The sequence below is a fragment of the Lithobates pipiens genome, unplaced genomic scaffold, assembly GCF_037356315.1.
Source record: "Lithobates pipiens isolate NorthernLeopardFrog02 unplaced genomic scaffold, aLitPip1_a1.2 Scaffold_10, whole genome shotgun sequence".
Taxonomy (NCBI): Eukaryota; Metazoa; Chordata; class Amphibia; order Anura; family Ranidae; genus Lithobates; species Lithobates pipiens.
This window is the reverse complement of record NW_027507686.1, coordinates 222,280,478-222,547,977: the sequence shown is the minus strand read 5'-3', so window position 1 is coordinate 222,547,977 and position 267,500 is coordinate 222,280,478. Positions and strand designations below refer to the sequence as shown.

General features: G+C 44.4%; 3 protein-coding genes across 7 annotated transcripts in view; 2 read left to right on the top strand and 1 right to left on the bottom strand.

Moving 5' to 3' along the window:
* CRY2 (cryptochrome circadian regulator 2) overlaps positions 1-29,413 on the top strand; it is a 113,296-nt gene extending 83,883 nt beyond the window's left edge. For 2 of the 3 annotated variants that reach the window (XM_077461950.1, XM_077461966.1), the window contains 3 exons: positions 411-500; positions 20,063-20,211; positions 27,366-29,413. In XM_077461950.1, coding sequence (XP_077318076.1) covers positions 411-500; positions 20,063-20,187 — 215 coding nt within the window. In that variant the 3' untranslated portion in view covers positions 20,188-20,211; positions 27,366-29,413. The remainder of the gene's footprint in view (positions 1-410; positions 501-20,062; positions 20,212-27,365) is intronic. The other variant, XM_077461957.1, reaches the window with a different exon arrangement.
* A 13,606-nt stretch (positions 29,414-43,019) lies between these two features.
* On the top strand, positions 43,020-215,133 carry MAPK8IP1 (mitogen-activated protein kinase 8 interacting protein 1). 3 transcript variants are annotated; one of them, XM_077461915.1, is made up of 12 exons: positions 43,020-43,165; positions 137,033-137,147; positions 152,467-152,691; positions 169,376-169,457; positions 174,485-175,294; positions 181,689-181,758; positions 195,435-195,607; positions 196,532-196,638; positions 196,759-196,878; positions 202,077-202,147; positions 202,235-202,333; positions 209,841-215,133. In XM_077461915.1, exons 1-12 carry the CDS (start codon positions 43,080-43,082, stop codon positions 209,911-209,913), a joined length of 2,031 nt encoding a protein of 676 aa, XP_077318041.1. In that variant the 5' UTR covers positions 43,020-43,079; the 3' UTR covers positions 209,914-215,133. The 3 variants fall into 3 exon arrangements, with proteins under 3 accessions (XP_077318041.1, XP_077318032.1, XP_077318049.1); XM_077461906.1 differs by having other exon boundaries at positions 181,683-181,758; XM_077461923.1 differs by lacking the exon at positions 43,020-43,165 and adding an exon at positions 99,429-99,545 and having other exon boundaries at positions 181,683-181,758.
* Positions 215,134-224,003: 8,870 nt separating this feature from the next.
* On the bottom strand, positions 224,004-264,475 carry PEX16 (peroxisomal biogenesis factor 16; the record flags this gene model as incomplete). The annotated part of the gene is given in 10 exon segments (XM_077461935.1): positions 224,004-226,106; positions 226,186-226,250; positions 229,139-229,258; positions 234,880-234,952; positions 237,714-237,866; positions 248,510-248,587; positions 250,342-250,442; positions 253,271-253,404; positions 259,952-260,028; positions 264,440-264,475. Coding segments are annotated over 10 exon segments (896 nt in total), but the record flags the coding sequence as incomplete, so codon positions are not given.
* Positions 264,476-267,500: the final 3,025 nt, after the last annotated feature.

The window sequence follows — 267,500 nt, the reverse complement described above, 5'->3', positions numbered from 1 at the left end:
ATGGTTTTGCACAGAGCAGCCCTGATTCTTCTCTTTTGGGGTCCCACACTGACGCTTCTGGCTCCTCCTGCGTTCAGGGTGCCTCCTATAGCAAGCTGCAAAGTGTAATATAGAGTGCCCGGGACTACATGTCCCATGAGGCATTGCTCCTCACACATTCACAAGTTCTCAGGCACTTACTGACATGTATGGACGGTGTAATGAGCTGTATGTGTGCTGCACTGTATTTCCTGATATGTAAACACATAATGCATTCTTTATGCAGACAAACTAATTGGCTAGCCGATTAATCGATTAAGAAAATAGTTGTCAACTATTTTCATAATAGATTAGTTGCCGATTAATCGATTAGTTGTTTCGGCCCTAGTATGCATTATCAATTTATAAGAGAAATTGTTTTGCTTATTTAGGTATTTTGGCCTCTGTGCCATCCTCTGTGGAAGATCTCAGTGGTCCTATGGCAGATCCAGCTTCCTTTCAACAGGGATCCTCTGATCCAGGTGAGACATCCCAAAACTTTTAGCACCCCAGTGAGATTATCAACATGGCTCAGAAACTGAAAGCACTTTCACAGTCTCACAATTTAAGGGAGGATCAAAATGTAAAGCGCTTATCAAACAGATATAACAAAACCAATTCAGTGGTATACTGAACAGGCCAAAAGAGAGCAAATAAGAGATGTTCATTGTTAATGTTTTTATATACTTTTAATGAGAGGTTTCTTTTTAAAGCTGAAATCCTGGGGAAAACAATGTTTTGGTATAGGCATGCTCTGCGTTTATCCCCATTCCTACAACCCACCTTCAATTCTGGTAATGGTACTCGCCCATCTGATGGGTGACCTGCAGAAAAAAATGGATGATGACGTTCTACCCTTCTTCGGCAGCCGATTAATGCACAGAAAAAGAACAGCACAATAAAAAGTCATCTTTGTGCTCACAAGCGTTAAAGTAATATTAAAGGCACGTTTTTGCAGCCCTGATTCTCCTCTTCTAGGTTCCCCCACCGGCGCGCCTTGCTGGAGGAAGATCTATCTCGGGCTGCAGACAGAAGGCTTTTTACCTTCATGCATAGAACGCATGAAGGTAAAAAAAAAAAAAACCTTGAGCCTTTAGAACCACTTTAATGCTTTGATTGGCTTAGAGCAGAGGTCTCCAAACTTTCTAAACAAAGGGCCAGTTTAATATCCTCCAGACTTTAGGAGGGCTGAATTGTGGTCATCAGGATAAAAAAAAACTATCCTGGCATCAGTGGGACTAAACAATGCCTCTTTGGTATTAGGGGGTGAAATAGCATCCTATTGCTGCTGTCAGTGGGCTGAATAGTGCTCCATCATTGGTGTCAGTGGGATTAAAGGTGCCCCATTGTTGGTGTCAGTTTGAGGAATAGAGCAATATCATTGGTGTCAATGGGAGGACTAGCGCCCCATTATTGGTATCAGAGGGAGGAATAGTGTCATGTATCAGTGGAAGGAAAAGTTCCCCAAGGGCCGGTGTCCTATCAGATAGTGTCCCCCATCAGATAGTGTCCGCCCAGAAGCCGAACATCTCCGAAGAAGGTCGCCTGCTCACTGTGTCCAGATTCAAGCCCCACCATCCAAGTGGACATAGAGTTAGAATATAAAAGAGCGGAGCGAAGCGAGGCCGTGCCCGAAGCATGGCGAGCGTCCCTGTTACTATGACTAACCCTATATCCACTTGGATGGTGGGGCTTCAACCTGGACTCGGTGTGCAGGCGCCGTTCTTTCATTCTGAGATGTTCGGCTTCTCCTTTTCCCCTGTACTGCGCAAGCGCTGCGCCTGCGCAGTACGGCCCGGACACTATCCGATAGGCGGACACTTTGTGTCAGAACATCGGATAAAGGCAAGCAAAGGGCCACAGTTTGGAGACCCCTGGCTTAGAGTCCTGCCCCCCCCCCCCCCCTTCCCTCTGCCTGTCTGAGCACTGCTGTGCAGGACAGGTTCAGATACATGCACTGATCAGCCACCAAAATTCGTTGAGGCATATACACAATTACACATAGCAAACTACTATTTCTTTTAGATCATTTATAGCCAATTGTTTCTACATTTTAAATACAATAGGGAATGGTTAAGACTCATTTTGTTTCTTTTTGTGCCCATTGGTAGTACACAACAGTGAGTTGACTCCACACCAGTTGTCTTTTCAGGGCTTTTTCTGCCCACTTTTATTTAAAACGGCAAAGAAAAATTCCACAAACAGAATATCTGCCCAAGCAGGGGTTTGCACAAACAAACGAATGAAAAGTATTCAGCCTCCTGGCTCTGTTTGCAGCTTTACTTTTTCCCACTTGGTACCCTTTGGTCCCCCCGACCATCAAACACATTCCAATACTTGTGCACCAGCCGCTGTAACTGTCAGCTTGACTTCCTATCCTGCAGCTCCAAGCTGCTACATCCTTCACAGGCTTGGGCCTTTGTCCTGACCTGTGCAGTACGGTGCAGACGTGCACCTCTCACTGCTCCCTTCGCACACTGACCCCCTCGGGAGAACTTACTGTATGTCCCCATTGGAAGATTTTACTTCACCTCCTGATTCTGTGATAACTCTTGGACCCCTTTCACACAGGGACGCCCGGCCATTAGTGCTAAAGCGACGCTTTTTTTAACAGTGATTTAGCGATGCTTTTGTGGTGCTTTTCAGCCGCTAGAAGGACAGCTTTTTATAAAAAAAATAAAAAAATGGTTAAAAGTACAGTTTTTTGCAGCGCTTTCAAAGTGCTTTTAAAGTTCTTTTGAATCGCTGCCCGTTCTTTGCAAGGGGCAGGGTGTTTTGGGAGCGCTAAATACATCCCATAACCAGCACAGTGGTGTACTGGGTAGCACTTTCGCCTAGCAGTAAAAAGGGTCGCTGGTTCGAATCCCAACCACAGCGCTACCTGCCTGGAGTTTCCATGTTTTCCCTGTGTCTGCGTGGGTTTCCTCCGGGTACTCCAGTTTCCTTCCACTCTCCAAAGACATGCTGGCAAGTTAATTGGCTTCTGTCTAAATTAGCCCTAGTATATGAATGTGAGTTGGGGACCTTTGATTGTAAGCTCCATGAGGGCAGAAACTGATGTAAATGTACAATGTATATGTAAAGCTCTGCGTAAGTTGACGGCACTGTATAAGTACCTTTAAATAATAATTATAACCATTTTTTACCATGTTGGCTTTCTGATATTCTGCGCATCACAGGTTTCCCTTTTTTTAAATTTTTTTTTTATAAAGACCATTGAATAGAATTGTGCTGTTTATTCTATCTGTTTTCAAGAGCGGCAGCAATATAATTAGGATGTGTGTTTCTTGTTGGGTCATGAAGGTCTCTGTACACAACACTGACATTTCTCTAATAGTTAGACTTTTGTACTGATCCTAACAAATAAATTGGATATAGAGAACAGAAGGCTGTACAGCTCACTGCATATTCAAGACACAGAATACAAACACATACTATCATTAGAGCAGGTCTGTTCCTGCACGTCATTGATCAATCACAGGTCACTGGAGAGATTAGAAAAGAAATGTCATCGGAAAGACTTGGGTTATATCAACTTTTCTGATTATTTCTTTCTCATCCATCGAGGGACAGAGGAATTCAGATACAGTTGGGTTGTACTGATGCCTGCAGGAAACATGCCATAGACTTGGAGCTTTGTCTTGTCTCTGACTCACTCTGTGAATAAGGCCATCTAACACACCGGGAGCTACCTCGCTGTTGGACTGCAGGGTGGCTCTCAAATTTCCTGCCACCACTGGTTCTACCATTATAACGGTTAATGCTAAGGGACCAAGTGTTCACATCATCCACTGGGCAGAATGCTGCACATCTTCTGTGCTTCTTTTTCATCATTCACAGTAGAATCACTAACCTCCTACTCCTGCTTGCAGCACATGGAACTCCTGTCCGTTCCTACTACCTGCATACGGTAACAGGGTTAGCTCCAGCCACCCAACCTTCAGCACCAGCTACCTGGGTCTGTGAGTACCTTAGGCCTTGTCTCGCACTTTAAGCCTTGAATTACCACTATGTGGATGCAGTATGTCTGCACAGAGGGGACAGTCCTCCTTCTACTATGGGTAACCCTAACCTATACTCTCCTGGGGGCATCTACATGTTATTCTTTAAGGGAAGTGCCACTTGCAATCTAGAATTTCTTGCCCCTTTAGATATAAGGGTCTACATCAGGGATATGCAATTGGCGGACATCCAGCTGTTACAGAACTACAAGTCCCATGAGGCATAGCAAGACTCTGACAGCCACAAGCATGACACCCAGAGCCAGAGGCATGGAGGTCTACTAATTGTATATCCCTGGTCTACATCATTGGAGTCTCCCTTAGATTTGTTGGGTGAGGCAGCATTCCCTCCCCTGTCAAATGGACGTTCTCATCCCATTCTTGTGGGTAGTGACCCTAAAGGCTCTTGGTGCACTTCAGCTTCTTCCTCCTGCAAAGTCGGTCTCTGGCATTTCCAAGCTCTTAGAACAGACTAATCCTTGTGACCATCTCCCAACAGTCGATATCTGAAAGGGACTGTTTGACACACCACAGTTCTCCTGCCATCACCCCAGGTTTGCAAGAGGTAATTTTAAACATTATTGATGCAGGCTGGATTAGTCTGTTGTCTCCAGCCTTGGGTCTTTTAGAGCAATTGCAATGACCTTTCTATTACACCTGCTATTCAAGGTATTTTTATTCAGACTGGAAGCAGCCTGATGGAATATGAGCCCCATCTTAAGCCTTGTACACATGATCAGATTGTTGGCCACCCGAGCTTCTGATTTTTGTCCAAAGGGCGTGTGCCAGGAACTTGTCTTGCATACTAACGGTACACAATTGCCGGCCAACAAACACAAATGCAGTAATGTACTACAAGGAATTTCAGCTCTTGAGCGCCACCATTTTGGCACCTTTTGACGTACTTGTGTATTGACAATACGAAAATCTGACAACAGACCGTTGTCCGCCGAAAATTTACTAGCCTGCCACCCAACATTTGTTGGCCGAAAGTTGGACAGCAATTGTCAGAAGGAGTGTACTAACGGTTAGATTTTAGGCCAACAGTCTGTCAACAGACAATCCCCTGCCAACAATCTGATCATGTGTATGAGGCTTTAGATGCTGGCACTGTTCCCATTTGAGAGGGTAGTTGTTAAACAGTGGTGTATTTCCCACACACTCTAACAGGAAAACCACTAGAGAGGTAGGCAGCTCTTTTGGCCATTCTTCTCCTGTGGGTCACAAGAGGGCACTTAGCTCTGTACTAATGTAACCAGATTCAGCCAACAGCGGGTAAAGTCCACTGCTGACTTGCGTCCAGGCTCTACAGCAGCGTTTCTCGATTCCAGTCCTCAAGGCGCACCAAGGGGTCGTGTTTTCAGGCTTTCCATTATTTTGCAGGTTGATTTGATCAGTTTCTCATTCCTTAGTAATTACCACAGCAGTTTCATCTGAGAGAAATTCTGAAAACATGACCTGTTGGTGCGCCTTGAGGACTGGAATTGAGAAACCCTGCTCTACAGGGATCCTGACAATTAATGTTGGGATCTGCCCAGAGGTTAGCACAGAGTTAGACTGATGAAGGGGATGTGATGGTATCCTGAAATGCGTATCTCATAATCTTTTTCTTCAGTACACGAGGAGAATCAGTGATTAGGTGACGGGCTCTGATGTGCTGTATGGTCTCCACTGTGAGTGCATTTGATTACCTTGTTTATTTGATAGCTACACTACGATCTTGTAAAGCCTCTCTTCCTCCCCTTTTGTTCTCTCCAGAGCCTGCTTCCCCAAGCTTACAATAGGAGGCTGCCTAAGCCCCGGTTCACACTATATAACCAGCATATGAATCGCACAGAAACCGCACTGCATTTTTGTGCAAATCCTGTGCAATTTAAAGCGGTGTGAATTGAGCCCGCTCACCTTTTTTGGAGCCGCACCACAACCGGATCCGGTGCAGGCAAACTACACTGCTTTTTCAATGCGTTTGTAACGCATTTCAGCATGTCGTTAACTTTGTATTGACACCCATGATGGATGGCAAATTAAATACAATGCGGTGCAGGAAATGCACAGGGATCCCTCACCACATATGTGTGAACCTAGGCTAAGGAGCTGTCCATTTTGGTTGCCTGTTTTGAATCTACTATACTTCCTGGAGTTAGAGCCGGTTCACACAGGGGCGACTTGTCGGGCAACTTAGCCACCTGACAAGTCGCATCCAGTTCTGTACAATGGAACCGTTCTAATAGGAGCGACTCAAGACGCTCTGACTTAGAAAAAGGTTCCTGTACTACTTTGGGGGTGACTTGAGGCGAATTGCATTGACTTCTATACAGAAGTAATTTTGCAAGCCGCCGCTGAAGTCGGATGCAGGTCGCCTTAGGCAGTCGCGCTGCAAGTCGTGCAGGCACACATGCCTCAGTGTGAACCGACCCTTTGTGTTTTATTTTTATTTTGTGTCTGCACAGTTACATTGTATCCCTTAATTCTTTTGCCACGGTTGTGTTTGCCCTGTGAATTGTAACATTTGTTACTTTCCAGTATCTTCTCACTGTCAGCTGTTATAGCAGTGTTTCTCAAACTTTATCTTGCGATGCACCAAAAAGATCTAAACAAAATTCATGGCACGTCTGAAAAAATTTAACAATTTTTGTGGTGAAGAACATATTTATTTTTTCAGATATATTTCATGTTAAATTTAATGTGAAGGATGTGCCTGCTTTCAAGAGCAAATCAGATTGAAGCGAGGCTCCAAAGTCGACAAACAAACGGAAATTTCATCGTCCATTTTAAGAAGTCGCTCTCTTCTTTTTTTTTTGATCAGTCAACCCTGAATGTTGGAATGGAATGATCTCCATTGTATTATAATTAGAGTGATCGAGTTCTCCCGAGATCTCACGCAAGTCTCACCTTACAAAAGGAAGCAATGAATGATCGACTGAAAGAGATTGGGTTTTTATATATATATATGTTCCTTTTTTAACTTTTGCGACATTGATTTACCATTTCATTTTTCAATATGTTCAAGGTTTCAAAGCGGCAGCAATTCTAAATATTTTTCAAAACTCCCATGACAAATGCAAATCTCACGTGGCGAACTAGGTTGCCATAGCAAGCACACAGATTGAGAATCACTGTGTTATAGTGATCTAAATAGTGCCCAGGAGATTATAAAGCATGCCAAGGACTATTCCTTTTTGTGTTTTATCGTCATTGCCAGAGTAGTCCATTGTATAGTAGAGCCTGTGGAACAAATGTCTGGAAGCTTTCACTTCAGTTGTGATGGCTTTTTACAAGCATCTAAGCTTTTGTCCTGCATAGGACTGATGGCCATACAGAGGCACAGAGAACTCTGGTTATGCTGCTGGGACACTAATGCCATCTCCAAGGACCGTCTGACTCGGCTTCTGAGGGTTGTTGTCTCTTTCACTTGACACTGTGTTCAACAATGGAAGGGGAGGCCAGATCGTACCCCTGTTCAGGAGCTTCTTAGCCCTATGGCTGTGCTCAGGGTTAGAAAGGCTCCGCAAAAATTTTCTGCAAGCTCCCAGCCACCGCAGAGTGTTAGAGAGGATGGTTTAGTTGCACCTTCTGTTCCTTCTGGCACTTCCTGTGTCACCAGTCCTGGGAATAAGGAATAAGGTCCAACGTCCATTATAGCCTAACCCTGTGGGCGTGCACCCTACCCCTTCAGTCAAATTGACTTTGTGAGATCTAATCCTTGAGTTCAATAAAAGTCTCAGGAGTCACTTGGCACCCTTTGTGGGCTATTGTGTTGTGCCATACATTTTCTGTTATGCCTGGTTTAGCTCCATTGGTTGTCTATCTGGGCAATACTTTTTAGTCAGTTTCCATCCTCTTAAACCTTAGGGTTAGAGATGTAAGGTCTGGGCCCTCCAGTGTAGACCAGGTGTTTTTGCTCACCTGCCCCTGGGTTCTCTCTTGGGGAATTGTTCCAGCTAAGGGTTGTCCCCCAGTGTTTTCTGTTGGCTACATCAGGTTGTGGGTCTTTTCCTCCCTATTTGGGAATTTGTTTTTGTTACGCCTGTTTTGTTGGGTTCTGGTTGACCAGCTTGTCACTCGTTCCAGTATGGTGTCCCCTTCTGTGTGGAGTCATTGCACTCTTGTGACGACCTTCAGCATCCTGGTCCTGGAGCATCAGGTCCATTCTCCATGCTTTCTTTTCAGTCATGTTGGCAGGTTCCAGTATCTCTTCAATTTTGGATTATAGGCCAAAAAATTTTAGGCCAATTTTCAACTTTATGCGCTCTCACACTTTGAATGACAATTCCACGGTCATGCAACACTGTACACTGTGTGTTTTTTCACACAAATAGAGCTTTCTTTTGGTTGTATTTAATCCCTGCTGGGTTTTTTATTTTTTGCTAAAAAAAACTGAGAAAAACCCAACAATTTAACTTATTTTTTTGTTCTAAAATTAATCTTCATAAATGTAGGCCATACTAAATTCTTAATTTCTTTGGTGAAAAACCCAAATCTGTATTATTTAGTCTGCAGAAAAGTCAGTCCACAAACTATGGTGTATACATATCTGAAATGTTATCAATCCAGAAGTATTGACGACCCATCTCATTTCTTGAGGCATAAAAAACGCCAGGGCAGTACAAATACACCCACCCCCATGACCCGTTTTTGGGAAGTAGATACCCCAAGGTATTTTTTACATTTTTTTTTATTATTGCATTTTTTTTCTTCATATTATTATAATTAATTTTTTTTAATCACACTGTGACCAGAGCAGTACAATGTTACCATAGTAACACTGTACTACTCTGGGGAAGTGATCAGGATTTCTTTTTTTACACATTGAATGCTTATACCAGTGGTCTCCAAACTGCGGCCCGGGGACCAGATCTGACCCTTTGCTCGCTTTTATCTGGCCCTTGGTGCATTATTCCACCAATTGTCAGCCACCGTGTGTTATGGTTCCTGCCACTCTATTCCTCCCACTGACATCAATGATAGGACACTATTGCTCCCACTGACACCAGTGATGGGCTGCTATTCCTCCCACTGACACCGGTGATGGGCCGCTATTCCTCCCACTGACACCAGTGATGGGCCGCTATTCCTCCCACTGACACCAGTGATGGGCCGCTATTCCTCCCACTGACACCAGTGATGGGCCGCTATTCCTCCCACTGACACCAGTGATGGGCCGCTGATCCTCCCACTGACACCAGTGATGGGCCGCTATTCCTCCCACTGACACCAGTGATGGGCCGCTATTCCTCCCACTGACCCCAGTGATGGGCCGCTATTCCTCCCACTGACACCAGTGATGGGCCGCTATTCCTCCCACTGACACCAGTGATGGGCCGCTATTCCTCCCACTGACACCAGTGATGGGCCACTATTCCTCCAATGACATGATCCGGCCCCCCTAAAGTTTGAAGGACAGTAAACTGCCTTTTTTTTTTTTTTTTTTTTTTTTTTTTTTTTTTAGAAAGTTTGGAGACCCCTGGCTTTTACCATTTGAGTTTCATTGGCATAATCAACCGTTTTTAATGAATAAATGAAAATGATTCATTCAGTGCTGCTATTGTAGTTAGCTGTGATTGTCCACAGAATCACATGGCACAGATGGGCTGTGATTGGCCATGTATGTACCATGTGATCACTATGGCCAATTACAGCTAGCAACACAATATAATACAATGAATGGCATGAAAGGGAACCATGCATTGTTTACAACTGTCACGTAATCGGCTGTGATTGGTCACAGCGATCACATGGTACCGAGTGCGGGATGGTACAGTGATCTGTCATCGGCTGTGTCCAGTGATAGGTCGTGCCCGCAGCATGGCTGTGTTCCAGAAGGTCATCCTATGATGTCCACCTAAAACACGTAGCCTACCCATTCTGTGACATTGCTCTGCCTCCTGTCTGTGTGCTGCACTAGTTGTGGCCATAGACACCGCCAGTGATTTCCTCCATCCGGCGGCTCTGGCGCCACACTGCTGCTGGTTTACTGGCTCCTCATCTTGGCATGGCCCTTTTCTTCTGTTGCCACTCTAGCTGGAATACAGCATCTTGCAAATGTGCTATTTTTAATAAAATGATGCCTTATTGATTTTACCAACTCCTGTGCCCTACTGCTGTGTTCTATTGCCACGAACTAAAGCCTGGCTACAGCTGTATCCTATAGCAACCAGATTTCAACTTTCAACATGCTGTAGGAATGTTGGTGTTCGATTAACTGCAAATCAAGCATTTTGCTCTTTGCTCCTTATAAAGACCATTGAATAGAATTGTGCTGTTCATTCTGTCCATTCCCAAACGTGGGCATGACATAATTACTATGTGTGTATCTTGGTAGGTCTCGGTACACAAAACACATTTTTCTCCCTGATAGACTTTTGTACCGATCCTAAAAATAGAATGAATACTGAGAACAGAGGTAGTCCGGCTCACTGCGTATTCAAGACACAGAATACAAACACATAATATCATTAGAGCAGGTCTGTTCCTGCACATCATCGATCGATCACCGGCCACTGGGGAGATTAGAAAAGAAATGTCATCTGAAAGGCTTGGGTTACATCAAATGCTTGAAATATAATATTTTAACCTTCAGTGAGTCATTTTTGCAAGTTTAAAAAAAAAAAAAATTACTAACCATTCTTGTTCATTGTACAACCCCAATTCCAAAAAAGTTGGGGCGCTGTGTAAAGTTTACATAAAAACAGAATGTAATGATTTACACATCTCATGAACCCATATTTTATTCACAATAGAAAACTTATGAAATGTTTAAAACTGAGAAAATGGGCCCTGTTAAGAAATAAAATAAGATCATTTTAAAATTGATGGCAGCCACACGTCTCAAAAAAATTGGGACAGGGCAACAAAAAGTGGTACTAACAAGGAAGCAGGAAAAACATTTTGTGACTAATTAGAAATGACTGAGTATAAAAAGAGCATCTTGGAGAGTCAGAAGTAAATATTTGCATAGGTTCACCAATCTGTGAAAAGCTGCTTCAAAAAATTGTCAAACAATTTCATAATAATGTTCCTCATGGTTACATAGAAGGTGAGGTTGAAAAAAGACACCAACCTATGTGTGTGATTATATGTCAGTATTACATTGTATATCCCTGTATGTTGAGGTCGTTCAGGTGCTTAACTAATAGTTTTTGAAATTATCGATTGCCTGCCCCCCACTGAAAGTATCGCCTGTGGAATGGAATTCCACATCTTTGTCGCTCTTACAATAAAGAACCCTCCACGCAGTTTAACCACCTCAATACAGGGCACTTACACCCCCTTCCTGCCCAGGCCATTTTTCAGTTTTCAGCGCTGTCACACTTTGAATGACAATTGCGCGGTCGTGCTACACTGTAACCATTTGAAATTGTTATTTTCTTCACACAAATATAGCTTTCTTTTGGTGGCATTTAATCACTGCAGTTTGTTTTTCTTTGTTTTTTTGTTTTGTTTTGTTTTTTGGGAACAAAAAAGCCCCAAAATTTTGGAAAAAAAAACAAGTTTTTCTTAGTTTCCGACTGTAAATTTTAGTAAATAAGTAAATTTTCTCCTTCACTGATGGGCGCTAATGAGGCAGCACTGATGGGCGCTGATGAGGCGGCACTGATTAGGGAGCACTGATTAGGGAGCACTGATTAAGTGGCACTGATGAGTAGGCACCAATATGCCAAACTTATGGGCACTGATAGGGGGCACAGATGGGCGGCACTGGTGGGCACAGATGGGCAGCAGTGATCACCAGCACTGACTAATGGCCACTGTCACCTAATGGCCACTGATTGCTGGCAACTGTGGGCACTGGTTGGCTCTGATTGCTGGCAGTGGTGGGCACTTAATTGTAATCAGGGCACTGATGGTCAGTGCCCTGATTACATACTTAGCTGTCCCCTGTGAGGAGATGCCGCTGATCAGCTCTCCTTTCCTCACACTGTCAGTGTGAGGCGAGGGGCGCCGATTACTGGCATCTCCGTGTTTACATGTGACCGGCTGTGATTGGACAAAGCCAATCACATGGTTAAAGAGGCGCGGTCGTCCTGGAAAACCGCCATATGACGTCCACCCAGAACAAGAGCCGCACCGCCCAGCCGTCAAGTGGTTAAGGTTAAACCTCTGTTCTTGTTTTTTTGAGTGGCCACGTGTCTTATTAAACTACCTTCCAGGAAAAAGTTTTATCCCTATTGTGGGGTCACCAGTACGGTATTTGTAAATTGAAATCTTATCCCCTCTCAAGTGTATCTTCTCCAGAGAGAATAAGTTCAATGCTCACAACCTTTCCTCTTAACTAATGGAAAATAAGAGACTTTAAATATATCTGTAGCGCCGGCTCCTGAAGAGCACACACTATGTGTTTTTGAAATTTAACGTTACACCTGAACTGCAGTTTGGTTTGGGTATAATTATTCTAAATTTTGACCTCAGCATCAGTCTGACTGGACTATAGGGTGTTCGGCCTGGTCATAGGGGGCGCTGTCTCTTCTGGCAGGCATGGAAACACAGTCTGGTTGGGTGCTCTAAGGTTACTTTCTCTTGGAGCCAGCCCAGTCGGAGTGTCACTCTTGCTGTGCTTTCTGGGAGAGGGAACTTAAGATGCGGATGTCACGTGGTTCGGAGTTCCGGTCCAGAAGTATGTTCTAACTCCATGGTCCTAGTCCTCCTGATCAGCCCCCAGGCGGCCTTTACGTCTCGGGGCTGGCTAGCCCGAGGCGAGGAAACTAAGGAAGGGATTCGGAAGTGGTCCGGTGCCATCTCAAGTTGTGGAGAGGCCCAGCAACTTCGTAGTTATCCAGGGGAGGACTCTTCAGAAGAAGGCCACGCAAGGGTTGGCTTCTTAGCAAGAGCCTGGTAAAGCTGAAGGGCCTAAGTGAATCCAATCTCACGTGGTATCGCCGGACCGGCTGCAAGATACTGGCACCACATGAGTGTTCTACAAGTTTCTAGTTTCCTTGTTCATGTTATACAACAAAGTCTGTGGCAGAGACTTGGTCTTGACTCAAACACCCTGTTGGCTGCTAAGCCTTGTGAGAGAGGGACTATCCAACTAGCGTGAACATCCAGCTGTGAATGGCTATTCTCTGGATTTATTCAAAGTAAGAAAGTTCTTTATTACTGACTTTGACACTAATGTCACGTACACACGATCAAATTGTCGACCGCAGTATGCCGGACAATTTGATCGTGTGTGGACTCCAGCGGACTTTTTCATCGTAGAGTCCGGCGGACTTAGAAAGTAGTTTTGACTCAAAATTTGTCCGCCGGACTTGGCTTTCAGTGGACAATCCGTTCGTCAGTATGCTAGTCCGGCGAACTAAGAATGACGCATGCTCTGAAGCAAGTACGAGAAGGAAGCTATTGGCTACTGGCTATTGGACTTCCCTTTTCTAGTCCCGTTGTACGTGCTGTACGTCATTGCGTTAGAAATCGCCAGACTTTTGGAGCGTCCGTGTGTGACCAAGTCCGTTCGTTATAAAGTACGGCGGATTGTTTGCCGGACCAATTCCGCCGGACAATTCGATCGTGTGTACGCGGCATAAGAGTACCTGGACTTTTCACCTAACCCTCTGATCCTATACTGAGAGACTGTTGTTAAGTACGTTTTAGCAAATAAAAATCCCTTTAAGCAGATCTGTCGTCAGTATCTAAAATTTCTGGGCCATCTACCACGGGAAACCCCTAGACATGAGGAACGAGCGAAAGAAGGTAACGGTAAGCCCATTAAAACCAGCCGCTCCTTCGGGAGTCAGTGCTACATATCATTATCTACAGTACATAATATCAAAAGATTCTGAGAATCTGGAGAAATCTCTGTGTGGCAAGGGACAAGGATGAAACGCAATATTGGATGCCCCGTGATCTATGGGCCCTCTGACAGCACTGCATTAAAAACGGACATGATTCTATGATGGACATCATTACATGGGCTCAGGAATACTTCCAAAAATCACCATCTGTAAATAGTTGTGCCATCCATAAATGAAAGGTAAAGCTCTATTATGCAAAGAAGCAGCCATATCTGAACATGATCCAGAAACACTGCCGTCTTCTCTGAGCCAAAGCTCATTTAAAATGGTCTGTTGCAAGCTGTGGTCAGACGAATCGGAATTTGAAATTCTTTTTGGCAACAATGAATACTGCATTCTCCAAGCTAAAGAGAAGAGGGAGCTTCAGGCTTTTAATCACTGCACCTCTGATGGTATGGGGGTGTATTGGTGTGTATGGAATGAAGAAGCTTCCACATTTGTAAATGCACCATTGTCGCTGAAAGATATATCCAGGTTTTAGAGCAGCATGTGCTCAGGCAAGAATGAGGTAATGTTCCTCTCCCAAAACTCCAGCGATTGCTCCCCTCAGTTCCCAGACATTTTACAAGGAAGGAGATTTCCTAAAACTGGAGCACACAGAATCTTGTACTGCTGTGATTAATAACCAATCAGCTTTTGACTTCACCTTGTTCAATTAAGTTCTGCTGTCTGTGTTTTATTAAAAAATAATGCCTCCTTCACCGTATTTCAGAGGTTCCTTGTAATCACATCACCAGCCGCCTCTCTCTTCTACCCGGCTGACAGATGCAGTGGGTGGGGCCAAGATTCCCCTGCTGACGTCAGCCAGGACGAGAGGAGAGAGAAAACCGGCCGGTCACATGGGGAACTGCTGTGAAATCCGGTAAGTTTTTTTTATAAAGAGCACAGAGGGGCTTACAGTATATAAAGTTTGTCACTGTTCTGAGAGCAGCAGGAGGGGAGGGGGCAGGCACTGACACTGGCAGACAGGTGGGGGGGGAGGAGGCCAGAGCAGGCTGCTGATGACGGAAGCATATAAACTGACCACGGTGTCAGCACTTAGCAGCCATGATGCACCGTAGTCCATTTACATAGGGGAGGGTAGATGCTGGCAGGATCAACCAGGTATTACAGGTGTTACAAGGGGCCAAATAAAACAGCACAAGCACTGCTCTGTATAACATGCTTTAAGGGACAGGGTCCTTTTGTTAACCGAAAAAAAGATTTAAACTTTGACAATAAAACGTAGGAGCTGGTTACTATGCATAGCTGAACCAGATTCTATGTTCACCAGTTTTAGTAAATCTCCACCAGAGTGGTAAACCTGGCCCTCTGCCAACTTTTTTGGCATGTGTTCCTACCTCACGCATTTGCGCTAACCTATTATCCCAGGCCTCTATCTCATCTATGAACTCGCCTTTAGCCCCTGATTTTGGGCAACCCACCATTCAACGTGATTTTTCAGACTCTTATCAGATCAGGTCATTATCAAGCCTCACACTTACGGCCCATGGGTAGGTGGGTGTCCATAATGGATCTCATAGACCCTGCAGGCCCTATCCGCTTAGATTTTCTGAGAGCGCTCCAGCTAGGCCATTTCTTAAAATCCTTACCACACCCTAGAGACCCTAGCCAACCACTCACAGCCTTTGAGGACTGCTGCTCAGAGACTGGACCTCTACCACATACACTCTCACTCGCATACAAGCTGTTGATCACACCCCAAGATGATTTCCAACCCCAGGCTTGATCAGGTGGGAACGGGAGTTAGATCGCCACTTTAACCCAAACTAGCGCCTCCACATCCTTTGCTTCATACACAAATCTTCCATCTGCACAAAAGCACAGGAGACTAACTTTAAAATCTTGTCGCGATGGTATAGAAATCCGGCACAGCTACATAAATACTTCCCCTTGACTTCCAACCTCTGCTGGTGGTGCCAGAATGAGCGAGAAACTCTTCTACACATTTTCTGGTCATGCCCTAAACTGGCACGCTTCTGGAGGAAAATACGTCAAATTACGCAAACGTTTATGGAACGCCCTATTCCAGACGACCCAGCTTTCTTCCTCTTACATGCTTCAGAGACCCCAGCAAAAGTGTATAAAAAATCATAATATATATCCCCCGGTAGTACTCTCAAATTAGTAGGACAAGTGAACTTTGCTGATTGCAGAGCTAAATCTGACTCAGCAGGGGTGGCATGGCAGAGCTCTGCAGACAGAGCACTTCTACGCATGGAGCAAGCATCCTTTTCTACTTGGGCTGCTTTCTAAAGAGATACAAAGCCTTTGAACACCTTTTTGTTATGATGAACCTGGGATCTATGTAGCTGATTTAAACTGAAGGCTCAGTTACTCAGTGCTCAGAATTTTTGGGAGAGCGCAGACAAACTGAAAAATACTGAAGCACCCCCCCCCCCATCTATTGCAGCCTCGCTGCGCCCATCAATTGCAGCCACTGCGCCCATCAATTGCAGCCACTGCGCCCATCAATTGCAGCCACTGCGCCCATCAAATGCAGCCACTGCGCCCATCAAATGCAGCCACTGCGCCCATCAAACGCAGCCACTGTGCCATATAAAATTCTGCCAGTGTGCCCCCTGCTGGTCTGCTGTCTGCACTTGCCTGTCTTGGCAGGACAGCTCCTCAATGTCTTCTCCCATCCCCTTCACGTCCTCTGCTATGATTGGACGCCTAACATCCAATCGGAGCACCTGTTGTTTCAGCCAATCAGGTGACTGGTAACAGATCTGAGCACCTGATTGACGGAGAGGCGGTTTAGTGTTAGAAAAGCGAATGAATATTCACTTTCCTAACACAGCTGGGAAGCCATGCTGGGTGCTCGCATGCCACGTTTTTTGAAGCCTATTAGAGCCATAGGCTCTAATCAGGTGCTTCAAAACCACACCCCCGCCACTGTGATTCAGGCGCCCTGCAGCCGAAAAGGAGTGGGTGGCAGCGGCGGCCATGGATAGATTCATGCATCTATCTGTTGGTGCTAGAGCAGGCATCGCCCATGCACCCTTATGGACGCACCGCCGCTGCTCAGTTGTCAGACTTGAATGCTGGCCCTACACTAGGAAAAATCGGCCAAACCCATTTTTGAAAAACGAACATTCGGCCGTGAGAGCAATTGATCGTGCCATTGTGTAATGACCGATAAATCATTCAGTGGACATAAATGAATCAATTTTTTTACATATACCTAGTGCAAACATTTCGGGTGGGAAACACATTAACCTTTCAATATATCTTTCAGGAGAAAATTTCCAAACATGTGCTTCGTTTTTTCGGCTCAAAAACATCCCAACGATTATCGATTTTGTGCCTATTAACTGGCCGAATAACGAACAAACTGACCAAATGACCACATTTTGGCCAATTTTTCTTGTAGTGTATGGTCAGTATAAGGCATACTTTTCTGGTGTGAGCCCAGACAGGGTTTTTTTCTACACACCACCTATATGCAGTCTGTCCATTATCCACTAGATGGCAGTACATCACCGGATAGTTTATAACATTTAAAAGCTCCTTTTGTAAAGTGTGTTTTATTTATCTTTTGCATATGAAGCCCCTTTCTCACGGGTGGACCGTCAATCCGTTTTTTGCCCCGATCAAATATGGGTTGCAGTGTATACCTATGGGTGGCTGCATGTAATCGGATGTGTGTCGCCCTATTTCAACCCACGTCCGGCTATGTTCAGGTTTGCTGCACCAAACCGAAAAGGTTTCTGTTCCATGTTCCACATTTACTGTCCTGACCAGATGGAAGCGAATATCGGTGGATGCACATCTACTCACATCTGGCCACCCATAGGGATTACATGAGTCCATTTTTTCCTCCAGCACAAGAATAATTTAAACGGACCCCCGTATGTGACGTCCCTTTTAGTTTTCATCAGTCTAGAATCCGAGATGGAAAGGCGGCACCTGTGCCAAAGGGGCCTGAACGCTTTTTTTATTTTTTAGGAAAGCTTTTGGCAGTTTTGCTCCTTTTGACATATAAATATTAAAGTTTGCAGTGTTATTTAATGGCACAAGATTATATTTTATCTTTTTGTTTTATTTTCCTTTAATATTTTAACAGTGGGCTACTGTTTTGTCTTGTTTCTCTGTTGTATAACTAAAAGAATTTTCAATAAAAAATACCTAGACCAAAAAAAAAAGTAGAATGAAGGGAAAACATTTTTGTTTACATTTTGGATAGAGTATGGGAGGGTTATAACCCCTGTCAGTTTTTTATTTTTGCCATCTGTGCCCCATTGGGGAAAATTTCCCTTTCACTTCTGGTCCCATAACCAAAACAGGAAGTGAGAGGAAATCTGATTCAGAATACTTTACTAATCCCAAAGGGAAATTGCTCAGATGCTGTTACATTCAACAAGTCAACACACAATCACAATAGCAAACTTACCAATAACCGCAAGTTAATACATGCAATAACCATGAATTAAAAGAAACAAATTAAAACGCTCACCGGCCACTTTATTAGTTGCATCTTGCTAGTACCGGGTTGGACCCCCTTTTGCCTTCAGAGCTGCCTTTCTGGTATAGATTCAACTGGATTGAAATCTGGTGAGTGTGTTGGCCATTGGAGTACAGTGACCTCATTGTCCAGTGGTGAGATGATTGGAGCTTTGTGACGTGGTGCATTATCCTGCTGGGAGGAGCCATCAGAAGATGGGGACACTGTAGTCATAAAGGGATGGACATGGTCAGCAACAATACTCAGGTAGGCCTTGGCATTTAAACAATGCTCAGTTGGTACTAAGGGGCCCAACGTGTGCCAAGAAAATATCCCCCCCCCACCATTACACCACCATCACCAGCCTGAACTGTTGATACAAGGCGGGATGGAGCCATGCTTTTATGTTGTTTAAACCAAATTCTGACCCTTCCATATGAATGTCACAGCTGAAACCGAGACTCCTTAGACCAGGCAATGTTTTCCCAATCTTCTATTGTCCAATTTTGGTGAGCCTGTGCGAATTGTAGACTCAGCTTCCTGTTCTTAGCTGACAGGATTCACACCCAGTGTGGTCTTCTGCTGCTGTAGCCTATCTGCTTCAAGGTTTGATTTGTTGTACGTTTACAGATAGGTATTTTGCATACCTTGGATGTAATGAGTGGTTAATTGAGTTACTGTTGCCTTTCTATCATTTCAAACCAGTCTGCCTATTCTCCTCGGATATCAACTGGATATTTTTTCTCTTTTTCGGACCATTCTCCTGTAAACCCGAGAGATGGTTGTGCGTAAAAAAACAAACAAAAAAAAAAAAATCCCAATAGATCAGCAATTTTTTAAATGCTCCGACCAGCCCATTTGGCACCAACAACCCTGCCACGTTCAAAGTCACTTAATTCCCCTTTCTTCCCCCCATTCTGATGCTCAGATTGAACTTCAGCAAGTCGTCTTCTCTGTGTCTAGATGCCTAAATGCATTGAGTTGCTGCCATGTGATTGGCTGATTTAGCAATTTGTTACCAAGCAGTTGAACAGGTGTACCTAATAAAGTGGTCGGTGAGTGTAATTTAATACTGTAATAAACCATACCATTCTATTAAAATACTACATAGAATAATAACACCAATTGAAAAATAGCATCTTTCCTGATCTGGTGACAACCCAAAATATCAGATTTACTTTCAGTGATTACCAGGACAAATACAGAGGGTGAATCTCCCTAATAGGATCACAGATGGCAATAAAAACCTGACAGGGGTTCTAGTCTTGCTCCACTTTATCCAAATGTTTGGAAAAAAAAGTTTTGCCTTTTGGTTATATGCCATTGAAAGTGTTTTGTTTTTAGTGGTTTGAGAAATGGGGGGATACCTGTTGATCATGTCAGAAATGACTGCAAGGGTGAATTTTTCAGAGCTTTAATATTTAATACCAGCTCAGTTTTTAAAGAGAACCAATCAGGTTTTTTTTCCCGTTTATTACATGCTAGAAAATAGTGAATCCTCAGTGCTGTGGCTCTTTTTTTCCCATCCTCGCTGTGCCCTCGCTGGATGCTTGGCACTATAGTGACCCATCCTTCATCAGCCGGAGATCGTGCGCATGCCCAGAGCTTGTGATCAACTAACGCTTACCATACTTCAGTGCTGAGCTGGAAATCGCACATTTTTTTAATTTCATTTATTTGAAATCTCAGTAAGAAGGAAGAGAAGACCGCCATCTGAGTGCTCTGTTATGATAGTGCACAGTAGGTTTTATTTTGGATCTGTGCCCTCTAAACCTATTTTCCTTCTTTTATACATATTCTCTCGGCAGCTCCCAGATTGTGTGCTGTTGACTCTCCCAAACGCAAGCATGAAGACCAGGATGGGGAGCTGTGCAAGAAGGCCAGGCTGCAGTGTGCTCAGGAGATGGAGCGAGCCGCTAAAGACTTCTTATAGTCGGAATCTCGTATCGTCACACAGGTGAGAAGCAAAGATAAATATTGTAGGCATATACTAGAGCCACTGGCACACACAGGGCATTGGCATATTGAAGGGGGATGTACTTGCTGTTAGATTTCAGTGTAGGTTGGATTTGATCGATTAAAGGAAAAGTATGGGACTAGTGAGAAAACAAACCTCCATACTCCCTCCCTGCTGCAGCATCAGTCAAGAGAACTGAGTGATCACATGACCATTGATCACTCAGTTCTCGGTCTTCCCAGAGCAGAGAGCAGTGACTCTGTTACCGCTCACTCTCCACTCTACCCCTCCAGGCGCACAGGAGCACCAGGCTATGGGGGGGCTCTCAGTGGCATGCTGAGGAGAGCTGATGGTCTGGCACCCAGGTGAATCCCGACATTGTCGGGATCCTTCTAGAGTCTGAAGCAATTCTGTGATGTCAGCAGACAGCGGGCTTTAGCCCATTGTCAGCTGATTCTGGGTCGCAGGAGGGCACAAGTAAGTTTGCTCCTGTGATCCAGGATAAAAGTATGACCAAAAAGCTGTTTGCATTAACAGTATTATCTGCGTTCTGTGCAATAAGAAAATCACGGATGGAATTATCACTTCCTGTCCCAAGAACATTGTCTCCAGAACAGGAAGTGAAAAGAACTTTCCAAGTGTAGCACAGATCGCTGTACAGGCAGTCCCCAAACAAGGTTCTGTAGGTTTGTTCTGAAGTTGTGTTTAAGTTGGAACAGGTACATTTTTTTTATTTATTTTTTTTATTTTTTTTTAGCTTTTTTTTTTTGTAGCTCCAACAAAAAAAAAATTATATTTGTATATTTTACCTCACTTCCTGTCCCTGTGACAATTGAATTTTGAAATTCTTGGGTTGTTGTTCCTTTCTAGGGGTAGATTTCCTCTCGCTTCCTGTTGCCTCCCTCCGTTTGTAAGTAGGAGTCGTATGTACAGTGGGGAAAATAATTATTTGATCCCCTGCAGATTTTGTAAATTTGCCTACTTGCAAAGAAATGAAGGGACTATAATTGTTATCATTGGTGTATTTTAAATGATAGACACAGATTATCAACCAAAATTCTGGAAAAAAAACACTAGATACAAATGTTAGAAGTTAAGTTTCAGACAGGGTTATCCCACTACGTAGCTTAACTATAGGGAGGGTGGGGGTGGCAATCCCTAGGTGTCCTGTACTCTACCTACCTCACTCTACCTACCTCTTCCCACCTACCTCTTCCCACGAGTGTCCTTCCAGCCAGTGTTATTTTTGGCAGCAAATTTCAATTTAGTTTTAGTCTTAGGACTAAAATGGCATTTTAATTTTAGTCCCATTTCAGTCTTTTGCAATTGTTTTAGTTGTATTTAGTCGACTAAATCTCCAATACATTTTAGTCGACTAAAACTCATTTTAGTTGTCTAAAATCTAATGGGTGTAATTAAATTGTAATGCATTAGTTAAACATTTCTCTACAATTTCCAAATTCATTATATACTGCTGAAGTGAAAAATCTAATGTTATTATTTATGGTATTGAGGAATGAACATGCACTACAGACCAGTGTTAATTTTGAAGTCCAATTTCAATTTAGTTTTAGTCTTTTGACTAAAATGCCATTTTAGTTTGTCATCTCAGTTGTTTTAGTCGACTAAAATGTTTTGGTCGACAAAATGAACACTGCTTCCAGCAGTTCTTTTTCTTTCCTATGACCCCTCTTTCTATCTTTCTGTTCCCCCTACACTGTCTGTGCTCTTACTTAGGTTTCTTTTATTCTCCCCCTCTCTTTTGCTATTTCATTTGGTCTCCTTTTTCCTTCTTTATTCTCTTATATAGTTTTACCATGAACAGCAATCACCTTTTTGGTTTTGATGGTACCTCACAGCAGATGAGTTGACATCCTTTGCAATACGTTTTTGTTCATAGGAGTTAAGCTATGGGCAATGGCCATCGAGCTGACTCATTATCCTTGTCTATTATTGGTTGTCACTCAGATATAATTTTAATGTTGTTTTATGTGAAATTGACAAAAAACACACTCTCAAGCCTAAATTAAGTTGCAGTTCAGTGGAGTAAAATAAGTATTTGATTCTCCACCAACCAACAATAATTCTGGCTCCCACAGACTGGCTACAGTATGTGCTTATGTGGTACACAGATTAGTCCCGTCACTTTAAAGTGGTTGTAAATCCTTACAGACCACTTTGACCTACAGGTAAACCTACATTAAGGCTTACCTGTAGGTCCAAGAAATATCTCCTAAACCTACACAGTTTGGGAGATTTTTGCAAAAAGACAGGCACCGCTGTCTATGGCGCATGCGCCGTAGACAGCAGCGCGCAGGCGCACTGAGCATGCCACTGCTAACGGAGATATGCCGTTAGTGGCGGCTCCTGTGCGCATGCGCAGGAGTGATGTCAATCGCTGCTCCGGCGTTGCGAGTGTCAGGTAAGTGACACATAATGGGCTACTATGCGATGCATAGTAGCCCATTATGCTTTACCTTTGCAGGGAGACAAAGAGGAAGTAAACCCATCAAGGTTTACTTCCTCTTTAAGAAGGTTGCTCCTAACGACAACTTGTTATGTGTATAAAAGACACCTATCCACAGAATTTCTCTCTTCCATTCAAACCTCACCATCAAGGGCAAGACCAAAGAGCTGTCAGAGGACGTCAGGAACAAGATTGTAGACCTGCATAAGACCTGGAATATGCTACAAGATCATCAGCAAGAAGCTTGGTGAGAAGGAGACAACTGTTGGAGCAATTATTCGCAAATGGAAGAAATACAAAATAACCATCAATCACCCTCGGTCTGGAGCTCCAAGCAAGATTTCCCCTCATGGGGTGAGGATGATCATGAGAAAAGTGAGGGATCAGCCAAGAACTACACAGGGAGAGCTTGTCAATGATCTCAATGCAGTTGGGACCACAGTCACCAAACAAACCATTGGTAACACAATATGCCGCCATGGACTGAAATCCTGCAGTGCCCGCAAGGTCCCCATCTTCAAGAAGGCACATGTACAGGCCCGTCTGAAGTTTTCCAATGAACATCTAAATGATTCAGGGAAGGATTGGGAGAAAGTGTTGTAGTCAGATGAGACCAAAACCGACTTTGATCCTAAGAGCACCAACCCTACAGTCCAGCACGGAGGTGGAAACATTATGCATTGGGGCTGTTCCTCTGCTGAAGGTACAGGCCGACTTTGCCACATTGAGGGACCAATAAACTGGAACCATGTATTGTAAAATCTTGGATGAGAACCTTCTTCCCTCAGCCAGAACACTGAAGATGGGTTGTGGATGGGTCTTCCAGCATGACAATGACCCAAAACATACCACCAAGGCAATAAAGGAGTGGCTCAAGAAGAAGCACATTAAGGTAATGGAGTAGCCCCGTCAGTCTTCAGACCTTAATCTTATAGAAAATTTATAGAGGGAGCTGAAACTTCGAGTTGCCAAGAGACAGCCAAGAAACCTTATGGATTTAGAAAAGATCTGCAAAGAAGAGTGGACCAAAATACCTCCTGAGATGTGTGCAAACCTGGTAACCAACTACAAGAAACGTCTTACCTCTGTGCTTGCCAACAAGGGTTTCTCCACCAAGTACCAAGTCATGTTTTGCTTGGGGATCAAATAATTATTTTACTCACTGAACAGCAACTCAATGTATAGCATTTGTATCATGTGTTCTTTTCTGGATTTTTGGTTGACATTCCGTCTCTGTCATTTAAAATATGCCTATGATAAAAATTATAGACCCTTCATTTCTTTGTAAGTGGGCAAACTTACAAAATCTGCAGGGGATCAAAATAATAATTTTCCACATTGTAAGTCGGATGTTTGTAACTTTGGGACTGCCTGTACAGAACCTCTGTTTTAAATAGAGTAGGGGATGGCTGGAAACCCATGAACATTTTTATTGCAGTCTCTGTCCCCGCTTCAGATTTTGACTTTGTCTGGATGACAATGGTGTGCTGAGCGGCCGACCTCCTGTGTTCACAGTGCATCAGGGCAGCCACTGCACAGGACCCAGAAGCAAGTAGTGATCATTGGAGTAGCGGTGTCTACAACAGTGATTTACAACTTTCAGGGGGATCCCACAGGTATGATATATAATACATAGGTACCAAGGTAACTATGTATAAAAAAACATCTGTACCTGGAATTCATCTTTAAGAGACCAATCAGTAACCTCACGGACAGTACCAGTTACAAAGAATGCACTTTTTTTTGGCCAAGCATGTATACTGTAAGGGTCAACTATCCTTTTGATGATCTCAGACTGATGTCAAAACTATTGCCATTGACACAAGTCCAAAGCCCTATTACACAGATCCTTAAAGGGACACTAAAGGTTCAGATTTTTTTTTCTTAAATAACAAACATGTTATACTTCTCTCCACTGTGCAGCTCTTTTTGCAGAGAGTGGCCCCGAACCTGCTCTTCTGGGGTCCCTCAGCGGCTTTCTCGGCTCCTCCTCGCATCAGATAACCCCTCAGAGAAGCGCTCTCCCGGGGGGTTACATTGCGGGTGCGCTCCCAAGTTCAGCATTCTGCACCCACAGACAGCGAAATGCAAGACTCGGCCCTGCCCCCCCGCATCATTTTATTTGACAGCAGCGGGAGCCAATGACTGCGTTGCTATCAATTTATCCAATCAAGAGCCGAGAACCCCCTGCAGAGAGAGAGCGCATAGAATGCATTAAGTTGAAAAAACACAAACCTTTAGTGTCCCTTTAACATGATGTAAGAGGTTGGGCACATCAGAGCATTCCCTTGTGGACTTTTTTTTTGGGGGGGGTGGTCTGGTCTGCTATGGCATCGCTATGCGGGGCTTGTATTTACTAATCTTGGCTGCCAGCAGATACTGCAGTATTATAATACAGTGGTGTGAAAAAGTGTTTGCCCCCTTCCTCATTTCCTGTTCCTTTGCATGTTTGTCACACTTAAGTGTTTCGGAACATCAAACCAATTTAAACAATAGTCAAGGACAACACAAGTAAACACAAAATGCAATTTGTAAATGAAGGTGTTTATTATTAAAGGTGAAAAAAAATCCAAACCATCATGGCCCTGTGTGAAAAAGTGATTGCCCCCTAAACCTAATAACTGGTTGGGCCACCCTTAGCAGCAACAACTGCAACCAAGCGTTTGCGATAACGTGCAATGAGGCTTTTATAGCATCCTGGAGGAATTTTGGCCCACTCATCTTTGCAGAATTGTCCTAATTCAGTTACATTAGAGGGTTTTCGAGCATGAACGGCCTTTTTAAAGTCATACCACAACATCTCAATAGGATTCAGGTCAGGACTTTGGCTAGGCCACTCCAAAGTCTTCATTTTGTTTTTCTTCAGCCATTCGGTGGTGGACTTGCTGGTGTGTTTAGGATCATTGTCCTGCTGCAGAACCCAAGTTGGTTTCAGCTTGAGTACACGAACAGATGGTCGGACATTCTCCTTCAGGATCTCTTGGTAGACAGCAGAATTCATAGTTCCTTTTATCACGGCAAGTCTTCCAGGTCCTGAAGCAGCAAAACAGCCCCAGACCATCACACTACCACCACCATAGTTTACTGTTGGTATAATGTTCTTTTTATGAAATGCAGTGTTCCTTCTACGCCAGATATACTTGGACACACACCTTCCAAAGAGTTCCACTTTTGTCTCATCGGTCCACAGAATGTTGTCCCAAAAGTCTTGGGGATCATCAAGATGTGTTGTGGAGAAATTGAGACGAGCTTTGATGTTCTTTTTGCTCAGCAGTGGTTTTCTCCTTGGAACTCTGCCATGCAGGCCATTTTTGCCCAGTCTTTTCCTGATGGTGGAGGCATGAACGCTGACCTTAACTGAGGCAAGTGAGGCCTGCAGTTCCTTGGACGTTGTTGTGGGGTCTTTTGTGACCTCTTGGATGAGTCGTCGCTGCGCTCTTGGGGTAATTTTGGGTGGCCGGCCACTCCTGGGAAGGGTCACCACTGTTCCATGTCTTCGCCATTTGTGGATAATGGCTCTCACTGTAGTTCGCTGGATTCCCAAAGCTTTGGAAATGGCTTTATAACCCTTTCCAGACTGATAGATCTCAATTACTTTCTTTCTCAATTGTTCCTGAATTTCTTTGGGTCTCGGCATGATGTGTAGCTTTTAAGGATCTTCTGGTGGACCTTACTGTGTCAAGCAGCTCCTATTTAAGTGATGCCTTGATTGTGAACAGGTGTGGCAATAATCAGGCCTGGGTGTGGCTAGAGAAATTGAACTCAGGTGTGGACAACCACAGTTATAGTATGTTTTAACAAGGGGGGCAATCACTTTTTCACACAGGGCCATGATGGTTTGGATTTTTTTTCACCTTTAATAATAAACACCTTCATTTACAAATTGCATTTTATGTTTACTTGTGTTGTCCTTGACTATTGTTTAAATTGGTTTGATGTTCCGAAACACTTAAGTGTGACAAACATGCAAAGGAACAGGAAATGAGGAAGGGGGCAAACACTTTTTCACACCACTGTAACTCTTGGTGCTGACACTGGATTTGTGCTGTGCAGCAGATATGATGCTAGGCAAGAGATGATATTGTGGGTGATTTGTACCATAACAGCTCAGCAGAAGTACTATTCGCCAAGAAACGGGAAAAAAAAAATGTCTGCAGAATAAATCTTGTTTGTAATGTCGGTGATAAAGAGCTGTCAACCACTGATCAGATTATTGGGAAATACAGTTGAAGACATGACATGTAGTGGCCAGCAGGTGGCAGCTTTATGCTGGTTAAACTTTGGTCAAACCGTAAAAAAAAAAAAAATATTCATGTTGCCCATTGCAACCGGGACAAATCATTTTATTTATTTTTTAAAGCTGGACTACACAAATGGCAGAAGCATATATATATATATATATATATATACACATACACATATATATATATAAAAATTTATATAAGGTACTTTCCAGATATCCGCCACAAAGGCAGCACAAGATGCAGACACACAGTTGTTAACTTTTGAAATCAGCGTGGCTGTGCGGGGGGAGCATGAGGATAACATTAACCTTAAGATTTTAACACGGAAAGATTTGCTGTTTTTTGACATTACATTAGGTGATCATTTTAGCTGAAAATAGCACTTGGCATAGTTCTATTGTAAACATACCTTGATTTATATTTTTCTGCTTCTTTCCTGACAGGCGATGCATGCAAATTACTGAAGATCTGATTATAATGTTCTCTGCCCTGGCCCTGAGTGACACTACTGCCTGACTGGGACCGCACTAATACCCGCTACATGATGGGACCCTCGTATACGCAAAGGGAACTGCTATGGACTTTGTCGATGATCTGTGTATATGCTGTTTTGATACACAATAAATTTATGAAAAAAAAAGAATATTTTAGCAATGTTCCACCTCTCACCCAACACGATCGAGGAAACGTCTCTGTAGAGTTGCTGAAAGCCTAAAGCATTCGTTTGAATGCCTTGCTCTTTAAAGAGAACCAGTCAGGTCCTAACAGACCTAGGTGCGTGGTACTTGGGTATAGCTCATTGTGTCTTCCTGCCCACCTTCTGCTCAGTGAAGGGGGCTATATAGCATCTCAAATAGAGAATCTCCCATAAGCATATGTGTGGGAGAATTGGTCTCATCCAGCTGCCAGGTCTTGCTGGGGATATCGCCATCCCAAAATCAGCCCGGGTTGTATACATGCAACCAGGACTAGACAGGACTCGAGGGTTTGTGTACGTGAGCATCCTTTTCCTGCCCTTGATGTTTCTTTTGAAGTGCACATCAAAGATTCCAGGTTATGTCATTGGTACAGTTCATGCTAAGATTTGAATTGTGTTTGGGTACAGCGGGTCCTATTATGTTTCTTTTGCATTGCAAGTTGAATGCAGCTTTTTGCTGCTGTTTGCACTTGAACACATCTATTTGAGCAGTACTGACAGCAAGCCCTTGTACACAAGACCTAAAGATGGACCAGAGTTCAGCAGAGTACATAATACAATATGCACTGCGTCCTCTTAGGGCTCGTGCACAGGAGTGTAGAAATTGACGCAGGACCTTGCCGGCACAAAGATTCTGCACAAAAAGTGGTCCGTAATGCACCTCAACTTATTTGGACATGCACATATGTGTATAAAGTTGACATGCATACGATGTACAAAATCATTTATTCTGAAGGCCGAGTTCATTCTGCACCACCATTCCTGCCTAATACCTTCTTTAGGGCTGGGGTAGGTGTAAACATCAACAATCTGTGGGCAGCGGCAAAAACGCCAATTGAGTTTGGCATTTAGTCCTTCGCCACCGCTTTGTACATATTGCTTATATTTACATCATCTCCCTGGATGACTAGGGAGGGGCTCATATTATCATGTCTACTTACTATTTACGCATATGAACATTCAGATCCATATAAAACTGTACAGATCTGGATGTAGCGTATTATACGGCTGTGTCAATGAGCCCTTAAAACCCGACTGAAGTCTCAGCCCAAATGATGAAAAAAAGAGTGCAGCAAAATAATAATGTGCTCTATGTCTCGCCTCATTTTGGTTAATTACGCTCCAATCCAAAAAACTCCCTTGTTTTGCATTTATTCTGCAGAGCAAGACTGCTGCACTTTGTGTGAAATCAGCAGTCTGTCTGCATCAATCTACGAGGAAAGGGCCTTTTTTCCTTAGGCTGCTGGATATTTAACCAAAAAAGAAAACAGTGAACATACAGTATATGGGGTTGATTTACTAAAAACTGGAGTGCAAAGTCTGGTTCAGATCTGCATGGTAGCCAATCAGCTTCCAACGTTGGCTTGTTCAATATTCTACACTCCCCGTTTTTAGTCGATCAATCCCATTTTGTTGTGCTGCACACTGATTTAATTGTTAGCAATTGGGCCCAGATTTCAATTGGCCTTTATGGTTGGGAAGAACCTTACGGTTTTTCTTTCATTTACACAGATATCCAAATTTTATTGGATAGCCTAAACCTTTTATAAGCTTTTTCCGAAAGGGCAAGGTGCAAAGTACGCTAATATACCGTATTTATCACCTTTTCCCCCTTAAAATAGGGGGCAAATCACAGGTACCTGTTATACAGCGCTACTGTACCTCGGAGGGGAACGATCGCTATGACTAAGCACTGTTAAGTGTGAAACGCATAAGTTCGTTTTGTCACTTTTTTTTTTTTTTGCTGTGGCTTGTATCTGTTGGACTTTTTACAAATAAAGACTATATTCCGGAGTGCAGCTGTCCAGAACTTCCTTTTTGCCTCGGGGACGAGCGCCGCCGGAATTTACAGAGCCGCCATCTCCTGTTTACTCGGCTCTCGCGTCATACACACAGTCCCGCCACCGCCATTGGTCCAGTGTTATGTCTATCACAGGAGCTGGTCCAATGCAGATGGTGGAGACGGGACTGTGTATGTGTGACTGCTGACTGAGAGCCGAGTAAACAAGAGATGACGGCTCTGTGATTTCCTGCACTGTTGAGGCTGCATTGATGAAAGATGGTGAGGCTGCAGATGAGCATTATTTCAGTTACTTATATAGCGCCATCAATTTACGCAGCGCTTTTACATATACATTGTACATTCACATCATTCACTACCCTCAAGGAGCTTACAATCTAAGGTCCCTAACTCACATTCATACATACTAGGGACAATTTTTTTTTAGACTGAAAAGGGGCATTAATCAGGCCACATCGATGAGATGGGCTGCAGATGGGCATTGATCAGGCTGCATTGAGGCTGCAGATTGGAAATACTCTGGATGCATTGATGGGCACTTAGATCGTACAGCCTCCCCCCCAGATCTGCATATTTCTATGGCGGATACGCCCCAGTGTTTCCAATCTACTGCAGACAGGCTGTGCGAATCAATGACAGGCTGACACTCTACAGGGCTGTCTATACGTAAACCACATTACCTGATTGGGACAGGTGGCCGTCCCTGGACACCGTCTGCACTCATTTGTCCCTATCCATAAGTAATCACTGCAAGTGTGATTATATGCACATGGACCATTTCAGCCTGTCATTGATCTATACAGGATTCCTGTTCATAACAGCTAAAGAAATACACTGCTCTGGGGGATTTATGGCCCTAATCGGCTGTGTGCATGAGCATTAAAATATGCTTTGCTGTAAATCCGTTTTATAGTGTTGGGATTAAAGGAAAACTCCAATATACAAATGTAGCGTTGGGTACAATAATAGGCCTAGCGGTTTCTGCATGGTTTCTTGTCTGCAGTTTTTGACCCATGCCCATCTGTGGGTGGGGGATTTCTGTGTAACACATGGGGTGCTACTTTGTAAAAAGTGAAGGAGTAGACTGTCTTAACATGGCAACCAACAACATTCCTCCAACTATATGCCTAGGGATGGTTGGGGAACAAAGTTTTAATTGGCAGGGAGCCTTCCCCTCTGGCGGTGTACAATGATCAGTATTGCCAGTGGCACTGATCATTTTGGGAAAAAGCCTGACAGGCTTGTTGTACACAAGTCGATCAATAGATCAACTTATGTACGACATTAATAGATCGACTTGTGTACGACAAGCTAGCCCCCTGGTGTCCAACCTGTGGGCTGAGGGCCACGTGCAGCCCTTTGGTATATGATGTTTTGCCCTGGGACCCCAGCAGCCTGTAGAGCAGGGGTCTCAAACTGGTGGCCCTCCAGCTGTTACAAAACTTCAAGTTCCATGATGCATTGCAAGGCTGACAGTTACAAGCATGGCTCCCACAGGCAGAGGCATGATGGGCCGCCAGTTTGAGACCCCTGCTGTAGAGGGAACATTGATTAGGGTAATGGCATTGATCTCTACTAACCTCATGTAACATGTTCCCAGTTTTGCATTGTCTTCTGCAGCATATCCCCAGCCAACAATGTATCCTGTCCTCACTCTCTGACCCTCATTTCCTCTATTAGGTTGGCAGATTCTTACTCTCAAGCATTACATATATTGAATTTTATGCCCTTTGGTGATGTCAGGAGCCGCATTTAAGGCCCACTTTATCTTATAAGTTGACAATCACTGGGCTAGCCCATAAATGGATGAAAATGCAACTAGTTCCTTTGGAACAGGCTGAATTTCGATCCATGTATGCAGGGCCGGACTTACTATTGGGCTTGACTGGGCTCAAGCCCATGGGCCCCGCTGAGATACATAGCCGAGAGTACTCTGCTCAGCTCCGCTCGGTCATGCCCAGTCCCGCCCTATTATGGACATAACACAGGGACTGGGCGTGACTGTGAGCCGAGCCGAGTACACTCGGCTACTCTTGGCTCCACTTGGGACTGCGAGATGACCAGAGAGCCGCTGAGATACACAGGACTCTGTATCTCAGAGGCACCAAATAACAAGGCTACACTGACAAGGCTGCAACTGATACTAACAAGGCTGCAGATGGACACTGATAAGGCTGCATTGATGGGCATTTAAATGTACTTTTTTTTTCCTTTAAAATTACATCCTAAACTTGGGGCACGTGTTATACACCGGCGCATGTTATACACCGATAAATACAGTAATGGGCATATTTCCACGCCCAGAAAACACTGCTGCGGTGTACAGCTGTCCATGATCATGAATAGCTTGTACATGGGTATACGCCGTACTTGTGTAATCTCCGATACTGAATCTGTGGTTGTAGTTTGTGTGTGTCATGGATTCTTAGCACATGTGCGAGTTTTATGCAACTACAGTGTATACCTGCGTACAGCCATTTATTTATATAGACAGCTGTATGCGGGTATAGGCTGTAGTTGCGTAAACTTACACGCACGCTAAAATCCCTGGACACACGCAAGCTGTCATCACAGATTCATGCCCATAAGCGAGTTGCACAAGTATGGTGTTGAGTAACCCCGCACTTTACGCTGTATGTTCCCACGCGTTCCTGTACATGAGGCCTTATACTTGGCACACCATGATGGATGGCTCTAAACTGACCATAGAAGCAGTTATATACAAACAGAACGCAGTTGGTAATACTTGTTGCCCATAGCAACTGAATGGCCCTGTTGCAGCCTGTTCTTAAAAATATAAACAAAGTTAGTTGCTTCTTGGTTGCTATGGCCGTTGCTGTGTTCTTACATCAGCGGGGGTGTCTCCTCCTGGTGGCCGTGGCGGGATTCCTATCTTAGAATGGTGCAGCAGAGCGTGGCTGGACTGAGGTCAGTCATTTTACATATGTGTAAATTCTACGCAAGCTGTATGTAAATATAATGCTGTACTATCAATGTATTTTCAGCCTCTCGTGTTTCTTTTGTCCTTCATGATAAACAGGAAGTCAGCAGGGAATTGAGAGAATGATGAGAAAATTGAGCTAATGGACTGAGAGGTAATTTGGTCTTTGCTATGCAAGAGTGTTGCTTCCCCATTCTCCAGCAGCCAATCAGAATTGGTCTTTCATTGACAGAAAATGTAATTCAAGTTGCCAGGGGCTACTGGATTTTGCAATTTTTGTTTTCTCAAATTTTCTTGTGCTAGGTGAGTAATGTAGTGTAGGAACACCGGAAGTATTATCTAAACGCGTCTGGGGACATACTGTAGACCAGCGGTCGCCAACCAGTAGTCTGGTGGTCCCCAGGGGTTCTGGTGCAAATCAACATTGTGGCGGATGTATACTGCCAAATGTTTTCCGGTGTTGTTCTTAACCATTTCAGCTCCTTAAGGTCTACCACCCCCTTCATGACCAGGCCATTGTTTGCTATACGGCATTGCGTTAATTTAACCGACAATTGCGCGGTCGTGCAATGATGTGGTATTTGATCACACCTGTGTTTTTTTTTTTTTAAATTTTTGGCGCTATAAACAAAAAAAGGCCGACAATTGCGAAAATAAAATCAATATTTCTTACTTTCTGCTATAAAACATCTTTTTTGAATCAGATCATTCTTTATTATTACTTTTTCATACAAAAATACAAAAGCATCACAAATAACAAACAACATGCACCCAACTAAGATGGGGTGAAGGAAAAAAGAGCCCCCTCATAAAAGCGCTTTTATATAAAACATATCTAATTTTAAAAAAATCAAATTTCTTCATCAATTTATTCCAATATTTATTCTACATGTTTTTGGTAAAAAAAATAAATAAATTCCCACCAATATTGATTGGTTTGCACAAAAGTTATAGTGCTTGCAAACTATGGTATATATAATGTATTATTTTTATTATTTATTTTATTCTTATGCTGGTAATCAGCGACTTATAGGAGGACTACAATAGTGTGGCAGACAATCGAAAACTGACACTTTTGCTACTTTTTGGGAACCAGTAATACGAATACAGTGATCAGTGCTAAAAATATGCACTGTCACTGGACTAAAGACACTGGCTGGGAAGGGGTTAAACATCAGGGGCGATCAAAGTTTTAAATGTGTGCCCAACCAGTGTTTTTGTGTACACCGTGTGGTGATTTTAACTAAGGAATGTGCTGTGCAGGGAAACAAAATCCACCACATCCCTGCTGGCAGGATGGAGCTCTGCTTTGTTTACATAGGCAGAGTTCCGTCCTGTGTCACTCCTCGACATTCAGCAGGTGCCGGCTGTCATCCATTGGCTGATACCCAAAGATCGACTTCTGCTATGACTAATCACAGCAGAAGCGGTACACTCCTGTCCCCTATGCAGAAGTGCAGAATCACGTGTATATTCTATGGGGAAAATAATTATTTGATCCCCTGCAGATTTTGTATGTTTGCCCACTTACAAAGAAATGAAGGGTCTATCATTTTTATCATAGGTTTATTTTAAATGAGACAGACTATCAACCAAAAATCCCCAAAAAACACATGATGCAAATGTTATAAATTGAGCTGCAGTTCAGTGAGTAAAATAAGTATTTGATCCCCTACCAACCAACAATAATTCTGGCTCCCACAGACTGGCTACAGTATGTGGTACACAGATTAGTCCTGTTAATTTAGGAAAGGTGCTCCTAACGACAATCCGTTATGTGTATAAAAGACACCTGTCCACAGAATCTTTTTCTTCAGTTCAAACCTCACCATCATGGGCAAGACCAAAGAGGAGTCAAATGATGTCATGGACAGGATTGTAGACCTGCACAAGGCTGGAATGGGCTGCAAGACCATCAGCAAGAAGCTTGGTGAGAAGGAGACAACTGTTGGAGCAATTATTCGGCCGAGATTGCGGAGCGCTCCGTGGATTGCGGCGTGTGCCGATCCATTGCACTCCTACCGCCAAGGCAACAAAAGAGTGGCTCAAGAAGAACCACCTTAAGGTCATGGAGTGGCCTAGCCAGTCTCCAGACCTTAATCCTATAGAAAATTTATGAAGAAAGTTGAAACTTCGAGTTGCCAAGCGACATCCAAGAAACTTTAAGGATTTAGAGAAGATCTGTAAAGAAGAATGGACCAAACTCCCTCCTGAGATCTGTTCAAATCTGGTAACCAACTACAAGAAATGTCTTACCTCTGTGCTTACCAGCAAAGGTTTCTCCACCAAGTACTAAGTCATGTTCAGCTTACTTTACTCACGAATTACAACTCAATTTGGAACATTTGTATCATGTGTTTTTTCTGTGTTGACGTACGTAACGTAAAGGTCATGTTGTGCACCACATTGCAAAGGTGTTTTTCAGCCTGTGATCTCCTCTACCCCGGGGATTAAACTCTAATGCCCCGTACACACGAGCGGACTTTTCAACATCCAAAGTCCGAAGGACCGAGTCCGTCAGACTATCCGATCGTGTGTGGGCTGCAACGGACTTTTGATTCGCCAAAGTCTGACGGACTTTAGAAATGAAGCATGCTTCAAATTTTCCCGACGGAACTCCGCCGGACCCGGTCCCCTTCGAAAACTCCGCTCGTGTGTATGCTACTCCGACGGACTAAAACCGACACTAGGGCAGCTATTGGCTACTGGCTATGAACTTCCTTATTCGAGTCCAGTCGTACGTCATCACGTTCGAATCCGTCGGAGTTTAGTGTGATTGTGTGTGGCCAAGTCCGTTCGGCCGAAAAGTCTGTCAGAACTCCGTCGGAATTCCAGCAGAACTCCGACGGAACTCCTTTGGAAGTCTGTCGGACTTAAGTCCGCTCGTGTGTACGGGGCATTATAAAGTCATAATGTGAGAGGCTGCAGAGCGGACTGATGTCTGACATTAGAAAACGAGGCCAGGAACTGCACAGGCACCAGGATTTTCATGACTGTTTCACCTCTAAACTATTATCTCTGTTCAAGAAGTGGACGACCCTGCATGATGCCCAAACAAAGATGGTGCTGTCCTCTGGGAGAGAAGCAGATGAAGGCATTGTTAGGGGGAGTACTGTGGTCGCTGTTACAGGTAATAAATACCTTACTACACGCAACAAAAAGAGTAGAAAACTGGAAAGAAACAAGACAGGAAACATGGTGGATGAAAATAAGATGGAAACGGAAAAAAAAGAGAATGAAGGGAGGGGCTGACACCAAGCTACAGGCAAGTTTATTTTCTTTTTATATTTTATGACCGTGGTGGTTTATAATTCAGTTTGGGGGGTCATTATACCCTGATGGCGCTCTAGGATGCCAGTGCAGCCAACCACTGCCTTCTAATGACCTAGGACACCTATGATAATAAAATTGCTAAATTAAAATTGTTTGGGGAGCCATATGCTGTACAATTAAAGAATTCAATTATAATTGTGGTAATTATTATTATTACAGTGATAGTATATAATTCAGTTTGGGAAGTCATTGTACCCTAATGGGCTCTCTATGGTGCCACTGCAGCCAATCACTCCAATCTGGTGGCCCTGTATATTAAGCCTTAGGATACCTATGATAACAAAATCTATAAATTAATATTGTATTATATTATTAATAAATTGTAATTATTTACAGTTGTGATTTACAGTGAGGGAAAAAGTATTTGACCCCCTGCTGATTTTGTACATTTGCCCACTGACAAAGAAATGATCAGTCTATAATTTTAATGGTAGATTTATTTTAACAGTGAGAGACATATTAACAACAAAAAAAAATCCAGAAAAACACATTTAAAAAAATGATAAACTGATTTGCATTTTAATTAGTGAAATAAATATTTGATCCCTTATCAATCAGTAAGACTTCTGGCTCCCAGGTGTCTTCTATAGAGGTAATGAGCTAAGATTAGGAGCACTCTCTAAGACCCCTTTCACACTGCCGTGCCTATAGCGTCGGCGGTAAAACGCCACTATTTTTAGCTGTGTTTTACCATCGGATTTGCAGCGCATTTCAGCCGCTAGCGGGGCGCTTTTACCCCCCGCTAGCGGCCGAGAAAGGGTTAAAACCGCCCGCAATATGCCACAATAGCCCTCAGACTTTCACACTGGAATGAATGGATCAGCAGTTTGAGGGTGGATTGCAGGTGCTATTTCTAACGCTATAGCGCCTGCAAAACGCCCTCGATGTGAAAGGGGTCTTAAAGGAAGTGCTCCTAAACGTAGCTTGTTACCTGGATAAAAGACACCTGTCCACAGAAGCAACCAATCAATTTCCAATCTCTCCACCATGGCCAAGACCAAAGAGCTGTCCACGGATGTCAGGGACAAGATGGTAGACCTACACAAGGCTGGAATGGGCTACAAGACCATCGCCAAGCAGCTTGGTGAGAGGGTGACAATCGTTGAAGCAATTATTCATAAATGAAAGAAACACAAAATAACTGTAAATCTCCCTCGGTCTGGGGCTCCATGCAGGATCTCACTTCATGGAGTTTCAATGATCATGAGAACGGTGAGGAATCAGCCCAGAACTACACGGGAGAATCTTGTCAATGATTTCAAGGCAGCTGGGACCATAGTCACCAAGAAAACAATTGGTAACACACTACACTGGGAAGGACTGAAATCCTGCAGTGCCTGCAAGGTCCCCCTGCTCAAGAAAGCACATGTACAGGCCCGTCTGAAGTTTTCTAATGAACATCTGAATAATTCAGAGGAGAACTGGGTGAAAGTGTTGTGGTCAGATGAGACCAAAATCAAGTTCTTTGGCATCAACTCAACTCGCCGTGTTTGGAGGAGTAGGAGGACTGCTGCCTATGACCCCAAGAACACCATCCCCACCGTCAAACATGGAGGTGGAAACATTATGCATTGGGGGCGTTTTTCTGCTAAGGGGACAAGACAACTTCACCGCATCAAAGGGACAATGGACAGGGCCCTGTACCGTCAAATATTGGGTGAGAACCTCCTTCCCACAGCCAGGACATTGAAAATGGGTCGTGGATGGGTCTTCCAGCACGGCAATGACCCAAAACACACGGCCAAAGCAACAAAGGAGTGGCTCAAGGAGAAGCACATTAAGGTCCTGCAGTGGCCTACCCAGTCTCCATGCATTAATCCCATAGAAAATATGTGGAGGGAGCTGAAGGTTTGAGTTCGCTATGATAATAAAATTGCTAAATGAAAATTGTATTATATTATCAATCAAATATAATTATTCAAAGTATCAGAGTGCGATATATAAATTCAGTTTGGGGAGCCATATGCTGTACAATTAAAGCAATAATAATAATTTAACACAATTATAATTGAATATTACAGTAATAGTATATAATTCCGTTTGGGAAGTCATTGTACCCTAATGGGTTCTCTATTATGCCAGTGCAGCCAATCACTCCCTTCTGATGGCCCTGTATATAAAGCCTTAGGACACCTATGATAATAAAATGAATAAATTAAAAGTGTGTTAAATTATTATTATCATTATTGATATAAAAATTATTACAGCAGTGGGCTATAATTCATTTTGGGGAGTCATCATACCCAGATAACTTTCTAGAATGCCAGCTCTTCTCCTGGGGCACTTCTCCTGATCGCTACTTACTGATGACTGTATATAAACGCCTTAGGACACATCTAATAATAAAATATCAGCAGCTATGCTGTAGGTTGGAATAACTAATAATATGGACACACCGTTCTTTCATCCACCTGTCAAAGCGTGGGAAGCTCTTCTGTGTGACACACGGCTGTCATTACATTCTGAGTGAATTGTGTGGCTGCATCCTCTTAAAGTGTTTGTAAACCCACTTAAAAAAAAACAAAAAAAATGAACCTGCAAGACAAAGGCATAATGAGCTAGTATGTAGTAGCATACTAGCTCATTATGTAATACTCACCTGAGATCAAAGCCCCCACTGCGGTGCCCGTACACAGCTCCGGCGGCTGACATCACTCCCGGGGGTTACTTCCGGGTATCGTGGCTCTGGAGCTGTGACTGGTCAGAGCCGCGATGATGTCACTCCCACGCATGGGCACGGTAACGGCACACTCACTGAAGCAACGGCACATGTGTGCCGTTGCTTCAGTTTGTGTCAGTGCTCATGTGCCGATGACGTCGGCACATGCAAATACAGGGGATATCCTGGGTAGCTACAGGTAAGCCTTATTATAAGCTTACCTGTAGCACAAAGTGGTCTGTAGTGCCTCGTACACACGATTGGAATTTTGGTCGGAAAAAGCTCTGATGGTTTTTCCCACGGAATTCCAACGGGATTCCGCTCAAGCTGTCTTGCATACAAAAGTTCTCTGAACTTTCGACCGTCGAGAACGCAGTGACATACAACACTATGACGAGCCGAGAAAAAGAAGTTCAATGCTTCCAAGCATGCGTTGAATTGTTTCCTGAGCATGCGTTGGAATTTGCGAACGTCGGAATTTCTACAGACGATCCAAATTTCCGATCTGAACTTTATCCGACCGAAAAATAGAAAACCTGCTCTCAATCTTTTGCTGGCCAAAATTCCGCCAGAAAAAGTCAGATGGAGCATACACACGATCGGATTTTCCGACCAAAAGCTCACATCGGACTTTTGCTGGCAGAATTTCCGATCGTGTGTACGGGGCATAAAGGTTTACAACCAGTTTAACCACTTCAGGACCGCCGTATTGCCAATGTACGTCAGCACAATGGCACAGGCAGGCATAATCACGTACATCTACGTGATTGCCTTCCAGCGGGTGGGGGGTCCGATCGGACCCCCTCCCGCTGGTTACGGCGGTCCGATTCGGTCCAGGAGCGCTCCGTGATGAGGGGATGGCCGTTGGTTTTCGGCCACCCCCTCTGGATCGCTCCTGGCCAATGAGAAGCTTCCTCCCCTGTGTATTGTTTACACAGGAAGGAGGAAGTGATGTCATTCTCCTCGGGGCGGTCTTTTTGACCGGACTACGAGGAGAAGAGTAAAAGTAAGTGTGCACCAACACTACACTGACATGTAGGTACACACAGGCACACAAACCCCCCCCCGATCGCCCCCCGATCCCCCCCCGCCCCCCTCCCCCCCCAGTCACAGTGTCACTGATTGCATTGATCATTTCTTTACTGATCAATGCATTCAGTGTCAGTTGTGACAGTAAAAACTGTCAGGACAGTTAGTGTTAGGTCCAGGGTAGCCCCCTATCACCCCCCAATAAAGATTTAACCCCCTGATTGCCCCTAGAGTTAACCCTTTCACCCCCTTTTGCCAGTGTCACTAAGCGATCATTTTTCTGATCGCTGCATGTGTCGCTAGGTAGCTAGTTATTTTTTTAGGTTCACCGCCAGGTTTTTATATCGCTAGGTACCCCGATATACTACCCAATAATGGGTTTAACCCCCTGATTGCCGCTAGTTAACCCTTTCACCCCCTTTTGCCAGTGTCACTAAGCGATCGTTTTTCTGATCGCTGCATTAGTGTCGCTACAGTCGCTAGGTAGCTAGTTATTTTTTTAGGTTCACCGCCAGGTTTTTATATCGCTAGGTACCCCGATATACTACCCAATAATGGTTTTAACCCCCTGATTTCCGCTAGTTAACCCTTTCACCCCCTTTTGCCAGTGTCACTAAGCGATAATTTTTCTGAACGCTGCATCAGTGTCGCTAGTGTCGCTAGGTAGCTAGTTATTTTTTTAGGTTCACCGCCAGGTTTTTATAGCGCTAGGTACCCCGATATACTACCCAATAATGGTTTTAACCCCCTGATTGCTGCTAGTTAACCCTTTCACCCCCTTTCACCAGCGATCACAGTATAAGTGTCACTGGTGACGCTGGTTAGCCAGTTAGTTATTTAGGTTCCCCGTCAGGTTTTTATATAGCGCCAGGGACCCCCATATACTACCTAATAAAAATTTGAACCCCCTGATTGCTCCTAGTTAACCCTTTCACCACTGATCACCGTATAAGTGTTAAAGGTTTAACCCCCTGATCACCCGGCGGGTGATATCAATTAGGTTTTAGGGTCAGGGTCTGCGTCGCCCCAGGCAGCGCTAGGTTAGTGCCAGTACCGCTAACACCCACACGCAAAGCATACACCTCCCGTAGTGGTATAGAATCTGAACAGATCAATATCTGATCTGATCAGATCTATACTAGCGTCCCCAGCAGTTTAGGGTTCCAAAAAAACGCATTGTTAGCGGGATCAGCCCAAATACCTGCTGGCACCTGCGTTTTGCCCCTCTGCCCAGCCCACCCAAGTGCAGTATCGATCGATCACTGTCACTTACAAAACACTAAACACATAACTGCAGCGATCGCAGAGTCAGGCCTGATCCCTGCCATCGCTAACAGGTTTTTTGGTAGCATTTTATATTCAAATCCGGAAGGCAGTGCTTGGTTTTCGGGGTCCCGTACGTGGCTAGGCTCCCAAAAAGTCCCCCACATGTGGTATCCCCGTACTCGGGAGAAGCAGCAGAATTTATTTTGGGGTGTAATTTGACTTCTGCCCATAGCATGTGTGAGCAATATATCATTTAGTGACAACTTTGTGCAAAAAAAAAAAAAGTTTGTAATATTCCCGCAACTTTTGGCAAAATATAAAATATTCCATGGACTCAACATGCCTCTCAGTAAATAGCTTGGGGTGTCTACTTTCCAAAATGGGGTCATTTGGGGGGGTTTTGTGCTATTTTGGCATTTTATGGACTTCGAAACTGTGATAGGTAGTGAGGAGTTAAATCAAAAATTTGCACCCTTAGAAATCCTGAAGGTGGTGATTGGTTTTCGGGGTGCCGTGCGCGACTAGACTCCCAAAAAGTCCCACACATGTGGTATCCCCGTACTCAGGAGAAGCAGCAGAATGTATTTTGGGGTGTCATTTCACATATGCCCATAGCATGTGTGAGCAATATATCATTTAGTGACAACTTGGTGCAAAAAAAAAAAAGTTTGTAATATTCCCGCAACTTGTGGCAAAATATAAAATATTCCATGGACTCAACATGCCTCTCAGTAAATAGCTTGGGGTGTCTACTTTCCAAAATGGGGTCATTTTGGGGGGTTTTGTGCTATTTTGGCATTTTATGGCCTTCGAAACTGTGATAGGTAGTGAGGAGTTAAATCAAAAATTTGCACCCTTAGAAATCTTGAAGGTGGTGATTGGTTTTCGGGGTGCCGTGCGCGACTAGACTCCCAAAAAGTCCCACACATGTGGTATCCCCATACTCGGGAGAAGTAGCGGAATATATTTTGGGGTGCAATTCCACATATAACCATGGCATGTGTGAGCAATATATCATTTAGTGACAACTTTTTGTAAAAAAAATTTTTTTTTTTGTCATTATTCAATCCCTTAGGACAAAAAAAATAAATATTCAATGGGCTCAACATACCCATCAGCAATTTCCTTGGGGTGTCTACTTTCCAAAATGGGGTCATTTGGGGGGGATTTGTACTGCCCTGCCATTTTAGCACCTCAAGAAATGAGATCGGCAGTCATAAATTAAAAGCTGTGTAAATTCCAGAAAATGTACTCTAGTTTGTAGACGCTATAACTTTTGCGCAAACCAAAAAATATACGCTTATTGACATTTTTTTTACTAAAGACATGTGGCTGAATAAATTTTGCCCTCAATGTATGACTAAAATTTAGTTTATTCGATTTTTCTTATAACAAAAAGAAGAAAATATCTTTTTTTTTCAAAATTTTCGCTCTTTTTCCATTTATATCGCAAAAAAAAAAAATCGCAGAGGCAATCAAATACCATCAAAAGAAAGCTCTATTTGTGGGAAGAAAAGGACGCAAATTTCGTTTGGGTGCAATATTGCATGACCGCGCAATTACCAGTTAAAGCAGCGCAGTGCGAAATTGCAAAAAGACCTCTGGTCCTTAAGGTATTTATTGGTCCGGAGCTGAAGTGGTTAAGGGCCTGTACACACGCTTTGATTTTCGGACGTCAATTGTGTTACGATGACCAATCGTCTGCAAATCTTACCGTTAGTACGGTGCTTTCAACAGCCGATTTAACTTTTTCATCAGACAAAAGCTGGATGCGCAGACTAGAAATTTTTTGTCGGTTGTGAACTCAACGTCTGGTTTTCATTTCATTAGTATGGTTTTCGTACGAAATAATTCGTAAGAGCAAGACTACGCATGCTCAGAAACGAAAGAATACATACAAAATTATTCACGTTACATCACTTTTGACGTTGTATTCTGTCAAACGAAAATTCTCGTATTGTTGGTAACCTCTTCACTTTCGACATGAGACTAGCATGCCACAAAAATCAGACGTTCTGACGTCCGAAAATCAAAGCGTGTGCACGAGGCTTAAAACATTGGTGAAGTCTATAAAATGTGATCCCCATTCAATCCGTAGAAATAACACCTAGAAGATCCTGTACTGCCCCCACTACTCAATGAAGCAGAAAAAAAAAAAAAAAAAATATATATATATATATATACACATACAGCATATATATTTGTGTATATATACACACACATGCAGTATGTGTGTGTGTGTGTGTGTATATATATATATATATATATATATATATTTATATAATGTAATATTATTTTTATCACTTCCACCCACCTGTCATCCTCTTCCTCTTTGCTGAACTTGGTCCTCCTCCTCTCCTACCTGTCAGCATCCCCATCCTCCTCCTCCTCCTTCTCCTCCCTCTGCCTGGCAGAGCATCTCATAGACAGAATGGCGGAGAGAGAAAAGGCAAGCACAACCCCAGCTAGCTCCTCTCCTTTCCTGGGGCTCCACCTGGCTTCACCCCCACATTTCAGGTAAGCCCTTTATCTGCTATGACCCAGATGCCCCCCCCCCCCTTGCCTTCTTTTCCCCGGGGGGAGGGAGGATGCCTATTCCCCGAGCCCCGCTCCTGCCTCCGTCTACGCTGACTGCTTTCACCGATGCTGTGCCTGGAATACGTGTCCATCCCTGCAATACACAAACTGCATTTATTGCAATCAGATATTAGGATTCTATCTGTCTATTTTCTCTGTTTAATTTTCACAACCCTGTATTATAATGATTGTGTATTGCCAAAGCAATCCCCCAAAAATGTAGCTATAGCATCTCTCTATAGAACCCATGTATATTTCTTGCAGTATGGCAACCATTTAGTATGTGGCTTGTTGTATTATTGGATGTTATGTTTGTCTGTTTATTCTACCAACGACATCTCTATTTATTGCAGCTTATCTGCTGTATAATATATTTGTGTGTAGACGTATGTATTTTTTATTTATTGTAGTCTATTATAGCAATTTATATTATCTATCTTCATAAGTACCTATCTCTATCTATCCATTTATTTATCATATTTACCTATCTCTATGTATCAATCGATCACACCTCTTGACCTACCTCTATCTAACGATCTATTTATCATTGTTTGTACCTATCCCTATCTATTGGATGTAGCTATCTCCATCTATCTATCAATTGATCATGCCTCTCTTGACCTACATCTATCTATCTATCTATCTATCTATCTATCTATCTATCTAATATCTCTGGGTGTGGTGTTGGTATTTCTCGATATGATGACGATGATGTGTTCTGATTTATGTGATTTGTAGCAGCGGCACGGCATGCAATGGGTTACGGCATATTCCTCATCCCTCCCGCTTCTATACGCCTGGAGTAGATAAACAGGTGTGGGAGGGGGTAGCCCGGAGGTACCAGAACACAGGGAGGCCTAGCTGGTGGAGGAGATTGGATCTGTAATAATAGAAGGTGATGGGGTGGCTCAGTAGTCAGTAACTTGATGGAGGAGGGGAGGTTAGCACAGTGAGGCTGGCAGTGGGTAGTAAATGAGGCGGTTTGTGTTGTGCGGAGAGCCCACCGTCTCCTTCCTGTAACCTCCAGACCCCCATAATCAGCATGATTATTATTATTATTGCCTCTGGGTTTGTTAATTAGTTGACGCTTGCTGTGCATCCATCGGGGGTTTCTAGAGGTGGCAGTGCCAGGAATCGGCGCCTGCTCATTGTAATTCTTAACACCCAGCTGTGGTATCGCTGCCATGCCAAAGTCGGCATGCTGGGTGCTGTGTTCCCCTTCTATGTCACATTTGTGGCCTGTTGACACGGAGCCTTGAAATGTCTGAGGGTCCATTTACATGTGTGAGGTAATGCATGTAATATCGGGCATTAAAGGGCCTTGCATTAGGGCAGCCTATTGAAATCAAATTTGTGAGGCACCAAAACGTCCCAAAAAATTTGGATTCTGTCACAAAAGATTTTTGCCGCAACGCATAGATGTAAATCGGCCTCTGAATGAGAACTATGGATATCATACCACCAGAACAAATCAAAAATAAAGGTTAAAAAAAAGGGTTTGAATCTGATTTATTGCCAGGAGGCAAAACAGGCAGTTGTAATTTCAGATGCCCATGGATGGCATCTAGCTGTGTATAGTAATCATGTGTATTGAAGGAAACCTGGACTGAGAATTGTATGTAGAAGGTTATCAGGAATGTAGATAAGGAGGGAGATATGGGGGTCCGACCCCCCTTTTCTCCACAGAGCGTCCATCCATGGCGCAAGCTGGCAAACACTTAAAGGGATAGGAGCCACACACCCTGGCATCCTTTCAACAGCTAACATCCGCCATGAATGGATAGCTCAGTATGAAGAGAGGGGAGGAAGAACCTGATTGGCTGCAAGGACTGCCAAACTTTTATCTCTGACCACTGGACACACAGCACAGGCTGCATGGTGCAGGGAGCTGGAGAAAGGAGATAAAGCTGCCGAGGGACTCAGGAGAATGTACTGTACAGCAAGAAAAGCAAAGAACGCAGGGTGAGCTGTGCCCTGCCAGGAAGACAGAATCCCAGGGGCCATGAAGGGTGGACAGCACAGCAGGGTGATGGCACGGTGTACGGTATATGATATGCCCCTGACCACTGCACGCTGGGCTGTGTATGACATACTCATGACCACTGCATTCCGAATACTGGGCTGTATATGACATACTCCTGACCACTTCTTTACACTGGGCTGTATATGACATACTCTTGACCGCTGCATTCTGGGCAGTATCTGGCATTATCCTGACTACTGAACTCTGTGCCCTGGGCTATATATGACAAACTCCTTGCAATGAATTCTATAACTTGGATTGTGAAAGACATACTTCTGACAACTGCACTCTGTACCCTGACCTGTATATAACATACTCCGGACCACTGCATTCTGTACACTGGGTTGTATATAACATACTCCTGACCACTGCACTCTCTACACTGTGCTGTATATGACATGTTCCAGACCACCGCACTCTCTACACTGGGCTGTATATGACATGTTCCAGATCACTGCACCCTGTATGCTTGTATGCTGGACAGTATAAGACATACTTCTAACCATTGTACACTAGGGTATATATGACATACCTCTGACCACTGCACTTTGTACGCAGGGCTGTATATAAAATACTCCTGACCACTGCACTCTGTATGCTGGACAGTATAAGATGTACTCCTGACCACTGCACTCTATACATAGAACCGGATATGAAGTACTCCTGGCCACTGCACTCTATACACAGGGCTGTATATGACATACGCTTGACCCCTCTACTCTTTATGTTATATTATACAACAGTTGCTGGTTGCTCAGTAGTCAATGTGTTAATGAACATCTTCTACAAGGAATGCTGTGTGCAGAAAAGCAAAAAGTGTCAATATTTTGTGTGGCCACCATTATTTTCCAGCACTGTCTTAACCCTCTTGGACATGGAGTTCACCAGACCTTCACCGGTCACCACTGGAGTCTCTTCCACTCCTCCATCACACACACACACTGCCTTATTAGTATACTTGCTTCTTACAAACTCTGGTGTAAACCCTCATATTAAACAGTTTTTACAGTATGTATACATACATATTAAACAGTGGCATGGGCTTGTTCTGCCACATTATATATATATATATATATATATATATATATATATATATATATATATATATATATATATATATATATATATATATATATATATATATATACACACACACAGTATCTCACAAAAGTGAGTACACCCCTCACATTTTTCTAAATATTTTATTTATATCTTTTCATGTGACAACACTGAAGAAATGACCCTTGTCTACAATGTAAATTAGTGAGTGTACAGCTTGTATAACAGTGTAAATTTGCCGTCCCCTCAAAATAACTCAACACACAGCCATTAATGTCTAAACCGCTGGCAACAAAAGAGAGTACACCCCTACAAAAAGGTGCCCAGTTAGCCATTTTCCCTCTCCGATGTCATGCGACTTGTTAGTGTTACAATGTCTCAGGTGTGAATGGGGAGCAGGTGTGGTAAATTTGGTGTTATCGCTCTCTCTCTCTCTTACTGGTCACTGGAAGCTCAACATGGCACCTCATGGCAAAGGACTCTATGAGGATCTGAAAAAAAGAATTGTTGCTCTACATAAAGATGGCCTAGGCTATAAGAAGATTGCCCTGAGCTGCAGCACGGTGGCCAAGACCATACAGCGGTTTAAAAGGACAGGTTCCACTCAGAACAGGCCTGAGCTGAGGGTAAAGGTGATGGACTGGCCAAGCATGTCTCCAGACCTAAACCCTATTGAGCATCTGTGAGGCATCCTCAAATGGGAGGTGGAGGAGCACAAGGTCTCTAACATCCACCAGCTCTGTGATGTCATCATGGAGGAGTGGAAGAGGACTTCAGTGGTAACCTGTGGAGCTCTGGTGACCTCCATGCCCAAGAGGGTTAAGACAGTGCTGGAAAATAATGGTGGCCACACAAAATATTGACACTTTGAGCCCAATTTGGACATTTTCACTTAGGGGTGTACTCAGTTTTGTTGCCAGCGGTTTAGACATTAATGGCTGTGTGTTGAGTTATTTTGAGGGGACAGCAAATTTACAGTTATACAAGCTGTACACCCACTACTTTACATTGTAGCAAAGTGTCATTTCTTCAATGTTGTCACGTGAAAAGATAGAATAAAATATTTAGAAAAATGTGAGGGGTGTACTTACTATTGTGAGATACTGTATATTAATGTAAATCTGGAGTGATGACTTCTCCACTGTCCTCATCACCTGTACATTGTCGGTGACTTAGAAGGCAATAAAGCCAGACATAGCTAGTATGTTTCACAATGAAGTCAGCGAGGTGTCCCCTTCATTAGTTCAGTATATTGTAGGTGTGCTTTCTTTCCTTTTCATCCTTTGCCCCGTGCATCAGCAGGCAGGACAGGGGTGGGCAGGAGAGGGGCAACTGCCCTGGGTGCAAAAGTTAATTGCAGGGATGGGGGTGCCCTGACCCTAACCCTAAGTGGGGGGGTGTAGTTTGGTATCTTTGCCCTGGGCGCTGGATGACCTTGTTCGGACACTATCAGCAGGTACAAGTCCTGTGGCATTCCTAAAGAGGCTTTTTACTACACCCAGTGATATGTACCCAATATGTGCACCCCCTTACACCACTACAGCCTCTTGTCTCATATAGCAGCCCAGTATGGCATTTTCATTGCGGTGGACCTGGTGTACCAGCACGTGGTAATTACCGTGGTTTCTATTACAATGGCAATCGTAGATGAGTTTCTTTTCCAATTCGTGACTCTTGGAAGACCATTGACCGTCTATACAGCTGCGCGTCTTCCAACCATATGCTGGAGCTGCAGTCCTGCATGGCCAACCGTTTCTTACAGTTCTCCTCATATACCATTCTTATGCTTTAATGCTACGTCTTTCACTTGCTGCAGACCGGTGTGATCGGGGCCAGATCTCAGCATCGCCAACATAGGTTATGGCCTAGGAGAGCAGGGGTGCCACGTCTGGCACACATTAATGCTTTCCAGAAATACACTTCCTATATAATGGGTCCTCCTTGTTGCTGTCTCTGAACAGTTGGCACATTTTTCTTGGCAGTGTACCACGTGCCGACAGATCACCCGCTCAGGGTTCAAACTGGTAACAGAATTGGGCCACCATTTTCCAGCTGTTATAGTAGCTGGTTCTGGGTGCCAATGTAGAGAAACCAAACCATCTCTTATGCCCCTTACATATGAGAGGAATTTCCGACGGAAAAATCTTGGATGGTTTTTCCAACGGAATTCCGCTCAAGCTTGGCTTGCATTCACACAGTCACACAAAAGTTCTCTGAACTTTTGACCGCCAAGAACGCGGTGACGTACAACACTACAACAAGCTGAGAAAATGAAGTTCAATGCTTCAGAGCGTGCCTCTAATTGTTTCCAAGCATGCTTTGGAATTTTGGGTGTCGAAATTGGTACAGACGATCAGAATTTCCGATCGGAACTTTTTTCCGACCGAAAAATTGAGAACCTGCTCTCAATCTTTTGCTGGCGGGAATTCCGCCAGCAAAAGTCAGATGGAGCATACACACGGTCGCAATTTCCAACCAAATGCTCACATCCGACTTTTTCTGGCGGAATTTCTGATCGCGTTTACGGGGCATAAGTTTGCAGCCTTAACCACTTTCTGCCCACCCACAGTACATTTACTGCGGGCGAGTGGTAGCTGCAGGGTAGGCAACGTACCTGTACCTCACTACTTGGTTCAGGGGTTTCAGGCCCGCAAGCCCCTTGCTGACCTGTGCTGTGATTGGACATAGCACGAGATAGTCAGCAGGTTACAGCCAATGATTATGGTTGTATACCTGCTGATCAGCTGTGGCAAATCACAGCACAGACCTGTGTGTATTTAAACAGAATGCACAGGATCTTTTCTCTCAGGGAGAGAACCCAGCCAGATTCAGTGTCAGTACAAGTAGCTCATATACACTTGTTAGGCACGTTTAACCCCTTGATTTCCCTCCATAGTTAACCGTTTGATTGCCTTGCTACCCAGTCAGTGTCATTAGTACAGTATTAACGCTGATCACTGTATTATGCCCCATACACACTATCAGATTTTCTGCTGATTTTTTTCCTTCAGATTTACCAAAACCATGTAGTGCAAGGGCCTGCCTGATTGCATACACATTGAAACTCCTAAGGTCTGACCTCATATTATATGGTTTTGGTAAATCTGAAGGAAAAACTCAGCAGAAAAACTGATAGTGTGTATGGGGCTTTAGTGTCACTAGTGATGATAGTGTCAGTTAGTGTCTCTCCAGCCAAGGGGCAGTTAGTGCCAGATTGACCGCCACACTATCACAGTCACACTATAAGTCACTGTTCGCTTTAGTGTGAATGGGCCCTAAAAACAAGAAGGCCGACTGGAGGAACCATTTGGTTTTATACAGATTGCATTGTTCGGTGTGTGGGAAACAGTCCTGATTCTGTAGGGATCTCAGCTATCGGGGACTTGGTTATCACAGCTTCCTGGTGTTGCTATTGGCCCCTTTCCTTAGAGCAGGTTTTCTAGTATTTTTAGTAGCCTCGCCATGGTGTGGTGGGTGCCCCCTTGTCACAGAAGGGTGTCCATGGCTGGACGCTGCAGGGGGTGGAAGGAAGACGCGTACCAGCTCAAGCTACGCACCAAGCCCGAGGCGGGCGAGCCATCAGAGCGGCTAGCGCTGATCGCTCCCTTCCCGGATGAATGCTCTTCACTGGGAGTTACTGCAGCCTGACTGGGCTCAGCAAATAGAGCAATTAAAAGAGTCTGTGATAATGACCAGCAGCCCCATCATGAGCAAACGATCCAGGCAGAGGCCTCCTCCTGGGGGGGTCATTAGATGATCGGTGCTTAGGAGCTGGGCGACATGAATGGAGGCGATTGGACAGTGCGATCGTAAAGCACCTGAGCAAGGCTCTGTGTCTGTATCCACTATAAACCTGTACAGAGAGAAGTCGGCCGAATAGTGGTGGTCACCGACAAGAATGTCACATCTGTCCTCTGTATAAATCAATAGCTGGAACGCCATCTAAGCCTTACATGTGTTTAGAGCCTCCGATCGACCCTGAGCCTAGATCGTGTGCAGCCAAGGTCGCCATTTTTGTGGAGTAACTATAGCACAGAGTGTTGCTGCGTCTAGAGGCTCCGTTATGAAAACCATCCACAGATACTGTATGTGCCTGTGTGAATGTGGCCTTTGAAGGCTGCTATAGCATTCTTCCTCCAGAAAATGCAAGTTTTCTGGCTGCCTCTGCCTTTAGTACTTTCAGAGTCACTCACTGAGAATAAGGATGCTGATCATGAGGAGTGCCGACTGATTTCACTTCTTCCAGATTAGTGACTCAACATAGAGCAGCAAGCCAAAGCCATATCTCTCTCTCTGGTTCACACTTCTGCGTTTTTCAGGACACTTTTAGTTTTGCAGAAACGCACTACATGGTTCCCTGAGGGTCGCATTCTCATCTGTGCGTTTTCCTCTGGTGCGTTTTTTTTGGAAAGGTTCAGATATTTTTTTTTTTTCTGCAGCAGGTTGCATTTTTTGTTTCATAGACTTCAATGAAAAAGCATCGAAAATGCATCAACAACGCAGTGCTTATGTTTCCGATGCATTCCTGCTGCGTTTTTGCTGTTTTCTACTCCAAGACAACAGACCCCTCCCAAAAATGCATCAAAAAAACAATATGGGAAGACTCCCCCAATGGGGGTTTGAAGGTAGCAAGGCAAGTAATTCAAGTAGGTAATGTATGTAGGAAAATATTTTTAATAACACAATTAAAAATATTTTTCTATATATATTACCTACTTGAATTACTTGCCTTGCTACCTTCAAACCCCCATTGGGGGAGTCTTCCCCTATTGTACTATTCGGGGGGTGCAGCACTATTACCTCTCTTTATATGTGTCTTTCCCATGCTATGCATCCAAAACACATGTGAAGAAAGCACAAAACGCACCCAGAAAACTCATCAACCGCAACCTGCATAGGTGTAAATAGGTGCGGATTTAATGTTAGTTGAAATTCTTGAGGGCCCATTCACAAAGCAAAGTCCATAAAGACCTGGATGAGCGAGTTTGGGGTGGGGGAACTTGACTGGCCTGCACAGAGTCCTGATCTCAACCCAAATAGAACACCTTTGGGATAAATGAAAGCAGAAACAGAGCTCTAATGATGAAAGTGGTAGTGTCTGCATCCTCCTCATAGGTGTGAACGCAGCCTAAAGGATCGTTTTTTGTTTTCTTTAAATAACAATGTCATTCTTACCTCCACTATGCAGCTCGTTTTGCACAGAGTGGCCCGGAACCTCCTCTTCTGGCTCCTCCCCATATCAGATAACCCCCTAGGAGAAGCGCTCTCCTAGGGGGTTACCTTGTGGGTGCTCTCCCGAGTCCAACATTTGCATCCACAGACACGAATGCTGGACTCGCCCCCCCCCCCCCCGGCTCCCACGTGATTGGATTTGATTGACAGCAGTGCGCTGCTATAAATCTATCCAATCAAGAGCCGGGACCCTGTTGAGAGAGGGACAGCGCTTCCCCACCGAACAGATGAAGGGGCTCAGGTAAGTAAAATGGGGGGGGGGGGGGGCGGTGACTGCCAGGTGTTTTTCACCTTAATGCATAGGATGTATTAAGGTGAATATACACGAGGGTTTACAGCCCCTTTAAGCTAATATGTTTAACTGGTTCCCGACCGGCGCGCGCCGATGTACGTCGGCAGAATGGCACGGGCAGGCATATTGGCGTACAGGTATGTCCAATCTTTGATGCCGCCCTGCCATCGCGAGCGCGCCGGCGGCAGCACACTCGCGTGCCGGTCGGGACCCCCGTGAGTCTGGTTGCAGGTCCTGCGGACTCGATCGCCGCGGGCATACCCGCGATCGTCTCACAGGGGGCGGCTGAACGGAGAAATTCCGTTGTAAACAGCATTTTCCTGTTCTGCCTAGCAACTAGTGATGCTGATCTCTGCTCCATGTGATTGGAGCAGAGATCAGTGTTCACTAAATGAAAGCGCAGTCCCCCACAGTTAGTAACACACCCCTAGGAACACTTAACCCCTACACTGCCACCCACTGGTTAACCCCTTCACTGCCAGTGTCATTTACACAGGAATCACTGCATTTATATAGCAGTGATTGCTGTATAAATGACAATGGTCCCAAAAATGTCCGATGTGTCCCCCATAATGTCGCAGTCACAATAAAAATCGCTGATCGCCGCCATAACTAGTAAAAAAAAAATGTATTAATAAAAATGCCATAAAACTATCCCCTATTTTGTAAACGCTATAACTTTTGTGCAAACAAATCAATAATCGCTTATTGCGATTTTTTTTTTTACCAAAAATATGTAGAAGAATACGTATCGGCCTAAACTGAGGGAAAACTTTTTTTATATATATTTTTGGGGGATATTTATTATAACAAAAAGTAAAAAATAATGTGTTTTTTTTCAAAATTGGCGCTCTATTTTTGTTTATAGCGCAAAAAATAAAAACCGCAGGGGTGATCAAATACCACCAAAAGAAAGCTCTATTTGTGGGAAAAAAAAGACGCCAATTTTGTTTGGGAGCCACGTCGCACGACCGCGCAATTGTAAGTTAAAGCGACGCAGTGCTGAATCGCAAAAAGTGGTCTGGTCTTTGACCAGCAAAATGGTCCGGGGCTGAAGTGGTTAAAGGATCTGCATGACAGCCAGGCAACTTGCATTTTCAGATGGAAACATTGGCAATGGCAGCTTTAGTATATTTGTGATGAAAGGTTTCCTTTGAATAGATTCCACAGGAACGGTGAATCATCTTTCACAGGACGTGTATTTCCTGATATCCCCAAAGTGTCATCCATTTCCAGAAGATAAAAGGATAAACATCGTAATACATTCCACACAGGCTTTTATTTACAGCAAATGTACATTTCTTGTCAATGACTTAGAATATTGCAGGTTAAAGCAAAGAAAGATCAAGTATTTTAAAACTTGGAACTTGGTAAAAATTAAATAGTGTCAGCTCCCTTACACAGCCCTCCTTCCTTGCATGTCATGGCCCTCTCCTCTTCTGGTCATTACTGTCTGTGCTGGCCCAGCTCCTCTGCCCCTCCCCTCACCTCCCTACAGAAACCTTTATATAGCTGCTGCTTGTGCCAGCCCTCGGACCCATTGCTGGCACAAGGATTTTTGACACCTTTGGTTAAACCTAATTTTGGCTCCACCCCTGACTCAACCCCCTTTGCTATGCCCATGTATACCCCTCCTTTTTAATGAAGCTCCCATCAAATGCAGCCTACCAGCGCCCATCAATGCAGCCTACCAGCGCCCATCAATGCAGCCTACCAGGGCCCATCAATTCAGCCTCACCAGCACCCATCAATGCAGCCCAACCAATGCAGCCTCACACAGCGCCCATCAATGCAGCCTCACCAGCGCCCATCAATGCAGCCTCACCAGCGCCCATCAATGTAGCCTCACCAGCGCCTGTGAAATGCAGCCTCACCAGCGCCAGTCAATGCAGCCTACCAGCACCCATCAATGCAGCCTCACCAGTGCCCAACCAATGCAGCCTCACACAGCGCCCATCAATGCAGCCTCACACAGCGCCCATCAATGCAGCCTCACCAGCGCCTGTGAAATGCAGCTTCACCAGCGCCCGTGAAATGCAGCCTCATCAGTGCCCATCAAATGCAGCCTACCAGTGCCCATCAAATGCAGCCTACCAGTGCCCATCAATGCAGCCTACCAGGGCCCATCAATGCAGCCTCACCAGCGCCCATCAATGCAGCCTCACCAGCGCCCATCAATGCAGCCTCACCAGCGCCTGTGAAATGCAGCCTCACTAGCGCCCATCAATGCAGCCTTACCAGCCCCCATCAATGCAGCCCATCAATGCAGCCTCACCAGCACCCGTGAAATGCAGCCTCACCAGCACCCGTGAAATGCAGCCTCACCAGTGCCCATCAAATGCAGCCTACCAGTGCCCATCAATGCAGCCTACCAGGGCCCATCAATGCAGCCTCACCAGCGCCCATCAATGCAGCCTCACCAGCGCCCATCAATGCAGCCTCACCAGCGCCTGTGAAATGCAGCCTCACTAGCGCCCATCAATGCAGCCTTACCAGCCCCCACCAATGCAGCCCATCAATGCAGCCTCACCAGTGCCCGTAAAATGGAGCCTCACCAGCGCCCATCAAATGCAGCCTACCAGTGTCCATCAATGAATGTTTGCTTGCTTCCATTCATTCAGGAGTCGGGACACAGACACAGTCCCCCACCGCTACTGTGCCTCTGACACTATGTGCGAATGGAGCGGAGGCTGCCTGCTGCTGCTGAGACTTAATTGCTTGCTGCAGAGAGAAGAGAGTAAGAACACCTGTGGCCGGGCACCCTAGGCAGCAGTGCGCCCTAGGCGGCTGCCTAGTTTGCCTAGTCATAGCACCGGTCCTGCTCGGAACTCAGCAGTCTGCAGTGGAAACATTAAAGGAGAAGTACAGCCAAAACTTGTTTGGCTATACTTCACCAACTCTCTGCTCAAGGAGCACTGAGAACTGAGTGATTGGCAGTGTTTGATCGCTCGGGTCTCAATGTTAGGGCCGGCGGGGGATTCCTGCAGCATCCACCTGGGTAAGTATGTTTCTGAAAAACAAAAAACTTCTCTTTTAAATAGGATAATAACTTTAATCTCTATTAGCCCCATGTAACATGTTCCTGGCTTCATATTGTCTTCTGCAGCATGTCTACAGAAACAAATGTAGCAAATCCACACTCCCGGCTCTCATTTCCTCACACAGTCTTCACAAGCATGACATATATTGAACATTATGTGCGGCTCTTTGGTGGCCACATTTGAGGCCCCCTTTAGCTCATAAATTGACAACCACTGTTATAGAGTATCACTCGAATGACAGCTCTGAGTCAACTGGGGCTACTACTGGCTGGGGGAGGGGAGACTGAGGAAATGCTTCCTCTTATCTGCAGCAAACCGGTGACATCGTCACAACCTTGGCAAAACCACCTTGTTGGAGCTCCATGATAACAACAAACGTTTTTGAATACGGATACTGCTTCTCCACATTGGGTCATGCAGACATGTACAGGTCCACTTTAAGCTATGTGTTTCGTCTTTTAACAGACTGACCTTCACTGCTAATTCTTCGGATCTTCTGGCAGCAAATTTGCCTTATGATACTTGCCTAGCACTTGGTTGATTTGGGATTAGATAGAGATGTCTGCCTAATCCCGCGATTAGCCCAATTAAGCGGGGATTATCCATTTCATATTGAGGGGTGTACCAAATAAGGCAGCATTCATTTTTTTTCAGCTAAGCATAAGGAATAAAAAAAATGGGCCGCTAATTGTTACTGCGGCCATTCTGCACCATTGCTCTGATGTGTCTTATCCACCCTACGAATCTAGCACAGAGAAATCTCATTATCAACCAAATAATGTCCTCTTTATACCTAGGTCCCGACAAATAGGACGTGCAAAAATAAACTGGATAAATTAACTCGTTTTTATTGAGAAGTGTGTATTACTTTTTTGTAAGGCGGCTAAGACAGGACTGGCCATACTGTCTGTGCATGGGCCCCAGAAGACAAGACAGTCCCTACTAGGAAGAGAGGCAATTGGACCAAGCATGGAAGAACACTTGGAGGACATGTGATCCGCCAAGGACATCTACATTATACACACAGTATATCACAAAAGTGAGTACACCCCTCACATTTTTGTAAATATTTTATTATATCTTTTCATGTGACAACACTGAAGAAATGACACTTGTCTACAATGTAAAGTAGTGAGTGTACAGCTTGTATAACAGTGTAAATTTGCTGTCCCCTCAAAATAACTCAACACACAGCCATCAATGACTAAAAAGTAAAAATGTCCAAATTGGATCCGAAGTGTCAATATTTTGTGTGGCCACCATTATTTTCCAGCACTTTCTCTGGCATGGAGTTCACCAGAGCTTCACAGGTTGCCACTGGAGTCCTCTTCCACTCCTCCATGATGACATCACGGAGCTGGTGGATGTTGGAGACCTTGTGCTCTTCCATCTTCCATTTGAGGACACCCCACAGATGCTCAATAAGGTTTAGGTCTGGAGACATGCATGGCCGGTCCATCACCTTTTCCCCTTAGCTTCTTTAGCAAGGCAGTGGTCGTCTTGGAGGCTATGTTGGAATACTGCCCTGTGGCCCAGTCTCCGAAGGGAGGGGATGATGCTCCGCTTCAGTATGTCACAGTACATGTTGGCATTCATGGTTCCCTCGGTTCACACTTGTGTGATGCCAGACATTGCATGTAATTCGCAGCGCACTGCTGTTCACATTACATGTGATGTCTGTGCGGGTGCGGTGTCAGCCATACAGATAGTATGGCTGATATCGCACCGCATTCAGTCCAAACACGCACAGGACCCTTTTTTCTGTTTAGACCAGAATCGGATCGCATGTGTGTTCACACATATGCGATCCGATTCATGTCTGAAATGTCAGTTCGCAGTGCGATATGCGAGCTGAAATGGGGGTGTCGTTAACATATAATGACACTCCCCTGCAGTTTGCATATGGCAGTATGAACTGCCGTGCATGTCGAGTGCGATGCGGGAACCCGCAGTTGATTCGCAGGGTTCTCGCATCGCACTAGTGTGAACCGGCACTCAATGCACTGTAGCTCCTCAGTGCCGGTGTTCTGCCATATAGTGTCCGGCCATCATATAGTGTCTGCCCCGTACTGCACATGCGCAATATGGAGCAGACGAAGCTTCGGAAAAGCTGAACGGCGCCTGCGCCGTGAGTGGAGGTGGTAGCCTTACCATCCAAGCGGACATAGGGTTGTGAATATTAGAGGGCCCCTCGCGGGCGAGCTTCGCTCGCCACGCTTCGGGCTCGGCCTCTCTGCGCTCGGCTCTTCTATATTCCTACTCTATGTCCACTTGGATAGTGGGGATAGAACCTGGACTCACGGCGCAGGCGCCGTTCATTCTCGGCAATTTTCGGAATCTGTGTTGCTGTGTACTGCGCATGCGCAGTACACAGCAGACACTATCGGATGGAGGACCTTATATGATAGGACACTGGCAGCACTCCTGCAGTCCCAGACCATGACACTCCCACCACCATGCTTGACTGTAGGCAAGACACACTTGTCTTTGTACTCCTCACCACACACATTTCTTCAGTATTGTTATATAAAAAGATACAATAAAATATTTACAAAATGTGAGGGGTGTGTGTGTGTGTGTGTGTGTGTGTGTGTGTGTGTGTGTGTGTGTGTGTGTATATAAATAAAATGTAGCTGAACAAGCCCATGCAACTGTTTAATATGAGGATTTAGACCAGAGCTTGTAAGAAAAAGGATACTATGAGTATCCACTGACTATGATGAGGCAGGTGTGTGTGCTGGCTTCATCCCACCCACCCGAAGGGGTCAGTGTGTGAGAGGTGCTGGTGTGCTCCCTGGTGTCCAGGTTGGGACTGAACAAGGCCTCAGCCTGAGAGAGAGTTCAACTAGGAAGCTGTAAGGAAAATGCAGAGCTGAAGTGCAGTGTCTGTGCATAAACACTGGGATGTGTTTCATGGTCAGGTCGACCTAAAGGCTTCATACACACCTGAGCGTATTGTTTCAGGCAGAAAGTCACACGATTTTACTGTGATTTTGTACTGGTCAAAAGGTCACCTATGTAAAACGCCTGTAATCTGCCTAAAAAGAAGCTCATGTACTTCTTTGAGCTTGAGGCGACAGAACGCTCATATGTGAACAGGGGCCAATTAAATTAATGAGATTTTCCTTGTTGGGCGTTTTGAAATCTTTGAGATGAGCTTTTTCCAGTCTGAACACACATGCGATCCGATTCTGGTCCAAACAGAAAAAAGGGTCCTGTGCATGTTTGGACCGAATGCGGTGCGATATCAGCCATACTATCTGTATGGCTGACATCGCACCGCACAGACATCGCATGTAATGTGAACAGCAGTGCGCTGCAAATTACATGCGATGTCTGACATCGCACAAGTGTGAACCGGCCCTTAATCCATAAGGTTCAATATAGAGTTGGCCCACCCTTTGCACCTACAACAGCTTCAACTCTTCTGGGAAGGTTGCCCACAAGATTTAGGAGTGTGTCTATGGGAATGTTTGACCATTCTTCCAGAAGCGCTATTGTGAGGTCAGGCACTGATGTTGGACGAGAAGGCCTGGATCGCAATTTCCACTCTAATTCATCCCAAAGATGTTCTATTGGGTTGAGGCCAGTCAACTTCCTCCACCCCAAACTCACTCATCCATGTCTTTATGGACCTTGCTTTGTGCACTGGTCCAAATCATTTAGCGGAAGGGGGATTATGGTGTGGGTTTTTTTTTCAGGGGTTGAGCTTGGCCCCTTAGTTCAGTGAAGGGAACTCTTAAGGCGTCAGCATACCAAGACGTTTTAGACAATTTCATGCTCCCAACTTTGTGGGAACAGTTTGGGGATGGCCCCTTCCTGGTCCAACATGACTGCGCACCAGTGCACAAACAAGGTCCATAGACATGGATGAGCGAGTTAAGGGTGGAGGAACTTGACTGGCCTGCACAGAGTCCTGACCTCAACCCCATAGAACACCTTTGGGAGTAATTAATGAGTGGAGATTACGATCCAAGCCTTCTGGTCCAACATCAGTGCCTGACATCACAAATGTGTTTCTGGAAGAATGCTCAAACATTCCCATAGACACACTCCTAAACCTTGTGGACAACCTTCCCAGAAGAGTTGAAGCTGTTATAGCTGCAAAGGGTGGGCCAACTCAATATTGAACCCTACAGACTAAGACTGGGATGAAATGACAGTTCATGTGCATGTAAAGGTAGGGTCCCAATACTTTTGGTAATATAGTGTATATTTAGATCCATAGACCTCTGCTGGAGCTGTAAAGTGCAATCACTGTATCATACTACTAAACAGGAAGCCAAACCTGCCTATGTACTGACTGAATATTATTGCAAATCTTAATAAGTCTTCATAAGTCTCTCTGCTTTGTCTTGTTTTTCTGTCTCCAGCCTGGTTTTCTTGCTCTGAATAGTATGCACAGAGAGCCAAAATACAAAAATAGCAGTTGCAGCCTCCAGACTGTAAAGCTGGCCATAAACGTGGCAATTTAGCAAAATTACAAAGCAATCAATGAGGTTAAATGGTGGTTTCAATTGACCGCAAGGAGATGGAATTAAAAAAATTACTCTAATCTAATGTGGCAGAAAATCCAACCAATTTTAAAAAGACCGCCAGAGTTTTTTTTCTCATTTCAATTTGAGTTTGATACAAAAATGTTTTTTTGTAAAAATACGTCAGAAAATACGACGGAAAAAGTCCAATGGAGCCCACACATGGTCGGATTTTCCAACAACATGATCCCATCGCACATTTTCCGTCGGAAAATCCGACCGTGTGTATGGGGCATGACTGCTGTTCCTGCAGTGTGCTGCTCACAGCAACCCCAGAAGGGAAGTATTGCAAGCAGGGAAGCAAAAAGATTGCATTTTGTTGTTGGAAAATGTAAGATCTTGCTCTGAAACTTTGTGCGTTGGAAAATACGGTGGAAAAAGTTCGATGGAGCCCACACACGATTGGATTTTCTGACAACATGATCCGATCGCACATTTTCCGTCAGAAAATCCGACCATGTGTATGGGGCATGACTGCTGTTCCTGCAGTGTGCTGCTCATAGCAACCCCAGCAGGGAAGTATTGCAAGCAGGGAAGCAAAAAAAATAACTGCAATTCTGTATGCATTCAGGAATAAAAGGCCGGAGTGCAGAATAATCGTGTTCCAGGCATATATCCCTGAACGTATACGGCGCTAAACACGAATACCACTTGGAACAGCATTCAGCCCTGTCCAGCTGCAGCACATTTCAGCCTGCCATAGACTTTGACATGCTGCAAGCAGAAAGGCCTCCTGGGTGCACTAGAACCCAAGGATTTCACGCACAGGAGCTCGTCGCCCCATGTGTAAGGGGCCTTCAAATTTAGTTTGTTCTCCTTCAATTTATCTTGTCGCTGCAGTCCAAAAAAAACGATCATTGGTTTGACCCCATTACCTATTCCAAAATTCAACAAATGGTCCAAAAAATTATTTTTTTCTAACAAAATTCTCCTGGTGCGTGACTAGCTTTAGAAGTAGACACCTGAAAGTGGAATCCTAATTACATCCACCCCGTCCCCTGATAAGATTCATTGCTTTCTTATATCTTGGCTGCCATTTATCGGATTTTTCTCCGGTTATCTTGCGCTTGCACTGCACTCCAGGGATTGCTATAATGGATGTGATCTGCTTCCAGCTGCTTGAACAGAATCTGAAACACTGACAGTGTCCCCGGTGTATAGTGTATCTGCTGTCCTTTTCTGAACCATCTCGCCCCCTTCCCAGCATGCATCCCGTCTTGTCGACGTCTGCTGGTTCTTATTTTGCTGGTTGTTCATAGTTCACCAGTATGACCATGGCTCTGATTCATCCAGCTGCAGTGACACTTAAAGGCAGTGGTGGCTGGTGCTCTAAATTTTTGTGGGGCGCAAAAAAATAATGAAAAAAAAAAAATTAATTGCAGCCACTGCGCCCATCAAACACTGCCACTGTGCCCTCAAACGCTGCCACTGTGCAATTGATGGCACAGTGGCTGCAATTGATGGGCACAGTGGCAGAATTTGATGGGCACAGTGTTAGCATTTGATGGCACAGTGGCTGCAATTAATGGCAGCCACTGTGCCATCAAATGCTGCCACTGTGCCCATCAAATTCTGCCACTGTGCCCATCAATTGCAGCCACTGTGCCCAAACGTTGCCACTGTGCAATCAAATGCTGCCACTGTGCCCTCAAATGCTGCCACTGTGTCATCAATTGCACCCACTGTGCCAAATGCTGCCACTGTGCCCATTAAACGCTGCCACTGTGCCCATTAAATGCTGCCACTATACCATCAAATGCTGCCAGTGTGCCCATCAAACGCTGTCAGTGTGCCCATCAAATACTGCGGTTGGTTGGATAGATTGATAGCAGCGCAGCCATTGGCTCCCTCTGCTGTCAATCAAATCCAATGACGCGGCCTCCAGGGGGTGGGGCCGAGTCCTGCATTCGGCATCTATGGACGCCAAATGCTGGACTCGGGAGCACGCCCGCAAGGTAACCCCCTGGGAGATCGCTTCTCCCAGGAAGTTATCGAGGGACCTCAGAAAACCAGGTTCGGGGCCACTCTGTGCAAAACGATCTGCACAGTGGAAGTATAATATGTTTGTTATTTTTTTTATAAAAATAATGAACCTTTAGTGTCACTTTAATCCTATAGAGGTTTATGGAAGGAGCTGAAACTTACCTCCACTGTACATCTCATTTTGCACAGAGTGGCTTCAAACCTGCTCTTCTGGGCGCGCTCCCGAGTTCAGCATTTGCGTCTATAGACACAGAATGCCAGATTCGGCCCCGGCGCCACATCATTGGATTTGATTGACAGCAGTGGTAGCCAATGGCTGCGCTGCTCTCAATCTATCCAATCAAGAGCAGGGAACCCATGGAGAGAGAGACAGTGCGCCCCCGCTGACTGAATGAAGGGGTTCAGGTAGGTAAAATGGGGGGCTAGGGGGCCGGTGACTGCCAGGTGTTTTTTCACCGTAATGCATCCTAAAAACACGAACCTTTAAGGATTTAGAGATCTGTGAAAAAGAGTGGACCAAAATCCCTCCTGAGATGTGTGCAAACCTGGTCACCAACTACAAGAAACGTCTTACCTCTGTGATCGCCAACAAGGGTTTCTCCACCAACTACTAAGTCATGTTTTGCTTGGGGATTAAATACTTATTTTTCTCACTGAACTGCAACTCAATTTATAACATGTGTATCAAGTGTTATTTTCTGGATTTTTGGTTGATATTCTGTCTCCATCATTTAAAATACACCTATGGTAAAAATTATAGACCCTTCATTTCTTTGTAAGTGGACAAAATCTGCAGGGGATCAAATTATTTCCCCACTGTATGTCTGTAAGCACATATGAAAGATACTTTCAGTCAGGGACATACACCTTGAATTTTTACCTTCCGCGATCAGGACATACACCACTGTACATGTATGGTCCTGACTGCGAGTAACACTGCGCCTGATTTTTTTATGCTTTGTACCCAAATGCACCTGAATGCACGTGGCCTAAATGTTTCCTCCACCCCCCCATGAGATGCAGCCACCAACCTTAATACTTATCTTCAGCCCTCCTCCTAAGTTCTTTACTGTCCCAGCAGCATCCAGAGTCTACTGCACCTGCCCCCCACTTGGCCCATCCTATGGCTTATCCATAATTATGCCAACTACAAGAATATGGCTCCAGCCATAGGAATTAATTGGCCAAAAGTTATGCATGTACAGGATAGATAGACCAAGCAGGGACTCTTTTCTGCAAAGGTTGTGCAATGTCAGGCAGTGAGGCACAGTTAACTAAGGAGCAGGGGCAAAGGTAAGTATTTAGGTAGGCTGATATTTAGAGAGGTGGGGGACACATTAAAAGCATAACTTTGTCCTTTAAGGCATGTTTAACCGCATTTATGGCATGCTACACTGACAAACAATACTACTGACAGAGAGCAGACTTTAGCATGCCTTAAGTGCTCTGTACTGCTATGACTGCCCATGTGACTGCAGGAAGACCCCCTGGAATTTTGGGGTGAACCTTTGCAGATGGGTCTCCCAATGAAATTAATGGATATTGTGCAATGTATGCATGGCAGGCACACGGTCTGGCTGGGTGGGTGTGGAAGACAAGGCCTTGTGGCACCAGGAGCCTCATAGTACAGATCACAGGAGCCTTGTGGTTTACTTAAGTATATCCTATTTGTGAAAATGGTCACCACAAGGAATGGTTGAGAAGGATAAATGCAGTAAAAGCACACTCATTCTTTAAAATACATATAAACACAATCACTAAAATCTCAAATAATGAGATTATACCTTGCCCTACGCAATTCCATCACAAAAGAAGGCAAAAAGTCTTGATCCCTATGTAGCACCCTCTAGGTAGGTTGGTGCTAAAGAGGTTAATAGAGTAGGACAATTTAGGCAGGCCTAGCTGGTTGCTATGCCTATTTGTTTTGATTCTGGGCTGGGAGTGACTAAGGAGACCAACTGGTGACTCACAGGCAGCATTATTAAGACCCCCCCCCCCTCTTCTTTCTAAAGCCTTCCGGAAGGTACTAGAAAGAGAGGAGAGGAGAAGTAGAGCTGCCTGGAGTATTCTAAGGAGCCCTGACCAATCCCCAACTTGGATTGTCAGGGGGCCGGCTTCCTTAAGTACCCAGGGTCAGCCCAGCTGGGGAGGAGTTGAAGTTGTTCAGAGCTTGAAGATGGAGTGCTAGGCTGTTGGGGCCTTGGAGGGAGCTCCCCAGTCTGGGGGGGAGTGACCTTGGGCCTGGGGCTCGAATGCGAACAGATCTCTTCAAGAAAGCATGAAGGTTCTCGACAGGAAGCACAGGAGGAGCAAGGGAGGACAGCAGGAGCTAGCAGTGTTGGGCAAGTCTTCAAGGAGAGAAACAATAGGTCACAACCAAGACAGGGCTGGTGAGGGATATGCACAGTCGGGAGTACTGGGGAAGCATGCCTGAGAGGACTGGGGGCATGCAGTCTGGGATGGGTGCAGAGGTAGTAGTGTGAACTGTGATGCCATGGGCAGTGGACAAGGGCAGCTGCAGTCAGGAGGGCTGGCAGGACCTGAAGATGGTTTACTGGGCTTAGTAACCAAAGTTAGGGCAACTAGCACCAAGAACGTTTCATTGCTACACTAAAGGGGCTCGCAAAAAGCAGTTGCTAAGGCCTGGCTGAGCCAGTGTCAGGCCTAACCATGTGGTGCTAGCTGTGCCTGGAAGCTCAAGCAAGTAGAGTAGTGGGAGATGAGGATTAATAGTCTGCAGAAAAGTTGTCCTGGAGGAAGATAGGCCTGTATATACCTATATAAGTTGTCCCAATTGATTGTTCTAAAATTCACTGGGCATCCCATACTTCCTATATCCTATCCAAGCCCAACAGTAAAACAAAATAAACAAAGATATTGGACCGTTCATTGCCTTGGAGTGTCTGAGGATTGAATGCCAGGCTGGGCAGGATAACAGGTAGGTCACAACACTTATGCCAGTTCACAGAACTGAGTGTTGCAAAAAGTACAGCATGCAGTATAAAGCAAAACAATCCATCACATTGCACTGTAGCCAACAGAATTTAATAAATGGCCACTTTTAGAGAAATTTTGGGAGAAATTTGGGAGAAATTTACTAAAACTGGTGCACACAGAATCTGGTGCAGCTGTGCATACTGACCAATCAGCTTCGAACTTTGCTTGTTCAATTAAGCTTTGACAATAAAACCTGGAGGCCGATTGTGACATTTCAATTAAATTTACCACAATAAAAAAGGAAAAAGTAAGCTGTTGCCCTTTCCTCCAATCGCTGCATTGGCACTGTTCCTCCCAGCGCAATCCAACCCCCAATACTCACCCACAGTTCATTTGTACCTAGTAAGCTAAACAGTTATTGAGTTGTCCAAGAAATGCAGATATCTCTGGATGAAGGGTAATTAAATGTGAAAAAATACAGCATTGATCCATAGCATGACTGGCTATGGGCCAGCAAAAATGTATTGAACACTCAAATACCTTTCACCCATTTCTGGGGCCGAGCTAGGGGGTAGGCAGAAGAGGCAACTGCCTTGGGCGCTTCAGTAGGAGAGGGAAAAAGAGCAGAACCTACAACCTATGCTGCTGAAGTACTTCAGAGCTCATGGGGAAGGGAAAGGGACACTTTGACCTTTTCTTTTTGGGTGCTAAAGGACCTTGTTCCACCACTGCCCATAGCCACTGACTCGCCTATCTCCACGTAAGCTTGGTGATAACATTAAACAATGCCACTAAACACATTTAGTGCAACTTATGGTGCTGAAGTAGTTCAGAGCTCATGGGAAGGGAGGGGTCACTTTGGCCTTTTCTTCTTGGGTGGTAAAAGACCTTGTTCCACTATTGCCCATAGGCACTGATCTGCCTTTGTCCACATAGTCTTGATAATAACATTGATTTCATTGGACACGCCCAGTGTAAACAATGTTGAAGTAGTTCAGAGCTCATGCGAAGGGAGGGGGCACTTTGGCCTTTTCACCTTGGGTGCTAAAGGCCCTTGTTCCACTGCAGCCCATGTCCACATAAGCTTGATGATGACGACATTGAACAGAGCCACTTGGCACAGTGTTGTCCCACCTAAACCCTCCAGCTGTATCATTTTGCTTTTGCGATAATGGCGTTACACGATCACCATGAAACGGATCCATTATCTTCCGTTATCCAGTCTCCTCTATTGTGGTTCACAGGAAAAGTAAATTGCTTGTACAGAAGAAGCCAGTTCCAGAGGCAGACCTTCTCCCCTCCGGAGGGACTGCAAATTTGTGTTACTCGTCTTCAAAAGCTTTCTGTTTAACACTGCGGCTTTCAGGAAAGCTGTTAACACAGAAGGAGAGACATTGTCTTCTCCACCTATTCAGAATCTACTAGAGAGAGAGAGAGAGAGAGAGAGGATGAGGTAGAAGAGAAGAGATCCGAGAAGCAAAATAGGTTTTACAAATCCTTCATCATACAAATCCCAGGAGTTCGGTGGCCGGTGTGCCTTAAAATTGCATATAGTGTCTCTTTTTTTTGTGTGCTTTTGAAGTGAAGAGAAGCATGGGTCCCCTGGCTCCTTACAAATGGCTGCTCACTCCTAGATTAGATTGAGCTCCTCCTAAACTCAACATTATTTTGTCCTTTTCTGTCTATGATGATCGAGGTTGTCTTCAGACTTAGTGTTCCCCTAGGCCAGCTGTCGTATGTCGTCCCAGATTTTAAATGATGTGAACTGCATTACTTCATTACATTACCCTGGTACACTGCACAGTAGTGGGTACAGCGGGTTCTGCAAAATGTAATATTCACCTAAACAAGCCCTGATATATGCTCCAAAAAGCTTTATAGACTAGAGCCGTAAAATATCATCTCCTTGTAGAATCTATATTTATATTCTCCCCCTTCCATCACTAGGCAAAGCATATATATCACCTCCTTCTCCTCCAGCATCCACGTATACCTATTCTCCAAGCAGCCCAATACTGTATATCACCTCCTTCCAGCAGCCATATATAATATTTTTATATTTTCCCCCAGCATCTATATATATATATCTATATATATATATATATATATATATATAAAATATCTATCTATCTATATATATATATATATATATATATATATATATATATATATATATATATATATATATAGATATATATATATAGATATATATATATATATATAGATATATATATAGATCGATATATACAGGGCAGGACTTAGGGTGGTGGGGGCCCCTGGGCTTGAGTCACTTTCGGGCCTTACGTCTATACATTACCGTATTTATCGGCGTATAACACGCGCCCCAAGTGATCAGATGGAGTTGCAAGTACTGTATTTCACTATATACTAACTTTAATGTTATAAATATGTCTAAAATGCAAAACTCCAGTGGGTGTAACAACATGTCTGCTTTACCCCTTCTTAGTGTATCCTTACTGTGGACGAGTATGGGGTGTAGCAAGATGGCGGCGACGGAACGTCACTTCCATAGCAAACTGCGATGGGTCACTGAATATGTCGTTACAGCGGCTCTTGGGTCCTCTCGCAGTCCCGAGTGGAGCCGAGAGTAGCCGAGTGTACTATGGACATGACTGTGAGCGGACCCGAGCCAAGTGCACTCGGCTACGTATCTCGGCGGGGCCCATGGGCTTGAGCCCAGTCAAGCCCAATTGTAAGTCCGGCCCTGGATATATATATATAAATATATATATATATAGATATATATATATATATATATATATATATATAGATAGATAGATAGATCTTATTTGCTTATTTGCTTATTTGCTAAAAAAGTTTAAATTATCCAATAGATTTCGTTCCACTTCACAATTGTGTCCCACTTGTTGATGATTCTTCACAAAAAATTAAAATTTTATATCTGTATGTTTGAAGCCTGAAATGTGGCAAAAGGTTGAAAAGTTCAAGGGGGCCGAATACTTTCGCAAGGCACTGTAAGTAGGAACAGCAATATGTCTTCTCCCCCAATGAGTCCTTTCCCCATACAGTTAGAAACACTAACTAGGGAACACAGTTATCCCCTTGATCATCCCCAAGTGTTAACCCCTTCCCTGCCAGTGACATTTTTCACAGTAATCAGTGCATTTTTATAAAACTGATTGATGTATAAATTTCAGTGGTCCCAAAAATATGTCAAAAGTGTCTGATCTGTCCGCCGCAATATCGCAGATCATCGCCATTACTAGTAAAAAAAAAAAAATGCCATAAATCTTTCCTATAGTTTGCAGGCGCTATAACTTTTGCGCAAACCAATCAATATACGCTTATTGCGTTTTTTTTTAACCAAAAATATGTAGAAAAATATATATTGGCGTAAACTGATGAAGAAAGTTGTTTTCTAAAAACATTTTTGAGGATATTTATTATAGCAAAAAGTAGAAAAATATCGTTTTTTTCAAAATGAACGCTCTTTTTTTGTTTATAGCGCAAAAAATAAAATCAAATAAAAAAAAAAATATATGATCAAATACCACCAAAAGAAAGCTCTATTTGTGGGGCAAAAAAGGGACACATTTGGGTACAGCATTGCATGACCGCGCAGTTGTCAGTTAAAGCGATGTAGTGTCAAATTGTAAACAGTGCTCTGGTCAGGAAGGGGGTAGAATCTTCTGGGGCTGAAGCGGTTAATACCCATTTTAATCTGTGTGTGCCACCCTCTGTGTCTGTACCAAGGCCAAACATTCCAGGGTATGTAAACTTTTCATCAGGGCCATTTGGGTGATTTCTATTATCATTATGATTTGAAGAGGATTTTAAAAGGAGCCAAAAAACGATGTGATAATAAATGGCTTCACAAGATCACTATTCTTGAATAAAAGACAGTTTTTTGGCATGATTAGTCATATTTTCAATATAAATGCCAAAATGTCAAAATTTCTGCCAGGGTATGCAAACTCTTGAGCACAACTGTATGTATATCATCTTGCTCCATTAACCATATACAGTATCTCACAAAAGTGAGTACACCCCTCACATTTATGTAAATATTTTATTGTATCTTTTCATGTGACAAAACTGAAGAAATGACACTTTGCTACAAAGTAGTGAGTGTACAGCTTGTATAATAGTCTCAATTTGCTGTCACCTTAATATAACTTAACACACAGCCATTAATGTCTAAACCACTGGCAACAAAAGTGAGTACACTCCTTAATGAAAATGTCCGAATTGGGCCCAAAGTGTCAATATTTTATGTGGCCAACATTATTTCCCAGCACTGCCTTATGGTCATGGAGTTCACCAGAGCTTCACAGGTTGCCACTCGAGTCCTCTTCCACTCCTCCATGATGACATCACAGAGCTGGTGGATGTTGGAGACCTTGCGCTCCTCCACCTTCCATTTGAGGATGCCCCACAGATGCTCAGTTGGGTTTAGGTCTGGAGACATGCTTGGCCAGTCCATCACCTTTACCCTCAGCTTCTTTAGCAAGGCAGTGGTCGTCTTGGAGATGTTATTGAGGTCATTATCATGTTGGAATACTGCCCTGTGGCCCAGTCACTAAAGGGAGGGGATTGTCCTTCAGTATGTCACAGTACATGTTGGCATTCATGGTTCCCTCAATGAACTGTAGCTCCCCAGTGCCGGCAGCACTCATGCAACCCCAGACCATGACACTCCCACCACCATGCTTCCCTGTAGGCAGGACACACCTGTCTTTGTACTCCTCACCTGGTCACTGGCACACACGCTTGACACCACCTGTACCAAATAAGTTTATCATCCTTAGAAGAGATTTCCTTCTGGGATGACAGCCATGTAGACCAATTTGATGCAGTGTGCAGCGTATGGTCTGAGCACCGACAGGCTGACTCCCCACCTCTTCAACCTCTGCAGCAATGCTGACAGCACTCATACATCTATTTCCTGAAGATAACCTCTGGGTATGACGCTGAGCACCTGCACTCAACTTCTCAATAATCAGGCAGCTTGTGCCTGTTGAAGGAGTATGCATGCTCCGAACGTGAGCTCGACCACGCCTCCAGTACTTGTTATGTGACTGTATTCAGTTTCGTAGCCTCGGGAACCACCGGAGCCGCCGGGAACTGCTGACCACCACCACTGCCCAGCTGGACTACAGGAGCCCAAGCTACTTATGCCATGCATATTATATCTCACCAAAATGTGAGTTGATCTTACTTTTATTAAACATTGAATTTTAACTGGCATACTGCACTCAGAGTGGCACTGCTCCTCTCTCTCTCTCACCCATATCCACAGAGTCGCTTCTGCTCTTTACAGCTGGCTGTCCAGACTGATACAGACCAGAACCCCTAAACCCTGGTCTGGTCTCAGCAGTGAATGAACTGGCACACCTGGACCTTGGAACTATTTCCATATCACACTAGCTAAGTTTCTAGCACTCCATTTTTAATTTTAATCTCTACACCAAATTTAACACACCTGCTCCCCATTCACACCTGCGACCTTGTAACACCAACGAGTCACATGACACCAGGGAGGGAAAATGGCTAATTGGCTCCAATTTGGACATTTTCACTTAGGGGTGTACTCACTTTTGTTGCCAGTGGTTTAGACATTAATGGCTGTGTGTTGAGTTATTTTGAGGGGACAGCAAATTTACACTGTTATACAATCTGTACACTCACTACTTTACGTTGGAGCAAAGTGTAATTTCTTCACTGTTGTCACATGAAAAGATAGAATAAAATATTTAGAAAAATGTGAGGGGTGTACTCACTTTTGTGAGATACTGTATCTTTAATGTGCCCTTGCAAGTTCCGAGGCTTAGGCAAACCCAGTGGAAGGGGCAGTAACAATATCCCAAAAGGACCAGTTAGTTGTATATGGCCCCAGCCAGGCCAAAGGTGATCAGTCCCCCCCTGGTCCCAGTAGCATGCATTTCCACCACGGACTGCCCACCCATTTCATCTGAGAGATTGGCCTATGAAGTCTGTAGATGTTGGATTTTTGCTCTTGTGAATCTTTCTATAGCTGGTTCTCTCCTCCGGTAATCATCATGCTTTCTCTTCTCTTCGTACATCTCTTTGGCCTTTCTTCTCATTTATTGTTAAATGTCAGCATAATTGGAATTCATGTCAGACGGTCCAAAGCTGGCCGTGAAGGACTGTCTGATAGGAATACATATCCATAAATTCATTTTAAGTTGGCATTCTGAGATCACCGTTGAAATAGCAGTAATTTGTTTACACGGTGGAAAGTCATGAATGAAAAGTGATGTCATATGATAATAGAGGAAGAGCGCGTAAGTGGATGACTCATTCTCCCCCGCCTACAGAGATCACTGGGGCCGACTCTTTTCTCTTCTCTGTCCTAACCAATGACATCAGCAGCTTCTTCTGTTATATCCAGACATGTCCAAAAGAAGAAAAAATAAAAGATTTCTGTTTAAGCCTACATTTCCCTTTTTATACTGTGTCCCTGTAATGTACTTCCAACACTTGCACCCATGCATTTTTCCAACTCATGCAATAGTGAACACATGCATTGTAGTGTGTATTCACATGCATTTTTGCAACTCATGCAATAGTGAACACATGCATTGCCTTGCGGTGTGCTGAAAAAAAAATTGCAGGTGCATTTTTTTGCCCATAGAAGTGGCAAAAAAATCAGTGCATACTGAAAATCATATGCACAAGCATGGGCGTCTGCAGGTAAGGTCAAGGGGGGTCAAGTGCCCCCCCCCCCCGGAATTAGATCTTAAAGTTGGGTCGCTATCGGGGTGCGGGCGGCCTGCACCCGGGTGCCACCCGCCAGTGGGGTGACACCATTAAGGTGCTGTCAAGCTCCTCCCAGAGGCGCACAGACAACTCGCAGGGCCCCCGGGCAATAGGAGATTATGGGGCCCCCAGGCAATCAGAGATTATGGGGCCACACAGTATACACAGGCATGTTTCTATTGGCTGAGAAGGTACTGGAGAGGTGGGGCAGCTATAATCTCAGGATTTTTAGACCAAAAGGATGTTGGTAAGGGACATTTCAGAGACAGATGTAAAAAAAAACACAGATTTTTACATACTGTCCCTGGTTTTACTGAGGCTGGCAACCCTGATGGGGCCCCCTAATGGTCAGTCCGCCCCTGGCTCCCCCATCAGTGTAGTGTGACTTCGGGTTCTTTTCCCTACTCAGTCCAGCAGAGAACTCGGCGGTGCTATGACAGGAGAAAGGTGAGCTGTGGGCTATCAGAGGTTTCCCCCCGCTCTCCCCTCCTTTCTCCTGTCAGGGAGAAGAGATGGCGGCTCTCAACAAGTTCCCCGCCCAGCTTCCTACCTGCCCCGTTCCTTCTCTAATGGCCATAACTGAGGGCCAATCAAATGAGACGAGAGCACCATGGGACAGGTAGTCCCAAAGATTGCTGGCCCCATTTTCCACAGGGAGGAGGCTACAACTCGATCAAGAGAGGGATTCAGAGACTGCAGCCTGGAAAAAAGCTGAGGAAGAGAGTGCTACAGGAAAAAGAATGAGCGGAAGCCAGAGGGAGAGCCACACTGCCCAGCACCACCAGAGAGCGATAGACTGAGCCTCTACCAGGGTACAGACATGCTGCACTACTGACCAGAGTCGCCCCCGGGGAACCCAGAGTGACCGATCGTCCAGCCAGAGGACTGCTGTAGTTTCGCTTGGTCTGGTAAGAGGGCATGTTGACCATTATCCATTAATTATCCTAGGGACTGTACTGCGGCTGCAGTCTCTGACCATGATAATGTGATAATGACATTGTCGAAAAGGGGAGGTGCATGGATGACCCTAAAATGATGCCCCTCCTGAAAAAAGTGCTGCAGACGCCCATGTGCACAAGTGTGAATAGACTCAATCATACTAAATTACCCTTCTTTCCTTATTTTCATCAAGCTTCACTTTGCTTTGTCCTCGCTCATCTCGCTTTTTTTTTTTTTCCGTTTGTAGCAAGGTCTCGGACCTCCAAAGGCCTAATGGTGACCTCCAGAGTCAGGGCTAGGTGACATCCATCTATGTAGAGTGGGTTACAAGGCATTGTGGGTGTAATGCAAGCTGAAGTGATGGACGCCAGACACTTTTTTGAATGCAAAAGAGATGTATTGTCTCTTAACAGAACTGTGGGAGAGAGGGTTAGGGCCAGGACACCCTTAAGTAGATGCATACCTCCCAACATTTTGAGATGGGAATGAGGGACACCTACTAGCAAAAGTATGTAGGCATAGGACACGCCCCCTGCCACACCCCCTTAAAAGGAGATTTAACCCAAAAAAGATTACTTAAACCCACAAGAGCTTTTTTTTACCACTACTATTGCTTTATATTGGCTTTTAAAATGTACAAATGCAGCAATTTAGAAATTGGATGAAAAGTTTAGCACTGGGAAACATTTTTTGAAAGATAAAAAGTGCATTTTATATACAACTATATAGATCAGACCAAAATAAGGGACAAATGAGGAGGAATGAGGGACAGAGGGACATTGTTCCAAATCAGGGACAGTCCCTCCAAATCAGGGACAGTTGAGAGGTATGTAGATGCAATGATAATTGGCAGACTCCGAGACTTCTATAGGTAGACAGCTATACAGTGGAAGGCCTCCAGCCGGATACCACTTCTGCATCGGTAGGACCGCTGTCTCCTACGGCAGCAAATCTTGTAACAGTCACTAACGGTATTTGTACTTAACTATTGGTAACACAGAATAGTTCTCCTCGCACTCCACAGTCTCTCTCTGTAGGCCTTCACTCACTGAGCTCCTAGTCTCTCACTAGACTCTCAGACCCATTCTCCACTGGATCCCCTGAGCTCTTCCACTTCCATTACTCAATATCTTTTTCAAGGGTCACCCCCGCTTTCCTGCTGGGTCCCTGGCTTGGCACTCACAGATACTCCTCAAACGTCACCCCTGCTGACTCGCTAGGTCCTTGGCTTGGCACTCACTGATGCTCCTCAAGTGTCACCTCTGCTGTCCCGCTGGGTCCCTGGCTTGGCACTTGCTGAAGTTTTTCCACTTCTTTACTGTCCCCGGCTGGTGGGATACCAATCCTGCAATCCCAACCCTGCGCTGCTTCTCTTGCTTCTGGATTGGCCCTCAGACAGCCCAGCAGCCAGATGTCCCTGGCCCAGGGCCAAGATGCCAACTGCCCCCCTTTCCCTTAGGGTTAGGGTCAGGGTGCCCCCTACCCCTGCAATAAACCATTGCGCCAGGGGCAGCCGCCCCTCCTGCCCACCCCTTGTCCCGGCCCTGCACCTAACGACAGAAGAGAGAAGGTGCAGCAAGTCCAGAACTAGAGAGGAACCAGTGGATGTACTAACAATTAACCAGGGCAACTACTGCCTGGCAAACTAAATTTACTAGCAACCCTGCCTAAACACCAGGGTGCTACACGTTGATTTGTCAACCATTACTGCACAGCTCCTATTGGACAGAACAGAAAGCTGAAGAAGAATTGTTCTAATGGACAGCAATGTACAGTGCATCTCACAGCAACCTCACAGGAAAATCATCACATGCTTGTGGAAGGGTCACTTTAGCATGCCTTACACACTTACATTGCAGCTTTATGAATCTTATATAACTTAAATTAGATCGGACAATTAAAGGGTATGTTAACCCAAACAATTAACTTCTTCTGTTTGGTCCCTTTCGATCTATTCAATAAACCACAGAATGTTTTTGGCTACAGTATATCTTTTTCAGAAGTGCAAAAAAACCTGTTGATTTTGCCATAAATCTTTTGAGCTGATAAAGTCTAGTACATACAATGAGGTTATCGGCCAAATGATATTCCATTTTTTATTGGGGATGCTAGTCTCCATATTGAAAACGAATAGGTTACTAAAGTACGAAAATTCTCTCGAACAACAGAATAAAAATTCGAAAGTGATGTTATGTATTTGTATTGTACTTTCGTATGAAAACTGTACTGATTAAATGAAAATTGTATGATCTGGTATCATATGAGAAAAATGTTCATGTTTGTCCCTTTCAAAAAATTTCAGATGACAGCTGTGTACTAACGATCAGATTATAGTACGATCGATTCGCTTCGGTGTACAGGGCTTAACTTCCACAAGGAGGGGCTTAACTGTCCACAAGGAGGGTTTATGGAGATAGGGAGGAGTTACAGTGAAAGGGAGGGGTTATGGAAAAAAGGAGTGGTTATGGAGATAAGGAATGGTTATGGAGAAAGGGAGGGGTTATGGCGATAAGGAAAGGTTTACGGAGATAGGGTGATAGCAAGGGGTTATAGAGATAAGGAAGGGTTTATGGAGATAAGGACGGGTTATGGAGATAGGGAAAGGTTATGGAGACAGAGAGTAGTTGTGGAAAAAAGGATGGGTTATGGTGATAAGGATGGGTTGTTGCGAGAGGAAGGGGTTAAGGAGATAAGGAGGGTTATGTAGAGAAGGCGGGTTATGGAGATACGGACAGGTTATTGAGACAGAGGGTAGTTATGGAGGTAAGGATGGGTTATGGTGGTAAGGACGGGTTATGGAGATAAGGAGAGGTTATGGAGATAAGGAACTGAATATAGGGATGGGGGGGGGGGGGTTATGGAGATAAGGAGAGATTATGGAGATAAGGAGGGATTATGGAGATAAAGAGGGATTATGGAGGTAAGGGCGGGTTATGGTGGTAAGGAGGGGTTATGGAGATAAGGAGGGGTTATGGAGATAAGGAGGGGTTATGGAGATAAGGAAGGATTATGGAGGTAAGGACGGGTTATGGTGGAAAGGACGGGTTATGGAGATAAGGAAAGATTATGGAGATAAGGACGGGTTATGGAGATAAGGAGGGGTTATGGAGATAAGGAGGGGATATGGAGATAAGGAGGGGATATGGAGATAAGGAGGGATTATGGTGGTAAGGAGGGGTTATGGAGATAAGGAGAGGTTATGGAGATAAGGAGAGGTTATGGAGATAAGGAGGGGTTATGGAGATAAGGAGGGGTTATGGAGATAAGGAAGGATTATGGAGGTAAGGACGGGTTATGGCGGAAAGGACGGGTTATGGAGATAAGGAGAGGTTATGGAGATAAGGAAGTGAATATAGGGATGGGGGGGTTATGGAGATAAGGAGGGGTTATGGAGATAAGGACGGATTATGGTGTTAAGGACAGGTTATGGAGGTAAGGACGGGTATTGGAGATAAGGAGAGGTTATAGAGATAAGGAGAGGTTATGGAGATAAGGAGGGGTTATGGAGATAAGGAAGGATTATGGAGGTAAGGACGGGTTATGATGGAAAGGACGGGTTATGGAGATAAGAAGAGGTTATGGAGATAAGGAAGTGAATATAGGGATTGGGGGGGGGGGGTTATGGAGATAAGGAGGGGTTATGGAGATAAGGAGGGGTTATGGAGATAAGGAGAGATTATGGAGATAAGGAGAGATTATGGAGATAAGGACGGATTATGGTGTTAAGGACGGGTTATGGAGGTAAGGACGGGTTATGGAGGTAAGGACGGGTTATGGAGGTAAGGATGGGTTATGGAGATAAGGACGGGTTATGGAGATAAGGAGAGGTTATGGAGATAAGAAGGGGTTATGGAGATAAGGAGGGGTTATGGAAATAAGGAGGGGTTATGGAGATAGAGGGATTATGGAGATAGAGGGATTATGAAGGTAAGGATGAGTTATGGTGGCAAGGAGGGGTTATGGAGATAAGGACGGGTTATGGAGATAAGGAGGGATTATGGAGATAAGGAGGGGTTATGGAGATAAGGAGGGGTTATGGAGATAGGGAGAGACTATGGAGATAAGGAAGGGTTATAAAGATTAGGCGATGATTTTTAGTATTTGGGGTTAGGCATAAAAAGAGGTGTTTGGTACTGCCTCCACCCCTCCCCTAACACCGAGAACAACCGTGTTACACTCCTTCTTTCCCTCCTCTCTGCATAAAACTGACACAAATGCTCAGCCAAGGCAAGTTCTCTTATCTATGGTGGTGCCATGTGCCAGAGGGTGGTTGGATCATGCCAGTGCATCCAATTACCCTCTTATGTCTGTGGGCTCCTCCAGACTAATCCTATGATTTGCTGTAAATTACATTGCTATAACCGATGAGTGGCCGAGAGTGAAAACAGCTCACTGCTCATGGTTCTTGGAATTGAGTGTTGTCATCATCAGCCTAGGAGCAGTGAGAAGAAAGCAGCTGATCTATAACTGATCTCCCAATCCCCAGATAATCAGTACAAGAAATACATAGAGGGACTGCACTGAGGGCTCCATGGGCTTGGCTCTAAAAACAATGGCGGGCCTCTTCCCACCTCTGATCTGGTTTAGAAGGTATGACTCTCCATCATAGAGATCAATGCTTTCCTTATAAAAGTGGAACTAAACGCTCTCAACATTAACTATACTGAATCCTTATGCTGCTAGCCTTAGTAGATGGATAGGAAGGAATATCGTATTTACTTGTTTTAAACTTTTTTTTTTTTTTTTTTTTCACTTCTTCAGTTGCTTTCTTGTTTCTGGCCTAGTCCAAAATGATGTCATGCCTCCCAGCAGTCCTCATGGGAATTTTTTTTTCTTTCATCTGAAGGAGGGGAGGAGGGTCTTTCTCAGCTAAGCACATTCTCTTGCCTGCAGGCCTGAGCTAAAAGCAGATGATTCATGTAGCACTTACTTCCTGGAATTCATCTGCCTTTAGCTCAGGCATGCAGGCCTCAATGATTTCTCAACAAAATAAAGCATGGAGACATGGATGGATGGGTGAGTTTGCTTTGAATATTATAAGGAATTAAATAGCGTTTTTAGTTTGTGATGCTCAGATACAGTGTAGTTCTGCTTTAATGGTTTGCTTTCTATATATATATATATATATATAAAATATGATTGTACAATATATAACCACTTGAAGGCCAGGCCTCTTCTGGCACTTTTTTTTTACAAGTTTATATTAGTATTTTTTGCTAGAAAATTACATATAGCTCCCAAACACTATATATATATATATATATATATATATATATATATATATATATATATATATATATATATATATATATATGTGTGTGTATGTATGTATGTGTGTGTGTATATATATATATATATATATATATACACACACATACACACACATATACACACACACATACACACACACACACACACTGTTTGAGAGTTATATGTAATTTTCTAGCAAAAAATATTGATATACACTTGTAAAAAATAAAGTGTCAGAAGAGGCTTGGTCTTCAAGTGGTTATATGTTGTACAATCATATTAGTCCTTGTCCCCTAGGAGCTTACAATCTAAGGTCCCCATCTCACGTCCATACTGGAGCCAATGAACCTACAAGCGTGTCTTTGGAGTTTAGGAGGAAACCCACACAATCACAGAGAGAACATGCAAACTCCATGCAGGTAATGTCCTGGTTGAAATTCCAACCAACGACCCTAGTACTACAAGACAGCACTGCTAACCACTAAGCCCTTTGTGCCGCCCCAATAAATTCCATTTTCCTTCTTCTGACCAACCATAGTCTGTCCTGAGAGCATTGTGTGCATTGTACCGTAGCCTGGCAATTTATGCTCTGCAAATTAAATTAAATTTATGGCGCTGAGATGCCTCTTTACAAGTGTTCTGCCATGGCAAGCCGAATATGGGCTCTGTATCTTGTTATAATTGGTTGCTGAGTGCCATTGTTTATTACCATGGAATGATGTGACTCCTATATATCATACCGGGCGAACGGACCGCGAAACGCTCGTGTACCGCGATAGGTCTACCCTGTCATTTGCTGACAGTTGCAATGGAATTAATGCAAATTGTATGCAAATGAGGAGAGGACAGATTTCTCATCTACTTATCTAAATGAGAAAAACCTCTTTCTGTGACACGGGCGCTTTGGGAAATAAGAAAAACAATTTAAAGAAAAAAAAATATATTTTTTTTTTTACTCAGATGCATTAAAATCAAGTTTGATGTTTTATTTCCATTAAGCCGCAGTGGAGACATTTTATGTGTTTAAAGGGAAGCTGACAACAAAGAAACAACAGAACGGCCAATGCTGACATGCTTTGAAAATGTATCTAAATGTTATATATTGCAGCTTGCCAGTCCTTAGATAAAAGCGGTGCACACACTTTTCCCAGGTCACAGCCTGTAGATGTGGTGGCTGCATTTGTTTTCTTTTTTAGGCTTTTTTTCCTTTATTTTTTACCTGGTTATCTTGCCAGTAATACTTCTCTAGAAAGTACAGGCCGGCAACTCGACAGCTTCTCCATAGAAAATATTTATTTGATCATTACAGCAATAACATCATACAAAAATACTGACGCGTTTCGGCTTTAGGCCTTCATCAAAAGCATAAAAATATGACATTAAAAACAAGTATATATAATGGAAGCAGCCCTTGTGTGGTATGAAGGGCATAAATCACTTAATTAAAAAATCAACCCATTAATTGGTTAATACTTCTTGTCCTAGATGTCAATGCTCACTCATCGTATTGTATCTATAAAGGAGCAGCATTGTCACCCTAGGAAGGACTACAAATACCTCCCCCCCCCTCTCCTCCATAACATAGAAAGAAGGGGTAATTACCGTATTATAAAAAGAATCAATGGCATTCACAGCAAGATGAGGAGGGAGACTCCTTCTGCTGCTGAGGTCAATAAACCTAATTATATCCTTTCACTTAGGGTGTATTTAGAAATAATCTGCATAGCAATTCGCCCAGTGAAAGTGTATGTAAATCCATTCTGTGATAATGGGGAAAAAAATAAAGGTTAATAGGGTATTTCCTGTGCTGGTTAAATGTTTTTCATTGATTTAAGCAGGAAAATGCCATATTTGGCCACCAGATGGCGCAAAGTATCATAAATAATTTTTATATTACTTAGCTCCATCTAGCTGCCAAATGTGGTATTTTCCATTATAGATAAATGAAAAACATTCCACCAGCATAGAAAATACCCTAATAACATTTATTTTTGGACCCATTTCCACCAAATGAATGCACACGGACTTTCACTGTGTGAACTACTATGTAACTGTTTTATAAACACTCCTCTTAATGTTTAAGTGTAAGGATTTAAACTAGAGGGATGGAGATCTGTAGCTAGGATGGAGATAGCTAGGAACAGTGCAGCACAGGAAAGTCATTAGCTGAAATGATTTCTGGCAGGATCAACGGGTGTTCTGTGCACTTATTGAAAAGATATAACAAAACATTTCAATGCAATATTTAGCAGACCAAAAGAGACCAAATAAGAGACATTCATTTTTATGGTCTGCATACCCTTTAAAGTCCAACTTTAGGATATAAACCACCCCCTAATGAACATCACCTTAATTTGAGGAGCACTCCAGGCACTCATGTGACTAGCGCAGTTCTCTTAATGCAGCCAGTTGCAAAGATTGGCGCTCACATCTACTGTATGCAGTGGCGTCACTAGGGGGTGGCTTTTGGGGCTATAGCTCCGAATCTGGGACCCAGAGTCTCTGCAGGGGTCCCCAAGGGGAGGGGAGGTTCTCTGGGGACCCTGATGTAAGTGCGGGGCTCTCTGGGGATCCCAATGCAAGGGGGAGGCTCTATGGGGACCCTAATTTTAAGGGGGAGGCTCTCTGGGGACCCTGATTTTATGGTGGGGGCTCTCTGAGGACCCTAATTTAAGGAGGGCTCTCTGGGAACCCTGATGTAGGTGGGGGCTCTCTGGGGACCGTGATGCAAAGGGGAGGCTCTCTGGGTGCTCTGATGTAAGGAGGAGGCTCTCTGGGGACCCTGATGTAAGGAGGAGGCTCTCTGGGGACCCTGATGTTAGGAGGAGGCTCTCTGGGACCCTGATGTAAGGAGGAGGCTCTCTGGGGACCCTGATGTAAGGGGCGGCTCTCTGGGGACCCTGATGTAAGGAGGAGGCTCTCTGGTGAGCCTAATGAAAGGGGGGCTCTCTGGGGACCCTGATGTAAGTGGGGGGCTCTCTGGGCATATATATACACACGCACACACTTATATTACTGTATATATGTGTGCTCGCCCAAGCGTATGGCTTTCTTTACTTCGCTGCTATGGGCTCTAGCCCCAGATCTTTTGTAGACCTAGCAATGCCCCTGACTGTATGTAACGTCACATGGTGAGCCCAGGCTTCCCGGGGTGTGTCCATAGCTCAGGGGGTGTGTCCATGACAGTCTGTGCTCCTGGAAAGAGGGTTGGATGGCACTGGGTGTCATTCAGCCCAGAAGTGGCCATGTTTTGTACAACCTGCTGCTCCTATAATAATAATGATGTGAACACTGAGTGAGGAGACCTGAAGAGAAGCGCCAGAACATCCTCACTGCCTGTCAAACGTCTCTGAAAAACGATCCACAGCAGATCACTTTTTAGATGGATGGCAAGGTCAAGCTATGTAATGCAAGGACCTGCCCGATTTGATATGAATTGAATGGAATGTTAAGGTTTATGTTTGTTTTTGGTTTTGTTTTGGGCTAACCGTACACTATACAACCTGATTGTACAATCTCCTTTAGATCTCCCATAACCCTTGTATTGCAAAGACCTGCAGGATTTGATATAAATTGCATTGACTGTTTAAGTTCATCCTCATATTACTAAAGCCGGCCATACACGTTTCAAATCTCGGAAACCGGCCAAGATTCGAACTGTTAATGGGCAGGCTGAATGTACCAAGCTGATCGATCAATCAACTTGGGTACAACCAGCCTGTCAGATTCTCTTGCAATTATCGCTTGTGGCTGCTATAGCAGATAGCGATAGTCACAGCTCCCCCCCACCAGGACAGAACAATTGCTGATTCTGCTGTCAGCACTGTCTGTGTTGATGGGGGATTGTGCAAAATTTGCACCATGTATGGCCGGCCTAAAGCCTCGTACACGCGATCAGATTTTCAGACGACCGTTCCACCGTTTTTTGTGGCACGCTAGTCTCATGTGGAAAGTGAAGAGGTTACTCACAATATGAAAATTCTCATACGACAGAATACAATGTCAGAAGTGATGTAATGTGTTGAATAGTTTTGTATGTTTTCTTTCATTTATAAGCATAGTCTTGTCTAGTCTCTAATTTTTTTCCGGACGAAAACCGTACTAATTAAACGAAAATCAGACATTGAGTTCACATCCAACAAAAATTTTATAGTCTGCACATTCAGCTTTTGTTGGACAAATAATATAAAATCGTCTGTCAAAAGCACCGTACTAACCATCCGAAAATCGGCAGATCGTTCGTCGGACGAAATTTTACTTCCGATTTTCGTATCGTGTGTACGGGCCTTAAGTGTTGGTAAAGCTAAAGGAGATTGTACAGAGATTGTAACATTAGATTGCATAGCATATGGTCAGCCTTATGCCTTGTACACACGGTCGGACATTCCAACCAATCTGACGGATTTTGGCCGAAACTTGTGTTGCATACACACGGTCGGACAAAGTCGTCGGAAAATCCAATCGTTCCGAACGAGGTGACGTTCGTTGCGTACGACGGGAATACGTAAAGGCTAGTAGCCAATAGCTTTGGTCTTGTAATTTAATCTGAGCATGCGTGCCACTTTATCCGTCGGAATTCTCTACAAACGATCGGAAAAAGTCTGATCGGATTTTGTTGTGGGAAAACTTGAGATCCTGCTCTCAAACTTTTTCCATCAGAATTTCAGACGGAAAAAGTCCGATAGAGCCCACACACGATCGGATTTTCCGAGAACATAATCCGATCGGACCTTTTCCATCTGAATTTCCGACCCTATGTACAGGGCATAATGGTAATCATACACGCTACGATTTTATCATCCAATGTGATGTGTGATTTAATCAAAACGATCGGATCTGCAAATGACTCAATAGACATCACTGCCCTTTCCGATCGATCTAGACTCTATTTAGATTGGATTTTCATAAAAAGGAGTAGATCACCCGGGGTAGCAAATTATTGATCCTTTTGTAGCGATCGGCTGCTCTGGGATACTTTGTTCATGGATTGGTTCAGATATTGACCAATGAGATTATGAGATCACATGGTGGAAACTGAGATGCGATTGATAACTTGACTATCAATATTGAATTGATTGTTGACTATAGATCAGTCATTCCTATCGGGATAGATTTATTGGAAAAAAAGATTGATCATTTATCAAAACCATTTATGGGCACCATACGACTGGCCATACACTACGCAATCTGATTGTACAATCTCCATGAACTATGTAGTACAAAGGCCGGTCTGATTGGATACAAATTGAAAGCATTTCTTAGATTTGTCCTTATACAGTTTTGATAAATCTAAAAAAGATTGTGCAATTAGATTGCACAGTGCATGGCTAGCTTTGGACGACCTGTATGCACTTACATTGCTTAAGCTCACCACACAAGTTACAAGCTGATTGTACAATTTCTATTAGATCTACTAAGAAGTATTTAGTGCAAAGGTCTGTCTGATTGTGTAGAGATTGATAGTTTAGGTAGGTCCTCATATTACATAGTTTTGGATCTAAATTTGATTGCACAGAGATTGTATGGTCGGATTGAAATGTGTATGTTAATTACCCATACACATGATCTGAAAATCCGATGGCAGTTTTTTGGGGGGTTTTTTGCATGCTAGTTGCATATCGAAAATGAAGCGTTTACTAAAGTTATGAAAATTCTCGTATTTGTATTTGTATTGTATTTTCGAACGTCACCTCTACGTTCGATCTGATATCATACAAGATACATTTTTGTGCTTGTCCAGTCCAATAATATCAGATGAATTGTCCTGATCGGCTCTCAAATGCTGTGCACTAACGATCAGATTATCGTACGATCGCTTCAAAGCAATAATTTTCGTCTGATTTTCAGATTATGTCTACAGGACATAAAGCTCACCACACATGATACAATCTGATTATACAATCTCCTATAGATCTCCCAACAGCTATGTAGTGCAAGGGCCTGCCTGATTGGATAGATTTGATAGGTCTTCATATTACATAGATTTGGTAAATCTAAAAATGATTGCACAAGATTGTAAAGCCAGGTTGTAACGTGTGTGGGGACCCAAATGGTGGCTCTATACACTATTTTCATTTTATTATCTGATCAATGTGCAATTCAATTTAGACGACCAAAGCTACAAACAATCAATCAACCATAACGTCTTTTCCGATCAATTTAGACTGCATTTGATCAAACTGAACTGTTTTTTTATTGTTGATTATTGATTATTATCAATCGGCGACCCCCCCCCCCCCACCCCAAAGCAGTTTTACTGCTACATGGCGGCCGCTGTGTGCAGGATCACCTGTGTATATACAGCTCGATCCCGCTGTGATTATTCAGTGTGAGCCAATGGCGGGTACCGTGGACTCGATGTCCGCTGGCACCCGCCGCTCATTCAGAACACAGGCAGAGCGACAGTCCTCCAATATAAACAAGGCAGATCGCCGTTCTGTCAGTAGGGAAGGTATTGATCCTGTGTCTCTGCAAAGCAGGAACAATGATCTTTGCCTTCCCTAAGTACAAGCACCTCCCCCACAGTGAAAAAGCACAGGCTAAGCACACAGTTAACACCTTTGATCGCCCCTGATGTTAAAGCGGTTCTTCACCCTAAAGGGGAAGTTCCACTAATCTGATCCCTCCCCCCCTCCGGTGCCACAATCGGCACCTTTCAGGGGGGAGGGGGTGCAGTTACCTGGATAATCCAGTTATCTGCACCCACTTCCGGGCAGACCGCCGCAGACCCCCGCAGACGCCACGCCCCCCACCCCCCCCCGTTGTGTTCTGGGAAACACACAGTTCCCAGAGACACAGCGGGGGACCATAAGAGACGCGCAGCGTGACTCGCGCATTCGCAGTAGGGAACCGGGCAGTGAAGCTGTAATGCTTCACTTCCGGATTCCCTGACAGAGGCGGCGGGGGCAGCAGCGAGACGAGCGATCGCTCGTCATCTGCCGCCGACATCGCTGGACCCTGGGACAGGTAAGTGTGATTTTATTAAAAGTCAGCAGCTGCAATATTAGTAGCTGCTGGCTTTTAATATTTTTTTTTTAGGTGCAGAACCGCTTTAACCCATTCCCATCCAGTGCCATTAGTACAGTGACAGTGCATATTTTTTAGCACTGATCACTATATTAGTGTCACTGGTTCCCAAAAAGTGTCAGTTAGCGTCAGAATGTTCTCCGCAATATTGCAGTCTCACTATAAGTCGCTGATCACTACCATTACTACCGTAGTAAAAAATGTTTGTGAAATAAATAAAAATGCAATAAAAATATCCCATAGTTTGTAGACGCTATAACTTTTGCACAGAACAATCAATATACACTTATTTTTTTTTTTTATCAAAAATATGTAGCAGAATACATATTGGCCTAAATTGATGAAGAAAATGGAAAATTCCTATCAAAATACTTACCGTAATTTTCCTTTCCTGATGGACTCCATGGCAGCAACGTGTGGGTTAAGTCCCGCCTCCACTACCCATAGGACACTACTCCCATAAATCTTTGCTCCCTGCCCCTGGCCGTGTTCGGTAACTAGCCTACTCCAGCCATTTGGGAGGGAACTCCTGCTGCCATGGAGTCCATCAGGAAAGGAAAATTACGGTAAGTATTTTGATAGGAATTTTCCATTTTCCTGACAGACTCCATGGCAACAACGTGTGGGAAATAACTCGCCAAACACACCCGGGTGGGCAAAAATGCTGAACAAAAGATTTATTTAACACTGTTGGCCGACAGGACTTTCAAACCAAAATCAACAGAGGATAAAGACGCTGGCTCAACACAATAGTGAGACATGAAAGTATGAATAGAAGACCAGGAGGCCGCTCTGCAGATTACATCAGGTGCAACGTGGCGCGAAGCCGCCCATGAGGTTGAGAGACTTCTGGTAGAGTGAGCTGTAACCGCCTCAGGAGGAGCCAAGCCCTTCTCTCTATAAGCCCATTGAATTGCCTGAACTACCCAAGCAGCGATGGATCTAACGGAGGCCTTGGCGCCTCTACTTTTCCCGTTAAATAGTACGAAGAGGAAGTCAGATTGACGAAAAGAAGCTGTAATATCCAGATATTGTTTTAGAGTAACTCCCAAATCGAGTGGATGTGGATCTTGACTTCCAGCAGAATTGAAGGAAGGAAGAGTGATTTCCTGGTTTTCATGGAAAACAGAGGTCACCTTGGGATTTGTCCCCAACATCGGAATTAGGACCACCCTATCTGGAAAGAAGGTGAGAAAAGGTTCCTTTGTACCTAGAGACTGAATTTCGGAGATTCTCTTCGCCAAAGTTATGGCTACCAGAAAAGAGGTTTTAAGGGTTAATTCTCTGATTGAGAGCGTTCTGTCAAGTTGAGAGAAGAAATCTAGAACCAATGGAAGGTCCCATTTGGGGAATCTAGGCTTCCTTTGTGGCCTAAGCCTGACTGCTCCTTTGAAGAATTGTTGGACCAAGGGATGATTGGCCCATGCGACTCCAGAAAAAGCTGAAATTGCTGAAACCTGGACCCGGAGAGAACTAACCGAAAGGGAGATATCCACTCCTGATTGCAAGAAGCTTAAGACGTCCCGGACTGTCAGGGTATTACAGGAACTGGACCTGGAAGACAAGTGATCTGCAAACTTCGCCCAAATTCTCTCATATACCCGGTTAGTACTGCTTCTTCGAGCACTAAGAAGAGTGGGAATGACTTCTTCAGGACAGCCTAAAGCCTTCAACCGTCCCCTTTCAAAAACCAAGCCTTTAGGCGCAGGTGATCCGGGCAAGGATGTAATCTCGACCCTTGGGACAGAAGGTCTGGCCTGGATGGTAAAGGAATTGGATCCCTGACACTGAGGAGCATCAGAAGCGGAAACCAGGGTCTGTTGGGCCAATAGGGAATTATGGCTATCACTTCTGCTGTCTCTGACCTGAGTCTCCTCAGGAACTGATGAATAATAGGAGTTGGGGGAAAGGCATAGGCCTTGTGGAACCACCATTTCTCTGTCAAGGCATCCACCCCGTAGGCTTGAGGATCCCTGTACCTTGAGTAATACTTCTCCAGTTTTTTGTTGCAAGGGGAGGCAAACAGGTCGACTTCTGGGGAGAGCCCCATTGTCAGGATCCAGTTGAACACTTCCTCGTGGAGAGACCACTCGTTGTCCAGAAGTATCCGGGAAAGAAAGTCTGCCTGAACGTTCTGAATCCCTGGGACATAAGATGCTGTCAGATCCTTCAGGTTCCTCTGAGCCCAGGTCATGATCGGTTCCACCTCCTGGAGAAGGGATAGACTTCGGGTACCCCCTTGCCTTCTTATGTACGCCACTGCTGTGGTATTGTCTAGCCTGAGTGAGACCGAGGCTCCTGAAATCAGATGCCGAAAGGCTAGCAGAGCTTGAAAGGCTGCCCTTAACTCCAGGATGTTCGACACCGTCCCTCTGGAGGGGAGAATCCAGGTGCCCTGAGCCACTTCCGCCAGACAGTGGGCGCCCCAACCCCTGTTGCTGGCATCTGTTGTTATGGTGACCCATGAGATGGGGAGAATGGAATGGCAGTTGCAGAGATTTTCCCATTGGAGCCACCACAGAAGGGAATTCCTCATGGATAAGGTGATCCGAATCAGCTGGGTTTTGCTGCCTGACCATTGATGAAGGAAACCCTTCTGAAAGGGCCTCATCCTCCACTGTGACCACCTCACCATCGGGATTGTCGCTACCATAGTGCCTATAATTTTCAGGCACTGGAGAGCCTGGAGATGAGAGGCAGAGAGGGCTGGACGGATTCTGTCCCTGACCACTGACAACTTCTCTTCTGGTAATGAGATGGTGCCTCTGACAGTGTTGAATAGGGCCCCTAAGAACACCAGCCGCTGAGATGGGACAAGCTGGCTCTTCTCCAAGTTCAAGATCCACCCGAATTCCTGTAGGGTGGAGATGACCTGCTTTCTGTGTACCAGAAGTTGATCCTTGTCTTGAGCCAACAACAGAAGGTCGTCTAGGTAGTGATGTAGACGAATCCCTTTGGTTCTCAGAAGAGCTACCACTGCCAACAATACTTTTGAAAATACACGAGGAGAAGTTGATAGCCCGAAGGGAAGGCAAGTAAATTGAAAATGGCTTTCGCCCACGGAGAAGCGGAGATACTGCTGGTAATTTTCTGCAACTGGGACATGAAAATAGGCGTCCTTGAGGTCTATGGAGACCATCCAGTCCCCTGCTTGGACAGATTGTTGAATTGTGGATAAAGACTCCATCTTGAATTTTTCTTTTTTGATAAAACTGTTCAAGTGGGTTAGATCTATGACCGGCCTCCAGGCCCCGCTCTTTTTCCGGACCATAAACAAAGGAGAGTAGATTCCCATGCCTCGCTGAATGACTGGAACATGGATAATGGCGCCTTGAGCCAACAAAGATTCCACGTAGGCTAGAAGAATTAGCCTTTTTTCGTCTGAAGCCGGGAGAGAGGTGGGGACTCATCTGAGTCTGGGAGATTCCTTGAAGGTCCAAACATGACCTGAGGAGACGGTCTTGACGGTCCAGAAGTCTTGGATCGAGGCCGCCCAGACATGGCGAAAGTGGAAAAGACGAGCCCCCACCTGCCCTGTCTGAGCGGGCCCAACCTCAAAAGGATTTAGTTGGTTCCCGCTCTCCCTTCAAATCACTTTTTGTAGATTTTTTAAAAGAGGATTGTCTTGATTTCCAGGACCTGGAAAATTCACGGCCTGGTCTGTAACTGCGAGCTTCCCTGGCTCGTTCCTGGTACTGTCTCTTTGGAAAAGACCTTCTCTGGGCTTGCAAACGCCGGTCCTGGGGGAGGAACCCCGACTTCCCACCAGTGGCTCGGGTAATAGCCTCATCCAACTTATTGCCGAAAAGGGAGGACCCTTCAAAGGGGATGCGGCACCATACTTGTTTTGAGGCTGGGTCTGCCAGCCAGGGGCGGAGCCAAAGAGCCCGTTTAGCCGTAACAGAAGAAAGCATCACCCGAGCCACCAGGCGTATAATGTCGATAGAGGCCTCCCCAAGAAAGGCGGAGGCCAGCCTAAGCTCTTGGATAGGCGAGCTCTTAGCTGTATCTTCAGAGATATTTCTAAGTGTCTCTTCTACACTATCTGTCCATATCTCCATTGCTTTGGACATAGCGGCCAGAGCTAGCGCTGGCTTACAGGCCATTCCTGCTGTGAGATACACTCTCTTCAAATCAGCATCAATTCGTCTGTCCAGAACGTCCTTAAAAGACACGGTATCCTCTAAGGGAAGAGTGACATGTTTCACCAGCCGCATGACTGCTGCGTCTACCAACGGCGCTGACTCCAAATGCTTCACCTCTTCTTCATTGAAAGGATAGAGTTTCGAAACCTTTGATAGCATGGAATTTTTCTTCTCCACCTTGCCCCATTCATCTGTGATAATCTCACCTAGCTCAGAGATAAAAGGAAAATTAATCCGTTCCTTCTTTAATTGCTTAAAGAATTTTCTTTGTTTGGAAGGAGTAGCCACAGAATCTTCCCAGTTCAGTGTCTCTCTAACAGCTCTGACCAGAGGAGGCAGTAGAGCGAAATCAAAGCCCACACAGGGATCACTTTCATCAGAGTCACTGTCAGATATGGCAGCTGAGGGGTGGCTATGCACAGAGGATTCCCAAGTATCCTGTAGCTGAGTCTCCCTTCCTGGAGAAAGTGGCGGCTCTGCCGGGGGAACATAGGACTGGCCCTCAATATTTCTGAGGGACTCCTTAACAACTTTTTCCACCAGGGTTTTAAGTTGTTGATCCGCGTCACCCCTTTCATTGGAAGCCTTGGCGTAGCAAGGGTCGCATAAAGATTTTCCTGCCGGTACAAGAGCTCTGCACCCCCAACAGGCACTAGCTGAGTGACTAGATTGAGTCCTCGAGGAGTGCGATCGTTCCTCACTACGGTGTCCTGATCTTGAGGAGGAACCATAATGTTTAGATTTGGAAGAGGAGTGCCGGTGATGCGACTTGGAGGAGTCGCTCCCTCTATGAGAGCTGCGATGCTGTTCTGACCTGGAAGGGCTGAAAAAGGAACAAGACAAGAAACCACAAGAGACAAGACATCAGGACAGAGCTAACAGATAAATACCCCTCCCCCACCAGACCTTCAGGTGATCATTAGAAATACCTTTTATGAGAGGGCTGGCCACAAGCAGGCGGTAAGGAATCCATGTCCTCAGCGATATCCATACGCGCTGAAAAGATGACAAGGGATCAGTGCAAGGGACAGGGAAGGGATAGCCTCCCTATCCCAGAATGCCACTTACCAGTGGATGCAACACAGAGGCAGGGGGAAGTCACCGCAACAGCCCGCAAGCATTCCCAAAGCTTGCAGACAAATTCCACATTTAAATAGCCCGCCCCTGTGATGTCACCGCCGTGCCCGTGCGCATGCGCGAAACAGCGGCAATTTGCCGCTATCGCGCATGCGTGAAACCAAGCCTCGATCTCAACCGCGATCGCGCATGCGCAGTACGGCCGAAAACGCAAACCCGGAAGTAGAACGGCGGCTGGAACGCGGAAGAACCAGCCGCCATGCCTGCACATACAAACAAACAGAAACAAACGAAGACAGATAATAAGATACAAAAACTGCTGCCATAAAGAACTTTTAGAACCTCTCACCACTCCCACCACGATCGATCACTCGGCCGAAGATAAGGTAAGATGACACCGGACTTTCCAGGGGGCAAAACAGGTCACCTGCTAATAGCTGGCTATCCGACCAATGCGCAGCCTGCCTGCCAGTGGCCAGGACATGGGCTTCTTCACAGCGCCTCTTCCACTGCCCACTCCATACCCTTGTTAGGTGTGACCTCAACAAGTCACCTATTTGTCAGGTTATGTTACCGTTTCCCAATTGTTAGTTAGAGTTCTTATCCGAGCAAAGAGACACGGAGATATTATTCAGTATTTCTGCTCAGAAGTCCGTCGTTAACTCTGACTGTCTCTGACTGACTGTGGCTCTGAGGCTTCTTTATTACATCTTTTATAGACAGAAAAGGGCAAACATCAGCAAATGTAAAAAAAACAACATTTTTGCAAAGGAAAGACAATTCTCCGAGTGTTATCAGCTGATAAGACAATCTTCTGGGCGTAGACTGCTTTTTAGGGCTGATGCGGCCTCTTCTTGATGAGTACGTGACAATAGATGACGAATCCTTATTTTACAAAGAAGGATAGAAAAATACATTTATTTAGTAAGACATAAGGTCAACCATTTTGTTTCAACATATACCTTAATCCTTACATTTCCCCCTTTGACATCACCCCTCCCTCTTGCCCTGGGTCCACCTGAACAAGTTCTAGTCAGCCTATATCCAGAGTACTCTCCCTGACCGCGAGTTGTCAGAGGGGTATACACCCATCCCCCTGGACAGTACCAACATCTAAAATTCAGGAAGAGTGGCTTTTCTGACAGATGGGTGATGTCAAGAAACTAAATCTACCTATCTTCACAAAAGTTCCATCTTTTCCGCATCATTTACCTTGGCTTTCTTGCAAAAGCACATGAGCAGTTTAAAGCATACATAAAAGAAAAATACGAATAAGAGCACCACTATAATCGTCATTGCTGCCTTCTTAACCCAAGAGAATAACCCTGAGAAACTAAAAGTTCCACCAAACGGATCCCAGTCGCGACCAATATTTCGGGCCTTCTCTTGTAAATTCTTTACTTCCGTACGGTGTTGTGCAATGATGTCATAATAATCAGGTACCTCAATGCTGGTGTTATGTATCCAAGTACAGCACTCATAGTCCTCAGTAGTTTCACAGAGTCCTGTCAGTGCTGCACTCATACTTTCAATTGCTAATTCATGTAATTCTAATTGTTGTCTGATGGCTCTGGTCTCCAGATTTAACTTAGTAATGTCATCAGAGTTTTTCTCCAAAACATCATTAATAATTCCTGTATAGTTATTTAGTCGTTTCATTAAGTCTATACCCCATCCTGTCCAGGACGGGAACCAAGCCCATGCCATGTCCTTCTTCAGGAATATTTCTCTTTTACTACGATACCTGAGGGGATATCTAGGATGCATGCTAGCTTCTAATAGGTGATCACCTCGTTCATCACCTACTACTCCCATTACTGGTACTAAACTTGCGAGGTAGCACCATCCCTGAGCTTTTCTAGGTATCCAAGTATAACATTTATCCTCACAACAGATATATATATTATTTCCCAGTGCTACTGATCTTGAACTGATATCATTTCTATAACGAGAGGTGTATCCATAGAGGGATAAGTTGGATACTAACCACCTAACATTATTATCCACAATGTTAGTGAGGAAGTCAGATAATGTCTGGTGTGTGCTGGAATTACTGGGATAGAAGCTTCCATTTAATACGACAATGGACAAATTAAACTTGCTGTCTTGGCATTCTCCATTTCCTCCCGTTGTGTTCCCTAAGCTGAAACACCAATCAGGGGAAAAGGCGAGGCCATTTGACTTAAACATTACTGTCTCGCTGGTATTTGTTCTAATTATGTTAATGTTACTGTTAGCAAGGTCAGTATAGTTTATAGGAACTGCCATCAGTGGTATACTTGCTGTGCTGGGGTGTAATTTGCTACAAATCCAACATTTCTCATATCCTGACTTCTGGGCATAAGCATATTTAAACTTCAGTAATAACATTTTTTTAGAAAATCCTTCACCCTTGTGTATTTTATTCTGTGAGGTAACCAAACTATTAGCCAGAATTACTGAAACAATAAAAAGATACATGTTGTCATTTGCCAACTGGCTCCTTTTTACAGTGAGAAGCGTGGATCCAGGTAGGTTTCCCTTCCAATTTCACTGAGGTTGCTGTAATCAATAGCACCTGGAAAGGACCTTCAAACCTTGGTTCCAGTGTCTTTCTGGTATGTTTCTTTACATACACATAGTCTCCTGGTTGTAGATCATGTGTACCTGTGACAGAATTAGGGTCTGGAAGAGAAGAATACACACTCTTGTGGATTTTAGTCAGACGCTGTTGCAACTGTATTACATACGTAGTTAAACTATCACATTGTAATTGCATACTTTGAGGAAAATATAAACCTAATCTAGGTGCACTTCCAAACAGTATTTCATATGGGGATAACCCTGTTTTTCCTGTTGGGGTGTACCTAATAGAGAACAAAGCTAAGGGTAGGCACTCAGGCCATGGTTTGTTCAACTCCTGCATAGCTTTTTGTATTTTCAGCTTGATTGTACCATTTACTCTTTCTACTGATCCTGAACTCTGTGGGTGGTAAGGAGTATGAAAACTTTGTTGAACCCCTAACATTGCCATCACATTTTGCATTATTTCTCCCGTGAAATGTGTCCCCCTATCTGATTCTATTGTTTCTGGGAGACCAAACCTAGGTATCAGCTCAGTAATCAGTTTCTTGGCGGTGGCTTTTGCCGTAGCTGATTTCACAGGATAACTTTCGGGCAGCCTGAAAATAGGCAGATGCACACGAGAACAAATTCAAAGGGGCCGCTCTTAGGCATTTGTATGTAGTCAATCTGCAGTCTCTGAAAGGGATATTGGGCCCGGACCTGATGTTTACGTGGGGTTTTCACTCTCTGTCCTGGGTTATTAATCAGACAGATTTGGCATGCAGCACAGTAGTTCCTTGCAGTACTACTGAATCCAGGGGCTAGCCATCCTTGGCTTACAATCCTATACATAGAATTGGAGCTGACATGAGTGGGTAAGTGAACAGCCGCTGCCATTGCGGGGTATAGAGAAGCGGGTAGACATATTTTGTCTCCTTCTCTCCATACATTGTCAAGGCCTGGTGCAGCTCCCTCCTTAACCCAACGGTCCTTCTCAATAGCCCCTGCTTGGTCCTGTAGTTCCATTAGCTGCTGCCATGTGGTTTCGGGCATACTCACCTGTACCGTGGCTAAGGTCTCAGGGCTTACTTCCCCTAGAGCTGCCTTCTTTGCAGTTAAATCTGCAAATGCGTTTCCTTTTGCCTCAGTTGTTTTTGCGCTCGTGTGTGCCGCTATCTTCATGATGGCTACTCTTATAACCTTTTGAAGATTGTTCAGGACTCTTTTGATTCCTTCACCATGTTTAACAGGTGTACCTGCTGCTGTAAGGTAACCTCTAGCTTTCCATATGTGGCCATAATCATGTGCAACACCGTAGGCGTATGCGGAATCAGTGTAATTGTTCCCTTCTTGTCCCTCCAAGTGTTCTAGGGCTTTCTCTAGAGCGGTTAGTTCCGCTTCTTGTGCCGACATGTGTGCTGGTAGTGACTTTGCCTCAATTACCTGTGTGTCCGTTACCACAGCATAACCTGTGTGATATTTACCTTTGTCATCGGCAAATCTACTACCATCTATGTACAGTGTGTGTTCTGCATTTGCAATGGGTATGTCTGTGACATGTGGGAACCCCGTGGTTTCTTGTTCCATAAGTTGAAAACAATCGTGTTCATCAGATGTTATGTCATGAAATGAAAGTGTGTCAGAATCCTGAGTATCTTGTGCTGTGTCTACACCATTATCATCATTACTCCCCCCTGTCAAATCTGTCTGTAATGGTAAAAGCTGTGCTAAGTTAAAAGAAGTGCATCGCTGAAAGGTAACATTGGGGGGTAGGAGCAAGGTGCATTGTAGACGCAGCTGCCTTGCCATTGATATGTGTTTTGGCTGGACCTGTGACAAGATGGCGTGTATGTCATGTGTGGTATGTACCACTACAGGATTGTCTAAGACAATTTCTGAGGATTTGTCAATGATAATTGACACTGCTGCAACTGCTCGTACACAGGACGGTGATCCTCTAGAGACAGGATCGAGAGCCGCCGAGAAGTATGCTACCGGCCTTTGTTTGATGTGTTGTTGTGTCAACACCCCTGTTGCGTGTCCCGTGATTTCAGCAATGTACAAATGAAATGTTTTGGTATAATCAGGGATCCCGATCGCAGGTGCCGAAATTAGTAACCTTTTTAAGGTGCTAAAAGATTCATGACCTGCTTCTGTGAGTACATAGGGTACTATTTTCAAGCAATCATATAATGGCTGCATCAGAGAACTGGCATGTGGTATCCATTGTCTACAATATGATACCATTCCCAGAAACATACGAAGTTGCTTAAAGTTGCGTGGGATATTCATTTGTCTTATGGCCTGGACTCGGTCTTCAGTGAGATGTCGAGTACCCTGGGATATACAGTGGCCCAAAAAGACAACCTTTTTCTGACATACCTGTAACTTAGTTCTATTCACCTTGCACCCTTTTTCAGCCAGGAATTGTAACAATGATAGAGTGGCTTTTAAACAAGTATCGTTATCCGGACAACATAACAATAGGTCATCTACATATTGCAACAATACACAAGTGTCAGGCGGTAGCCATTCTCCATATTTTTACTTTTTAAGGTTTAGTCAGTGGGGCATCGGACAAAAGACCGTCATAACCACTTATGGGTATGGTGTCACGGGATGTCATGTGTGGAGGGACTACTGAATCAGACAACAGACTGCGTGACGCTCCTGTGTCAACCAAACAAGGAATATGTTTACCTTCCACCTTCATCAACATGTGGAGCATTTTGTTCTCTGATTCAGCTAGGACTGGGGCAAGTCATGCGGTCGGATCGTCCCTATCATTGGTACGCCTCTGTCTGTAGTCCCTCGTGTCTCTGTCCGTGTTTCCTTCCTGTTCGTCTTTTATCCTTTTCCTACAGTCTCTTTTTATATGTCCCACCTTGTTGCAGTAATAACAGGTAAGAGGTTTACGGGAGGAATTCCCTCCTTCATTGACCCGGGCAACAGTGTTAACTCCCGGTGTCCTTCTGGGTTTAGTTTCTGCTAAATCAGCCTCTATGCCTTGTGCTTTCTGCAACAATGTTCCTCTGTCCCGTATGGCTCTCCATTCGGGAGTACATACCTTCAGTTTGTCACCTATTTGGGGTACTAGTCCTTCCATAAACTGTCGATTGAAAGCCCTAATGGTGACGGGTAAGGCTAAATCTAGACCTTCGTCAGCCATCATGCTTTAAATGTTGAGGTAAAATTCTGTAACAGTCTGACCTGGGGCCTGTTTTATGGGCGCTGTCGAACCCCTTTCCTGCTGTTTCCCTTGGCAAAATTCTCGTAACTGAGCAATAAACAGGGGTCTAGAGTCTATATGACGAGGGTGTATTCCTGGTGGATCTGTGGTAGGATCCCCATTCGGTCTAAGTGGGGTAAGTTTAGTCATGAATTGATTAAACATTGTCAGTGTCATTTTATGTCTACATAAATCTTCCCCATCTTGCCAAGTTGCTTCATGTGTGTCTAGTAATTGTGTCACGAATCTACAGAATGCGGCAGGTTTTGCTACGGGATCAGGAGCATTCTGTATTAATGCCATAAGAGTGTCAGCCGACCAAGGTGTCCATGTCCTCAGAACGACTTGTCGGGTCACTGTAGGTGGCTGTCCTGCTTGACCCGCATTTGGATTATTTACTTGTATTACCCTAGTCCGACTATGGACTGGAGCTACGGGCTCTGGTCTTTGAGCTCCGCAATGTACACATTCCTGTGCCCAGTCTGTATTCTGGGTACCGCATACTCGGCATACCCATCCTCTTCCTCTTAAGGAAGGATAAAGTTTTGGTCTTTCATTACCTGGTGTGGTAGTGTTATAAGGAGGTGGAGTACCTCCCGTATTTACCCTATCGCTGGGAGCAGAAGGAAGACTTTTGTGTCGGACCTTCATATCCCATCCACCCTTTTCCTGACAATACTCCCATCCCTCCTCTTTAGCCCTGTTGGAAACCTTAATTAAACATTGTATTTGTGATACCCATCTGTTCTGCAATATCTCTCCCTGTCTGTCTTTCTTTATTTCTTCCCAACCTTCTACACTTAATCCATTTTCTCCATCCATCCCCAATTTCTTGAGAATCCTATTTGTGCCCTGTGCCTTATCCTTCCCATACAACATTGTAACATTTCTGAGGTTCCTCCTGGGGTTTACCATGTGTCTGGCCCATTTTGACAGTCCTGCCTAGGTGGCGTTTGGATCACTTACTAAGTGTCTCGTTGCCTTCTCCTCCTAGGGTGCCAAAATACTAAAAACCTCTCCTGGATGAGATTTCTGAAATCGAATTACCTTATATGCTAGCCAACTGACAAATATTATGACCAGACTGACAGCTACAACATATACAAGCATTCCCTTTTGGTGGCCAAACACATATGACTAGGTCTCCGGGACTTTGTGGAGACCTTATTTCCCTTCCCATTACCATGGAATCTCTCAGCATTCGTTTCTTATTCCTGCTTTATTGAGGCAGTCAGGACTTATACTTTCAACCCGTTTTTAGGCTCATGAATCAAAAAGCGTATATCAAACTTAAGTGTCGGACCCCCAAAGTACTCTTACGAGTTAAGGGCGCATTCCGTTACCCATTGGGATGATATATGTTTCAATTCACACCATACAAACAGGGCTTATCTCAGTCACAACAGACAGATGACAAGTAGACAGACAAGAAACAACGGTAACATAAGCCAAAATATTAAGTTCAAGACCCGCTTACTACAGAGGTTGGTGTTTACCTGAAGAACAATTCAGACAGATCAGGTGGGCACAAATCTAAGAAGCACAGAGTTTATAAGAAAATAAAGCTTTTCTTACCTGCGCAGGATTTGTCTGTGGTTCTTGATGTGCCCGACCATTTCGTTCCGTCCTTATGTTCGTTCGCCTCTTGTAGTTTCTTCAGCGAGTCCCTATTCGCGGCGCCAGAAATGTTAGGTGTGACCTCAACAAGTCACCTATTTGTCAGGTTATGTTACCGTTTCCCAATTGTTAGTTAGAGTTCTTATCCGAGCAAAGAGACACGGAGATATTATTCAGTATTTCTGCTCAGAAGTCCGTCGTTAACTCTGACTGTCTCTGACTGACTGTGGCTCTGAGGCTTCTTTATTACATCTTTTATAGACAGAAAAGGGCAAACATCAGCAAATGTAAAAAAAACAACATTTTTGCAAAGGAAAGACAATTCTCCGAGTGTTATCAGCTGATAAGACAATCTTCTGGGCGTAGACTGCTTTTTAGGGCTGATGCGGCCTCTTCTTGATGAGTACGTGACAATAGATGACGAATCCTTATTTTACAAAGAAGGATAGAAAAATACATTTATTTAGTAAGACATAAGGTCAACCATTTTGTTTCAACATATACCTTAATCCATACACCCTGCTAATAGCTAGGGCTTAGCGGAGTAATGCGACTTTCCAGACCCAGAGTCGCAGACCGGCCGACCTCGATCGTGGGGATGATAAATCTTCAGGTAGGAAGACCACTTCTGGGTCCTTCGGAGGAGGACAAAAAAAGAACACGGCCAGGGGCAGGGAGCAAAGATTTATGGGAGTAGTGTCCTATGGGTAGTGGAGGCGGGACTTAACCCACACGTTGCTGCCATGGAGTCTGTCAGGAAATAAGATTTTTCGTTTTTTTTTTTATTGGATGTGTTTTATAGCAGAAAGTAAAAAATATATTTTTTTCAAAATTGCCAGACTTTTTTTGTTTATAGCACAAAAAATAAAAACCACAGAGGTGACCAAATACCACCAAAACAAAGCTCTATTTGTAGGAAAAAAGGATATACATTTTGTTTGGGTACCGTGTTCAACGATCGCTCAATTGTCAGTTAACCCCCCCCCCCCCCACGCTACAGATGAAAGACGGCTAAAACGTGGGCCTAAATTGCCGGAGTCCATGTACGTCCCCTGTGAAAAATTCGATTTTTTACTTTTTTTTTTTTATTGGCTATGTTTTATAGCAGATATATATATATATTATATATTTTTTTTTTTAAATTGGCGAAAAAGAAACCCCAGAGGTGATCAAATACCACCAAAAAAAGCTCTATTTGTAGGGAAAGAAGGACATCAATTTTATTTGTGTGCAGTGTTGCACGACCACGCAATTGTCAGTAAAGCCACTTACACTGAATTGCTTTACAGGAGTTTTAGCGATAAACATAGCGCGTGTAAAGCGTCTGTAAAGCGCCTCTCCTGTCACTCCAAGGTAAAAGGGGTGCTTGCGGGATGTTAGAAAAAGTCATGCTAGCCGCATTTTGTTGGGGCGCTTTAGGAGTGGTGTATACACCTCTCCTAAAGTGCTCCTGCCCATTGAAATAAATGGGCAGCGATGCCGAAGCGCTTGCAAAGGACTTCGGCAGCAGCGCTATACGGGTGCTATTAACACCTTCTTTGGCTGCCAGCAGGGGTTAAGAGCTCCCCGCTAGCACGCTAGTGGCCAAAAGGCGCCGGTAAAATGACAGTAAAGTGCAGCTAAAACTAGCGCCAGTGTGAAAGTGCACTTAGCGCAGTGCCGTATCGCAAAACATTGTGTGTGTGGCATATGAACTGACCTGTGCCTATCAGAAGAGATTGATTGGGAAATAAATTGATCATTTTTCAAAGCATGTATGGTCACCATTAAGCCCGTACACATGGGCAGCTTGTCGGGAGACATTTTCCAGTACAAAAAATACCAGCTGGCATTTGGCCCTTGTGTATGTCAGTCTGATCCGATGGAAGTCGGTTATTCAGGAAAACCAGCAGCCAACAGACTCCCAATCAGCCAATGGCAGAGAGCGGTGATCGGAGTGTTCTAGCGGGGGGGGGGGGGGGGGGGGTCGGCGTCCCCCTGTCAGAACATAACAGCTCAGTGGGGGAGATCGCTGAACCAACATCACATGGTTGGTACAGTAGCTCCCAAACTGTCAGTTTTTTTTTTTGTTCATGCAACCCGTGGATGAAAAAAAACTGTAGTGTGTATGCTGACAACACACAATGCAATCTGACATACAATCTCTGTACAATCGACTTTAGACCTACTAAAACTATGTAATATGAGGAGCTACCCAAAACACCTCATCAATCTCTATACAATCAGGCAGGCCCTTGCACTACATTCTGTAAATTGTACAATCAGATTGTAACATGTGTGGTGATCAGATCTAGTCTCAGGTTATCAATACCAGTATGAAGAGACGATCACTTTTCTGTTAACCCTTTCACTACCTGGAAGAGAGAAGTGAGCATTTATCCAACCAATTACCCCCCCCCCCCCCAGACAGAGCTTGGCTGCTCTCTGAAACCGAACGCCGTCCAGATTGTGCTGCTGTCAGACACTTGCTTCCATGTATTTTTAATGAGCAGAGATGCGCAGCGGAGGGGAAGGGAGCTTATTAATTTTAGTAGAGGGAGGCAGCGGGGTGAGGCGGAGGCCTGGGCTCCACGCAGATGGAATCCAGCGAGGATGAGGCCAGCTGGCTGGAGAACCAGTGGGAAAAATGGTAGGACTGGGAGGACTGGGAGAACTGGGAGGGTCCCCATTGTCCCTGAACTGCAGAGGACGGGCCCTCCATGGCACCGCTTTTATTTCATGTATTCTCTTCTATATAGACCTGTGTTGGCTGTGCAGGCCTCCTTCCTGAAGTATTGTATTGTACAATGTATTGTGTATGGGAGGTCCAGGCAGGCCCAGTATGGGGGGGGGGGGGGGGGGCTTTCTGGAACTTGTAGTTCTTCTGCAGCTAAACTGTGTATTTTTTAAAGAGCAAGCACAACCAATCCTTATCTTGTAGATATTGCTGGACCGAAATACAATTAGTGCAAGATGGTTGTGGTTGGTTGGTATAGTGATCCGTTGCTATGGGTTACTACGCCTTATTTATTGTTTTTTTTTGTTGCCCTGCCATACAAGGCCGTGAGTGATGTCATCATTGTATACATTATTGGCTTATAGGGTTTTGCATATAGTTTATGGATTTAAGGATTACACCTTTTCTATAAAACATATCAGCCTTATCTTTTTAATAACATTGGCAATTATTCCTATTAGGACTAAAATACTATTCAGGTTTATATGTATACCTTATATGTATAATGGTAATCTAACACCATATAATAATGGTAATCTAATGCCATATAATAATGGTAATCTAATGTCATATAATGGTGTTATAATGGTAATATAATGGTAAAAAAAAAAATGATTCAGGTATACAAGTATAATAGTAATAACGGTAATATAATGGTATTATAATGGTAAAAAAAAAATATTCAGGTGTATATGACTTTTAGTAATAATAACGATAAGAGTAATATAATTATAATATAATGGTAATAATGGTAATATAATGGTAATGAAAACATAATGGTAATACAGTGTAATGTATTAATGGTAATATAATGGTAACATGTTGATAAAAAAAACAAAAACTATTCAGGTATATATGAATAATAATAATAATAATAATGGTAATATTAATATAATAAAAGTAATATAATGATACTATAATGATAATAATGGTAATATAATGGTAATGATAACATAATGGTAATACAATGTAATGTACTAAAGGTAATATGATGGTAGTAAAATGGTAATTATGGTAATATCATGACAATCACAATGGTAACATATTGGTAATAAATGTTAAATAAAAGTAATAATGGTAATATTATATACTGTACATAAATATATATATATATAAAATGTAGCGGTGTATATATATATATATATATATATATATATATATATATATATATATATATATATATATATATATATATATAGTGGGGGGTGTGTGTGTGTATATATACATATACAAGTATAATGGTAAATACCATTCTGTATACCTTATATATACTGTATATAATGTCCTCTAATGCTGGAGGGGTTAAGCCTTTTTTTTTCCCTGAAAGAGATTTTTATTTTGATCCTATGGGCTCGTTAAAGCCTCAATGAGCTCCTTGAAGTCCTATCATTGAACGATTATCTCTTGTAGGGGACTAATTAGTGGCACTTTGGCTTATTAAACAGTATAACTGAGTACTATGGCAAAGTGGAAAGTACACAGCGCCAACCAATCAGAATTGATGTTTCATTGTTCTGACTTCTGTAAATTGAAATCTGTTAGCTAGAGGTCACTGCGTTTTGTGTCGCGGCCCTTTGTCACAATACTAAGGATGTGAAAAAAATTCTCCCAGGTCATTGCAGGCCTGAAGGATGCACTTTGTCAGCAAAAGTGACGCGGTGTACACGCAGGATGTATATATAAATATGGAGTCTGCTCTTCTGCAGATGATCAGTGGAAACAGAAATCAATAGGAGAATAGCATTGATTAATATTACAGGTTTGCAGTGTGCAGTAACCCATAGCAACCAATTGTCTTCTATTGTTCTAATTGCTGTACACTGATAAATGCTGAAATCAGGTTGCTATAGGTTACTGTACTTCTATATTCTATTTTCTTCCTTCAATATTTGAATTCATTATGCTATTATATTTAATCATGGAGCTGATATTTATGGATTTCCTTGAACATTCTATTATAATTGTTTATTGAATGCCGCCCTGAACTCCTACTGTTGTGGATCAGGGGTCTCCAAACCTTCTAAACAAAGGACCAGTTTACTATCTCTTAGACTTTGGGTGGGGCAGACTGTGGCCAGATGGGGTAGAAATGTCACAGACTCAATGGTCAATGGGAGTAAGAAAATTACAAATTCCTGTGATCTGTTGGGCAAGGAAGAGTGCTACATCATTGGTGGATATGGAAGGAATAGTGCCCCATCATTGGTGTCAGCGAAAGGAATGGTGTCTTATTGTTGGTGTCAATGAAAGGAATGATGTCTCATTGTTGGTGTCAGTGAAAGGAATGATGTCCCATTGTTGGTGTCCGTGAAAGGAATGATGTCCCATTGTTGGTGTCAATGAAAGGAATGATGTCCCATTGTTGGTGTCAATGAAAGGAATGATGTCCCATTGTTGGTGTCCGTGAAAGGAATGATGTCCCATTGTTGGTGTCCGTGAAAGGAATGATGTCCCATTGTTGGTGTCAATGAAAGGAATGATGTCCCATTGTTGGTGTCCGTGAAAGGAATGATGTCCCATTGTTGGTGTCAATGAAAGGAATGATGTCCCATTGTTGGTGTCCGTGAAAGGAATGATGTCCCATTGTTGGTGTCAATGAAAGGAATGATGTCCCATTGTTGGTGTCAGTGAAAGGAATGATGTCCCATTGTTGGTGTCAGTGAAAGGAATGATGTCCCATTGTTGGTGTCAGTGAAAGGAATGATGTCCCATTTTTAGTGCCAGTGAAAGGAATGATGTCCCATTAATGGTGTCAGTGAAAGGAATGATGTCCCATTGTTGGTATCAGTGAAAGGAATGGTGTCTCATTGTTTGTGTTAGTAAAAGGAATGATGTCTCATTGTTGGTGTCAGTGAAAAGAATGGTGTCTTATTGTTGGTGTCAGTGAAAGGAATGGTGTCTCATTGTCATAGCTCCCAACTCTCCCCAATTTTGAGGGACTGTCCCTGATTTGAAGCAATGTCCCTCTGTCCCTCTTTCCTCCTCATTTGTCCCTCATTTTAGTCTGATCTATATAGTTGTATATAAAATGCACTTTTTATCCTTGAAAAAGTGTTTCCCAGCGCTAAACCTTTCATCCAATTTCTAAATTGTTGCAACTGTAAATTTCAAGAGCCAATATAAAGGAATAGTAGTGGTAAAAAAAGTACTTGTGGGTTTCACTAATCATTTTTTAGTACAATCCCCTTTTAAGGGGGTGTGGCAGGGTGTGTGTCCTGTCCCTACATACATTTGCTAATAAGTGTCCCTTATTCCCATCTTAAAAAGTTGGTGTCAGTGGGAGGAAAAGTGCCCCCCATCAGGAGGAGAAATAGTACCTCAAGGGCCAGATAAAAGCACGCAAAGGGCACTTTTGCTGCATTTAGAGAGAATAGAATTCTAAGTGTCCAGGATCCAATTAGATCCCTGGCACCCAACGGGTGTGGATTGGGTGCCACATGCAGTCCCTCAGAACCCCTGTGGGCACTCATCTGTGTTTCCCTATTGCCCTGTTATAGCAGTGATTTCTAGCAGTCTCATGTAATATGTCTCTATGACTGTCTCCTAAAGCATGTCTACAGTCTGCAACAACTCCTACAGCATGGTCATAATCTTAGAGTCTCCTGCACCATGTCCACAGTCTCTGATCATCTGGTGTATTATATCTACAGTCTCTTACCATCTCTTGTATCTTGTCTGCAGTCTCTGACCAACTCTTGTGTCCTTTCTACAGTCTCTGACCATCTCTTGTATCATGTCTGCAGTCTCTGACCAACTCTTGTATCATGTCTGCAGTCTCTGACCATCTCTGGTATCATGTCTGCAGTCTCTGACCATCTCTTGTATCATGTCTGCAGTCTCTGAAAATCTCTAGTATCATGTCTGTAGTCTCTCTGTAGGTCCCCCCAACCCCACCCCCAGAATCCATACCAGACCCTTTGCGTTTGGTATGGATCTTGAGGGGGAACCCCACGCCAAAATTAAAAAAAATGGTGTGGGGTCTCCCCAGGATTATACCAGACCCTTCGGTCTGGTATGGAATTTAAGGGGAATCTCCACTTCTCCCCGTTCTTTCTCCCTCCGCTTCTTCTCCCTCCAATTATTCTCCCTCCATATCTGCCATTTCTTATATAGCCCTGGGACATGGCCATCTGGGGGATGTCACACGAAAGCCCCGCTCCCTTGTATCGCTATGTTCCATGGCTATATAAGAAATGGCCCACCGGACTTGACATAATGGCGGGAGGCAGCTTCAGAAGAAGACGTCATCGGCGTAGGGAGTAGTGATGGCCGAACGGTTCGCCCGGCGGTCGTTTCGCGGCGAATTTCCGACATTCGCGGTCCGCACGTTCGAACGCCTTTTTCCGTCGTTCGCCGCGGCGGACTTACGTGTTTAATGTATACAAGAACTTTAACCTTTGGTGACACGTTTATCATGTGATACAGGACAGCCAATTGAGACATGACAGCACATGGACACTTGTACATTCCCCCTAACCTATAAATACACCCGATCCGGTGGCCATTTTACATTCTTTCTTCTGTTAAGATAGGGACAGGTTCCTGTGTGGAGTAGGGAGAGATAAACCACTAGCTATTTGGTACACAAAAGTTCTTTTCAGGACTGGTATAGGTGTTAGGTGTTGATAGGTTTGCTGTGCTGCTGATTCTTGCAGCAGCCTGAGTGTCTTTTGTTAGTTTAGAGAAAGGGAAAGGACGGTGTATGCTACAGGGACAGCCAGATTAGTCTTTCATCATCATCATCATCATCATCATCATTAGCTGTTACTATCAAGGTCCACAAAAGAGCTGTTCCAGTAACCACTAATCGTTCTCTTTTTTTGCCAATTTGTATAGGGACAGGAAGGAAGCAGTGTTGTCAGGCAGTGAGGGTAATTTTAAAGACTTGCTGTTATTATTAGTTCCACAAAGGTTCTTTTCAGGACTGGTATCAGTGGTACAGTAATAGGCTTGTACATGTATAATATTCTTTCTTCCAAATATAGAAAGGATATTATACTTGACTGCTGCCCTTCTGCTGCAGTCTGCTAAACATTCACAACTCACTTGTTCCACAAAAGTTCTTATAAGGACTGGTAACTTGGTATAGGGTGCTACGGTACATAGGCTTGAGTGCGGTACAGTCTGCTGTTCTGTAAGGACCGCTATCGGTCCACAATAGATAGGGTTGACGTGCACCACTGCTGACCGCTGCCCTATACTGCAGCAGTCCTTCAGCGGTATAGGGACTGACGTACAGTCTGCTAATCACTAACACACAACCTGCTTGTTCCACAAAAGTTCTTATAAGGACTGGTAACTTGGTATAGGGTGCTACGGTACATAGGCTTGAGTGCGGTACAGTCTGCTGTTCTGTAAGGACCGCTATCGGTCCACAATAGATAGGGTTGACGTGCACCACTGCTGACCGCTGCCCTATACTGCAGCAGTCCTTCAGCGGTATAGGGACTGACGTACAGTCTGCTAAACACTAATACACAACCTGCTTGGTCCACAAAAGTTCTTATAAGGACTGGTAACTTGGTATAGGGTGCTACGGTACATAGGCTTGAGTGCGGTACAGTCTGCTGTTCTGTAAGGACCGCTATCGGTCCACAATAGATAGGGTTGACGTGCACCACTGCTGACCGCTGCCCTATACTGCAGCAGTCCTTCAGCGGTATAGGGACTGACGTACAGTCTGCTAAACACTAATACACAACCTGCTTGGTCCACAAAAGTTCTTATAAGGACTGGTAACTTGGTATAGGGTGCTACGGTACATAGGCTTGAGTGCGGTACAGTCTGCTGTTCTGTAAGGACCGCTATCGGTCCACAATAGATAGGGTTGACGTGCACCACTGCTGACCGCTCACCTATACTGCAGCAGTCCTTCAGCGGTATAGGGACTGACGTACAGTCTGCTAATCACTAACACACAACCTGCTTGTTCCACAAAAGTTCTTATAAGGACTGGTAACTTGGTATAGGGTGCTACGGTACATAGGCTTGAGTGCGGTACAGTCTGCTGTTCTGTAAGGACCGCTATCGGTCCACAATAGATAGGGTTGACGTGCACCACTGCTGACCGCTGCCCTATACTGCAGCAGTCCTTCAGCGGTATAGGGACTGACGTACAGTCTGCTAATCACTAACACACAACCTGCTTGTTCCACAAAAGTTCTTATAAGGACTGGTAACTTGGTATAGGGTGCTACGGTACATAGGCTTGAGTGCGGTACAGTCTGCTGTTCTGTAAGGACCGCTATCGGTCCACAATAGATAGGGTTGACGTGCACCACTGCTGACCGCTGCCCTATACTGCAGCAGTCCTTCAGCGGTATAGGGACTGACGTACAGTCTGCTAAACACTAATACACAACCTGCTTGGTCCACAAAAGTTCTTATAAGGACTGGTAACTTGGTATAGGGTGCTACGGTACATAGGCTTGAGTGCGGTACAGTCTGCTGTTCTGTAAGGACCGCTATCGGTCCACAATAGATAGGGTTGACGTGCACCACTGCTGACCGCTGCCCTATACTGCAGCAGTCCTTCAGCGGTATAGGGACTGACGTACAGTCTGCTAAACACTAATACACAACCTGCTTGGTCCACAAAAGTTCTTATAAGGACTGGTAACTTGGTATAGGGTGCTACGGTACATAGGCTTGAGTGCGGTACAGTCTGCTGTTCTGTAAGGACCGCTATCGGTCCACAATAGATAGGGTTGACGTGCACCACTGCTGACCGCTCACCTATACTGCAGCAGTCCTTCAGCGGTATAGGGACTGACGTACAGTCTGCTAATCACTAACACACAACCTGCTTGTTCCACAAAAGTTCTTATAAGGACTGGTAACTTGGTATAGGGTGCTACGGTACATAGGCTTGAGTGCGGTACAGTCTGCTGTTCTGTAAGGACCGCTATCGGTCCACAATAGATAGGGTTGACGTGCACCACTGCTGACCGCTGCCCTATACTGCAGCAGTCCTTCAGCGGTATAGGGACTGACGTACAGTCTGCTAATCACTAACACACAACCTGCTTGTTCCACAAAAGTTCTTATAAGGACTGGTAACTTGGTATAGGGTGCTACGGTACATAGGCTTGAGTGCGGTACAGTCTGCTGTTCTGTAAGGACCGCTATCGGTCCACAATAGATAGGGTTGACGTGCACCACTGCTGACCGCTGCCCTATACTGCAGCAGTCCTTCAGCGGTATAGGGACTGACGTACAGTCTGCTAAACACTAATACACAACCTGCTTGGTCCACAAAAGTTCTTATAAGGACTGGTAACTTGGTATAGGGTGCTACGGTACATAGGCTTGAGTGCGGTACAGTCTGCTGTTCTGTAAGGACCGCTATCGGTCCACAATAGATAGGGTTGACGTGCACCACTGCTGACCGCTCACCTATACTGCAGCAGTCCTTCAGCGGTATAGGGACTGACGTACAGTCTGCTAAACACTAATACACAACCTGCTTGTTCCACAAAAGTTCTTATAAGGACTGGTAACTTGGTATAGGGTGCTACGGTACATAGGCTTGAGTGCGGTACAGTCTGCTGTTCTGTAAGGACCGCTATCGGTCCACAATAGATAGGGTTGACGTGCACCACTGCTGACCGCTGCCCTATACTGCAGCAGTCCTTCAGCGGTATAGGGACTGACGTACAGTCTGCTAAACACTAATACACAACCTGCTTGGTCCACAAAAGTTCTTATAAGGACTGGTAACTTGGTATAGGGTGCTACGGTACATAGGCTTGAGTGCGGTACAGTCTGCTGTTCTGTAAGGACCGCTATCGGTCCACAATAGATAGGGTTGACGTGCACCACTGCTGACCGCTCACCTATACTGCAGCAGTCCTTCAGCGGTATAGGGACTGACGTACAGTCTGCTAATCACTAACACACAACCTGCTTGTTCCACAAAAGTTCTTATAAGGACTGGTAACTTGGTATAGGGTGCTACGGTACATAGGCTTGAGTGCGGTACAGTCTGCTGTTCTGTAAGGACCGCTATCGGTCCACAATAGATAGGGTTGACGTGCACCACTGCTGACCGCTCACCTATACTGCAGCAGTCCTTCAGCGGTATAGGGACTGACGTACAGTCTGCTAAACACTAATACACAACCTGCTTGGTCCACAAAAGTTCTTATAAGGACTGGTAACTTGGTATAGGGTGCTACGGTACATAGGCTTGAGTGCGGTACAGTCTGCTGTTCTGTAAGGACCGCTATAGGTCCACAATAGATAGGGTTGACGTGCACCACTGCTGACCGCTCACCTATACTGCAGCAGTCCTTCAGCGGTATAGGGACTAAGAGTTTTGTCACAGGGTCATTTAAAAAATGACATGCAGAGGAAGAGGCAGGCCCTTCCGCAGGGGTGGTAGGGGTAGGGCAGGAGCAACAGGCTTGAGCCAAAGTGGGAAGTTGCAGAAGGTGCGTTCAATTACTTTAAAGGATGCACCAGACTTGGTTGAGTGGCTCGCTCAGCCTTACTCTTCTGCACCCTCCTCATCCTCTCGATCTGCACCCTCTTCTTCACTCTCTGCTATGTGCACCCCCAAAGACACTACCACCAACAACACGACCACCACCACCACCACCACATACCTTCCGCTTGAGTCACTGGAATTATTTTCCGATCCATATCAAGAGGACATTTCTGATGCGCAGCCACTCTTGGTATTGGATCAGGAAGAGGAGGTAGCAACAAGCGCTACTCAGCAGTCTGACGCCAGTACCCAGATCAGCCCAAGGAGGAGGTTGGTCCCCGGTGTTGCTGCCTACTCCGAGATCTCTACTTATAGCGGTGGGGAAGGTGACGTTGATGATGACGTGTCTAGTGATGTCACGTGGGTGCCCACAAGAGAGGAAGAGGAGGGGAGTTCAGAGGGAGATATGGACCAGCAGATAGGGAGGAGAAGCAGCAATGACTTACATTGCACAGCAGGGACAAAGCAGACTGCAAATGTATCAGGAGCGAGTCATCGACCATGTACGGTCACATCTGGCGCTCCCAGGACACCGGCACATGGCTCCGCAGTGTGGGCTTTTTTTAACGTGTCCGCTGCTGACAATAGCGTTGCCATCTGCAATCTTTGCAGTCAACGCGTTAGTCGCGGTAAGCCCAATACTCACCTAGGGACGACCGCCTTAAGAAGGCACATGAGCAGCCATCACCGAGCCCAGTGGGAGCAACGGAACACACAAAGCCACACTGCAGGCTCTCACCGTCCAGCCTCGTCTTCTACTTCTCCTTCTCCTCTCTCCTCACAATTGTCCTCCACTCCACCTTCCATCACGCCAAGCTCACATTTTTCTGCAAAAAGGCAGGCTTCCGTGGGCCTAATGTTTGAGCGTAAAAAAATGATGATGCCGGATAACCCTCTTGCCCAACGGTTGGCGGCTGGCTTGTCAGAACTCATAGCCCGCCAACTACTGCCATATAAACTGGTGGACTCGGAGGCCTTTCGCAAATTTGTGGCCATTGGAACACCACAATGGAAGGTCCCAGGAAGGAAGTATTTCTCAGAGAAGGGCATCCCAGAGCTATATGGCCATGTTCAGCGGCAAGTGAATGTATCTCTGGCACACAGTGTCGGTGCCAAGATACATCTGACCACAGACACGTGGTCTAGCAAACACGGGCAGGGAAGGTATATCAGTTTTACTGCCCACTGGGTGAACCTTCTGACGGCCGTCAAGCATGTAACCCGTGGCACCCGTGTAGATTTGGTTTTACCGCCACGGATTGCATGCAGGCCTGACTCTTCTTCTCCTCCTCCTACTCCATCCTCCTCCCTCTCCTCCTCAGCTGCCTCCTCCTTTTCCGCTGCTAGCGTCTCTTCCACTGCACCGCCCAAGCTCCCCAGAACCTATTCCACATGCCAGGTGAGACGTTGCCATGCCGTGCTGCGTCTGTTGTGCCTGGAAGCAAAGAGCCACACTGGCCCGGCACTCCTTTCAGCTTTGCGTTCACAGGCAGATGAGTGGCTAACACCGCTCAATTTGACAGTTGGTAAAGTGGTGTGTGACAACGGTGCCAATCTGCTTAGCGCATTGAAACAGGGCAAAATCACGCACGTGCCGTGCATGGCACACGTCTTAAACTTGGTCGTGCAGCGATTCCTTGTCAAATACCCTGGGGTCCAGGACATCTTGCGGCAGGCAAGGAAAATCTCGGCCCATTTCAGAAGATCTTACACGGCCATGGCTCGCCTTGCTGACATTCAGCGGCGACACCATCTGCCGGTCAGACGTCTTATTTGCGATTGCCCGACGCGATGGAACTCAACCTTCTATATGCTTGATAGGCTGCTCCAGCAGAAACGTGCAGTTAACGTCTACCTGTATGAACTCTGCGAAAGAAACGGTTCTGGGGAGCTGGGTTTTTTTTCACCGCGCCAGTGGCTGCTCATGCGCGACACATGCAGACTTCTGCGGCCATTTGAGGAGATCACCAAACTGGTCAGTCGCAGCCATGGCGCCATCAGTGACATGGTACCTTATGCCTTCTTTCTGGAGCGTGCATTGCGTCGTGTCATTGATCAGGCTGTGGAGGAGCAGGAGCGGGAAGATGAGGAAGTCGCAATGCTGGATGAATTCCCAGGGGGGGCTACTCTATCTGAGACAAGTCAACAACAGGAGTCTGATGAGGAGTCAGAGGAGGATGGTGCCGGGGCGGATGAGCAGGAGCAAGAAGAGCATGCTTTAAACCTTTCTGGGATCCCTGTTGTGCGAGGATGGGGAGAGGAGAATGAAGAGGACGACATTATCCTGGATGATGAGCAGGAGCCAGGCCACCACACCGCTTCCACTTTAGTGCAAATGGGGGCCTTCATGCTCCAGTGTTTTAATAGGGACCCCCGTATAAAAAGCATGAGGGTCAAGGACCAGTACTGGGTGGCAACGTACTTAGACCCCCGGTACAAACACAAAATGGCGGAAATGTTACCGCCGTCGCAGAGGGCTGTCAGAATGCAGCACTTCCAGGCCTTGCTTCGAGAAATGCTGCATTCTGCTTTTGCGTGCGCTGGCAGAGGAGCAATTCCCACTCCCAGAGAAGGATTTGCGGGTACCAATCCAACAGCGCCTGCAAGAAGAGGCCGGTTTGAAGATGTGTTGGTGACTTCGGATATGAGGTCATTCTTTCAGCCGACCCATCGACAGGTGTCATCCGGATCCAGCATCAGGGAACGCCTAGACCGTCAGGTGTCCGACTACATTGGGTTAACGGCCGATGTGGACGCTCTGAGGAGTGATGAACCCCTAGACTACTGGGTGGGCAGGCTTGACCTCTGGCCAGAGCTTGCCCAATTTGCAATCGAACTGTTGGCTTGCCCCTCATCCAGTGTCCTGTCCGAAAGGACGTTCAGCGCAGCAGGGGGGATTGTGACCGATAAGCGTACTCGCCTAGCTCACCACAGTGTTAACTACCTCACATTTCTAAAAATGAATGAGGCATGGATCTCGGAGGAATTCAACACATGTGACCAGTAGACCATGTATATGTCTATAAACTATTTTTTTAATCAAGCACACAGACCTTCTTAATTCATTTGGCTCACTTCCTTGACCCAAAAAAGCACACCGTACTATATGCCCCTACCCTCCTCTTTGAAGAGGTTGAGCGGTGTCATATTTCTACTGGGGCTGCTTATGATATCCCTGTGCTGTGCTGACTTCCTCCTGGGGGTTCTTATTATGAAGGGATCACACTATCCCTGTGCTGTGCTGACTTCCTCCTGGGGGTTCTTATTATGAGGGGATCACACCATCCCTGTGCTGTGCTGACTTCCTCCTGGGGCTGCTTACGGTGCTGCTGTCAGTGCTGTATGTCACGGTGCTGCTGTCAGCGCTGTATGTCACGGTGCTGCTGTCAGCGCTGTATGTCACGGTGCTGCTGTCAGCGCTGTATGTCACGGTGCTGCTGTCAGCGCTGTATGTCACGGTGCTGCTGTCAGCGCTGTATGTCACGGTGCTGCTGTCAGCGCTGTATGTCACGGTGCTGCTGTCAGCGCTGTATGTCACGGTGCTGCTGTCAGCGCTGTATGTCACGGTGCTGCTGTCAGCGCTGTATGTCACGGTGCTGCTGTCAGCGCTGTATGTCACGGTGCTGCTGTCAGCGCTGTATGTCACGGTGCTGCTGTCAGCGCTGTATGTCACGGTGCTGCTGTCAGTGCTCTGTATTACGGTGCTGCTGTCAGATGCCTCTATCACGGTGCATGTGTCATTCCGGTATGTCACGCTGCTGGTGATCATCTCCTGCACCCTCTTCTTTGCCTACCCTGGTCCCTGACCTTCCCTCTCCTCCATTGCCTTCATTAGCTCCATAGTCCTGAATTGTTAGAACAATTTCCCAAATAAAATAAAAATGCTTGTAGTTATCGATCCCAAATTCACCTCATACATGTATTATGTCATTGTCCAGATGGTGGGACTACGTTTTACCCCCTAATAATTACCACGTGGCCGCAAATTCGACATGAAGGTTTGCAAAGTTCGCCTCCCATTGAAGTCAATGGGGCCCGCGGCGAACGGTCGGTTTCGCGAACGTTTGGGTCCGTTCGCATTTCGCGTTCGCGAAACGTCCCGTCGGAAGTTCGTCCATCACTAGTAGGGAGAAGAAGCGGAGGGAGGGACTAAAAGGGCCTGGTATGGATCTGGGGGTGACCCCACGCCCTTTTTTATTTTTTTTTATTTTAGTGTGGAGTTTTCCCCATAAGATCCACAGAGCACAAGTCACATGCCGCTAATCGGATCAGTTAAGATGATGATCTGACTTGGATGCGACTTACATTCAAATAAATGGGCTCAAATTGTGCCCAAGCCGGACGAAAGTAGTACAGGGAGAATTTTCAAAGTCGGGCTGACACAAGTCGGAACCAGTTAAGATGACTCTCATTGATTTTGACAAGTCATGCAACTTATGCTCTGGAAGTTGGAGCGCATGTTGGACCAGTGTGAATAAGATCCAATAGTACTCTTATGCCCTGTACACACGATCAGACATTTCAACGTCAAAATCCGTCAGATTTTTTCTGACGAATTTTGGCCCAAACTTGTCTTGCATACACACGGTCTCACAAAGTTGTCGGAAAATCCGATCGTTCAGAACGAGGTGACGTATATCACGCACGACGGGACTATAAAGAGGCCAGTAGCCAATAGCTTTCATCTCATAATTTATTCTGAGCATGCATGGCACTTTGTGCGTCGGAATTGTCTACACGTGACCGGAATTTAAACGATCGGATTTTGTTGTCGGAAATGTTTAGATCCAGCTCTCAAACTTTGTGTGTCGGAAATTCTGATGGAAAAAGTCTGATGGAGCCCCCACACACGATCGGAATTTCCGACAACACAGTCCGATCGCACATTTTCCGTCAGAAACTCCGACCGTGTGTATGGCGCATTATTGTTATGCCCTGTAAACACGGTCGAACATTCCGACGTCAAAATCCGTCTGATTTTTTTCCGATGGATGTTGGCCCAAACTCGTCTTGCATACACAGGGTCGCAAAAATCCAATCGTTCAGAACGCGGTGACGTACAACGCGTATGTCGGGACTATAAAGAGGCCAGTAGCCAATAGCTTTCGTCTCGTCATTTATTCTGAGCATGCGTGGCACTTTGTCCGTCGGAATTGTCTACACGCGATCGGAATTTAAACAATCGGAATTTGTTGTCAAAAATTTTTAGATCCAACTCTCAAACTTTGTGCGTCGGAAATTCCGACGGAAAAAGTCCGATGGTGCCCACACATGATCGGATTTTCCAACAACACGATCCAATCGCACATTTTCCGTCGGAAAGTCTGACTGTGTGTACAGGGCATAAAGGTGTACCTAATATACTGTGCTATTTCAGAGGTTTATCTAATGAGCCCTATTACAGGAAAAGTAGACCCAACCCTCCATATTATAACAGGTAACCCAGGAATTTTCGATGATTGCTTAGTACATGTTATTACTTTCCATAATATTAGCGCACTTATTATAAATGATGAGCTAGGAGCTCCTTTTATTGGAACGTTACTAAAGCTCCGTGTTCCTGTAAATCTTTATACTGTACCCATCACTGCTGCAAATGTCATCCTCCCCATTAAAGCATCGTCATCACCTGAAGATAAAAGCTCCCCGCTAAAGAAATCTCTCAGGTTTAGGTCACAGTGACAGCGGCAGTGACGTGGTGGTAAAAATAGGCAGTTGATCTGTGTTTTTACAGCCCCCTTGGCTCCCCAGCGTGGCCCAAGCGAGTTATTTAAAGTGAAATAAAACATGAAGCTAGGCTTTAAAGCTCAACTTCCGTCAAAACTTTATATTTCAGTTTGGCTAGACATGGTAAAGGTTGAAACCCTAAAGCGGTTGTAAACCTCAGACATGAAATATGAACAAAGCCTATCCCTCTATAATGTGTACTTGTCTCAATCCAGAGCACTAATGCTGCGTACAAACGATCGGAAAAAGATATGACGGCTTTTCCGACGGGATTCCATTCAAGTTTGCCTTGCATACACGCGCCCACGCAAAAGTTCACTGAAATTACAACCGTCAAGAATGCGGTGATGTACAACACTACGACGAGTCGAGAAAATGAAGTTCAATGCTCCCGAGCATGCGCCAAATTGGTTCTGAGCATGCGTAGGAATTTTGCACGTCGGAATTGCCACAGACGATCGCATTTTCAGATAGGAACTTTTTCTGACCGAAAAAATTGAGAACCTGCTCTCAATCTTTTGCTGGCTGGAATTCCAGCAGCAAAAGACCGATGGAGCATACACACGGTCGCATTTTCCGCCGAAAAACTCTCATCTCTCTTTTGCGGGCCGAAATTCCGATCGTGTGTATGCATAAGTGTCTTTTCTCTCTGCTGCCTAGTTCCTTTTGCCAAGTTTTGCAGACACCAGGGCTGGGACAAGGGGTGGGCAGGAGGGTTGGCTGCCCCGGGCACTATGGTATCATGTGAGGTGAGGGGGTGCAACAAGAAGATTGGGGGAGGGGATTTGTGTTTAAGGTTGGGTTCACACTGCTGCGGTGATGAGATCGGATGTGATTCGCACCGCACTGCAGTGCAAATTACATCCGATCTCTTTTGCGATGCGAGTTCAGCCATACAGATAGTATGGCTGAATTCGCAACGCATCCGGCCCAAACTCGCACAGGACCCTTTTTTTAGTCCGCAGCAGAATCGGATCGCATGGGTGTTCACACAAATGCGATCCGATTCCTGTCCGAGTTTGCAGATCGCACTGCGATATGCGAACTGATCTGAGGGTGTCATTAACTTTTCACTGACACTCCCAGCCTTTCGCATAGGGCAGTGTGAACTGCCGCCGGGAGGCATGCGATGCGGGAACCTTCAGCGTATTCACAGCGTTCCCGCATCGCAGCAGTGTGAACCCAGCCTAAAGGGGGGATTTGGGTGGTGGCAAGAGGTAAGTATTGTTCTAGGAGCGAAAATTGGAGGGGGGGATGAGTGCTAAGAGTGGTGATTTAGGGGGATTTGTGCTGGGGGGGGGGATTTAGAAGGAAATTTGTGCTGGGAAGGGGAAATGTGAAGTGTAGGGGGGGAGGGCGATGTGTACTAGAAGGGGAAATTTTAGGGTTAGAGGATTTGTGATATGAGGGGTGATTTTCTTTTTTTTGAGGGGCTGCATTCGAGTTAGGGGGATTTAGGGGATGGGGGGAAAAAATTTGCACTGAGAGAGGGGTTTTCAGCGGGGGGGGGGCAAATTTGTACTTTGAGGAGGGGGAATTTATGCTTAGGGGATAAGCATGCAGATTAGTGCTCAGTGCTTTTGTGGGGTGAATTTTGCTGACACATAATGTTCATACATCTTGGGGGGGGGGGGGCGCAGTTTGGCATGTTCGCCCTGGGCTCTAGATGACCTTGTCCCGGAACTGCCTGACACCAAGAGAAAAAGGGTGACAGAGGTGGGACCTTTAGCTGATTGATTTCAGCTCTCCGCCCCCTTTTTTTCTGCCAGCTCAGACAAGTTTAATAAATTCAGGACTTTGAAAGGATGTAGAGAAGACTGCAGATGAACAGGTTCAACTTTTGTAGGAGGATTTGTTTTATTTGTAGCACCTGAGGCCAGTCACTTTACCAGTTTGCCATCTGTGTCGCTGTTGTGGATTTGTACCCTCACTTCCTGTCGGAACAGGAAATGATAGGAAATTGCTCCAATGGCAAGACAAACCAAAACATTACCAGTAGGGTGTGGGAGGAGTAGAACATCCCACAATGTTTTTATAGACCTGTGTTGGTGGGGGGTTCGGGCATCAGTTTGATATCAGTCTGAGATCTCGGAAGCATTCAGAATTCATTGGCAGGTGCATTTAACCTGCAGTTGACCTCCTTCTGACTTGCTTTAAAGTGGTTGTAACCCTTAAATATACCCAGTGAAGTGACTGGGCTCAGGTGATACACAAAGATGAAACAAATTCTCCTACATACATTGTATCTGTTTATCTGCAGCCTTCTCTCCTCTACAGCCTCATAAAACACACATATGAAAGGCTTTTTCTCATCTCCAGCAGGCAGGGGGCGTAATCTGATGTCACAAACTGCACCGCATAGAGTAGGGAGTTAAAGCCCCTTTCACACTGGGGGGGAGCGGCATTGGCGGTAAAACTATGATATTTTTAGCACCGCTTTACTGTCATTTTAGCAGCGGTATTTGGCTGTTAGCAGGGGCTAAAACCACCCCGGTAGTGGCCATATACCGCCGTTAAAATGATGGCAAAGCGGCTCTAAAAATATGTTCTGGGGTGTGCGCCCCAGGGGGCGCGTGACAGCGGAATTCTGGGAGGAAGTCATAGTATGTCCTCCCAGAGTTAAGCAACCGCCCTGTAGCCGTCATGAGTGGTTAAAGGGAGTCCAGAGCCAAAACTGAAAAAAAATGGTGTGGGGTCCCCCCAAAATCCATACCAGACCCTTATCTGAGCACGTAACCTGGCAGGCCACAGGAAATGGGGGGGGGGAGAAGAGAGAGTGCCCTCCTCCTGAACCATACCAGGCCACATGCCCTCAACATGGGTAGGGTGTTTTGGGGGTCCCCCCCAAAACACCTTGTCCCGTGTTGGTGGGGACAAGGGCCTCATCCCCACAACCCTTGCCCGGTGGTTGTGGGGGTCTGCAGGTGGAGGCTTATCAGAATTTGGAAGCCCCCTTTAACAAGGGACCCCCCTTTTAAATACCACATGCCTCAACCACTACTTAATTATCGCGTGCATTTAATTATTTATTATCTTCTGTGAATTGAGTTTAATGCCTGTACATGCGCTATTTACTGAGCTTGAACTGCAGAATGGTGTAGTAAATTGACAGTTTCAGGATCGAATGCTGTATTAAGGCTCCATTCACACCTGAGTGTACTGAATTTCCAGTATCAAGGCAGAACATGGGACACGTGTGCGATGCCATTATTTCTTAATGGCACCCCAAATGTGGAGTGATTTTTCAGAGATTGTCGAGAATCTAAAATCGCAGCAAAAATTGCAATGGCAAACACTCTCTGGCTCTGTACCAAGATTTGCTACATTCTTTGGAGCGTTTTTGGAGCAGATGGAGGCCCATTTAAATGAAAACCAATTTTTTTTCCTCAGTTTAGGCTGATATGTATTCTATTTTTGGTATTAAAAAAAATCAGAATAAGCGTATATAGATTGGTTTGCGCAAAAATTATAGCATCTAAAAAATAGGGGATAGTTTTATGGCATTTTTATTATAATTATTTTTTTTGTAGTAATGGCGGCGATCTGCGATTTTTATCATCAATGCGACATTATGGCTGACACATCGGACACTTTTGACACTATTTTGGGACCATTGTCATTTATACAGCGATTAGTGCTATAAAAATGCACTGATTACTGTGTAAATGACACTGGCAGGGAAGAGGTTAAACACCAGGGGGTGATTAAGGGGTTAAGTGTGTCCTAGGGAGTGATTCTAACTGTGGGGGGGGGGGGGGGTGGGCTACTACTCACATGACAGCGATCACTGCTCCCTCTGTCATATCACTAGGCAGAATGGGGAAATGCCTTGTTTACAAAGGCATCTCCCCATTCTTCCACTCTGTGACAAGATTGCGGGCACTCGGGGACATATAGTCCACAGGACCCACGAACACGGAGCACGCGGTGGGCGTGCGCATGCACACAATGCCGCATCTTAAAGGGGTCGTACCTGTATGCCCTTTTGCCCACCTGTGCCATTCTGCTGACGTATATATTGACATGCTGCGGTCGGGAAGGGGTTAAACTCAGTTGGTGCCTTATCTGAATTAAATTAGCTTCAGAACCTGTGTCATTTTTATGTGTTCGGGTTTGAAGGGATGAGGTGGCAACCCTATCTAGTGCCCAGGGGCAAAGATGCCAAGTGCCAATGTATAAGCATCATGTGTCAGCAAGAATCACCTCCCTCCCCTCCAAAAATAAGTTGAGCACTAATCTTTAAATTTACCCCTAAAGCAGAGTTTGACTCAAAAGTGGAACTTCTGCTTGTTTGTCTCCTCCCCCCTCCGGTGCCACATTTGGTACCTTTTCGGGGGAGGAGGGAAGGGTACCTGTTTTTGACAGGTACCCTGCCCCACTTCTGGGAGAGATGGCCGCTGTCTGGTCTCTCGAAAGTTCGCCCCCCCCCACCCCCTTCCTCTGCTGCCGGACTAATTAGAAAGCACAGCACGCTTTGCGCATGCGCAGTAGGGAACCGGCTGTGAAGCCGGAAGGCTTCAGTGTCTGCTTCCCTTACCAGGAATGGCGGCGGCACCCGACAGCTGATCCAAAGATCGGCTAGGGTGCCGACATTGCGGGCTCCCCGGACAGGTAAGTGTCCATATATTAAAAGTCAGCAGCTGCAGTATTTGTAGCCACTGACTTACATTTTTTTGTGAGGGGGCCGGACGTCCTCTTTAACCGCTTCAGCCCCGGAAGATTTGGCTGCTAAATGACCAGGCCATTTTTTGCGATACGGCACTGCATTGCTTTAACTAACAATTGCTCGGTTGTGCGTCGATGTACCCAAACAAAAATTACATCCTTTTTTTCCCACAAATAGAGCTTTCTTTTAGTGTGTTTGATCCCCTCTGCGGTTTTTATTTTTTGCGCTATCAACAAAATAAAAGCGACAATTTTGAAAAAACTTTTACTTTTTGCTATAATAAATATCCCAAATTTAAAAAAAAGAAATAACATTTTTCCTCAGTTTAGGCTGATATGTAAAAAAAAATGCAATAAGCGTATATTTATTGGTTTGCGCAAAAGTTATAAGCCCTGTACACGCGGTTGGATTTTCCAACGTAAAAGGTCCGATCGGATAATGTTGTCGGAAAATCCGATTGTGTGTGGGCTCTATCTGACTTTTTCTGTCGGAAATCCCGACGGAAAAAGTTTGAGAGCTGGATCTAAAATTTTCCGACAACAAAATCAGAACGGACTTTTTCCGATCGTTTGTAGAGAATTCCGACAGACAAAGTGCCACGCATGCTCAGATTAAATTACAAGACCAAAGCTATTGTCTACTAGCCTCTACGTAGTTCCGTCGACGCAACGAACGTCACTTCGTTCTGAACGATCAGATTTTCCGACAACTTTGTCTGACCGTGTGTATGCAACACCAGTTTGGCACAAAATCCGTCGGAAAAAATCCGATGGATTTTGTTGTCGCAATGTCCGGCCGTGTGTACAAGGCAATAGCGTTTACAAAATAGGGGATAGATTTATGGCATTTTTATTATTATTATTTTTTTCTTACTAGTAATGGCAGTGATCAGCAATTTTTATCGGGACTATTGCGGCGGGCAAATTGGACACTTTTGACACATTTTTGAGACCATTGTCAACTATACAGGAATCAGTGCTATAAAAATGCACTGATTACTGTATAACTGTCACTGGCAGGGAAGGGGTTTAACACTAGGGGGCGATCAAGGGGTTAACTGTGTTCCCTAGGTGTGTTCTAACTGTAGGGGGGATGGGACTGTCTAGGGGAGGAGAGAGATCAGTGTTCATACTTAGTATGAACACACATCTGTCTCCTTTCCCCTGAGATCACAGATCCCGGTTCTCGCTCTGTCACGAATGATCGTGGGTGCTAGGCGGTCATCGCTGGACACTTGCATTGGCTGTGGGCACATGCTGGGGGCACGCACACCTCCTACAGCGTCTTAAAGGGCCAATGTACAGTTATGGCGGCTTGCCCAGGGGAGCCAGCCTGCCACAGTAAAACTGCAGCGGCCGGTCGGGAACATAAATTCCCTTTTCAAGCCAAACAAAAATTCCCCCTATTGCAGTACGAATTCCCCTCCCAGCTTAAGTCATCTTCCTCCCCAAATCCCCCTCCTAGCACAAATCCTCTACTCCTCACATTTTCCCTTGAGCATAAATCTCCCCTCTCCAAATTTCCCCCTTCCAGCACAAATCCCCCCTAAATCCCCTCTCCTAGCACTAATCCTCCTTCCAAATCTCCCCTCCTAGCACAAATCCCACAATCTCCCCTCCTAGCACAAATCCCACAATCATCCCCACTTGTAAAAATCTCCCCCCCCCCTCAATTCCCCTTCCTAACACAAATCCACCATCCTAGTACCAATCTCCCCTCCAAATCACCCCTTCTAGCAAAGTCCCCACTGTGCCCAGGGCAGTCAACCCCCCCCCCCCCCGCCCACCCCTTGTTCTGGCCCTGGGTGCTACACATGCATACACACATATAACCTGCATATATGTACAGCCCCCGGTTGCAGCTGTGTTCTACGTCGCTAAACACGGCACACATTGCCCTATGTATGGCCCTATTGATTGCTACAGCGCTGTGTTTAGATGCACACAAATCTATAGGCTGTACGCATCTAAACGCAGCATTTTTGATGCCTGTGTGAATGAGCCCCTATAATCCTAGACGTAAAATATATCATCTACACAAATTCCCTATATATTCTCTTCTAATGACCCGGCCTATGTCTGTACATAGAGCGCAGCCTCGTCCTGGAAGAACAGGATGCCGATGGAAGTGGTTGGGGATTTTGCTGCACTATGACTTGCTAAATGGGAAGGTTCATGATATCAGTTTTATGCTCCCTGCCAGCTAATCCCTGGTGTATTCCAGCGAGTGAATCCGGGTAATAATGATACTTAGTGGCAGCAATGAGTTCAGCGACTCTACATTGCGGTACACTAACCAGACTGATTAGACTGCTCACACTTCTACAGATCCCTACTTCATATTACGCCAATGTATTTGTAATATTTGTAAAAAAAAAACAATAATATGCATCATACAATAAATAATTTCAGCCAATCAGATTTCACCTTTCCTCTTTATTAATGGAACACTACTTGTGCATTTGAAGCTAAGCAGTCACACTATATTACCAAAAGTATTGGGACACCTGCCTTTATGCCGCGTACACACAACCAGACTTTTCGATAGACTAGGTCCAACGGTCTTTCCGACAGACTTTCGGGAAAGTCCCGATGGACTTTCCAACTGAATGGACTTGGCCACACACAATGACGTACGACCGGACTAGAATAAGGAAGTTCATATCCAGTAGCCAATAGCTGCCCTAGTGTCGGTTTTTGTCCATCGGACTAGCACACACACGAGCGGATTTCTCCATAGGAACTGGGTCCGGTGGAGTTCCGGCAAAAAAATTTGAAACATGTTCTATTTCTAAAGTCCGTCAGATTTTTGGACAGCAAAGGTCCAATGGAGCCCACACATGATCAAATTGTCTGACGGATTTGTTCCGTGGGACCTTTGCTGTCAAAAAGTCCGGTCGTGTTTACGCGGCATTACACACACATGAACTTTAATAGCATCGCAGTCTAAAGCCTCGTACACACGATCGTATTATCCGCCGGGAATTGTGTGATGACAGACTGTTGGTGGAAAATCTGACCGTGTGTATGCTCCATTGGACAATTGTTGTCGGATTTTTCACGCACAAATGTTGGATGGCAGGCTTATAAATTTTCCACGGACAAATGTCTGTTGTCAGCTTTTTCCAATTGTGTGTACACAAGTCCGTCGGACAAAAGTCCAAAGTACAAACACGCATGCTCAGAAGCAAGGACGAACCGGAAGAGGTCGGTCTTGTAAACTAGCATTCGTAATGGAGAATTAACATTCCTGACGCTGCAAATTATGAAATCTCCAAATGCAGCGCACATTCTCTTCTTCTTTAATGGAATAATAATGAAGCTGCTTTGCTGGTGATACTGATGGAGTTCTGCCAAACGTATTTTAAAAGGCTTTAATTTTCTAGTGATATCAAGAATAATATTATTATGCTTGGTTTTTTTTTTGTGCAAGTTACCACAACACCATTATCTCGTAGTTTTTAAGATCAAAGATACAACTATGTTGTGTTCCTTGTCAATTTTACATTGTATTGTTTTAAATGTAACTGCCTACTCCCAAACTGTCATTTGAAGTAAAACACATAGTCAAGCATTATGCACATGGTGTATTTGGACGACAAATTCCGTCTGATTTTTTTCTGACGGATTTTGCCCCAAACTTGTCTTGCATACACACGGTCGCACAAAGTTGTTGGAAAATCCGATCGTTTAAAACAAGGTGACGTAAACCACGTACGACGGGACTATAAAGAGGCCAGTAGCCAATAGCTTTCGTCTCGTAATTTATTCTGAGCATACGTGGCACTTTGTGCGTCTGAATTGTCTACACATGATTCGGAATTTAAACAATCGGATTTTGTTTTTGGAAAATTTTAGATCCAGCTCTCAAACTTTGTGTTTCAGAAATTCCGACGGAAAAAGTCTGATGGAGCCCACACACGATCCGAATTTCCGACAACACAGTCTGATCATACGTTTTCCGTTGAAAAGTCCGACCGTGTGTACAGGGCATTATTCTCCACAATTTTCACAATTTTTTCATTGTACATTAACCCCTTCCCGCCGAGCGTACGCAGATGTGCATACTCGGCTTCCGGGAGGTATACCGGGATGATGCCCGCACCTGCAGGCATCATCCCGGTACCGTCTTTTTCAGCGGGCGATTGGCTATCCAGCCATAACAACCGAAGCGGCTAAAAGCTGCTCGGCTGTTATGCCGGAGGAGCAGGAGGGGACGTCCCCCCCTCCCGCCGCCTCCCGCCGCTGTTACCGGTGCTCCCGCTCGATTGGGAGCACCGACTCAAGATCCGGCACCTCCGGCTGTCGGGGAGGAACTGGAACGAAGCCATGATCGGCTTTGTTCCAGTATCCTAATCGTAAACACGGAAGCGACGTCATGACGTCACTTCCCATTTACTCGGCTGCCAATGGCGCCGGTTTTAAAAATATATACGGTATTCAGAAACGCCATTTTCGGCGATCTGAATACATTGAAGTGTAAAGGAGGGGTGGGGGGTCTTTTAGACCCCCCATCCCTCCATAAAGAGTACCTGTCACCACCTATTACTGTCACAAGGGATGTTTACATTCCTTGTGACAGAAATAAAAGTGATCAAATTATTTTTTTTTATTTTAAAACAATTTATTCATTTTCAAATAAATAAAATAAAAAAAAATTATTTTTTTTAAAGCGCCCGCCGTCCCCGCGAGCTCGCAAAGCGAAGAAAACGCATACGGAAGTCGCGCCCGCATATGTAAACGGTGTTCAAATCACACATGTGAGGTATCGCCGCGATCGTCAGAGCGAGAGCAATAATTCTAGCACTAGACCTCCTCTGCAATGCTAACCTGGTAACCGTAAAAAAAAAATTAAAGCGTCGCCTATTGAGATTTTTAGGTACCGTACTTTGTCGTCAATCCACGAGTGCGTGCAATTATAAAGTGTGACTTGTTTGGTATCTATTTACTCGGCGTAACATTATCTTTCACATTATGCAAAAAAATTGGGCTAATTTTACTGTTTCGTTTTTTTTTAATTCATGAAAGTGTCCCTTTTCCCAAAAAAAAAATACCGTGTGACATAAAATATTGCAACAATCGCCGTTTTATTCTCTAGAGTCTCTGCTAAAAAAATATATTTAATGTTTGGGGGTTCCAAGTAATTTTCTAGCAAAAAATATGGATTTTAACTTGTAAACACCAAATTCCAAAACTAGGCTTAGTCATGAAAGGGTTAAAAAAAGAAAACAAATAAAATTAGACATGCTATCTGCCAGTAGAACTTAACCAAAAAGTGCATTCTATGCATCCAAAAATATAGAAACTATACCAAATCAAATCATTATTTAACCAAAAAATAAAATAAAAGCCTCATGCATGTGTCGTGCTTCTTAATATAGAGGGTCAACAATGCCAAGAGTTGGTGAAAGCAGGGGGTCCGTCATCCGGAGATAATTCCGAAAATCATCTGGATTATTCTCCTGGAGCTCCCACAGCAAAGGCATATGACATAATTGGTCAAGATTAATAAAGCAACCAATTTTTGGTCCAAGAAATCCTCCTCCTCCTGTTCCTGGACTGGACTTAGGTAAAAGCAATAACTCCAAGGCCAATAATAAATAACACGTTATCTCCTCCGACTCCGCAACATGGCTGGTTGACGAACGGCCATTCTGAAACTAACTGAAGAGATGGATAAGCAAGTTTGGGGTGGAGGAACTTGACTGGCCTGCACAGAGTTGTGACCTCAACCCGATAGAACATCTTTGGTATGAATTATGCCACGTACACACGATCGGACTTTCCCGGCGGACTTAGCCCGGTGGACCAGAGTCTGTCGGACAATTCGATTGTGTGTGGGCTCCAGCGGACTTTTTCTTCCCCAAAGTCCGGCGGACCTAGAAATAAGACTTGCTTCAAAATTGTCTGCTGGACTGTGCTTTTAGCGGACAATCCGTTTGTCTGTGTGCTAGTCCGACGGACTAAAACCGACACTAGGGCAGCTATTGGCTACTGGCTATGAACTTCCTTATTCTACTTCATCACGTTTGAATCCAGTGGACTTTTGGAGTGATCCTGTATGGCCTAGTCCGCCGTTTGAAAGTCCAGCCGTCAGATTGTCCGCTAGACCAAGTCCGTTGAAAAGTCCGGTCGTGTGTACATGGCATTAGAGTGGAGACTGCGTGCCAAGCTTTCTCGTCCAACCTTAGTGCCTGACTTCACAAATGTGCTTCTGGGAAGGGTGGGCCAACTCAATATTGAACCCTACCGACTAAGATTGGGATGCCATTAAAGTTCATGTGCGTGTGAAGGCGTCCCAATACTTTTGGTAATATAGTGTATTTTTGTTTTGGGAACAGTAGGGAAAGGTTAGAAACTCTGTCAGGTTTTTATTGCTGTCTGTGGCCCTTCTGTGTGACCTTTGTTATGTGAGAGAAAGTGATCCAAGTTGTCACCAGAACAGCATTAGAGGGAAATCTTCTGATGGGGACACCTGTTCTGGTGACAGCTGTCTAAGACCCCTTTCCCATGAGTATAGCTGCTGACTCCCGATCCTCGGTGTGTCTCTTTACCAGCATTGGCTGCTTGTGCTTTGCAGGCGTTCAGTAGGCAGTATGCTATCTCCCACCTGCCTTTTTGAAGAGGGATTTTGTACTGAAATCTGTTTTCACTTTGACACAACCACATCCATTGGACATGATTGCATTGAGGATGTGGTGCAGCCCCATTCACTTCCATAGACAGGTGCTGGGCTACAGAAACATGGAAAAGGAGACAATTTCCTGAGTTTACATTCACTTACTGCTGTTATGCATTAATGGTTGTGTTGCACTATCCCCTCCAGTCAGCAGAGGGAGAACTCTAGCCAAAAAGCCTATGGATTCCTTTGCAGAACACTGAGGATCATGGGATTTGAACATATTGTGGAACTTATGGACCCTTTGCACTATAATTCCCAAGAAACACTGAAGCAAGGGGAAGCAGTGGAGCTGTTTTTCTGAGACTGTTTAGCTAAGCTTTTACTCTTGTTGCTGAGGGAAGCGATGAGATCACATCTGCTGCATACTGACTGGCTGTGAGAGGCCAGACCAGCAAAGACACCTTAGGCAGCACAGCACAGACCACCAGTGATTGGAGACCAGAGCATCCTCTCACCCTCTACTTCCCACTGCTGAATCACTGGAGGCATCCTGTGGAGAGGCTGAGGGGGCTCTACTTTCTGATGCGAGAACTTACAGCCAAACCACAAGGACTGGTCAGAGGGCACTGCCTATTGTGCACACTGCTAGCAGGGGCTGAGTTACTAGAGGCAGGACATTAAAGCAGAAATGGCCAGCAGCTGACAACCTGGTGGCCGACTTCTGGGTCTCAATCCCCATCCGCTGTCATTGGCCAGGCGGGGATGATGTCACTACCGTGCATGCAGGGAAGTTTAGTCAGCTTTGGCTTTGCCAAACTTGTACAGTGAGCACTAATTATCAGTGTAAACAATGTACTAAAAGCCTTGCTGGTTATCGTCTCTCCTTTCCTCACACAGACGTGGCGTGTGAGAAAAGGACTGCCGATAACTGGCAAGTCTGTTTACATGTGGTCAGCTGTGATCGGACACAGCTGATCACATGGTAAAGGGCTGCTGTGATTGGCCCTTTACCACGATCTTTGATCAGCTCTGTCGGAAAGACACAGTGATCACAGTGTGAGCCCGTTGCCTGCCACGAGTGCAGGGAGTGGGGTTCTGGGAGGATGTCCATGGACGCCCTCCCAGAACTGAACAACTGCACTGTAGCAGGGTCTTTAGGACTTCCCGGTCACGTAATCTCTGTGGATGGCTGGCACAGTAATCAGTTGATTGAGAGGACACCTTGCCAGCTCCCAATCATACATAGAGGCAGGGGGCTGTGACCGTCACTGTGCTGGGAGCGTGTGGTATGCGTGTTTTCAGCACAGAAGCTTTGGCTGCCATGGATGCATGTTTGCGGTGTGTGGGTGTTAAGGCCCACCTTCCTTGTCACTACACATATGTGTTTTGTGGTTGAAGGAGGTCTTCTCCAAGATTTTTGGAATAACCTACCTGCCAAGTTCTTTTAAAAACTGTGTGCAAGTGTACCTAGAAGAATTGAGGCTGTTTTGAAGGTAAAATATTAATTTGGATTTCTCTTCTGTTCATTTACTTAAAATGTTGTTAAAGCGGTAGTAAACCCGCAATTTTATTTTTTTTTTTTTTAAAACCTGCAAAGCAAAAGGCATAATGAGCTAGTATGCACCGCATACTAGCTCATTATGAAATACTTACCTTAGAACGAGGCCCCGACATCTCGCCCGATCCACGCCGAGGGAGCCGACATGCTCCCTCGGCGTCTCTTCCGGGTATCGCGGCTACGGCGCTGTGAGTGGCCGGAGCCGCGATATCGTCACGATTTAAATCCGGCCGGACGAGCGCTGCCGGATTTTCACGGAGAGAACCCCCTTGTGCGCATGCGCCGCTGCAGTCAGCGGCGCATACCGAGGGGAATATCTCCTAAACTGTACAGGTTTAGGAGATATTTTTTTTACCTACAGGTAAGCCTTATTATAGGCTTTCCTGTAGGTAAAAGTTAAAAAAGTGGGTATACAACCACTTTAATTAGTAAATAAACAAATGCCCCGTACACACGATCGGGAATTCCGCCAGAAAAAGTCGGATGTGAGCTTTTGGTCAGAAATTCCGACCGTGTGTACACTCCATCGGACTTTTGCTGGCGGAATTTCCGCCAGCAAAAGATTGAGAGCAGGTTCTCTATTTTTCCAACGGAAAAAGTTCCGATCGGAAATTCCAATCGTCTGTAGCAATTCCGACCTGCAAAATTCCTACGCGTGCTCGGAAATAATTGGACGCATCCTCGGAAGCATTGAACTTCATTTTCTCGGCTTGTCGTAGTGTTGTACATCACTGCGTTCTTGACGGTCGAAAGTTCAGAGAACTTTTGTGTGACTGTGTGTATGCAAGCCAAGCTTGAGCAGAATTCCATCAGAAAAACCATCCAAGATTTTTCCGACGAAAACTCAGATCGTGTGTACACAGCATAATGCCCCATACACACGATCGGAAATTCCGCCAGCAAAAGTCCGATGTGAGCTTTTGGTCAGAAATTCTGACCGTGTGTATGCTCCATCGGACTTTTGCTGGCAGAATTTCCGGCAGCAAAAGATTGAGAGCAGGTTCTGATCGACAGAAAAGTTCTGATCGTCTGTAGCAATTCCGACGCGCAAAATTCCTACGCATGCTCGGAAACAATTCAACGTTCGGAAGCATTGAACTTCATTTTCTCGGCTTGTCGTAGTGTTGTACGTCACTGCGTTCTTGATGGTCAGAAGTTCAGAGAACTTTTGTGTGACCGTGTGTATGCAAGCCAAGCTTGAATGGAATTCAATCGGAAAAACCATCCAAGATTTTTCCGACAGAAATTCGACTCGTGTATATGGGGCATTAGAAGCCTGTAGAAGGAGCAAGATGCTCCGAGCGCGTAGCCTTGCCTTCTCTTCTGGGCCTTCATCCTTCCGGTGACGCCACTTCTGGTGTGCGTTTCCGTGGCTTCCCGGGGCTTCTTCAGGCTCCCGAATGGGCAACCTTCCTCCCCCAGCAGCTGGAACATCCCACAGCGGCCCTGCAGGTCGGATTTAGGAGGAATCAACACCCATTTACCCCCTTTTTATCGTATACCTCTTGTGAGTGTTTTTAATCCACTGTCATTAAAAAATGATACCGAGTTACTACACTTAGCTGGCGCTTCCTTCCCTTTGATTGTTTCTCATATTTGACTACACAGAGAATGTCACAGCTCTGAGGATAGCAGCCGCAAGTGGTACCATGCACCCACTTTAGTTATTTTTTGGTCCACACAGATCAGAGACTGCCCTTTGGGTGTTTTCATAGACTTTTTATTGCTGCTTGGTCTTAACACTCTCTCCGTGCGCCGGATCATTTCTTTATTGTGTGGTACCCCCCCCCCCCCCCCCCCCCCGTAGGGGCTGCTAACTGATGTGGCCCACCTGTCACACTGCCCAGCCCAACATTCACTTCCCAGTCATTTTGTCACAATGAACAGTCCATGTGCTTGTTTTTGTTCATTTTATTGAGGGAATTTAAGGGAAATATGGGATGCCCAGTGAATTGTACAGTCAGGTTTTTACTATCTCTCTGATGGGTTTTTTTTTTTTTTAGCCTAATGATAACTTGCTTTACTGATAGTGACAGCTCTTTGGATCTCATATTGAGAGTTGACAGCAACAGATTCCAAATAGCACACTTGAACTGAACTTTTGACCTTTTATCTGCTCCTTGTAAATGGGATAATGAGCGAATAATACACACCTGGCTATGGAACAGCTGAGCAGCCAATTGTCCCATTACTTTTGGTCCCTTAAAAAAGTGGGAGGCACATATACAAACTGTTGTAATTCCTACACCGTTCAACTGATTTGAATGTAAATACCCTCACATCAAAGTCTGCAGTTAAAGCACATCTTGTTTGTTTCATTTCAAATCCATTGTGGTGGTGTATAGAGCCAAAAAGATTAGAATTGTGTCGGTGTCTTAATATGGACATGACTGTATATCAATCAATTGTTAGATTGTATATCAATCAATTGGGACAAATATATACACTTCTCTGTACAAGTTACTACTCCAGTCTTCTCCAGCACTTCCCTTGCTTGCAGACTATTCCTCTTCCTTCCTCCTGCACTCGTTATCTCCCAGGAGCAGCTAGCACATGGTTAGGCCTGACACTGGCTCACTCAGGCCTTAGCAATTGCCTTTTGCAGGCAGGCACCATGGGGACCTATGGAGTAGCAAGAAATGAAAAGTCTTTAGTGCTAGCTGTCCTACTAATGGACTACTGCTCCCACTCAGCGCTATTCAGGCCTTGCCAACCTTCCTGGCTGCAGCTGCCCAACTCCACTGCCCATGACATTGCCGTCCTCACTACTGGCTCTGCACCCATCTCTGACTGCATGCTGTGCTCTCAGGTGTGCACGGCAAAGTCAGTCGGATTGTCCACCGCATAGTCCGATCGTGTTTATGCAGCATTATTGTCACCTTGCCTCTTGGGTAGAACCATCCCCAGTATAGAGTTTAGGGGTCATCCACTGAACCATTGGCTTATTATAAGGGCCGGGCAAGGGGGTGAGCAGAAGTGGCCTCTGCCCTGGGCACTGTGGTATTATGTGAGTTGGGGGGGTGCCAGAAGGAAATTATAGGGGTGCTGATAGTGAAGATTTAGGGGGACTTGTGCTGGGAGGGGAGATTGGTGGAAGAAGATTTGTGCTAGGCGGGGGATTTGGGGTGAATTTGTGCTGGAAGGTGGAAATTTGAAGTGGGGGAGAGATGTAAACTAGGAGGGGAAATTTTAGGGGTAGAGGATTTGCGCTAGGAGGGGTGAGATTTTTTTGGGGGGTATTTGAGCTGGGGGGATTCGGGGGGAAAAGATTTGTGCTGAGGGGGGATTTCAGCAGGGGGCGGATTTGTATTTGGAAGAGGGGTGATGTATGCTTAGGCCAGTGATGGCGAACCTTGGCGCTCCAGATGTTTTGAAACTACATTTCCCATGATGCTCAACTACACTGCAGACTGCATGAGCATCATGGGAAACGTAGTTCCAAAACATCTGGAGTGCCAAGGTTTGGCATCACTGGCTTAGGGGATAAGCATGCAGCATGCTTTTGTGGGGAGATTTTTGCTGACACATAATGCTGGATTTAGTTTAGTAATTGTTAAGTTATTATTAGTTATTTCAGATTTTCTAATTTTCCGGTTTTCGAATTTTTGGATTTTCATTCTTATGCCCCATACACACGGTCGGAAATTCAGACGGAAAAAGCCCGATCTGATTATGTTGTCGTGTGTGGGCTCTGACTTTTTCTGTCGGAATTTCCGACGGAAAAAGTTTGAGAGCTGGATCTAAAATTTTCCGACAACAAAATGGGATTGGACTTTTTCCGATCATGTGTAGAGAATTCCTGCGCACAAAGTGCCACGCATGCTCAGAAAAAAATTAGAGATGAAAGCTATTGGCTACTGACGTAGTCCCATCGTACGTGTATAACGTCACCTCGTTCCGAATGATCGGATTTTCCGACAACTTTGTGCGACCGTGTGTATGCAAGACAAGTTTCAGCCAAAATCCGTCAGAAAAAATCCAACGGATTTTGTGGTTGGAATGTCTGACTGTGTGTATGGGGCATTATTTTTGGATTTTCGCATTTCCGAATTCTCGTATTTCCGAATTTTCAATTCTAATTTTTTTATATTTCGGAAAAATTCGTTAAATGGGTTTTCATTAATTCGGATATTTCCGAATTAACAAATTTGTCAAAATTTGTTAAAAAACGAATTTGAAACTAAACAAATTGCACATGTCTACTACACGTGTGTGGTCGATAGTTATACATTGAAGATTTCTGACAATAGAACAAGTGAGTGTAGGCTTTGTAGCAGGATGTCATTTGCTATTATCTTGTAGTAATTATCGCAGCAAAAAATTGTTACTTTATATAATTAGCGACTTGATGAGTATATAAACGGGAAAATTGCGATCGGTAACGGCGTGACACATGGATCTTTCATCAGAAAGGCACTGAGGCATAGAGTTGCACCCGGCGAACCGGCCTGACCCCTAAATGTCACCAGTGACACCAACTGGGATGGGATGGTGCTGGGATATTTTTTTTTGCCTGCTGATTTGCATAAAAGGGCCGGGCCTGGTTTGCGTCCTCGCGGATCTGGCGGTGTGAGATAACAAGCCCAGTGGCTTTTCTTGTCTTTGAAAGATTTGCATGAACTGCGAGTTGGCTTGAGGGATTTACTGTCTGTCTGTGTCCTGACTGTCTGCCAGAGACAGAAACAAATGCATGAATGCCCAGCAGCTTTGTGCATTAAAGGAGAATGAACAGATGTAGGCAGCCATGTATAATGTATGGAAGGAGATTTCTGATGACTAAGAGCTTTACAGCTCCGGGGTGCCCCGTTTGGGAATAAAAAATCAGCCTTGTTCTAATCAAAAAGCCGGATGTTGGTTAAAAAATTAGGAGCTATTGAAATCACTAAGTACAACAAATTAACACTTTTGGCTCCAGTTTTTGCAATGGGAAGACAGCATAGCGGCTTTCTAATGCCCGACACCTGAATAAAACATGTGCCTGTGTTTACTCCACTCCACTGTATATCCACCAATTGTGGCACTTCGTTCCTACATGTAAAAATCATAATTTTTTTCCCTAGAAAATTACTCAGAGCCCCCAAATATTAAATCTGTTTTTTAGCAGAAACCCTAGGGAATAAAATGGCGGTTGTTTTTAACTTTTTATGTCACATAGTATTTGCGCAGCGATTTTTCAAATGTGTTTTTGGTATTTGCGCAGCGATTTTTCAAATGTGTTTTTGGTATTTGCGCAGCGATTTTTCAAACGTGTTTTAAAAAACAATAAAACTGTTTCTTGAATGGAAAAAAAAACAAAAAAACAGTAAAGTAACTTTTTATGTCACATGGTATTTTTGCAGCGATTTTTTAAATGTGTTTAACCACTTCAATACAGGGCATTTATACACCCTTTCTTACCTGACCAATTTTTAGCTTTCAGCGCTCTCACACTTTGAATGCCAGTTACTCAGTCATGCAACACTGTACCCAAACAATTTTTTTTCATACAAATAGAGCTTTCTTTTGATGGTATTTAATCACCACTGGGTTTTTTATTTTTTGCGACATAAGTGAAAAAAGAGCGAAAATTTTGAAAAAAAAAAATGATAAAATTTTGCAAATAATTCATTTTTGTTCATAAATTTGGGCCAAAATGTATACGGCTACATCTATTTGGTAAAAATAACCCAAACTAGTGGATATTATTTAGTCTCTTTGAAAGTTATAGAGTCTACAAGCTATGGTGCAAATCATCGAAAATCACATCTGATGACACCTGATGTACTGACGGCCTACCTCATTTCTTGAGGCTCTGAAATGTAAGGAAAGTACAAATACCCCCCAAATGACCCCTTTTTGAAAAGTAGACAGTCCAAGGTATTTAGTAAGTGGCATGGTGAGTTTTTTGAAGTTGTAATTTTTTCCCACAATTCTTGGGAATAAAAAATAATGTTTTTTTTTTATTTTTATTTTTTTTACAAAATTGTCATAATAACAAGTTATTTCTCATATACAGCATATGCATACTTCGAATTACACCCCAAAATACATTCTGCAACTCTTCCCGAGTATGGCGATACCACATGTGTGGGACTTTTACACAGGCTGGCCACACAGAGGCCCAACATGCAGGGAGCACCGTCAGGTGTTCAGGGAGCATAAATGACACCTCTAATTTCCTAACAACCTATTACAATTGTGAAGGCCCTGGAGCACCAGGACAGTAGAATTGCCCACAAAATGACCCCATTTTGGAAAGCAGACACCCCAACATATATTCTATGAGGCATAATGAGTCTTTTGAACAGTTAATTTTTTTCCACAAGTCTTCGGAAAACGTGGAAAGAAAAGGAAAGCATTTTTTTTTTTAAACAAAGTGGTCAGTTTATAAGATATTTCTAACTCAAAGCATGTATATAGCAAAAATTACACCCCAAAATACATTCTGCTACTTATCCTGACTATGACGATAGCACATGTGTGTGACTTTTACACCGCGTGTCCACATACAGAAGCCCAACATGCAGGGGGCGCCGTCAGGCGTTCTAGGAGCATAACTGACAATATAATAAAAAATAATGTTTTTTTTTGTTTGTTTTTTACAAAATTGTCATAATAACAAGTTATTTCTCATATACGGCATATGCTTACTTCGAATTACACCCCAAAATACATTTTGCAACTCTTCCCGAGTATGGCGATACCACATGTGTGGGACTTTACACAGGCTGGCCACACAGAGAGGCCCAACATGCAGGGGGCACCGTCAGGTGTTCTAGGAGCATAAATGACACCTCTAATTTCCTAACAACCTATTACAATTGTGAAGGTCCTGGAGCACCAGGACAGTAGAATTGCCCACAAAATGATCCCATTTTGGAAAACAAACACCCCAAAGTATATTCTATGAAGCATTATGAGTCTTTTGAACGGTTAATTTTTTTACACAAGTCTTCAGAAAACGTGGAAAGAAAATGAAAATCTTTCTTTTTTTACACAAAGTTGTCCATTTATAAGATATTTCTAACACATAGCATGTATATAGCAAAAATTACACCCCAAAACACATTCTGCTACTCCTCCCGATTATGGCGATACCACATGTGTAAGACTTTTACACAGCCTGGCCATATACAGAGGTCCGCTATGGAAGTGGTACCTTCAGGCGTTCTAGGAGCATAAATGACACATCTCATTTCGTTCCTACCTATCACACTTTTGAAGGTCCTGGAGCACCAAGACAATGGACTTACCCACAAAATGACCCCATTTTGGAAAGCAAACACCCCAACTTATATTCTATGAGGCATGGTCTGCAAATAGGTACTCGGGCTGGTTACAGGTACTCCGTTACTCCGATGGTCTGGTGACAGGTACTCTGTTACTCCGACGGGCAGGTGACAGGTACTTGGGTACTCCAACAGGCTGGTGACAGGTACTTGGGCACTCCAACGGGCTGGTAACAGGTACTCGGGTACTCCGACGGGCTGGTGACAGGTATTCGGGTACTCAGATGAACTGTGACAGGTACTCAGGTACTCAGATGGGCTCTGACAGGTACTCAGGTACTTGAGTACTCAGATGGACTGTGACAGGTACTCAGATGGATTGTGACAGGTATTCGGGTACTCAGATGAACTGTGACAGGTACTCGGGTACTCAGATGAACTGTGACAGGTACTCAGGTACTCAGATGGGCTGTGACAGGTACTCAGGTACTCGGGTACTCAGATGGGTTGTGACAGGTACTCAGGTACTCGAGTACTCAGATGGGCTGTGACAAGTACTCGGGTACTCAGATGGGCTGTGACAAGTACTCGGGTACTCAGATGGGCTGTGACAAGTACTCGGGTACTCAGATGGGCTGTGACAGGTACTCAGGTACTCGGGTACTCAGATGGGCTGGGACAGGTACTCGGGTACTCAGATGGGCTGGGACAGGTACTCAGGTACTCGGGTACTCAGATGGGCTGACAAGTACTTGGGTACTCAGATGGGCTGTGACAGGTACTCAGGTACTCGGGTACTCAGATGGGCTGTGACAGGTACTCAGGTACTCAGATGGGCTGGGACAGGTTCCTGGGTACTCAGATGGGCTGACAGGTACTCAGATGGGCTGTGGTGGATGATGACAGGTACTTTGATGGGTGGTGACAGGTCCTCTTTATTGGGGGGGTAATCAGTGTGTGATTGGTGTACACTAGGTGGTAACGAGATGTTACCGCAATCTCCTTCTCACACACTATCAGTGTGTGAGGAGGAGAACCCGGGAAAAAAACCTTGTTACCGCGGTTTGTTTACATTCTGTGACCAGCTGTGATTGGACACAGCCGGTCACGTGGTAAATAGCCAATTTCATTGGCTCTTTACTCCGATCAGGGTTGGGCTGTGTCACGGTGACAAGCCGCATTCCCGATCGTGCCCTAGGTGCAGATTGGGGATGGGCTGTGTCCGAGGGACACACCTCACCCCCGGGGGCCCGCAGGAGTGGCGAAATACCGAGGCCGTCATATGACGTCCACCCAGGATGGGAGATCCCATGTGTGGGCGTCATTTGACTATGGCTCGGTATTAAAGTGGTTAAAAATAAAATAAAAAACAGTAAAGTTAGCCCAATTATTTTGTATAATGTGAAAGATGATGTTATGCCGAGTAAATAGATACCTAACATGTAATGCTTTAAATTGTGCAAATGGCGCCAAACTTTGGTACTTAAAAATCTCCCTAGGCGTAGATTTAAAATATTTGACAGATTACCTGTTTAGAGTTACAGAGGAGGTCGTGGGCTAGAATTGTTGCTTTTGCTCAAATGCATGTGGCAATACCTCACATGTGTGATTTCAATGCCGTTTACATATGTGGGCACGATTTACTTATGTGTTCGCTTCTGTGCGTGAGCACGCGGGGACGGGGGTGCTTTAAAAAAGTGTTTATTCTTTCTTATTTTTACACTTTCTCCACCAGCGCATGACTATAGGATTGCCTAGTGTTAGGGTCAGGAGTAAGTAATAGTTCAGAGGTCAGTAGTATGTATTGCCGAGTGTCAGAGTCAGGAGTAATTAAAGCAGAGTTCAGAGGTCAGTCGTATGTCAGGGTCAGGAATAAGTAGCAAAAGTCATGTGAGACAACAGAGCTGCTTTCTTATTGGCGCTCTGATCTGAGGTCTGAGAGGTGACATGGAGTGGTAACCAAGTGACACCACAACTCTCCTTTTCTTGTTCAGGTGTCACAAGGACAGCAAGTAGGGAAAATCTCCCAAAAACGTATTTTAACTCCCTCCAACCCTATCCGAAATAATACAGGAAGGGTCCACTAACCCATAGCAAGCAGTTATTTATGATGATGATGATGATGATGATGAGTATTATTGCCTCTGTATACTGATAAGGATGAATGTCAGCTCTGGGGTACAGGCGCTGCACTTTGCACAGCTGTATCCAGTAAGGCCGAGTGGCCGATGTTTGCAGCTCCTGCTCCCTGTTTATCTTCCCATTACAATAATTTAGTTTTAATTAGGTAGCGGATGACGGTTTAATGAGCAAATTATTTCATTTAACCCATTGTAATTAAATTAGATTGATATTGGCAGAATATTGTGTCCTGGGTTGAAGAGGTCATGGAAATATGCCACACAACATTTTCTATGGTGGGGATGTATTCCTACTTTCCTAGGGACATTTCCCCTTATTTTAAAGTCATGGGTTTAGGACTAAGAACAAGGTGTAAAATGCAGCCAGGGAATGCTGTGAATTATAGTACAATACAGCGCCCTCTAGTGTGTGAATATATAATTATCCTCATACTGCTAGCATTAGTGAATAGATAGGGAGGTAGATTATATATTTTTAGATTGTAAACTCTAACCAGCAAGGCCCTCCGATTCCTCCTGTATTGAATTGTATTGGAACTGTACTGTTTGCCCTCATGTTGTAAAGCACTGTGCAAACTGTTGGTGTTTTATAAATCCTGTATAATAATATTTACTTGTTTTAAACTTGCTTCCTGATTTCTGGCCTAGGCCAAATGATGTCTTACATCCCAAGAGTCTTCATGGGCATTTTTATTTATTTATTTTTCAACTGGAGGCGAGACATTCTCAACTAGGCAACCACCTTCCTGCCTGCATGCCTGAGCTAAGGGCAGATGGATTCCAGGAAGTAAATGCTACCCTTTGCCCTTATTTAAAATGGCCGCATCTAGAAATGCTGGGGGGTTTCAAGTGATTGTTCAACAAAATAAAGCATGGAGGCATGGATGGATGGGTAGTACACGTGTGCTTGTCTGATATAAACTTGAAGTCATTGTTTTTAATGTCTATAGTGTGCTGATGATGTTCTCATGCCCGCTGTTATTTTTGCCAGGCTTACGCATGACATCACATTGGAAGAATTTGAAGATGACGATTTATCTGAGATCACCGAGATCACCGATGAATGTGGAATCAGTTTGCACTGCAATGATAGCCGGCACTGCAAGGTGAGCAGAAGAACCAATGCCCGGCCATGCTTGCTGTTCCCTGTGTGGATATGCTGTGTGTGTGTGATTGGTACCAATCTATTCAGGATTTCCTATATGGGCAATAAGGAAATGTTTGTCTAAATTTCCCTAATGGGGTCACAGCAATAAAACCTCTACAGAAATCGGAAGTCCTCCAAACTCCATTGAAAACATTTATTAAAAAATTGTCTGGCGTAATGGCGGGCACAGATGCTTTGATTTTTATTATCTGATCGATGTGTGATTCGATCAAAACAATTCAATTCACAAACAATTGAACAATCATAACTTCCCTTTCTGATCGATTCCTAAAGATTTGATCATACTGAGTTGATCGGCTCGGATGGAGTATTATTGCTAATTTTGCACCAAGATACTTTATTCATTAGTATGATCAATCAGATTAAAGCGGTATTAACCACTTCAATACCGGCACTTTCACCTTCCTGCCCAGGCCAATATTCAGCTTTCAGCGCTGTCACGCTTTGAATGACAATTGCTCGGTCATACAACGCTGTACCCAAATGACATTTTTATTATTTTTTTAGACAGATGAAACTTTCGTTAGGTGGTATTAAATCACCACTGTTTTTTATTTTTTTTATTTCTTTCATAAATAAACGAAAAAAATACCCCCAAATTTTTTTTTACGTTTCTGGGGGGATGAGGCTGCACTGATGGCCACTGTTAGGCTGCACTGACAGGCACTGATAGGCTGCACTGGTTGGCACTGATAGGCTGCACTGATGGACACTGATGAGACTGCAGTGATGGGCACTGATAGGCTGTACTGATGGGCACTTATAGGCTGAACTGATGGGCACTGATAGGCTGCACTGATGGACACTTATGTGACTGCAATGATGGGCACTTATAGGCTGCACTGATGGGCACTTATAGGCTAAACTGATGGGCACTGAGTGGCACTGATAGGCTACACAGAAGGCCATTGATAGGCTGCACTGATGGACACTTATGAGACTGCACTGATGGGCACTGATAAGCTGCACTGATAGGCTGCACTGATGGACCCTTATGAGACTGCACTGATGAGGCCGCACTGATGGGCACTGATAAGCTGAGCTGATAGTCATTTATGAGGCACACTGATGGGCACTGATAAGCTGCACTGATGGGCACTGATAAGCTGCGCTGATAGTCATTGATGAGGCACACTGATGGGCACTGATAAGCTGCACTGATAAGCTGCGCTGATAGGCTGCACTGATGGACCCTTATGAGACTGCACTGATGAGGCCGCACTGATGGGCACTGATAAGCTGAGCTGATAGTCATTTATGAGGCACACTGATGGGCACTGATAAGCTGCACTGATGGGCACTGATAAGCTGCGCTGATAGTCATTGATGAGGCACACTGATGGGCACTGATAAGCTGCACTGATAAGCTGCGCTGATAGTCACAGATGAGGCACACTGATGGGCACTGATAAGCTGTGCTGATAGTCATTGATGAGGCACACTGATGGGCACTGATAAGCTGCACTGATGAGGCTGCGCTGATGTGCACTGATAAGCTACACTGATGAGGCTGCGCTGAAGGGCACTGATAAGCTACACTGATAGGCACTAATTGAACTGATGGGGCTGCACTAATAATCAGTGTGCTGACAGCCTTGCTGTTTATCGGCACTCCTTTCCCCCCCACAGACACAGCACGTGAGGAAAGGACTGGCAATAACTGGCAAGTCTTTTTACATGTGTTTAGCTTTGATTAGACACAGCTGATCACATTGTAAAGGGCCGCTGTGATTGGCCCTTTACTCCGATCTGTGATCAGCTGTGTCTGAAGAACACAGCGGTCACATAGCGTTCCCAATGTGTGGCGCAGGGGGCGTGGTTCTGGGAGGACGCCTATGTACACCCAGAATGATAGTGCCACGCTGTACCTATATTTAGGCTGTGGTTAAACCGAAGACCAAAAATTTCGATTATTGCAGCTTACCATTTATTATACTGTATGTGGTATCTGCATTATTTTTCCTTTTTTATGCTTTTTTTCCCCCCATCTGCTTTCACCTTTTGATCCGGCCAATAACACACCTCCTGTATGAGAGTGCCCCCACTCTGGATGAAGTAGCATCGGGGGGGGGGGGGGGGTAATGTTAAAAGTACTAGTAGATTTAAATACACTGGCAAATTGAAGCAAAATTCCAGCTAATGGTTTATAGGCAGTTACAGCAAAAAGTTTTCTTCCTTTTGGGATAAAGGTTTTACATAAATAAGAGCTGATCACTGTAAGCACCCCTGCCAGTGGTAAACAGTTTGTCTCAGCCCTCTAACTGCTACATCTGAAAGAGATTTTGTTATTTTGAAAAACAACAAATTTACCGGCCAGATCACCAGATGAAAATAGGGGAAAGAAAGTTTAAAAAAGAAACCCAATCTAAGGACTGGTAATCTGCAATATAACAAATGTTTGGTTTTGGGTGTAATACCACTTTAAGGGATTACATGGTGGAAACAGGGATGTGATCGATAGCTAACAATATGATTTTGAGGTATCTTAAATATCGATCAAAATCCACTCCCCTATGTGTGCCATTTTATCCAATCACAACTGATCACAGTGTAAATAGGAAGTGCTGACAGCGCATGAGGAGAGCCAATAAGTGGCTTTCTGCAGTGGAGACATCAGCACTGATAATCAGCGCAATGACCATAATAATAATCAGTGCTGCCTTTCAGCGCCCATCAGTGCTGCCTATCATTGCCCATTATTGCCGCCTATCAGTGCCCATCAGTACTGTACAGTATATCAGTGCCACTTATCAGTTTGCATCAGTGCTAAATATTAGACATATGCACTGCCAAAAAATGTGTTCGTTTTCGTGTCATTCGTTTTTTCTTTTTTTTTTCTTTTTGTGTCATTCGTTATGATCGCAATTTTGTAAATTCGAAAATTCGAAAGAATGAAAATCCAAAAATTCGAAATGATAACTAACTAATAATAACTAACTATTAAATTATAGGTATTGGAATTTCCGTTCAAATTTGTCTGTTAGTGAACGTGACGAATACGAATTTATCCGAAGTTACGAATTATCCGAAATAATGAATGCCGTATCTAAACAAATGGAACGGAACAAATAATAATAGAAATAATAAAAAGTTATTATTATTAATATTATTATTATTGTTATTTATTATTATTAATGTGTTACGTTCCATTTGTTTAGATGTGCCATTCATTATTTCGGATAATTCGTAACTTTGGATAAATTTGTATTCGTTACCTTCACTAACAGCAAAATTTTAAAGGAAATTCCAAATGAAATGGAACAAATTAATAATAATAATAATACAAAGTTTTTATTATTAGTATTATTATTGTTATTTATTATAATTAATGTGTTACGTTCCATTTGTTTAGATGTGCCATTCGTTATTTCGGATAATTTGTAACTTCGGATAAATTCGTATTCGTTACCTTCACTAACAGCCAAATTTGAAAGGAAATTCCAAATGAAATGGAACAAATTAATAATAATAATAAAAAGTTTTTATTACTATTATTATTATTGTTATTTATTATTATTCATTTCTTACGTTCCATTTGTTTAGATGCAGCATTCGTTATTTCGGATAATTCGTAACTTTAGATACATTTGTATTAGTTACCTTCGCTAAGTGCCCGTTCACACAGGGGCGACGCGACTTGCAGCGCGACTCACAGACGCGACCTGCACACGATTTCAGCGGCGACTTGCAAAATGACTTCTGTATAGAAGTCAATGCAAGTCGCCTGAAGTCGCCCCAAAAATAGTACAGGAACCTTTTTCTAAGTCGGAGCGACTTGAGTCGCTCCTATTAGAACGGTTCCATAGTACAGAATGGAACGCGACTTGTCAGGCGGCTAAGTCGCCTGACAAGTCGCGGTAGTGTGAACGGGCACTAACAGCCAAAGTTGAAAGATAGTAATAGTTAACTTATTATTAGTTAGTTACTATTTCAGATTTTTGCGAATTTCGGGTTTTGGAATTCACGAACTTTCGAATATTCGAATATTCAAATTTAAAATTCGTTAAACAGGTTTTCGCTAATTCGGATATTTCCAAATTAACGAGTTTGTTGAAATTCGTTAAAAGCGAATTCGGAATTAAACAAATTGCACACGTATACTAAATATTAGTGCCTCCTCATCGGTGCCCATCAGTACCATCTCATCAGTTGCCATCAGTAAAGGAGAAAAATTACTTATTTACAAAATGTTATAACAGAAATAAGAAAGAAAAACATACAAATTTTTGTTCTTTTTTCGTTTGTTTAGCAAAAAAAAAAAACCCCAGTGGTGATTAACCACTGGCCGACTGCCTCAGGCCGATATACGTCAGCAGAAGGGCTCGTACAGACAAACTAACGTACCTGTACGTTGCCCTTTAAGAGGTGGCCAGCGGGCATGCGCTCGTGGCAAGCTCCGTAAGTCGGGACGCAGGTCCCGCGGCCTCGATCACTGCTGGGATACCCGCGATCGCCTCACGGGGAGGAAGAACGGGGAGATGCTAATGTAAACAAGCATCTCCCCGTTCTGCCTAGTGACAGTGTCACTGATCTCTGCTCCCTGTGATCGGGAGCAGAGATCAGTGACGTGTCACATGTAGCCACGCCCCCCACAGTTAGAAACACTCCCCAGGGAACACTTAACCCCTACACTGCCCTTAGGCCGCGTACACACGGGCGGACTGTTCGCCCAACCTTGTCCGCTGAACAGTGTTTGGGCGGACAGTCCGCTCGTGTGTGGGCTTTCAGCGGACAGTTTCAGCGGACAGTTGGACGGACAATGTCTTTCGGAAATTCCGAAAAACTGTCCGCTGAAACTGTGTTTGAGCGAACAGTCCGCCCGTGTGTGGGCTTGTCCGCTGTACTTTCGAAATGAGCGGACTGTTCCCGCTCGGAAAGTCCGCCCATTTCGAGCGCGTGTACAGGTAGGCGGGGCCCGCGAAGGAGACGTCGCGGGCTCCGCCGCCTGGAATGGGCTTAAAGGGGAACCCCAACGCCGAAAAAAATCGGCGTGGGGGTTCCCCCCAAGTCCACACCAGACCCTTGTCCGAGCACGCTACCCGGCCGGCCAGGAAAGGGGGGCGAGCGAGCGCGCCCCCCCTCCTGAGCCGTACCAGGCCGCGTGCCCTCAACATGGGGGGTGCCTTGGGGAAGGGGGGGGCCGCGCGGCCCCCCCACCCCAAAGCACCTTGTCCCCATGTTGATGAGGACAAGGGCCTCTTCCCGACAACCCTGGCCGTTGGTTGTCGGGGTCTGCGGGCGGGGGGCTTATCGGAATCCGGGAGCCCCCTTTAAGAAGGGGGCCCCCGGATACCGGCCCCCCACCCTATGTGAATGAGTATGGGGTACAATGTACCCCTACCCATTCACCTGTGAAATAAAGTACAAATAAAAACACAACACAGGGGGAAAAAATATTTTATTGCACAGCCGGGGGTCTTCCGTCTTCGGGGGTCTTCTCGCCGGACTCCTCCGCTATGTGTGTGTAGCTCTTTTGCCAGCGGAGGAGTCCGGCTTTCTTCCTCCCCGCCGCCGGCCTCTTCTCCCGACTTCGGGGGTCTTGTCCCCCTCTTCGGTTCTTCTGCCGGGCCACCGCGCCTGGTCCGGTGGCCCGGTCTTCTGTCGCCGTCTTCCGTTCTTCTGTCGCCGCCTTCGGTTCTTCTGCCGGGCCACCGCGCCTTCTTGTAGCTCTTTTACAGGCGGTGGCCCGGTCTTCTGTCGCCGTCGCCGCCTTCCGTTCGTGTTCTTCTTCTTGTTCTTCTCCTGGAGATGTTGACTCGACGAGCTCTCCGGCCGGAATGCCGGGGACGCGCTGTGCGGTCACTTATATAGTGACAATGGGGCGGGGTCACATGGTATATGTCACATGGGTTGGTCACATGGGTTGATGTCACATGGGGACTATGACATCGTAAGGGGGCGGGGTCACCATGTGACATCAACCCATGTGACATATACCATGTGACCCCGCCCCATTGTCACTATATAAGTCACAGCGCAGGGCGGCTCTGGCATTCCGGCCGGAGGGAGCGACGTGTCAACATCGCCTGGAGAAGAACAAGAAGAAGAACACGAACGGAAGGCGGCGACGGCGACAGAAGACCGGGCCACCGCCTGTAAAAGAGCTACAAGAAGGCGCGGTGGCCCGGCAGAAGAACCGAAGAGGGGGACAAGACCCCCGAAGTCGGGAGAAGAGGCCGGCGGCGGGGAGGAAGAAAGCCGGACTCCTCCGCTGGCAAAAGAGCTACACACACATAGCGGAGGAGTCCGGCGAGAAGACCCCCGAAGACGGAAGACCCCCGGCTGTGCAATAAAATATTTTTTCCCCCTGTGTTGTGTTTTTATTTGTACTTTATTTCACAGGTGAATGGGTAGGGGTACATTGTACCCCATACTCATTCACATAGGGTGGGGGGCCGGTATCCGGGGGCCCCCTTCTTAAAGGGGGCTCCCGGATTCCGATAAGCCCCCCGCCCGCAGACCCCGACAACCAACGGCCAGGGTTGTCGGGAAGAGGCCCTTGTCCTCATCAACATGGGGACAAGGTGCTTTGGGGTGGGGGGGCCGCGCGGCCCCCCCCTTCCCCAAGGCACCCCCCATGTTGAGGGCACGCGGCCTGGTACGGCTCAGGAGGGGGGGCGCGCTCGCTCGCCCCCCTTTCCTGGCCGGCCGGGTAGCGTGCTCGGACAAGGGTCTGGTCTGGACTTGGGGGGAACCCCCACGCCGATTTTTTTCGGCGTTGGGGTTCCCCTTTAAGCCCATTCCAGGCGGCGGAGCCCGCGACGTCTCCTTCGCGGGCCCCGCCTACCTGTACACGCGCTCGAAATGGGCGGATTTGCCTCCTCCTTACGTGGGCGAGTCCGTTCATTTCAAAAGTTGAGCGAACTGTTTGCCCAACCTTGTTCGTCAAACAGTCCGCTCGTGTGTGGGCAAGTCCGCTCATGCAAATTTTGAGCGGACTGTTTGACAAACTGTTTGCCGAACAAGGTTGGGCGAACAGTCCGCGCGTGTGTACGCGGCCTCAGTGGTTAACCCCTTCACTGCCAGTGTCATTTACACAGAATTCAGTGCATTTGTATAGCACTGATTTCTGTATAAATGATAATGGTCCCAAAAATGTGTCAAAATGTCCGATGTGTCCGCCATAATGTCGCAGTCACTATAAAAATCGCTGATCGCCGCCATTACTAGTAAAAAAAAAATTAATTAATAAAATAAAGAAAAATGCCATAAAACTATCCCCTATTTTGTAGACACTATAACTTTTTCGCAAACCAATCAATAAACGCTTATTGTGATTTTTTTTTTTACCAAAAATATGTAGAAGAATACGTATCGGCCTAAACTGAGGAAAAAAAATGTTTTTTATATATTTTTGGGGGATATTTACTATAGCAAAATGTAAAAAATGATAGTGTTTTATTCCTGCGCTACCACTGGTGATCTATCAAAAAAAAATGTAAAAAATGATGCGTTTTTTTCATAATTGGCAGTATTTTGTTTATAGGGCAAAAAATAAAAACCTTAGTGGTGATCAAATACCACCAAAAGAAAGCTCTATTTGTGGGAAAAAAAGGACGTCGCTTTTGTTTGGGAGCCACGTCGCACCACCGCGTAATTGTCAGTTAAAGCGACGCCGTGCCGAATCGCAAAAAGTGCTCTGGTCAGGAAGGGGGTAAATTCTTCTGGGGCTGAAGTGGTTAAAGGAAAGCTTTGTCTCAAAAAAGTATAAAAATGTAATTTGGGTACAGCGTTGCATGACCGCGCAATTGTCATTCAAAGTGTGATAAATGCTTTAAATTGGCCTGGGCAGGAGGGGTAAAAGTGCCCGGTATTGAAGTGGTTAAAGAAGAACACCGGGCAGTACTATAAAATAACCTTTATTGCACTTATATATTTCTTACAAAGTTGTGCAGTCGTTTTTCCATTCCTGAGTTGTGCCTCCATACTGATTTGTTGCAGACCAGCAGAAATAAAAAATCAGGCTGTAGGGGGAGGAGGGGGGGAACCCTTCCTGTAAGATGATGCATGATGGGCAGGAGAAGGGAGTATATAGGTAGACATACAGGAGGGAGAAGGCTCACAATGGGCATCTCTATTGCAATGTCCACAAGTAGTTGAAAGAGCAGAAAAGAAGCGCTGCAGCAGCATGCGGTGTGCAGAACTGTCCTGTCAGCGGCCTCATTATGGCTCACAATCATACAACTCAGCAAGTCTGAGCGGATCCTAAGAGTTTGCACCAATTTTTTGGCAGGTAAAACGGTTCCTGTGATTGTGTTTTAATGGTATTTGGCCGGAGTTGTCCTTTAGGTTTTAGCGCTCTTCTCAGTAGAAGACGGTCCTGGAAGAGGCATCCATCCGTCTCTGTTCTCTACAATCCAGGCAGGGAATTTGCATTGGCTGCTTTGTCTAGCTGAGTCTCTGCCATCTCTATGTCGGTATCTGTTCCCCATACACTTCATTTCCTATGCTGCCCATATGGCCATATGTCATATCAGGACACAATCCATTCTATTTGTATCAAATCAGGTGACCCAAAGAATAATGTACAACGAGATTGTATAGTGTGTGGCATAGGCGTGCGCACAGGGTGTGGCGGTGTGCCCCGGGCACACCCTAATCACCCCATGCTGTGCCGATGCTTCTTGGCACCCCTGTCCCCTCCCCCTTCAGTGCTGCCAGCTTCCCTCCTCTCCTGCAGGGAATGTTTCAGGATGGAGAGTGGAGGAAGGGGCCGGTAAATATTTAATTTACTGACCCCTTCCTTTTCAGAATGGACACAGTGAGTGATCTGTACTGATCGCTCCTTTGGTCATTCTTAACTGAAGCATAGTAAACTATGTTAACTATGTTCAGTTTGGACAACAGAGAGTGATCTGAGTGGCTCTAGAATATAATGCACCTCCTCTGATAGTAGAAAGTAATGAAGAAGGAGGATTGGGATTATTGCAGTGCTTGAAATCATTGCTGCATGTAAGAATTATATAAAATAGTTTCTTCATTGGTACAAAAAAAGAAAGAGAGAAGGGCATAAGGTTCAATTAAAGCCAATTATAGAGCATATACATATTGCATGTACTGGGTCGCTGGGGTCCCAATAAAAGAAGGTGCACTACATCACATGCCTGACAAAGGGGTCCTGCATGGCTCTGAAACGTTTCACTATCCTTGTGTAGTAGTCATGCAATAAATCACTCGTTTGGATGCCATCTATGTTGTTCCATGGTGTGCTGGCAAATATCTTCACCAATAAAAGGGAGGTGGTCACATGTAGATGTTATGTCCCATGTTTCGCCAGTGATGGCTTCCTCAGAGGATTGTTTGGGACCACCATAAATAGCCCAGCTCTAGCATAAGTACAAAGCAATATATCAGTTGATTGTACAAATAATAAACATATACAAGTGTCATGGCTTCAAGAGAACACACAGCACCTACCTCAGCCAATCCCGAAACAGGAAATTGAAAAATTGGGGGAACTCTCTCTTTCCTTTGAGGGGGTTCCCCCAATGTGTCCATTTCCTGGTTCGGGATTGGCTGAGGTAGGTGCAGTGTGTTCTCTTGAAGCCATGAAAAATGTTTTTCTGTCTCTTTTTTACACTTGTGTATGTTTATTATTTGTACAATCAACTGATATTTTGCTTTGTACTTATGCTAGAGCTGGGCTATTTGTGGTGATGCTAAACAATCCCCTGAGTAAGCCATCACTGGCGAAACATGTTGGGACATAACATCTACCTGTGACCACCTTCTTTTACTGGGACACCAGCGACCCAATACATGCAATATGTATATGCTCTATAATTGGTTTTTGTACCAATAAAGAAACAATTTTATATAATTCTTACATGCAGCAATTATATCAAGCACCGCTATAATCCCAATCCTACTTCTTCATTATGTTCAGTTTTTTAATGGACAGGAAGCCGCTCAGCACAGAGCAGGCTTCCCATTGGTTCATTGTGCAGTGCCGCTGAGGCTGCAGAGAAAGGGACTGGGGAATCTCTGTCCTCCATCCCTTCATCTGTGTCAAAAGTGAGACATCAGGGGTCTGTTTAGACCCTTGATATATCACCAAAGCCCCCCCCCCCCCCCCAACGGGACTCCTAAAAAAAAGTGTAAAAAAAGAAAAAAAATGTTGTAAAAAATAATTGAAAAAATAAAATTGTAGAAAAAAATTATAGGAATAAAAAAATTACTGACACCATCTGCTACCCTATGACACCAATCTTTGCTCTACTGACATCTTCCTCCGCTCTGCTGATATACACGCGTATTTGTGCTCTGCGGTTCACACCTTAATGCAATAGGCTGCACACACCAATGGTTTGTGGTTACCTTGTGGGTGCATTCACACTAGCGGTGCTCTCTGAAGAGCGATCCATGCATGGATCGCTCTTCAGAGAGCATTTGACAGGCGGCGAGGAGGCATTGCATCACCTCCTCACTATCTGCTTTAACCCATTGATGCCCACACTAGCATGCCACAACCTCAAGCATTACATGCGATTGCAGGGCTCTTGCAGAGCAGCCCCATTTGTGTTCGGCTGGTGCCAAAAGCAACAGTGGCAGAACTCTTGCCCGCGACCGCAAAGCATCATAGCCGCAGCATGTGTACACCCTCGGCTGCTGCCTCTGCAGCTAAAGGGGTTAGCGGTTGGGGTGTGGTAAAAAAGTTGGCTCAACTGCGGGCAACCTCACATATGAATGAGCCCTTTAGACAACTGTCACTGAAACAAGTGTTCCTATTGGACGATCTCCTCTCTATCTTTGTTCTGGTGACAGCTGAAAATGTTGGTTTGGCCCTCACTCTCGTTCCTGGTAACATTGGTGATCATTAACCCCTTGCCCTCTGGAAGGTTTACCCCCCTTCATGACCAGGCCATTTTTTGCAATACGCACTGTGTTACAATTGCGCGGTCGTGCGACGCTGTACCCAAATAAAATGTATGCCATTTTTTTCCCCCACAAATAGAGCATTCTTTTGGTGGTATTTGATCGCTTCTGCAGATTTTTTTTTAATGCGCAATAAACAAAAAAAGGCAGATGATTTTGAAAAAATAAAAAAAAATTTTTACTTTCTACTATAAAACATATCCAATAAAAAATGTAAAAAGTCATATTTCTTCATCAAATTAGGCCAATATGTATTCTGCTACCGTTTTTTGGTAAAAAAAAAAAAAAACAACAAGCATATATTGATTGGTCTGCCCAAAGGTTTTTTTTAAACTTTTACTAGTAATGGCGGCGATCAGCCACTTATACACTATCACACCAAAGCGATGTGATTTGACAGTACAAAATCGCACAAGTCTCACCCTAATTTCGGCAATGGAAGCGTTCAGTCGCAGCGACTTTGAAAAAGGTTCCTGCGCTACTTTTCTGCAATTTCATTGCAACTCGCGTTGATTTCTGTTAAATGAAGACGCAAACTGCGATGAAATCGCACTGACCTGAAGCTTGAAAAACACGCGGAAGTAACGCGATTTCAAATCCACACTGGTGTGTGAACCAGGGCTTAAAGTACTAAAGGCAAAACTTTATTTTTAATTAGAGTAGGGAGGGATTAGAACCCGTCAGTTGTTTTTGGCTGTCTGTGTCCCCCCATAAGGGAAATCGAACCTATTTTCTTACTGTTAATAAGAGTGAAGGGGGGGGTCACAATTTTTGAGTTGTCACCAGAACCGAAGTAGAGGGGAAATCTTCCAATAGTTACACTAATTTGGTGACAACCCAGATTCACCTCTCTTTGAAGGGATTTCCTCTCATTTCCTGTTTTGACTATGGGACAGGAAGTGAAGGGAAATCTCCGCAATGAGACACAGACGGCAACAAAAAAAATCAATCTGACAGGGCTTATAACCCTCCCTTACTCTGTCCAAAATGAAGAAAAGAAAGTTTTTTCTTTAAAATAGATTTTTTTGTAAACCAGAGTTTAGTGTCACTTTAACTACTTCAGCCCTGGACCATTTTGCTGTCCAAAGACCAGACCACTTTTTGCGATTCGGCACTGCGTCGCTTTAACTGACAATTGTGCGGTCGTGCGACGTGGCTCCCAAACAAAATTGACGTCCTTTTTTCCCCACAAATAGAGCTTTGTTTTGGTGGTATTTGATCACCCCTGCGTTTTTATTTTTTGTGCTATAAACAAAAATAGAGCAACAATTTTGAAAAAAACACATTATTTTTTACTTTTTGTTATAATAAATATCCCCCAAAAATATATAAAAAAAACATTTTTTCCCTCAGTTTAGGCCAATACGTATTCTTCTACATATTTTTGGTAAAAAAAATCGCAATAAGCGATTATTGATTGGTTTGCGCAAAAGTTATAGCGTTTACAAAATAGGGGATAGTTTTATGGCATTTTTATTAATCATTTTTTTTTACTAGTAATGGCGGCGATCAGCGATTTTTATTGTGACTGCGACATTATGGCGGACACATCGGACATTTTTGACACATTTATGGGACCATTGTCATTTATACAGCAATCAGTGCTATATAAATGCAGTGATTCCTGTGTAAATGACACTGGCAGTGAAGGGGTTAACCAGTGGGTGGCAGTGTAGGGGTTAAGTGTTCCTAGGGGTGTGTTACTAACTGTTGGGGGCTGGGCTTTCATTTAGTGAACACTGATCTCTGCTCCAATCACATGGAGCAGAGATCAGCATCACTTGTTGCTAGGCAGAACGGGGAGATGCTGTTTACAACAGCATCTCTCCGTTCAGCCGCCCCGTGCGACGATCGCAGGTATGTTTGCAGCGATCGAGTCTGCGGGACCTGCGACCGGACTCACGGGGGTCCCGACCGGCGCGCTCGCGATGGCAGGGCGGCATTAAAGATTGGACGTACCTGACACCAATATGCCTGCCTGTGCCATTCTGCCGACGTTCATCGGCGTGCGCTGGTCGGGAACTGGTTAAAGCAGGGATCTCAAACTGGCGGCCCTCTGGGTGTTGTGAAACTACAAGTCCCATGAGGCATTGCAAGGCTGACAGTTACAAGCATGACTCCCACTGGCAGAGGCTTGATGGGACTTGTAGTTGCAACAGTTAGAGGGCCGCCAGTTTGAGACCCCTGCTTTAAAGTATAACTAAAGGCAAAACTTTTTTTTAGTTTTGGATAGAGTGGAGAGGGATTAGGACCCCTGTCAGTTTTTATTGCTGCCTGTGTCCCCATTAAGGAGATTCACCCTATTTGTCCTGTTTACCGTTATCATTAAAAGTAAAGCAAAATCACAAATTTTGGGATGTCCCCAGAAAAGTAATAGAGGGGAAATCTTCCAATGGGGACACTAGTTCTGGTGACCTGGGGGGCCCCAAAGAATTCCCTTAATTTGCAGGGATTTCCTCTCACTTCCTGTTTGGCTATGGGACAGGAAGTGAAGAGAAATCTCCCCAAGGTGACACAGATGGAAAAAAAAAAACCGACAAGGGTTATAACCGTCCCTTACTCTATCCAAAATGAAAGAAAAAAAAGTTTTGATTCTAACCTCTTGCCGACCAGCCGCCATCATTATACTGTGGCAGGTCGGCTCGTTCCCGCAAATCGCCATAGCTGTACGTTGGTTCGGCAACCCGCTTTTGTGGGCGCGCGCGCATTACCATTGGCCAGCGGGGGAGCCAATCAGCGGGTCCAGAGGACTCGATGTCTGCTGGTCACCCACGATCGTTCCCTGCAGTGACAGAACGGGGATCAGAACTCCGTTCTGACAGGGGAGATCACACAGATCCTGTCTTTCTGCTATGCAGGAATACGGATCTGTGTGTTTCTCCAGTCACACCGTCCCCCATACAGTTAGAACACACAAACAGGGAACACATTTAACCCCTTGATTATTATTATTATTATTATAATACACAATTTATATAGCGCCAACAGTTTACGCAGCGCTTGACAATGTATGGGGGGGACAACACAATTACAGTACAATACAAAAGGTACAGGTCGTCCTTTTGTATTGTGTAGCTCCTTGATCGTCCCTGATGTTAACCCCTTCCCTGCCAGTGTCATTAGTGCAATAACAGTGCATATTTTTGGTACTGATTACTGTAATAATGTCACTGGTTCCCCAAAAAAGGTGTCCGATCTGTCCGCCGCAATGACGCAGTCCCACTAAAAATCACTGATCACTGCCATTACTAGTAAAAAAAAATAGTAAAAATGCCATAAATCTATCCCCTATTTTGTAGAAGCGATAACTTTTGCGCAAACCTATCAATATACGCTTTTTGCAGTTTTTTTTTACCAAAAATATGTATCAGAATACATATCGGCCTATGATGAATAAATTTGTTTTTTTTTTTTACTTTTTTTTTTTAATGTTTTATAGCAGAAAGTTTTTTATTTTATTTATTTATTTATTTATGTTTTACAAAATTGTCGCTCTTTTTCAGTTTCTGCGCAAAAAATTTAAAACGCAGAGGTGATCAAATACCACCAAAAAAAAAAGCTCTATTTGTGGTAAAAAAAAAAATAGGACATCAATTTTGTCTGGGTACAGCGTTGCATGACCGCGCAATTGTCAGTTAAAGTGACGCAGTGTCAGATCGCAAAAAAAAAAAAATGGACTGGTCATGAAAGGGGGTAAATCCTTCCGGGGCTGAAGTGGTTAAAATAGAATTTTTATTTTTTTTTTAAACCAGAGTTTAGTGTCACTTTAATGATTTGTATTAAATATATATCTGCAGCGAATGGGTTTTTTTTTTTTTTTTTTTTTTTCTCTTTTCTGTCTGTCTGGAGCTTTAGTGAAAGTTGGGAGTGAGAGTTGTTGTAGTTGTGCGGTGTGTATATACAATGTGCTTGTTATGTGTGATTGTGCCATGTTCTCATGACATCTCAGTTTCTAGCACATGTCCCTGGCTGGGATGGCAGGTGGTGGGTTGTGTGTCGCTCCCCCTCCTCCTCCTCCTCCTCCTCCCCGGTGTGGTCCATCTGCTCCTCTCCCTGTCCTCATCTCTCTGTATTGCTAATTACTATTCTGCTTGTGTCGCTCCTGTAACGTGGTGTCATCCGGTGTCACCGTCCTCCTCCTTCTCATGCTCCACCAGTTGCTCATCTGTCACTGTTGCTCGCACTTCCTCTGCTCCATCAAACTGTTCCTTCCTATTACAGGGACACTGTGCTCCTTGGGGACATTTAACCATTGTCCCTCTGTGTGTCCCCCAGGCTGTCACGTTACCCACCCCTGCTCCCCCTCCCAGCAGATGATGTCACTGTGTGTCCCTCCCCCCCCCCTCTCCCTGGTCCCATGACTCTGTCTCCTGATCCCCCAGAGCCGCCTGCGTGCCGAGCCTGGTCCTGCCTCGGGAGGGGGGGGAGCTGCCAGTCGGATCCAGGCGGAGATGCTGCAGCTGGACCTGATCGATGCCGGCCATATCTCCGAAGAGGAGACGCGACCCCCTGTGGACCCCAAACCATTCCTGCCTCCATCCATGGACACCTACCGACCCAAGAGGCCTACCACCCTCAACCTCTTCCCACAGGCCCCACGCACACAGGTGAGCTGTGATTGGTCAGAAAAATTACCCTGTATATATGTATTTATTGGCTGCTGTGACATTGAAGGATTTGGCTCCATCGAGGGCCACATACAGGCACAAGACGAGTATTTACAGGCGATTACGGTCGATTTAAATTGATAGGAGGACGTGTCCTCTAATACGGATTCACAGATCCGATCAATACACAAGGATGCGGGTTGGATATACAGAAATACAGAGGGACGTGATTGTCTATAAGCCCTTGTACACACCGTTGGACATTCCGACAACAAAATCCATTGGATTTTGTCCGAAACTGGTGTTGCATACACACGGTCGGACAAAGTTGACGGAAAATCCAATCGTTCAGAACGTGATGACGTTCGTTCGTTAGGACGGGACTACGTTCAGGCTAGTAGCCAATAGCTTTGGTCTAGGAATTTGATCTGAGCATGCGCGACACTTTGTCCGATCTGAATTCTCTACAAACTATTGGACAAAGTCCGATCGGATCATGTTGTCGGAAAATTATTATATCCAGCTCTCAAACTTTGTTGGTCGGACATTCCGACGGAAAAAGTCAGATGCAGCCCACACACGGTCAGATTATCCGACAACACGGTCCGATCTGACATTTTCCGTCGGAATGTCCGACCGTGTGTACAAGGGCTAAGAGAAAAGCTGGCCATAGACATTGCAATCTGGTTATGCAATCTGCTTTAGGTCTTCCGACAACTATGGAGGGCAAGGGCCTGATTACACCGGAGATCGACAGATTATAAAGGGCGGTGGTTGTTGGTAAATCTTTCCCTTGCAATCTGATTGTAAAATATAATTTTAAGCACCTTTCACATGTTCAGATTTTTGTCCGTTTTTTGTTGCATGCTGGTCTCATATCGAAAGTGAAGAGGTTACTCACTTCTCGTATGACAATACAACTTCAGAAGTGATGTAATGGGGGTTATTTACAGAAGGCAAATCCACTTTGCACTACAAGTGCAAACTACAAGTGTAAAGTGCACTTGAAATTGCACTGAAAGTCGCTGTAAATCTGAGGGGTAGATCTGAAATGAGGGGAAGCTCTGCTGATTTTATCATCCAATCATGTGCAAGCTAAAATGCTGTTGTTTATTTTCCTTGCATGTCCCCCTCGGATCTACAGCAACTTTACTTCCAAGTGCAATTTCAGTGCAATTTCCAGTGCACTTGTAGTGCAAAGTGGATTTACCTCTAGTAAATAACCCCCAACGCGTTGACTAGTTTGGTGTGTATTCTTTTGTTTCTGAGCATGCGTAGTCTTGCTCTTACAGTTTTTTTTCGTATGAAAACCGTACTAATTAAACTAAAATCAGACGTTGAGTTTACGTACGACAAAAATTTTATAGTCTGCACATCCAGCTTTTGTTGTACGAAAAAAAAACAATCAGCTTTCGAAAGCACCGTACTAACGATCTGAAATTCAGCAGATGGTTCGCCGGACTAAATTTTACTTCCGATTGTCGTATCCCGTGTACAGGGCTTAAGACCTCATACACACTGTACAACTTTTGTTGTCTGATTTCCTTTATATTTACCAAAAACATGTAGTGCAAAGGCCTGCCTGATTGTATACAAACTGAAACTCTTATGCCGCGTACACACGACCGGACTTTTTGGCAGAATAGGTCCAACAGAATCATTCCGTCTGATAGTCTGATCGTGTGTGGGATAGTCTGATCGTTTTTCTTTAAAAAATTCAGACAGACCTGGAAATAGAACAGGTTTCAAATCTGTCCAACGGATTCAATTCCTATTCAAAACCATTAGTCTGTGTGCTGGTCCAACGGACCAAATACGACGCAAGGGCAGCTAATGGCTACTGGATATTGAACTTCCTTTTCTAGTCCCGTCTTACGTCATCACTTTTAAAACGAACGGACTTTCGAACTGATTTTAGTCCGTTCCTGTGTGGGCAAGATCTGTTCGTTCGGAAGTCCATCGTAACTCCGTCGAAAGTCTGTCGGGAAGACCATCAGACCTTTTCTGCCGGAAAGTCTGGTCGTGTGTACGTGGCATTAGGCAACTTTCACACTGGGGCGGGTGGGTGCGCCGGCGGTAGTTACCGTATCTTTTGCGATGCTCTTTGGCCGCTAGTGAGGCGGTTTTAACCCAAGCTAGAGGCTGAAAAAAGGTTAAAACTGGCCACATAGCGCCACTGCAGAGGCGCTATGCCGGCGGTTTAGCGGCGCTGCCCCATTGTTTTCAATGGGAAGGGGCGCTTTAGGAGCGGTGAATACACCGCTCAATACAGCGCTCCAAAGATGCGGCTTGCAGAACTTTTTGTACCGTCCTGCAAGCACACCGCTCCAGTGTGAAAGCCCTCGGGCACTCACACTGGAGACACAGGAGCGACGCTTTACAGGCGCTATACAGGCGCTATTTTCAGCGCTGTAGCTCCTGTAAAGCGCCTCAGTGGGAAAGTAGTCTTAAGGTTTGACCTCATATTATAAGGTTTTTGTAAATCTGAAGGAAAAAATCTACAGAAAATTGTATAGTGTGTATCCAGCTTAAGTCTACCAACAGCTATGAAGAGCGAGGGCCAATTTGATTGGATGGAAAGTCAGATTAAGGTAGTCCAGAGCATTACAGTGCATGCGGAAAGTATTCCCAGCACTTCATTTTTTTGCTATATTACAGCCTTATTCTAAAATGGATTAAATTAATTATTTTCCTCAAAATTCTACAAACATTACCCCATAATAACAACGTGAAAGAAGTTTGTTTGAAATCTTTGCAAATTTATTAAAAATAACGAAAAAAAATCTCATGTACATAAGTATTCACAGCCTTTGCCATGACACTCTAAATTGAGCTCAGGTGCCTCCTATTTCCACTGATCATCCTTGAAATGTTTCTACAACTTGATTGGAGTCCACCTGTGGTAAATTCAGGTGATTGGACATGATTTGGAAAGGCACACACCTGTCTATAGAAGGTCTCACAGGTAACAGTGCATGTCAGAGCACAAACCAAACCATGAAATCCAAGGAATCGTCTGTAGACCTCCGAGACAGGATTGTATGGAGGCACAGATCGGGGGAAGGGTACACAAACATTTCTGCAGCATTGAATGAGCACAGTGGCCTCCATCATCGGTAATAGAAGTTTGAAGCCACCAGGACTCTTCCTAGAGAAGGCCGCACAGCAAAACTGAGCGATCGGGGCAAAAGGGTCTTAGTCGGGGAGGTGACCAAGAACCCGATGGTCACCAGAGCTCCAGCATTTCCATGCGGAGGTAGGAGAACCTTCCAGAAGAACAACCATCTCTGCAGAACTCCACCAATCAGGCCTGTATGGTAGAGTGGCCCGACAGAAGCCACTCCTCAGTAAAAGGCACATGACACCCCTGGAGTTTGCCAAAAGGAACCTGAAGGACTCTCAGACCATGAGAAACAAAATTCTCTGATCTGATGAAACAAAGATTGAGCTCTTTGGCCTGAATGGCAAGCGTCATGTCAGGGGGAAACCAGGCACCGATCATCACCTGACCAATACCATCCCTACAGTGAAGCATGGCGGTGGCAGCATCATGTTGTGATGTTTTTCAGTGGCAGGAACTAGGAGACTAGTCAGGATTGAGGGAAAAAATGAATGCAGCAATGTACAGAGACATGCTTGATGAAAACCTGCTCCAGAGGGCTCTGGACCTCAGACCGGGGCGAAGGTTCACCTTCTAACAAGACAACGAGCCCAAGAACACAGCCAAGATAACAAAGGAGTGGCTACGGGACAACTCTGTGAATGTCCTTGAGAGGCCCAGCCAGAGCCCAGACTTGAACCCGATTGAATATCTCTGAAGAGATCTGAAAATGACTGTGTACCGACGTTCCTCATCCAACCTGATGACACTTGAAAGGTCCTGCAAAGAAGAATGGGAGAAACTGCCCAAAAACAGGTGTGCCAAACTTTTAGCATCATACTCAAAAAGACTCGAGGCTGTAATTGGTGCCAAAGGTGCTTCAGCAAAGTATTGAGCAAAGGCTGTGAATACTATTTATGTATCTGGGATTTTTTTGTTTTTTATTTTTAATAAATTTACAATGATTTTAAACAAACTTCTTCCACATTGTCATTATGGGGTTGTGTTTGTAGAATTTTGAGGAAAATAATGAATTTAATCCATTCTGGAATAAGGCCGCAACATACCAAAATGTGGAAAAAGTGAAGCGATGTGAATACTTTCCGGATGCACTGGATATAGTTATTGGTAAATCTTGGCCATACACCTTACAATCTGGTTGTAAAATCACTTACAAGTGATTGTAAACTCTTACATATATCAGAGAAGTGACTGGACTCAGGTGATACACAAAGATGAAACAAATCCTCTCACATAAGTTGTACCTGTCTATCTACGGTCTTCTCTTCTCTACATCCGAATTTATAAAGCTTGTCTTAGCTGTCAGAAAACAGAGGGTGGAGAGCTGAAGTTACAGTCTGCAGAGCTCAGTGAGGAGAGCTATGAGAGCTGATTGGATGGAATAGACCCCCCCCCCCCCCTTCACACAGTACACAGGAACAGAGCTGAGGCTGTCAGTCAGCTGGAGGTCCCTTCCCTGTCACCATTTTTCTCTTGGTGTCAGGAAAACGTGTCAGAAGTGATTCATGCTGATAGCAGAAGAAGGAAGCAGCAGACAGAAATGACACTTAGGTCTGGGTTGAGACAAGCACACACTATAGAGGGATGTGCTTTGTTCATATTTCTGGGGTTTACAACCACTCTAAGGTGGCCATAAATGGATTGAAATTCGGCCAACAGTTATGTAGAGCAAAGGCCAATCAGATTGGATCGAAAATCAGTGGTTTGTTAAGATAGACTGTCATATCACATAGTTGTTGGTATCTAAAGCTGGTCATACACCTTGCAATCTGACTGTAAAATCTCACTTAGAGATACCAAAAGCTATGCGGGGAAAAGGCCAATCTGATTGGATAGGAACTCAATGGATTGTGAAGGTAGACCATTGTATTGCAGGGTTGTCGGTATACAAAGCTGGCATATACTTTTCAATCTGACAGAAAAAAATGTAATTTATGTCTACCAGGAGCTACTGTATATAGGACTAAGCCAATCTGATTGTCTCAGAAGTCACTGGATTTTTGAGGTAGACCATTCCATGATTGTTAGTAAATCTTGGCCATACACCTTGCAATCTGGTTGTCATATCTCCATTACGTCTGCCAACAGCTACTGTATGTCTGACAAAGGCCAATCTGATTGTATCACAAGTCAATAGATTGTTAGGGTAGAGCATCATATTCTATAGTTGTTGGTAAATCTTGGACATACACCTTGCTATCTGATTGTAAAATCCCCAGTTAATTCTATCAATGGCTATGTGGGGCAAAGGCCTATCTGATTGGATTGAAACTTAACCAATTAAAATAAACCCTCACATTACATGCTTCTTGGTATCCAATGCTGGCCATTCACTTTGCAATCTGGTTGTACAATCTCCTTTAGATCTACCAACAACTGTGTAGTACAAGAGCCTGCCTGATTGGATACAGATCGGCTGTATTAGGCAGATGCTCATAATACATAGTTTTAGTAAATCTAAAGCTGATTGCACTGAGATTGTACGGTCACACTGTAACGTTTATGGTGACCCATATGTCTACCAACAGCTACCCTGTTTCCCCCGAAAATAAGACCTGGTGTGACTGTCGGTGATGGATGCAATATAAGCCCTAACCCCCAAATAAGCCCTACCCTGTTTCCTGAAAAATAAGCCCTACCCTGAAAATAAGACCTACAAGGATTTTAACTAGGGATTATTTGGGGGTGGGGCTTATATTGCAGCCATCACCGACAATCACGCTAGGTCTTATTTTCAGGGAAACAGGGTATGTAGGGTAAAGGCCCATATCTGATTGCATTGAAACTCCACAGACTGTTAATGTAGGCCCTCACGTTATGAAGTTGGTAAATGAAAGGGTAGCCATACACCTTGAAATCTGATTGTACAAACGCCCCAAGGCTCACCATTCACACTACGATCTGACTGTACAACCGCCTTCACATCTACCAACAAGTATGTAGTGCAGGGGCCTGCCTGATTGGATACAAATGGATTTAAAGCGGGAGTCCGCCGGGACTCCGCGTTTTTTTTTTTTTTTTTAAAAACCAGCAGCTACAAATACTGCAGCTGCTGACTTTTAAAATAGTGACACTTACCTGTCCAGCGCGCCCGCGATGTCGGCACCTGAAGCCGATCTCTAGATCGGTACTCGGGTGCTGCCGCCGCCATCTTGGGTATGGGAATCAGGAAATGGAGCCTTTCGGCTTCATTTCCCGGTTCCCTACTGCGCATGCGCGAGTAGCGCTGCGCAATAAGGACGGTCCCCGCTGCCTCTGGGATCTGTGTGTTTCCCAGCAGGCAGCGGGGCACTTGCGGAAGGGGGCGGGCACTTGCGGAAAGGGGCGTAATCTACGCCCCTTTCCGCAGAGAGCTATCCCGGAAGTGGGTGCAGTTACCTGGATTATCCAGGTAACTGCACCCCCCTCCCCCCTGAAAGGTGCCAATTGTGGCGCCGGAGGGGGGGAGGATTCCGATGAGCGGAAGGTCCATTTTAGGGTGGACCTCCGCTTTAATAGTTTAGGTAGGTCCCCATATTACGTCTGGAGGAAAAGAGATTTCATCTCCAAATACGGAAAGGCTTCTTCACAGTAAGAGATGTGAAAATGTGGAATAGACTCCCTCCAGAGGGGGTTCTGGCCAGATCAGTAGATTGCTTTATTTAAAAGGCCTGGATTATTTCCTAATGCTCCATTCACACTTGTGTGACTCGTCATGCGACTTTCGGACACGAAATCACATGACAAGTTGCACCCCATGCTTTTCAAAGACAAATATGTGTGACTTAACCACTTCCCATCCCACCCATCGTCAAATGACGTCCGGAGGAGGGATCTCCCATCCTGGGCGGGCGTCATATGACGTCCTCAGCTTCCCGGCCGTCTAGGGGGGCGCGCTGCTTCACTCAGGGCTTCAGGAGCCAATGCACGTGCCCGGCAGCAGGGCCGTCTTTAAGGCAGGGCAAAAGGGGCAGCTGCCCTGGGCCCCGTCATTGTTGTGGGGCCCAAAGCAGCTGCCTCATACTTGCCGACTATCCCAGTTTACATTCCCTTGTCCTTTGAAGTTTTAATCCTGTGCTGTGTCCCGATATCTCAGTGTGAAGTGCTGCTACTAATGCTGCCCAGCTCTGCCTTATTGTTGTGTATAGGTGACTCACCTGCAGACTCTGTGTTTACATGTAAATAACCGCCATTCATATGTAATCAGCTGCGGCCAGCGGCATTTATATGTAAATAAAGGTGGCATTCATACCCTGTTTCTCCGAAAATAAGATCTAGCGTGATTGTCGGTGATGGCTGCAATATAAGCCCCACCCCCCAAATAAGCCCTAGTTAAAGTCCTTGTAGGTCTTATTTTCAGGGTAGGGCATTTTCAGGGAAACAGCTTATTTGGGGGGTAGGGCTTATATTGCAGCCATCACCAACAATCACGCTAGGTCTTATTTTGGGGTTAACAGGGTATGTATATCATGCCCCTCTGCAGTGAGGAGATGATGTGCCGTAACCTCTAGCAGCCAATCAGTGAGCAGCGTTACTGTACAGTAATCTCTAGAAACCAATTAACAAGCAGAAATCATTAGCTGTAACCTCTAGCAACTAATCAGTGAGCCATAATCTGTGCTGTAACCTCTAGCAACCAGTCAGTAAGCAGTAATGATATGCTGTAACCGCTGGCAACCAATCGCAATTGCTGCCTGATCTGATATAGAATACTGATTTTGTATGTCTCAGAGCAGATGGAGAGTGAAATTGAATGGGGGGACCCCCAAGAAAATTTTGGCCCAGGGTCCAATCAATATTAAAGACGGCCCTGCCCAGCGGCCCTCGTTGTCCACCAGGCACCCGCCAATTGCCCGGTAACAGAGCCGGTGTCTTGTCATATAACGTCCTCCATCAGATAGTGTCCCCTGCGTACTGCGCATGCGCAGTACACAGGAACACAGATTCCGAAAATTGCCGAGGATGAACGGCGCCTGCGCCGTGAGTCCAGGTTCTATCCCCACTATCCAAGTGGACATAGAGTTAGAACAAAAAAGAGCCAAGCGCAGCGAGGCCGAGCCCGAAGCGTGGCGAGCGAAGCTCGCCCGCGAGGGGCCCTCTAAAATTCACAACCCTATGTCTGCTTGAATGGTGGGGCTACCACCTCCACTCACGGCGCAGGCGCCTTTCAGCTTCGGAGATTTTCCGAAGCTTCGTCTGCTCCGTACTGCGCATGCGCAGTACGGAGTGGACACTATTTGATGCCCGGACTCTATACGCCAGAACACCGGGATGTGGATCTGTGTGTGTAAATACACAGATCCACGTCCTGTCTGGCGAGAGGAGACCGATCATGTGTTCCCTGTACAGAGGAACACCGATCGGTCTGCTCCCCTTGTGAGTCCCCTCCCCCTACAGTTAGAATCACTCCCTAGGTAACGCATTTAACCCCTTGATCGCCCCCTAGTGTTAACGCCTTCCCTGCCAGTGACATTTACACAGTAATCAGTGCATTTTTATAGCAGTGATTGCTGAATAAATGTGAATGATCCCAAAATAGTGTCAAAAGTGTCCGATCTGTCCCCCGCAATGTCGCAGTCCCTATAAAATTCGCAGATCGCCACCATTACTAGTAAAAAAAATAATAATAATAAAAATGCCATTAGTGCTATTTTGTAGACGCTATAACTTTTGCGCAAAACCAATCAATACACGCTTATTGCAACTTTTTTTTCTTTCTTTTTTACCAAAAAATATGTAGAAGAATACAGATCGGCCTAAACTGAGGAAAAAAAATGTTTTTTTTTTTTTTAAATTGGGATATTTATTATAGCAAAAAGTAAAAAATATTGTGTTTTTTTTCAAACTTGTCGCTCTTCTTTTGTTTATAGCGCAAGAAATCAAAACCACAAAAGGTGATCAAATACCACCAAAAGAAATCTCTATTTGTGGGGAAAAAAAATCATACAAATTTGCGTACAGTGTTGCATGACCACGCAATTGTCATTTAAATTGTTACAGCGCTGAAAACTGAAAATTGGCCTGGGCAGGAAGGGGGCGAAAATGCCCGGTATTGAAGTGGTTAAAGTCGCCGCGACTTTAAAAAGGTCCTTGCATTACTTTGGACCAACTTTCATGCGACTCGAGTGTCACAGACTGCAATGTAAAGCCTCAAGAGTCGCATAAATATCGCATTTGAATGTTATCCATGTGCAGCAGTGGTCCATTATAATCATCATTGGTCAAAGCCGCATCCAACTTGCTCCCATCTAAAGTTGCATTAAAGTATAATAATAATAATAATAATATAACTGGGTACTGACATTTATAGGTAAAGTGGATCCAAGGAATATCCGATTGGCACTCGGGGGATGTGGAAGGACTTTGGATCATGCTTTGCTCAGGTTTTTCACCTTCCTTTGGATCCACTGTGGGTGAAGGATTGTGTACATGGAGGCTTTCCATCTTTTTTTTTTTCCTTTGTTGGTTAAACTGGATGGATTTACTATGCCAGATTAACTATGTAACTATTACATCATTTTGGTAAATATAAAGCTGATTGTACAGAGAATATGGGGTCAGATTGTAACATGTATGGTGAGCCTTAGATCTGCCGTGAACTGTAGAATGACCAGATAGAAATGGAATTATTTATTTGGTAGGGTTACGCTGTTTTGGAATATTGAAAAGAGATTGTATAGAGATGTTGCAATTCGATTGTATCATGTGTGACCATGCTTCAATACCGGGAACTTTCACCCCCTTCCTGCCCAGGCCAATTTTAATTTTTCAGCGCTGTCACACTTTGAATGACAATTGCGCAGTCATGTAATGCTGTACCCATATGAAGTTTGTATAATTTTTTTGAGACAGATGGAGATTTCTTTTGGTGCTATTTAATTACCCCCGGGGCTTTTTATTTTTTGCTAAAAAAACAGGAAATAAAAAAAAAATAAAAATAAAAAAAGGTTTTCTTTGTTTCTGTCAGAAAAATTTCACTGATGGGGGATGTGATAGGCACTGATAGGTGACATTGTTGAGAAGGCACTGATATGTCGCACTGATGGGCACTGATAGGCAGCACTGATGGGCACTGATAGGTGGCACTGATTAGGTGGCATTGTTAAGAAGGCAATGAGATGCCGCACTGATGGGCACTGACAGGCAGCGCTGATGGGCACTGATAGGCGACACCGATTAGGTGGCATTGTTAAGAAGGCACTGATGGGCACTGATAGGCGGCACTGATGGGCACTGATAGGCGGCACTGATTAGGTGGCATTGTTAAGAAGGCACTGAGATGCGGCACTGATAGGTAGCGCTGATGGGCACTGATAGGCGGCCCTGATTAGGTGGCATTGTTAAGGCACTGATAAGCCTCACTGATTGGCACTGATAGGCAGCACTGATTGGCACGGATGGACACTAATAGGCAGCACTGATGGGCACTGATAGGTGGCAGATTAGGTGGCATTGTTAAGAAGGCACTGATATGCCGCACTGATGGGCACTGTTATGTGGCACTGATGAGCACTGACAGGCAGCACTAATGGGCACTGATAGGTGGCACTGATGGGCACTGATAGGGGGCACTGAAGGGTGGCACTGATGGGCTCTGATAGGTGGCACTGATAAGCACTGATGGGCACTGATAGGTGGCACTGATAGGTGCTCATAGGTGGCACTGATGGTCAGCACTGATGGGTATTGATTGGTGTCACTGATGAGCACTGATTGGTGTCACTGATGGACACTGATTGGCATAACTTGCGGGGCACTATTGGGGTTGCACTGATAATCAGGGTACTGATTACCTGTATAGTCTCCCCTGTAAGGACATGTCACTGATTGGCTCTCCTCTCCTCACACTCTGTAAGTGTGAGGCGAGGAGAGTCGATAAACGGCCCTAGGGTAAGGGTTAGTTTTAGGGTAAGGGTTAGTGTTAGGGTAAGGGTTAGTTTTAGCATTAGGGTAAGGGTTAGTGTTAGGGTAAGGGTTAGTGTTAGGGTAAGGGTTAGTTTTAGCATTAGGGTAATGGTTCGTTTTAGGGTAAGGGTTAGTGTTAGGGTAAGGGTTAGTGTTAGGGTAAGGGTTAGTTTTAGCATTAGGGTAATGGTTCGTTTTAGGGTAAGGGTTAGTTTTAGGGTAAGAGTTAGTGTTAAGGTAAGAGTTAGTGTTAGGGTAAGGGTTCGTTTTAGGATAAGGGTTAGTTTTAGGGTAAGAGTTAGTGTTAAGGTAAGAGTTAGTGTTAGGGTAAGGGTTAGTGTTAGGGTAAGGGTTAGTTTTAGGGTAAGGGTTAGAAGTGTTATCTGTTTTTATCCAAGTACACTCTGTCTCTCGGCAGACCTACTGGTGAAATTTCAGGCTGATTTTCATGTAATTTGGTAATTTCGCTGCACTATCCCTTTTGCTGAGCCTCCCCCCATGCCGATAATATATCACATTTCAGAGCCAAGTATATCCATCCCTAGTCGGGGGCAGAAAAAAAGCGAACGGGTAAAAAGGGGTGGTCCAGGGATAGTTTGAGGAGGGAGAAGGGCGCTAGATGATGTTGGACGTCCTCCACCCAGGAAATTAGGTGGGCTACAGCTTCTAATGCACACGGTGTGCAGTGAAATCAGAGTAAGCCCTTTTAGTAGAGGAGAGGTTCCTCTATATCTGTGGAAGCCTGGAGGTCATCTACTGGGTAGTAACTGGTAGTGTATGGGTTCCTGCAGTATAGAATATATGATGGAAGGTAATAGGTGAAATGCATGTCTATAGTTGAGCTGAGTGTGTCGCAGTGACAGGTCCTACTATTGGACGGTCAGTGTTAGCGAGTGAAACGCGTGTGTAGAGTTGAGCTGTGTGGCGCAGTGACGCGTCCTCCTATTGGACGGTTGGTGTTAGTGGGTGAAATGCGTGTGTATAATTGAGTTGAGTGTGGCGCAGTGACGGGTCCTCCTATTGGACGGTCAGTGTTAGCGGTTAAAACGTGTGTGTATAGTTGAGTTGAGTGTGGTACAGTGACGGGTCCTCCTATTGGACGGTCGGTGTTAGCAGGTGAAACGCGTGTGTATAGTTGAGCTGTGTGGCGCAGTGACGCGTCCTCCTATTGGATGGTTGGTGTTAGTGGGTGAAATGCGTGTGTATAATTGAGTTGAGTGTGGCACAGTGACGGGTCCTCCTATTGGACGGTCAGTGTTAGCAGGTGAAACGCGTGTGTATAGTTGAGTTCAGTGTGGCAGTCCTCCTATTGGACGGTCAGTGTTAGTGGGTGAAACGCGTGTGTACAGTTGAGTTGAGTGTGGCGCAGTGACGGGTCCTCCTATTGGACGGTTGGTGTTAGCGGGTGAAACGCGTGTCTATAGTTGAGCTGAGTGTGTCGCAGTGACATGTCCTCCTATTGGACGGTTGGTGTTAGTGGGTGAAACGCGTGTCTATAGTTGAGCTGAGTGTGTCCCAGTGACATGTCCTCCTATTGGACGGTTGGTATTAGTGGGTGAAACGCGTGTGTATAGTTGAGTTGAGTGTGGCGCAGTGACGGGTCCTCCTATTGGACGGTCGGTGTTGGCGGGGGAAACGCGTGTGTATAGATGAGTGGGGCGCAGTGACGGGTCCTCCTATTGGACGGTCGGGGTTGGCGGGTGAAACGCGTGTGTATAGATGAGTGTGGGGCAGCGACAGGTCCTCCTATTGAACGGTCAGGGTTGGCGGGGGAAACGCGTGTGTATAGATGAGTGGGGTGCAGTGACGGGTCCTCCTATTGGACGGTCCGTGTTGGCAGGGGAAACACATGTGTATAGATGAGTGTGGCGCAGTGACGGGTTCTCCTATTGGACGGTCGGTGTTGGCGGGGGAAACGCGTGTGTATAGATGAGTGTGGCGCAGTGACGGGTTCTCCTATTGGACGGTCGGTGTTGGCGGGGGAAACGCGTGTGTATAGATGAGTGTGGCGCAGTGACGGGTGCTCCTATTGGACTGTCGGTGTTGGCGGGTGAAACGCGTGTGTATAGATGAGTTGAGTGTGGCGCAGTGACGGGTCCTCCTATTAGATGGTCGGGGTTGGCGGGTGAAACGCGTGTGTAGAGATGAGTGCGGGGCAGTGACGGGTCCTCCTATTGGACGGTCGGGGTTGGCGGTGACGTTCTCCAGGTCGGGGGTCTCATCTGACAACACATGAGAATATCCGGTGACGCGCTCCGTCCTCCTCGCCATGTAATCTGGGCTAATAGTGAAGGTGTAATCCTGTCAGGCTCTGGTAATGGGATGAGAGCCGGCCAATGACGTGTCTCCCAGTGACCCCCGCCTGACCTCGGCCCCCTGCCCCCGCTCTGCTTCTCCCCCTTTCCCGCCATGTTGTCCATCTCTCCCTCTCTCGCGGCTCCTTCTGCCCCATTAGTGTTGGTCGCCATGGTTACAGAGGCCGGGGAAATGACAGCTCAGGCCGTGTTGAGTCATCCGAGATTCCTCTGCCTGACACCATCCGTCACCCACCCCATTATGTGATGTGACACAAAGGATCGCAGTCATGGCCTCGCCGTGTGGGCGCACTGCGCACTCCGCCAATTTCCCCGTCAAAGTGTTTGCTGACTGAATAATGAAAATCAAAGATGACCCTTTTTTTTTCCCGGGAACAAAATATATATATAAGGGCCCAATTCTATCATTAACCCACATTATGCCGCATCTTAAGGTGCCCATTGAAAAAAAATGTCTGCCAACATTCCCTAACATCCAGAACATCAGAGCGGAGCCTTTCATTGTGCCGCAATGCTATTTAGTGAGTTGCTCTGCGGTCACAGGTGCATAACGTTTTCATACAATAAATAGCTGAGCGTTTGGTTTTTGTAGGTTAGCAGTTTTCTCCTGGCAGGATCACAGAATCTGGTAAATAACATGCGGGGTGTTCACAGCCGAGAGGGACCATTACTACGGGTAGAAGAGAGCTCAATGCAGGAGCTGCAAGTACGGCCAATTCTATGATACCTGGAAGGATGGGACTTAACCGAGCAGACGCCGCTTCTGTATAATTGTTTTTCTTTATTATTATTATTTATATTACTATATTATATATTTATATTATTTATGATTTTTTTTTATAATTATCATTTATATTATTTTTTATTATTTACTATAATATATATATATATATATATATATATATATATATATATATATATATATATATATATCACAGTGGTGTAGTGGTTGGCACTTTTGAAAAGCGGTAAAAGGGTCGCTGGTTTGAATCCCAACCACGACACTACCTGCCTGGAGTTTGCATGTTCTCCATGTGCCTGCATGGGTTTCCTCCCACACACATATATATATATATATATTGCCCCTATCTTCTTTTCTCTCAAAGATGTTACCCTCTTAGTTCACGCATCACCCAGAGCCAGCATTTACTTCCCCCACAGCAGGGCTCTCCAAACATTTAGGTATGAGGGTCACCTTGTATATTTTACAAATATTCGAGGGCCCAAAAAAATCCCCATCAAAGCCTCCTTATATCAGCGCCCCCCCCCCCTTGCATCAGGGCCCCATTAGATGAGTCCCCTTTAAATTATAATCCCAATTAGATCCCCCCTTACATCATGGCCCCAATTTGAGTTCCCCCTTACTTTAGGTCCTCATTAGAGTCCATCCTTACATCAGGGTACCCATTAGAGTCCCCCTTTATGTGAAGGCCCCCACTGAAACCCACCTTCACATCAGGGTCCTCATTAGTGTCCACCATTACGTCACTGTTCCCATCTGAGTTTCCCCTTACGTCCGAATCACCCCTTACATCGAGGTCTCCATCAGAGTCCCCCTACATCAGCGTCCCAATAAGAGTTGCCTTTAAACTAGAATCCCTATTAGATTCCACTCTTACATCAAGGTCTCCACTGATGTTCCATTCTTATGTTAAGATCCTCCTTACATCAAGGTACCCATTAGAGTCCCCCCTTATATCAAGGTCACCTTTGGAGCCCTTACGTCAGGGTTTCCATCCAAGTTTCTCCTTACATCAGGGTCTCCATCAAAGTCTTCCTACATCAGGGTCCCCAACAGAGTTCTCCTACATCAGGGTCTTCATCAGATTCCCTCTTTACAGAGTCTGGATGGGGGTTGAAGCATACACCATAGGCAGCATTTTCTGGCCTGAATCCTCAGTCTGTTGCACATTGAAGATGCTCCACTGTCCCTAGCTGTGGGCTGAATTAAATCCTGTAGAGGGTCAGGAGGGGCCCTCGGTGCTGTAGTTTGGAGACCCCCAGCTCAAAGTCACTGGACTCTAGGACAGATTTATTATTAATAATAATAATAATAATAATAATAATAATACTGTTGCTGCATGTTGGTAACAGTGACTTAGTGGTTAGTACTTCTGTCTCACAGCACTAGAGTCCATATTTTGAATCTAGGCCTCTATCTGCATAGAGTTTGCAAGTTCTCCCTGTGCTTGTTTCCTCCGGGTACTTCATTTTCCCCCTGCATTCCAAAGACATGCTGGTAGGTTAATTGGCTTGTGTCTAAATTGGCCTTAGTATGTGTATGTATGAATGTGAGACTGGGACCTTATATTGAGGGGGCAGATGAGAGGCTAAGTGGTTAGAACTTCTGTCCAGCAGCACTAAGGCTGTTGGTTCAAATCCCAACCATGGCACAACCTGCCTGGAGCTTGCATGTTCTTCCCGTGCCTGTTTGGTTTTCCTCCCATGCTACAAAGACATGCCAGTAGTGTGTCTAAATTAGCCGTAGTATGTGTATGTATGAATGCGGGATTGGGACCTTATATTGAGGGCAGCTGAAAGGCTAAGTGGTCAGCACTTTTGTCTAGCAGCACTAGGGCTGTCGGTTCAAATCCCAACCACGGCACAACCTGCCTAGAGTTTGCATGTTCATCCTGTGCCTGTGTGGGTTTCCTCCGTGTACGCCATTTTCCTCCCACACTACAAACACATGCTGGTGGGTTAACTGGCTCCTGTCTAAATTGTCTGTAGTATGTGTATGTATGAATGGGAGTTAGGGACCTTAGAGTCCAAGCTTCTTGAGGGCAGGGACTGATGTGAATGTGCTATATACATATGTAAAGCGCTGTGTAATTTGATGGCGCTATATACAAGTACCTGCAATGAAAATAAATAAAAGCTGCATGGGGGCAGGGACTTATGTGAGGGTGCAGTAGCAGCACTGGGGTCCTTGGTTCAAGTCCAGGACACTATCTGTCGGGAGCTTTCCCTATGCTTGCACAGGGTTCCTCCAGGACATGCTGGTCAGTTAATTGGCTCCAATCTAAATTTGGCCCAAATATGATCATCTATTGAGCGCATCCAAGATGGCAGACCCAACAGCAGATAAAATGTTTGGAGTTCCCGGACAGTAGACACTATAGAAATATAAAATTAATAATTGTAACAAAAATTTGTATATAACGTACATTGATGACGTTATATAAATGCCTATAATAAATACATTTTGTGACAGTACATTCATATAAATTTGACATGATCTTTTTCAGCAATCTGATGTGACTGGATGTATTGATTACTGATATTTGACTGCTAGATTGGCCTATGGTTCTTACACTAAAAGGCAGCTGAGTAATGACATCATCCCATTTGATTGATCTTACAGGACACTTTGAATAACAACTCTCTGGCGAAAAAATACAGCTGGCAGGAGAGGGTGTCTCGCTCCTCCTCTCCACTTAAGACAGGTAAGTACTTTTATCTTTGTCTTTTGCTTTACCAATGTCATAGCATTCGTTCTGGTGTCATGAATCACCCCGTATTGTTCCTAATATGTTTATTCCCTATGAGTGTCAGCTCCATCTACTGGTCATAATGCAGTATTTTCCTAAAATACCTCAATCAGGAAAATAAAGCATTATGACCTTTAGATGGAGATAATGATCATTGTTATTATTATTATACTACAGCATGTATAAAGCATCAACAGTTTGCACAGTGCTTTACAATATACAGTAAAGGGAGACAATACAGCAACAATACAATTTAATACAAGAGGGTCAGGAGGGCCTGGCTCGTTGGAGATTACAATCTAATAGGAAGGGACTGGTGGAACAAAAAAAGGTAATAAATAGGGTTGTCCCGATACTGATACTAGTATCAGTATTGGGATCGATACCAAGTATTTGTGCGAGTACTTTTACTTGCACAAATGCTCCCGATGCCAGATCCGATACCTGGGAGAGATAAATAAAGTTAACCGGCACAACCAGAAGTCAGCGGATGGAACAACAGAAGTGACACTTCGTGTTGATGTCGGTGGTCGGGCATCTTGTTACACCCAGCCATATAGTTCGGGCAGGTTGTAACAAGATGGCCGCTACTGCTTTTATGAGGCTGAGTGCAAGGAATACCAAGATGGGCCGTCGCAGGCATCCTTTGCTCATGGCATTTCAGTGCCTGCCCATCAGTGCTCATAAATACCACCTATAAGTGCCAGCCATCTGTCAGTGCCAGCCATCAGTGCCATCTATCAGTGCCCGCCATCTGTCAGTGCCAGCCATCAGTGCCAGCCATCAGTCAGTTCTCATCAGTGCCACCTAATCCTATCAGTGCTCATCAGTGCTGCATATCAGTGCCACCTAATATGCACTGTGCTTTAAAAACTGTCACATGATATGAAAAAAAAAGTATCGGTAATTGGTATCGGTGAGTACTTGGAAAGAAAAAGTATTGGTATTTGTACTCGGTCTTAAAAAAGTGGTATGGGGACAACCCTAGTAATAACTGTGAGGGATGAACTGATGGGAGAAATAGAACATTCATTTATTAGCTGAAGGCAGAAGAGGCATTCCTGAAGAGGTAAGTTTTCAGAGAAAATGGTCAAAGTAGGAGATAGCCAGACATATTGGGGTAAGGAGTTCCAGAGGATGGGAGCCGCTCTGGAGAAGTCCTGGAGACAAGTATGGGAGGAAGAGACAAGGGGGCTAAAGAGCAGAAGGTCTTGGGAGGAACAGAGAAGAGTTGAGATTTAAATCATTATTGACATTTGTACATAGTTATATTGGTCCAACTTTGTCCATATACCATACCTGTGGGATCCTTCTAGAGGCTGAGAATCACTGTATAGACATCACCACTCCAGTGATCTTCACTTGCTTCCAGGTCCTGTGCCAAGCAGCTGCCCTGCTGCATTCTTGGAGAAGGTGGAGAGATGGGGCACTGACTTCACATTCTCCTCCTTGCTCTGCATTCATTGAGAAAATACAAAGCATTCTCTGAATGGCGCTTGCACCTAGCAGCCAACCTCCTGTGTTTACAATGCAGAGGGGCCGCCCAGGGAACCCGAAAGCAAGCGGAGATCACTGCGGTAGATCTGTTTACTACAGTGATTCCAGCTTCGAGAGGGATCCTACAGGCATAGGCAAGTGCACAGGGTATGCCAGGTGTGCCTGGGCACACCCTAATTACTGTGCAGATTCCCCCTGTTTAAACCCCAGATATTTCATCAAAGCTCCCTAACGGGGCTCCTAAAAATATTTAAAATAATATATTAATAAAAAAAAAAAAAATAATAAAAAAAAAAAAATTAAGGACACCATCTACTTCCCTATTGACACCAATCTCTGCCCAGCTGACACCATCCACTGCTCTACTGACACTATCAGTATATATATACATGCATGCGTTTGAGCTTTGAGGTGCACACCCTAATGCAATAGGCTGTGCACACCTATGCCTACAGGTATGGTATATACCAGGGATATGCAATTAGTGGACCTCTAGCTGTTGCAGAACTACAAGTCCCATAAGGCATAACAAGACTCTGACAGCCACAAGCATGAGACCCAGGGGCAGAGGCATGATGGGACTTGTAGTTTTGCAACAGCTGGAGGTCCGCTAATTGCAGATCCCTGGATTATACAGTACATGGTTGCAATGGTTCAAGCTGGACTACATGAAAAATATCCATACATGGAATTCCTCTCTGATTGAATTTTAGATGTGACATGCTTGCTGCTCTATATTCTATCATTGTACAAAATATCTGTTGGTGCTATATACATCCTATATAATAATACAGAAATTTGTAGATTAGCCACTAGAGGGAGCAAAATAAATTCAGAACCATTCTGCTCCTTCTCTTATGCCCTGTACACATGGTTGGACATTCCGACCACAAAATCCATTGGATTTTTTACGACGGATTTTGGCTGAAACTAGTCTTGCATACACACGGTCACACAAAGTTGTCAGAAAATCCGATTGTTCTGAAGGAGGTGACATACAACGTGTACGACGGAACTACGTAGAGGCCAGTAGCCAATAGCTTTCGTCCCCAAATTTATTCTGAGCATGCATCGCACTTTGTGCGTCAGAATTCTATACACACGATTGGAAAAAGTCCAATCGGATTTTGTTGTCGGAAAATTTTAGGTCCTGCTCTTAAATGTTTTCCGTTGGAAATTCCGACGGAAAAAGCTCGCTAGAGCCCACACACGATCGGATTTTCTGACAACATAATCTGATCGGACTTTTCCCGTGTGAATTTCCGACCGTGTGTATGGGGCATTAGACCCCTTTCACACTGGGGCCGCGACCATGTTAGCGCTAATGCACTACTCATTTTAGCGGAGCTTTCATGCTGTTTAAGCGGCGCTTTTCGGCTGCTAGTGGGGCGCTTTAAACTGAAAAAAAGGGGTTAAAACTCCCGTGTTGCAGCTCTTCCTAAGCGCTTTCCAGGCACTTCCGAAGCGCTGCCCATTCACTCTAATCGGCAGGGCATTTTGGGAGCGCTAAATACAGCTATCCCAAACCATCTCATAAATGCTGCTTGCAGGACTTTTGGTAACGTCCCGCCAGCACACTGCCCCAGTGTGAAAAGTCAGACTTGAATGAATGGGAGGAGGTTTTCAGATGCTTAGCAGGGGCTATTTCCAGTGCTAAAGCGCCTGAAGACCACCCCCGTGTGAAAGGGGTCTTAGCAACTGCTAAGAGAAAATATTAGCCACAAGAGGAGTATAGTGTCTACAATGAGTCACGTGACTCATAGGGGGTCTACTTATAAGGCAGCGAATGTAACTTTCACCAAATATTCCAGGTACGTGGTTCAGGAGAATCTTCCAGGTACATGTTTTTTTACATCTTTTCTGCCAGTGATTAATTCTGTATGAATGTATGGGAAGTTCACATCACATCCACTCCTTTATAAATAGATAGAATAGGCCTGCATTGTGAGAAGGAGCAATACAGTATAGCCATTTCATGGATTAACTCTCTTGAAAGAATATTTGGTTCTTGCAGATTCCTTTCTCATGCATAGCTAAGAAAAAAAAATATATATTTTAAAAGATGACATATTCCTTTTAACGTATCTATGGAATGTATTGTATGTATTCAGTGACTGTATTTGTAAAAGAAAAAAAATGTATGTATGTGTGTGTGTGTATATATATATATATATATATATATATATATATATATATATATATATATATATATATATATATATAAAAAATTAGAGCTGCATGATTAATCATTAAGAATCAAAATCACAATCTTTTTCCCTTCCCGATCTTCAAAACAGCATGTCACCATTCTTTCTAACAAGTGCAAAGAGTTCTTGCAGCTGGGGGGAAAAAAATAAAAAATCCAGGCATCCAAATAAAAAATCCAGGCATCTCTGGTGTCACGAATAACCCCGTATTGTTTCTAATATGTTTATTCCCTATGAGTGTCAGCTCCATCTACTGGTCATAATGCAGTATTTTCCTAAAATACCTCAATCAGGAAAATAAACCATTATGACCTTTAGATTGAGCTAATGATCATTGTTGTTATTATTATTATTATTATTATTATAATACAGAATTTATATAGCATCAACAGTTTGCACAGTGCTTTACAATATAAAGGGAGACAATACAGCAACAATACAATTTAATACAAGAGGGTCAGGAGGGCCTGGCTCGTGGGAGATTACAATCTAATAGGGAAGGACTGGTGGAACAAAAAAGTTGCCAAGTTGCCAAGTGTTATCACAACACAGGAATAAGTATAAACAAAGTATCTTTTTGTTTCTTTTATCAAAGTAAAGAACTCCAGTGTAAATGAAGGAAGTTTAACCATTGAAATACCACACCTTTTTTGACATTATTTGCTTACAAGTAAAAATCATTATTTTCTGCTAGACAATTACTTGGAACACCCAAACATTTTATATATATATATATATATATATATATAAATATTTATTTATTTATTTATTTATTTTTAGCAGAGACCCTAGAGAAAATGGTGGTTGTTGCAATATTTTATGTCACACCGTACTTGCACATCGTTTTTTCAAATGCAGTTTAAAAAAACAAAACACTTTAATGAATAAAAATAAATAAATAAACAGTAAAGTTAGCCTATTTTTTATTTATTTTTTGTATAATGTGAAAGAAGATGTTGCACCGCGAGAATCGTGATCTTTATTCTAAGCAAAAAAATAGTGATTCTCATTTTAGCCAGAATCGTGCAGCTCTAATATATATATATCAAAGCTTTTTATACTTTTTATATTTTGATTTTTTTTTGCTTTTTTATACAAACATAGTCATTGCATTTTAAAGTCCAAAGGGATGCATGCTTTCCATGGATAGTTACAATTAGGGATATGGGTAGTGCAGAATTGTGGCCCTTCTCACCCTTTCTCATTTTTATTATTCCTTTTAAAAGGACTTGCATATTGTAACATAATTACATTTTATTCCTTTTCTCTAATCTATAGGGGACACAACACCATCCAATGAACACGTATGTCTAAGTGATGAAGGGAACCCACCGGCTGTCACGCAGGATCGCGGTACTTCAACAGACACCCCCTGTCGACGTCACAATACCACTCAGGGTGCCAATGACCCCTCTGGGCGCTCCAACGCTCGAACCCGCTTGGACCCTCATCGGGACCGTATCCGCTACCAGACTGATGTACGACTGGAGCCCACAGAAGAAATCTTCCTCACTCCAGTCCAGAGATGTTCAGATCCTCCAGAACCAGAAAGACCCTTCGTATCCCAGACTGGACCCTGCCGAATGTCTGTCAGCTCAGATGCAGACGTTAATGTCCGACCCCCCAATTCAGGCAGGCAGCAGCTGTCCATCAGTGAGGAAGAGGAGGAAGGAGAGGATGGGGTGGGCTATCTGGGTTGCCCTGGAAGAGTTGGTGGCCCTCGGGGACTACAGAGGTCATCTGTCAGCTCAGACACCAGTGGACTATCTTATGACTCCGTCAAATACACGTTGGTGGTTGACGACAATGTACAGCTACAACTGGTCAGCCTGCGGCAGTGTTATGCGGGGTACAGCGACGACAGCGACAGCGGTACCGTCTACGATAATTGTGTTTCTTCGCCTTATGAGTCTGCAATAGGCGAGGAATATGAAGAAGAGGAGGATGAACACGTGGGGGCCACCGGGAGGGAAGGAAACAGAGTCCGAAGGTCCATGTGTCTCTCAGACACCTCTTCACCAGACGCCGATGTCTCCTACTCAAAAAAATTCCTAAACGTCTTCATGAATGGACGGTCGCGATGTACGAGTGAGTGAACCATACAGAATACGGCCCATACTGTTGTTTGTTTTATCTATGTATCCTTACTAGACATACACAATTTGTTTAGTTCCGAATTAGCTTTTTAATGAATTTTGGCAAATTCATTCATTCCGAAATTTCCAAATTTCCAAATTTATTAATTTCTGACATTTTGAATTTCCAAATTTACGAATTTCAAAAATTTTACAATTCAGAAATTCGGAAATTTGGAATTTTAACATTTCCGAATTTTCGAATTTCTGAAAAAAAATCGGAAATCCAGAATCCGGAAATTCAAAATTTCTGAAATTCGAAATTTCCGAAATTCTAAATTTCCAAAATTCGAAATTTCCAAAATGCAAATTTTGGAATTTGAAAATTCAGAAATACAAAAATTTGAAAATTTGAAAATACGAAAATTCTAAAATTCTAAAATTCTAAAATTCGTAATTAGAAAATTTGAAAGTTCAGAAGTTGGAAAATTTGAAAATTTGGAATTTCGGAAATTTTTCAAAAAAAAATTCGTAAAATTTCAGAAAACGAATGAAACAACAACGGAATTGAACACATTTTTTGTCAGTGCACATGTCTAATCCTTACATTGCTAACGGTAAATTTATTAAATTTTTTTGAGCAAACACAAATTTACGTTTTATTTTTAATGATTTTTTTTTGAATAAGGGTTCCTGCACACAAAAGGAGCGTTCTCAATTCTTAATTCACAATTAAAATTGATACCCTTCCACCTGACCAGTCCTGTAGATGTGGTAACTGCATTCATTTTCTTTTTTCATACCTTTTTACCCTTTATTTTAACTTGTTCATCCAGCTAGTAACTCACTTCCTGTCCTAGGGTGACAACCCTACTGAGCAGCTTTATCACCTTATGACAAGGGAGTGTGTTAGGACTACATAACATTGTGACAGGTCTACATAACACTTTCCTATTTTCTCAATAACAGGGGTAGGTTTTTGTAGTCTAGAGATAGCAGGGAACAATGCTAACCGATAACAGTCCAGAAACAGAAAGCACAGGAGGGTATTAGTTCACCAGATTTCTGGCTGGATGAACAGTTTTTTTGCACTTATCAAACTGATATATACTTTCATTGGTATATTTAACAGACCAAAAGGGAGCAAATAAGAAAAATGTATTGTTATGCCCTGTACACACGGTTGGACATTATAACGACAAAAATCCATCAGATTTTTTTCCGATGGATTTTGGCCCAAACTTGTCTTGCATGCACATGGTCGCACAAAGTTGTCTGAAAATCTGTTCGTTCAGAACAAGGTGACGTAGAACACGTACGACGGGATTATAAACACGCCAGTAGCCAATAGCTTTCGTCTCGTAATTTATTCTGAGCATGCGTGGCATTTTGTGCGTCGGAATTGTATATACATAATCGGAATTTAAACAATCGGATTTTGTTGTCGGAAAATTTTAGAACAAGATCTCAAACTTTGTGTGTCGGAAATTGTGACGGAAAATGTCAGATGGAGCCCACACACGATCGAAATTTCTGACAACACGATCCGATCGCACATTTTCTGTTGGAAAGTCCGACCGTGTGTACAGAGTATTAGAGTTTACTTAAACTTTAAAGCAGGGGTGTAAAACTCAATTTCATCACGAGCCTCATCAGTGTTATGTTTCCCCTCAATAGGCCATAGAATTGTACTATTCTTATAATAATTATAAGCAGATGTCCAGAGCACCCCACTTCTCTTACAGCAGATGACAAGAGCCCCCCACCATCAGAAGTAAAGAGTACCCCCACCCTTCCTTACATCACAGTAAAACCCCTATACCTTATGCTACTGCCAGGAGGAAGCTGGGGATGGAGCTGGGAGGCAGAAAGTGCAGGGTCTGAAGGAGGACCAGAGGAGGGCTGGAGTCAACTACCAGGGAGAAGAAGACTGGGGAGGGAGGCTGCGGCTGCACAAGAGGCACAGGATCTGTAGGAGGAGTATTGTCCTCTTGTGCAGCCACAGCCTCCCTCCCCAGTCTTCTTCTCCCTGGCAGTTGACTTCAGCCCTCCTCTGGTCCTCCTTCAGACCCTGCACTTTCTGCTTCCCAGCTCCAAGAGGCACAGGATCTGTAGGAGGAGTATTGTCCTCTGCTGCTGACTTCTGAGATGTGGGGACAGAGGCGAGCCTCTCCGTGGTTTCACAGAGAAGCACAGGATCTGGAGGAGTTCTGCCCTCATCTCTGCTGCTGACTGCTGAGACAAGGTGGAGATAAATGGGGGAGGAGGGGTTCCAAAGCTACAGGAGAGGTGCAAAGTGCTGGTAGTCAGTGGCTCAGTTCTAACATTTTCCATAAAGATAGAATTTTTAGTTTGTATGCATTTGAAATCATATGGGAAAGTCATCTGCCGTGTCAAGGTGCCTGTATTCAGCGCGGTCCCGACTTTATTCTATCAGATCTCTCACACTGGGATATGCTGTATACAACAATAATATATAAAAATCATTCCTTACCTAGAGGTTACCCCATCCTTTTTTGAATGTATAGTAATATGCAAGAACCAGATATGCAGCCACAGACCATGCGTGTGCATACACCCAATACAGCTAAAAGGCACCATGGTAAGTGCTCAGTCAATTCATGACCAACTAAGGTGGTGGACAATAGTAGGGACTAGTAACTGTTCAACAAATGCTATATTCTCAAAACCACCAAGCTCTGTTAGGCAGCAAAAGAAACCTTAGAGTGAACCAATATTTTGCCCTTGCAGGGCAAAAAGAAACAGGTTCACTTTAATGTTAGACCTACCGGTAGAGCTCGGCGATTTTCACAAAAAAAATAAATCAGCGCTTTTAAAGAAAAACTTGATTCACGATTTGAATCAAGTTTTTTTTTTTTTTGATAGACACCGCGCCAGTCCTGAGGAGCTGAGGGCAGGAGTTTTTAGGCAAGGCCGCGGCTTCGGCCTGGTGAAAAAAAAATCGATTTGTTAAAATTTTGAATCAATTTGACCTGATTTTTTTCCCTATCCCTACCTACCAGATGAACAGAGTCACTTTTCCATCACCTGCCTCTCCATTTACTTGCTAAGAACAAGGAGAGGAAACCATCCACAAGCTCCAAGTCATAGCTTGGGCTGAGAATTCTCTATCCGATCCTTTGTGATGGCACTGGGCGCCTGATTGACCAGTCAAGGAAAGCTGCTGGGGGGAAGCGAAGCAGACCACCTGCTCCCTCTACCTGTAAATAGAGATGCGTTTGGAAGCGACCTGGACTCATCTCTAATCCAAATTTCAAACTCCTACTTTCTTTGTACTCCAATGAGCGACAGATTGGGTAATTTCCTGTCCTGCAGCTCACATGAACTTTTAGGTGGGGTGCAGCATGGTGAGGAGTCAATAATTTAAGCAGGCAGGTGAAATAAACTTGTATTGAAGAAATTCAGTAAGAGTTCACAACAAGCCCTGTGAGTAGTAGATTCCAGCCAGGATGACAGTGTCTGTTGAGTGGGGACTTGAATGCGGTTTGACCATCTGGTCCCCAATCGGGAAAATGCCCAGTCCTTTTTCAGGAACCTTTCCCAACTCTGTTACAGTCCCTTAATGATGGGGTACCTGTCCCTACTCTGTCCATTCACCAAAGCATGTCAAAACCCAAGAGCCAGGGCCTTAAAAAGGCTCTGCCTGACCCAAGATGGCTGCTTGAGTCACATTGGGCAGCAGCATCCAAAAGGATAGCTTCCCCAGTGGCCCAGGAAACCATAGAGGAACCTTTTTCCCCCTGACTTCCTTTACAGCAACAGGGCCATTGCGGAAGAGCACCACCTGCTGTAGAGAAAGTAGACTGCACCTGCCTACAAGCTCTTCTCTACCTGTAAGTAGCAAGTATTTCTGTTCACTCGCAGCAGATGAATAAAATTGTGGGACAGAGAAGGGACAGTATTGTATGGGCAGCTCCATGGACCACCATTAAAGTGTCTCTGTTGCTTTCCCTGCATGGCAAAGTAAAGGTTCGGACTAAAACCCTTAGCTTCCAAGGTTTTGTTCTACACATCATGGCAGTCAAGAGGTTAAAACAAGCTGACAAATGCAATATTTATATTCTGTTCACCTCTTTGCTCATAAAATTCTAGTACAAGTGATCTGGGGGCTGTAGAGGGGGGCTGTAGAGGTACAGAAAGTCCTTACACTAATCTATATCTGCCCTTTGCTTGCTTTTATCTGGTCCTTGGGGCATTGTTCCCCCCCCCCCCCATTGTCAGCAATAGTTGGGCATAGTTTCTGCCACTGACACCAGCAATGGGGCACTGTTCCTCCCACTGATACCAATTATGGCACACTAATTCTCCCATTAACACCAATGACTGGCCACTATTCCTCCTATTGACACCAATGATGGTCCATTATTCCTCCCATTGACAACAATGATGGTCCATTATTCCTCCTATTGGCACCAATGATGGTCCATTATTCCTCCCATTGACACCAATGATGGTCCATTATTCCTCCCATTGACAACAATGATGGTCCATTATTCCTCCCATTGACAACAATGATGGTCCATTATTCCTCCTATTGACACCAATGATGGTCCATTATTCCTCCCATTGACACCAATGATGGTCCATTATTCCTCCCATTGATACCAATGATGGGGCACTATTACTCCCCCTAATACCAATCATGGGGCATTGTTTACACTCTTTGATGCCAGGACATATTCTACTCCTACTGGCCACAGTATAGCCCCCCCTAAAGTTTGAAGTACAGCAAACTGGCCCTTTGTTTAGAAAGCTTGTAGACCCCTGGTATATACAATAAAACAAATAGAGGGATTTAGGACCAAGGGACTGTCCCTCTAAACAGTGAGAGCTGGGACCTTTACTAGATGGATCCTGAGCATGCTAGGTCCAATGGGCCAATCGGTGTATATATGACCAAACCTTTTTTCTTTTTTAAGCTTTTGGTGGAGTAGGGAAGGGTTAGAACTTCACGTTTCTATTGCTAAGTCAAGGGAAGTGCAATCCTGGGCTTCTTTTGTGCAATATTGGAGAATGTCTAACTGAATTCTAAGGCTCAATGGTCTTAGTAAGGCTGCTGTTGTTAGACAGGTTTAACGAACTTGGATAACCAAAATCAGAATCCAGAGAGAAAGATGGCATTAAGAGCTCCAGACTATCAGATAATTGAATGAAAGGAACAAAACGTTTTGTGGGGGGAAACACTTCCCCTTTATTAGGGCTTAGAGGGACATACCCTTGAAAGCACTCAAATAGCTGCCAGATTAATTTTTGATTCTTTATCACTCACACAAACATCATTAAGAAATCTTGCTTATTGTACTATATGAGTCCTTGTTGGAATATGTACAAAATCTCAGCCCTGATGAGGGGGAGTGCTCAGGCCCCTATAACGCATTGGATGATTATTTCAGTTATTTGATGAACCATTGCATTTCCTTGAACCTATTTTTGGTCTGGGGCTCTTTATGCCTTCTTTTTTTTTTTATGCATTCTAAATTTGGGAATCCAGGGGCAACTGGGTGATATGAGGGTACAGAGGGACAGGAGGAACACAAGTTCCAGTAGGTGTTGATAGGAGTGTTTGCAGCAGGTGATGCGGTCCCAGGCAGGCTGGCAGAACATCAGGTCAGGAACAGTAACTGTGCATGGAGATACAGCCGAAGTTAAAGGGCCACTCTGCATGGGCTGCAGGTTCCAGATGTGAAGCATGTCAGAGCTCCAGCAAACTAAAGAAAGGAATTCATTGTGGCGAGCAGGGCTGATACAGATGACAGCTAGGAAGGCACTCAATCTGGATGTGGAAACAGAGCCAGGAACAGAAGTGTGGTCACAGGGATAGCCAAGGTCAGCAGCAGGCAGGCAGCTAGGTACAGAATCACAAGGCAAAAATGTGGTCAGGAACGGAACCGGGGTCAGGAACTGGCAACAAGGCAGAGTCAGGATCCAAGTTCAGGTCAGAGGCAAGCTGAGGCAGCAACAAAGGTACAGACAGAGTAGTAGTTGTACACAGGGAATAGCTGAAAGACCAGTCAGCCCTTAAACATGAGCAGGAGCATCCCTAAATAGCCCTTCTGTCGTCAACATGCACTGAGTACGTGAATGTGTGCACATGCATTCCTGTGCGCATGTGCGTTTCTGTTCATTATTCTGCTAAGATTTCTGCGGACATGTGCATTTCTGCAAGTCAAATGTCTAATAGGCATTCTCTGACACAGAGGTGTAAAGGCTGGCAGAATGGACTCCTTGCATGTCCTTTGTCCCAGAGCCTGTAGTATTTCTGCCAGTGTTGAGGCCGCTTTAGTAATAATTACGCTCTGGTTTTATGGTTTTGTTTTGGGTGCTCTTAGGGCAGCCGGTGATATGTTTCTTAGAGGCCCTCAGTTTCTTATCTCTTGCAGGTGCAGATTCATTTGGCTTGTTTTCATGCCTGATAAATGGGGAGGAACGAGAACAGACGCATCGAGCCGTCTTCAAGTGAGTAAGACTATTCTTGGTCCTAATATACTTTAGACGTTTCATGTCTTGTTCAAGATCCTTGGCTTTTGTTTTGCACTGTTCTCACTAGGGACCTTGTCTATACACAGTTTTTTTCGCAGTTTCCTCAAAAATTGAAGAAAAAAGGTCAGTTTGCCTGCACATACACTATATTGTCAAAAGTATTGGAACCTCTGCCTTTACACGCACATGAACTTTAATGGCATCCCAGTCTTAGTCCGTAGGGTTCAATATTGAAGGCCTCTTGAGCCCCTATAGGGAAAAAGAGCCTTGACTGATGGGGGCATGGCCAAGTGCTGGGCAATGTGGGTGAATGGTCAAAAAGGATTGGTCAAATTATGGGGGGTGGGCTGGGCCTGAGCTCAGAAATCTGGGCCTTTTTGAAGAACGTGGATAACTAAAAATCAATACTAAATTGATTAAACCACACTCCTTCCCTAATAAATTGCAAACATGCTAAATTGATTTTAACTGAGCACCAACTTTGCTTTAGGGGATGCTCCCAGGGGGGCTCTATAGCACATATTTGGTGGTTTCGTGCTATTCTTTCTCCTTTTCACATCTCTATCATTTCTCCCTGTTCTCCTAACCTTTTTTTCTACTCTTAAGGATGCTAACCCTCAGCTTACATAGTGGTGTATTGTACACTTCTACTACAGGTTCACAAGCAGCCCAGTATGACCCGGGTCTTGGATCATCTGGTCCGTAGAACTTTTTTTTATTTGAGCCTAATACGGGATCATGGCTCCTGCTTCCTTTATGCTGGTGAAGGCCATTAGGCCCTGATTTGCTATGTATACCATATGTTATAAAACTCTGTTGTAAACCTGTTCTGTTGGCATATATGACAATAAAACTTTTAAAAGAAAAAGTCCAAACACAAAATAAGTTCAGTAGTGCAAATAGTGAATATTCAAACAATGTATCAAAGTCTTCAGACAATGTATCAACTTCTTCAGATTGTGTACACAATCTTCAAATCCCTGCTGGACACTGGACAGTAGTTAAATTTGACTGAAATATCTTCCACCACCATCACCTGTCACACATCCTACTCACCAGACTTCCAAGACCCCTATTACAGGTAGTCATAAAGCGAATATGGATATATCCAGTAGGAGTTGTGCACGATCCCAATGTTCATCCCAGCATTTAACTGACCTCCAGGACACACACACCAAAGTGAATCCAGATCGTTTGAGCATGTTCCCAGGAACAAAAAGATTTGAAGTGATTTGTCCAATGGTTAGTGGGGGAAAAAAAAAAGGGGGCTTCCATAGTGAAGTATGCCACAGTTTTATTCCAAAAAAACAAGATGAAAACTGCAAATTCTTGCAGCTTAGAAATCCATGTGCATGGAAACGCCATGATGTGTCCCAGCTGCGCTTCAAAAACAGCCTCGATGACGTATCACAATCAAGCACCCATGTGATACGTCATCTCCGCTGTTTTTGAAGCGCAGCTGGAACATAGGAAGCGCAGCTAGAACATAGGACAATGTTGCCTCAGTCCCCTTAATAGTAGGCACCTTGGGACCTCACACGAAATCTCAGACACTGTAATTTTTGGAGTCCCCACATCAGCTTCTAGTTCTCGTACTATTAGTCTCCAATCTTTGTTGATTGCATCTCATACACGTTTAGATTGATACTAAACCTACACTTTAATCTTCAGTATCCCTTCTCTTTGCCCTTGTACACGCGGTTGTAAATCCTGATGGAAAATGTCCGATCGGACCGCGTTGTTGGATAATCTGACCGTGTGTGGGCTACATCTGACTTTTTCCATCGGAATGTCCGGCTAACAAAGTTTGAGAGCTGGATATAAAATTTTCCGACAACATGATCCATATTTGTATAGAATTCCGATCGGACAAAGTGCTCAGCATGCTCAGATCAAATTATGAGACCAAAGCTATTGGCTACTAGCCTGAACATAGTCCCGTTGTAATGAAAGAACGTCATCACGTTCCAAACGATCGGATTTTCCGACAACTTTGTCCGACCGTGTGTATGCAACACCAGTTTCGGACAAAATCCGTCGGAAAAAATCTGATGGATTTTGTGGTCATTATGTCTGACTGTGTATACAAGGGCTTAGTGTATGTGGATGATGGCACTATAATGTACGAAAAACATAAGCAGGAGGAGCTTCTAATCCTCTGCTGCTGGTCATATGTTAAAAAAAATGTTTTAAAAAATGAATAATAATAAAAAATTAAAACAGTTTTCAGTTGTCATACAAATATATATTTAAAATCAAATCTTTATTATTTTTTTTTTGGCAATAACATGTAGAGGACGGATTTCTGCCAGTTACAGGCAGGCTGCAACATGCCCCTCCAGCCTGTGTCTAAGCCCTTGTACACACGGTCGGAGATTCCGACAACCAAATCCGTCGGATTTTGTCCGTCCGATTTTGTCCGCCGGATCTTGTCCGAAACTGTTGCATACACACGGTCGGACAAAGTTGTCGAAAAATCCGATCTTTCAGAACATGATGACGTAATTTCGTTACGATGGGACTACGTTCAGGCTAGTAGCTAATAGCTTTGATGTAGGAATTTGATCTGAGCATGCGTGGCACTTTGTCCGATCGGAATTCTCTACACATGATTGGAGTATGTCCGATCGGATCAGTTTGTCGGAAAATATTTCCAGCAAGTTGGAAAATTTGGTCCGACGGATATTCCGACGGAAACAGTCCGATTCATACCACACACAGTCGGATTATCCGACAACACGGTCCGATAGGACACATTCCGACGGATTCTCCGACCGTGTGTACAAGGGCTTAGAATAAGAGGGCGATGAAGCCTCCATCAGTCTACATGTAATAATGTAATAACCCGTCCCCATTCATAGGCGTGCCGATTCCCCCCCCCCCCCCCCCAGAAGTGCTACTGACTTCCCTTCTCTCCCCCCGACTACTGCGGGAGATGTTTCAGGATGGAGAGCGGGGGAAGAAGCTAGTAAATCATTCACTTGCACACACTTGCTCAATGTGTCCATTCATAACTGAAGCAATGTAAACTGTGTTTACTATGCTTGGGTTTATGAATGAACAGGAAGCCACTCAGCACAGACAAATTCCCATTCGTTCTCTGCCCCGTGAAGCTGAGGCTGCAGAGAAAAGCATGTGTGTTTGAGCTTTGGGGTGCACACCCCAAAAAGCCCCCGCACTGGTGCCGCAAGCAGCACGCAAAGCCTCTTTTGCTGGAACTCCCTCCCCATCAGCAGAGCAGTGCAGGGAAGTGTCAGTGAGATATTCCATGTATTCCAATATCAGAGTTCCCCACACTGCCTCTGCTCTGAGGGGGAGGCACTGCGCCCCCACACATTGTGAAAGATGGGAAACATTGTTTGGTTCTCTAGCTTTGCTGTAGCTGTGATCGTCAGCTTTTGTGATGGGGAAGAGATTGGGTGCAGTTCTGCTGGGGGGGGGGACGGTCCCTGTTTCCAGGAGGAGGAGGAGGACTGTCTTGGCCACTGCTAAACCAATCATAGTCCTGCTAGCCCCATCCACCATCTGAAGGAAGGTGACTCGCTTGGTTGCCACTACCAATCTCAGAAAGAAGGGATTTCCCTGTGATTGAGAAAACCCCAATCAGGTGACAGTTTGTGGAATTACTGTTGAGCTTCTGGGAACTTTGTTGAAATTATTCCTGAACCTTTGTGTCACTTACTACTGAACCCTGGCACTCTGTGCCCCTTCAAGCCACAGCCAGTATTCAACACAATGAAAATCACACCCACCCACTTTTTCTCAACTGCAGGGGGCCCAACTTATGATCCTGCACACAGGCCCACTGCTTTCAGAAAACACCCCTGACCTGAGCTCATCATTGCGCATCTATTCCACATGCTGGTATTAGACATCACATACATCTCATACATCACATACATCACATACATCCCATACATTGCATACATCCCATAGATCACATACAGGCACGTGGGCTGGATGCGAGAGGTGGATCAGCAGGATGAGTGTGTCAGGACAGGTAGATTTCTCATCTCTGCTTCTTTTCACCACTCTGCATATCACCCATATCATAGATGAGGGTACAAGATATGAGAAGGGGGTACAGTGGTGGACCAGATAAGCAGGGTGGTTCAGTGGTGGGCCAGATGAGCAGGGGGTTCAGTGTTGGGGCAGAAAAGCAGGGGGGCAGAGCAGTGGGGCATATGTGAAAGGATATGTATTGGTGGGGCAGATGAGCAGGGGAACAGTGGTGGGGCAGGAGAGCAGCGCGGACAGTGGTGGGGCAGATGAGAAAGTGGGTTACAGTGGTGGGGCAGATGAGCAGATGGGTATAGTGTTTGGATAGATGAGAAGGTGATTCAGTAGTGAGACAAAAGAGCATGGGCATACAGTGGTGGAGCAGATGTGCAGGGAGGTACAGTGGTGGGGCAGATGAGAAAGGGGATACATTGATGGGGCAGATGAGCAGGGGGTTACAGTGGTGGGACAGAAGAGCAGGGGGGTACTGTGATGGGGCAGATGGGCAGGGGGTTACAGCGGTGGATCAGAGGAGCAGGGGGTACAGATGTGGGGCAGATGTGCAGAGGGGTGCAGAGGAGAAAGGAGGTACATCAGTGGAACACATAAGTAGGGGGTTACAGTGGTGGGGCAGAAGAGCAGATGGGACAGATGTGCAGGAGGTAAAGTCATGGGGCAGATGAGAAAGGAGGTTACAGTGGTGGGGCAGATGAGGAGATAAGTACAGTGGTAGGAGAGATAAGAAGATGGTTCAGTGGTGGAGCAGATGTGAATGGAGGTACAGTGGTGGGGCAGATGAGAAAGGGGAAACATTGGTGGGGCAAATAAGCAGGGGCGTACAGAGGTGGGGCAGATGTGCAGGGTTGTACAGTGGTGGGGCAGATGTGCAGGGGGTTACAGTGGAGGGTCAGATGAGAAAGGGGGTACATTGGTGGGGCAGATGAGCAGGGTGGTACAATGGTGGGTAGATGTACAGGAGGTTACAGTGGTGGGGCAGATGAGCAGTGGGTACAGTGGTGGGGCAGATGTACAGTGGTGGGGCAGATGAGCAGGGGGGTACAGTAGTGGGGCAGATGTACAGTGGTGGGGCAGATGAGCAGGGGGGGTACAGTGGTGGGGCAGATGTACAGTGGTGGGGCAGATGAGCAGGGGGGTACAGTGGTGGGGCAGATGTACAGTGGTGGGGCAGATGAGCAGGGGGGTACAGTGGTGGGGCAGATGTACAGTGGTGGGGCAGATGATCAGGGGGGTACAGTGGTGAAACAGATTTTCAGGGGGGCCAGTGATCTGAGTGTGGAGTTGCAGGAATTGGGGCTGATCTGAATTGTGTCAGTGCAGGATGTTAATTTCTCACTACTAAAGTGTTTTACAGTATTTATAAGAAATCATTTTCGTGATTGAGAGTGTGAAGTTGATCATTATTTTGTAATAAAATCGGCACGCTCAATTTCTTTGAAAACATTTTTCGGCACACTGTGCTCAAAAGGTTGCCTACCCCTGACCTAATGCAATAGACTGTGCCCCCATTGTATTTAGCTTGTTAGTGGGCATGGAGAAGAAGGGAGGGAGCGGGCTGTCATTTACCACTCTGTATACGCCCACATTTGTGACTCTGTAGTTATATGCGCTGTTCAGATGTGATGGGGAGCAAATGTTCAGCATAGAAATTCACAGAAAACTGAGCATGTGCAGAGTTGCCAACACTGCTCTGGAAAATCCCCAGCTGAATTGGGGACATGAACAGAAGGGGGAGACAGAGAGCAGGTCAGGTGTTCTGTTTGTTGCAGACCTTCCAGAACATGGATCGCTTTCAACAGGTTTCTACAGGTTCTCGACCATCTTTGAAGTGTTTGTGCCACACTTTTATTTGCGCTGAACTTATTGCGTTGTCTCCAAAAGTCTTCTAAATCATCCGAATAGTTTCCGGGAAGGAATGTTCAACCATTACACAAAATGTGATGCAGATTCATTGCTCCACTCGCCTAGACCCCCTTCATATCTAGCAATTTGGGATTGCACGGCAATGCTGGAAAAATGCAGCACGTGTTTAAAGGTGATGCGGTTTCTGCCGCGATTGTCACGCTCTAAACGCAATGCACAGAGCTTGTTATCCAAATGAGGCTCCTGCTCCTTTTCTGGCAAAAAAGCTTTGCGTGATTCAGTTTGCTGCAATTGCTGTGCCATTTATCGTACATCAGTCGCAGCAAAACAGAACCACGTTTAGGTGCCATTGAAAATGAATGGCACTCGAACACGTGTGCTGCGTTTTGCCAGCATTGCAGTGCTATATGGAATCGTGGTAATTCTGCCTGTGGTCCCAAATCGCTAGATGTGAACGGGGCCTTAGTCACTTTGAATGCGAGGGACACACAGTACACATCTCACTCAACAGCATCTAGCGCCCCCACTGACTTGTATAGTGAAGTCCTCATTGTTAACGCATGCACATTCCAGTCCACTCTCCTTAGCTGCTAGGTTACAGTGATGTCGCACGAACCGTTCTCATTATATTAACAATGGGTGGACTTTTTCTGGACAGACCTCGTAAATGAATAAAATCTTGGCATTATGAGATATGTTGGCTTGTTCATCACACGTGGCACTCAGCTCCTTTTCACATTGCTCATGGCAAACTCTAATGCCGAGTACACACGATCGGACTTTCCGGAAGACTAGGTCCGGCGGACCGTAATTCGTTGGACAATTAGATCGTGTGTGGGCTGCAGTGGACTTTTTTTCCCCAAAAGTCAGACGGACCTAGAAATAAAACATGTTTCAAATCTTTCCGACGGACTCGAGTCCGGTAGAAAAGTCAGTTCGTCTGTATGCTAGTCTGGTGGACGAAAACCAACACTAGGGCAGCTATTGGCTACTGGCTATGAATTTCCTTATTCTAGTCCGGTCGTACGTCATCACGTTTGAGTCCGTCGGACTTTGGTGTGCTTGTGTGTGGCCAAGTCCGTTCGTTTGGAAAGTCCGTCAGAACTCCGCCAAAAGTCAGTCGGGAACACCGTCGGACCTAGCCCGTCGAAAAGTCCGGTCATGTGCACGCGGCATTAGTAGATGTCCAATACCTGTTTTTTTAAGAAGTACTTGCTCTGTTAACTAATAACTGGCCTACATTATGGCCAAAGCCAAGCCCTTTAAAGTGTGTCTAAAGTAAGTTTATGATAGAGTAAGAAAGGATTAAAATCCCTGTCTGTTTTTTTTTTTTTTGTTATTTTGCTGTCTGTATCCCATTGGAGAGATTGCCTTTCATTTGCTGCTGGAGACCCAATGGCATGTGGCAAGACATCTCTCTAAAATGAGGGAATTCCCGCTAGAAAGTTGTCATTGGACTAGACATTGCCCTGCCCCATGGGAACTAGGGCCTGGATCTAGCCTGTGTAATGTGGGGGGTGCAGTAAAAAATGTCAGGGGGCAGATGATAGGGTCAACAATTTGTAGGGCAGCATACAGGGGGTATTATTTTGTAGCACAGCATACAGGGGGGTATTCATTTGTAGGGAAGAGGAAAAGGGACAGCAAGGCAATATACAGGGGTCAGTGGGAGGTCAACACTGGCAGGGCAGAGGACAGGGGTCACCATTGGTAGGGGACAGTGGTCACCACTGGCAGGGCAGGGGACAGGGGTCACCATGGGCAGGGGACACCACTGGCAGGACAGAGGACAGGGGTCACCATTGGCAGGGGACAGTGGTCACCACTGGCAGGGCAGGGGTCAGGGGTAACCATTGGCAGGGTAGAGGACAGGAGTCACCATTGGCAGGGCAGAGGACAGGAGTCACCATTGGCAGGGCAGAGGACAGGGTCACCGTTGGCAGGGCAGAGGACAGAGTCACCGTTGGCAGGGCAGAGGACAGGGTCACCATTGGCAGGGCAGAGGACAGGGTTCACCATTGGCAGGGCAAAGGACAGGGGTCACCATTGGCAGGTGCAGGGGACAGGGGTCACCATTGACAGGGCAGAGAACAGAAGCCGCCAGTGGCAGGGCAGAGGACAGAGGTCACCACTGGCAGGGCAGGGGATGGGGGTCACCACTGTTAAGGCACTGGCAGAACTCTTTCTCCCATCCCTGCAGTGTACACAGCCTGAGCAACAGCAGAGCAGCTGCAGTAACCAGCTACACAGTGTACAGATCGTGGCTGTGTATACGGGAATCCGATTTCAGCTATTGTGTGCTGTGCGATGAGGAAGAGGCCTTGCTGCCTGTGCTCAGGCTGTGTACACTGCAGGGATGGGATAAGGCACATTACCAGGGGTGGAGGGGGGGTTGTGGATTGGGGGGCACAACTGAAATCTGGGGTGGGGGAGGCACAGCCATCCCCAGCACCCTCCTAGATCGGGCCATGATTGAAACATTTCTCCTCACTTCTTTTGGTGAAAGCTGTAAAACATTGGATATCCCATCACTCTTTATCTTGCGGGTACCCACACGGCACTGAAAGCTTATAGCACCCATATATGAGGGCAGGTGCACAGCTATGAGTTGGACCATTTAAACCTAAGTTTAGAAAAAGACAGTACACTAACCTGAAACCCAAATCATAAAATTTACTGAAGTCCCATATCATTTATGTGCTGGTTTAGGTCTTCAGTAAATTAGATTCCAAGTTGGCACAATGGCTTTTTGTACACTTAGCAATAAAAACTTGATAGGTTTGAACTGTTCCCGGATCTATCCAAAACTAAAAATGTAAAAAAAAACAAAAAACTTTTTAGTTATAGGTACACTTTACAGGTACAATCCAGTCTAAATTTAAAAGCAACCATAACAGTGCAGACAGGGGACACGGTCTAATTATCCAGAACAATTAGTTTTTTACTCTAGGTGCCACTTGTTCACCACGCAGATCTTCTGCTAACATTTTCTAAATGCCAGCCTTGTGCTCTGGGAACACCATTTACAGAGCCTTGTGCATACACAAGTCAAATGTTCTCCGCCTCACACCTTCAACTTGTGTTTAAAGCCAGAATGATGATTTATTTTTAACCACTTAAGCTCTGGAAGATTTTACTCCCTTTACGGCCAGGGCATTTTTAGCTATTAGGCACTGCTCCACTTTAAGTGGAATTTGCGGGGTCAACACTCTACGCAAATACAATTTTTTATAATGTTTTTCACACAAATTGAGCTTTCTTTTGGTGGTATTTCATCACCACAGTTTTTTTCTTATATAAAACAAACATTTGGAAGAAAAACAGTATTTTTTACTTTCTGCTATAAAACAATTCCAATGAAAAAAAAAAAAAATATATATATATATATATATATATATATATATATAATTTCTTCATAAATTTAGGCCAAAATGTGCTACAAAAAAATCACAATAAATGTATATAGATTGGTTTACATGAAAGTTACAGTGTCTACAAACTATGGTATATACAGTATATTGGAATATTTTTTTTTTTTAAACAGTGATCATTGCTAATACTATACACTGTCACTGTACTAATGACACTAGCTTGGAAGGCGCTAACATCTAGGGGCAATCAAGGAGTTAAGCCTTACACTGTGAAATATGTGTAATATTGCTACTTTCACTAATTTACTGCACACAGTATCATACCTCCCAACATTTTGAGATGGGAATGAGGGACACCTACTAGCAAATGTATGAAGGCATAGGACACGCCCCCTGCCACACCCCCTTAAGGGAGAATTCACCGGGAAAAAAAGTTAAATAAATCCACAAGGGCTTTTTTTTGTACCACTATTCCTTTATTTTGGCTTTTGAAATTCACAAATGCAGCAATTTAGAAATTGGATGACAGGCTTAGCACTGGGAAACACTATTAGAAAGTTAAAAAGTGCATTTTTATATAAAACTATATAGATCAGGAAAAATGAGGGGGGAAAAGGGACAGAGGGACATTGCTCCAAATCAGGGACAGTTGGGAGCTATGCAGTATCACAGTACAGAGCCCTGTGTTTACTAACAACACAGGGCTCTGTACATCCCAGAATGCATAGCAGGGAGAAAAATCAGCCACATCGCTGCACCATGTACAGTGCCCTGTGTTGTTAGTAAATACAGGGCTCTGTACTGTGATTTGCTAAGCCAATCAGCGGGCCCCAGCCATAAATTATTGAATGGGACCTGTGGACTGACTTGTGCTGCACTGAATTACAGCACAGATGGGGTGGCGGGCGCACACGCTTCCCCTACCCAGAAATGCGGGATCACGTACATGCACAGCAGGGCCACCCTGCCGCACTAAAAAAAGGTGGTGGACGGTCTACTAGGGGTAAATTAATTTATATTTCTTTTCTTTTCTCCCTGGTGACTCAAAATTCTTTATCTGTTGTTGGGGAACATGGTGACGCAGCCGTATTGGGCTCTCTCAGTAGAATATTATACTTGGGCCAATTTTAAGCAGGATCCAATCCTATATGTCTCTGTTCTCTTAAAACGCATTGGCTTGATTTTATTTGTTGCTACCCTACAAAAAAAAGTATTTTCAAACCCACATTTACTGGACATCTGACGCTCCGTTACATCCACTTTCCTAAATCACATGTGGAATCAACCATAAGGCCTTACCCCAAGGCAGCAGCCCAGGCCACCACCACCTTCTTTCAAGCTGGGCACTACTCTTTGGAAGGGAATTCTTCCTACCCGCCCACATCTTCACCTACTTACAAACATTGTATGATTAAGTCAGTCCAGCGCAACCTCCTCCCTCAAAGAGCAACTCTGGAGTGTGGAAGGAAACCAGAGTACCTTGAGGAAACCCACTCAAACAGCAAGAACATCCAGCAAACTCCATTGCAGATAGTGTCCTGACAGGGACTCATACCAGAAACCAGTGGCGTCGCTAGGGGGTGGCTTTTGGGGCCATAGCCCTGAATCTGGGGAACATAGCCCAGAGTCTCTGCAGGGGTCCCCAAAGGGGAGGGGAGGGTCTCTGGGGACCCTGATGCAAGGGGGAGGCTCTCTGGGGACCCTGGTGTAAGTGGGGGGCTCTCTGGGGACCCTGATGCAAGGGGGAGGGTCTCTGGGGACCCTGATTTTAAGGGGGAGACTCTCTGGGGACCCTGATTTTATGCAGAGGCTCTCTGGGGACCCTAATGTAAGGGAGTCCCTCTGGGAACCCTGATGTAAGTGGGGGGCTCTCTGGGGACCCTGATGCAAGGGGGAGGTTCTCTGGGGACCCTGGTGTAAGTGGGAGGCTCTCTGGGGACCTCAATGCAAGGGGAAGGGTCTCTGGGGACCCTGATTTTAAGGGGGAGACTCTCTGGGGACCCTAATTTTATGCAGAGGCTCTCTGGGGACCCTAATGTAAGGGGGTCCCTCTGGGAACCCTGATGTAAGTGGGGGGCTCTCTGGGGACCCTGATGCAAGGGGGAGGCTCTCTGGGAACTCTGATGTAAGGAGGAGGCTCTCTGGGGACCCTGATGTAAGGGGGGGCTCTCTGGGGACCCTGATGTAAGGGGGGGCTCTCTGGGGTCCCTGATGTAAGAGGGGGGCTCTCTGGAGATATATATACACACACACACACACACACGTATATTACTGTATATACATGTGTATGCCTGCCCAAGCATATGACTTTCTTTACTGTGCCGCTCTGGGCTCTAGCCCCAGATCTTTTGTAGACTTAGCAACACCCCTCCCGGAAACCCAAGTACTGCATGGCAGAAGTTGTATAGAATAATGTTCCTGGGTGTTGTAGTTCTCCCTGGAATGCCTCAGAGGAGGATGCTAGGTCTAGTTGCATTATAGGAGGTTGAAGTGAGTGAACAGGCTGTGTTCAGTGGTAGGAAGTGTTATTTTTGTTCTCACATTGTTCCTTGGAATTGATCTTTAATTTAAATATTTAACATTATTAACAAAGGTTTATTGAATGGTGTAATATCTTGGCACAGATATTATAGAGGCAGGAGTGGGGACAGAGAAATTCCAGGGGCCTGCAGTTAGACAGACCAAACCAAAGTCACAGCGCACAGCAATGACATCATCACATTGTATTCATGATGTCACTGGTTCTGGGGCACTATATATAAGAGTTCTTTCTTCTTGTATTTTAAGAGGTTTAGTTCCCAAAAACATGATATTGTAGGTAGAAAAAGTATAATAGAAAAAGTATAAAAACTGCTAATATATGACTTCAGAGTATAAAATATAAGCAGCAAAACCTCCTGTAAGACATATACACAGTAAACCAAACATAAAAAATATAGGATCACGCTAATCAATCAAAAAGTATAAGTGAAAATAATTCAAAACAGTCCACAAGTGATGTGATAAAATTCCTGGTGTGAATCTTCACCATCCACCACCTTGTAGTGATATGAGCATCAGTGCCTCCACCAACTCACTTACTAGCTCCCGTTGACCCCTCATTACAAGGCATTGTTTGCTCTTGTGGCTTTAGGCCAGCCAAGGCCTTTCTCCAGATCCGGTTTTCCTTCTAAGCAGGATCGCCCCTTGGCATTGTGTTATAAGTGAGAGTATTTTTAAGCTGCAGTTTGTCTCTAAACAGCGGTCAGCATCACATTCAGACCTGATTTGTAGCTCAGCTGAGCGATCCTCACAGGCGATGTTGGGTGGGACTGCATCTTCTGGTCACATGACCTTTTGCTCTGTTCTGATTTTCTTTCCTCCTGTGTGCAGAGAGTCTCATACAAGCTGAAGATCCTGTCCAGGTGATACAGGGGCACTGCTGGGTGTGCTGGGGTCCATGCTCTGTATAGGGGCCCCTGGAGAGCTCCTGAGAGAAGTGTCAGTGGTGGATGTGAGCGTGATGATATTGTAGGTGTTGGATAAGCCTTGTGGACTGAGATAACCCTTAGGTGTTAGTGGGATAGGCCAGCCTTTTTCAACCAGGGTGCCCTGGGGTGCCTTGAGGTTTCTTCAGGTGTGCCTTGGCAACATACCTAAAAATTGCCCAAAAATTGTATGCAACCCAGCATTTGGATGAAGTCTCCCTTTTAGTTACACAAAGCCATGGGTTTTCATTGTGCACCATTACAATCTAGCTGCCAGCGTCCTAACAACCATTGGCATAATCAGTTGATAAGGAGGATGTTAGTTGTCTGCATTGCATCCATGTTTGATCCTCCTCTGCCTCTCTCCATCAGCTTTGGGGTCACATTAGTTGAGTGATGGAGAAAAACAGAGAGAAGAGAAACATTGGAATACTAGTCAGTACCAGTTTGCAAAAAGTATATTTGCTTTGGAAGAATAAATCACCTCTAACTTTGGCCATCCTACGTGTGTGGATTTTGCTGCATTATGTAAAACAATTAGAATAGTTTTTACATTTTAGAATGGGGTGCCTCGAGACTGTCCGTCATTTTTAAAGGATGTTTTGACTGAAAAAAGGTTGAGAAACACTCAGATAAGCAATGAGGGGAAATCCTTCCAGAGGGCACATCGGTGGTATTAAAAGTCCAGCAGAAGCTTTAATCCTTCCACACTCTGCTAAAAGTTATTGGATTTAATTTGTCATCTATGTCCCAGTTTGACAGATCCCCATCCCAATCCCTGTCCCAGTGACGGCAGACAGAGGGCCTGACTGTTCCTTTTTATTTATTAGCTGTGCCCTGCCACCAATTGCTGTAGTTGAATGGAGCTCACGACAAGCTGAGACATTTTCTGTACACAGCGTAACCATGATCTGATTTTTACTCTTGGTTGCAGGTTCATGCCTCGCCACCCAGGGGAGCTAGAGCTGGAGGCAGAGGATCCGCTTTATGTGGAGGTCCAAGCTGAGGATTACTGGTATGAGGCGTATAACATGAGAACTGGGGAGCGAGGGATCTTTCCAGCTTACTATGCAGTCCAGGTGACGAAGGAACCAGATCACTTAGCAGGTGAGAGGGCCTCCTCACTGGTTTTGTGACAATAACATACAGTAGAAGAATGTGTCTGTTTTTTTAAAGAGATGCTTAAAAGAAACCTACGAAGAGAAGGGAAGAGCATCCTGACAGCCCTAATGGTCAATGAAAAGATGACCAGTATCATGGAAGATTCCCACCCTCGCACATGTCGCAACTTATTTTTATCCTGACCCTCATATCAATACCTGATGGTAGAACAAGTATGGGAGACAGGCGTTCAGATTTTGTAGACTTCGTTGGCTGCATAATTGTTCCATATCATATACAGTAGAAAAATAATTTGCTACCTGCTGTCCTCTAAGCCCATTGACCAGTCTATCCTGAAGGCCTCCTAAGTGCCTGAAGAGTGGTCAGCCACCCACCCCCTGGAATACTGGCATTGGAAAGCCTGGCACAATAGGTTTATTACTGAAGAGTTTTTTTTGAGTTATGAATATCACCTAATTACCTGCCCTCTTCATGTGATTAGCAGTCCTAGCTCGTAGAACACACCGTTTTTTTCTGTTATAGAATGCCGTAATCCTCACAAACACCTCCCATCAAACCACCCCACCTAAATGATGAAACCAATGAAAGATGAAAAGGGAAAAATCTACTTCCCTGTCAGTGTCCATATTACTAACGCAAGGAATGGCCACCATTTAGCCCATGATGTGGTCACCTTGGTTCATGAGGGGTGGTTTAATTCCCAACCTTTGGTTTGCCACCACATTTTTATCCTTCCCCCATAATATGGTTAGAGTACGCGATGGATACTTCCATAGAATAAAGAGGTTCCAAGTAATTTCATTACATTTCTAGAGTCAGATTCATACAACACAGGGATCGCCCTGCCATGGAGGGTATTGGTTGAGAGCCCAATGTTCAGCCTTTTCTGTTCACTTTTATTCTGTACAGAAACACGAGCCTCTGATTGGGTGGATCAGTTTTGGGTGAAGTTCCTCGGTTCGGTGCAGGTACCATATCACAAAGGGACTGACGTTCTTTGCACCGCCATGCAAAAGGTAGGTACTGCATCTAAGTGGTTTAGAAATGAACAAAGTTCCTAGTAAAGGAAAATGGGCCTCTCCAGTGTTCAGAGTGGTGCTATTTTTCGAGTGATTCTGAGTTGTCTTTTTTTTTAGATTGCTATGTCCCGTCGCCTTACAGTGCTGTCAAACCCGCCCTCCAGCTGCATCCTGGAGATCAGTCTGCGAGGGTTAAAGATTGCAGTGCACGGAGAGGACCCTCATGATCACAGCCAGGTAAGTAAATGTAACCATATCAGGAGACCTGGCCTGTGGTATTCTGCGATTTTATGTTGGATTATCTGGAAATGTGTATACCAAAGTGACATTAAAAATACATTATTAGAATGTTTTTTTTTTTGGTAGTAAAAAATTACCTTCTATTGCCTTCTCCAAATCTCCAGATTCTTTTTTTTTTCTTCTGTGACCTGACTTCCTGTTAGAGGATGGCTACATTCATTCTCCATGGTCTCCCTGTACGTAGGAACGTAGCCACCCTGTCTTGCTCGCTCCTGAGGTGAGCTATGGGCTTATTATTTATTACAGGTACTTATATAGCACCATCAATTTATACAGCACTTTACATATATATATATATATATTGTAGATTGTCATCAGTCCCTGCCCTTAAGGAGCTTACAATCTAAGGCAGTGATTCTCAACCATGGTTCCGTGGAACCCTAGGGTTCCTCCAGACGTTGCTAGGGGTTCCTTAAGCATTGGGCAATTTCTGCCTCTCAGTTCCCACTGACACCATTGGTCTTTTTAACTATCTGTAAGGAGGTAATTCTTCCCAATGACCACAAGTGTAAGGACCATTCTTCTCACTGACCATCACACGTGTATCATGAGTTGTAGATAGGGATGCACCGAAATTTCGGCCGCCAAAACTTATCGGCCGAAAATGCCCTTTTTGGCAATTTGCTGAAAGGAAAAAACGGCTGATAATTGAGCCGAAAATGGGGCAGGGCCTGGGGCGGAACCCCGCCCGCCCTTGGTGCCGCCCATGATGTGGGGTGTATAGCGCAGGAGAGCCGCCGCCATCTGGTTTAATAGAGCGCCGGTAACATCACATGGCATAGCTGGCTGCATCACTGGGGGGCATCGCTGGCTGCATCACTGGGGGGCATCGCTGGCTGCATCACTGGGGGGCATCGCTGGCTGCATCACTGGGGGCATCGCTGGCTGCATCACTGGGGACATTGCTGGCTGCATCATTGGGGGCAACACTGGCTGCACTTATCTCTTTTATCATGTCGCCAGTCTCTGACCACCTCCTGTACCATGTCGCCAGTCTCTGACCACCTCCTGTACCATGTCGCCAGTCTCTGACCACCCGTACCATGTTCTCTGTCTCTGACCATCTCCTGTACCATGTCCGCAGTCTCTGACCACCTCCTGTACCATGTTCTCTGTCTCTGACCATCTCTTGTACCATGTCTGCAGTCTCTGACCACCTCCTGTACCATGTCCCCAGTCTCTGACCATATCCTGTACCATGTCCCCAGTCTCTGACCACCTCCTGTACCATGTCCCCAGTCTCTGACCATCTCTTGTACCATGTCTGCAGTCTCTGACCACCTCCTGTACCATGTCCCCAGTCTCTGACCATATCCTGTACCATGTCCCCAGTCTCTGACCACCTCCTGTACCATGTCCCCAGTCTCTGACCACCTCCTGTACCATGTCCCCAGTCTCTGACCACCTCCTGTACCATGTCCCCAGTCTCTGACCATCTCCTTTACCATGTCCCCAGTCTCTGACCACCTCCTGTACCATGTCCCCAGTCTCTGACCACCTCCTGTACCATGTCCCCAGTCTCTGACCACCTCCTGTACCATGTCCCCAGTCTCTGACCACCTCTTGTACCATGTCCCCAGTCTCTGACCATCTCCTGTATAAAAATATTTTTTAAAAACGTTCATTTTTGGTATCGGTGCTGTTTCGGTTTCGGTTTTCGGCCTAGTGTATTTTTCATTTTCGGTATCGGTTTCGGCACCAAAAAACCCATTCGGTGCATCCCTAGTTGTAGATTACTAATTTTTAGCAGGGGTTCCCTGAGACCGCAGAACTATTTCAAAGGTTCCTCTGTGTTGAAAAGGTTGAGAAAGGCTGATCTAAGGTCCATAACTCACATTCATACATACAACTAATAAGGCCAATGTAGACAGGAGCCAATTAAGCTATCAGAATGTCTTTGGAGTGTGGGAGGAAACCAGAGTACCCGGAGGAAATCCACGCAGGTACAGGAAGAACATGCAAACTCCAGGCAGGTAGTGCCATGGTCCGTATTCAAACCGATCACTCTAGTGCTGCTAGGTGGAAGTGCCAACCACTTAGCCACTGTGGAATTTGTCCATTTGAATGCCCGTGTTTTTATTTTTTCAATCTCAAGGAGGATGTAACGCTAAAATACCATGCCAGCACTGCATGCCAAGTGTTTACCCGTTTGTGGTGCAATCCTGTTGACTTCAATGGGTGAGTATGGCAAGCAGCACCACTTGCCAAGTTAAAATTGCTGAACCATGATGAAAAATATTTAAAGCAGCATTAAACCTAAAAGAAAACATGCATTATATTGCAGCTTACCAATTCCTAAATGTCTGGCTGCATTTGTTTTTATTTTATTTAGTATTTTATTTTTTCACCTGGTGAGCCTGTAAAATTGCAATATATTTTACTTTTGGTTTGGGGTTTATTAAAGCTTTAAAAAAAATTAGGGATGCAAAAATTATCGGCCACCAAAAATTATCAGCGAAAATAGGATTATCTGTGTTTTGCCAATAGAAAAAAAGTGCAGCAACCGTGCCACGATTTTACCGCGTTTACAGTGCGTTTTTCATAGGTCACGTGACTCAAGAACACAACATGGGGTTTTTTTTATGCGCTTTTGCCACGTTTTCAGTGCATTTCAATGGGGAGGTGTGTTTTTGGTGTGTTTTTGGTGTGTTTTTTTTAATGGACCGTATATGCACCAAAAATGCGGCAAGTGGGATTTTTAACACTGCAACGAAAACGCAAGGGACCAGTGTGAAGACATACATAGAATTTAGCTACTTCACCTTCGGAAGGTTTACCCCCCTTCTCGACCAGGCCATTTTTGCGATACGGCACTTTAACTGACAATTGCAGGGTTGTGCGACACTGCACCCAAATAAAATGTATGTCCTTTTTTCCCACAAATAGAGCTTTTTTTTAGTGGTATTTGATCACCTCTGCAGTTTTTATTTTTTGCTCTATAAACAAAAAAACTATTTTGAAAAAAATAAACCAATATTTTTTACTTTCTGCTATAAAACATCCAATAAAAAACTGTAAAAATAGTCTTCATCAATTTAGGCGAATGTCTATTCTGCTACATATTGTTGGTAATAAAAATCCCAATAATGCCCCATACTCCGTCATTAAAAAAAACGCACCAAAAACACATCTCCACATTGAAATGCACTGAAAATGTGGCAAAAGCGCATCAAAAAAAAATTCCACTCCAGCTTGGCTTGCATACACACGGTCACACAAAAGTTCTCTGAACTTTCGACCGTCAAGAGCTCGGTGACATACAACACTATGACCAGCTGAGAAAATGAAGTTCGATGCTTCCGAGCATGCGTCAAATTGTTTCCAAGCATGCGTCGGAATTTTGCACATCGGAATTGCATACAGACGAATGGCATTTCTGATAGAAACTTTTTCTGTCGGAAAAATAGAGAACATGCTCTCAATCTTTTGCTGGCAGGAATTCCGCCAGCAAAAGTCCGATGGAGCATACACACGGTCGCATTTTCCGACCAAAAGCTCTCATCGGTCTTTTCTGGCAGCATTTCTAATCGTGTATACGCGGCATTAGTGTATATTGTTTGGTTTATGCAAAAGTCATAGCGTCCTACAAACTATGGGATATTTTAATTAATTAATTAATTTTGTTTTTACTAGTAATGGTGGCGGTTAGTGACTTATAGTGGGACTGCGATATTGCAGCGGACAAATTGGACACCTGACACTTTTGACACTTTTTGGGGATCAGTGACACTAATACAGTGATTAGTGCTAAAATATATGCACTGTCACTGTACTAACCACACTGGCAGGGAAGGGGTTAACATCAGGAGGCAATCAAAGGGTTAAAGTAGTTGTAAAGTCTCAAGGTTTTTTACTTTTGTTACGAAGGTAAAAAACCTGTGTGCAGCGCCCCCCCCCCCCCCCAAATACTTACCTGAGCCCCATTTTGATCCAGCAATGTCCACAAGAGCCTTGCCTCTCCGGGGACTCGCACTCCTGATGCGGATCAGAGCCAGTGAGCCAATCAGGAGACGGAGGGGGCGGGGCCGAGCCACGGCTCCGTGTGTGAATGGACAAACAAAGCCGCTGGTCGAGAGCGCGCCTGCTTGGGTGACCTCACAGCAAGCTCCTTGCTGTGGGCGCACCCGGCAGCAGGGAGGAGTGGGACCCAAGAAGAGGAGGATCCGGGCTGCTCTGTGCAAAACCACTGCACTGAGCAGGTAAGTATAACATGTTTGTTAATTTAATAAAAAAACAAGACTTTAATATTGCTTTAAATGAGTTACTAGTGCTTGTGTACAGTATGGGAGGTGCTTTTAGTAGGGGAAGACATAGATCCATGTCCCTACTTTGCAGGAACACAGAATCAAAGCCTTCTCTACTGACAGATTGCCGCTCTGCCTGTGTACTGTACAATCAGCGGGTGCCAGCAGACATTGAGTCCGTGGTACCTGCCGCTGGGCTCCTGCTGTGTGTGATCATAGCAGGAGCGAGCCGCTGACAGTGCCCTCAGACCTGGAAGTGTCAGATCAGGTACGTGAATCTGGTGCAGAGCGCCCGCCCTGCCGCAGTATATGTACAGTGGGTGGTTGTGAAGCGGCTAAAGCGGAGTTTCACCCAGAAGTGGATTTTTCGCTCATTTGTCTCCCCCCCTCCCCCCACATTTGGCCCCTTTCGGGGGGGAGTGGATACCTGTCTTTAACAGGTATCTGTCCCCACTTCCGGGAGTCTTGGTCATGACCGTTGAGGTCACCGCTTTGCTCCCTCTTCCTGCCCCCACTGCCGAGCCAGTAGGAGAGCACAGCGGGTGCCTCGCGCATGCGCAGTAAAGACCCGGTGTGAAGCCGTAAATTGGCGCAATGGCACACCTGACAGCTGATGGAAACATCGGCTATGGTGTCGACCTCACTGGAGTCCAGGACAGGTAAGTGTCCTGTTATTAAGAGTCAGCAGCTACAGTATGTGGCTGGCTTTTAATCTTTTGCAGCGGTTGGAGGAACTCCACTTTAAGTAACTCTTGTTGGGAATGTGATCTCTGACCCATGGCGAGTCAAATGAACCACATGGATCACCAAGGAGGATTCACCACTGAGCTTTAGGGATGACGTATTTCTTTGTTAAACATTTTAAGCAGCTGTCCTTTGTTTCCTCAACAGGTGAACACATGCAGCCATTTCTTCCAGTTAAAGAATATTTCTTTCTGTGGCTACCACCCCAAGAACAGCAAGTGAGTAATGAGTGGCGTGCGCTGCTTGAGTGTCTTGTTCCTCTTATGCCATGATACCTTTATCTACTTGTTCCTTTGTCTCTGCAGATATTTTGGCTTCATCACTAAGCATCCTTCAGACCATCGGTTTGCATGTCATGTATTTGTTTCGGAGGAATCTACCAAACCCCTGGCAGAATCTGTCGGGTAAGTCTCTGGGCAGCTGTCTGGTAAGAGAGTACTTGTGCATCAAACATCCATCAGCCTGGCTGCTGGGCTGTAAATAGGTAATAGGTAAGACTGGAGTGCCCCCTAGTGGAATTAATCATAATTGAGTACATTTGCCTAAAGCAGTATTAACCACTTCACAATACAGCACTGCGTTACTTTAACCACTTGCTTATTGGGCACTTAAACCCCCTTCCTGTCCAGACCAATTTTCAGCTTTTAGCGTTGTCACACTTTGAATGACAATTGCGCGGTCATACAACACTGTACCCAAATTAATTTTTTTTTATTATTTTCACACAAATAGAGATTTCTTTTGGTGGTATTTAATCACTGGGGTTTTTATTCCTTGCTAAACAAACAAAAAAACTTACATTTAAAAAAAAAAATCATGTTTCATAGTTTAATAATTTTGGAAACAGGTAATTTTTCTCCTTAAAGCGGGATTCCACCCTAAAGTGGAACCTCCGCTGATCGGATCCCTCCCCCCCCCTCCGGTGTCACACCTTTCAGGGGGGAGGGGGTGGAGATACCTGTCAAAGACAGGTATTTACACCCACTTCCGGGCATAGACTCCCGTGGGAGTCTACGCCATTTCCTGCCCTGCCGCGCTGTCTGCTGGGTCCCAGTGACACGGGTCCCAGTGACAGCGCGGAGATTTCCTATTGCGCGGCGCGGCTCGCGCATGCGCAGTAGGGAACCAGGAAGTGAAGCCGATTCGCTTCACTTCCTGATTCCCTCACCTAGAATGGTGGCGACAGCAGCCGAGCGATCGATCGGCCTCGGCTGCCGGCATCGCTGGAACCCGGGACAGGTGAGTGTCCATTTATTAAAAGTCAGCAGCTGTAGTATTTATAGCTGCTGGCTTTTAATAATTTTTTTTTTGGTGGAATCCCTCTTTAACCACTTCAGCCCCGGACCAATTAACAGCCTAAGGACCAGAGGTCTTTTTACAATTTCGCACTGCGCTGCTTTAACTGGTAATTGTGCGGTCATGCAATGTTGTACCCAAACGAAATTTGTGTCCTTTTCTTCCCACAAATAGAGCTTTCTTTTAGTGGTATTTGATTGCCTCTGTGATTTTTATTTTTTGCGATATAAATGAAAAATTTTGAGAAAAAAATATATTTTCTACTTTTTGTTATAAGAAAAATCGAATAAACTCAATTTTAGTCATACATTTAGGGCAAAATGTATTCAGCCACATGTCTTTAGTAAAAAAAAATGTCAATAAGCGTATATTTTTTGGTTTGCGCAAAAGTTATAGCGTCTACAAACTAGAGTACATTTTCTGGAATTTACACAGCTTTTAATTTATGACGGCCTATCTCATTTCTTGAGGTGCTAAAATGGCAGGGCAGTACAACCCCCCCCCCCCCCCAAATGACCCCATTTTGGAAAGTAGACACCCCAAGGAAATTTCTGAGAGGCATGTTGAGCCCATTGAATATTTTTTTTTTTGTTCCAAGTGATTGAATAATGACACACAAAAAAAAAAAAAAGTTTACAAAAAGTTGTCACTAAATGATATATTGCTCACACATGCCATAGTTATATGTGGAATTGCACCCCAAAATATATTCTGCTGCTTCTCCCGAGTACGGGTATACCACATATGTGGGACTTTTTGGGAGTCTAGCCGCGTACGGCACCCCGAAAACCAATCAGTGCCTTCAGGATTTCTAAGGGTGCAAATTTTTGATTTCACTCCTCACTACCTATCACAGTTTCGAAGGCCATAAAATGCCAAAATAACACAAAACCCCCCCCCCCCCCCAAATGACTCCATTTTGGAAAGTAGACACCCCAAAGAAATTTCTGAGGGGCATGTTGAGTCCATGAAATATTTTATATTTTGCCACAAGTTGCAGGAATATTAACATTTTTTTTTTTTTTTTTGCACAAAGTTGTCACTAAATGATATATTGCTCACACATGCTATAGGCATAAGTCAAATTACACCCCAAAATAAATTCTGCTGCTTCTTCCGAGTACGAGGATACCACATGTGGGGGACTTTTTGGGAGCCTAGCCACGTACGCGACCCCGAAAACCAAGCACTGCCTTCCGGATTTAAATGTAAAACGCTACCAAAAAAAACTGTTAGCGATCGCAGGGATCAGGCCTGACTCTGTGATGGCTGTAGTTATGTGTTTAGTGTTTTGTAAGTGACAGTGATCGATCGATACTGCACTTGGGTGGACTGGGCGAAGGGGCAAAACGCAGGTGCTAGCAGGTATCTGGGCTGATCCCGCTAACAATGCGTTTTTTTGGAACCCTAAACTGCTGGGGACGCTTGTATAGATCTGATCAGATATTGATCTGTTCAGATTCTATACCACTACAGGAGGTGTATGCTTTGCATGTGGGTGTTAGCGGTACTGGCACTAACCTAGCGCTGCCTGGGGCAACGCAGACCCTGACCCTAAAACCTAATTGATATCACCCGCCGGGTGATCAGGGGGTTAAACCTTTATTGGGTAATAAATGGTGGGTGCCCTGATGCTATAAAAAGCAAACTAACTAACCAGAGTCACCCGTAACACTTATACGGTGATCACTGGTGAAAGGGTTAACTAGGGGCAATCAGGGGGTTCAAATTTTTATTAGGTAGTATATGGGGGTCCCTGGCGCTATATAAAAACCTGACGGGGAACCTAAATAACTAACTGGCTAACCAGCGTCACCAGTGACACTTATACGATGATCGCTGGTGAAAGGGTTAACTAGGGGCAATCAGGGGGTTAAAACCATTATTGGGTAGTATATCGGGGTACCTAGCGCTATAAAAACCTGGCGGTGAACCTAAAAAAATAACTAGCTACCTAGCGACACTAGCGACACTAATGCAGCGATCAGAAAAATGATCGCTTAGTGACACTGGCAAAAGGGGGTGAAAGGGTTAACTAGGGGCAATCAGGGGGTTAAAACCGTTATTGGGTAGTATATCGGGGTACCTAGCGCTATAAAAACCTGGCGGTGAACCTAAAAAAATAACTAGCTACCTAGCGACACTAGCGACACTAATGCAGCGATCAGAAAAATGATCGCTTAGTGACACTGGCAAAAGGGGGTGAAAGGGTTAACTAGGGGCAATCAGGGGGTTAAAAACGTTATTGGGTAGTATATCTGGGTACCTAGCGCTATAAAAACCTGGCGTGAACCTAAAAAAATAACTAGCTACCTAGCGACACTAGCGATACTAATGCAGCGATCAGAAAAATGATCGCTTAGTGACACTGGCAAAAGGGGGTGAAAGGGTTAACTCTAAGGGCAATCAGGGGGTTAAATCTTTATTGGGGGGTGGTAGGGGGCTACCCTGGACCTAACACTAGCTGCCCTGACACTTTTTACTTTTACAACTGACACTGAATGCAGTGATCAGTAAATAAATGATCACTGCAATCAGTGACACTGTTACTGGGGGGGGGGGGGGGGGGCGAGAGGACATCGGGGGGCGATCGGGGGGGTTTGTGTGCCTGTGTGTTAGTTAGTGTCAGTGTAGTGTTTGGTGCAGACTTACTCTGTCCTCTCCTCGTAGTCCGGTCAATAAGACTGCCCCGAGGAGAATGACATCACTTCCTCCCTGCCTGTGTATACAATACACAGTGGGAGGAAGCTTCTCATTCGCCAGGAGCGATCGAGAGGGGATGGCCAGAAACCAACGCCCATCCCCTCATCCCGGATCGCTCCTGAAGCGAACCTGACCGCCGCATCCAGCGGGAGGGGGTCCGATCGGACCCCCCACCCACTGGAAGGCAAGCACGTACATGTACGTGCTTGTGCCTGTACATGCCATTGTGATGACGTACAATGGCATGCGGCGGTCGTTAAGTGGTTAATTGATATGCGCTGATGAGGGACACTGGTGGGCACTGATAGGCACAGATAAGGCATCACAGATGAGGACAGATAAGGCGGTACTGATGGGAACAGATAAGGCGGTACTGATGGGCACAGATAAGGCGGCATTGATAAGATGGCCCTGATGGGTGGCATGGATAGGTGTTACTGATAGGTACCACTGATACATGGCACTGGTAGGTGACACTGATGGGCAGCACTGATTGGTGACACTGATAGGTGGCGCTGGTGGGAACTGGTAGGCGGTACTGTTGTGCAGTGGTAGGTGGCACTGGCAGGTTGCACAGGGGAGCACAGATGAGCCAGTGGGAGCTCTCCTAGATCAGCGCCGGTGTTCCTCTGAGAGCTGCTAGTGATCACCTTTTTTTTTTTTTTTATCCGCACACTGAGAAAAAATAGCCAATTGCCGGCTCTGTTTACATCACATGATCAGCTGTCATTAGAAAGGGTTCAGGATCAAGACTCGGGATCATAGATGCGCTGGTCACAGAGCGCGCCACGCATGCCCTGAAGGGGGTCCGCGGGCCGCTCGGGCGCAGGAGGACGTCAAAAGACGTACTTCTGCCAAAGTAGGTCCGCGCTGTAGCCGTCATTCAACTATAGCAGTTAACTGACAATTGCACAATCGTGCTACAGTGTACCCAAATAAAATGTATGTCATTTTTTCCCCACAAATAGAGCTTTCTTTTGGCTATATTTGTTTAAAAATGGAAAAAAATCTAATTTCTTCATCAATTTAGACCAATGTGTACTCTGCTACATATTTTTGGTAAAAAAATTCACAATAAGTGTCTATTGATTGGTTTGCGCAAAAGTTATCGCATCTACAGGCCTATGGGATATTTTTATTTATTCATTTAATTTTTTTTTTTTTTTTACTAGTAATGGCGTTGATCAGTGACTTATAGCAGGAGTGCGATATTGCTGCAGACAAATTGGACACTTAACTGACACTTTTGACACTTTATGGAAACCAGGGACACTGATACAGTGATCAGTGCTAAAAATATGCACTGTCACTGTACTAATGACACTGGCTGGGAAGGGGTTAACATAAGGGGCAATCAAAGGGTTAAACGTGTTCCTAGTCAGTGCTTGTGTACTGTGTGGGAGGTGCTTTTACTTAGGGAAGGCATAGATCCGTGTCCCTGGAACACAGGATCAATCAGTGGTGCCTGGTGCTCTAATTTTTTGGGGGCAGCACACAAAACACCCCCTCCCCCCATTTGTTCGGTCGGACAGTCAATCAGTCATTCGCTCAGTCAAAGCCCACCCCCCATCCGTCCATCAGCCCTGCACTTACCCCATTGAGGCCGCAGAGAGCTTTTGCAGCTTCCCCTCTGCACCCAGCCAATACGGTCACTTCTCCTCTTGGCCAATCGGGTCTTAAGACCCGTTTCCTGATTGGCCAGGAGGAGAAGCAGGAAGACAATAGCAAATATATTCATTTGCTATTGTCACACAGGTGGGTGGGCTCAGGGCGCAGATCACGTATTAGGTATATGATTTGGCACACAATGGCCGCCCTGCCATGGTATATCTAGAGCGGGCGGCCGTGAAGTGGTTAAAGTAGTTCTGAAGGCTGAAAGTTTTTTACCTTAATGCATTCTCTGCATTAAGGTAAAAAATAATGTGTGTGCTGCTCTGCCCCTTATACTTATCTGAACCTCATCTTCGTCCAGCACTGTGCATGGGAACAGTGGCTCTCTACCTCCTCAAGGGCTCAGAAACAGCAGCAGGAGCCAATGGGTGGGGCTGAGCCACACTCTTGTGTGTTAATGAGCGCACAGAGTATGGCTCAGGATCAATCCCGCACAAGTAACTCCATAGTAAACGGCTTTCTATGGGGGCACTCGGCGGCGGGGGGGGGGGGGGGGGGGGGGCAGGATCGCTGGCAGGGGACCCCAGAAGTGGAGGATCAGGGCTGCTCTGTGCAAAACCCTTTTATGATGTTTTTTATTTAATTTTTTTTTTAACTATTTAGCGAGCGCCCTATAACAGTTCTACTGGGCACTGGATCACGTGTGTGTGTGTGTGTGTATATATATATATATATATATATATATATATATATATATATATGGTAAAATGACTGCGCAACTGTCAGTTAAAGCAGGGGCGGACTGACTATTCTGGCACTCGGGCACTGCCTAAAGGGCCCCATGCCACTAAGCCTCAATAAAACCAGGGACAGTATGTAAAAATCTGTGTTTTTTTTTAAATCCCAAGATTATAGCTGCCCCACCTCTCCAGTACCTTTTCAGTGTGTGTATGTGTATTCTGTGTGTGTATACTGTGTGTGTGTGTATATTGTGTGCCTGTGTGTATACTGTGTGGCCCCATAATCTATTACCTGGGGTCCCCATAATCTCTTATTGCCTGGGGGCCCCATAATCTCCTATTGCCCGGGGGCCCCATGAGTTGTCAGTCCGTCCCTGAGTTAAAGTAACGCAATTCTGTATCGCAAAAAATGGCCTGGTCATTAAGGGGTAAAACTTTCCAGGGGGCAAGTGATTAAACTCCAAACCAAAAATTAAATATATTGCAGCTTACCAATCATTAAATGTGATAATAATAAAAAAAAAAACAAGCGCCAACAGAAATAATGAAAGGCACAATTTTAAACCACCTGCAGTAAAAAAATAGCCAAAGGCAATGATGAATCTCTAAAAACAGTCCATGCGCTTGGTCATAACAGGTATATACACATAAATATGTAACAGTCACAATATAAAGGGATATAAAGTTGCTCGTACTCAGTATTGATATATCTGTGCTCTAATGTGCTCAGACTTGGGTGTCCCACATAGATGTAAACTCACCCCCAAGAGTTGACCAACTATCTCTAGTATGGTTGTTCACGCGTGTGGGGATACCCCTGTAGAGATCCGGTGCTGGCGTCTCATGCAGTGTGATGCCTCATACAGATAGATAAACCAGAAAGAATCCTCATTGTGCAAATATCATTCCAAAGCTTTATTTTGTTAAAAACAATATTAAAATAGCACTCACATGTTATGGTGCCTTAACACCCTGGCACCCGGCGTGTGTAGCAGGTAATATTTTTTTAGGGGAAATCGGCCCCACAATCTTGCAGCGGTTCTGCTAGATCCCCAGTATTCGCTTGGGCGGAAGAGTGTCATGGTGACTCTGTAATGCTTCGACATGTTTCAGCCAATCAGCATTTCAGCCAATCAGTGGGCCATCATCAGGAAGCTCTGGGAGCCATTCAGCCCCTTTCTTTCCTGAATGAACACAATGAGTGATCGGTGCATTCATAACTGAAGCACAGTAAACTGTTTTTTTTTTTTTTCGGGGGGGGGGGGGGGGGCCCTGTCAGGTTGGCTGTATGGGGCCTGGTGGTTTCTAACAGCAGCTCTAGAAGGAGCAATGTATAACTATGTATTGCTATTTATGCTCCATGCATGCTGCAGACCCTTTTGCGGCCATATGCATGAGGCCTATAGCAGTTAGCCTACTTTCTTATCCCAGGGTCCAACATTAGGATACTATTGTGGTTGTCTCATTCTTGACATGATGAACATGAGGATCTCTTTCTAGTTCTTTTCACACACTGGTACCTCTGTCTGCAACTTACTAATAGTAGTCTTCTCTCTTTCAGGAGAGCCTTCCAACAGTTTTACAAAGAGTTTGTGGACTACACATGTCCCACAGAAGATATATATCTGGAGTAGCCATGGATTTCTGTGCATGGACTAAATGTAAGCAGGAAGCTGCCGAACTTCGAGATGAGCGATAGGCTAGAGGCCTGCTCTCGTCTCAGTCCCAAGGAACTTGAGGAGCGGTTGTGTGAATGTCAGCCAAGGTGATCATGGGTGGTTCCTCCATATAACTTCCCCCAATAACCTTCTCCCTTCTTGGACTTGCCCTTAACCCACTTCTACATAATCAAGGATCAGAGGGTGCAAGTGGACTAACGCACTCCCCCCGTGTACTGCAGGTGGAATGTCCCAGCATGTGCAAAACGTAAGAAGAGGAAGAAACCAACGGAATGAGCAAGGGGAGTGGCAGAAAGCGCGCTGGCTTTGTAGGCCAACAGACTGTACTAAGACACTGTGTATGGAGAAATATAGTATTTATTTAAAAAGAGAGGGCTAGCAAACGATTGCGTGCATTAAACTGTATATTAGTAACAGAGAGCGTGTTGCTGCATTACATGCATAGTGAAACAGGCATGGTGATGGTGTATGTGGAAAGTGCGGCAGAGGTAGTGAGGCTCTATTATAGAAACTACAGGGAAGCAGATATAGTGTTATAGTCCATAGCAACCAATCTGGTAAGCTTTCATTGTTTAAGTTGCCCCACAGTGGGCATTTGGTCAGTACGGGCAAGAGCCACATTGAACCTTAGGGCCAAGTATATGAAACAATGTTTTCTTGCTCTTACCTACCAGATTCTTTTATGGGTCTAGAGGAGACTTAAAGATCAATGATTGTTTGCTTGGAGCAACGCATTTTCTTCTTCACACACTGTGGGGCAAATTTATAAAGTTGCGAATTTGACATTCACCAAGCGTTCACTGCAGGTGAACCATTTCAGTGCATATGTTTTAAAGCTGAACTCCATGAAAGCTAAAAGTCCTCCCATTGAGTGGGGCTGCACCTGTGCTGCAAGGGTTAACTGCTCACTTCTCTCTAGGGGACGGGCAAAGCACTTTTATTTTCCAATCCTCCATTCCTGCAGACTCCTCTACTCTTCTAGACTGGTCCCTGCAGCCTCTTCTCCACTACACTCCAGTGCCCTAAGGTCCTTTGACATCATCAAGACCAATTCTGGGCTCATAGCCCTGCACTGGATGTGAGGATGCCAGGGGACAAACCAATGCTGGAGTTTAGTGTGACCGATATGATCAGTTAACCTAGCATTGTGGGCATAGCCACTACTGCAAGGGGGGACTTTTAGCTTTCCCAGAGTTGACCTTTAAATTAGAGATTTTTTCACCCCCAGTGAATGTTTAGTGAATAAGACCTTTATTCCTTGGTGCTTGTTTATAAAAATGAAGCTTAACGTGTCAATAAATAGCCCAGTTTTACAATCTGTGCAAACATGACTTGATAAGGTAGCTTATGACTTATGAAGGGGCCCATAGCGAGTATCTCCAACCTTCTGTTAAATATGTGTGTCAATGGGCCGTCAGCCTTCATCAACGAGGAGTTAGGGATGCTTATGCCAAGGGCCCTTCATCCTTCAATGGTGAGGAGTTAAGTATACCTATGTCAATGGGCCTTCATCCTTCAATGGTGAGGAATTAGGGATACCTATGTCAATGGGCCCTCATCCTTCATCGGTGAGGAGTTAGGGATACCTACTGTATGTCAATGGGCCCGCATCCTTCATCAATGAGGAGTTAAGAATGCTTATGTCAAGGGGCCTTCATCCTTCAATGGTGAGGAGTTAGGGATACCTATGTCAATGGGCCCTCATCCTTCAATGGTGAGGAGTTGGGGATACCCATGTCAATGGGCCCTCATCCTTCAATGGTGAGGAGTTAGGGATACCTATGTCAATGGGCCCTCATCCTTCATCTTTTAACGGTGAGGAGTTAGGGATACCTATGTCAATGAGCCTTTATAATTTAATGGTGTGGCCTTAGGGATGCCTATTGCAATGGGCTTTCATACTTCATCCTTTAAATGGTGAGGAGTTAAGTATACCTAAGCCAATGGGCCCTCATACTTCAATGGTGAGGAGTTAGGGATACCTGTGTCAATGGGCCCTCATTCTTCAATGGTGAATCTAGTTATTTTGTTTTGTTAAATTCGGTTGATTCGTTCGATTTGTATTAGGGATTCGTATTCGGAATTTGTTTAGTCTTTTTTAGAATCTTCTTCAAATGTACCAATTTTTTTTTAGATTCGAAACGTTTGAATTGATACATTTTGAATCGTCAATTCGAAAACTTTAGATTTTTATTTATTTTTCTGGATTCGAATGTGGCAAAGTGAACAAACAAAAGAAAAATATTCATCAAATGATTACAATGACTCTTTAAATCACTTTTGGCTTAACAAAAACAGCATTATTTCAAAATGGTACACACAGTCTTTGATTTCAGCAATATGTGTACAGTTAGAATTCGACTGGAGGTTAATGTAAAAATCTATTCAAATTTCAGTCCGAATTTCCAAAATCGGATGAATTTGGTTTTGCTATTCGGAGCATTCGGTAAAATTTGTTTAAATTGTAATTCGGGTATTCGGATATATACAAATCTCTGAATACTGAAAAATGTGTCAGAATATTAATTCCCAACTAAACAAACCGCAAATGTCTAATACCCATGTCAATGGGCCTTCATCCTTCAATGGTGAGGCATTAGGGATGCCTATTCCAATTGGCCCTAATACTTCATCCTTTAATGGTGAGGAGTTAGAGATGAAGACTACAGCTTTGCTCTTCATAGTCCACTGGTTTGAAAGTCATGGTGTCCAATGGCAACAAGAATGGGCAGATATTCCCCATCTATACCCCCACATTTCAATGGCAATGATGGGTAATGTCACCTGCCCATCCTTAATTGCATTGCTGATGCCCTTGGGCCCTGGACACACATTGCTTGACTAGGCCAATGGACAGGCCAACATGGACAAGGAAATCAGTGGTGCCGAAATATTCCATAACTTCTCTTTTAAGCAGTGTGCTCAAAAATACCCCTAGGGAGCCTTTACACAAGCCAGTCTTCTCCCAATCACCAGAATATAAACTCAAATCAGACTCATTGATTATCAAGACTAGTCCAATTATGGGCACCTTTAGCATGTAAATGTGGTGAAGTTTATATTATACCATACATAATAAAAGAGGGATAAGACCACCAAGGTGTGCACAAAGTGTCAGCCATTGCAAGTGTTCTCCAAACCCAACTGTCAAAGAAACACCAATATGCATCTCGTCCACAAAATAGCTTGCTTTGGTTCTCTTTGTTTCCAGTGAAAAATGAAAAGTCCTCTAAATGTAGACTACAAATGTGTCTTTATGTAGAAGTAAAAAAAGTACTGCAGGATACTTTCACTAAGAACATCACCTTTACCATGGTGTCATTTCCAAACAGTATCTCATTCTTTTGAAGAAGCACATAATGTATTCACCTTCGTACAGCCCTGAACACTGCCTCAAAAACAGATTCAGATGCATCTGTGGTGCTACTGAGGTCCACGATGGCATGAATGCCTATGGAGACATATGGTCCCCATGTGTACTTGAGGTATCTGAGCTCCAGTTGTAGGACAGCGATGGTTATGCACCTTGAATATCATATTTAAAACATGTTTATTAAAAGCCAAAGCATTATACAAGTTTTTGGATAGAATGAGAAAGGTTTAGAACATCTTTCAGGTTTTTATTGCAGTCACTATCCCTGTTTAAGGGTTAATTCACATCTGTTGGGTGTGTCAACACGCTTTATGTTGCACATTAATGTGCACTGCAATAAAGCATCTCATTATAATGAACGTGCTGAAAATCAAATGTGACCCTCTTTGTTAATGCAACTCACTACAACGTACTACTATGTGCAATCATGAGATGCTGCAATGCAGGTGTATTGCTATAATGTGTTGGGTGCCATTCAAAATGAATGGCAATGCTGCACAGTAACACGTCACTTCCTGTTATACCTGATATCTGTCAATATAATAGGATTCGATACAGCATGGAGAAACAAACAGTAATTAAAACAGTATATATATTTTTTTAAATAAAGTGGGAAAAGTTGGCTCCGCCTGTCAAACTTGCCCATTGAGTCCAATGGTTCCGTACTGCAACAGCAAGCCAAGTGCCTGGCTTACAGTTGCGGCACAGCCCCCAATGGAAAGATAAAAGTAAAAAAAAAAAGGTGTTCAGTCAGAGGTAGTAGCACCTCCTGAATGCCAGTCAGCCACTGTTATACCACCCTCTGAAAAGCGATCAACCACAGATTGCTTTTCTGATGGCAGTAAGCAGTGCCGCTAATGTGAAAGAAGCCTTATAGTAGCAGGTAATGTACCTGCACGACAGCCTATTCAAGATCAATGGGCTGCTGTAACACAGTGCACCTATATGCACAATAACCATTTGCATTGTGTATGGTTTTAATGGGCACTATAACGAGGCTACAGACAACAATAAAACTCAACAGAGGTTCTTATCCTTCCCCATTCTATCTGAAACCAACAAACAGCTTTGATGGGATTTTAGTTGTTCTTAAGGCTGAATCATGGAATAATTAAAAACCAACCTTGCAGTGAGGCTCCCCTCTCATACTGCAAGGGTTAAATGCTTGTTTTTGCCTAGAGGAACTTGAAATAGCACTTTTTACTTATCCATCACTCCTGTAGGCTCCTCCTCTCCATGCAACCGCTTCCTCAAAGGCGTAGTCGGTCCCACTCTAATGATCATATACAATGGCGGGCCATCAGTCTTGTATTGTAAGAGAGGGCACCAAGAGCACACCCACAACTAGGCGCATTGTAAGGGAAAAGAGAATGGTGGCTCTGGGAGGGGGTGGTAGGGTGATGGATAAGGTAAGTACACATGCCTATTAATGGTACCCTAGCCAAAATAAGCATTTAGCCCTGGTAGTGATGGGGGGAGCCCCACTGCAAGGGTAGCTTCTTAATTACCTCTGAGGTTGCTTGGCATAAAGCTTAAAAAATGAAGGGGGGGTCTGGATTGTTCCCCCCCCCCCCAACAAACTGCACTGCCGTCGCCCATAGATCATAAGCATCTGGTAGATCCCCCACCTCAGTTCTCATGACCGATGATTTCTGAAGGCAAAATTGTGTCAAGCATTGTAACCAATCTGGTTTTTCCATTCATGTTTGTAGAGTGAAGGAAGATTCTGGTTGCTATGGGCAACCCAGACAGATCATCCAATCATACATCTTTATGGACCTAATAAAGTGTGCAAAAGAAAAGTTCCTGTTGTTCATTGCATTCAATCAGTTTTCCTTTATTGCTGCCAATATACAGTAGATCTTCAATAAAACCGTTAACCTATGTATGAAAATATGCCACCCTTCCTGAAATTCATAAGACTGGCGCAGACAGATTTTGTGAAAGTGGTTCACGTGCGTTCTAAAAGTGGTGCAGAATGTGCCAAATTCATCTACCCGTCTAGAACTTGTACTTGAATTTGGCACATACTGAGCCACTTTTGCAAAATCTGTCTGCGCCTCTCTCTGTACACCAAATGCGAGTTGGTCTTAAAGTGGTAGTAAAGGTTACAAAAAAAAACAAAAACAGACCCAACAAGGTAAAAGGCAAATAAAGTGGTAGTATGCATTGCATACTAGCACATTATGAATAAATCACCTTGAAACTAAGCCCAATGGCGGCACACTGTTACCACGGCAGAGGCTTCCATCTTCATATGGACTTCCGGGTTCGAGGGCTGCGGTCTCTTGAAGGGCCGAGCTGCGAGGACGTCCCTCCCATGCATGCTCGCAGGTGTCACGGCTGCGGCACAGAGCTCTGAATGAACAGCGTGGGTGTGCCATGCCTTCAGCGTGCATGCGCTGGTGACATCACCTAGAATATCTCTTACACGGTCATTTTTAGGAGATATTCATTTATTATAAGCTTACCTGTAGGTTAAAACAAAAATTCAGTGTTTACTACCACTTTAATTAGCTCCACTTTTGTAAGATACAAACTGTTGGTATTTTATTTAGAATTTGGTGCCGGCGTTGCGCTACAACGTAAAAATGTCACAACCACTGGAATTTGTCGCAGGAGTCGCTGTCAGAACCAGAAGTGTTGCAGATGCTTCGTGAATTCGGTGCAATGCATTTAGAAGAGGGATTAACGGCAGAAAAGTGGTGCAGCAGCTTTATTGAATACCCCCCTCGGACTATAAAATCTATTTTAGTTCTACCAGCAAGTATGCAGCAGAGATTGCTCAGAGATTGAACTGCTTGTCGGTGGTTATTTCATTAGCATCAGAATGGATTTCAACATCCAAATCTTACAAAGGAAGCTGCAGGAAGGCCACCGGAAGCAGAGAGATTTATTCACCCATGCAGCCTGAGCCTAAGGGTAATAAATATTGCAGAATAAATATATATTGTATCAAAGTGAGATATATTGGTATGTGTGATGTCCCCCAACCCCCCCACGTGCCATATTCAAAAGTGATCTTACATGGCTGCCTTTTTACAAATGACAGGTACACTTTAACTATAATCATGAAAGGCCATAGCTGTACTAGAAGTGAGAGAAAGGGAAAAAAAGAAGCAGGCTTAATTAGATAAATAAAATAACATGGTCATTTAAAATATATTTTTTAAATATCTCTTCATGATACAAAAAAAACTTATTTTTTTTTTCAGTGTCAGCTTATACTTTAACCACTTTCAGACCGGACCAATTTGCTGGTCAAAGACCAGACCACTTTTTGCGATTCGGCACTGCGTCGCTTTAACTGACAATTGCGCGGTCGTGCGACGCGGCTCCCAAACAAAATTGACGTCCTTTTTTTCCCACAAATAGAGCTTTCTTTTGGTGGTATTTGATCACCCCTGCGGTTTTTATTTTTTGCGCTATAAACAAAAATAGAGCGACAATTTTGAAAAAAACGCATTATTTTTTACTTTTTGTTATAATAAATATCCCCCAAAAATATATAAAAAAACATTTTTTCCCTCAATTTAGGCCGATACGTATTCTTCTATATATTTTTGGTAAAAAAAATCGCAATAAGCGATTATTGATTGGTTTGCGCAAAAGTTATAGCGTTTACAAAATAGGGATAGTTTTATAGCATTTTTATTAATAATTTTTTATTATTTTTTTTTTTACTAGTAATGGCGGCGATCTGCGATTTTTATTGTGACTGCGACATTGTCGGGGACCCATCGGACATTTTTGACACATTTTTGGGACCATTGTCATTTATACAGTAATCACTGCTATATAAATGCAGTGATTCCTGTGTAAATGACACTGGCAGTGAAAGGGTTAACCTGTGGGTGGCAGTGTAGGGGTTAAGTGTTCCTAGGGGTGTGTTACTAACTGTGGGGGGGGTTGGGCTTTCATTTAGTGTACACTGATCTCTGCTCCAATCACATGGAGCAGAGATCAGCATCACTAGTTGCTAGGCAGAATGGGAAAATGTTGTTTATACAGCATTTCCTCCATTCGGCCGCTCCGTGAGACGATTGTGGGGATGCCCGCGGCGATCGAGTCCGCGGGTCCCGCGACCGGACTCACGGGGGTCCCGACCAGCGCGGGAGCGCGCCGCCGGCGGCGCGCTCCCGATGGCACGGCGGCAACGAATATTGGACGTACATGTACGCCAATATGCCTGCCCGTGCCATTCTGTCGACGTACATCGTCGTGCGCTGGTCGGGAAGTGGTTAAAGCAGAACTAAACCCTTAGGCCTCATGCCCACAGCCATTTTTACAGCCGCTTTTATGAGCGTTTTTTTGCAGCTTAAAAACACCTCTCCATGTTATGCCCCGTACACACGATCGGAAATTCCGCCAGCAAAAGTTGGATGAGAGCTTTTGGTTGGATATTCCGACCATGTTTATGCTCCATCAGACTTTTGCTGGCAGAATTCCTGCCAGCAAAAGATCGAGAGTAGGTTGTCTGTTTTTCAATCGGAAATTCTGATCGTCTGTACCAATTCCTACGCATGCTCGTAAACAATTTGACAAACGCTCTGAATCATTGAATTTAATTTTCTCGGCTTGCCGTAGTGTTGTACATCACCGTGTTCTTGACGGTTGAAAGTTCAAAGAATTTTTGTATGACCGTGTGTATGCAAGCCAAGCTTGAGTGGAATTCCATCAGAAAAAACTTGGATGTTTTTTTCCCGACGGAATTCCACTCAAGCTTGGCTTGCATACACATGGTCATACAAAATCCGCTCGTGTGTACGGGGCCTGAGCCTATGGCCTCATGCCCACCATGGCGTTTTTTAAGCTGCAAAGAAAAAAAAAACAGGACCAGGGCGCTCTGAGGCGCGGCGCTAGAGCTGCAAAAACGCAAAATGAGCTCCAGCGCTTTTAAGCTGTAAACATTTTATTGGACACTGTAATGTCTGTAAAAACAGGAAATTCCTGTCTGGACATTATATTACCCAACAGTCCTTTGCACAGCCGTGTGACTGTGGGTAGGACAGAGGAGAGACCAAGATAAGATGGCAAGTGCTGTGTCTCAGGTGGACCTGATTGATGCTGTTGAGGCCCATCCGGAACGGTGGGATGTGCACCCAAAACTGACCCCGTCTGCTGCTTCTCTTCTCCTCCTGTCTCCTTCTCCGCAGCCTCCGCAAGACAATCAGAAGGATTGCCTCATCCATCTTCCGGACGCCAAGATCCATATGAAAATCTCAGAAAAAATCACCTAAACGCAAGACTCCAACAAACTCTCAAATGCTCTCTCCTACCAAAATGGCACCGACACAAGGCTCTCTAACATATTTTATTTGGTTTCTGTGGCATTGTGGGCATTTTGGGAGTGTAATATAGCCAAGAGATGTATTTTTGTTAAAGATACGCTACTCAACGTCGGTACTAGCTTTACAGCTCGTTTTTAAAAACGTCCGTGGGCATGAGGCCTAAGATTTAACAGTTTCAAACGGGTGGTCCGCCTGATGGACTCCGTTTTGCTCAGTGGGGGATCGATCCGCTAATCCCCGCTGGGCAGGCAGGTGACAGGTCCTTCCCCGCTCACTGTGCTGAGATGGAACGGTCAGAGCCCTGCTGTCCTCTATGGGGAGATCAGATGAAAACAGACCCCGCCTGTCCATTTTCATCCGATCCACCAGATGGATGGAAAATAGGATCTCCATCCCTCTGGATTTCACTGACAGGATAGGATCGGGTGTCAGTGGACATGACACCGCTGACATCTGCTGCTCCATACGAGTGAATGGAGGGTCCAGGCAGGTCCACCTGAAAAACTGGTAGGCAGAACTGATCAGAAAGTCCGTGTGAAAAGGGCCTTACATTGCAGACATGCCGGAAATGTAACTGTCACATTGGTTGTGCTCTCCACCAAACTGTCAAACCATCAAATGGCTGGTGTCATAACTGATGACATGTGCAGCACCATGGCAGCTGCAGATCGAACAGAGGCTAAGATGGCAGCTTCCTTGGCTGAAAAGGAGAGGAGGGTTTAGTTCCACTTTAAAGTTTTTGTGGCTCTAAGACCCCTTTCACACTGGGATGCTTTTCAGCCATTTTAGCGCTAACAAAAGAGCCTCTCTAACCTCCCCAGTGTGAAAGTCTGAGTGCTTGCACACTGGTGCGCTGCGCTTGCAGGACGGGTAAAAAAAAAAAAAAAAAAGTAATGCAAGCAGCATCTTTGGGGCGGCAGAGGAGCAGTGTAGACAGCATTCCTACACCACCCCTGCCCATTGAAATGGCCTCGGCAGCACTGCAACACTGGCGCATTTAACCCTTTCATCTGTAGCTAGCGGGGGTTAAATGTGCCCTGCTAGGGGCCGAAATACGCCGCTTTACAGATACCGCCCACACTGTCCCAGCGAGAAGGGCTTTATAAAGGAGACTATTTTGGCTCTGGAGATGAATCTCTGTGGATTAGGGAGTTATGGCTCACATGTAGGAAAATCTATGTTTCAGAATCTCGCAGGATTCCTTTATCAGGCACAGTTGTCTGATGGAGTCCTGCAAGGATCTGAAACATTGCTTTTCCTACATGGGAGCCAGGATTAGTTAAATATATTCTATAAAGCTGTTCACAACAGTGAGCAGCAACAGAGAGTAGTGAGCTGCATTGGTGAAAAATCTTGCTTGCTGAGTCTTTTACGTTTGGGACAAATGCACATTACGGTACTTTATTGTTAAATGGAAACACTCTACACTGCAGTATCCATTGAAAAGGATGCATGAAACAACCACACAAAACAAATTTGCACCGTGTTTCATTTTACCACAACATATTAACCACTTGCTTACCGGGCACTTAAACCCCCTTCCTGTCCAGACCAATTTTCAGCTTTCAGCGCTGTCACACTTTGAATGACAATTGTGCGGTCATACAACACTGTTCCAAATTACATTTTTATATTTTTTTCCACACAAATAGAGTTTTCTTTTGGTGGTATTTGATCACCTCTGTTTTTTTTTTAACAAAAAATAAATGTAAAAAGACTGAATAAAAAAAAAAAAATAATTTTTGTTATAAAATTTTAAAAAACAGGTAATTTTTCTCATTCATTGATGTACGCTGATGAGGCGGCACTGATGGGTGTCAATAATGGGCACGGATCTGTTACACTGATAGGCAGAACTGCTAGGTGGCACTGATTGGCACCACTGGTGGGCATTGATAGGTGGCACTGGCAGAGGTGTGCACAGATGAGGCATAATTGCTTCTTCCTCTTCGGGGCCGATGTCCCTTGCAGATGAGGCGGTGATCGGCTTTTTTTTTCTCCTCCCGCTGTCAGCGCGAGGAGAGAAAAAAACAACACAATTACCAAGCATTTGTTTACATCATGTGATCAGCTGTCCTTGGCTGACAGCTGATCACATGGTAAGGGGTCTGGACTGGCCCCTTACTCGGATCGGTGATCACCCGAGTCTCCGTGACTCAGTAATCATGCACAGGGGAGGCCATCATATGACGGCCTCCCGCAAATTCAGGTCCGCGCTGTGGCCGTCGTTCAGCTATAGCGCGGACGTCAAGTGGTTAAAGACGTGCTAAATTTGTAGTGTGCATTTCCTAAGGCTTGGTTCACACCAATGCAGTTTACTTTTGATCAGTTTCTGCAGGGCTTTTTGGGATGCATTTTGCACACAGGTTTTTGACGCGTTTTGTGGTTTTCTGCTTTTTTTTCTAAAAAGGGCAGATGTTTTTGTTGTTCAGATTAAAAACACATCAAAAAACATGTTAAATGGACTGTACTGCGCTTCTGCAAAGCGCAAAATGCACTAAAAAATGTATAGGTGTGAACCAGGCCTAACAGGATGGCGCAAATTGCCCCTTAAATTTGCTCCTTGAGAGCTACAGGATGTGTTTTTGGGGGTGTAGCTACGCCGCATTATGGGGAAAAACAGGCATCTGACACTTCCGGAAATGTCAAATAATAAAAAGACTGACAGAGGCTGCAGCACTGGTACAGGTGGGGAGGTATGAGACATGGGCAGCGAAAGATATTAGGAGAGTCCTGCTGGTGGTACTAAACGCTGCCTGTGGACATAGAGCGATGGCTGTCAGATTTGTACCCTGTACAAGTCAATGGCCGGCACCACTACTATTCACAAGTAACCACATGCAAATAAAGCCTCCGACCGACCCTGGACACAGCTGTGTGTATCCAAGGTTGGCCTTTCTGCAGAGTTCTGGTTGCAGCTAACTGGCCAGTGTATATGTGGCCAAAACACAGATTTTTAGCTGCATCCGGAGACAAAGTTTAGCTGCCTCTGCAGAAAACTATACACCTCTGGCCATCTAGGCAAATGTAGTAGAGAGGCACCAAAATTTTGGTGGCCCAAACAGATCGGTTGAAAATTATGTTTTCTGCATTTTGGCGATAGAGGAAAAGATGCCGATAATGGCTTAAAACATGCATGCGATTTTTCTGCAATTTGACCACAATTTTACTGTGCTTGTGGTGCGTTTTTTTGTAGGTCATGTGATTCAAACTGCATCAAAAACATAACACGGGTGCGTTATTGATGAGTGTTCAATGCACTTCAACTGGGAGGTGCGTTTTTTTTTTACTGACCAAAAATGTAGCAAGCAAGATTTTTAACACAATGGAAGCGCAGCAGACCCGTGTGAAGACATACATAGCATTTAAAGGGATGCATTTTTCTTGAGCTTTTCATGTTCATTTAAAATTCATGCTATTAATTAAAAATATTAAATTAAAAAGTTGAATAGGATATATATGTTTCATAAATAAATTGTATTTTTTTTTTTTTTAAACTGTCATTTTCAGTTTTGGCCACGTGCATCTCAAAGTTTCTGTTTCAGTACACCTCTAGAATGTGGCCTTCTTATTTATCTTCTCATTGGGTTTACCTTCTTTTAGGATTTTGTGCTACATTGACACAGTCGCCTCCATTCACACTTGTACGACTTCACTTTGGAGTGCAACTTTGGATGGCTGCGACTTAGATGTGACTTGTTGTCCCACTGCAAAATCAGACCCGCTGGTGCATGTAAAATAGTCAGGCACGTCTTTCATGCAACTTTTGGAGGGGTAATATGGAAGTCTATGGCCCTCAAGTTGCATGAAATTTGGACAAAAATAACGCATGAACTACCTTAAAGCGGAGGTCCACCCTAAAGTGGACCTTCCACTCATCGGAACCCTCCCCCCTCCGGTGCCACAATCGGCACCTTTCAGGGGGGAGGGGGGTGCAGTTACCTGGATAATCCAGGTAACTGCACCCACTTCCGGGATAGCTCTCTGCGGAAAGGGGCGTAACTTACGCCCCTTTCCGCAAGTGCCCGCCCCTTCCCGCTGGGAAACACACAGCTCCCAGAGGCAGCGGGGAGCGTCCTTATTGCGCAGCGCGATTCGCGCATGCGCAGTAGGGAACCGGGAAATGAAGCCGAAAGGCTCCATTTCCCGATTCCCATACCCAAGATGGCGGCGGCAGGACCCGACAGACGACCTAGCGATCGGCTTCGGGTGCCGACATCGCGGGCGCGCTGGACAGGTAAGTGTCACTATTTTAAAAAAGTCAGCAGCTGCAGTATTTGTAGCTGCTGGCTTTTAAAAAAAAAAAAAAAAAAAAAAAAAAAAAAAACGCGGAGTCCCGGTGGACTCCCGCTTTAAAGTGGAAGTTCAGCCTAAAACTAAAATCTCTAAATCTACTGGCAGCCACAATCTAAGACTATCCTATCTAGCCCTGTAAAGCAAAAAATTGCTATACATACCTTTTCTGAAGCTGATCTGGTCTGGTCCCACACTGAGCTGTCATCAGCGGCTTCTCCGTGTAGACGGGTCTAGAAGCTGCAGCCCACAATGGGAGCCCCATAGTAACTCTATGGGTGACGTCACTTCCCAGCTGTTGTCAGTTGTCTCATGCACAGAGCTTCAGCCGCTGGAGATCATACCAGATCGGATTCAGAAAAGGTATGTATAGCGATTTTTGCTTTACAAGGCTAGATAGTGTGTATGGGGCTTAAGACTAACCCTTTCTGCTGATTTTTGTGTTCAGATTTACCAAAACCATGTAGTGCAAGGGCCTGCTTGATTGCATACAAATTGAAACTCCTCATATTATATGGTTTTGGTAAATCTGAAGGAAAAATAAAAAATCTGCAGAAAATCTGATAGTGTGTATGGGGCTTTAGATTGTGGCTGCCAGTAGATTTAGGCTGAACTTACACTTTAAGGCTCCATTCAAATTGTACGATACCGCCAACCTTGGAGTGCAACTTGGATACGACTTTGACCAGTGATAATGGACAAATGTTGCACAACGGTTGCATTGTAGAACATTCAGGTACGACTTTCATACAACTTTTGAGGGTTAACGTTGAAGTCTATGGCCTTCAAGTTACATAAAAGTCAGACCAAAGTAGTACTTTGAAGTCGTGGCAACTTTGAGTTGCATATATATGAATGGTTATCATTGGAAAACATGGGGCATGACATCTCAGGCGACTTTGATGTCCAAAGTTGCACAAGTGTGAATGGAGCCTTTGTTTCACATATACGAATGGATATCATTGGGAAAAACATGAGGTACGACTTGCCATGCAACTTTGATGTCCATAGGCGCATGACACGTCGCAAAAGTGTGAACATCAGACTTAAAGTGGGCTTTAAATATAAAGACTTCACACACCACAAAGTTATACAAATTCCCAATGAGGAAAATAGAAATTAATTTTGTATTGATTTGAGTCTTTTACACAATGACAGAGAAAAATCCTCTGCATCACTTACATGAATTCATGATGGGTCAGGAAAAATTGTAACCAAAAGAGAACAAAGGTTGCCCCATAGAAAACAAAGAGGGCCGCTGGAATCTGGTTGCTAAAAGTTAACAGTTAGTATCCAAGAATCCCAGATAGACAGACAGACAGACAGAAGACCTTTTGCTTTGGGCCACTGTATTGATGTCAGGTAAATTAAAGGAAACCAGGAGAAAATACTCATAATCAACGTAAAGCTGCTCCAAAGCCCACCGCTGTGTTCTTCTTCAGCCCACTGGTGCACATGCCTCCAGAGGCCAAGTCTTTGCACCGCAGTTTATTGAGAGCTGCACACTACTTCCATGAGGTTATAGACAACTTTATTTTTCCAGTAAAGACACAAACATTCCATCCATCTGCCCTAATGTGTTTCGTCCCGTCTTCTGGGGCTTAATCATAGAGCAATTATGTTTAAGTGGTGGTGAAACACAATAGCTGTGGATTGTGCATGTGCTGGAAAAATAAAGTTGTTTTTCACCTCATGGAAGTGGTGTACAGCTGTTTTGGAAACTAGGAGAAGCACGGGGGTTCTGCTCATGCTGCCCATCTATTCTGAAAATGAAAGTTGCCTGGCTGTCATTCCGACTCAGTGACTTCCATACCTTTATAGTCACTGACCTGGACCAAGTAAACTGACTATGAGCTTGGAGATGCATGCTTTTTTATAGGCAATCAACTTGAAGGATTAAAGTAAACCTTTCCTAGGAGAAAGATGGAGGCTGCCATTGCTGACCAACTTCTGAAAATATCAGTGAGCAAGAACAAGAACAGATAAGTCAGAGGAGAGTCAGACCTCATTCTCTACAACCTTGTTCTGGGTCAGTGATGTTCTGAAACAAGAGTGCCATTCACAGCCAGGCAACTAGCATTTGCAGAATAAGTCTGAAATGGCAGCCTTCATGTTAAAGATTTGCATTAAAAACAAGAAAGCCAGGTGACTAGAATTTTAAGAAGTGGGTCAGCAATGGAAGCCTATAGATTTATGTGCGCCCTATTAAAAATAAAATAAAATTCCATAGCTCTCTGGTCAAATTAGTGATTTTCCTGATCCTCCAAAAAAATGCTCCTCAAAAATTCTGTCAAAAGCAAAATACAAATGCCTGTGTATACTAACACTTAATTTGGTCAGGTCTCATATTATTCATGTCGCTCCATGTGTTTCTAGATCAGCCCTACTCAAACCAAATTCTATGGAACTAGGGTTTCTTTTGTGGTTGCTGGGGGTTTCTTGGGTTTCAATGATCTTTTTAGCTTCCTGCAAGGGGGCATTCTTCCCACTGACCACCAATGTAAGGGCCATTCTTCAGACTGACCACTAGTGTAAGGAGTATTCTTCCCCATGACCATCAATGTAAGAAGCATTCTTCAGGCTGACCACCAATGAAAGGAGCCATTCTTTTCACTGACCACCAATGAAAGGAGCCATTCTTCCCACTGACCACCAATGAAAGGGGACATTCTTTCTACTGGCCAAAAAATGTAAACGAGCATTCTTCAGGCTGACCATCAATGAAAGAAGCATTCTTCCCATTGACCACCAACGAACTGGTTTTAGTAAGGGTTCCTCCAAGACCTGAAAATTATTTAAAGCGTTCCTCTGGGGTAAAAGGTTGAGAAAGGCTGTTCTAGAGTCACATGATCCAGTGACAATATTGTCACAGGAGGTAGAAAAGGCGGTAAGGTTCTGGTCATGTCACAAGGCAGGAAGTCACCTGGGGAGCAGAGTCACAGTTTTGCTGGGAAGTAAAAAAAATAAAAATATCAGTTCGGTGTCTGGTCGTTTGGCCATTTAGTCCCATGTGATCAGCAGTAATCAGGTGACAAGTAATGTGGTACTGGGGATGATCCATGCTCTGTCCTGCTTGTGTGGAAATTCACAAGCATAGCCCAGCTGGCGATAGTGTACCAGGGCAGGCCGCCCTTATCCCCAGTTATAGAAGTAAATCTTCTGCCAGACAGGTAGGTAATCCATGAGGGGACCTGGGGAGAAGCAAACAAAGGGTTATAGAGCTGAAAGAATATGAATATTGGTTAAAACATTTACGGTTTTATTACTTACGTGCCACCAACCCGAGTCCTGGGACATAATCTCCTAGAAGGCGCAGGAGGAGGAGCAACCGAATTCTGTCCAAGAATCAAAAATGTGTCAGAATAAACAAATCATGGAACATCAAATAAAATCCAAAACCACAACTAGATGACTTTGGGTTTGCTAAAGCACTATGCATCAAATAACTGCCACTTTTTAACCCCTTTCTGACCACATATGTCCAGTAACAAAGACAGTTGGGTTTAATGCCCACACACCGCACCTAGGCCACCATGGATGGCTGAGGTTTCTGAGGTGAGAGCACACTCAATGTCTGCATCCAGCACAGCAACCAGGCTGTCAGACAGCTCCCAGTCTAATAATGATCGGGAGCCAACGAGATGGGCCCCCCCCCAATCATGTGACCACTGACAGCCAATCACTGTGACCTAAAAGTAAAGCATGGAGCTTCACTCAAGCCAAAGAGTATATCCTTCTCTTCTGATCTTATGATACGGGGTGCTGGCGTCCTGCTATATTCATATGCCATTGGGGATAAAGATGGAGAATGACCTCAGCCTACGCTTTTCAGCCAACGCATTTCACCCCACCCGCTGGGGCTTAGCCATAGGGGTTTATTCTTATCTTCATTTCACATATACTTGCTTTCAGAGCGGCGTCCGATTTCACTCTATTACAGCCAATCACAGAGGTCGTGTGATTGAGCAGTCCCTTTTCCCCACTGGAAATAAAGACCCAGTAAAGGGATGCCAAGGCTGGGTGGGACAGGGTTCAAATAAGATTTTTAGCTTCCTTTTCACATCTTAGTGGTGCTGACCTCCATCAGCCTCATTCGGCCAATTCCTGCCTACACATTCTGTACATGTTCTTGTAGTAGCGCTGTCATTGCTCCGGTTCGGTTGCCCTTTGGGGACAATGGTGGCCCATGCCTGCGCATTGTGTGTCAGCGCTACTGCTTGGGACAAGGTGACACTCATTGGGTGTGCGCAGCCTATTGCATTAAGGTGTGCACTCCAAAGCTCAAGACGCGCATGCCTTTCTCTGCAGCCTCAGCTGCACTGGACAGTGAATGAATGGGAAGTGCTCTGTGCTGAGTGGCTTCCTGTTCAGTCCCAAACTGAAGCATAGTAAACCGTTCACTATGCTTCAGTTATGAATAAAACACAGCGAGTGAGTGTGTTTATTTAGAAAAGCAGGAGGCTGGTAAATTACATATTTACTAGCCCTTTCCCCTGTTCTGCATCCTGAAACATCCCCCGCAGCAGCCAGGGGGAGAAGGGAGGAGGGAAGCTAGCAGCACTGAGGGGAAGGGGGCGTAACACGGGGGAAACCCAGGCAGTAGGGGGGGAATCGGCAACAGAGCGATTAGGCTGTCCCCAGGCACATATGGCACACCCTGTGCCTTTGCATTGTCCCCCTATAATAGGAAGTATCTGAAAAAGGGCCCTCATAGTGACATGATCACTGTGTATTTTAATGAAACCTAAAATATAAAAAATAAAATAAAAAAAAGAAGAAGATTTAACACAACTTTTGTATTTATACGAATATTGTTACAGCTTTTGTGAGATTTTAGCCATTGAGTTTAGAGTTCCTAAAATATTATTTTATATGGAACACTGCCCTCTACTGACAAGGATGTGTAGAAGCACATGCCTCCAGGTAATGCACAGATAATACAATGCTGGAGGAGGCTTCAACTTTAAAAAAAAAAAAGGGAAGGACGATTCATGGATTTAACACATCTTACCCTTCATACACAATAAGAATGCAGATATAATACACGGTTTATATGGACTTAAAAGGTAACATAAGAAAAAGGTATGTTAACTAGAGTGGACAAATAAAGAGCGACATAAAAGGGCTGAAATAATGGTCTTTTCTGGGGGAAATGCTGCTGTTCCATGTTCCCTTTTGTGCAGCTTATATCAATTAATACCTTGACATTAAGATCAGGGTTCCCATCCCCCTGCAGAAGATAGATTGGGGTTCCCATCCCCCCTCCCCACAGAAGATATCATGTGACCATGATTGGTTATAGCAGCAGTACAGAAGGGAACATGGAGCAGCATTTTCTCCAGAAGAGGCATTTCACCCGTTACATGAGTATAGGTCCACGTTCATATGGTTTTCAATGCTAATAAGCCTCTGTTCAGGATGTTCTGGGGATAGCCAAAGCAATTTTATCCCAGCAGTATAAAAAAATATTTAAAAGAAATAGCTAGTATATGAAAAAATCCAACCGCAGAAGATCATTAAAGCCCAACTCCCCCAGCCTGAGACTGGCGGTGAAAGGAGAAGGAGCAGGCTGATGAGCTCATCTCTCTGCTCTCTCCTCCTATCAGCATATAAACGGATTAGGTAGCTGAGCTATTCCTCCTTTCCCAATCTAAGCTCTGCTGTACACAGACTGCAAGCAGCTGATAGAGTCAAATTCCAGTACTTACACTGCTCTCATTTAAAAAAACACATACAAATCATATATTAACCCTCTTCCGACCCATCCTGGCGTCCCTTTGAAAAGTCCTGAAAGCCTAGGAGGCAGGAAGGATCGGGGATCATGTGACCACCGTGATTGGCTGTCACAATGGCCTCATGATCAGGCGCCGGTCTGCTGAATGTTAGTGGGGACGGAGAGATGTCTGACTGCCTGGTCCCTGTGCATTGTCAGCATGGAAATATCCGCATCCTAGTGACACATATCTTATGTTCAGCACGTTGGCATTAAAGCCCACCCTTTTGTCACCGCAAATATATGTGTTTTATGAGGGTGGCAAAAGAGTAATTGCACCTTTTATATCTGCACGGAGTTTGGCCTTAAATTGAAAAATACACCTCTGCCCCCAATCAAAAAAAAAACCCCAAAAACAAACAAACACACGCCCTATGCATTATAAAGAAGATTGAATGTATATGTTTATGGCTTTCCATATATTATTGTATAGCTGTGATGGGAACTCACTCTGTGTATCTGTTGTAAAATGGCGACCGCACCAAGTAATAGAGGAGGAGGAGGGTCCTGCGTCTCAGCTCTGCGTGTTCCCTGCGATTCAGCTCAGAGAGATCACGTAATATTGACAAGCTGTGAAATTAGAAACATGAAACCGTTAGACAAAACGTAATCATCTTCTGTACATAACTGAAGGCAAAGAGCTGACAGGCGATAGCAACCAGGCATCGGGCAATTCCCTTTCTTTTATTTTCCCTTTCTGGCATAAAGTTGATATCCGATTCGCTACTATTATTTCCTACACATATACAAGATCTAATATTATATTGAAGTTGATTTACTAAAACTGGGGAGTGCAAAATCTGGTGCAGCTCTACATAGAAACCGATTAGCCTCCAGGTTTTATTGTCAAAGTTTAACCACTTGCCTACTGGGCACTTTTACCCTCTTCCTGCCCGGGCCAGCTTTCAGCGCTGTCACATTTTGAATGACAATTGCGCATGCAGCACTGTACCCAAATTAATAATTTTTCACTTTAAATAGGAGCTTTCTTTCTTTTGGTAGTATTTAATCACCACTGGGTTTTTATTATTTTTTGCTAAACAAATGAAATTCTTTTTTATTTTTAAACTGATGAGGTGGCACTGATTGGCAGCATTGGTGGGCACTGTTGGGACTGCACTGATAATCAGGACACTGATTCTGTGCCCTGATTATCAAAGCCGATATCCCTTTAACACAAGCCGGTTATCGTCTCTCTTCTCTCCTCACGCTGTCAGCAGGCAATGTGATCACAGGGAGGACGTCCATGGACACCCTCCTGGCAAACTAAGCCTGCGCTGTAGCCGTCTTCCGGCTATAGCGCAGGCAGGAATTAGTTAATTGAACAAGCTGAAGTTAGATGCCGATTGGCTACCACACACACAGCTGCACCAAATTTTGCACTATCCAGTTTTAGTAAATTAACCCCTGTGTATATAAAGCCAAAACCTTTCAACTTTAGAGGACCTATTGAAGGAATAATAATATTATTATTATATTATTATTAATAATGCTGCCTGTGACTCCACTGGAGAAAATCATCCTCTTTGTCTGTCACCAGCACAGAAAGTAATGAGAAATCTGGAATTGTACAGGTGTCAGAGGACCAGGAGATCAGGAGCATTTTTCCCAATAGGGACACCAGCTCTGATGGCAACCATCTAGGGCTCAACACACATTATAAGCGGATTGTACAATCTCCTTAAGATCTACCAACATATAGTGCAAGGGGCTACCTAATTGGGTACTAATTAATTGGATAGTTTAGGTAAGGACTCATGTTACCTACCCTCTACCCACTACCCCCTTTAGCTACAGAAGCAGCGGCTGGGGAGGGGGGGGGGGGCACAAATTCCGCAGCCACCAAGCTAAGCATCTCTATGAAGAAAGGAACAAAAAGGGCACATCAGCCTAGCATATTACCTTTGCGACAATTTATTGGGGAAAAAAAAAAAAAAAAAAAAAAAAAAATTATATATGTACACAATATATAAAATTATACTCACAAAACAAATGCATATATCTGAGCTTTAAAGAGGGGGCATCCTTCGAAACGCATCAGTTCGTTTGGAATTTTTCATCTCACAATTGGCACTTGTCAACAGACCACGCTGGGTGGAGCACTAGGTGGGCTGCATTTTGCTTGATATATGCATTGGTTTGTGAGTATCATTTTACAGTCTATACAGCATCTCACAAAAGTGAGTACACCCCTCACATTTTTGTAAATATTTTATTATATCTTTTCATGTGACAACACTGAAGAAATGACACTTTTCTACAATGCAAAGTAGTGAGTGTACAGCTTGTATAATTAGCTGCCCCCTCAAAATAACACAAACAACCATTAATGACTAAACCGCTGGCAACAAAAGGGAGTACACTCCTGAGTGAAAATGTCCAAATTGGGCCCAATTAGCCATTTTCCCTCCCTGGTCTCATGTGACTCATTAGTGTTACAAGGTCTTAGGTGTGAATGGGGAGCAGGTGTGTTCAATTTGGTGTTATCGCTCTCATACTGGTCACAGGAAGTTCAGCATGACACCTAATGGCAAAGAACTCTCTGAGGATCTGTAAAAAAGAATTGTTGCTCTACATAAAAGATGGCCTAGGCTATAAGAAGATTGCCAAGACCCTGAAACTGAGCTGCAGCACAGTGGCCAAGACACAGGACAGGTTCCACTTAGAACAGGCTTTGCCATGGTCAACCAAACAAATTTAGTGCATGTGCTCAGCGTCATATCCAAAGGTTGTCTTTGGGAAATAGATGTACGAGTGCTGCCAGCATTGCTGCAAAGGTTGAAGGGGTGGGGGGGGGGGGGGGGTCAGCCTGTCAGTGCTTAGAACATACACTGCATAAAACTGATCTACATGGCTGTAGTCCCAGAAGGAAGCCTCTTCTAAAGATGATGCACATGAAAGCCCGCAAACAGTTTGCTGAAGACAAGAAGACTAAGGACATGGATTATTGGAACCATGTCATGTGGTCTGATGAGACCAAAATAAGCTTATTTGGTTCAGATGGTGTCAAATGTGTGTAGCAGCAACCAGGTAAGGAGTACAAAGACAAGTGTGTCTTGCCTATAGTCAAGCATGGTGGTGGGAGTGTCATGGTCTGGGGCTGCATGAGTGCTGCTGGCACTGGGGAACTACAGTTCATTGAGGGAACCATGAATGCCACATGTACTGTGACACACTGAAGCAAAGCATGATCCCCTCCATTCAGAGACTGGGCCGCAGGACAGTATTCCAACATAACGGCCCCAAACATCTCCAAGATGACTAATGCCTTGCTAAAAAAACTGAGGATAAATGTGATGGACTGGCCAAGCATGTCTCCAGACCGAAACCCTATTGAGCATCTGTGAGGCCTCCTCAAACAGAAGGTGGAGGAGCACAAGGTCTCCAACATCCACCAGCTCTGATGTCGTCATGGAGGAGGACACTGGTGGCAACCTATGAAGCTCTGGTGAACTCCATGTCCAAGAGGGTTAAGGCAGTGCTGGAAAATAATGGTGGCCCCACAAAATATTGACACTTTGGGCCCAATTTGGACATTTTAACTAAGGGGTGTACTCACTTTTGTTTCCAACGGTTTAGACATTACTGGCTGTTTGTTGAGTTAATTTTGAGGGGACAGCAAATTTACACTGTTATACAAGCTGTACACTCACTACTTTACATTGTAGACAAGTGTCATTTCTTCAGTGTTGTCACATGAAAAGATATAATAAAATATTTACAAAAATGTGAGGGGTGTACTCACTTTTGTGAGATACTGTATCTCCAACAATAAATTTGTTCCTTTCTTTATAGAGTTCCATTTGGGTTTCCCTGACCTGATGTGAATGGCAGCACAGCCAATGTGGAGGTTGAACCAGTGCAGATACACGACCACATCCAGCACATTTCTCTCAAGCGTAGGCAATTTGGATCTCCTTCTAGTCTACTAAGCTAAGCATCATAGGAAGTTATACGGCTGCTTTCCAGTTGGCGCTACCACTTGTCAATCGCAACCCATGCAAGTGAATGGGGCTACTCTGCAAGCGCCCCACAACTGCGTATAATGCACATGGGTTGAAGCATGCTAGCACAGGGTCCAAGGGGTTAAAGCAGGCAGTGAGGAGGTGTATCGGAACGCAGATTTTGCTTTCCAGAGAGCGCTGTACATGTGAATAAGCCCTCCTGTTACATAGTTTAAGTAAATCGAAGGTTGTTTGGTCAGATTGTAATGTGTATGATGACCGAAGATGGGCCTTCCCTTAGCTTTGGAGAGAATTCTTCCTATTTTTGGTAGTGTCTCCAAGGCAAGAATTGAAGAAGGGAAACCTACCCAATGGGACACAGAAAGCAAAAAGACAATTCTTAATTCTATCCAAAACAAGGGAGGTTTGGGCCTCATTTACACGGGATGTTTATCACAGATGTGGAAGGAATCCAGGGAATTTCTGCTGCTGGATTTACAAGTGTATGCAAAGAGTTCTTCTCAGCCTGTAAAACAGCAATGACAGACAGACAGACAGACAGACAGGGATCACAGTGGTCTGTGGGTGTTCAATTGCAAATGGACCAATTACCCGCAGTTAGGGACAGATACAGTGCCTTGAAAAAAAATATTCATACCCCTTAAAATTTTCCACATCTTGTCATTTTACAACCAAAAAGGTAAAATGTATTTTATTGGGATTTTATGTGATAGACCAACACAAAGTGGCACATAATTGTGAAGTGGAAGGAAAATTATAAAATTTTACTACTAATAAACATGTGAAAAAAAGTGTGGTGTGCATTTGTATTCAGCCCCCCGGAGTCAATGCTTTGTAGAACCACCTTTCCCTGCAATTACAACTGCAAGACATTTTGGGGATGTCTCTACCAGCTTGAGTGAAAGGTGTGCCCATTCTTTGAAAAATAGCTCAAGCTCTGTCAGATTGGATGGAGATCGTCTGTGAACAGCAATTTTCAAGTCTGGCCACAGATTCTCAGTTGGATTTAGGTCTGGACTTTGACTGGGCCATTCTAACACATAATTATGCTTTGATCTAGACTATTCCATTGTAGCTTTGGCTGTACGTTTAGGCTCTTTTTCCTGCTGGAAGGTGAACCTCCACCCCAGTCTCACCATGTTTCACAGTGGGGATGGTGCGTTCAGGGTGATGTGCAGTGTTAGTTTTCCACCACACAGAGTTTTGTTTTTAGGTCAAAAAGTAAAATTATTTTCTCATCTGACCAGAGCACCTTCTTCCACATGTTTGCTGAGTCCCCCACATGGCTTCTCACAAATTGCAAATGGGACATATGGCTTTATTTCAAACAATGTCTTTCTTCTCCCCACTCTTCCATAAAGGTCAGATTTGTGGAGAGCACGACTAATAGTTGTCCTGTGGACAGATTCTCCCACCTGAGCTGTGGATCTCTGCAGCTCCTCCAGAGTTACTATGGGCCTCTTGGCTGCTTCTCTGATTAATAATCTCCTTGCCCGGCCTGTCAGTTTAGGTGGACGGCCATGTCTTGGTAGGTTAGCAGTTGTGCCATTATATTTACATTTTCGGATGATGGATTGAACAGTGCTCCGCGAGAGGTTAAAAGCTTGGGATATTGTTTTTATAACCAAACCCTGCTTTAAAATTCTCCACAACTTTATCCGACTTGTCTGGTGTATTCCTTGGCCTTCATTATGCTTTTTGTTCACTAAGGTTCTCCAACAAACCTCTGAGGGCTTCACAGAATTGCTGTATTTATTCTGAGATTAAATTAAACACAGGTGGATTCTATTTACTAATTAGGTGACTTCTGAAGGCAATTGTTTCCACTAGATTTTATAGTTAGGGGTATCAGAGTAAAATGGGGGCTGAATACAAATGCACACCCACAAATTTCAGATATTTGTAAAAGATTTTGAAATCCATTTATCATTTTCCTTCCACTTCACAATTGTGTGTCACTTTGTGTTGGTCTATCACACAAAATCCCAATAAAATACATTTATGTTTTTGGTTGTAACATGACAAAATGTGGAAGATTTCATGCCACTGTATATTGCACATGAACTTAGGGTCAGATAAACACCCCGCGACACGTTATTTGCATCCAGGGGCGATCAGCTGTCTCTAACCACGAAAATAAATATTATATCTTAGCGTCAAGTTACCCAATTCTGTACAGTCTCTGCCCCATAATAAATTTGAAGATTGAATTGTAGTACAACTAACCTGCCAACGTCCAAGGCAGCTGCCAGGAGCCATGGCTTCCAGGATTTCTGACCCCATACAGCTAAGCCCGCCACTGTGAGCAGTAGGTTAAGGTTCAATGCATTAAAACATTTACCATCCATTTCTGGTGCACTAATAGGGCTTATTTACACTAGTAGTTGGGGAAATGGGGGGGGGGGGGATGTAAAATCCCAGGTGAACCATGCTTTTACTGCCCCTCAACCACTAACCCCTTTAGCTGCAGAGGCAGCTGCCAGGAGTGCTATATCAAGACTTATATCCTGTCGCTTTTTGCCAGGCATATGGCCTAACAAATGCGAGGCTGAGCCAACTGCCGGTCCAGGCATCTGGATGGATTCAGATTGTAAAGTTGGGATCTTTCCCAAGCCTGAACCGGCTCAGCAATGTCAGCCGACAGCGGACTTTATCGCACTGTCAGCTGAATACGGGTCACAGGAGTGCAGTTTGAAATATAGCTTTGGCTATACTTCTCTTTTAAGCTGATCTCCAAATAGATATTTAAAAAAAAAAAAAAAAAAAAAAAAAAAAAAAACACTAATAAATGCAGTTATATATTTAACTAAAATTACTAAACATATTTTAAATGTAAACTAGTATAAAGAATATGAATTTATCTTAACCACTTTAATACTGGGCATATTCACCACCTTCCTGCCAAGGCCAATTTTCAGCTTTGTAACACTTTGAATGACAATTGCGCAGTCATGCAATGCTGTACCCAAATTTTGATCATTTCTTTCCCCACAAATAGAGCTTTCTTTTGGTGGTATTTGGTCACCGGTTTTTATTTTTTGCACTATAAAAAAAAAAATAAAAAAAAAAGGGAAAGAAAAAAAAAAAAGAAAAAACAATATTTTTTACTTTTTGCTATAATAAATATCCCAATTTAAAAAACAAAAAAAAACAAACAAAAAAAACATTTCTTCCTCAGTTTAGGCATATACGTATTTTTTTTTACCAAAAAGGGAATATCTAAAAACGCAATAAGCATATATTGATTGGTTTGTGCAAACGTTATAGCACCTACAAAATAGGGGATATATTTATGGCATTTTTATTATTATTATTATTATTTATTTTTTTTACTAGTAATGGCAGCGATCTGAGATTTTTGTCAGGACTATGATATTGCAGTGGACGTAGACACTTTTAACACTCTTTTGGGAACATTGACAATTAAACAGCGATCAGAGCTATAAATATGCACTGATTACTGTATAAATGTGAAAAAGAGGGTAGCTACATTCATAATTACAGTGGGACCATGGAGAATTAATGTATCCAACCCTTAAAAAAAAAAAAAAAGGGGGGGGGGGAAGGAGCAATTTGGAGATATGGCGGAGGCTTTGAGCAATACAACAGACTTTTGAGATAAGAATACATACTGGAATAGAAATTATATCATTATATATGATTTTTTATTTTTTTTAAACCAGAGTTTAGTGTCACTTAAATATAAAATATCAGCCTTTCATAATCCCTTGTACAGCAGCACTCAGACTAGGAGGGAGAAGCAGCCAGTCAGGTTCCCCGCATTGTAGATGTAGCTTTAAAGTAGAATTATTTGATTAAGGTAGGGTTATAAACCCTGTAAAGTTTATTTTTGCCATCTTTGTCCCATTACAGAGATTTCCCTTCACTTCCGGTCTCTCAGGAAGCGAGAGGGAATTTGTGCAAATTAAGAGAATTCCTTGGGGATCCCCAGGTCACCAGAATTAGTGTCTCCATTTGAAGATTTACCCTCTATTACCTTTCTGGGGACAATCTGGGGATTTTGTTTTACTTTCACTTGTACTTTCAATGATAAATGGTAAACAGGACAAAGAGAGGGAGACTCTCCTTACGGGGACACAGACAGCGATAAAAAACCTGACAGGGGTTCTAATCCATCTCCACTCTTACCAAAACTAATAAAAAGTTTTGCCTTTAGTTAAACTTTAAGCTGCCACAATATTCTAAGCCAGATCATCAGCAAAAAGGTATTTTGGGCCTGATGTTTACCTAATGCAGATGGTATATTGCAGGGACATCCCTTCCACCTAGGCAGGATATGGATGGCAATAATCTAGATCAGTCTAGTGCAGTCTAACCTCAATTAAAAGAAAAGTATGGGATTTTCTTTTTTCTGGAATCATACTTACCTAGGTGGATGCAGCATTGATCCAAAGCTGCATCTGTCCCCCACCAACTCGAACACTGAGGACCTGCTCTGTGACATCAGCGACAGCGGGCTTCAGCTGGCTGTCTGCTGAAAATGGGCCACGGGAGTGCCAAATAAACTGCACTTCTGTGATCCACAGGAGAAGTACAGCCAACTGAGCTTTGGCTGTACTTCTTTAAATTAGAGGTCTTTTTGAAGACAAGTGGGTGGAGTCATTAGGGATTTTGGCTAGTTAGGGGAGGGGCCTGCTTCTCTCACATTTACATTCTCATGCATTCAGGCTGAATTCATACCCGAACGATGTGGGAACATACTTAGGTTTGCCGCAGTGCCATAATGCACCTTAATAATATGCCGGGGCTGCAGCACACCACAGCACATGGTAATGCACTGCCATGCGTTGCGCTGGATTGCTGAGAATGGTAAATGTTCATCTTTTCTGTTCTGGTGCACTGGCAGTCCATTTGAATGGGAGGCCTTAATGCAACACAGCGGACATATGTGAATCCACTCTTAGATGTTGGCTTTAATTCTGCAAGTAAAGAGGATTCAGTGAGCCATTACCAACATTATCGGCTCCAGCGGTACTTTATACGCCCAGGTTCTCAGGCTGGGTATTGTAGAATATTGCAGTACAGATGTACAAGGATACAGTGAGTGATGGGGCGCAGTATGTGAACTGCTTCTGCCATGGTGCCCAGAGTGCCCAGGTCAGTGGATGTTGCATTGTTGTCACCTAGACCGTTCCTCTGCTTTCCATCTAGAACCTGAGGGCTTCGCCAAAACCGACTGCGGCCAGAGGGAGCTAAAAAAATTAGGAAAAAGTCAAGAAAAAAAAAGAAACAAGACTCAAAAAATGCTTCAGACAATTGGAACTAAAACTGGTCACCAAGTTAAAGCTGAATTCCAGGTAAGGCAATTGTTTTTACATACCTACAATGTACAGTACCTCACAAAAGTGAGTACACCCCTCACCATTTTTTGTAAATATTTTATTCTACAGTATTTTTTCATGAGACAACACACTGAAGAAATGACACTTTGCTATAATGTAGTGAGTGTACAGCTTGTATAAATTTGCTGCCCCCTCAAAATAACTCAACACAGCCATTAATGTCTAAACCTCTGGCAACAAAATTGAGTACACCCCCAAGTGAAAATGTCCAAATTGGGCCCAAAGTGTCAATATTTTGTGTGGCCACCATTATTTTCCAGCACTGCCTTAACCCTCTTGGGCATGGAGTTCACCAGAGCTTCACAGGTTGCCACTGAAGTCCTCTTCCCCTCCTCCATGATGACATCACAGAGCTGGTGGATGTTAGAGACCTTGTGCTCCTCCACCTTGAAGTTTGAGCATGCCCCACAGATGCTCAATAGGGTTTAGGTCTGGAGACATTCTTGGCCAGTCCATCACTTTTACCTTCAGCTTCTTTAGCAAGGCAGTGGTCATCTTGGAGGTGCGTTTGGGGTCGCTATCATGTTGGAATACTGCCCTGCGGCCCAGTCTCCAAAGGGAGGGGACCATGCTGGGCTTCCGTATGTCACAGTACATGTTGGCATTCATGGTTCCCTCAAATGAGGCAGCACTCAAGTAGCCACAGATCATGACACTCCTACCACCATGCCTGTCTGTAGGCAAGACACACTTGTCTTTGTACTCCTCACCTGGTTGCCGCCACACATGCTTGACACCATCTGAACCAAATAAAGTTTAACTTGGTCCCATCAGATCACAGGACATGGTTCCAGTAATCCATGTCCTTAGTCTGCTTGTCTTCCAACTGTGGCGTATGGTCTAATCACTGACAGGCTGACCCCCCCACCCCTTCAACCTCTGCAGCAATGCTGGCAGCACTTATATGTCTATTTCCCAAAGACAACCTCAGGATAGGACGCTGAGCATGTGCACTCAACTTCCATGGTGAGGCCTGTTCTGAGTAGAACCTGTCCTTTTAAACCACTGTATGGTCTTGACCACCGTGCTGCAGCTCAGTTTCAAGGTCCTGGCAATCTTCTTATGGCCTAGGCCATCTTTTTTTTTAGACCAGTATGAGAAAGTCAGAGCGATAACACCATTTTAAACACCAATTTAAACACACCTGAGACCCTGTAACACTAACGAGTAACATGACACTGGAGAGGGAAAATGGCTAATTGGGCCCAATTTGGACATTTTCACTTAGGGGTGTACTCACATTTGTTGCCAGTGATTTAGACATTAATGGCTGTGTATGGAGTTATGTTGAGGGGACAGCAAATTTACACTGTTATACAAGCTGTACACTCACTACTTTACATTGTAGCAAAGTGTCATTTCTTCAGTGTTGTCACATGAAAAGATATAGTAGAATATTTACAAAAAATGTGAGGGGTGTACTCACTTTTGTGAGATACTGTAAGTATGTGTGTCTGCTTGTGAAAGCTGGACATCTCTGTACTAGCCAATGCTACAATGATCTCTACTAGCTTCCAGGTCTCGGAATGGTCACCATTCAGACCACACTTTGAATTTTCTCAATGCAGTGTTCTCAGTTCGTACAAGGTAGAGATTGTGACATCACTGGCCCGCCTCTCCAACTTTTCCAATCAGGGAATGCTTTGCATTCATTGAGAAAAACGCAAAGTGTTCCCTGGATGGCACCCATGCTGAACAAGCGACCTTCTGTGTTCAAAATGCGCTCGGTATGGGACCCAAAAGCAAGTGGAGATCATTGTAGTAGTGATGTCTGATACAGGGATTTCCAGCTTCCATGCAGATCCCAGAGGTATGACACATTTCTGTAGTTGCATTAATCCAAGCTGAACTGGTGTAACAATATAAAGATTGCTATCCCTGAACTTCAGATTGAAGTGCTCATTAAAGCACCAGCAAATCATTTACAAATTAGCTGAACTGCTCCATGCTGATGTAACATATGTGGCCTCACTGGGCTGGGCTTTTTTCCATGGAGCCGCATACCCTGTTTCCCCAAAAATAAGATCTAGCGTGATTGTCAGTGATGGCTGCAATATAAGCCCTAGTTAAAGTCCTTGTAGGTCTTATTTTCAGGGTAGGGCTTATTTGGGGGGGGGGGGAAGGAGGAAGTAAAATATATACATAAAACTAATTTTCAGGAATAAAAAACTGATAATTGGCATGTGCGTATGTATTCACCTCCTTTGTTATTAAGCCCAAAAAGCTCTGGTGCGACCAATTACCTTCAGAAGTCACATAATTAGTGAAATGATGTCCACGTGTGTGCAAATCTAATGCCCCATACACACGGTCGGAAATTCCGATGGAAAAAGTTTAAGAGCTGGATTTAAAATTTTCCATCAAAATCTGAACTGACTTTTTAGGATCGTGCGTAGAGAATTCTGACGCACAAAGTGCCAAACACATGCTCAGAAAAAAAAAAAATTGGAGATGAAAGCTATTGGCTACTGGCCTCCACGTAGTCCAGTCGTACGTTATTAACGTCACCTCGTTCCGAACGATCGTATTTTACGACAACTTTGTGCGACTGTGTGTATGCAAGACTAGTTTCAGGCAAAATCAGTCGGAAAAAAATCCGGATGGATTTTGTGGTTGGAATGTCCAACAGTGGGTATGGGGCATAAGTGTCACATGATCTGTCATTACACACACACACACACACACACACACACACACACACACACACACACCTTTTTGAAAGGCCCCAGAGGCTGCAACACCTAAGCAAGAGGCACCACTAACCAAACACTGCCATGAAGACCAAGGAACTCTCCAAACAAGTAAGGGACAATGTTGTTGAGAAGTACAAGTCAGGGTTAGGTTATAAAAAAAAAAAAAATCCAAATCTTTGATGATCCCTAGGAGCACCATCAATTCAATCATCACCAAATGGAAAGAACATGGCACAACAGCAAACCTGCCAAGAGACAGCTGCACACCAAAACTCACAGACCGGGCACGGAGGGCATTAATCAGAGAGGCAGCACAGAGACCTAAGGTAACCCTGGAGGAGCTGCAGAGTTCCACAGCAGAGACTGGAGTATCTGTACATAGGACGACAATAAGCCGTACGCTCCATAGAGTTGGGCTTTATGGCAGAGTGGCCAGAAGAAAGACATTCCTTTCAGCAAAAAACAAAATAGCATGTTTTGAGTTTGAGAAAAGGCATGTGGGAGAATCCCAAAATGTATGGAGGAAGGTGCTCTGGTCTGATGAGACTAAAATTTAACTTTTTGGCCATCAAAGAAAATGCCACGTCTGGAGCAAACCCAACAGATCACATCACCCAAAGAACACCATCCATTTTTCAGCAGTCGGGACTGGGAAACTGGTCAGAGTTGAGGGAAAGATGGATGGTGCTAAATACAGGGATATTCTTGTTATTCATGTTGTTCTAGTTATGCACATTGACTTTTTCTGTTATTTTGTCCTATTTGTTGTTCGCTTCACAATATAAAAAAAAAAAAAAAAAAAAAAAAAAAAAACACACCACACACACACACACACACACACACACATTGTTGTGGGCATGTTCTGTTCTGTAAATTAAATGATGCAGATGCTCAAACAATCCATGTTAATTCCAGGTTGTAAGGAAACAAAAACATGAAAAATGCCAAGGGGGAGTAAATACTTTTGCAAGGCACTGTACGTATCCGTCTTTGTGCTGGGAGAATGCCGCACAGCGCACTCCAAGCACAGAGATTGGGGGTCTCAGTGGCACTAATGATCAGGACCTGGATCTCCCAGTTCCAGATCGCCGTGATAGCCTCCGATTGGCTAGAACAGTAATCAGCCACTGTGAAGCCCGCCCCTTGTGTTTTACTCTGTGAATGGAGGATAAGATACATTGCATCTCTCACTTTCTTTGCCGAGAGAATAAAAAAAAAAAAAAAAAAAAAAAAAAAAAAAAAAGTGCGTGTAAAAAATAATTAATAACAATAATAAAAAACGAAAATGAAAAAGGTCAAAAAAAAAAAAAAAAATGAAGGTTTGATCTAGGTCAGTGCCAAAAAAAAAATTAAAAAAATATAAAAATAAAGCAAAATGTGCACTATTGTTTTTTGGCTGTACTGCGGGTACATACAACAATTAACATACACATACCGTATATACTCGAGTATAAGCCGAGATTTTCAGCCTCTTTTTTGAGGCTGAAAGTGCCCCCCTCGGCTTATACTCGAGTCATCGCTGTCTGCCCGCTCGATCAGCGTGTCGAGCAGACAGACAGCGGCCATTCTATTCAAAAGCCGCGCCTCCGGCTCCGCCTTCGCCTGTGATAGGCGGAACACTGAATTTCCCAGCAGCCTGTGTTCCGCCTATCACGGACATCGTATCATCCTCGTACTACGGACGAGGATGATACGACGTCAGTGATAGGCGGAACACAGGCTGCTGGGAAATTCAGTGTTCCGCCTATCACAGGCGAAGGAGGAGGCGCGGCTTTTGAATTTTACAATGGCCGCCGAAGAGGGCACGGGACGGAGGCAAGGCAAGGCAAGGCAAGGCAAGGCACGGCACGGCACGGGACGGGGGCAAGGCAAGGCACGGCACGACACGACGGCAAGGCACGGCACGACACGACGGCAAGGCACGGCACGGCACGGGACGGCACGGGACGGAACGGAGGCAAGGAGGCAAGGCACGGGACGGAGGCTCGGGACAAAGGTAGGCTGGACACACAGACACACACACACACACACACACACACACACACATGGATACACACACACACACAGGGATGGGTGGATGGATGGAGACACACACAGGGATGGGTGGATGGATGGAGACACACACAGGGATGGATGGATGGATGGAGACACACACACACAGGGATGGATGGATGGATGGAGACACACACACACAGGGATGGATGGATGGATGGATGGAGACACACACACACAGGGATGGATGGATGGATGGACACACACACACACAGGGATGGATGGACGGACACACAGGGATGGACGGACACACAGGGATGGACGGACACACACACAGGGATGGACAGGCATGTCTCACCCTCGGCTTATACACGAGTCAATAAGTTTGCCAGTTTTTTTGGGGGTAAATTGGGGGCCTCGGCTTATATTCGGGTCGGCCTATACTCGAGTATATACGGTATGTGGAATCACGGCAATCATCCGAGGGGAAAATGCGTTTTGAGTTGTTCTTTGGTGGTAGGGTATGGTAGTAACAAGAAATATACAGCTAAATTATAAAATGTTTGTTTTTTCACCATTTTGGGCCAGTAACCCTATGATAATAAAAATAAATAAATTAAATCAGGAGACATCCATTACCATTTACCACAAAATAAAAGCCCAATTTGTCCTGAGAAAAAAAAAAAAAAAAAAAAAAAAAAAAAAAAAAGGATAATCCACCTGTATGCTCAAAAGTAGTTGTGACGATATGTATGGGTTTTACCGACACATCAGAAATTGCACTTAGGCATTTAGCAGCTCTGTAAACTTGTCACCCAGCGGGAAGCACAACAATCTCTAGCACAGCTTCCTTGCCTCCTGCAGGGAAAACTGAATTTGCATAAATGATATGTGCGCTGCATGCTGACAACGTCTCACCACTAGCTATAGGTCAATATGCATTATATAACCAGGTGTTGTCAGTACCTCTCCGCTTAGCAGAATGTGAGGAAGCTTTGATAGAGATTTGCGCTCAGCCTCCCTGCAGCTTATAGCGAATCTGTCAGATGCTGAAAGTATATTCCTAGCAGTGCCTGAGAAGGATCCTGGAATCCAAGCAGCGAGACAGTACACTGGGCCTCATCACCTGTCTATATGCCCATGTCACAATATCACTCCCGTCATTGGCAGCATATCGCTAAAGAGACTAGTTACCTGCCTCTATGGCATTGCTCCTTAGATTGCCATAAGGGTCAGCTCATCCCAGAATGCAGTGCGGCGTGTTCCATCTGTGCTTCCAGCACCATGTTTAAAATGCACTGCACTTGTTAGCATTGCACTGACACCCACTGCAGATCACAACACCCCAAATGCAGTTTCTTTGCCTGCACTGGATCACTGGGTACAGAAGTATCATGTGATCCAGTTGCTGTGCGTGTTTTTTTTTTTTCAACCGCTTGACGACCAGCCGCTGTCGTTATACAGCGACAGGTCGGCTCTCCTGTGCAAATCACCATTAAGGTAGCTCATGCAGCATGCACTCCCGCCCACTGCTGGAGCGTGCCTGCGGACTCTATGATCACGGTATACAGAGGTAGAACGGGGATCTGCCTTTGTAAACAAGGCAGATCCCCATTCTGACAGGGGACATGACAGATCTACTGTTCCCGGTGATCTCTGTCATGTCCCTGCCAGCCCAGCCCCCCCTACAGTTAGAACACGCTGAAGGAACACATTCAACCTCTTGATCGTTCCCTAGTGTTAACTCCTTCCATGCCAGTGTCATTTTTATAGCACTGATCAATGCAATAAAATGGTCCCCAAAAAAAAAGTGTCATTTGGGGTCAGATTTGTCCGCTGCAATAAAAATTGAAAATTGCTGCCATTACCAATAAAAGAAATAAAAGTCCCTAAATCTATCCCGTAGTTGGTAGATGTGATAAGTTTTGCGCAAACCAATATTAAACTGATGAATATTTTTTTATTTTTTTTGGATATGCAAAAAAGTAAAAAATAAATAAAATAAAAAACACTTTCTCAAAACTGTCGCTCTTTGTTTATAGCGCCACAAATAAAAACCACAGAGGTGATCATATACCACCAAAAGAAAGCTCTATTTGTGGAGGGGGGAAAAAAAAAAAGGGACGTCAATTATGTTTGGGTACAATGTCGCACACCCGCGCAATTGTCAGTTAAAGCGACACAGTGTCGTATCGCAAAAAATGGCCTTAAGTGGTTAAAGTAGTGCAGGCACTGCTTTTGCTGTGGTCTGGTGCGATTTCAGCCCATTCAAATGGGCACCTGCAGGACCGCCAATAAAACAGTACCCTCAGCCCTCCTGTATCAGGCCCCGGATGCAAAAATCTCGCTCACCAGTGAGTGTGAGAGCAGCAAAGAGGTTATACGTCAAGGGACTGGTGGCCCAGTGACCTCCACTAGCTTCAGGGTCTCATGCCAAGCGTCTGCTCTCTCTCTCTCTATATATATATATATATATATATATATATATATATATATATATATATATATATATATATATATATAATAAAAATTAACTCTCTGGATAGCATACAAGATATAACCTGTTAAACATTACACACAAGAATCTAGAGTATCTCAGAGAAGGATGATAACAGTTCTAAAATAGTAGTAGTGAGGGTACCACAATCAAAAACACACTAGATCAGCATATTGATAGCTTATAATAGCGCAGCCTGCATATCCATGAAAGAAAAAAAAAAAAATTTACAGATGAAATCAACCAGCTGGGCTTGTCACTCCTGGGCTCAAAGGCTCCATCTTGTGGGAAGAGACATATCAAGGGGAGGGGGGCCCATCCAGAGGTACCAGGGTTCCCATGCGGCCCTGCTGCTTACTGGACACAGGATGGCACTTGCTTGGCAAGGGCGCCATTTAGTGCACACTTTGCATTCTCTCAATGAATGCAAAATGTTCTCTGAAGGGAGGAGGTGGAGATTTTGACAACACTGCCAGCAACAGGACCACTAAAGAGACTAGTTACATGCCCCTATGGCAACAGTGTGAGGACAGCAAAGAAGTGACACCTCAAGGGAGCGATTTTGTAGAAATAACTGAAGCAAAGGCCATAAACTCAGAGCAGACTTGGCGCACTGATCAACCCTGATGAAGGAGGCCCCTGAAATCCCCATCAAAAATGTGTTGGCTGTTTTTACACGATTACTGTGATGAATAAAAAAACTTTATCTAGACTATTAAAGTGGTTGTAAACCCTTACAACACACTTTGACCTACAGGTAAGCCTAGATTAAGGCTTACCTGTAGGTCCAAGAAATATCTCCTAAACCTATACGGTTTAGGAGATATTAGCCGAAAGACAGGCACCGCTGTCTACGGCGCAGCGGCACGCAGGCGCACTGAGCGTGGCACCCGTCAATGGCGATATGCCGTGCGTGGCGGCTCCCATGCGCGGGAGTGATGTCATCGCAGCTTCGCCGAATAACAGCGGCAGAGCAGCGAGACCCACCGAGAAGATGGATGCGCCGGACTACAGGGGACAGCGGTGACATCGCTGGCTCCTGTGTCAGGTAAGTGACACATAATGGGCTACTATGCGATGCATAGTAATCCATTATGCTTTACCTTTGCACGGAATGAAAGAGGAAGTATACTCATCAGGGTTTACTTCCTCTTTAACCTTTGAGAAATGCCCTTGTCAGCATAAAAAATAAACACAGAACTAAAAAAAAAAAAAAAAAAAAAAAAAAAGGCTAATCTCGATGGTTTTGTACGAGGATTGGTACATTTATATGAACGTCTGAATAGTTCCAGTGTGGCTATAGAGTAAAGGGACCCGTGATGTGGATTTTCAGGTTCATTAAAAGCAGACCTTCACATAGAATTGGTTCCCCCCCCCACCACTTGCATGAGACCTGCTGTGCAGCAGCAGATTACACCAGACAATGTTGGATTCGCTGAGTGTATGTTGAGGACAACCCAGTGGACAAGGTAAGAGAAAAAAAAACAAAAAAAAACATTTATATTATAGATAGATATTATATATAGCTACATCACTAGCTTAGTCTCTAAATACCAACCTACTCGTCCTCTTCGTTCCTCTCAAGACCTCCTGCTCTCTAGCTCCCTCATCACCTCCTCCCATACTCGTCTCCAGGACTTTTCCAAAGCCTCCCCAATCTGTCCGCTTATCTCCTACTTTATTAGCTTTTAGATGATCCCTGAAAACACTTCTCTTCAGAGAAGCCTACCCCACCCACACCTAACTGTATTTTCATTTTCTCCATCAGCTCATCCCCCCCACAGTTATTACCTTTTGTTTCAACTTGACCCTCCCTTCTAGATTGTAAGCTCTAACGAGCAGGGCCCTCTGATCCCTCCTGTATTGATTTGTATTGTAAGTGTACTGTCTGCCCTCATTTTGTAAAGCGCTGCGCAAACTGTTGGCGCTATATAAATCCTGAATAATAAAAAAAAAAATTATATATATATATATATATATATATATATATATATATATATATATATATATATATATATATATATATATATATATATATATATATTTTACATACGCAGTATCTCTCAAAAGTGAGTACACCCCTCAAATTTTTGTAAATATTTTATTATATCTTTTCATGTGACAACAGTGAAGAAATTACACTTTGCTACAATGTAAAGTAGTGAGTGTACAGCTTGTATAACAGTGTAAATTTGCTGTCCCCTTAAAATAACTCAACACACAGCCATTAATGTCTAAACCACTGGCAACAAAAAGTGAGTACACCCCTAAGTGAAAATGTCCAAATTGGGCCCAAAGTGGCAATATTTTGTGTGGCCACCATTATTTTCCAGCACTACCTTAACAGTCTTGGGCATGGAGTTCACCAGAGCTTCACAGGTTACCACTGGAGTCTCTTCCACTCCTCCATGACGACATCACAGAGCTGGTGGATAATAGAGACCTTGTGCTTCTCCATCTTCCATTTGAGGATGCCTCACAGATGCTCAATAGTGTTTAGGTCTGGAGACATGCTTGGCCAATCCTTCACCTTTACCCTCAGCTTCTTTAGCAAAGCAGTGGTCATCTTGGAGGTGTTTGGGGCAGTTATGTTGGAATACTGCCCTGCAGCCCAGTCTCAGAAGGGAGGGGATCATGCTCGGCTTCAGTATGTCACAGTACATGTTGGCATTCATGGTTCCCTCAATGAACTGTAGCTCCCAAGTGGCGGAAGCACTCATACAGCCCCAGACCATGATATTCCCACCACCATGCTTGACAGGAGGCATGACATAATTGTCTTTGTACTCCTCACCTGGTTGCCACCACACACGCTTGACACCATCTGAATCAAAAAAGTTTATCTTGGTCTCATCAGACCAAAGGACATGGTTCCAGTAATCCATGTCCTTAGTCTGCTTGTCTTCAGCAAACTGTTTGCATGCTTTCTTGTGCATCATCTTTAGAAGAGGCTTCCTTCTGGGACAACAGCCATGCAGACCAATTTGATGCAGAGTGGAGCGTATGGTCTGACTGACCCCCCCAACCCTTCAACCTCTGCAGAAATGCTGGCAGCACTCATATGTCTATTTCCCCAAGACGACTTCTGCATATGATGCTGAGCACGTGCACTCAACTGCATTGGACATTTTTACTTAGGGGTGTAATCACTTTTATTTTGAGGGGAGAGCAAATTTACACTGTTATACAAGCTGTACACTCACAGTGTGTCATTTCTTCAGTGTTGTCACATGAAAAGATATATTATATATATATATTTTTTTTTATTATTTATTAGTTTTATATGTTTTTTCTCTCCTCTTTAAACTTACTATAATTTAGAGACCGCACACAACGTCTTGAACGCTTCCCTACAAAGCAGGTGTCCGGTTTGCCATTGTCTTCTTCTCCTGAAAAAGATATGGTGAGATCTTAGTATTTAAAATTTAAAGAGGAGCTTCAGTCAGTTCTGGAAAAAGTCAGCAGCTACAAAAACTGCAACTGCTGACTTAACGTACAGACACTCACCTTTTCAAGGATCCTGGGCTGTCCTCACCTGGGTGGGTTCTTCACCAGTCTTTGGGTCCCCAGTGCTGGAATATTAACTGTAGGCAGCTGGCTGTGACTTTACAGCCAGCTGCCGACTGTGCATGAGCGAGCCACGCTGCACATTGGGGATGGTCCCGCAGCCTTCTGGGACCTGTGACGTGGAGAACTTCCAACAAAGTTGGATGGGACACTTGTCATAACCAGGTCCCTGTCTCTCACACCCCTCCCAAAAAAATAAAATAAAAATATGGAATCCAAATGGAGGAAGGAGGAATTGTGGGGGGTGTAGAGAAGGAGGAGCTGTTGAATTTCCCCTTTTGAACCCATTTCATCAGAGGACTGAGGACTGCAAGTCTCCAATACATAACATTTTGGTTCTTAGGTTAAAATACACTTTAAAGCAGAGCTTTACCCAAAAGAGGAAGCTCTGCTTGTTTGCATCCTCCCCCATCCACTGCCACATTTGGCACTTTTTTTTGGTTCTGCCCCCCTCAGCTGAGTTGAGGTCATTGCTGGACCCTTGGACAGGTAAGTGTCCTTATATTAAGAATCAGCAGCTACAGTATTTGTAGCTGCAAACTTTACATTTTCTGGGGGGAGCCTGGAGCATTTGGGTAATTGAGAATGTAAATAGGGTGCAGTTATACTATTCTACCACTAGATGTCATAGCAGTACATTTTGTATTGTATTTGTGGTTTCTAATGCTTACACGTTAAAAAATTTTAAGAAATACAATGCGATACATATACATGTATATTGCATACAAGTGCTGTGTATTAAACTGAAGTGTTTTTAAGATACTCTTATATGTCATGTAATGGGATATAATGGTGTTGAGTTTGAAGGTGTTCATTAAAAATGTATTCCAGCTAAGGATATTTTATACAGTTACTTGGACCAAATGCAACTATGTATACCATATCTGGCTGATGCACCTAAATGCTGGAAATCGCTGTAGTAGTCACTGTTACTCCATCTCCGCTTGCTTCTGGGTCCCATGCTGAGCGGTTGTCTTGCACATTCTGAAAATGGCAGGTCGGCTGCTCAGCACAGACGCCATTCATAGAATGCTTTGCATTTTCAGAAAATGCTCAGCAATGGCAGTCTTCGCAGCTATCTCAATACAGGACTCTTTTTGGCTCCATTCACACTTGTGCAATTTTTCAGGCGACTTTAGACATCAACGTCGCATGACTAGTCACAGTGACTTTGAAAGGTACCTGTACTACTTTGGTGCGACTATTGAGTGCAAGGTCTTACCCAGGGGTAGGCAACCTCGGCCCTCCAGCTGTAGTGAAACTACAAATCCCATTATGCCTCTGCCTCTAGGAGTCATGCCTGTGATTGTCAGGATCCTGCAATGTCTCATGGCACTTGTAGTTTCAAAACAGCTGGAGGTCCAAGGTTGCCTATCCCTAGTAATCAAAGTCACACCGAAAGTCGCTCCTAAGTCGCACTGGAAATCACAAGACTTTGGAGACCCGCTAATGTGAGTGGAGCCTAAATCTCACATTTGGTCCTTATTTATGTGGATTTAAAGGATGGAGGTGCACTACATAGGTTTTCCAAAAGCTCTAGCGTTTTCTATGACTTAGTACTGTATAGGGACCACACCTGTGTGATTCAGGACTCCTTCTCGGTCCAGAGGAGCAATAGGAGGACAATTCTGTATGCCCGATTTATACCAGAAGAGAAGCACTAAACGTAGACAGGCCCTGATGGAAGAGAAAGAAGTCAGAGGGACAGAACAAGTCAAAATAAATAAGACATTTATAAAACATACAGTAAATCTATTGAACACAACTAAAATACAGCAAATATCCAAACCAAGAAATGGATGATAAATTAGTTTGGTAAATAGACGATTGTCAAATTTTTTTAAAATAAAATACTGCCCCCTTTTTTCCCCCCCATCCTCTATTACATCTCATTTATTATAATTTCTCACAGCCCCATTTGCAGCCACTTGTCTACATGCAATCCAGTAGACATGTGCAATTTGTTTCGTTGCAAATTAGTTTTTTAATGAATTTCAACGAAAACCTGTTTGACTAATTTATCTGAATATTCGTAAATTCATACATTCGGAAATCTAAAATAATAATGAACTAATAATAAACCTTAACTATTACTATTTAATTATAGGTATTGTAATTTCCTTTAAAATGTGGCTGTTAGTGAACGTAACCAATACAAAATTTATCCGAATTATCCGAAATAACGAATTCCGTATCCAAACGAATGGAACGCAATGAATAATAATAAATAACAATAATAATAAAAACGTATTAATTATTAAATTTGTTCCGTTCCATTTGTTTAGATGTGGCATTCATTATTTCAGATAATTAGTAACTTTGGATAAATTCGTATTCGTCACGTTCGCCAACAGCCAAATTTGAAAGGAAATTACAAATACCTATAATTTAAATGGTTAGTTACGATTTAAGATTTTCAAATATCGAATTTTAAAGTTTTCGAATGTACGAATGGTGATCATAACGAATGACCTGAAAAGCGAAAAACAAAACAAAAAAAAAAAAAAAAAATTGAAGACGAACAAATTTTTTGGCAGTGCACATGTCTACAATCCAGTGATGGCTGTGTGTCTTGAACCAGAGAAATCAATATCCCCATAAGAATCTCCCTGGTCAGCTATTGAATTTGGACAGTCAAAGCATCTGCAGCTACCTGAATATCTGAAAAGTGACTGGATTGGAGACTAATGTTTGGCTGATTAAAGTGGTTGTAAACCCTTATAAACCACTTTGACCTACAGGTAAGCCTAGCTGTAAGCTTACCTGTAGGTCCAAGAAATCTCTCCTAAACCTATACGGTTTAGGAGATATTTACCCAAAGACAGCCAACGCTGTCTACGGCGCATGTGCTGTAGACAGCAGCGCGCAGGCGCACTGGGCAGGCTGCAGATTGCGGCGATATGCCGGCTCCCGTGTGCATGCACGGGAGTGATGTCATCGCTGCTCCGGCGAATCACAGGGCCGGAGCAGCGAGACCCGGAAGTCACTCCGGGATCCATGGCAGCAGCAGACATGAAGACGGAGGACCGCTTCGGGGGCTTCGTTCCCAGGCAAGTTATTCATAATGAGCTAGTATGCTATGCATACTAGCTCATTATGCCTTTGCCTTGCAGGTTGCTTCCCCCCCCATGGGTTTACAACCACTTTAATATCCACCTGGCTCAGGAAATTTTTAAATCAACTTTTGCCGAGTGGAAGGAGGTGCCGACAGGACACAATTAGTCAAAATGATGACCACAAGGTGGCAGTATAACCAAAAATAATTACTGAGCAGGGGTCTCCAAACTCTGCCCTATGGGCCACACCCGGCCCTTCTACAAGATTTCATTTGGCCAACAGTTAGGGTCAGTATCCTCATATGCACAGATTAAAGTTAAAGTAGTTGTAAACCCATAAAAATAAATAAATCCCCTGCAAGACAAAGGCATAATGAGCTAGTATGCATTGCATACTAGCTCGTTATGAAAATCTTACCTTAGATCGAAGCTGTTGCGGTGGTTCCCGCACACTGCTGTGACCGGTGACATGTCTCCCGAAGTTATTTCCGGGTTCCTGGGCTCCGGTGCTGCGATTGACAGGAACCGTGATGACGTCACTCCCATGCATGCGCGCGGGAACCGCCGGTCACGACACAGCTACTGAAGAAATGGCACGAGTGAGCCGTTTCTTCAGTATGCATGTGCCGATAACATTGGCACATGCAGATACAGTGAACTCCTCCTAAACGGTGCAAGTTTAGGATATATTCATAGTACCTACAGGCAAGCCTTAATATAGGCCTACGTGTAGTGAAGAGTGGTGTGTAAGGGTTTACAACCACTTTAAAGGTCAGCAGAAGCTGCCCATTGTTGCCCCTTCTGATGTAAAGAGTGTGTGTGGGGGGAGGGGAGGGAGACCCTGAAGTAAGTGGGGCTTTGACGGAGACCCTAATGGGTATTCTGTTGTAGGGACAACTCTGATCTGTATTTTTTTTAACCTGCAAAAATTTGTTAATTAAAAAACATTGGACCTCATACTGAAACGTTTGGAAACCTCTGAAGTAGAGAAACATAAGCTATAGACATGTACAGTTCGTATGGTTCCAAATCGAAATTTGGACACATTTTTTGTTATTCAAAATTTTCTAAATGACAACACTAACGGACTTTAAAACTAATCCAAATTCAAGTTTCCAAATAAAAAAAAAAAAATAAATAAAAGGGGGGGAAGGAGAAGAGGAAGAGGAGTATAGAATATAAAATAAAAAGAATAGAATAGAAAAAAAAAAAAAAAAAAATAGGAAGTAAAGATTATAACCATCTTCTGAAACTCAAATGGAATTCAATTCAACCGAATTCTGAAAATTCAAATCAAAATTTGAATAAATTAAACAAATTCCGAAAACGAAAAAAATTTAAACTAAACAAATTTATGTAAATAGTAAAATTAATAAAAAAATAATATAATATACAGTAGATACAATTGCATTGCCTATATAACTAGTGGAGGCAGCGCAACGTCCTTACTTGAGCAGCTGGATAAGTAAAATAGCAGCCCATCTCGTCCCATCGCCCCACACCCTTGCTGATCCAATTTCGAGGAAGACCTCTAGACTTTCCAAGATGCTGAGCCAGTTGAGAAGACGCTGCCGGGGTTCATCCTGTAAATGAGGGCAGAACAAGGACAAAATGAGTCCCATCCACCTAATACATAGAAGGACTATTCCAGGGGAACTTACAATCTAACACACACACACACACACACACACACACACACACACACACGATAATTTATACAGATTTAAATGAAAAAAAAGACCAGCTAAATACATGAAATGCATGGATGCAAACGGGTTTATAATTTTGTTTGGCCGCTCCTGTGATCCATTAGTTCATCCCAAAGCTGTGAATATTAGTGGGTTTGCAGTGATCCTATGATTCCATTCAACGTTCCTGTACTTTTTTTTTATCATTCCCAAGCACATTTTAGGATTATAGGCCCTTTCACATTGTAAATCAATGGGAACACATAAAAAGTGCATCAATTAAAGATTACTTTTTTTGTGCGCTTTCGAAAAACTGCACGAAAGATGCAGCATGCAAGACTTTTCAAAGCGCAGCGCACCTGCAGTGTGAACAATTACATAGGATTTAATGGGGGAATAGTTGTCATGCCCCTTTTGGTCGCCATGGAAAAGCGCAGCAAAAACGCACAAAAAAATAAATAAAAACCACCTTGAAATAGACAAAAAAAAAAAATTAAAAAAAACACGACAAAAACAAACCACAAAATTGTAACATGACACATGATAAGTGTATACAATATTCCAGAAGGAAGGATCAAGAAAATACTACAACAGGCAACAATGCCCACGCAATAATCCAAGGACTGATCACAATCCAGAAAGAATGAGTAAGTTGTATAAAATATACATTGATCATGTGCCAGTGGTATGACCATGAAAACCAACTTATTTAAGAAAAGAAAAAAAAAAAAAAAAAATAAAGATGCGGTCAATCTGGGATGGCTATAAGGCAGCGAGAGTCCATTCACACAGGGGCAACTTTGGATCCGACGTCAAGTCGCGATACATGAAGAAAAAAAAAAGAAGAAAAAAAATAATAAAAAAAATCAATGTAAGTGAATGGATCAGTCATATGCACACTACTGCAGTTGCTACGACTTCAGAAAAGTTTCCTGTACTACTTCAAGCCGACTTCTACCCATAGAATTCAATGGAAGTCGCCTCAAATGTCAGATCTCCATCTATATTGAAGCGACTTTACAGGAAAAGCCGCCTCTCTAATAATAAAAACTGGCATGGGTTCCCCTCCAGGGGCAAACCAGCCTCTCAGGTTTGGTATGGATTTTAAGGGGAACCAACCCCCCCCCCCCCCCCCCCCCCACCGCACGCGGAAAAAAAAAAAAAATTATATATATATATATATATATATATATATATATATATATATATATATATATATATATATATAAAAAGGCACAGGGGTCCCCCCAAAATCCATACCAGATCCCTATCCGAGCACGCAGCCCGGCCGGTCAGGAAAGCGAGTGCCCCCTCCCCCCCGAACCATACCAGGCCGCATGCCCTCATTATGGGGGGGTTGCTTTGCTTAGTGATTTACCAAAACCATATAAAATTAGTTCAAACTAGAGATGCACGAAAATGTCAGCATTTTGCCTATAAGAGTGCCCCTCTAGCAGCCTAAAAGCTCTGCAAAAACGTCGGTAAAGCGCCGCTAAAAATAGTGGAGCTTGACTGCCAATGCCCCCAACACCCCAGTGTGAAAGTAGCCTTAAAGTGGTTGTAAAGTCAGGTTTTTTTTTTTTTTTTTATCTTAATGCATAGTATAAAAAAAAAAAAAAAACCCTTCTGTGTGCAGCAGCCCCTAATACTTACCTGAGCCCCATCTCTGTCCACGAGCATCTCAGCCATTCGAGAATTTCCCTCCTGATTGGCCAAGATATACTAGAGGCACCACTGGCTCCCACTGCGGTCAAAGTCGGCTAGCCAATCAGGAGAGAGAGGGGATGGGGCTGCGCTATGGCTCTATCTGAATGGGGGGGGGGGGAAAAAAAAAAAAAAAAAAAAAAAAAAGGAGAAAAACAAATAAAGTGGGAAGGGGGGGGGGGGGGGGTTGGTTTAGTAGGGAGGAATTCCTCTCACCCCCATCCTCCCTCTCCCCACCTCCACTAAACCAACCCTACCCCCCCTCCACGTCCCCAGTAACAAACCTCCGACCCCCACCTCACCCCCTCATAATTCCCCCCCCCCCCTCCTCATTTCCTCAACCTTCCCACCCCCCCCCCCCACCCTTTCTTCTCCCGCTTTGGTCATTCACCCGTCATTTCCCCCCCCCCCCCTCCCATTAGGGTTAGGTTTGTTTTATAGATTATTCCTCCTGACGAAGCGCTCTATGTACTGTGAAACTAGTAGAGGGCTGGTTAATCTATGAGAAAACCCCAACAGATACCTCTTGAGGAAACCTTTGAGTATTTGTGTACCTTTTTTTTTTTTTTTTTTTTTTTTTTTTAAACCTTTTATTGTGATCTATGTAGGTCTTATACGATTTACATTTTCACCCAAGATTTATTTTTGTGTATCATATACTCCAACCCACAAGGTTTTGTGGTGGACTATGTTTGGTCGGCCTCAGCAACTGTTCTAGCGCTCCCATCCCTTCCCTTTTCTCCTATATCATTTTTGGATGATTTTACTTTATGCCTGTGGTTTAGACCTTGATATTTGAGGCGATACTCAAAAATTTCCTACAATTATATATAAAAATATATTGGATTCTTTAAAAACTGTCATTTTCGGTTTGAAGCCAAATGCATCCTGCATTTTTGGTTTTCGCCTTCAAATTTCTATTCCATGCACTTCTAGGTCAAACCTAAAATTTGGTGTATACAAATCAGGTAGGCCCTTGCACTACGTTGAAGGTAAATCGAAAGGAAATTGAATAAGGTAAGTGAGGCGCACAACCCAGCCATCCACATGATGTAAGAAAACGTGATTCATCAGACCAGGCCACCTTCTTCCATTGCTCTGTAGTCCAGTTCTGATGCTCAGGTGCCCTTTGTAGGCACACTTGTCTGTGGACACGGGTCAGCATGGGCACGCTGATTGGTCTGTGGATACACAGCCCCATACCCAACAAACTGCTTTCAACACATCAACTTTATGGGAAACGTGTTTACTTTCTAGCTTATTCCAACCCACTTCCAGATCCCATTGCAATGAGATCAGGTTATTCACTTTGGCATTCTAGGCCTGAAGATTTCTAAGAGGAGAGACCCTGGAGAATAAAATGGTGGTGGTGCACAGTGTATGCTGACACCTTTCTTTGGGAACCAGAATTCACTTGTTCAGCACTGCTATTGGATAGGACTACAGCCTTTGCTACCCAATGTGCATCAGTGAGCCTTGGCTGCCTATGACCCGGTCACTGGTTCTCCTTCCTTGGACCACTTTTGGCCAGTCCTGACCACTGCAGAACGGAAACATGTAGTTTTGGAGTTGCTCTGACCCCGTCATCCAGCCATTACAATTAGTTAAAGTCACTCGAATCCTTATAGCAGGAATACGCGATAAGAATAAAAGCGGTCGAAAAATTCCATTCTGCAAAGGATCGGGCGATTTTCTACTCGTTGATGCCCGATATGGATATTGTGAACGAAAAAGTTTGATTGAAAAAAATTGCGTCGTATCGTTTGACAAAGAACGATATTCTATTTGTTGGTGTTACGGTCGTCTAAAAAAAAAAAAAAAAAAAAAACCACCACACACACCTCTCAAACATTAGCACGCATGAGCGGAACTAGTCGTTGACCTGGAAGCATTGTTCAAGAATGAGGTTTCATAAACACGAATGAAAAGTTCCAAAGAAACACGAACAAAGAAATGTGAGCAAAAGTATAGAAAAACAAAAAGCAAAAAACCCCTTTAACAAATTTTCGTGTATAGATTATATATTTTAGAGATGGAAACAATAGAGATGGAAATCTTTCAATTTCAACTGATTGTGTAGGAATGTTCGTGCTGGGCGGAAAGGTGTGGCTACAATGTCACACGCACACTACATCACTTCCACTCGTGTGTGACACGTCAACACTCCGTATTATATTGATTGCTATTTTAACTTTTTTTTTTTTTTTTCGATGGGTTAATGATGGCAAAGATATCGACCAACGAACGCTGTTTTGTTGGTCGGCCGTTGAGCGATCTCCCGATTTTCTAACGGTGTATTCCGGCTATTACACTTTCCCTTTCTTTCCCCCCCCCCCCCCCAAACATATCAACTTTTAGGGACAACATGTTCACTTGCTGCTGTCTATATCCCACCCACTTTCAGGTGCCATTGTAAAAAGATAATGAATGTTATTCACCTTACTGGTCAGTGATCATAATGTTATGGCTGATCAGTGTATATGCATTTCCAATGAGTGATTAGCTACCTATATATATTCTATATAACATTTGGGATTTGTATGGTTTTGGATTGGAAGCTGAGTAATCCTGATGGAATGTGACCCAAGAACTCAGTGCTGACCCCAGCCATGCCATACAAGCCCTCCGGGGATGGTGCCCCCCCCCCCCCCCCCCTACCTCCAACACACAAAGATCTACGCCAACAACTCCCTCCATCCACCCAAGACATATTAACTGGCTACCCATAAACCTTACAATCATCGCCCAATCCAGTAGGAGGAAAATGCTGCAAAATCGAGAGGTTCCCTTCATTTTCTCCAGAAAAATGATTGGCACTTGGTGACAGATTTACCGACATTCTAGAAACTGTGATACTCAGAAGCATCCATTATCACTTCTACAGCAAAGTACATGACATATGTGTCATTCTGGCTGCTATTATTAGATAGGTATCCAGGCAACAAGCGACAGGGAGCTATTTATGTCATCCAGCAAATGCTGCAATGGTGCTAAAAAACGAAATATGTTGAATTTCTCTCATTATGAGATTTCCTTTAATCCTCTACAGCAGAGGATGTCAAACTCAATTTCATTCTGGGCCACATCAGCATTATGGGTGTCCTCAAAATGCCGGTTATACATTTATTCAGAGCTTCCGTCCCCTAAGAGAATAGGTGCAGGAACTCAACCGCAATCCCCCCCCCCCCCCCCCCCCCAACCGTTCTAATAGGAGCGATTCAAGTTGCTATGACTTAGAAAAAGGTTTGTGTACTACTTTGGGGTGACTTTGGAGTGGCTTGCATCGACTTCTATACAGAAGTTGTTTTGCAAGCTGTGCTGTACTGGGTGGCTTTAGAGTCGGACGACTTTGAAGCTTACCCCGTGTGAACTGCCACTCAAGGGGCAAATAAATAAATAACTGGAGTACACTATGTACAGGGGTGTGCTATGTACAGGGTGCAGGGTTTAAGGGTGCAGCATGTACAGAGTGCAGGGTTCAGGGGTGCGCTATGTACAGGGTTCAGGGGTGTGCTTGTACAGGGTGCAGCACGTACAGAGTACAGGGTTCAGGGGTGCGCTATGTACAGGGTGAAGCACGTACAGAGTACAGGGTTCAGGGGTGCGCTATGTACAGGGTTCAGTATGTACAGGGTGCAAGGTTCAGGGGTTCGCTATGTACAGAGTGCAGGATTCAGGGGTGTGCAGGCTTCAGTTCTCTTTCACAGGCTGACCACATCAATTCCACCCCTCACCACTCTGACCTCTGCACCTCTCTCCCCCTTCCCCCATCTAACTTCCCCCCCCATACTCCATAGAAGAGACTGGAGGGTCCGATCAGATCCACCTGAAAAAAACCGACAGGCGGAAGGGGCCTTAGTGTCACAGCCCCACTATAAGTTGCTGATCTGCGTCCATTACCAGTATTAAAAAAAAAAAAAAAAAAAAAACATACAGCGGAACCCCAGATTGCGAAAGTTTTGCAATACGAGCCATTTAAAAAAATAAAATAAAAATTCTGACTCGCTTTTCAAGAATTGCCTAGCAAGACGAGCAGGATTCAAGCCTCTGGGGTGTGCAGTACTGCATTTGGCTAGAGGTGTGGGGGGCTCCTGGAGACTCTCAGAGAAACACGGATGCGGTTCCTGAGTGGTCTCCGGCGCCCCCACACCTCTGGCCACATGCGGTACTGCATAGACAAGCAGTGGCTGTGTAACGGATTATCTGAGTTTCCATTATTTCCTATGGGGAACCTTGTTTTGATATACGAGTGCTTTGGATTACAAGCATTCTTCTGAACAAATAATGCTCGTATTCCAAGTTATTACACACACACACACACACACTTATATTTAATTTATTTTTATTTTATTTATTTTTTTAGACACTAACTTTCATGCACACCAATATACACTTATTGGGATTTTTTTTGTTGTTTTAACCAAAATACATGAATGCATTATTGAACATGTTTTATAGCAGAAAAGTAAACAATATAAGTTTTAGCTTTTTCCAACATTTCCTGTCTTTTTTTGCTTATATAATAAAAAATAAAAACCCCAGCGGTGATAAAATACCACCAAAATAAAGCTTTGTATGAAAAAAAAGGGATATAAAAGTAACGCAGTGCTGAACAGCACAAAAAGGCCTGGCCATGGGGGGGGGGGGGGGGGGGTAAACCTTCTAGAGGTGAAGTGGTCAAAACATGAGTGTAATAGAAATTAAAAAATAAATAAATAAAAAGACCCCTAGTACTCACAGTGGGGGGAGGTTTCAGCAGCTGCTTCCTCAGGATCCCATCATTCAGTAAGGCCAGAAGATTGGAAGATGAATAAACTGACACAGAAAAACAGGTTGTAAGAACACTAGAAGAATCAGCCAATAGCTGGACTCGATGTACATATAAAATACACCAATTATATCAGCTCTGTAATTAATATTTCATTGAAGGTACATTTTTAATGCAAACAGTGTAAATACCTAGTATTTCATTATACAGGATTTATATAGTGCAGTGCTTTACAACAACATCAGCCTCTTGAGATCCTTGTACAGAAAAGCTCGGACTGGGAGAGGGAGAAGCAGCACAGAGAGCCAGAGTCAGTTGTGTTGCAGGGCTCGTGTGCGAACTAGGAATGTTGATTAGGAGTGTAGAGAAGAGGGACAGAAAGAGGAGCTCATCTGTCTGCTGCTTCTCCTTTTCACTGTCCAATCACAGTCTGGGGGAGGAACCAGACCTGAAAGTGTTACTTAACTGCAGCAAAGAAAAATCTGCTCTCCTGCCAGCCAGGACTGTGCTGTGTGGCAGAGCTGTGGAAATCTCAAAACTGGATGAACAGGAGTACAAATCCTTTGGCAAGTAAAACTGCTATAATGAATTCACTTAATTTGTGTATTTAGCGGTTTGCCTGGAAATCAACTTTAAAAAAAAAAAAAAAAAAAAAACCACAGACACGACTAAAGATCCTTCTTTGGAATTTGAAAATTAGAGTCCCGTGACTAAAAATAAAGATTTGTATCCTTGTGCAATGCTTTGTGAATTGAGCCCAGTATTTTCACAACTGCATGAGAGTTTTCTCCAACTTCCTGCTTCCTGCTTCTCCCAGGGCAGGAAGTGAAGGGAAATCTCCTCGTTAAAGACAACTATTGGGAAAAATAAAAAATAAATAAAAAAAGGGAAGAAGGAGGGGTTGGAAAAAAAATAAAAAACACAACAAAACAAAATAATAATAAAAACTCAGATGTTTAAGCCACTCCTTGCTTTACGTACAACGCAAAACAAGGGGGAGATTTACTAAACCTGGAGCACACAGAATATTGTGCAGCTGTGCACAGTAACCAATCAGCTACAAAGTTTGATTGTCAAAGCTTCATTATAACAAGCCGATTACAAAGCACAGTTCCCCCTAGGGCTTCGTTTTATACAGTGCCTGGAAATTCTCCACATTTTCTCATGTTACAACCAAAAAACTTAAAATGTGTTTTATTTGGTATTTTATGTGATAGACCAACACAAAGTGGTGCATAGTTGTGAAATGGAAGGAAGGAAAATGGTAAATGGTTTTCAAATTTTTTTTTTTTTTTTACAAATAAATATGTGAAAAGTGTGGGGTACATTTGTATTCAGCCCCCCGGAGTCAATACTTTGTAGAACCCCTTTCACTGCAATTACAGCTGCAAGTCTTTTTGGGGATGTCTCTACCAGCTTTTCACATCTATAAAGTGACATTTTGGCCCATTCTTCTTTGTAAAATAGCTCAAGCTCTCTCAGATTGGATGGAGAGCGTCTGTGAACAGCAATTTTCAAGTCTTGCCACAGATTCTCAGTTGGATTTAGGTCTGGACTTTGACTGGGCCATTCTAACACATGAATATGCTTTGATCGAAACCACTGGCTGTATGTTTTGGGTCGTTGTCCTGCTGGAAGGTGAACCTCCGCCCCAGTCTCAAGTCTTTTGCAGACTCCAACAGGTTTTCTACTAAGATTGCCCTGTATTTGGCTCCACCCATCTTCCCATCAATTCTAACCAGCTGCCCTGTCCCTGCTGAAGAAAAGCATCCCCACAACATGATACTGTCACCACCATGTTTCACAGTGGGGATGGTGTGTTCAGGGTGATGTGCAGTGTTAGTCTTTCACCACACATAATGTTTTGCTTTAAGGCCAAAAATATAAATGTTGGTCTCATCTGACCAGAGCACCTTCTTCCATGTTTGCCGTGTCCCCCACATGGCTTCTCACAAACTGCAAATGGGACTTCTTATGACTTTCTTTCTACAATGTCTTTCTTCTTGCCCCTCTTCCATAAAACTCTAGATTTGTGAAGAGCACGACTAATAGTTGTCCTATGGACAGATTCTCCCACCTGAGCTGTGGATCTCTGCAGCTCCTCCAGAGTTACCATGGGCCTCTTGGCCGCTTCTCTGATGAATGCTCTCCTTGCCCGGCCGGTCAGTTTAGGTGGACGGCCATGTCTTGGTAGGTTTGCAGTTGTGCCATACTCTTTCCATTTTCAAATGATGGATTGAACAGTGATCTGTGAGATGTTCAAAGCTTGGGATTTTCTTTTTTATAACCAAACCCTACTTTAAACTTCTCCACAACTTTATTCCTGACCTGTCTGGTGTGTACCTTGGCCTTCATGATGCTGTTTGTACACAAAGGTTCCCTAACAGACCTCTGAGGGCTTCACAGAACAGTTGTATTTATACTGGAAATTTAATTACACACAGGTGGACTCCATTTACTAATCGGATGACTTCCGAAGCCAATTGGTTTGACTAGATTTTAGTTAGGGGTATCAAAGTAAAGGGGGCTGAATACAAATGCACGCCACACTTTTCACATCTTTATTTGTAAAAAAATTGTGAAAACCATTTATAATTTTCCTTCCACTTCACAATTATGTGCAACTTTGTGTTGGTCTATAACAGTCTTTCTCAACCTTTTCAACACAGAGGAACCCTTGAAATAGTTCTCCAGTCTCGGGGAACACCTGCTAAAAATTAGAAATCTACAGCTCATGATACATTAGTGTGATGGTCAGTGGGAAGAATGGTCCTTACACTTGTGGGCTTGGGGAAGAATGAACTCCTTACAGATAGCTAAAAAGATCAATGGTGTCTTTGGGAACTTATCCGAGAGGCAGAAATAGCCCAATGCTGAAGGAACCCCTAGCAACCTCTGGAGGAACCTTGGTTGAGAATCACTGGTCTATCACAAAAAAATCCCAATAAAAGTTATGTTTTTTGGTTGCAACGTAACAAAAACGTGGAAAATGTCAAAGGGTGTGAATACTTTTTCAAGGCACTGCACATATGGTAATGAACTGAGCTGGTATGCTTGGTCCAGGGTTATGGAAGAAAATAGCACTGTATACACCGCTGGTATCCAAGCTGTGGCCCTTTGACACTTACTATATGTGTTGCGGCCAATCGGGGGCCCCTAGAGGCAGCGCTCTGTTCTATACTGGCTTGAGTGAGCACCAAAACAAATATTCCTTAGCCCCTGTACACACGGTCGGAGATTTCGACAACCAAATCCGTCGGATTTTGTCCGTTGGATTTTGCCTGTCGGATTTTGAACGAAACTGTTGCATACACATGGTCGGACTAAGTTGTCGAAAAATCCGATCATTCAGAACGCGATGACGTAATTTCGTTACGATGGGACTACGTTCAGGCTAGTAGCCAATAGCTTTGATGTAGGAATTTGATCTGAGCATGCGTGGCACTTGGTCCGATCAAAATTCTCTACACATGATGGGAGTATGTCCGATCGAACCAGTTGGTCGGAAGATATTTCCAACAAGTTGGAAAATTGGGTCCGACGGATATTCCGACGGAATCAGTCCGATGCATACCACACACAGTCGGATTATCCGACAACAGGGTCCGATTAGGACACATTCCGACGGATTCTCCGACCGTGTGTACAAGGGCTAAGACCGGCTGCCAGCAGTTCATGGCTTGGTTTAGCGGTTTTACATTATCTTACTTTTTATGTGCCATTCTTTTTTTTATTTTATGTCTTGTTTGTCCTCTGACCTTTTATAATGGATCTCACTGAGAGAAACATCCAATGTGGCACAAGTCATAGAAGAGCTGTAGGGAGCACGAATGTGGAAGCATTGAATAGTAAGGGGGATGGAGTAGCAGTGATCTCTAGCAGTCTCATGTAATGTGTCTGCCGCCTCCGACCAGCTCTTGCATCGGGTCTGGCGCCTCCGACCAGCTCTTGCATCGGGTCTGCCGCCTCCGACCAGCTCTTGCATCGGGTCTGCCGTCTCCAATTTCTGTAGCATTACATTGACTGAATATTATGTGCGGCCCTTTGGGGCTGTAAGGGGGCCACACTTAAGGTCCCCTACACCTAATAAGTTGCCCACCAAACACCAATAATAAGCCAACTACAGTAAAATAGGATGCCTGTCTTGTATGGGGAATGTACTTTACAGATCCTCAGTGCTTAGTGGAAATGTTTTATGGCTCATTCCCACCAACCTGCACACTAGAACACACACGCTGGTCTGCGTTGTGTAGGGATGATGAGATGCGTTGTTACAACGCATCACACAGTTCACCTTTTTTTTGTTGAAGGGTCACAAAATGATACTTCATTCTCTCTGCAATGCGGCACATGTGTGGCGACATTCAGTGCCGTGCACCGAGCTGCATAATAATGAGGACATGTTACATGCATGTAGCGTTTCTACAGGACACAAAGAAAAGCAAAGATTGTGCTTACCCAGCTCAGACAGCTCATGGGAATCCGTGAATCGTCCTTATAAAAAGAGAGAAAGAAGAGTGTTAGTTTGGAGGGGAGAGACACAAATGGGTGAAATAAAAGATTTATCCGATTGGCTCCCACTGGCTGGTACCCATTACAGGCAATAAACCCAGCTGGATTAAAGATGATCTAACACCAAGAACAAACATATAACCTATAGCAGTTTACCTGTCCTTAGTGTAGTGGCTGCATTCGTTTTCTTTTATGGGCTTTTTTTTCCCCGACCTGGTGATCCTGCGAGCAAGGCCTAAAACACATGGACAGTATGGTCCAAGTGCGTCAAATCTTGGCGTTTTCTTGCTCCTGGTAGGCAGAGGCACAGCGCCCAGATCAATGCCAGCTGCCTGTCTAAGGCTTGGTTCACACGGGAAGTGCATGGGATTTGAATAGGAATGGCACCCGCATTCCTGTTCAAAAAAAAAATAAATAAATAATAAATAAATAAAATAAAAAAAAAAAAATCACATGCGAAGCCACTGATTCTAGATGGCAGGACCCCTTTTTCTTGCCACACCAGAATCGGATGAGTGTTCAGACCCATACGATCCGATTCTGCTAGTCACACTGTATTTTGAGAACCAATTTCGGGGTGTCATTAACATACACACCCGCAGCGGTTCACATGAATGGAGTGCGATTTTGATGCAATGCAGAAACCACACAAAATTTGCTGCGAATTCTGTACTGCATCCACAAAGACAGGGACCAATACTATAGGAGACTGAAAATTGCAGCAGATAAAACACTGTACCAAACGGTGCTTGCATTTAGGGTCATCTGCTTTCAATTAGGGTTGCACCTACTGCGAGTACTGATATTTTCGGGCAAGTACTCACCGATACCTATACCTTTGCAGTGCGATACAAAATGAATGGGCCCAAACTGCACTGCAAAGAATTGCATGCAATTTAACAAGAACATGGTGCGATTCCTGTCCGAATCGCATGCAGTTTCCCCCACCATTCCTGTGTGAACCCAGGCTGATGTCACTATGACAAGCCTGGGTTCACACAGGAGCGGTAAGGGAAACTGCTTGCAATTCGGACAGGAATCGCACAGCATTCCTGTTAAAATCGCATGCATTTCTTTGCAGAGCAATTTGTTTTGTATGGACTCAAATCGCACAACACAAAAAGGTATCGGTTTTGGGTATCAGAGCATTTGCACGAGTCTGGTACTCGGTGCAGCCTTACTTTCAATGCAGACATTTTGGGTTTCAGGCATACGACATGTACAGGCCCTAAACAGCACCAGGCGATGGCGAATTCAGCCTGGCATACATTTTGATAGGCTGCCAGTGTTGTGTTGAATACTGTCCCCCGGATAGTGTCTGCCCTGTAATGCGCTTGCGCAGTACAAGGAGATTCCCGAAAGTCTACGAAGATGAACGGCGCCTGCGCACTGAGTTCAGCTTCAAGCCCCACCATCCAAGTGGACATAGAGTTAGAATAAAAAAATTGGAGAGCAAAGCGAGGCTGTGCCCGAAGCGTCATGAGCCCACGAGGGGCCCTGTTATGAAGTGCTACCGTATGTCCACTTGGATGGTGGGGCTTGAACCTGGACTCAGTGCGCAGGCGCCATTCATCTTCGGAGGCTTTCAGAATCTCCTTGTCCTCCGTACTGCGCAAGTGCTGCACCTGCAGACACTATCCGATGGGGCGACAGTTTTTGGCAGAACACTGGCAGTGGGGCTGGATGCTGCACCTGTGCCTCCCGGGTCCAAGAAAGCACCGGAATTTGATGCACATGGGAAACGGAGCCCAACACACTTCCTGTACTTTTAAGAACTACAGAACACCTCCCCCCTTATCTCCAGACATAGAAGGGAGATTAAAGTATAACTAAAGGCAAAAAACGTCCTTGTTTGTTTTGGATGGAGTGCAGACAGATTGAAATGCTTCTCAGTTGTTGTTGCAGTCTGTGCCCCCCGTTGGGGAGATTCATCCTCTCGATATGTCTCGTTTATCATTATCTTTAAAAGTGAAGTAAAAGAAAGTCCCAAATTTTGGGAAGTAATAGAGGGAAAATCTTTCAATGGGGACACTAGTTCTGGTGACCTGGGGGTCTCAAGGAATTCCCTTAGTTTGGAGGATTTCCCCTCACTTCCTGTTTTGGCTATGGGTCAGGAAGTGAAGGAAAATCTCCCCAATGGGACACAGAAACGTTTTTTCTACGTTAAGAGATGAGCTTGAAAATGTCCTGAAATGCATGTGATGCAGAAGCGGCCGCTGTTGGTGGATTTTGTGTATGAAACAATCAGGTTGTTCTGATGTCCATGATAAAATCTGATTTATTGTTGTAGTTTCATGAAAACAATAGGGTGCTTCAGTGTAACTCCAACAAGCAACTCTACAACGCTCTTAAAGTGTTACTAAACCCAGAATCCTGCATTCACTATATCTGGTCTCCCACAGTACACAGAACATGGAAATGCAATTATTTTAGTAAATATAAACTGCTAAATACCTTTTCTCAGCAGCAGAATATAGCAGTCTTGTAACTTCTATCAGTGTCTGGTTAAAGCTTGTAGGAGGAGTTTTCATTCTCCTCTCACTGTCCTATGTGGCTGCAGGATCCCTGACCCTCTGTCTGGACAGGGCCGATTGGCCCTGTGTTGATCACATGCACCCTCCCAAAAAAAAAAACATCTCTAGCAATACACACCAAACTTAGCATGTGCAGCTTGTCCCTAGTGCTCTGTTATATAAAGGAGATGGCTTGGGGACAGTGGAAGAAGGGGAGGATTAGAGAAGACAGGATCAAAGCCTTTTTACACAAGGCGGAGGATTTTTTTAGGTTCCACAGTGAGTATAACAAGGATGCTTTACAGCATATACGGACTGATTTTACTGTTGTGGGTTTAGTAACAGTTTATTAAATCAGTGTCTGTACTCATCTTAGCACTGCAGGCTAATGCCTGGTACACACGATGAGATTATTGGACGAATGATCGTCCGTTTTTTTTTTTTTTGCATGCTAATCTCAGATCGAATCTGAAGAGTTTATGAAAGTCACGACA

What these genes read in the sequence shown, in the direction of transcription:
- MAPK8IP1 (XM_077461906.1), top strand. Translation starts at nt 43,080, where the DNA reads ATGGCGGAGAGAGAAAAGGCAAGCACAACCCCAGCTAGCTCCTCTCCT. An exon ending in ACGCATCGAGCCGTCTTCAA is followed by an intron (nt 181,759 to 195,434) that starts GTGAGTAAGACT and finishes TCTTGGTTGCAG; the next exon opens with GTTCATGCCTCGCCACCCAG. An exon ending in TTTGCACCGCCATGCAAAAG is followed by an intron (nt 196,639 to 196,758) that starts GTAGGTACTGCA and finishes CTTTTTTTTTAG; the next exon opens with ATTGCTATGTCCCGTCGCCT.